The 288,358-nt window shown below is 42.5% G+C and overlaps 4 protein-coding genes across 10 annotated transcripts; 2 read left to right on the forward strand and 2 right to left on the reverse strand.

Annotated features, from left to right (window-relative positions):
- Positions 1-43,208: 43,208 nt before the first annotated feature.
- Positions 43,209-45,045, reverse strand: foxd1 (forkhead box D1). The gene has a single exon (XM_014128068.3). It carries the CDS (start codon positions 44,766-44,768, stop codon positions 43,749-43,751), a length of 1,020 nt encoding a protein of 339 aa, XP_013983543.1. The 5' UTR covers positions 44,769-45,045; the 3' UTR covers positions 43,209-43,748.
- A 10,021-nt stretch (positions 45,046-55,066) lies between these two features.
- btf3 (basic transcription factor 3) lies at positions 55,067-62,150 on the forward strand. Of its 4 annotated transcripts, none has more exons than XM_014127948.3 (6): positions 55,067-55,284; positions 56,424-56,492; positions 56,680-56,793; positions 57,020-57,221; positions 57,641-57,697; positions 61,828-62,150. In XM_014127948.3, exons 1-6 carry the CDS (start codon positions 55,180-55,182, stop codon positions 61,872-61,874), a joined length of 594 nt encoding a protein of 197 aa, XP_013983423.3. In that variant the 5' UTR covers positions 55,067-55,179; the 3' UTR covers positions 61,875-62,150.
- Positions 62,151-62,691: 541 nt separating this feature from the next.
- On the reverse strand, positions 62,692-67,908 carry ankra2 (ankyrin repeat family A member 2). Of its 2 annotated transcripts, XM_014128069.3 has the most exons (9): positions 67,814-67,908; positions 67,004-67,403; positions 66,297-66,455; positions 65,978-66,043; positions 65,708-65,805; positions 65,373-65,498; positions 65,131-65,197; positions 64,883-64,963; positions 62,692-63,427 (listed from the first exon to the last, which is right to left on the reverse strand). In XM_014128069.3, exons 2-9 carry the CDS (start codon positions 67,281-67,283, stop codon positions 63,372-63,374), a joined length of 933 nt encoding a protein of 310 aa, XP_013983544.2. In that variant the 5' UTR covers positions 67,284-67,403; positions 67,814-67,908; the 3' UTR covers positions 62,692-63,371. The 2 variants fall into 2 exon arrangements, with proteins under 2 accessions (XP_013983544.2, XP_082814213.1); XM_082958087.1 differs by having other exon boundaries at positions 67,004-67,831.
- Positions 67,909-78,932: 11,024 nt separating this feature from the next.
- arhgef28a (Rho guanine nucleotide exchange factor 28a) lies at positions 78,933-186,476 on the forward strand. Of its 3 annotated transcripts, none has more exons than XM_082958088.1 (36): positions 78,933-79,344; positions 87,987-88,030; positions 100,624-100,774; positions 101,174-101,584; positions 105,838-106,021; positions 106,233-106,422; positions 109,730-109,814; positions 112,297-112,343; positions 118,901-118,964; positions 132,657-132,766; positions 132,920-133,209; positions 136,379-136,550; positions 136,760-136,883; positions 141,693-141,735; positions 142,794-142,895; positions 144,079-144,202; positions 145,117-145,258; positions 145,816-145,871; positions 146,061-146,097; positions 146,413-146,542; positions 146,663-146,775; positions 146,883-147,023; positions 147,398-147,648; positions 147,995-148,120; positions 149,477-149,594; positions 149,921-150,175; positions 150,342-150,418; positions 150,712-150,890; positions 150,976-151,067; positions 151,333-151,518; positions 151,691-151,941; positions 154,972-155,019; positions 162,373-162,561; positions 162,790-163,092; positions 172,465-172,819; positions 184,242-186,476. In XM_082958088.1, exons 2-36 carry the CDS (start codon positions 87,998-88,000, stop codon positions 184,418-184,420), a joined length of 5,358 nt encoding a protein of 1,785 aa, XP_082814214.1. In that variant the 5' UTR covers positions 78,933-79,344; positions 87,987-87,997; the 3' UTR covers positions 184,421-186,476. The 3 variants fall into 3 exon arrangements, with proteins under 3 accessions (XP_082814214.1, XP_013983547.3, XP_045545814.2); XM_014128072.3 differs by having other exon boundaries at positions 78,934-79,344; positions 146,660-146,775; XM_045689858.2 differs by lacking the exon at positions 142,794-142,895 and having other exon boundaries at positions 78,935-79,344; positions 146,660-146,775.
- The last annotated feature ends 101,882 nt before the right edge of the window (positions 186,477-288,358 follow it).

Below are 288,358 nucleotides of genomic sequence, written 5' to 3' on the forward strand. Positions count from 1 at the left end.
TTTATGTGACATTATATGCTAGCTTGAAAAATGGGTGTCTGATTATTTCTGGCTGGGTACTCTGCTGACATAATCTAATGTTTTGCTTTCGTTGTAAAGCCTTTTTGAAATCGGACAGTGTGGTTAGATTAACGAGAGTCTTGTCTTTAAAATGGTGTAAAATAGTCATATGTTTGAGAAATGGAAGTAATAGCATTTCTAAGGTATTTGAATATCGCGCCACGGGATTCCACTGGCTGTTACGTAGGTGGGACGAAATCGTCCCACTGGCCCTAGAGAGGTTAAGCATATTTTTTAACAACGTGATATTCTGCTTGAAATAGCATGATATATGTTAATGAAATAATCAAAAGAAAGTGTTGATTATTTGTTACCCTAGTTTTTATAAGTATTTAGGCATATATCATGTAAATTAGGCCTCGTGAAATCATTGTCAAATGCGCAATAGGTACTGTTGCATATTGATCTAGATTATTTATAGTTTGATCATATAGAAATATCAAAACATTCTTTAAACTCCAAAGCAATTGCTGTCTAAGATGCAGGAACCACTGACTCGCTGCCTTTTTCTATAATCAAGACACCTGCTGGTAACTCTTAACTGGTTAGGACAGCTCATGAAGTGTCCTAGATATCTGTCGACTAGGTGTGACTCTTATAGCTTTATGCATAGCTTTATTTTTACCCATAAGAGAAGGAGTAAAATGTCTCTACGCCAAGCACTTATGAACAATTGTCTACTCTATTCTCTTTGTGGATACGGGCCCAGCTCTCAGACTCTCAAGGAAGAGGTCGCTGCTTGTGAGATGCATGCCATTCCTACGGTACTGCCCAGGGATACAGTGCTTTATGGCAGAGTGGCGAATAGTGGGCATGCGTCTGTCATGGAGAAATGCAAACACCAGCTGGTTAACAGAGCACCGGGCCATCTCTATGCGCTTGTTGATGTCCTCCTCCCACGGGAACATCCAACTCCTCCACTGTGTGATGTCTGAGTAGACCACAGAGTAGACCACCAGGGCTGTCCTCTTTGTGTGTCATAAGTCGTTTCCACCGAGGTGGATGAGTATGATATATTCACGGTCACACCTCGCCTTGGCGAGAGAGAATATTTTAGAACCCTTCCATTGAGAACATCTCATCCATATTACACGCTCCTGTAATCATCTAGCCAGCGTAATCTCATCGTAAATATTTGCCTTAGTCTTTATTTCCATGCCTGAGGGTTTACAAGGAGAGCATGTGTTAAACTGTATTGTAATGTTGTATAATAATTTTGCATAATCACCTCCGGTGTAAAAACCATGGAAATTAAAAACAAAAACGATGTTTTAAGTGAGAATAGGCATTGGTTGAAGCCAAAAAATAACGGAAATTCACGAGCACCACAATGGCTATTCCACCCATGCTCTACCAAGGTTTTCCAGCGCACAGCTTTGACCCATTACAGTAGCTACCTGTATATGTGGGCAGATTGTTTGAGAAGGTTTAAATCCTAAGCAAACAGTCTAATTCACACTCTTCAGAAGGATAATGGACATTGCTTTGTTATAAAAAAAATATGTATACCGCTATGTATGTCACAACGTCGACTGAAGGTGGCGCCTCTCCTCGTTCGGGCGGCGCTCGACGGTCGTCGTTGCCGGCCTACTAGCTGCCACCGATCCTCTGTTCGTTTTCTTTTGGTTAGGTCTAGTTTAGGTTTGCACCTGTATTGTGTTAGTTCATTAGTGGGGGGGTTATTTAGTCTTTTTGTTTAGGTTTGGGTTTGTGCGTGATTGTTTTCGTCAGATTTGTTAGGCAGGGGTTAGGTGTTTTTTTTCCTCTGCCTTTGTGTTTGTAAGGCTGCGAGTTCTGGGCTGCACCTCTACTCTGTTTTCGGGCTCGTTCCGTTATTTGTATTGTTGCCCTGCCTTACCAGTATTTTTGGCAGTTGTGGATTGTGCCTATTAAACGTGTGTTCACGGACATTAGTCTCCTGCGCCTGACTTCACCCCTCCTGCTTCCTTGAGTACCCTCTGACAATGTATATAATTTCGAGGTATGAATTTTTAGATATTGACCTATTGTACATGTGTAGTATTGTTGCATAGCCATCTTTATTGCAAAAATAAATACATGTAGAAACATAACTTTAAACTACATATTATTTTGACAGAGGTAATGAACTGTCCATTGATCAGCACAGCAATTGATAAAACAGGAGCATGTTTAAAACAAAAGTGGTTCTGAACTTAATTCAATATCACACAGGTAAGGTAACAGTTACAGAAATCAGGATCTATCCAATCTGCTGTGTCCAACACACCACCACCTGTTATGTTGGGCACCTACTTACCAAAAAAGGATATTATTATGATATATATTTTTTCAATTACATGTTTTGCTAAAATAAATGCAGACATGCACCACATTACTACAAGTCAAAACAGCTCAATCAAGCCTGATGGTATAAAAGCAAAGCTTGCATTCATTTAATTAAAAAAGAATGAAAAGGTAGCATATAATTTCCTACTGTGGTGTGTGAAGAATCCAATACTTTACCTTGTATGCAGTAAAAATCACATTATTGTGGAAGCACCTCTAAGAATATGAATTAGGATGTTTAAGAAGCAACCTGAAGTACAATACCAACATAGCTACTGTAGTAGGTCAAAGCTGTGTGCTGGAAAACCTTGGTAGAGCATGGGTGGAATAGGCATTGTGGTGCTCATGTGAATATATTTTATTTTTCAGACCAATGCCTATTCTCACTTAAACCATCGCTTTCTTTGTTTTTTTTATCAATTACATACACACCCATGTTACACACATGCACGCAAGAGAATGCATGCATCACACACACTCTCGCTTTATGTCTGTCTGTCTGTCTGTCATCTGTCATCTATCTTTCTCTCCCTCTCTCTGAGGGCAGGAGAGAGTTGGTGGAGCATGTCCTCCCATTCAGAAGAACAGATGAGGAGAGGAAGAGCTGAGCATGGGCCAGGCTAGCCAGAACAAACGTACTAAAGCCTTGTTGATACCTGGGGCTAACGTGAGACCTTTGTCCTAATCTTATCCACATTCAGATTGGTCCCTCCCTGTATACAAATTATTTGACAGATATTCCTTCGAAATAGTATTTATTTATTTTAAGACACATATTGATGCCATAAGACAATCACCTGCCGATGATTTTAGAGGGTGGGATAATGATGATTTCAATTGTTTCACTGTCCAGATCAGTCTACATTTGTAAGATATCCAGACACAATTGCGTGTCTGACTACCTCTTGAGGTGGTCAGGGAGATCTGGTCACAAGATCACAATGCGTCTTTTAATCGTCTACACCTGTCTAAAAAAAAAACTTATTTTTTTTATTTCACCTTTGTTTAACCAGGTAGGCTAGTTGAGAACAAGTTCTCATTTGCAACTGCGACCTGGCCAAGATAAAGCAAAGCAGTTCGACACATACAACAACACAGAGCTACACATGGAATAAACAAACATACAATCAATAATACAGTACAAAAATCTATATACAGCATGTGCAAATGAGGTAGGATAAGATAAGTAAGGCAATAAATAGGGCATGGAGGCGAAGTAATTACAATAAAGCAATTAAACACTGGAATGGTAGGATGTGCAGAAGATGAATGTGCAAGTAGAGATACTGGGGTGCAAAGGAGCAAGACAAATAAATAAATACACTATGGGGATGAGGTAGATTGGATGGGCTATTTACAGTTGAACTACGTTCAGGTGCAGTGATCTGTGAGCTGCTCTGACAGCTGGTGCTTAAAGCTAGTGAGGGAGGTAGGAATCTCCAGCTTCAGAGATTTTTGCAGTTTGTTCCAATCATTGGCAGCAGAGAACTGAAAGGAGAGGCGGCCAAAGGAAGAATTGGCTTTGGGGGTGACCAGTGAGATATACCTGCTGTGCTACAGGTGGGTGCTGCTATGGTGACCAGTTAGCTGAGATAAGGCGGGGCTTTACCTAGCAGAGGCTTGTAGATGACCTGGAGCCAGTGGGTTTGGCGATGAGTATGAAGCGAGGGCCAGCCAACGAGAGCATACAGGTCGCAGTGGTGGGTAGTATATGGGGCTTTGGTGACAAAACGGATGGCACTGTGATAGACTGCATCCAATTTGTTGAGTAGAGTGTTGGAGGCTATTTTGTAAATGACATCGCCGAAGTCAAGGATCAGTAGGTTAGTCAGTTTTACGAGGGTATGTTTGGCAGCATGAGTGAAGGAGGCTTTGTTGCGAAATAGGAAGCCGATTCTAGATTTAATTTTGGATTGGAGATGCTTAATGTGAGTCTGGAAGGAGAGTTTACAGTCTAACCAGACACCTAGGTATTTGTTGTTGTCCACATATTCTAAGTCAGAGCCATCCAGAGTAGTGATGCTGGACGGGCGGGCAGGTGCGGGCAGCGATCGGTTGAAGAGCATGCATTTAGTTTTACTTGCATTTAAGAGCAGTTGGAGGCCGCGGAAGGAGAGTTGTATGGCATTGAAGCTCGTCTGGAGGATAGTTAACACAGTGTCCAAAGAAGGGCTAGAGGTATACAGAATGGTGTCGTCTGCGTAGAGTTGGATCAAAGAATCACCAGCAGCGAAAGCGACATCATTGATGTATACAGAGAAGAGAGTCGGCCCGAGAATTGAACCCTGTGGCACCCCCATGGAGACTGCCAGAGGTCCGGACAACAGGCCCTCCGATTTGACATACTGAACTCTAAAGGAGAAGTAGTTGGTGAACCAGGTGAGGCAATCATTTGAGAAACCAAGGCTGTTGAGTCTGCCAATAAGAATGTTGTGATTGACAGAGTCGAAAGCCTTGGTCGATGAATATGGCTGCACAGTAATGTCTCTTATCGATGGCGGTTATGATATCGTTTAGGACCTTGAGCGTGGCTGAGGTGCATCCATGACCAGCTGGGAAACCAGATGGCATAGTGGAGAAGGTACGGTGAGATTCGAAATGGTTGGTAATCTGTTTGTTAACTTGGCTTTCAAAGACCTTAGAAAGGCAGGGTAGAACAGATATAGGTCTGTAGCAGTTTGGGTCTATAGTGTCTCCCCCTTTGAAGAGGGGGATGACCGCAGCAGCTTTCCAATCTATGGGAATCTCAGACGATAGGAAAGAGAGGTTGAACAGGCTAGTAATAGGGGTTGCAACAATTTCGGCAGATCATTTTGAAAAGAGAGGGTCCAGATTGTCTAGCCCGGCTGATTTGTAGGAGTCCAGATTTTGCAGCTCTTTCAGAACATCAGCTATCTGGATTTGGGTGAAGGAGAAGCGGTGGGGGTGTCACGTCCTGACCAGTATAAGGGGTTATTTGTTATTGTAGTTTGGTCAGGGCGTGGCAGGGGTGTGTTTGTTTTGTGTTGTCGAGGGTTTTTGGGTATTGTTCTATGTTTTGTATTTCTATGTTCTTTCTATGTTGTGTATTTCTTTGTGTTGGCCTGGTATGGCTCTCAATCAGGAACAGCTGTACATCGTTGTTGCTGATTGGGAGCCATACTTAGGTAGCCCTTTTTTCACCTGTCTTTTGTGGGAAGTTGTTTTTGCACTGCTGTGTATAGCCTGCAGAACTGTTTAGCTGTCGTTCGTTCGTTCGTTCGTTCGTTTTCTTGTTTTTTGTGTAGTGTTCAATAAAACTTATTATGAGCATTCACGTACCCGCTGCATTTTGGTCTACTCACTACGACGGCCGTGACAGGGGGAGGTTTGGGCGAGTTGCTGTGGGGAGCGCAGGGCTGTTGACCAGGGTAGGGGTAGCCAGGTGGAAAGCATGGCCAGCCGTAGAGAAATGCTTATTGAAATTCTCAATTATTGTGGATTTATCGGTGGTAACAGCGTTTCCTAGCCTCAGTGCAGTGGGCAGCTGGGAGGAGGTGCTCTTATTCTCCATGTACTTTACAGTGTCCCAGAACTTTTTTGAGTTTGTGCTACAGGATGTACATTTCTGCTTGAAAAAGCTAGCCTTAGCTTTCCTAACTGCCTGTGTATATTGGTTCCTAACTTCCCTGAAAAGTTGCATATCACTGGGGCTGTTCGATGCTAATGCAGAACGCCACAGGATTCAGACACTGGTAGGACATCCGGGTTGGCAGAGTGTGCTAAAGCAGTGAATAAAACAAACTAAGGGAGGAGGCTTCTAATGTTAACATGCATGAAACCAAGGCTTTTACGGTTACAGAAATCAACAAATGAGAGCACCTGGGGAGTAGGAGTGGAGCTAGGCACTGCAGGGCCTGGATTAACCTCTACATTACCAGGAACAGAGGAGGAGTTGGATGAGGGTACGGCTAAAGGCTAACAGGACTGGTCGTTTAGTGCATTCAGAGCAGAGAGTAAAAGGAGCAGGTTTCTGGGCGTGAGAGAATAGATTCAAGGCATAATGTACAGACAGAGGTATGGTAGGATGTGAGTACATTGGTGGTAAACCTAGGCATTGAGTAATGATGAGAGAGATATTGTCTCTAGAGACGTTTAAACCAGGTGATGTCACCGCATATGTGGGAGGTGGAACTAAATGGTAGGTTAAGGCATATTGAGCAGGGCTAGAGGCTCTACAGTGAAATAAGACAATAATCACTAACCAGGACAGTAATGGACAAGGCATATTGATATTAGGGAGAGGCATACATAGCCGGGTGATCAATAGGGGTCCAGTGAGTGGTTGGCCTGTCTAGCAGACCGGGGCTAGCAAGCTAGCAGAAGGGCCTTAGAGGGACGTCTCGATGGAGTAAAGTCTGTTTTGGCCTCCGTGTTGGTGACGTCGATAGACCAGTCATGATAGATTATTAGGGTTCCAAGTAGCAGAGGGGTCCAAGTCCAATTGGCAAAATAGGTATAGTGGCCCATGAAATTGGCCGATGGATCTATACAGCTCTAGACAGCTAGAAGCTAGCGGGCCGTGGCTTGTGGATGGGCATTCAGGGGTGGTCGTGATGTAGAGGCCAGTTGAGTACCCCCTCGAGCAGATTAAGTCGTAGTCCAGTCGTGAAGGATCGGCGGGGTTCCGTGCCCCGTACCGGCAGTAGAAGGGGTCCGGGTATTGTAGCCCAGGAGTGGCTGATGGGCCTCTTTAGCAAGCCGGGAGAAAGGGCCTAGCATGGGCTAGCTCCAGGCTAATTGGTGCTTGCTCCGGGACCGACGTTAGCCAGTACTCGGATTGCAGCTTGCTAGCTGCAAAGATTCAGGTGAAAATGTCCAGAGCTTGCGGTAGGAATCCAGGGATATGGAGAGAAAATAGGTTTGAGACGCGTTGTACAAACTGGCGAGAGCTTTCCGAGCTAAAGGTTAGCTGATGACCGCTAGCAGTAATTAGCTGACTGCTAGCTAGTAGCTAGTGAGCTGGCTAGCTTCTGTTGGGGGATTCTGGATTCGAGGTGAATATTACTTTAGAAAAAGAAACAGATCCGCACCACATTGGGTGAGGCGGGTTGCAGGAGAGTGTTTTGAAGTTGAGTTTTAGAAAAAAATATAAAAAAAGAAATGCGAAGAAAATGATATAAAAATATATATATATACGGGACACGACAAGACAAGCACAAAGGACGTCTGACTGCTACGCCATCTTGGATGAAGGGCATAATCCAAATGTGGACAAGATTAGGACAAAAAATAGAACCAGGTATAAATGGGGATTGAGAGACTTCCATCTACACTGAACAGTGTGTGAGAAATGGCATATTTATTCCCTATACACTGCACTACTTTAAACCATAGCCCTATGGAGTAGTGCACTATAAAGGGAATAGGGTGTCATTTGGGACACCGTCTGTGATGGAGTTGTGAGGGAGTGTAAAAAGAGCCCCACGACGGGGTTGATAGAGCTCTAGGATTATCTAAACCTCAGATCAGCCTCGTGTGTGTGTGTGTGTGTGTGTGTGTGTGTGTGTGTGTGTGTGTGTGTGTGTGTGTGTGTGTGTGTGTGTGTGTGTGTGTGTGTGTGTGTGTGTGTGTGTGTGTGTGTGTGTGTGTGTGTGTGTGGTGTGTGTGTGTGTGTGTGTGTGTGTGTGTGTGTGTGTGTGCGCGTGAGCGAGCGAGCTACTTGAAGAGCGAGCTACTTGAAGAAAAATGGGAGCCTTCAGCTGGCTGGATTTATACTTACAACATGACAGAGAGGAATGCACACAGAATTGAAATAATTGTATACAGTGTAGAGGTGTTAACATGTTACTATCCAGTCTCCCTTGGTTTGCTCTGTGATTGTGTACATTTTAATGGTCATAGTCACTCATCATACACAGTCAAATGTTGGAAAGAGGTTTTCTGTGATTTTATCAGCACACTGACTTGAGCACATGAGATTGGAAACTCCATTAATTGCATTACAGCCATTATTCAAGTTAATGATTATTACTTTGGAGAGTGTAATAATTCCCAACCTAGCTAACACATAACGTTCTGAGAACCATACACTCAAAAAAATGCTGGGTTGTTTGGTTGACCCAACTGCTGGGTTGAAGGCGATTGGACACTTAGTTGGGTTCTTTTCTTTAAAAAATGTTGGGTTATTGAGGCTGGGTGCTGGGTTATTGGGATATGACTGGAGGCGTAGATTAGTAGGGGCGTGTCTTTCCGAATATTTTTTTTATTTTTTTAACCACCCATGAGAGTAAATGTCATTCCTGTTCATCTGTTCTGTTGTATAGTTATCACATGTTAAGAGCAAACATTGGCATTGCTGTAGCTTCAGTTAGGATTACAGGTATGAATGAGTTTATTAGAAGTTTATGTTAATCCATTGTTGGGATACAGTAAAGTGGTATACTTTAATATGCGATTAAGTGGTATAGCATATTAATATATGTAATAAATAATTGTAATATTATAGAAGGCTGGGCAAAATGCAACAAAAAAATAGGATACTTTTCAGTATGTAAACTTAACATAGTGAACCAGAATGACATTTACTCTCACAGGTGGCCAATAAGATCTAGCTGAAAGACACACCCCTAATAAGCCGTGCCTCCTGAAAATAACCTAAGGATTAAGTTAAAAAAACACCCAACTGCTATGTCAACCTAGCATGAGAGCAAAAATACCCAACTGATGGTTAAGTTAACACATGATTGGCTAATCCCAACAACCAAACTTGTTGGGTTATTCACACAATTCCAAATGTGGTTGTTTTTAACCCAGCATTTTTTGTGTGTATGTTTTTTAGAGCTTGGTGAAAGTGCAGTTGTTCTATGGTTATTTTGCATACAACCTTCACACAACTTTCTGGGAAGGGTGCAGGATAGAGCCCCACAGTGGTGGTGTCATAATACCCCAAAAATGTGGTCAAACATGGAAATGGTTCCAATCGTTTTTTCCTATAGGGACTTTTAGAAGCACTTAAAATAAGGGCTTTGTTTCGTGTAGGCTTACCCACGCGTGATGTTCTGATAACCATGTAAATCTCTCTTGAACAAGGTGACTTTTATCGATATATTCGGCTCTATTTACTCTTAAGACTTGAAAATGATAATTAGCATCAAAGTAGACATCATGCAAGACTACAAATCCCTGCAAGCTTCTGCACGTCATCTCTAGCTGACACCTTTGCTAACCAGTATGAATCTTGCCAATTTATTCATTACTAAATTTAGCTAACATTAGATAGTTAATCCAGAGATTCTTATCTTTGCCTCGATTCTACAGTCTTGTCCAGATCATCATGGTATTGTAGTTCGTTATGATAGCCACATTAGCAGCTAATTTGCATTTATTTTCTGGGGGGTGAGTACAGGTGAATATATTGATAAACGTCACCTTGTTCTAGAGACATTTAAACGGTTATAAAACAGACACGCCAGAGTAAGCCAATACGAAACACAGCCCTTATTTGAAGTGTTTCTAAAATCCCCTATGGGAAAAATGAATGGTGGGAAAACGATTGGAGCCATTTCCTTGTTTGACCGCTAGGTTTTATGGGTATTATGACTCATATTGTGTTGCTCTATAGTTGCTTGGCTTTGGAACATTCTCAGCACATTTAAGAAACTTGACAAAAAATATATATTTTCTTGGTATTTCATTACTTTAACAGAACATTTCCTAAAAGTGCAAACATATTTCCATACTTTTTAGTAACGGTCTAGGAAAGTTCCTCAACTGACAGAGGGAATGTTCTCAAATACTTCAGAGAATGTAAGAAACAACGTTCTTCTGTGGGAATTTTAGTACTTCAGCATAACATTTCCTAAAGGTTTCCTGATGGTTCTATTAAAGTCATGTTCTCAAATTGTTACGAGAACGTTAAGAAGCAATATTCTTCTATGGGAATTTCAGTACTTTCACATAATATTACACACAAATTCCCACGTGGTTCTATTTAATGTCATATTTTTACGACATTATGGGAATGTTCTGAAAAATGTTGTGACTTAAGTGATGTTCTCAGAACGTTCAGATAATGTATGGTTCTATTTTATGTCAGTTCTTGGCAATATTCTGGAAATGCAAAAATAAAAAAATCGACAAATTAATTTAAATGTCCTCTAAATCCTGTTCTCCTAACATGAAGAAAATTGTCCATAAAAACCACAACAACAATGTTGTAACATTCAGTAAACGTTCAAAGAATGTTATTTCAAAACATATACATTCTGTTCTCAGCATCAACAAATCTCTCTCTATCCTTCATCTTGTTAAGTGTGTTCAGGTGTGTTGGCCGTGCCCCCACTAATTGGCCACACCTGATCTCAATGAGTGCTTGTTTCCTTTGAAATTAGGTCTAGTTCAATAGACTAAAATGAACAGCTTTGAATGGGTAAAAACTACATGGCATGCTAGCTCCACCCTTTTGATGCAGTGGACTAATTTCAAGGATAGAGAACAGAACATAGTTTTGAATCTCACCGATGCTGTGTCACAATAAAAAAAATTTTTTGCGTGATTAATGCCTACGGAAATGTATTTCTATGTGTCCTACTGTATCACTGCTTGGAGTTCCAAACAGTTAACCCAAAATAACACACCAATGTTATTTAAAAGTTTTATTGAAACACTCAGTGAAAGTTTTAAGGAAGTTATTCAAAAACTTCCAAATAACCTTTACATTTCATTCTTAGAGTGTTAAGAAAACTTTAAATAATAACCATAATAAAACTTTCACATTTAGAGAATGTTCTCAGAATGTTATTTAATTACCTTCAAATAACCTATAATTTCCGTTCTCAGAGCGTTAGTAAAAACCTGCCAGGAAAACTTTCAGGAACCATTATTATGACAGATGCTGGATTAAGTTATTGGGGGCGATGGTAAGAGAAAGATATTAACATGACTTGTGAAGTATCCGCCCCCCTAAACGGAAACTGTCTATGCATGTTTCAGGTAATGGATCAACGTCCCCTCCCCTTTAGTCATCACATCCCACAGTATGTTGACATACACTACAAAAAACATTTATGTTACGTGCGTTGTCCACAAGAGATTACACTTTTCCCAAACCTTGTTTGGAGATTTAACTCAGTATCTCTGTGTGTCTAATGCTGCATGCACTCTCTAAGTATGACCTCAGCTGTAAAAACAGTTGGTGCACCCACCCCTTTTCTCACCCACACATCCAGGCGTGGGTCCCTGGGGTGGGGGAGCAAGGAACACCTCTCCTGGATGTTTGTGGATGGGGATGTGGGAGTTTGGGTTGAAGCAAGTCAAATACCTCCAGGGTTTAGATGGTTTTATGTGTTAGGACACACTTCAACAGTTCTGTGTGTGTGTGTGTGTGTGGTGTGTGTGTGTGTGTGTGTGTGTGTGTGTGTGTGTGTGTGTGTGTGTGTGTTTATTTAAGACAGTGTGACGGAGAGAAAGTGTGTGTTATTCTTTAATACATATCAATCCTTCCTTTCATTTTTCATCATCCACCCCACTAGTTAGAAAAAAGCCTATTGGCAACACAATGTCAGGACTCATATGTGCCGTATAACACTATTTGGTAGAGCAAGAACTACAAAAGCAAATTACATGAAGTAGTCTGTTAAGGGGAGCACAGAAGTGTTGGAATGGTGTTTGTTTGTGTGTGTGCGTGCGTGCGTGCGTGTGTGCGTGCACGCTTATGTCCAGGGTAGTTAAACCTCTCTGACTTCCTCCTCCAGGTCCCGAGGCTGCTGGGAGGCCCCTCTCTGCCAACAGCTTTTCTCTGGCTCGCTCTCACTCCAGCTCCATAAAATGCCAGTGGATAGCCATGCGTCCCTACGGAACATCCCCAGGAAAAACACACAGCTATGAATGGCCTGCATTGAGCCCGGGGTTGAAGGGGTGCAGGGGCTGAGGAGGGGTGTACAGGGGGGAATATAGGGGTCAGCACCAGACCCCTCCTACATGGGGAAAGTTCACCCCACTGACCAGCCTGGTGGCCTCTCAGGAGCACCCTGGAAAAAGTCCAAGACAAGAAGGATAAATTCCCTGGTAACCCTCTTCTCTCGTCTCCTCCACTCCTCCCTCCCTCCCTCACTCACTCACTCACTCACTCACTCACTCTCTATCCTCTCTCCTGCCCTCCACTCTCCTCCCTCCCTCCTCCACCTCTTCAGTCCCTCCGTCTCTCCCTAAACCCTCCCTCCCTGTCCTCCACCCCTATAGACTGTGAATTTATAGGCCTATGAATCCCTGTCTTCAGCTTCTGTGAGACTGATTATTTGTTTAGACTGGTAAAGTCATTAAGCATTAACGATGGAGCATCAATCTGACAGGCTGTTACACTGTCAGGCCCAGCCCGGCCCAACCAACCTCTGGCCTGTGTCCCAAATAGCACACTATTCCATATTGCCATAGGCCCGCATGAAAAAGTATTATAGTATACTATGGTATAAATACTATAGTATTCACTGTAGTTTTTTTGCGGATGTTACTGTAGTATTCACTGTAGTGTTTTGTGGACTAAAGTCTTTATGTAGTATACTGTAGTATTTACAGTTAACTATATTATAAAAACTCTAGTAAAAAATCTGTAGTGTATATACTATAGTAATTCATGTAATTCAATATACCATGCTGTAGTATAATGTAGTATTTACTGTAGTGGTTTTGTAGACATTACTCTAGTATTTAATATAGTTATTTTGTTTCATTATCTTTGACATAAACATGGAGGCTTTCTCCATCAGGAAACCTACTGGAAAACACTAAAAGAGCAAATGTTCCATAACCTGTAGGTAGGAATGGGTTTTGAACAGAGAGTTCAGCACTTCTGCTCTATTCTATAACCTGCAGGGAACACAATATGGTCTATACTTGACATGTAGGTTTTGCACTTATGGGTAGCACAAATTGCGATATGGGGAGGGGAATGGACAAGGTGTATATACACATGAAATACTGTAGTTAAAAAAGTTTCTTTTTTTTGAGGACATTACTTCATTATTTACTACATGTTTTTTTTTCAGATAATACTGTAGTATTTAACAACATTCTATAGTAAGTACTACATTTTAGCCATTTAGTAGATGCTCTTATCCAGACTGACTTACAGTAGCAAGTGGATACATTTTCATCCTTTCTCCCCCGTGGGAATCGAACCCAAGGCATCGCAAGCGCCACGCTCCACCAACTGAGCCACATGGGACCCCATATGATCTATACATGATCAAGAGATACTGCGGAGTCTAGTATAGTATTCTACAGTATACTATAGTTTACTATATTAGTAAGCAGTGTATTATTCTATTGGGGGGGGGGCAGGACCGAGTTTGGGGAATCCCTGATCTATAGAACCCTTTGAAAATGTGTTGGCGATTTGGCGCATGCTACTCAGGCTAATAAGGCAAAATTAGTTAAGTGCATTAAAGGTTTTTATATCGACCCTGAGGAAACATGAAAGACCAACTTAAAAAATTTGGCCAGTGGTGTTGTTTCTTTATGTCTGTAAATTACCAAGTTTATTTCTCTATAATCATCATTAAGTTGTGTTTTTTCAATGAGCAGTCTCCTCCTCAACCCGTGAAACCAACTCCAAATGTAAAACTCAGCACACCAACCAATGGTCTCCAAATACGGGGAAAGAGAGAGGGGCGCTCCAGGTCTCTCTGGGCTCATGTAGCTAGGGGAGGGAAAAACTCTAAAGCTAACAAAGGGTTGGTGTTCAGGTTTATGTGTTTGCTCTGTGACATCCTAGCGCCATCCGACCAGCACTACATTTCACTTCTCTTCCCTCGTCGACTCACAGAAACTCTATCCGTACGCACCAGGGAGGGAGGGGAGAGGGGGGGGTTAGGAAGGAAACACGCTGATCTGTGTAACATATGTGGAGAGGAGAGGACGGCAGGACGCAGAGTGGTGCTGGACCCCCTGCTAGTCAGTTCCACCTGAGTGAGACATGACAGGAGAGGATGGAGCGATCAAGAGGAGAGGAAGAACGCCGTAGGAATCAATTACACAGTGTAAAAACAATGGGGCCTGCAAAGACAGACAGGTTGAGAAGTTACAGCAGGATCAGTGTCACTAGAATGTCCACTGCTACCCCTCTTACACCAACTCAACTCTGCCACAAGAGTTGGGGGATAGTTGCTCTGTTTCAGTACTAAGTAAAAAAAAAAAAAAAGCACTCTTATTTATATATATCTTTTTAATACTCAATTTTACACTGTCCTATGTCACAATTATATCAATTTTGCCTCCCACTAAATCACAGACGTCTCACATTCAAACAATGCATTTGGTTTACTGCTACACTAACAGGAAATTAGAACTAGTAACACTTGTCACAGTGATAAATCTCCACACAACTTTCCTCAAATCTTTATGACTGAAATCAAATTTGGCAGGTGGATGTTTTCAATAATACAGAGGGAGGCAGAAGTAATGGAGATGGGAGTTCATCTATTTGAAAGTTCATACTTTGTTACATTTTACAACACAAAACAAACACAAGTGCCACTACCACTACTGCAGCACAAATGATAAAAAAACGACCATACCAGTATTATTACTACATAAGCCACCCAAAATTGCCAATTAATATTTCAAATATATTGTATGTATCTGTGGAAAACTAAAGGATAAGACTGTTTTTTTTTTTTTATCTAACTGGCAACCCTGACAAGACACTTTTACTCACATAAGGTCTAATCAGAAGTACCTGGATTATTTCTGTCTTTCTTCCTTGCTCTTCTGAGTCCACTAGCTAAGTGCTGGCACACACATTTGACTTCTTTCCAGGGTAATTATTCTATAAGCCTTTTCCTCTGTGGTCAGGTTGTGCTTCCGACATCTGGCATGCCTGTTCTAATTGAACGTGTACTGTATTTATTGCCATTATATATTTTATTATGTATGCGTGTGTGCATCTGCGTGTATATGAGTGTGTACCCTACATGAGTACTGGAGCTTTTGCCTTTGTTTGTGTCAAATCCGGTCTGTTTGTATGTCTGTCGAAGTTGAAAGTGTATGTTTTGATGTACAGCGCATTTGGAAAGTATTCAGACCCCTTGACTTTTTCCACATTTTGTTACGTTACAGCCTTTTTCTAAAATGGATTAAATCGTTTTTGATTCTCATCAATCTACAAGCAATACCCATAATTACAAAGCAGAAAAAGGTTTTTAGCCATTTTTGCAAATGTATAAAAAAATATAAACTGAAATATCACATTTACATAAGTATTCAGACCTTTTACTCAGTACTTTGTTGAAGCACCTTCGGCAGCGATTACAGCCTTGAGACCTCTGTGGAGTTCTTACCATTCTTCTCTGCAGATCCTCTCAAGCTCTGTCAGGTTGGATGGGGAGAGATGCTGCACAGCTATTTTCAGGTCTCTCCAGAGATGTTCGATCGGGTTCATGTCTGGGCTCTGGCTGGGCGAGTCAAGGACATTCAGAGACTTGTCCCAAAGCCAGTCCTCCGTTGTTTTGGCTGTGTGCTTAGTGTCATTGTCATGTTGGAAGGTGAACCTTCGCCCCAGTCTTGAGCGCTCTGGAGCAGGTTTTCATCAAGGTTCTCTCTGTACTTTGCTCCATTCATCTTTGCCTCGATCCTGACTAGTCTCCCAGTCCCTGCTGAGGAAAAACTTCCCAACAGCATGATGCTGCCACCACCATGCTTCACCGTAGGAATGGTGCCAGGTTTCCTCCAGACGTGATGCTTGGCATTCAGAGCAAAGTGTTCAATCTTGGTTTCATCAGACCAGAGAATCTTGTTTCTCAAGATTCCTTTAGGTACCTTTTGGCAAACTCCAAGTGGGCTGTCATGTGCCTTTAACTGAGAAGTGGCTTCCGTCTGGCCACTCTACCACAAAGGCCTGAATGGTGGAGCGCTGCAGAGATGCTTGTCTTTCTGGAAGTTTCTCCCATCTCCACAGAGGAACTCTGGAGCTCTGTCAGAGTGACCATCGGGTTTTTGGTATACTCCCTGACCAAGGCCCTTCTCCCCCGATTGCTCAGTTTGGCCGGGCGGCTATCTCTAGGAAGAGTGTTGGTGGTTCCAAACTTCTTCCATTTAACCCTTGTTCATGTTTTTGTTATTCACACAATGTTCGAAGGTCTGATGGACCCACAACATTTTGGGGTTTTTAAATCAATACAGCCATAATAATTTATGTACAAATACTTAATACTTAGATGTTGACTCATATCAATTACAAGCTATATAGACATCATACATGGTTAATATTTGCCATTTACCTCTGCTAGATGAAGGAGAAGAGAGGGAAAGAGAGAGAGAGATGAAGTGGGTTAGGAGAGGGAGGGGGAGAGAGATGAAGGGAAAGAGGGAGAGAGAGAGATGGAGTGGGGAAGAGAGGGAGAGAGATGAAGTGGGGGAGAGAGGGAGGGGAGAGAGATGAGAGGGAAAGCGAGATCACATTTATCAGTAAAAGCACTATTTGTTTTTTGATAAAATGTGATTTTTGCAAACAAAAATCAATTATAATCAAGACATGGGCGGAATAAATCATGTTAATCTTGAACAAATATAAATTAAACAAGGTTTCCATCACTATTGATGTTTATTGCTTTGAACTGAACAAAGTAGAACGACAAATTTTACATACAGTATTTTATGGAAATGATAAATGAGCCCCATTGAACACAAATTAAGGCAGGTCTACACACCACATGAGGGACAGATTTTTACTGTGTATGTGTTGCAAATGTATTTCTTGCACTTGATGCATGTGTACTGTGTCTTCCTGTCCTTCTTGAGTCCGCAAACATCGCAGGGCTTCTTCTTGTTGTTACCGGCTGCAATCTAGAATGATGAAAACACTTAGTTCAGGAATTTTACTAACATCTCACTCACTCACATATATAGTTACAGCAGGCCAAGGTAGGAGAGTCAGACACACACACATGCAACAACATCACTCACACTTACTTCTGGTATTGGAGTTGTTGGTTCTGTGGGTCAGGTGGATGGGGCACCAGCATCCTCCTCCTGAATCCTCCTCACGATGGCTGCAGAAGCTGGGGTCCTTGGGATATGTTGCCTCCTCTGGATTTGAAGTCTTACCAATGCCTTGCCCAGCACCTCGAGAAAGAGTCGCCTCCTCTGGAGCTTCCCTCTGTTCCAATCTGGGTTCAACGCCATCCAGATGACAAACGTGTTGTATGCCAAGATGTCCAAGATGTTGAAGAATATCACAAGCGGCCAGCGTAGGGTTCCTCTTTTGCAGCTGTAGCCAGTCACCAGCTTGTCTAAATTGTCCACTCCTTCTTTTGTGTCATTGTAATCCATTATGATTTCTGGTTTTAGATGTTCCTGGCCACAGATTCTCCCATCCCTATGAAGCGTACTCATTTTTACCTTTCTTTGTCACGTAGGACCCTAGGGATGTGTCGGCCGTGAACACAAACTTAGAGGGAATTGATTGGCCGGTTCCGTATATTCAACAGCTGAGGTGGGAGCTCTGGCTTGTTTTTTTTGTACTGTTCCTACCATCGTCAGCTTCCTCTTGAGGAGCTCCTGTCCCAGCTTGTTCAAAGTAAAAAAAGTTATTGCATGTGATGTTGTGGTCACGGAGTCCCTGTGTCATGTCCAGGACAACCCACATCCCTTGGTTCTTCTCAGGGGCTCCTCCATCCTCCATCCATACATTTGCAAGTTCCACGCATATGATGAAGCAGCATCACAGGCAGCCCAGATCTTCATTCCATATTTTGTGGGTTTAGACGGTATGTACTGTACTGAAGGGGCAACGGCCCCCAAATGGCATAACCTGGTCATCAACAGTAACGTTGGGCCCAGGGTTGTAAAACAGGGGAAGGAGGTCCACCCACTTGTTCCACACTGACCTGATTGCAGCTAGCTTGTCTCTCTGCCGCCGAGCTGGTCTGGTGTCTCAGTTATCGAAGCAGATAATCCTGGAAATAATGTGGAAGTTTTCCAGAGACAACTTTTCCGTGCAACAATATCTGCCCGTTTCTGCATCCCACAGGGATTCTGTGGATTTCCCATTGGATCTGAAAACACCAGCAAGGATTAGAACCCCAAAGTATGCATATAAATGAGTTTGGTCCATCTCCTTCCATCTCTCTCCAAAAACACGCCTTCCCTCCAAATTATTGCAGTCCAGAATGATTATCTGGATGGTGTCTGTGATGGACAGTTCAAAAGAAGACTTCATGTCCTGCACATGAATAACCACCATCCGTGTCGGCCCTGGTTGCATCCTTATCACATTGGCAGCCATGCGGGGTGGCTCATTCCTTGGGTAACAATTTTTTGACATCCATATTTCTCCTCCTACAGGCTGCTGATGAGCTGGTTGCTGACGGGGCCTGGGGGTGGCTGCTGACGGGCTGGTCCTGGGTCTGGCTGAGGGTCAATCTCATTCTCTTCTTCCAACTCACTGTTAGACTCCAAACTGACAGAGACATGATCCTCATATACAGAAAATTCTTCATCTTCCGAAGTGGAAGACGCTCCTTCCATACTAGCTTCTCTCTCTGCAAACATTATTTCTAAGGCCCTCTCAGAAGAGGTTATTTTTGCCATACCGATTGATTGTGGTAAGGAGCCACACATGCAAAGCAATTTATTTGTTGTGTCCCTCCCCCAATTTGCATCTGGCTGGGGTAGAATGTGGCAAAATACTAAATTTCTTACAATGTATCACAATAATGTATTGTAATAACATTGTGCAAGTTCCCGCAAGACATTGTGTAGTTTCACACATTACAAAGGGTAAAGAGTGCGAGAAAAGCGGGAGACAGGCAGACAGGGAGACAGACAGGTTCTTGGTGCTATGTTGAAACATCAGGCCCAGGGAGAAGGAAGACAGAGTGAAGGCACACAGCAAACCTTTTTGTTTCATTTTTACTTGTTTTCACCTACACACACACTTTTCCACACTTTTATTACCCTCGGGTCCAGTGGATCCGAACACCACAGATGTAATATAAATGTATTGGGGGGGGGGGTGCACAGTGTTCACTCAATGAAAATGTGTTATTTTGCATGTTCTTCACAGAAAATAAGCCAAGGCCAATGAGTCTCAGGTTGAAAAAATAATGAATTGTATCATTTTTCTTTTAGTAAACATTGAAAACGGCTCCCACAGACCCAAACACCACACAAGGGTTAAGAATGATGGATGTAACTGTGTTCTTGGGGACCTTCAATGCTGCAGACATTTTTAGGTACCCTTCCCCAGATCTGTGCCTCGACACATTCCTGCCTAGGCGCTCTACGGACAATTCCTTCGTCCTCATGGCTTGTTTTTTTCTCTGACATGCACTGTCAACTGTGGGACCTTGTATACACAGGTGTGTGCCTTTCCAAATCATGTCCAATCAATTGAATTTACCACAGGTGGACTCCAATTAAGTTGTTGAAACATCTCAAGGATGATCAATGGAAACAGGATGCACCTGAGCTCAATTTCACTTTGTCATTGTGGGGTATTGTGTGTAGATTGATGAGAATATTTTTTTTCTTCATCCATTTTAAAATAAGGCTGTAACGTAACAAAATGTGGAAAAGGGGAAGGGGTCTGAATACTTTCCGAATGCACTGTAGTCATCTAAAGTATATCTGTTAAAAATATATACCTCAGCTCAGTTAATCAAATCCATTTTTATTGAAAAATAAACTCATAATTTAATTCCTGTAGAGATTTGTTGAAAGTTTCCAAATGTATTATTCTTCCTTGTTTAACTTGGCAGCATGAATTAGAGTACATGAATCTGTAGGAAAAGTCAGTTACAATCGTCCACCCCGAGACTTTGTTGAGTATGGAGAGGCTAACTGATTCCCTGGCTAAACCAACAAACACAAAGTTAAAACAAATGTAGGGAATGTTGTCTTAGGCTTCGGATACTGTGGACCACAATTAGGAGAAGCACAGCGTATGTTTAGCAAAACTTGTCAAATAAAGAAACCAAATATTATCCTAGTTTCTAGATGAATTTGAAAATGAGGGTTCCTCAAGGGTTCTTAGGGAAGGGTGGTTGTTCTATGAGGAACCATAGTGACGCAAATAACCCTTTGAGCTCTTCAATGGTTCTTTACAGTTCACAAAAGGGTTGTTTACTATTTGAGTGATAATTCAAATGTAGGGGAGGCAGCTAGTTAAAATACACTATATTTACAAAAGTATATGGAAAACCCCTTCAAATGAGTGGATTCGGCTATTTCAGCCACACCCGTTGCTAAAAGGTGTATAAAATTGAGCGCACGGCCATGCAATCTCCATAAACACACATTGACAGTAGAATGGCCTTACTGAAGAGCTCAGTGATTTTCAATGTGGCACCGTCATAGGATGCCACCTTTCCAACAAGTCAGTTCGTCAAAATTCTGCCCTGCTAGAGCTTCCCCGGTCAACTGTAAGTGCTGTTATTGTGAAGTGGAAACATCTAGGAGCAACAACGTCTCAGCTGCGAAGTGATAGGTCATACAAGCTTACAGAACGGGACCGCCGAGTGCTGAAGCGTGTCGCGTATAAAAATCGTCTGTCCTCGGTTGCGACACTCACTACCGAGTTCCAAACTACCTCTGGAAGCAACGTCAGCACAAGAACTGTTCGTTGGGAGCTTCATGAAATGGGTTTCCATGGCTGAGCAGCCGCACACAAGCCTAAGATCACTGTGCTCGATGCCAAGCCTCGGCTAGAGTGGTGTAAAGCTCGTCACCTTTGGACTCTGGAGCAGTGGAAACACATTCTCTGGAATGATTAATCAAGCTTCACCATCTGGCAGTCCGACGGATTAATCTGGGTTTGACTGATGCCTGGAGAATGCTACCTGCCCGAATGCATAGTGACAACTGTAAAGTTTGGTGGAGGAGGAATAATGTTCTGGGGCTGTTTTTCATGGTTCGGGCTAGGCCCTTTAGTTCCAGTGAAGGGAATTCTTAACGCTACAGCATACAAAGACATTCTAGGTGATTCTGTGCTTCCAACTTTGTGGCAACAGTTTGGGGAAGGCCCTTTCCTGTTTCAGCATGACAATGCCCCATGCACAAAGCGAGGTCCATACAGAAATGGTTTGTCAAGATCGGTGTGGAAGAATTTACTGGCCTGCACAGAGCCCTGACCTCAACCCGATTCGAACACCTTTGGGATCAATTGGAACGCCGACTGGGAGCCAGGCCAATATGCCCAACATCAGTGCCCGACCTCACAAATGCTCTTGTGGCTGAATGGAAGCATGTCCCCGCAGCAATGTTCCAACATCTAGTAGAAAGCCTTCCCAGAATAGTGGAAGCTGTTATAGCAGCAAAGGGGGGACCAACTACATATTAATGCCCATGATTTTGGAATGAGGTGTTCGACGTGCAGGTGTCCACATACTTTTGGTCATGTAGTGTATTTTCGGGCATGGTTTACGCACCGCTCTTTTTGTGCAACCGTGAAAGTGCCATTCCAGTTTAGCTATTGTATTTTGTTATGCCATTATACACTATATATATATTACTATGTCCAGCCTTGTGTCAATTGAGAACTGTTGACTAAGTCAGTGGTTCTCAATTGTTTCCTCAGGGACCCACAGCTGGTCTAGAGGTAGCTTACTGGATTCAACTTATCAGTTAACACAATAACAACACCTTTTAACAGTATAATATGGCTGACCAGAATGAAAAACCCTGTATGGTTCTTCAAAAGGATCTATCTACAAAGAACCTTTCAGATTCGAACCCCATCCCTCTTTGCACATTTTGTTACGTTACAGCCTTATCCTGAAATGGATTAAATTACTATTTTTCCTCATCAATCTACACACAATACCCAATAATGATGAAGTGAAAACAGATTTTTGACATTTTTGCACATTTATTTAAAATAAAAAACAGATACCTTTTTCACATTAGTATTCAGAACCCTTTGTTATGAGACTCGAAATTGAGCTCAGGAGCATCCTGTTTCCATTGATCATCCTTGAGATGTTTCTACAACTTGATTGGAGTCCTCCTGTGGTACATTCAATTGATTGGACATGATTTGGAAAGGCACACACCTGCCTATACAAGGTCCTACAGTTAACAGTGCATGTCAGAGAAAAAAACAAGCCTTTAGGTCGAAGGAGTTGTCCGTAGAGCTCAGAGACAGGATTGTGTCGAGGCACAGAAATGGGGAAGGGTACCAAAACATTTCTGCAGCTTTGAATGTCCCAAAGAACAGAGTGGCCTCCATCATTCTTAAATGGAAGAAGTTCGGAACCACCAAAATTCTTCCTAGAGCTGGCCGCCGGGCCAAACTGAGCAATCCGGAGAGAAGGGCCTTGGTCAGGGAGGTGACCAAAAACCCCATGGTCACTTTGACAGAGCTCCAAAGTTTCTCTGTGCAGATGGGAGCACCTTCCAGAAGGACAACCATCTCTGCAGCACTCCACCAATAAGGCCATTATGGTAGATTTGCCAGATGGAAGCCACTCCTCAGTAAAGGGCACATGACAGCCCACTTGGAGTTTGCTAAAAGGCACCTAAAGGACTCTCAGACCATGAGAAACAAGATTCTCTGGTCTGATGAAACCAAGATTGAACTCTTTGGTCTGAATGTCAAGCGTCACGTCTGGAGGAACCATTCACCATCTAAATCAAAATCAAATCAAATCAAATTTATTTATATAGCCCTTCGTACATCGGCTGATATCTCAAAGTGCTGTACAGAAACCCAGCCTAAAACCCCAAACAGCAAGCAATGCATGTGAAAGAAGCACGGTGGCTAGGAAAAACTCCCTAGGAAAAACTCCCTGGAAAGGCCAAAAACCTAGGAAGAAACCTAGAGAGGAACCAGAATATGAGAGGTGGCCAGTCCTCTTCTGGCTGTGCCGGGTGGATATTGTAACAGAACATGGTCAAGATGTTAAAATGTTCATAAATGACCAGCATGGTCAAATAATAATAATCATAGTAGTTGTCGAGGGTGCAACAAGCACGTCCGGTGAACAGGTCAGGGTTCCATAGCCGCAGGCAGAACAGTTGAAACTGGAGCAGCAGCATGGCCAGGTGGACTGGGGACAGCAAGGAGTCATCATGCCAGGTAGTCCTGAGGCATGGTCCTAGGGCTCAGGTCCTCCGAGAGAAAGAAAGAAAGAGATAAAGAGAGAATTAGAGAGAGCATATTTAAATTCACACAGGACACCGGATAAGACAAGAGAAATACTCCAGATGTAACAGACTGACCCTAGCCCCCAGACACATAAACTACTGCAGCATAAATACTGGAGGCTGAGACAGGAGGGATCAGAAGACACTGTGGCCCCATCCGATGATACCCCCGGACAGGGCCAAACAGGCAGGATATAACCCCACCCACTTTGCCAAAGCACAGCCCCCACACCACTAGAGGGATGTCTCCAACCACCAACTTACCGTCCTAAGACAAGGCCGAGTATAGCCCACAAAGATCTCCGCCACGGCACAACCCAAGGGGGGGGGGGGGGCGCCAACCCAGACAGGAAGACCACGTCAGTGACTCAACCCACTCAAGTGACGCACCCCTCCCATGGACGGCATGGAAGAACACCAGTAAGCCAGTGACTCAGCCCCTGTAATAGGGTTAGAGGCAGAGAATCCCAGTGGAGAGAGGGGAACCGGCAAGGCAGAGACAGCAAGGGCGGTTCGTTGCTCCAGCCTTTCCGTTCACCTTCACACTCCTGGGCCAGACTATAATTAATCATAGGACCTACTGAAGAGATAACCTTTAAGTCTTTACTGAAGACTTGAGACTGAGTCTGCGTCTCTCACATGGGTAGGCAGACCATTCCATAAAAATTGAGCTCCATAGGAAAAAGCCCTACCTCCAGCCGTTTGCTTAGAAATCTAGGGACAATTAGGAGGCCTGCGTCTTGTGACCGTAGCGTACGTGTAGGTATGTACGGCAGGACCAAATCGGAAAGATAGGTAGGAGCAAGCCCATGTAATGCTTTGTAGGTTAGCAGTAAAACCTTGAAATCAGCCCTTGCCTTAACAGGAAGCCAGTGTAGGGAGGCTAGCACTGGAGTAATATGATCAAATTTTTTGGTTCTAGTCAGGATTCTAGCAGCCGTATTTATCACTAACTGAAGTTTGTTTAGTGCTTTATCCGGGTAGCCGGAAAGTAGAGCATTGCAGTAGTCCAGCCTAGAAGTAACAAAAGCATGGATTAATTTTTCTGCATCCTTTTTGGACAGAAAGTTTCTGATTTTTGAAATGTTACGTAGATGGAAAAAAGCTGTCCTTGAAACAGTCTTGATATGTTCTTCAAAAGAGAGATCAGGGTCCAGAGTAACACCGAGGTCCTTCACAGTTTTATTTGAGACGACTGTACAACCATCAAGATTAATTGTCAGATTCAACAGAAGATCCAATTTTTTTTATATTTTTTTTAAATATTTTTTTATATAGCCCTTCGTACATCAGCTGATATTCTCAAAGTGCTGTACAGAAACTCAGCCTAAAACCCCAAACAGCAAGCAAAGCATGTGAAAGAAGCACGGTGGCTAGGAAAAACTCCCTAGGAAAAACTCCCTAGAAAGGCCAAAAACCTAGGAAGAAACCTAGAGAGGAACCAGGCTATGAGGGGTGGCCAGTCCTCTTCTGGCTGTGCAGGGTGGATATTATAACAGAACACGGTCAAAACGGCAGAACAGTTGAAACTGGAGCAGCAGCACGGCCAGGTGGACTGGGGACAGCAAGGAGTCATCATACCAGGTAGTCCTGAGGCATGGTCCTAGGGCTCAGGTCCTCCGAGAGAAAGACAGAAAGAGAGAAAGAGAGAATTAGAGAGAGCATATTTAAATTCACACAGGACACCGGATAAGACAAGAGAAATACTCCAGATGTAACAGACTGACCCTAGCCCCCCGACACATAAACTACTGCAGCATAAATACTGGAGGCTGAGACAGGAGGGATCAGAAGACACTGTGGCCCCATCCGATGATACCCCCGGACAGGGCCAAACAGGCAGGATATAACCCCACCCACTTTGCCAAAGCACAGCCCCCACACCACTAGAGGGATGTCTCCAACCACCAACTTACCGTCCTAAGACAAGGCCGAGTATAGCCCACAACGATCTCCGCCATGGCACAACCCAAGGGGGGGGCGCCAACCCAGACAGGAAGACCACGTCAGTGACTCAACGCACTCAAGTGACGCACCCCTCCCATGGACGGCATGGAAGAACACCAGTAGGCCAGTGACTCAGCCCCTGTAAAAGGGTTAGAGGCAGAGAATCCCAGTGGAAAGAGGGGAACCGGCAAGGCAGAGACAGCAAGGGCGGTTCGTTGCTCCAGCCTTTCCGTTCACCTTCACACTCCTGGGCCAGACTATACTTAATCATAGGACCTACTGAAGAGATAAGTCTTCAGTAAAGACTTAAAGGTTGAGACTGAGTCTGCGTCTCTCACATTGGTAGGCAGACCATTCCATAAAAATGGAGCTCTATAGGAGAAAGCCCTACCTCCAGCCGTTTGCTTAGAAATTCTAGGGACAATTAGGAGGCCTGCGTCTTGTGACCGTAGCGTACGTGTAGGTATGTACGGCAGGACCAAATCGGAAAGATAGGTAGGAGCAAGCCCATGTAATGCTTTGTAGGTTAGCAGTAAAACCTTGAAATCAGCCCTTGCCTTAACAGGAAGCCAGTGTAGGGAGGCTAGCACTGGAGTAATATGATCAAATATTTTTTTTTATTTTTTTATTTTTTTAAATTTTGTTTCTTGGGACCTAGAACAAGCATCTCTGTTTTGTCCGAGTTTAAAAGTAGAACGTTTGCAGGCATCCACTTCTTTATGTCTGAAACACAGGCTTCTAGCGAGGGCAATTTTGGGGCTTCACCATGTTTCATTGAAATGTACAGCTGTGTGTCGTCCGCATAGCAGTGAAATTGAACATTATGTTTTCGAATGACATCCCCAAGAGGTAAAATATTTAGTGAAAACAATAGTGATCCTAAAACGGAACCTTGAGGAACACCGAAATGTACAATTGATTTGTCAGAGGACAAACCATTCACAGAGACAAACTGATATCTTTCCGACAGATAAGATCTAAACCAGGCCAGAACTTGTCCATGTAGACCAATTTGGGTTTCCAATCTCTCCAAAAGAATGTGGTGGTTGATGGTATCAAAAGCAGCACTAAGATCTAGGAGCACGAGGATAGATGCAGAGCCTCGGTCTGACGTCATTAAAAGGTCATTTACCACCTTCACAAGTGCAGTCTCAGTGCTATGATGAGGTCTAAAACCAGACTGAAGCGTTTCGTATACATTGTTTGTCTTCAGGAAGGCAGTGAGTTGCTGCATCTCTACGGTGAAGCATGGTGGTGGCAGCATCATACTGTGGGGATGTTTTTCAGGATCGAGGGGAAAGATGAAAGGAGCAAAGTGGAGAGAAATCCTTGATTAAATAAACTGCTCCAGAGCGCTTAGGACCTCAGACTGGGGTGAAGGTTCACCTTCCAACACGATAATGACCCTAAGCACACAGCCAAAACAACGCAGGAGTGGCTTCGGGACAAGTCTCTGAATGTCCTTGAGTCGCCCAGCCAGAGCCCGGACTTGAACCCAATCGAACATCTCTGGAGAGACCTGAAAATAGCTGTGCAGCGACACTCCCAATCCAAACTGACAGAGAGGATCTGCAGAGAAGAATGGGAGAAACTCCCCATATACAGGTGTGCCAAGCTTGTAGCGTCATACCCAAGAAGACTCAAGGCTGTAATCGCTCCCAAAGGTGCTTCAACAAAGCACTAAGTAATTGTTCTGAATATGTATGTAAATGTGATATTTCCGTTTCTTACTTTCAATAAATTTGCAATTATAAAAAAAAATATATGTTTTTGCTTTGTCATTGTGGGGTATTGTGTGTAGACTGATTAGGGGGGGGGGAAACAATTTAATACACTTTAGAATAAGGCTGTAACGTAACAAAATGTGGAAAAGGTCAAGGGGTCTGGATACATTCCGAAAGCATTGTACCCCCAAATAGGGTTGGAACTGTAGCGGTTCCTTTTTTAATAGTTATTTATAGGACATTAGGAAAGGGTTCTTTAAAGTACCATACAGGTTCCATTTAGAACCTTATGAGCATGGTTCTTTGTTGAATGTTTAAAAAAAGGTTATATATATAGCATCCAAAAGTTTCCCGATATGGTTACAAGCCTCTTTCTGGTACAATTTAGAAGAATAAAAAATGTGGGTGTGTGCTCAACTCTCAGAAGTTTACTATTAAATCATTAGAAAACAAACAGAAAGAGACAAAACAGACAGACAGTACAGTATGTTTCCCTAAGGACTATGGGTAAACACCTGACCAAACATTGGACAGGAGGATGATGGGAGATGACCTCTGACCCTACAGCCTCTTTAAAGAAGTTTCTCTTTCATCTCTCTAATACAGACCAGGTCTGGACCAGGCTTCTCTCTCTTCAAACAACAGATCTCAAAGAGACTAATCAAATGGATCTGCAAAGGTTCAATTAAAGTCATACATTCAAAATCATTTGCACATCCAACCATGCAGTGTTGTTATGCCATTTTATTCCTAATAGGAAGAGATTTGAGTTAAACCACATTCTACTAATGTAAAAAAAAAAGAGGGGGGGAAAGGAGCTTACAATTCCGAGCATCAGCAACATAGAGTAAAAACAATACTCATAAGACAAGCACTTTGAGGATGAAGATAGGTAATCCACTTGTAATAGTATGGATAGTGGCTGAATTAACAATTAGGCTGGCTGTGCAGAAGAGGGGCAGAATGAAACCTGTAAGTGAATCACTAAAAGCTAGGAGCAGAAACACAATTATGAAAATCAGCCAGATTCATCAATGATTCAATGGGAATGAGTGGAATAGGGTTCTGATCATGATGGCAGCATTGGTGCAAACCTGAGATGGGACGGTTACCCCTTCACCACTCGCTATCTGCATCAGTCGAGTGTGAGTGCTCAGTGCAGCTTTTTGACTCCGTAACACAGAGCAGAACTCTCACACACACACACACACACACACACACACACACACACACACACACACACACACACACACACACGACAGCTCATAGTAATGTCTGGAACGGAGTAAATGGAATGGCGTCAAACACATGGAAACCATGTGTTTATGTATTTGATACCATTCCACCTATTCCACTCCAGCCATTACCACGAGCCCGTCCTCCCCAATTAAGGTGCCACCAACCTCCTGTGACACACACACACACTGGAACCCCAGCAGCACACTAGCTACAGCCCAGTGTGCCCTGCATGTGTTACATGTGCCTGATATATCCAGTTACCACCACCATGGGACCATGAAACAACTTCACATCTCCAACAGGGATCCGCTCAATATATGCTGCCCTGACCTCCCCGAAGCACAGGGACCTTTCTTACACTCCCCCCCACCCCCACAAACCGAAGCCAAACTCTCATGGGGGTTCCAGAAACAGTTGTGACGGGGCACAGGAAGTTCCTACCGCCGAGGAAGTATCAAATCAAACAGCATCTTTTTCCACTTTGGTGAGACTTCTCTGGTGAAAGGCTTTCTGCCTGGGCTTTGTGAAAATCTCTGTCGGAACGAGAGATGAGCTGTGTGTGTTTGTGTGTGTGTGTATGTCTGCCTGTGTTCTGCTCCCAAAGAAAAGGGGGCTTTCAGCTTGCCTCCTTCTATAGGAAACACTATGTTGTTTTAAGGTATTCTTTCTGACCTTTGAGAGAGTCAATGTTGATGTTGCACACTAGGTATATGATTTTTGGGGTATTAATGTATCCAACCTCAGGAGGGGAAGAGAGAGGGGTGGAAGAACGGGTAGACAGAGGGAGGGAGAGGCAGATGGGGAGAAGGAAAGAGAACTTCCTTGATTTGAGTCAATCTTCATATTACCACAGAAGTGCTGGCGACCGAATTTGAGCTTTTACAGAAGTTACAGCAACTTACTCAACATATGGTAAGCACATGATTGAATTAGTTAATGAATTAACTAATGAAAATTTTAAAGGACTAAACAATAAAAGTGCCATACATTTTTTTAAGCCCATGATTTGTGGAATGAAATACAGCAAAACTACACTAACTTGTCGTCAATGTTTGCTTGCTCTATTTCAGGGCTTATTGGATCTGTCAATCTAAGAGACATCAAAAGCATGCGCGCGCACACACACACACACACACACACACACACACACACGGCACGCAGCTTAAATAACTGGTGTTACAATCATTTAAGAAAATGGATCAATGTAATAAATAGCCTCTCTAAAATGAGATTATCACTTAGAATACCTATGCTTTCACAGTGCAAAGAACTGTCAGATTTTGGGGTAATCTTTATTGTAGATCAAGAAGTTATTTTACAGGGCTTTAAAGCACGTCACCCAGTTCACATAGCAGCTCTTAGCCCGTCATACATCATCAACCAGCGTAACATTGAAGCACACATAGTTCTGAGGGATTCCCACCTCAAAAACCCCATACATAACCTATGGTCTGAGATCAGTATCTTGCAGAATATCAAAGCCCCAAGCCCTTCTAATGTGTTACAGAAGGTCGTGGTGCTGCCTCTGATGTGGCTCACTTTTTGGCAGGGGGGTGGGCCCTGGGACAGGGGTCTTGTGTGTATCACAAAGCCTCTGGATCTAATTGTGGTGTCGATCTACCGCTATGAGAACACCACTTCTCTCAAATACTGATCCCCGGGTCGGGAGAGTTTTGGGCATGCCTCCAGGAGACTGGGAACAAGCTGGGAAGACACACACACACACACACACACACACACACACACACACACATACAGGCATAGAGGCGGGTGTGTATGCAGCAGAATCTACCCACTTAAACGCTTAGCTCTGGTGTCTCGCTAGTCCTTTTAGAGGCTCTGGGCATCTGCAGCAGACACTTTGTGGCTCATAGAGGCTGAGAGCGAGAGAAAGAGAGACAGCGAAAGAGAGAGACAGTGATAGATGAGAGATGGAAAGAGAGACAGCGAGAGAGAGAGAGAGAGAGAGAGAGAGACGGAGAAAGAGACAGAGAGAGACAGGAAGGCAGGGAACGAGGGAGAAAGAGAGATAGTGAGAAATTAGGGAGGGAAAAGAAAGAGAGTGGAGAGTGGGAGTCAGGGACAGAGTGAGACAGAGGGAGTGAAAGCTAACGCTTTATAATAACTCTACGTAATTAAGCATTTATAATGGATTAGTAAATAGTTTATTCATCATTTATTCATCATTTCTCCCGCATTTGTAAATGTTTCCAACCTAGTTATTCACACATGTATAAACAACTTTTAAAGTATTTAATAACGATTCATAAGATAATATAATAAGTTGTTTAATATAGGTCCTTATAAACAATTTACTATTCATTAGTTAAGTATTTCTGTGTGTCCTAATCTAAAGTGTGGGCTTTTTGATACTTTATGAATACTTTGTTTTGAGTGACTATTGCAATTTCTCAAAAATAATGGACATGCCATTGGTAGACATTCCAGCAGTTCCAGAACATATCAATGGTTAAACAATAAGCACACAACACAGAGGATGTTTAAGGAAATACAGTATATTTAACATTTTATTCAAAAACAGTCACACTATTGTAATAGTGTGATGTGTAACTTCCAACACTTTATTCTGAGTAAAATAACGTTTTAGTCCAAAAAATGCTAACATAAGCTTTTAAAGTGTGGATTGCAGTCACTCTTTAGAGCAGTTTAATCTCAATTATCCCAGAACTAAAATCTTGCATTATTTTGGTCAGCTGCATTATTAAGTTCTGGGTTCATACATGTTAGAAATTGGGAGTTCCAGTTTGTGAAATATCCAATATATTTCCTTTAACATCCCTGTCGGAACAACTGGCTCAGTTGGCTCAGTTGGTAGAGCATGGTGTTTGCAATGCCGGGGTTATGGGTTCGATTCCCACGGGGGACCAGTACGGAGAAGAAAAAAAAAATTATGTATGAAATGTATGCATTCACTACTGTAAGTTGCTCTGGATAAGAGCGTCTGCTAAATGACTAAAATGTAATGTAAACATCCTGCGTTGTGTGCTTCTTCTTTTACCAATGATATGTTCTAGGTTGCTTTGAGACCACAAGGAGCATCATGTTCTGCTGGGCTTATCTACCAATGGCATGTCCATCTTGCTGTGAGGAATTACACTGGTCACTCACAACATTTCTAAAGTATTTATAAAATATAAATAGCCCACCCTTTAGATGAGGCCATGCAAAAATACTTTACTAATTATTAGTGAATGGTTTATAAAGACCTATATTAAACATCTTATGAATTGAGAAATGATGAATAAATGATGAATGAACTATTTACTAAACCATTATAAATAAAGTGCTACCAAAGCTAGTTAGTGGGAAACATTAGAGAGAGGGGAGAGTGGGAGTGTGTCTTCATTGGTGGCTTCCGGTGTTAATGTTTTTGGGGGGGGCTTTTTGAGTGACAGGGGCGTCGCCATGGAGAGAGAGGGAAAAGACGACATAGAACAGAGACCGTAGGTAGAAACTTCAAACATTAACTTTCCCCACTGAGTGTACGCACACACAAACAAACAATCACACACACACACACACACACACACACACACACACACACACACACACACACACACACACACACACACACACACACACACACAAACACACACAATATTCCCAAACAACATAATTATGTGAGCCTATATCTTTTCCCATGAAGATGTGTTGATCCAGTAAATATATATTTAATGTATGGTACAGTACATGAACCTGATACCATATCATGAAATGAAATTATATTTGATCTTTGACATAAGTGTATTTATATGGATGCATATGTTATCTTAGCTTTATGTTTAAATGGGTTTGGTCAGATCTCTGGCAGTCCTCCATTAATATTGGACAGTGTTTGGGTACTGGATAGTAGAACTAGGGTCTGGGGTTGAAAGGAGCTGGGCTGTAACTGGGCCGTGTGCATTACCTGCAGGTGTCACTATGATGAACGGGCTGCTTGAGGTTGATGAAGTGTTTACAACCCAATGGCGTTGTTGCATGTAACTAACCAGGTCCCAGACTGGTAGCCAGCCGCTCCAGTCCACCAGCTACGGCGGCTACACCTTCTGCCAGAACCCCCCCTGAATGGGTGTGCACTGGGGAGAGCGCGGGATGCTAAATGATGTGTTGGATGCAAACCGCCAGGGAAAGCTGTTCGCTGCTAGCTGTGACAACAGAGTTAGACCCAAGACTTTCCGGAACTTTCCATGTGGCGAGGGCCCGAACCGCGTAAATGGCGGCAACACATTTTTGTTATATTTATTGTTGCAGCTTAAGTAGGAGATGCCTCGCTAACCTCTGTGCTTCGTTTCAAGTGGACAGAATAATAAATCTGTGAGTTGTAACAAATGGTTTGTTTCAGCCCGCCTGTTATTTTATCATCACATTCTGCACAAGCCTGATGGATAGGGCTATGGGCTCTGGGTTGTTTGTACGGGCACTGAGCATGCCAAGGCAAACAAGCACAGAGAGGGGGAAAAAGAAAAAGAAAAGGAGAGTAAAAGAAAGAAAGCGTGGTCGGTTGGTCGGTGAGAGGCAGAGACATAATTCTGCAGCGGAATCTCAGATTGAACAAGTTCATCTCGAGGTGAGACAGCCAAGATGTAGGAATAATAACCCCTACTCCCAAACTCAAACTCTTCATCAAAATAAATTATGGATGCGATGGAGGTGGTGGCGTGGATTACGTGGGGAGTCAGTGAAGGCCGTTCTACTGGGCACAGTTTGTGCAACGTCATTTCCTTGAAATTATGTGGAAACAATGTTGATTCAACCAATGTGTGCCCAGTAAGGTGTCTGTGTCCAAAATGGCACCCTATTCCCTAGACCAGGGCCTGTCTGGAGGAACCAGAAACAGAACCAGGCCCCGTGCCAGACTGCCACAACCTTTCATCCTATCATCAAACACTGCATCTCTCTCTCTCTTTCTCTCTCTCTCTCTCTCTCCTCTCTTTCTCTTTCTTTCTCTCTCTCTCTATCTCTCTCTCTCTCTCTTTCTTTCTCTCTATCTCTATCTCTCTCTCGCTTTCTCTTTCTTTCTCTCTCTCTATCTCTCTCCTCTCTTTCTCTCTCTCTATCTCTCTCCTCTCTTTCTTTCTCTCTATCTCTATCTCTCTCTCGCTTTCTCTTTCTTTCTCTCTCTCTATCTCTCTCCTCTCTTTCTCTCTCTCTCTCTATCTCTCTCCTCTCTTTCTCTCTCTCTCTCTCTCTCTCCTCTCTTTCTCTTTCTTTCTCTCTCTCTATCTCTCTCCTCTCTTTCTCTCTCTCTCTCTCTATCTCTCTCCTCTCTTTCTCTCTCTCTCTCTCTCTCTCTCTCAGCTTCCCCTATTCTCTCTCACCCTCTCTCTCAACGAGTTGTTGATATAACTTTACATATTTTTTTTCTCTCTCTCTCTCTCCCTCCCTCTATCTCTATCTCTCTCTCCATGATATCTCTCCATTATGTGAAATCTAGGGAGATTTGTTTTTAGGATTAAAATGTTCTTTAATCAACCGTTTTGGGTTATTATCAATAAAGGCCAACCCTGTGTATAGTGTATTAAGGTGTGTGATTAAGTTTATTAAGCCAGACATCGAATAGAGCTTATAATGTGTCACTCAAACCAGTCTGCCTCTACTTAACAAAGCACTCAGACTGAGACCCAATTGGCACCCTATTCCCTATGTAAGTGCACTACTTTTGACCCAGGCCCAAAGGGAATAGGGTGCCATTTGGGACGCACACCCGTGCATCAGATTGATATATCATATGATGTGGTTAGAAGTGGTTACACCTATCCACGCGTCTGCAATTTAGTTGAGCAGGAACTCAACCCATGACTCAGATCACACCAGAGAGGGTCCTGGGAGAAGAAAAGCAACAATATCACAATTCCTTGTTTTTTGTAGTCATTCCATTCTATTCATACTTCTCAAAATAAACACCTTACTCTTCACTGACCCCCCAAAAGGCCAGTGATGGTATCCTGGGTAGCCTCATGGAGACCGACACCATTCATATTTTCATAGTCCATCTGGACCTGTCTCCCAGATCAAAAGTAACGTTATCTCTAGGGTGAAAGGTCTCTTCAGTTGTAGTAGGATTCCTCATTCCTGCTCTCTATACACACAATGAAGAGAGAGAATACAGAGAAAGAGAGCAAGAAAGAGAGTCGGAACGTGAAAGAACAAAGAGCAAAAAAGAACACCAAAAAAAGATGGGTTCAACAAAAGGGAAATGGAAGAATCCATCCCAGAGCCTCAGCCTCCTCTTGTGTAGCTGGGCCCTTGCAGCTCTGGGTACTCTAATTAGACTAGTATTCAGGGGTGGCATTTTTTTCTAAACGTTTTAATGGGGCGGAAAGCGGAGCTCCTTTTAGAGAGAGGGGATAAGGGTAGGGAGTGTTCTACACGCTGAATAGCAGATGGGGGGGATTCTACGCCTCACTGGGAGGTATTCCCTCCTTTTTACTCCTTTCTTTTCTCTCTTTCACACTCCCTCTCTCTTTTTCAGCTTTTTATCCTTTCTCTCTTTGCCTCCCCCTTCTCTCCTCTCTTTTCCCTGTGTATTTTAGATTTCGCACACACACGCACGGAGTCATGTATGCACACACACACACACACACAGAATGCTTTTTCTTCACTCCAACGAAAAAACACAACGCAACAAATCATGTTAAACAGAGTACACATCTCTACATGTTTCTCTAATTAGACTCATTATAACAGGAAGTGCACTGAGAAGAGACAACATCCTTTCAGATGATGTTCCATTCCAATCAACACCGAGCAACAACTTATTTTGATTTTTTTTTTGCCTTACTCAGGGAGGTTTGGATTCTGGTCGTTGGAGTGACTCTAGATGATGGTTTTGAATTTGAGTTTTAGTGTAATAATAATCTTTGGACACCTGTATGAATGTGACAGAAGTGTACGTCTGTGAAAAACGTGTGTTTTATAGTTCAATATTTGTGGAGGAATGTTTCTTGACTGCTGCAGTAGGGACTGATGAGGTTTTATGCTTTTTAGTATTAGGGAGAGAGAGTTAGAAACCATGGAAATTAGAAGTATGGAAAGTAATAGAAACCATTGATTCAAACCATGTACATAAAATATGATTTTTTCCCCCCCGGCTCAAGTGTCAGACCAACCAAGAACTTTCTCTTAAAAGCTATAATTCACAAATGATTGATTAACTCTATGAGGAGGGTGGATGGAAGGAGAACGGCTTACACACTGACTTCAAATGTTCATTTTCCCTGTTGTTTATTTGGTAGAGATTTACATTTATTAATCTCAGTAAAGCACACATAACACACCCGTGAGCACTAAATATAAATGATGTAATAGTTATACACTGCAGAACACCACTAAAAGTTTACAACATATTTTACAATGCATCTAATAGTCAGATGGAACTGTGGGTGGAAAATACACTTTGACGTCACGCCTATTTATTGTTTAGGAATATGTTATGAATTCTTTATAGATTATGGATGTAGTTACTGTAGTATCAGTGTACATTATAGCAAATGTGGTTGTGAAAATGACATTCAAGGTTTGTGTCTCAATAAAGTAAGTTACCATACAAGTCAAGAATTTGGAGCGACGCATGTCATTTAAAATACAAACTTTTCAAAACAGGTTTAAACTATATTGTCTATCCATACACACAAGGATGAATTTGGAAATATAATTCTAAAAGTTAAACTGAAATATCATGAGCTAAGCACTTGCATTGACAATAAAAAAACATAACATTACTTTTATCACATCCAGTATAGTGGTATATTATCATACAATGTTGGAGTCAAAGTTATTGAGACAGTGTTATCTTTGTGGTTTAAGTGATGGCAGTGGAGGTGCAAAGATGATGCCAGAGTCTGAGACACCAGGAGACTAAAGATCTGAGGGTGAGCCCCTAGGCCCCAAATGTTCCATACACAGTGGATTCGGGAAAGTATTCAGACCCCTTCACTTTTTACACATTTTGTTACGTTACAGCCTTATTCTAAAATTGACTAAATTGTTGTTGTTTTTCTCATCAATCTACACACAATACCCCCCAAAACAGGTTAGAAGGAAATATCACCTTTACATAAATACTCAGACCCTTTACTCAGTACTTGGTTGAAGCCCCTTTGGCAGCGATTACAGCCTCAAGTCTTGGCACACCTGTATTTGGGGAGTTTCTCCCATTCTTCTCTGCAGTTCCTCTCAAGCTCTGTTAGGTTGGATGGGGAGTGTCGCTGCACATCTATTTTCAGGTCTCTCCAGAGATGTTCGATCGGGTTGAAGTCCGGGTTCTGGCTGGGCCACTCAAGGACATTCAGAGACTTGTCCCGAAGCCACTGCTGCATTGTCTTGGCTGTGTGCTTAGGGTCGTTGTCCTGTTGGAAGGTGAACCTTTGCCCCAGTCTGAGGTCCTGAGCGCTCTGGAGCAGCTTTTAATCAAGGATCTCTCTGTACTTTACTCTGTTCATCTTTCCCTCGATCCTGACTAGTCTCCCAGTCCCTGCCGCTGAAAGACATCCCCCGAGCATGATGCTGCCACCACCATGCTTCACTGTAGGGATGGTATTGGCCAGGTGATGAGTGGTGCCTGGTTTCCTCCAAATGTGACGCTTGGCATTCAGGCCAAAGAGTTAAATCTTGGTTTCATCAGACAAGAGAATCTTGTTTCTCATGGTCTGAGAGTCCTTTACGTGCCTTTTGGCAAGTTCCAAGCGGGCTGTCATGTGCCTTTTACTGAGGAGTGGTTTCCGTCAGGATACTATACCTGATTGGTGGAGTGCTGCAGAGATGGCTGTCCTTCTGGAAGGTTCTGCCATCTCCAAAGAGGAACTCTGGAGATCTGTCAGAGTGACCATCGGGTTCTTGGTCACCTCCGTGACCAAGGCCCTTCTCCCGAGATTGCTCAGTTTGGCGTGGCGGCCAGCTCTAGGAAGAGTCTTGTTGGTTCCAAACTTCTTCCATTTAAGAATGATGGAGGCCACTCTGTTCTTGGGGACCTTCAATGCTGCAGAAATGTTTTGGCACCCTTCCCCTGATCTGTGCCTCAACACAATCCTGTCTCGGAGCTCTACAAACAAGTTTTCGACCTAATGACTCGGTTTTTGCTCTGACATGCACTGTCAAATGTGGGACCTTATATAGACAGGTGGGTGCATTTCCAAATCATGTCCAATGAATTGAATTTACCACAGGTGGACTCCAATCAAGTTGTAGAAACATCTCAAGGATGATCAATGGAAACAGGATCCACCTGAGCTCAATTTCGAGTTTCATAGCAAAGGGTCTGACTACTTACGTAAATAAGGTTTTTCTGTTTTTTATTTTCAATACATTTGCAAAAATGTCTAAAAACCTGTTTTCACTTTGTCATTATGTGTAGATTGATGAGGGGGAAAAAATATGTAATACATTTTGGAGTAAGTCTGTAATGTAACCAAACGTGCAAAAAGTGAAGGTGTCTAAATACTTTCCAAATGTACTGTAGCTCAACCACCCATTCTGGAACGTGTAGGCTACCACTCTTCTAATTGGAAATATATAGCTTGATATCTCATGCAATAGTAAAATACTATGTGAATGCGTGTACCCCACTGAGCCCATGCAGCACACAACTTGTACACACAGAGTCAGTAAGGTGGATTTTATTTGAGATAGTTAGACTTTTGTCTAATGGTTGTTCATCAATCATTTGCCTTTGTAAACCTCTTTGTTGTATTTTCATCTGCACAGCATTAGTCCATAATGCAGAACTTTTGTTTTCAATGGACTGGCTAAATGTGAGGTTTAGGCTATGCCTACATGTTTCACAGCAACATTTATTTTAAATTAAGTATGACTAAAATAACCACTTTGAATAAATGCCTTTGTTCCTGAATTTAATTTAGGGTTAACGGAAACTAACTTTTCTCATTCTCTAGTCTAGTGTTTGTGATAATACACGTTGCACTATCAGCGACTTCGGGTTGCTTTGTGAGCTATGAGTGTTTTGGTTGTAGACCCGTTCCTTGTGACCCGTGTGACCCGCCAACGATATACTGTTAACTGCAGAGCTTCAGTCACGCTCAAGGAGGCTGATGCCCACATGATCCGTGACGTTTTATGAAAAACGCTTGTTTACCGCTCAGTCGCCTAACTTGGCCTATAACTATAAACGTTCCTTCTTCTTTTCTGTCTGACTTCAACTTATTTTATTGTAGCCTATAGGTTCATTTTCTGACATCTATCATCAAACACACTCTCATACATTTTGTTAAATATAAATTGTAGGCTAATTATTCAATAGCCTTTCGGTTAATGGACAGAAAGCATACTCGACATTTTACCATGTTTTGAGATTTCTACTCAATCGCTGCTGTAGCTTACTATTTTATTTATTTATTTTATTTGAAAATTAGAAAATTAAACTGGACAGATTAATAAATAAAAAAAATTCTGTTTAGGCCTAGTGATCAGTTATCAAGTTAGCCTACTTTTACTTTGGTCAACATTTTTCCAATAGACTATAGCCTACTCAATCGACGTTCATATAAATTGGGGTGAGAATATAATGATTCTAACGTCAAACATGTTCAAATTGAATAGGCCTATGGCTGGTTATAGGCTAAACTTTGAAGAAAGGGTAAATCACCTAAGAAAGCCAACAACGGTTTATATCGAAGCATGGCAATAAATAAATAAAGACTGATCAGTTATGCCGTGCAGGTGTAATAACAACACAGAACAACCAGGCTATAGACATAGAAGTCCTACCTAACCAAGCACCACGGCCATATCATCAGTAGAAAGCAAGTAACTAAGATCACGCAGATGTGCGGTAAATCTTGTGATCACTTACCCAAGTTATTAACATCGATTTAGCATAATTTATACATTTTAGGCTGGGTGTCTTTAAAAGCCAATCCGCAGTTGAAGCAATAACAAAGCGGATACCCTCCTCTGTTTCGAAAAACAAACGGAGGGAGTGCCTGAAGAAATGCAACCACTCTCAAATTCATAGACAGAGCTATACAGTCTTTGCTTACATTTACAATGTTAAGAAACATTCGAGTAAAACAAGATTATTTGTGATGTTCTGATGGGGTGTGACAATTACAACTAGGCTCATGAGGAATTTATAAGGTATATTCTTTAACAATCAATGGATATATCATTAATTTAAAAGTTTTAAAAAATGGAGGTAGCAACTGTAGATTTCCCCTCTAAAGCACTTTATGAAAACTGTAAAAGGAACTTAGCCTATAAAATGAAGTTGATTTATTGATTGAGTTTTAAGCATTTTCGGTTGTGACGTGTTTTATAAAGGTCAAAGGGAGTTAGTTCAGCGTGAATCCTATTATTTCGTGGTTGTATTTTATTAGGATCCCCATTAGCTGTTGCTCAAGCAGCAGGTACACTTCGTGGGGGCCAAAAATAAATAAATATATATATATATATGACATAAATGGATCAAGTACTCAATCCACTTGCAGGTGTATTTATTCACATCATACTTTTATGGATGAAAGAAAATGAAAAACTAGTCTAGTGGGGTTTCATGCACATGCATACAGACAGATCAACAAATTATTCATGAGATCGCGGGGCGTATAAGCCACTCAAGAAAATAACTCGTGTTCGTTATAGACTTGAATTTTATCTAATTTTCTATTTCTGGGTAGGCTGTAGACTGTACTTCACTCTACTTTTGGGGGCAGAGTGACTGATGGTCTATATTAGGTTTGGTGGAAAGAGGAAGTCCTATTGCATGACACACAACTTGGTAAAATAGATTGACACCCGAACACAGCTAGGCCTAATAAAGACCAATAGAATGGCAATTGCAAAACAAAATTTGGAGGAAATAATGTAACATATTCCAAAGGATTCAGCATAAATATATATGTATCCATTCCATTCATGTAGGCCTATTTATTTTTTGCATTTTTATGGCTTGTGTCCTATGTGGCTTTTTGGACGTAGTAGCCTACTTTTTACACTGGTGAGTTGATTTGCTGTACGTTTGTTCATGTGTAACTCTGTGTAGTTGTTTTTGTCCCACTGCTTTGCTTTATCTTGACCAGGTCGCAGTTGTAAATGAGAACTTGTTCTCAACTGGCCTACCTGGTTAAATAAAGGTGAAATAAAATTAAAAATTAAAAAATATGTCTAATGTCTGCAGTGTCATTGCGTGAAGACTTTTCTCCAGACGTTTCGTGTTTTTCAGGTATTTGTAATCAATTCTATTCTTGAACTAATTTTCGTTCACCATTTTAGTCTCACTTCATTACAATCCAACGATGTTCAACGCTAGGCTATGCTGGTTAGGCCGCACAGGCTCTCTCTAATTTTCAGAACCTGTAGGTCTACCAACCAAATGTTTTCAGTCATGCAAAGACAAACAAAAAGTGAGATATTTCCTGAAATCCAATAAAAGTGGAATATATATTTGTGTATTTAAGTCGCCCATATTTATAAAAGAAAACATAAACTACATTGCTAAAGGTATCCTAAAACTCATTATATTATGGGGAAAGTTCATGGTAACAATCGGCCTTATTTGATTGTGTGTGTGTGTGTGTGTGTGTGTGTGTGTGTGTGTGTGTGTGTGTGTGTGTGTGTGTGTGTGATGAAAACACTCAACATTTACAAGATAATATGGCTATTTCAAACAAGATCATTATTACGCACGTGGCCCATAGGGCGAAAAGATTTACATTGCAAAGTAATAAAATCATAGTTGTGGCACATATTAACACACCTGTATACATGTACTATATTAACAATTTCACGGCTATTTGGGCAATTTCTTTAATTTTCCCACTCTGAGTATGTATGGCATTGCATAGCCATATTTGCCTGTAATAAAAAATAAATTGACTCATTTTACAGCCAATGAAAAGCATATATTTCAGTCTGTCGGGCGGCTCCACTTGCGTATATTTATCGCCTGTGAAATGGCAGTCGTAAGAATTAGTTATGATCCCGGCCCTGCTTGACCCTTTTTTAAAAGAATTATTTGTATAATTTAGCACAATAAAATATGTGACCTCAGCCTCCAATAAGCAGGTCGCGACCCGGGGTTGTGTGAGTGTCGTGCCATGGCACAGTCAGGGACGCTCTCTCGCGCTCTGCATTAGCTGTCTGGCTTGCGTGTTACATCATCACGCATGCTGCTGTCCTCCGGTGGCCTAGTGAACTGTCTCTGAGCAGTGCGCTGCGCGGAGTGGATCTAGCTCTACTACACGTATTTCCTCTGCGTCAGGGGAAGCAAGTCGTGGCGCCATAACGCGCGGCCGGGCAACGGGGATGCGCATTTGTAGTCACGGATGGATCACACTCTCCAAACAGTGGTCCTTCCATCAGAGAGAGAGAGAGAGAGAGAGAGAGGAGACCTTTCTCTTCGCTTGTCACCCGCCCATCACGCCACACAATTGATGTTGTGAGGATATCGGCCTAAAAAATTGCTTCCCAGCCTTCCCTCACAAACACCTGCTTTTAATATTGACTGGCATATTTAGTAAGGAGATGCTGGTCTTTTGTTTTAGCATCATCCCATTTAAGATCATATAGCCAAAACCTAAACATCATGATCCTATTATTATCCATAGGCTCATAATTGTGAACAGTGGCTCATGGATCTTCTTCTACTATGACATAAGGGTTAGGCCTAATATTTAATGATGCATAATTGCATGATAAATACGTTGTGCTCATGTCTCCTAATTATCATTTAATGAACTTAGTCGCTTTTTTATAAAAAGCCTCGCCATGGCGCATGTCTGTATACTAAAGCTGTGGGCTATGGATGTGAAGGAGTAGGCTATAGCCTCTCTGGCCAATACATCTCGCTCTCTCATGGCAACTGTGACAAGTAGGCCTATGAGGAGATAATGAAACGGTCGAGGAGAGGTGTTTACTCAAGAGTCCGAGCCAGCTGCCTCTGATCACCCGTGATAATCATCGTCCTGCAAAATACAGTCTTTGTCACCCCAGTGACACCGCTCTGTCCACCACGAGTAATTACGAGGATAAATGTATGAGAGGTTAAATGGACTCGTAGGACAAAGGTTTATCATCTAGCCCCTGCATGGAGCATGGAATTACATTCACACACATAGGCCGCTCAGAAGAGGCTTACACTTTGGCTGCTTTTGTGCATAAAGATAAATGTTGAAAAACAAATATTGATTGTTGATGTTGATGTTAATCTTAGAATTGTACATGTTCTAAAAGTCACACACACGCACACACACAGTATAGAACATAGAAGTTTCTTATTTAGGCCTATAGGTGTGAAGTTGGTCCTGCACCCCAGGGCCTGTTGAAAGTAATGGTTCTAGTTTGGGCAATGTTACACTGAAAGTGAATGATTATTTAATGTAATTCGCACTCCTCTCTTTCAGTATTTGTGCTGAACCACTAGTAAAAGTTGGAAAAGAAGTAACGGAGGAATACACTGTTGTTGCTTTGTATATGGGAACCAAATAACAATGTCCATGGGTAATTGTAACAGCTATTCCTACATGTATTTATATTATTAGTAGTAGTATTATAAACGGCAGCAGTCGAGTAGTTGTAGTAGGCCTATTAATGTATTATTCTAAAGGTAGTAGCCTAGTAGTATTGATATTAGTATTATGTGTACTGTTGTTCAGCCCTATTTGTTACATGTTCCACTCAATACGTAATAGCCTACATTGTCTTTTACTTTTTGGGAATATGATTCTTAACAAAAATGAAAATTATAGGTATTTTATAAAACAGCAACACTTCATGCACGTGATCTACTGTGGGACTTCGTTTGGCTAATTTCTAGACTGAGATTATTACTTACTCAAAAAATTACTTTCCAGGCAAATGTCTTTTTTTTGTAAAACAATATTTATTCTCATTGAAAAACAAACCGTGTAAAAAAATCACACTCCGATTATACAATACTTGCCAAAGAATGTACAATGTTTTATTACTGAAATAAGCACACACTGCATATAAATGAATGACCTTCATCTTTGTGTCTTTTAAATACAAAGCACAAATCAAAACAGTAAAAAAAATGTTTTTTGCCAAACTAAAAAACATGTGTGTGTTTGACACAATATACATTGTTTGAGACGTGATCATGTATAACCTTTCATTAAGTCGATATCCTGAGACGCCCTAGACTTAAATGAATCACTTTATAAACAATGAAAGTTCGTGGCGAGAAAATTAGATTGACACTAAAATCGTATTAACATAAATATAGCCTAATATCTTTTTACAGAATGAATTGGCACGAATTGTGTTAATGTCCATCATTCAGCGGCGTGTTACCAAAAAACATACAAAAATAATCCTACCTTCAAAGAGGGGGCGTTTTTGTTTGTGTTTCTTGAAAACTTGGAAGTTAGTTTATAGAAATTAACAGCCACTAGTACCGTTCAGAATTATGTTGGGAAAGTTCTCGACCATGTGTAAAACAGTTCCTGGGTGCATACTCAGCGGCTGGTTGGGCGACTGTGGCGCGAGGGAAGACGATAACATTGGAACAACAGTAGAAGTCCGCGAAGCACAGTGAGAGTGCGCAGGGCTCAGCGAACTCCCAATGATACTCTCTATGGAGAAGGTAGAGCGCTGGACAGGCGAGCTGGACTTGGCTGCAGTGTGTATAGGTGAAACCAGGCTGGGACTGAGCTGGGGTAAGAACCTGCTCCTCGCTAAGTCACTGGAGGTGGGCAAGGACGGTGCCGAGATAATGGTCCCAGTGTGTGAATGCCTGGACTGTTGCTGCTGCTGAAACGCGAAAAGCGCAGAGTGTGTGTGGTAGGACTGCAGCTGGATACCGTAGCCGCAGCCGTAAGGTCCATAGCCGTACGCAGCAGCGGGGATAAAACTGTTATGCTCCCGCAGCAAGTCCTGCTGCTGCTGTCGTTTGAAGCGTTTCCGTCGTCTCAGAAAGCTACCGTTGTCGAACATATCGGCGGACTCCGGATCTAGGGTCCAGTAGTTCCCCTTCCCGGGGTTTCCTGGTTCCCTCGGTATCTTGACGAAACAGTCGTTTAGGGACAAGTTGTGTCGGATCGAGTTCTGCCACGCGGGGAACTTTTCCCGGTAGTACGGGAAACGGTTGCTGATGAAATCACAGATCTCGCTGAGGGTGAGCCGCTTCTTGGGGCTCTGGAGAATGGACATGGTGATTAAGGCGATGTAGGAGTATGGGGGCTTCACCAGGATGTTCTTACTGGCTGGTTTGTACGGATCCCGGGACGAGGAGATGTCTAGGCATGGCGGGGAGCCAGCCAGGAGATCATCGTGCATCTGCGCCACCTCGTCTACGTAGGAGCGCGTCTGGCTGTCCCCATCCTCCCCCTCGCCGACCACGTCGATGTCGGTCTCTTCCGAAAGGATGGAGGCATCCGACATCTCGGAGCTCAGAGTCATGGCTCACGGCTGGTTATGCAGAGCGCTGCACTGTGCTGTGCGCTCCCAGAAGCTACGGCGGATAGGAAGAGGAGATGCTGCCCGTGCTACTCTGCCCTCTTTCAAGACAACTCATATGAGGGGATGAGAGGAGCACGCCGGCGGTAAGAGATGTCCCCTTTTTCCAAGCACTTTCATATGTTTTAGGGATTTTTTCGTTGTTCAGTAGCGCACCATTCGGATGGTAGTTTGATGTGTGTTTAAAGACCCGAAAAAGGCCGAACCTGAATCCTAAAGAGGGCGGATCTTCCATCGCGCTTTATACCAGTGCTCTGATCACATGGCGAAGGAACGTCACCAAGGCAAATGAATAGAGGAAAAAAAGGAAAAAAATTGTATTTGAAAAAGAACGGTGGACGATTTAAAAAGTTTGGTTCTCTTTTGGTGGTCATCTTGGTATAGGCTACACATATGGTTAATCTAAAGCTTTCATTTATGCATGCAGCCTAAGGCTGCATGCAGAACAAAGCCAATGCAGGACTATCCCTTTTAGATAATAATTTATTGTGATAAAAAAACTCTAACAGGATAGTGGAATTTTATGCTTGAAAGAAGAAGGCCTATGTATAAAGTTATGGCATTTTAGAAATTCCGTTTCATCATCAAAAAGTAATGGTTCAGATTAATTAATGATTTATAGCCTACATCAAACTAAATGATCTGCGTTTTTCAAATAAATTATTACAGACGGAATTTCATGTCCCACTCTCCACGCATCATAGTTTGCGTGATCCGGTAGTTATCTAGATTATCCGCGAGCCATTTGTAATGGAAAAGAGTCAGCTGTTAACTTGCATCAGTCACGGGTCACTCAGAGCATGCGAGCAGCTCGAAAAAATAAGGGCCTCTATCTCCCATGCACAGACTTTATAGGAAGATGTTCAAGATAATATAGAAAGAAAATCGAATAAATCTGTTTTGATGAGTTGATATCATTTTTTGATGAGATCGTGATGTTTACGCATGGTACAAAATCCTTTATTTGGGTTATCTCGATCATGTTCTCTTCTGTAATATATTGTAATTGCCTGCATGGAGCAGTGTGAAACTTTCTTGGGTGTTACGGCTCCAGCAAAATAGTGTATAGAGCATATCTCTAAAAGCGTTACATTCTGAATGTAGGCTACACGTGCGTAATTGCTTTATGCACAGCGCCAGCTAATACATTTCGAAACTACACCAACATAGGCCTATCTGATGCTTTTTGATGAATTCATTTGAAATATATAGGCCTAGAGAATATTTCATTTATAATTATATTGTAAAACGGGACTTTTCACTAGAAGTATAGGCACGAGAATTAGGATATAAGTTATGATTTCTAAAAACGTTCCTGCTCACCAATCCATTTTAAATGATAGGCTATGGTTACATATTTCATTCTAAAGAACCCCCTTTAACAACTCGGAGACAGTTACGTTAATGAAGTTGGGCGACTGTGAAGAATCCCCATTTTTAGTTGAGTGAACTTGGTTCATTTTTTAATTTTTTGGGGGGTGAATTTACACAAATGTGACAATAACAATCTAAACTGGGACTCACTTTGTTATGGCACTAGGCTAGTCTAAGTCATGCATGTATTGCACCCACAACTAGACAAATGTAAGACATATCTCTTGACACAGGTGAAATACGATCATATCTAATATATCACCCCAATATGGGGTGCGTGAAAATAAATCAGTAAATAAAACGTATAAAATACGTTTTCAAAGCGCTGAAAACCTACTCAAAGTCATTATCTGTTGATAAAGAGCGTGCCTTTTTGCAACAATAAAGTACAAGTAAAAGTGCATTTCAATGCAAATAGGAAATGAATTAATGTTGTTATCATAATGTCCCTTTCTATGTCCCCCACTAAGTTATGTTGGTAAATTCAGAAACAACTATAACCTACCAAAGCACTACAACAACAATAGAGCCTGTAGGCCAATAACACCCGGATGATAAATAATGGGTTTAGGTTCTCTTTATGTCAGTAAGAAAATATCTGGTGCTTTTTTGATGACCATATAAAGCTACCCCATGGCTGATTCAGAGTTGTATGACGACTTATGTTTATTTTACTCTGGTCTATCTACTGCAGCGTTTCTGCTGGACTAGCACCATCTAGCGGATACAAAGTCCACACTCCTTCAACAGACGACTACTTTGACAACTTCAGCTTTCAAAAAATGTGACATTGACAACACTTTTATTTTCCCTTTCGTTATTTTCTATGTCATTTGCATAATATTTATATTCCACTAACAGTTTATGATTTACATGCAAGCCTTTGCATTCTCACAAATTAACCAGTTGTTGGCTGACAATTGGCTCAGGCCTAAACCTCGCCAAAAGGCCATAGAACTCTCTCGAATACACATCTCTCTCAGACTGGTATTAACACCATTTTTGATGACTATCGAAATAATGGCTTTTCGATTTAACTCTTCAAAATTAACACAGCAGTGATATAAAATAGTGTTTTAGTCATGCATACAAACATTTTTGAATTATTTGAAAATCACTAGTATTTATTTATTAGTTTGTTTGTGCTAAATATCAAATGTATACCCTAATAGCCATTGGCCTAAGAGGGATATTGTGCTGTCTTTATAGGACAATAGATAAGATTGACCACAATTAGGCATACTTATTGCCACATGCACTACATTATATGGACACAATGCAGTTTTAGGTTGTAAAATAGCAAGGTAAGCCTACGTGGATTGAATATTTAAAGTTTTATTCCTGTAAAAAAAACATTAGGCTCATAAAGAATCTCAGTTGATGCTGACCGTTTCTGGCAACTGAATTGTCACCATATGGAAACGAAGCCTTGTTGAACAGTGGAGAGTTAAAATAATTATAAATACTTTCGTTATAGTCCTATTCCTTTTTCAAATGCCTATTTTAGACTTGCAATAACCTAGTCTTGGAGAAGGCTACGGATGGACTTATAAATGATAAATTATCAGTCACTTTGAGACAAAATAAATCGAATAACGATTCAATCAAATAAATTCGATTGACTGGGTCTCTGGTAAGTGACACTTACAAATTAATAGGTGAAAGTTGATAAAAACGGTAATAATTTATTTTAATGAATCATTTTAATCTGCACTGAAACTCTCTGAAGATGTTTGAAATATGTTTTGCCCTATACGTGTACGGACTGATGTCACGATTGTCACCTACATTATTTGGTCTATATGGGGAAAGCATTTAGCCTGTTTGCATCATGCTTTCTATAATTACTAATTTGACATTCTTTCGTTAAGTTATAGGCAAGGTTTAGCATATAGCTAGCTAAAGAAGGGTGCTTTTTTTTAACTGACACTTAAAGCATGGCTCGCATGTGTGGTAAACCACTTCTAAAGTGTTTCTAAATTCCCCTCTGCGATCGGAGGGTGTTTCCGTGCCACGGGGTACCAAGAAAGCACTTACTGCTGAACGCAATCCCTGCTTCCCTGCCTCTAGCTCTGACAAATCCTATGAATGTCACCAAAACAGTCCGTCTCTCTCGGGGGACTTGGTAGCCTGTGTATCATATGTATCACATGCATAAAGGGCAAGACAATACCAGTGCACATATTGTGAGTGCGTGCGGTTGTACGTGTGCGTGATTAGGGCTAATGTGTAAGGTGTTGTGTGTATGTGTGTGTGTGTGCTCGCGCGCGTGTGTATGTGTCTCTCTCTCTCACTCTCTCTCACACACAGAGTATGTGTGTGTACAGTTTAGGTTACTTCAGGAAATATATTGTATATTTGTGAATAACCTGAGAAATAAATAGGCTACTTAACAAATACTTGTGAAAATACTTGAGATTGTTTCTGTTGGGAAAAAATAAACATTGCTAACTTTGATCTGGTAATGTAGTGGTGATTCAATATGACACACTATTTGCACAGTTGCAAAGTTCAAGATGTGTCCACAGAATTTACTTTCCTAACTTAGATAGTTGGTTGGTGTTCCCATCCCATGCATTTAGGCCTATGGCAGATTATCAAATGCAGAGTTCCAATATATTGATTTACCATACAAATTTGATTTACCATACTCTTCCAGTGAGACAATAAGAACCGTCTGCTCTCTCCTCTCACCTGTGGGAACACTTCCTGGTCTCCTGGTCAGCTAACCTGTGTACCTGTGTAGGCTACATGTGACCAGTGACCTATAACCCCATGTGAGAGTGTCACTACTGTACAAAACCAAGTACAAACATTCCTAGCCAGACAACATATACACAACAGATTCAATGAGCATGTAAGCAGACCAAAATGGCTTCTACAAGTAAGGTGAATAGATTGACAAGGTGTCACAAAGTTTATCACAGGAAGATCCATGATGCCTCATGTGCTAGCCCGCTGTGGAGGGTTATGTTAGGAAGTTCTATTCAAATCTGGACAAAGAGACACTTTGGCCAAAATGGGTGGGCTATCATTGTTTGCTTTTCTGTTGCATAGTGTTTAGTCTACATTAGGCTACATTTTTGTGCTCTCATTACCATGAGAGTTTTGTACTGGACTGGAGTTTTTGTTGCTGTTGTAATTCTTTGAATATTAGCATTCCACAAATAGGTATACCAGTTTGGCAGTCTGTGTAGTTTAGACTAGGCTAGGCTTACTGTTATTGCATTGTAACAGGCTTTAGGTATGGGATCCAAGTTTCATGCTGTATTGAAGTTATAATACCATTCTGTACAGGCTAGACTTGGTCTAGGCTATGGTAACACTTTCCACCTTGTTCTCACACACAGTGTCACGATCGTGTGGAGAGATAGACCAAGGCGCAGCGTGATTGAAGTTCCACATCTTTATTTTAGTGAAACTTAAAACAAACCAAGAGGCAAACAACGACCGTGCAGTACTGAGGTGCACATGCACTCTCTCAAAAAACAATATCCCACAAAGCAGGTGAGAACAGGGAACCCTTAAGTATGATCCCCAATTAGAGACAACGATAATCAACTGCCTCTAATTGGGAACCATACTCAATCCCAAAACATAGAAACAAAATGACTAGAACACCCCCCTAGTCACGCTCTGACCGAAACACCATGGAGAACCAAAGGCTCTCCATGGTCAGGGCGTGACATGGAATGAGAGGGCCTTCAATATTACATTGTGACTGATAACTCAGGATGTAATGCAGCTCATCGCCTTATAGCAATTACTTATAAAACATTTTATTTTTTATTTCACCTTTATTTAACCAGGTAGGCCAGTTGAGAACAAGTTCTCATTTACAACTGCAACCTGGCCAAGATAAAGCAAAGCAGTGCGACACAAACAAAAACACAGAGTTACACATGGAATAAACAAACATACAGCCAATAACACAATAGAAAAAATATATATACAGTGTGTGCAAATGAGGTAAGATTAGGGAGGTAAGGCAGTAAATAGGCCATAGTGGCAAAATAATTACAATTTAGCAGTAACACTGGAGTGATAGATGTGCAGAAGATGAATGTGCAAGTAGAGATACTGGGGTGCAAAGGAGCAAAAAAATAAATAACAATATGGGGATGAGGTAGTTGGATAAAACATAAAGATAAACAAGTGAAAGGTAGGTCTAGGCCTACTCAACAGAATAATTGGCTGCAGTTTTATTCTATAACCGATGAGTAACTACAGATTAAGATCACTTTATTGGCCAATTGCACACAAGGGCACAACGGCAACCCTCCAGTTGCCAGCTCACTTCCCATAGATTTGGGATACAAACTGGCAACCCTCCGGTTGCTGGCTCGCCTCTCTAACCCCTAGGCTACCTACCGGTTAGAAAGGCTTGCTATTCAATATAGTCATAAGAATAATATAATTTCACTGAAACAAGCGCTGTCTTGGTGAGGGCAGGGCACTCCATTGGTCTGTCAGTTAGAGGAAGTGTGCACAAGCTAAGCATGCGTCAGATAAAGAAACCAACACAAGGTGAGCACGTGAAAACATGTTACAAATGTCAAGGTGATCACATGGCAAGTGAGTGCCATTTTCCGGATGAAAAGTGCCATAAGTGTGGTAAACAAGGAAGGACACATAAAATGAGGATGTAGGGCTAAATCACCTGCAGTGAGTTCCAATCCAAAAGGGAGAGGAAAGCAAAAGCAAGAAAAAGGAGTAAAAAACATGGGGGACTTCACATCAGCGGGGAAGCTGAACAAAACAAAGAGGAAGAAGAGGAATCTCTTTACAATGTACAGCATGTCAGAGAAGATTCCGAAAGTGTCTCCTGTCACATTCAAATTGAATGAGTCAGATGGGGAGTTTGAAGTGGATACAGGGTGCAGTGTAACCATAATGAACTGGTCAGAGTACTCAAAGTTGTGGAACAGTTCAAAAGTTCCAGACATAAAGACTTGTTCTCTGCATCTCAAACCGTACACAGGTGAGAGAGTAGACATATTAGGTGCAGCTAATGTAACTGTGCAGCACAGAGACACAGTGACTCAGCTACCTATAGTAGTCATATCAGGCACGGGACCAAACCTGCTAGGTCGGGGCTGGATAAAAGAACTGAAGTTAGTTGGGGAGCAGTAAATCAGATTGTTGCAGGTCAACAGTGGACATTGGAAGATGTGTTGACAAAACATGAGACAAGGAGGACACACCAAGGTTTTACAAACCAAGACTTGTACAGACCATAAACCTCTACTGTCTCTTTTTAATGAAATAAAGGCAGTTCCACAGAAGGTGTCTACGAGAATCCAGAGGTGGGCAGTGACGTTGAGCGCGTACAAGTATGTAATCGTCTTCAAGGCAGGAAAGTACCATGGGAATGCAGATGCCCTGAGCCATCTTCTGCTGCCGTACACGCCCATTATAACAGCTCAAGAGGACAGAGTGCTGATGTTCGAGGACACGGACACCACACACGTGACTGCAGAGCAAGTGACAACCTGGACAGGTAAAGAGTCCTGTCTGGAGTTAGAGAATATGTGGTAAGGGGATGGCCACAACAAACAGAAGGGACTGAATTCACACCATACAGTGTCAGGTAAACAGAGTTGAGCGTACAGGATGGTTGCGTTTTGTGGGGAGCACGAGTGATTATTCTACAGCCAGCACGCTAGGCTATCCTACAGCAACTACATCAGACTCACCCTGGGGTCTCGCGTATGAAAGCGTTGGCTAGGAGTTACTTACGGTGGCCAAAACCAGATGACGAGATAGAGAATCTAGTCAAGACATGTAACACGTGTCAGGAACAAAGAAAAGCACCAGCAGCAGCCCCGCTCCACACCTGGGAGTTCCCAGAGAAATGCTGGAAATGATTGCACATACAGTTGAAGTCGGAAGTTTACATACACCTCAGCCAAATACTTTTAAACTCAGTTTTTCACAATTCCTGACATTTAATCCTAGTTAAAATTCCCTCTCTTAGGTCAGTTAGGATCACCACTTTATTTTTAGAATGTGAAATGTCAGAGTAATAGTAGAGAATGATTTATTTCAGCTTTAATTTCTTTCATCACATTCACAGTGGGTCAGAAGTTTACATACACTCAATTAGTATTCGGTAGTGTTGCCTTTAAATTGTTTAACTTGTTTAACTTGGGTCAAACGTTTTGGGTAGCCTTCCACAAGCTTCCCACAAAAAGTTGGGTGAATTTTGGCCCATTCCTCCTGACAGAGCTTGTGTAACTGAGTCAGGTTTGTGGGCCTCCTTCCTCACACACGCTTTTTCAGTTCTGCCCACAAATGTTCCATAGGATTGAGGTCAGGGCTTTGTGATGGCCACTCCAATACCTTGACTGTGTTGTCCTTAAGCCATTTTGCAACAACTTTGGAAGTATGCTTGGGTTCATTGTCCATATGGAAGACCCATTTGCAACCAAGCTTAACTTCCTGACTGATGTCTTGAGATGTTGCTTCAATATATCCACATAATTTTGCTTCCTCATGATGCCACCTATTTTGTGAAGTGCACCAGTCCCTCCTGCAGCAAAGCACCAACACAACATGATGCTGCCACCCCGGTGCTTTGTGGTTGGGATGGTGTTCTTCAGCTTGCAAGCCCCCTCCTTTTTCCTCGAAACATAACGACGGTCATTATGGCCAAACAGTTCTATTTTTGTTTCATCAGACCTGAGGATATTTCTCTAAAAAGTACGATCTTTGTCCCCATGTGCAGTTGCAAACCATTGTCTGCCTTTTGTTCTGGTGATTTTGGAGCAGTGGCTTCTTCCTTGCTGAGCGGCCTTTCAGGTTATGTCGATATAGGACTCGTTTTACTGTGGATATAGATACTTTTGTACCTGTTTCCTCCAGCATCTTCACAAGGTCCTTTGCTGTTGTTCTGGGATTGATTTGCACTTTTCGCATCAAAGTACGTTCATCTCTAGGAGACAGAACGCGTCTCCTTCCTGAGCGGTATGACGGCTGCGTGGTCCCATGGTGTTTTATACTTCCGTTTGTACACAATGAACATGGTACCTTCAGGCATTTGGAAATTACTCCCAAGGATGAACCAGACTTGTGGAGTTCTACCATTTTTTTTTCTGAGGTCTTGGCGGATTTCTTTTGATTTTCCCATGATGTCAAGCAAAGAGGCACTGAGTTTGAAGGTAGGCCTTGAAATACATCCACAGGTACACCTCCAATTGACTCAAATGATGTCAATTAGCCTATCAGAAGCTTCTAAAGCCATGACATCATTTTCGGGAATTTCCCAAGCTGTTTAAAGGCACAGTCAACTTAGTGTATGTAAACTTCTGACCCACTGGAATTGTGATACAGTGAATTATAAGTGACTTGTGTCATGCACAAAGTAGATGTCCTAACCGACTTGCCAAAACTATAGTTTGTTAACAAGAAATTTGTGGAGTGGTTGAAAACGAGTTTTAATGACTCCAACCTAAGTGTATGTAAACTTTCGGCTTCAACTGTAGATTATGCAGGACCATTCATGGGGAAAATGTTTCTGATATTGATTGATGCGCATTCTAAATGGGTGGATGTGTATCCTGTGAGTTCTGCTTCATCCACCACTATTATAGATTAGCTATGACAGAGCTTCAGTAACCAAAGGATACCGGAGATGGGGGTGAGTGACAACACAACCTGATTCGTGAGCACTGAAGCACAAGAATTCGTCAGAAACAATGGTATTGTGCATGTGACATCAGCTGCATATCAACCATCTTCAAATAGTCTGGCGGAACGCGCAGTACAGACATTCAAAGAAATTATGAAAAAAAGTGCAGAAGGGAGCATAGCAACAAAAGTGTCACCTGTTCTGTTCAGCTACAGAATAACACCTCAATCCACAACAATACTTTCTCCTGCTGAGTTGTTATTAGGTTGTAGACTACGCTCCACACTGGACCTAGTCCATTCAGACCTGAAAAGGAAAGTTGAACGCAAGCAAAACACACAGAAATAGAACCATGACAAACGTACCAAGGGCTGAAGTTTTGGAGAGGGGGACCCTATTCTTACCAGAAATGTCAGTCATGGGCCAAAATGTATTCCTGGATTCATAGACTCAGTGACTGGTCCTGTCTCCAACAAGGTAATAATGGGAGATGGTATAGTGGTTTGCGTACATGTTGATCAGATTCAGACATGAGGGAACAACAAGTGAGTTACTAGTTGTGATGACAGAGGACAGGCTGTTCTCTAGGTATCTACTTGCTTCTATGGTGCACATTCCACAGACAGAGACCGTAACAAAGGAAACAGTTCAAGAAGAGGAGAACCCAGTTTCAGAGTCAGATACTGAGCCCAGCTCAGAAACAGCTGGTGGCTCCTCCACTGTTGAGAATGGACACTACCCCTAGTGTTCGTCACAAAGCTTCCAAGCTGCTTAAAGGACTTTGAACTGTGAACAGGGTAAACTAAAATGCTTGTGAACATGTGAAATGTAATGTCTATTGTCATGCTTATTGTTTACACTGACTTGTTTAGTTCAGTAGAGTACAGAACAAGTTAAAAAGAATGCTGTTTCAGTTAAAGGAACGTTATTTCAGCATTAGTTCATTAATGCAATAAAATAGCATATACCTCAGTGGCTGATGGGCCAGTTCTTATGTTGTGTATCCTAAAACAAAGGTTTTTTTTGGGGGGGGAGATTTTATATTGAAATCGTAATAAGGGAGGAGGAATGTGGTATTGTGGTATTAACACGTCATTACACATACAATCCACCAGGTCGTGTAGCACTTACGATGAGTACATAGAATCATTGATAGCGTATTGGGGCGCATCAATACACACGTTGAGTGCAGCTGCGACTGTCTGCCTGTTACACCATGCTCCCGATTAATAATAAAGTAATCCGTTTATAAAGAGCTACTCCCTTATAAATAGTTCCATGGATTATTACAGATAGGGCCATTCCTCATTCCCATGAATGAACTGGCCCATCAGCCACTGAGGTATATGAATGGCATCAGGCACTTTTGCGGTTGCATTTCTGCCCGCACGTCACTTCCTCCAGCCTCTCTCGCTTCCATCTTGCTCCCCGCGTGTGCTCGCTGCTAGAGTGCAGGTCAGTGAGGAGCTCTAAAATACCTTATTTCCTGCACTGTTTCTGCTCTTCTCCAACTGCACACGGTAAACAATATCCTTGGTTATCAGACCGGTAAAAATCGTGGAGGTTGAGCGCAAGTGGACTTGGTAATAGAGTTTAGAGCTGGGAGGTGAGGTTTTAGTGACAGGCCCAATACCGCTGGCGCTAATCGAATTTAGCAACTTGGTAGCTAGTCAGAGGCAAAAAGCCCGATACATCGTTTATCTGGCTTTTACTTTTCAGTGGTCATCGTCGACATGACAAATGTGTGTAGATATTTAGCTAGCAGCGGTGTAGATGGCAGTTTTTTTTTCATTTTCTCGGCATGTTCCAGTTCGCTGACATCAACAGTTACAACGGTCTATTAGCATAGCTAGCTACATCAGTGCCCATTATTATCCAGCTAGGTAACAGTAGCTCTCATATCTAAACAGAAATAACTTACTAGCTAAGTACTGGTAAGTTGGTTGATAGTTTGTCTGCTAAACTTAGACAACATGTAGCTAACGTTGTTAGCTAGCTACAGTTCATTGATTTAAGCCGTGGCGTCTCTGCTATTTTTGGTTGCAGGTCTGCGTCTTAACGACGTTGGCAAGCAATTAAGCATCTAACTTTTTGATGTTCTATAACGTTTGCTAGCTGATATGTAGTCAACCAGCCAGCTGATACTGCTAAACAGGCAGTTTGGTTGCTAACGTGACATATCGTAGTGTTGCCTTTCAAACTTCTCAACCACAATATTGATTTACTGTTTCGGGGATTTTTGCTAATTTACTGTACATCAACAGTACACTCACGTGTGCCTTCAACTTGTATTTCATGCTAAAATTAATTTAGGCTACATGTAACGTTACTGGGGTAAGGAAGGGGAAAGGGGGATACCTAGTCAGTTGTACAGCTGAATGCCTTCACCTGAAATGTGTCTGACGCATTTAACCCAACCCTTCTGAATCTGAGAGGTGCTGTAGTCAGGTGTTTGTGGAAAATATTTTCAGTAAGAAAAATACAGGCTTAAGTGAGGCGGGGCTTACAAAGGTATTACAAATGTAACTTTAGTTAACCAGAAACAAATAATCCTAATTATATAATACCAGTAACCCAAATGCTGTCTCTTTCAGATGAAAGAAATAATAATGAACCAAGAAAAACTTGCCAAACTTCAGGCACAAGTCCGCATTGGCGGCAAGGTAAGAAAATAAGCCATTAACACAAATCAATTTCTTCCTATTATGCTCCAATCATGTTTTTCCCACCTAGTAACACAGCACTATTTAAAACAGTCAATATCTTTAGAAAAATAACATGTAATTGTAAAGCTCATCTTGCACCTGGTGTTAAAAGTGCATGCACTTGAATCTGTCTTCTGTTAAACAGGGCACTGCTCGCAGAAAGAAGAAGGTCGTGCACAGAACCGCAACAGCTGATGACAAGAAACTTCAGTTCTCCCTAAAGAAACTAGGCGTCAACAACATCTCTGGTATCGAAGAGGTAAAGTCTGGTCAAAGACTGACCCATTCGCTCTCTGTAACCATCTCTTTTTAAATGGATGCCAGAGTACTTGAATTGGTGTGAAATTGGAAAGCGTTGATCTCTTTGAGGGCAGAGGGTTATTTTCAAGGCACAACTTAGCTAGCTGCGGTCTGTGAGTTTTCAGAAATGGAGATGTCTAGTGCGACAGCAAGTAACATGGCATAACCATTCTCATTCCTCGCAGGTGAACATGTTTACGAACCAGGGGACAGTGATCCATTTCAACAACCCCAAAGTGCAGGCCTCCCTGGCAGCCAACACCTTCACAATCACTGGCCACGCCGAGACCAAGCAGCTGACAGAGATGCTGCCCAGCATCCTCAACCAGCTGGGAGCAGACAGCCTGACAAGCCTCCGGAGACTGGCTGAGGCTCTACCCAAACAGGGTACGTGTTCCTGGGGGAGGTAGCTGGATGGCGAGGGGGTACTGGCCGAGGCGCTGCCCAAACAGGGTACATGTGTCTGGGGGACATTTCAAAATGTTCTTCACCTCATCTGTTTGATTTGGCCACAGGTACTAGACTTCTCTAGTGTTAGTGTGTGAGGAGGTGGATTGGTAATCGAAACAGACAAATGCACAGTAATAATTTGAAAGTTTTTTCACTTGTAATTGGAATGTTTGGGATTTGAAGTAGGGCTGGAGGTTCTTGGATGGATTTTCAGCACTGTGCAGGCACTGACATTGTAATAGAAATGCCATTTGTTTTACTTATTCTTCATGATTGGATAAATCTTCCTGGAGACGTGAGGCATTTGTACATTGCTCTGCAAGAAGTTTGTAACATTTCTTATTTCTTCCTCACAGCTGGAGATGGAAAAGCACCAATTGCCCCCATAGAGGAAGAGGATGATGATGTTCCAGGTGAGTTATATGAAGTGCAGTCTCAACATGCTTAGGTTGTGATTGAAACTCAAACAATCTGAGATTTAGCTCAGACTTCTGTTTCCATCCATGTGGGCCGGCACCTGTTTCTCACTAGCCCGTGGCTCCGGCAAACCTGCTAAGTCAGGCCACTGGTACTTTTCCACTGGCATTTACATAAAAATGGCTAGCTGAACTTTAACACTGTCTCACAAAGCAACTGTCACCCCAAGTCTTTAGTCATACTCCTGATGGAAACACAATTACACTAGAGCTTTCATTAACAAAAAGCACTAGTGACACACTGGTGTGGGTTAAGTCTTAGAGGAAAAATCCCCCCCCCCCAAAACCACTCATTCCTTTAATTTACAGTGTTAAGTAACACTGAGAACAATATTTTTGTGAACAAATGTTTCATTTTGGCATTGTAATAAGGTTGGTAGCAACATGGGACATCGTTGTGGAAGTCTGTTGCAGCTCAGGTCGACTACAAAATCCACAATACAATGCTCTCTCTGGGCTGGCTAGCTAGCTAGCAAATGTAGCTACACACAATAATACCAAAGACAATATCAGCATGTGAAGGAGCTAGTTAGCTGTAAAATCGCCTAAACCAACTGCACTATCAATTTAAGAGTCTACAATCTCACCATGTTCAACCTGCAGATCGATGTGCCTCAGTGGAGTCGGACATTCGCAACAGCATATATACTTTTGAGGAGATGGGGAAACGTTGCCCATGCTACGTCAATGGACCGAGCGGTGCGTTCTGAGCGATTCTGGGACAAGCGCTCTTCAAGGAGTGAATGGGAGTCTATTGGGCGCTAGCTCAAAAACCCAACATTGGCACCAATTTCATCAAGAAGTACAACATTACAAATCTTGTCCAAGTTGTGAGAATTAACTTGCTATCTGTAATATTATGTAACTTTGGATTTGAGTCGTTGCGTACTCGAGGAAAATGGGCACGTTTCTCAGACATAAAGTCAGTTTGAGAAGGGATTACGTGACGATTAGCTTAGCAACTGCGGGACACAGCATGACAACGTGAACGCAATTGGTGGGGCGTTAACTCTGCAAAAAAGAAATGTCCTCTCACTGTCAACTGCGTTTATTTTCAGCAAACTTAAGTTGTGTAAATATTTGTATGAACATAAGATTTGAATCAACAGACATAAACTGAACAAGTTACACAGACGTGACTAACAGAAATTGAATAATTTGTCCCTAAACAAAGGGAGTCAAATTTAAAAGTAACAGTCAGTATCTGGTGTGGCCACCAGCTGCATTAATTACTGCAGTGCATCTTCTCCTCATGGACTACACCAGATTTGCCAGATATTACCCCACTCTTCCACCAAGGCACCTGTAAGTTCCCGGACATTTCTGGGGGGAATGGCCCTAGCCCTCACCCTCCCCGATCCAACAGGTCTCAGACATGCTAAATGGGATTGAGAGCCAGGCTCTTCGCTGGCCATGGCAGAACACTGACATTCCTGTCTTGCAGGAAATCACGCACAGAACGAGCAGTATGGCTGGTGGCATTGTCATGCTGGAGGGGTCATGTCAGGATGAGCCTGCAGGAAGGGTACCACATGAGGGAGGAGGATGTCTTCCCTGTAATGTACAGCATTGAGATTGCCTGCAATGACGACAAGCTCAGTCCGATGATGCTGTGACACACCGCCCCAGACCATGACGGACACTCCACCTCCAAATCGATCCCGCTCCAGAGTACAGGCCTCGGTGTAACGCTCATTTCTTCGACAATAAACGTGAATCCAACCATCACCCCTGGTGAGACAAAACCGCGACTAGTCAGTGAAGAGCACTTTTTGCCAGTCCTGTCTGGTCCAGCGACGGTGGGTTTGTGCCCATAGGTGACGTTGTTGCCGGTGAGGACCGGCCTTACAACAGGCCTACAAGCCCTCAGTCCAGCCTATTGCGGACAGTTTGAGCACTGATGGAGGGATTGTGCGTTCCTGGTGTAACTCGGGCAGTTGTTGCCATCCTGTACCTGTCCAGCAGGTGTGATGTTTGGATGTACCGATCCTGTGCAGGTGTTACACGTGGTCTGCCACTTCGCTGTCCGTCCTGTCTCCATGTAGTGCTGTCTTAGGCATCTCACAGTACGGACATTGCAATTTATTGCCCTGGCCACATCTGCAGTCCTCATGCCTCCTTGCAGCATCCCTAAGGCACGTTCACGCAAATGAGCAGGGACCCTGGGCATCTTTTGGTGTTTTTCAGAGTCAGTAGAAAGGCTCTTAAGTGTCCTAAGTGTTCATAACTGTGACCTTAATTGCCTACCGCCTGTAAGCTGTTAGTTTCTTAACGACCGTTCCACAGGTGCATGTTCATTAATTGTTGATGGTTCATTGAACAAGCATGGGAAAAAGTGTTTAAACCCTTTACAATGAAGATCTGTGAAGTTATTTGGATTTTTACGAATTATATTTGAAAGACAGGGTCCTGAAAAAGGGGATGTTTCTTTTTTTGTTGAGTTTACGCTCCTTCCTTCATTGGATTCCTATCGCCTTTCTGATATCTCTGGCAACTGCACCATGATATGCACCCTGGACTGAAGAGGCAGACAAATAGGAAAATTGTGCTAGACCCTCTGTTAAATTACACATCTTGAGGTAGGAATATTGCAAAAATACGATCAATTGCTCATTATAGAGAACATCCTCCCGAGTTATGACATTGGCCAGTATTGAAGTTTGACATGTATGACAGACCTTTTCGCAGTCTAAAAGTCGTGTTCCTATTACCTTCCAGTGTAGCGAGAGCAACTATCACAGTGCTAAGTCATACCGGCTGGATTTCTGCCTGCTTGAATGCCAATAACTCAAACATGAAATGACTCAGGGAATCGATAGAACACGTACAAAAACAATATAACATTCAAAATTGGTGAATCATTCCTTTAAGAGCTCTCCTGTGATTAAAGTCTGCGAACGGAGCGATCCCAAAAATTCAGCTGCGCAAAAGTACGTGGATCTAAGCAAACAAAGTAATGTCAGATCCGTTGCATACTGTGTGGAGCACTTTAGGTGGAAGTGAAGCAATGGAGGCATCCGTGTGAGAATCACACCAGCCTCTGGCAGTACATTTGACGCTGTCCCACTCCCACCCTCTTGGCATGGATGGACACATCTCTAGTTATTGGTCATTTTCCTCCCTGCTTATTTCTACTTGACCATAGGGATTATGTAGGTATCTTCAATAATGGGCCTTGTTCTTGGCCTCTTGTAAATTTGCTCACTGACGTGCTCCTATGTCTCAACATCACCCACATGTCTAGTTAGTATACATGTTATACTTTCTCTGAAGTCTGACTCCAGAATAAGTTACATCTGGGCTTTTACTTTCCCTCTGATTTAATAAAACCTTGCCAGGTTTGCTTACTTTTGGGAATTGAAGGGGGTCATGCTCAGGGGATCCAACAATGACTAATTGGTGATGGGTGGGAGTCGGGGTGGTGGGCTTAGTGTTTGTTGTTTAGGAGTTCTGAAAGCAGTTTGCTTTTCTTTGTTGGAGAAAATGGGTCCAAACACATGAGGTTGCCATTACAATTACCCACAGCTTTTCCCAGGGCTATCCTTTTCCCGTAACCCAAAGTTTTCTCAAACGATTACACTCCCGTTCAGCGTGAGGAATGGTTGAAGCCCGATGACAGTCTATGTCTATGCCATCATGTTATTACTGGAGTTTAGTTTCCCTTTGTGTCCACCCCCCCACTAAAATATATTATATTCAGACCGTCGGAATTGTTTCCATTTGAACCCTCAACCCCTCTGAGACAAATATGGACTTGACAGATTTCAGTCTTCATTGAAAAAATAGGACCCTCCTTGTGATCCTCAGTGCCTTTTTGATCCTCAGTGCCATGACTTTTACATCTGTTTTCTGAAGTTCTGTGTACCTTCCCCTTGCAGAGCGAGACTCGTTCTGAGTGTAAAGGGAGGGGGGATTGTACCTGGGATCATGTTTCAGATAAACACTGTCCTTTTTTCCTTAAGTGGTCTGAGATTAGTAGAAAGAGGCATGTATGTTTGGATTTAGGCCTGTTTCTTAACCTTACTGACACGTCACTTACCCACCGTTGGCTCTTGTGTTGTTTTTAGATCTGGTGGAGAATTTCGATGAGGCTTCCAAGGATGAGGCAAACTAAAGAAAAAAACAGACCTTCAGGAGTCTCAACAGGACTTGACTGGGTTGGATAGGGGCACTAGGCGTTCATTTTTATTTGTTTTATTTCTTGCCACCCGACTCTCAAATGCTATTTTGTGCACTGTGGTGTCCGTGTCCAGTTTGAGTCAGTGACGGGTTGTCTGAGGTTCGTGCTCTTCATATTCTCTTCAGCTGTTTCTTCCATGTTACTGAACCTGATTTCTTTGCAGTCTGGCTGAAACCATATCTGGAATAAACATTTGCTATTGTCAATTTATATTTAATCTCTGATTTTACTTTAAACATTTTAATTGCACCCCATGGTCAACTAAGGCATGGCACAGAGCAGTGCGCTGGACTGCCGACAACGTGACTTAAAGGTCATTTACGCTTGCGCCGACGTGCACAGCATTTACTTTGAATAAATGACTTGTACAGATAAATGGGACTTGATCTGTGCACTAAATTTGGTGAAGATGGTTTACAAGGTGTTTATTTACAATAACAAAGCAGCACCAGCAAAAATCTGAAGGAACATTCTACAACACTAATGTACCCTAGGATGGCATTTTAACCATATCTTCCAACGAAGTTGGTCAGATACACAAATATACATTAAACTACAACCTACCTACAGCAGGATCCTCTCCCCCCCCCCCCCCCCAGGATCACTGCTCTTTATTAAGCTTTAAGTATATTTTAAAAAGCTCTGAACAAGGCTTGAGGCTGATACCTAAAGCTTAATAAAGAACAGGGATACTACCAAGAGCAGTGTGGGTTTCTTCTTTCTGGACAAAATCTGAGACGCTTTTTGTGGCTATGGAAAAAGTCATTTTTTTATTTCAGCTCATGAAACATGGGACCAACAATTTGTTGATTTAAAAAATATATTTTTTGTTCAATATACTTCATTTCACCTTGTTAAAAGTAGCCCGCGAAATGACGTTGCCACGAGCAGCACTGCAGATATTGAGATGCAAGACTGTTCCGTCACAGACTATGTGCACGGGTTTGCTGAATGCCGTTAAGTGGGAGCTAGGGCACCAAAGCAGCATAGAAGTTGACACTGTTAGTAGTTGCGGCAGTTGACCCACTAGGCTGTTTACTTTCATGCTAATACCCTTTTCATGAGGGGCAGAATTCTCAAATGACGTGTGCAATTAACTCAACATCCCCCATTATTAATGCATGATTAGTGCAGACATTTGGGTTTATGCACTAGTTTCTTACATTGTCATTTTGCTCAGAAGTTATTTACATGGTTTGTTACAAAACTCAATAGAACGGCCACCCAAAATAGACACATTGGGTGCCTAAATACTCACACGCTTCCTAAACGTTTTACACATGAGCCTAACATGAGTCTCATAGACGTGCTTCACTATTGTCCTTGGACATATTTCTTTCTTCATTATGGCGTCTGCTGTATACTGTATTTCCATTTCCAGGCAGTCCTTCCTCATGTCCCCCAGGTTAGTGGCTTTTTCCTGGGCTCTGGTCACTCTCGCATCCCCATCAGCAGCTTCAGTAGATGGGCCTCCATCACCTGTTGAACTGATCAGAGAATAGAGGCGTTTCATGAAAGTTTGAGTATTGTACGAAATCAAAAAGGCAAATATCTGGTAGTTGGTTAAAGGTAAATAGGAAAGCTAGGTTGCTTAACCTGAACTGACAAGAAAAGGACATAAGAATGCTATCCTCAAACAGATCACAGCTCCAAAATGCAGACATTAACATTACATCTCTTATTACCAGAGTACAAATATCCAAGTCATGAAATCATAACAGCTACTGGGTTAGTTTGAGCATGGCTTGATTGGGATATGTTTTCATAACAGATGACATGTCTAGCCTTGGCATACACAGCACCATAAACTGTTAACTTCCTGGTTTGACTGATCCTAGTCAGGTCTAGTGGAACAGACCCAGAATCAGAAGGTGATGATTCTGAGCTGGCTACTTATGCATAATTGTATCAAAACACAAAGTCTGATTGCGGTAGGAGAGGGCGGGGGTTACTAGCTATGTTTCCACTAACTTGTCCAGCGATTTTAATTGTTAGAAAAATTGACATAGAAAATAGATGCGACAATTGCCTGATATGGTGCATTTCCATTGAACGGTCTTGTGCCACTAAAAACAGCTGGATGTAATGTCACACCTAAAAATAACACTCGCAAAAACCTAGTGTCTAATAAAAATAGTGGAGTGTTTCCATTATCCATTTCGGCAAATTGTGCATTAAATTGCCGACAGGAGGGCATACAGGCTCTGTCTCAGGTACACTGGGAAAGCCAGCATGAATAGAATGCTAGAACTGACATTCTAATTCTCATGTGCCAAAGTATTGCCATGGTGCACCTGTGTAATGATCATGCTGTTTAATCAGCTTCTTGATATGCCACTCCGGTCAGGTGGATGGACTAACTTGGCAAAATAAGAAACCTTTCCTAACAGGGATGTAAACAAATTTATGCACAACATTTGAGAGAAGCTTTTTGTGCGTATGAAACATTTCTGGGGTCTTATTTCAGCTCATGAAACCAACACTTTACATGTGTTTATTTTTGTTCAGTAGTTACATTTATTTAGCAAGCAGTATGCATTTAAGAATTAAGTGTTGAGTGTAGCTTTAGATACATGTCGGCCTTTAGAATATTTCTCCTATAGATGAAGTTTCCATTACATGTCGCAGTGTTGTTTTTTTGCAACATTGCTTTTGAAGAATAAACCTGGGTCAATGGAAACCTGCCTATTGTTACCAAATACCCTTGTTTTTTCCAAAAATATTCTAATATGTAGTTAAGTTGTCTGTCTGCACCATCTGTATCTTTATGAAAGTAGACCTGGCATAAGACGAGTAATGCACTGCTAGATTTCTGCTTTATGTAGCCTGTGTATGCATAGAGTACAATACCTCTTTAGTGAAAAGATTGTCATGCTATTTGAACCTGTTCTTCATGATGAAGTATATAGCCCAAAAGTGATATGAGATGCATATTTGTATACCATTCCTATGGCCCATTGCCACAGCCATATCCATAGCGTTGAAGCCAGAGTCGGACTCAATGGTGGGGTCGGCTCCACGTTCTGTGACAGGAAAGGTTTGAATTCATCAGATGACAGACCTGTCTACACTAAAATACAGCCTACATCTAAACATAATTTACCTAAACATTAAAAGTCAAGTTTCAGATAACCGCCACTGCTGTTAAGTACAGTATGTCTGCTGAGTGGAAGGTTCAGTCAGTCCTTACCTAGGAGGATTTCCACACAGGGTACATGGTTCCCATGGACAGCATAGAGCACGGGAGCCCCTCCGTTCTGAAACCAACCCACAAACACTGCATCACATTTGGGCAAAAACCTTGGGCAGCCTCCAGAAAGGTAAGCATTCCACCACATTTACATCACTGATTTGGGGGATGCATATCCATGTGTCTACATAAGCCATACACAAGAATAAAGTTTAAAATCCTGAATCGGCTAACTTTCCTACCCAGTCATATTCATTGACGTCCACCCCACAGTCGATCAGCATCTTCACGATGTCTGTGTATCCCTTACTGCATGCCAGAGACAGAGCACTCTCTCTGCCTTTAGCCAACAGGTTGGGGTTCGCTCCCTAAAGGAAGATAACATAGAGACCATAAGTGAGAAAATAGTCCGGTCTAAGCGGCCCATTTATTAGTCAAAACATGATTTCAACTGTATTTTGCTGTTTTATGTAGTATGTGCATTTTAACTGACTATTTTGCTGCATATTTCTGTACCATGTTCAAATGAATTTAGTAATTTGCTGAGTTATTGGTCTCAACATGTCATTGTGCTTACGTTCTGAAGCAGGAACTCTACGACTGCAATCTGTCCATGTGCTGCAGCCCACATCAGGGGGGTGAAGCCTTCCTCATCCTGCAGGTTAATCACGGTCTCTACAGCCATACAAACACCAAAGCAATCAGTAACATGTTCCACATCTTTCAAGTCAACCAGTGAGAGCCCTAATATAGACATTCTTGAGTGCATATTGTTCTTACCAACTGTTAATGTGACTCTGCATGGTTCTAAGGAGCCATATAACTCCACCTTGAGGACATACCTCACCTTGTTCAATCCTGCTGGCCAGGAAAACCATTTCACCCTGTGCTGCTAGCTGGTGAATGGACAGAGCTGGAAAGACATCATAGGTCAGAGGTCAATCATCAGCCATCATTCAATGTTCGATTCAGGTATGTTTTGTGTTGTAGTCATGTTTGAGGCTAAGTGATGTGACAAATCCAGGACGAAAGCCGTCATATAGCTGCCCACTGTTCCGACCTCTTATCTTTCAGAGGGGTTGGAATAAAGCAGAAGACAAGTTGTAAGTCTGTGTACATTGGACAAAGAAACCATCTTTTAGTTTAAGATGAGCTCAGGTACTTACAGTGGACCAGAAGAGGAGTGGAGGACACCTCGTTACCACGGTGCTTGTTGGTGAGTGTTGTCGACTGTTTGATGGGAGAGAAGTGTTTGGTGGTGGACGGGGTATAAACATGACGCACTTGTATCCCAGGTGAGGGTGACGTCTGAATATTACACTCGGCTGAAAAAGGGAAAAGAAACAGCATCAACCATTAGCTTAGTTCAATTGAGCAGCAAAACACCTGATTTATCTGGGATCAAATTAGCCTAAGATCATGGCTCTGTTCCACTACATTACACATAACTAAGTCATTGGACGAAGGCGTCTTCTAAGACCCCAAACGCTCGGCCTGAACATTAACGCGCATCCCTTGCGCTAAGGGTTTGTAAGCACATCAGTGGGGTATAGGGTTAGTGTTCCTACGTGGCCATTTCTCCATGTTACAGAGCGTGTTTTGAGGAAGAGCGAAGGACCACCTGTTCTAATTCGTTATCTAGCATGCCCCGAACATGAAAGTAACATGAACGTAAAGGGCTTTGTTTCTAGAACCGTTTCGTGATTGAGAGTCGATTCACGTTTAACTTGATATTTTGTGCTGCCAGTCTACCTCGGAAAATAACACAAGGACCTTGACTAAGGAGCACCTTAAGAGTACTGGGATAGGGTGAAATATGGAAATTGCATTGTAATACCAATGAGTGCGTTAACAGTTGGTAGTTAGTTGGTACCTTTAAATAAAACAGAAGCCACCTCCAAATCGGAGTTGACCTGGTCCTGGATGTTTTTGCTGTCCTCCTCGTTGAGTGACTTGACGAATCTTGAGCACACGTTCATATCGAAGCGGTTGGGCAGAATGAACTTGATCCCCATGGCCACGTTCTGTGCACCTGTGTTGTCCGCACTCCCAACCGGGTGTTCCGATTTGATGCCACTCATATCTGGTATCACACATATCCCCTCCATCTCTGAGACCGAACTGGTCCTACCTGGTACCAAACCTTTGTCCATGACTGAGTAGTTACAGAGTCAGAGGGGTCGACTCAGTGCTAGGTGGATGTGATGGCGACTGGTTAATAAAGGCTTTGTTTACCACATCGGGTGTGCCATAAGAGAAAAGTCAGTGAAAGCCTAGAATGAATTAAAACGTAACATCAGCATTGGGTAGGCCGAGGGCTAGTGCTAATATGCATAAACCCACAGGAGAGAGTGGTTGCAAGAAAACAGACGAGGATCATTCCTAATTAACAACATAGGATCAAATCAGTCCAGAGGCTTACCATCGTTAAATTCTAGGGCCTAGCTAGCTAGCTACTACCAAATGCTGTCCGACTTACCATTACTGGTAGTTAGCTAATACTTTGAAATACATAATAGACGAGACCAAACTCGTAGCTAGCTAACGTAACGTTGGCTAACTAAGTGTTAGCAAGCTAACAGACCTAGTATAATACATTGCATGCAACCTAACGTACTGATTAGAAGCACAACTAACACCGTTGTTAGTGATTTACATTTATGAATAATAAATAATTTCTTACTAAGTAGCTAACACATTTTGTGTAATGTCCACCGATGGTGCAAGGATTTGATAGCTGGCGTTTCACTTGTTTCTCGCGCATGAGCACTAATAAGGTAGTTTTTAAAAAATGTGCCAGACTGTAAAACCAGGTATGTGAACAATAAAACATTAGAAAACATGCTTTATTCTAGCGCGACACCTACAATTTATTGAAAACATACAGAAAAATATTTTATATTTTAGCAAATTTGACAATGAATGTCACTTAATAACCAAGCCTCTTTTTGTTGTTTTCCTTATTCTGGTTGTGGAGGCCTATCGCATACAAATCTTTGAGGCCTTGGGGACCTGTGTTTTACTTGTGTCAGCTCCAAAAACCTAACCTGGGTGAATTAAAGTTTTACCATGGCATTTTGCAATGTTTTTGTTAATCCATTTTAATACGAAAGCTTGGATAATAGATTAGGCTACACTGGTTACTCTGCTGTGAGATTACCTTCTGAAGCACAAAGATCACAGTTTTGGTCAAATGCTAAAAATTGGTTTATGCAATGTACATTTTTTTTGCCCACAGGTTGTTTAGAACAATTGCTCTGTTTTCCTTGAATATTTTCCTTGAATGAAATGTCTTATTGTAAACCAAAGACAAAGGAGCTGATCGTGGACTACGGAAAAATGGTGCCGAAGAGGCCCCCATTAACATCGACGGGGCTGTAGTGGAGCGGGTCCCCCACAGGAGATTGAAAAGATTTGGCATGCGTCTCCAGATCCTCAAAGTTCTACAGCTGCACCATCGAGAGCATCCTGACTGGTTGCATCACTGCCTTGTATGGCCACTGTTCGGCAGCCGACTGTAAGGCGCTACAGAGGGTAGTGCGTACGCCCCAGTACATCACTGGGGCCAAGCTTCCTGCCATCCATGACCTATATACTCGGTGGTGTCAGAGGAAGGGCCAAGTCACCCAAGTCATAATAAACTGTTCTCTCTGCTACCACACGACAAGCAGTACAGGAACGCCAAGTAGATCCAAAAGGCTCCTTAACAGCTTCTACCCCTGAAGCCATAAGACTGCTGAACAATTAATCAAATGCCCCCCCCCCTTGTTTTTACACTGCTGCTACTCGCTGTTTCTTATCTATGCATAGTCACCTTAGACCTACCTACTGGTACAAATTACCTTGACTAACCTGTACCCCCGCACATTGACTCGGTACCGGTACCCCCTGTATATAGGCTTGTTAGTGTTATTTTATTGTTACTTTTAACTTTAAAAAAAATACTTTATAACACGAAAGTAAATATTTTCTTAACCAACAACGCAGTTCAAGAAATAGAGTTAAGGGCTTGTAAATGAGCATTTCACGGTATTCAGCGCATGTGACAAATAAAATTTGATTGGATTTGAATCAAAGAAGATGGAAACAGGCATGTTAGAAGTGGGCTAGGTGTTTATCCAATCTTTGATTTTCTCTCATAAGCATGTTTTAAGTTACTCTTTTCATTCTCAACTTAAAGTAATAGAGCAGTAGAGTATGTACTTTTGTAGAAATGTATATAGTACCATTCAGATCAAATTAAAAACGTTTATTGACCCAGCTAGCTATCTTAAGTGTTTCCTTTGTGCTGCAAAGTCTCTACATGTCACCATTTGAAGCATGTTACTTCTGCTTGAATAATCTGGAATTACTCATTCGTTTGAGCAGTCAGAGGTTTTCCCCTTCACTGGTCGAAGTTGCAACATGCTAATCTGATTTAGGGGATATGCCAAATATTTCTCCCTAATCTGTCAAGTCCTGCCATAGAGGAGTGTAAGTCCTAAATTAAGCGCCATTCGCTTTTTGTTTTTGTCTGTGTTTTCACAGCTAAACCCCTGTCCAGATCAGGAAATTAGGGGCCACCTCTCCATCTTAACCGCTAGTATTTATGTGGCTAGGGCATTTTCAAATGCTGCTAACTTCGCTCATAAAACTTATTAATAACTTAATATTTTGGTTCGGGATCAATTGGCCAAGCAATAGATATTATTTGATTTCTGTCTGTGGAAATCTGATCTGGTACAGAGGATCAAAACCAAAATCAACCTGCTATCAACATTTGTCTCACCACAGCGTTCTTTCTTTTGGTTGTTTATACCTGAGTAATAGGGACTTTTTTGTATGGTCATGGTAAATAGTTTCGTTTTTGAATTGGTGACAATAGTTTGAACAGCGAGCCATTCTAGTCAGGTCTTTCGTGACATCACAACAATTTCTGGGAATTACGCCTTCCTGAAACTAACTGTATGCAATGCAAACCATAAGACATGTGAATGTCACATTCATTATAAGTTCCTCTTTACCAGAACATCCCCTGTAGGAAAGTAACCCATGACTGTGGCATTGGTAGATTTAATAGATCCGTTTCACCTTCTATTGCGTGTTGGTTGACTTTACTTTCTTACGTGGCCTTGGCTTTCAAAGTTTGTTTATTTTGAGGTGACTGTGAGGCTAATCAACACATGTCTACAAATCTGCTGCAAAGTGGGGATTTCCTAACTACGTGATTAGGCTTATGTTGCCTGGATGAAAACAGTTTTTCAGCCCCTGCCCTGTAGTATTTATGCAGTTCATTAGTCCCATAACCTCTGCTAGTGACATACACTTTGGCAGCATTTAGACAGGCAGCCTAATTCTCATATTTTTTTCACTAATTGATCTTTTGACCAATCAGATCAGCTCTGAAAAAGATATGATGTGATTGGTCAAAAGACCAATTAGTGGAACAAATATCAGAATGGGCTGCCTGTGTGAATGCAGCCTAAATAACCTCTAACATGTTTGCTGTGTGTGCATAATCTCTCTCTCTGCATGCTTACACACAAATAAAGCAAATATTATGTTTTCATAATGATGCATGCATCATTGTGTATCAAAGTGAATAACACTATTCAGCCAAGGCATATCGTGCATGTCTACAGTTGGGATTACCACCACTTGAGGGCGCATGAATGAAATACGTGCCCTTTAGGTCAGAAGTCAACTGGTTGCCATCAATATATTTCATACACGTATCATGCTGTCTGATCAAAGAGAAAAGCCTTATAGGTCTATGTCTGAACAAGAAAAGTTGAGTAGGGAAATGTTTTATTTTTGCTCTTCTATTAATACAAATGTACAGCACCCCAAGAGAGACAGGGATAGCTTTTACAGTCTATTAGTTGAGGTAATGAATCAACTTAAATAGCAGACCACCATCTCAAACCAAACACGTTTTGTGTGACTTTCCAGCCATGTGTTTTTGAGAGGTTAAGAAGAGCTTTAGGAACTGAATTTGCTCAAGTAAAACTAACCATAAGCTGTTGTTCTTGGAAGGCAAAGGTAATGCTCTTGCAGTGATACCGAGGAGAGAGGCTGGGGTAGGTGGGTCGTTCAGGGGCTACCCTAGCTGGGGTGGTAAAGGGGGCTTTTAGCTTACAAAGGGGTTGGAGAGGGGGCTGGAGTAGGGTGGGTAACAAGGGAGTGAACAGGAAGGAACAAGGGGTGACCATGGTATTCTTATCTTTTCTTATTTTTGTTGCATTGTCGAAGGCACCTGCAAGTAATCATTTTGTTGGACGATGTATCAAATTTAATTGATCACGTGCTGGGTACAACAGTGAAATGCTTACTTACAAGCCCTTAACCAACAGTGCAGTTTTAAGAAAATAGAGTTAGGAAAATATTTACTAAATAAACTAAAGTAAAAAAATTATTGATAATAAAAGTTACACAAAATAACAATAATGAGGCTATACAGGTACTGAGTCAATGTGCGGGTGTACAGGTTAGAAGTTTACTATGCGTATACCATACATACGACTAATAAAACTTGAAACTAGTCATAGACCATGCAATGGTGCATGGAATGATCTGGGATGCTGCTGGATGGTACACCTGCTTCTTCCAGTCCATAAAACCTTATGAGCAGGTTTCTCTGGGGCCTTGTTGCCAGCAGCGCCAACAGGACTGCTCACAGCGCCTGGGTCATTTGTGGCTCCCGTGCCTGGTCCTCTGCCTCCTGCTGTTTTGTGCTGGACGACTGTAGCCCATGACGTGATTTCACACAACACAACCAGCCACGGCAGAAAGAGAGGGGGTTTTGTCCCGGGACCCTCTTTTGTGCTGTTGTTTAGTTTGTTTGTTTTCAGAGTTTCTAATGAAGAAGGCCACGAGTTGTGGTCCGTCACTGCCACAGTAGGGACACCAGGGGGTCTGGAGAATAAAAAGCTTCCAGGTCAATAGCATGGAGCAAATCGCCTCGCTCTAATATCTATGTCAGTTATCACACGCAACTCCGGCCTCAGTCGCCTTGTTCCCCCAGCATGTGAAGGGCACTCGTGTGATAAGTCTGCGCTCTTGCTGTGACCATAACTCATACTCCTCACGGCATCTACAAGATAGCCTACTGAGTTGACTGTTAACTCAACCAGGGGCGGAAATCCCGGGGGGGACACGACCCCCCCATCCTGGGAAAAATATGATTTGTCCCCCCCCAATATATCACTGAAACATAACTATGTAATTTAAATAATATTAATAATACGCAATGAAAGCAATTGTGCTGATTATAGACACTTAATAGCGCGTTTTTAAGTTTCAAAAGATTGCAACCCCCCCACCCTTTGCCTCACAATGGTTTGATCCACTGCCAGTTCCTTAGCTTGCTAGGTAACAGAGAGGTCGTATCTACTGTCTGAAAGGCACTCAATGCACGTAACTGACGTGAGGTTAATCCAGTCAATCGCGCACACACACTAGCTGAATATGCAGAGCTAGCGCGCAAATATTAACTATTAAGCTAGCTAGTACCTATTCCATTTATGTGGCGTCGTCAAAGATGGAAATCAGCATGCAGATGATGTAAGTTAGTGCTTCAAAGTCCCTGTGATAAGGTTAGCGATAAACTGAAATCCAAACTGAACAGAACTACACTCTCTTCTACCATTGTCTTAAATATATTTAATGGTCTCATTGCAAAAGCTAAATTGTCGCAAGTGAACTTTTATTTATTTATTTTATTTCACCTTTATTTAACCCGGGTAGCAAAGATTATAGCAAACACCACTGAAACTGAATTGGTGCTCGCTAGCTTTGCAAATTCAGCTATTGTTGGAAGCCAGCCAATATGAAACAAACTATTAAAATTACAAAAGGTTGCAGCATATGTTGTGTAAATGGTGAACTCATACAGCTGTCAACTCTTGTCATTTTAATCCGTTTCACATTTGCTAGCTACCTTTTAGATCGAAGCACCAATAGAATGATTGAAGATGATAGAAGCCCATCTCCTACTGTAAATAACCTACACACTGTGTGTGTAGCCAGCCAGCCAGCCAGGTAGAAAAATGGCAGAAAAATAAAAGACGGACATCAGAGTATTTTTCAGTACACCAAAACGCATAGTAAGAACCCTAGTAGCCTAATATCTCAAAGACTAGTTGATAAAATGTTCATAAGAAAGAAATGAAATTCTAATGGAAATGTTTCACAATGATGTCATTAGGCAGAGCAGGCAACAGATGGCAGAGTTGGGGACAGATATGCAGGGTCAGACTGGCAGACAGGGAGTCTCAGGTAAGTTTGTTGAGTCTTTGTTTGGCAACATTATGAAAGGTTCTCATTTTTTTTAAACTTGTAAAATAGGAACATAATTGGAAAATGCCATGGAGACCCCCACTCTCAACTTAAACTGGTGACTGAACTAAGATTTGTTAAAGGCAATGGTATTGCTGTTGTGATTAGTTGTGTAGTTTTGGGTACCGGTAGTTAGGAGTACGGCAAACACCTTATTTCTTTGGTTCCTCAATATACATTTACCATATTACAATGTAGGCTATGTTTTACAGCACTACTTTTGGTGTCCCCCTCAGGAATTGCTCTTGAGAAAATTTCATGTAATTGTCCCCTCAAGTTGATATCAGATTTTCGCCAATGAACTCAACTAACACTCAGCTATTGAAAGAATGATGCTGAGCTGACCTCAACCCTCTAGCAGGCTGAACTATGTTAAATCTGATTATTGGTGCATACTCATTTATGTCTGGAAAATGCCTCAACCACAATTTATTCTGTCTTTGACATGTAATCTATGTGAGTAAATGTAATCAGAATGATAATATACCATCATACATTCTTGACTTTATAACAGAAATTGGATGTGGCAGCCAGTCCCAAAATGTTGCTGAAACAGACTGGCAACCAGGCTAATAGAGAACCATAGTGTTTTTTTAAACTGTGCTTGTATGACAAATATATGTTGATAACATAAAAAATAAATGTAAATGGATGTGTAAGAGGAAGTTAAACAGATCTAAGTTTCAGGTTTTAACCCAAGCTCTTTACTCAATTGGTGTTTGGTGTCTGGGACTAGATCTGCACCTAGGGGCCACCTACCCCAATCTTGTTATTTTTTCCCAGTATGTGATGAAATCTAATGAACACATGGTGGCAGTATAGACCAATCTGTCACACTGGCACTTGACTTGCAACGAATCAAGTTCATGATGAGTAACTGAACTGAAATTGTTGCTATTGAATGTGACATCAAACAATGAGTTGGTGAGTCTGATTGTACTTAAAGCATCAGAAAGTGTTTTTTTATTGTCTTTATAAAATAATATTTAAAAAGTGTATTTCTCATGTACTGAGTATAAGAGATGCATTTGAGAAAACAATGTGTCATGCAGTCATGTCATCTATTGTGTCCAGTTGCACATGTGGGATTAGTGATTTTGACTGCAGATGGCAGAACTGGTTCAGTCCAATAACCTTGATGAATGAAGTGTTGTCATCCGAGGGGCTGAGTCCTCTGGTCTACATTTCACACATTTCTCCATTCATTCAATAATTGCTGCAGGCAATTTGGGATACAAGCTGTACTCAATGGTACAACTGTAGTGGTCTCTGCCTGGTATTCAACTGTTTCCCCAGCACCTGCACGCATTATAGGCCTACTCATAGCTTTATATTTGTTTATGGTTGTGCTGCTGCTACTGCTGTTGTTGCTGCCAATGAGCTGTAGCCTTAACTGATTCTCCAGTCCATGTTTGCTCAATTTGAGTTAATGGGTTAAGCAGGAAGGGCGGTAACTCCATTTGGACTCCCTCTCATTTCCTCCTGTTGCTATGGGCACTAGTATGAGTAATGACCTTGTAGGCATGAGTACAGCAATAAGTTAGTGGAGAACAGCAAGATATGTTTTCTGTATGGGAGGTTGGGCTCACTTATGGTAGACCATATGGGAGGACAAGCAGTGCAATAGATTGTGCAAAACTCACTTCCAATGCAAATTAAGTCTTTTGGATGGCATACAAATATAACTCCCCATGGAAATAAATTGTTCCATACGAATTCATTCTTATGTTGTTAGGCTACCTTTCTACCATGTAATGGGCTACTGTAAAAATACATGTTGGAAACATTTTCAAAAGACTCCTGTCTCTTCAGGAGGCACTGATAAGGGAACATATTATTTTCTACAGTGCCTTCAGAAACTATTCATACTCTGACTTATTCCACATTTTGTTGTGTTACAGCCTGAATTCAAAATGGATTAAATCATTTTTTTTCTTCTTCTCTCACCCATCTACACACAATACCCCATAATGACAAAGTGAAAACATGTTTTGAGAAATGTTTGCACATGTATTGAAATTGAAATACAGATATATCATGTACATGAGTATTCACAACCCTTTGCTATGTGCTTCTACAAAGTATTGACTCAGGGGTGCTAATACTTATACTTAACCCTTGTGTAGTCATATCGTTCTGTATACTACCCTTGTCCTAAGGGTAAAAAATGACCCGCCTTCACTAAACCCATAAAATAAAGTAACTTAATTGAATTTTAAACCCCAAATCAGGTTTGCATGAAGAAACAACCTGTCATTCATCACAAACTTTGATTATCTGGGTTTTCCATTTTCACAATGCAGAAAGACTGCATTTAATCAGAAGACACCACTCGTTTTTATTACAACATACGTGTCATTGTTTTCTTTATTATTATTATTATTATTATTGTTGCTAAATGTACTGCATAGGTGTAAACATACATTTAAAAAAAAATTTTTAGCAAGAGATAGCACTTGTATAGCCTAAGAAAGTAGCAGAAATGTGCAGAAAGTAGTTTTGAATGCATTTTATTGAAAGGAAACAAGTCTTGAACTTTTTTGGCAAAATAGTGATATATTCTTATACTGTACAATGAGGAATTCAACTTCAAAATACTAGTCTTCTCCCATTTTTTTTAACCATTGCCCCCTCCCACAAGGTGTATAAACAACAATATATAAGAATAAGATAATAGATACAAAACAAAAACACGAAGAACAAATCAATCAACTCTAATTAGCACATGTAGGACAGTATGCAAGTGTGTGTGCATGGACTTTGCAGATGTATTTCTCACATGTGCAGCACATAGTATTTGTTTTACAGTCCTTCTTTGGGGGACAGAATTGGCATCTCCTCCTCTTGCCTGCCCCAGCTGCAGCCTCAGGTGGATCAGGACAAGATTCAGCCCCTGAACAGCTTTCACAAGCACTGCAGAGGCTGCTGTGCGGGGGAGGTGCTCCCTTCTTTGAATTTGTGGGGTTACAAGTGCCTTTCCCAGCTGCTCCAGGAACACCCTCGTCTTGTTCCGCTTATCAGGCATCCAGGTAGGGTTGATCTTATTCCATATCACGGAGGCATTGTATGAGGACATATCAATGATGTTATGGAAGATGACCAGGGGCCAGCGGGCAGTCATCCTCCTGCAGCTGTAAGTTACAATCACCTTGTCCAGGTTGTCCACGCTTACTCTGTTGTGATTGTAGTCTAAGATGATGGCTGTCTTCCTGTCCTCACGATCACTGATCTCAGCCGCTTTGTGCAGTGCGCTCAGGAGGACTATATTCTTGTTCCTCTTTGGGAGGTAAGAAACTAGAGTGGTGGTTGGGGTGAAGGCAAACATTGATGAGAAGGCCTCTCTCCCCCTTGTTGCGAGGAGTGCAGGGGGGAGCTCAGGCTTGTTCTTTCTAACTGTGCCAACCATGTTGATCTTCCTCTTCAGGAGCTGCTGGCTGAGCTCATAAGAGGTGAAGAAATTGTCACACGTGACATTGTGCCCCCTCACTCCATCTGTCACATCAAGCACAACCCGCATCCCCTGGTTCTTCTCCGGGCCTCCACTGGTCGGCTTCCCTGTGTAGACTTGCATCTTCCAAGCGTAGCTGGATTGTGCGTCACAGGCCACCCATATCTTGATGCCATACTTTGCTGGGCATATACTGCTGGAAAGGACAGCAACCTTTTGACAAAAGAGATTACTATCAGTAATTAGTATCAGTGTCACAGAAAACATTCACATAAATCAATGATATTACAGCAATACATAATAAAATGAACAGTGAAAATCCCTTACATTTTGAAATATCTGTAATGTACTTCTGAATGGAACCAGTTGCTCATCCACTGTTACTTCAGGCCCAGGGTTGTAGAGGTATGGCAGACTCTCCACCCACTTCTCCCAGACCTCTCTTATGGCCATCAGTTTGTCTCTTACACGTCTTGCAGGTCTTGCCTCATGGTTATCAAATCGTTACATTCTTGAGAAAGTGTGAAAGACTTTCAGTGGCATCGTGGCACGGAAAATCACCCTTCCACTCTCTGCATCCCAGAGACTACATGTAGCCTCTCCTCGGGACCTATACACACCCTCTAAGATTAGCAGCCCTATGTAGGCACGCAGGTCAATCTCATCCATCCTTTTCCAGTTGTCTTCATATTTACGGAAACCCTCCAAATTTGTCATCTCCAAGATGATTTTTTTCGATGGCTGGTGTGATGAACATGTAGAATGTTGAGGTGATGTCCTGGACATGGGCAACTGCATGTCTTGTGGGCCCTTGGGTCATCCTTATGACATGTTGTGCTGCCATCCTGCCCTGGTTGTCATATGGTGACAAGGACCATGTTATTTTTCTGTTCTTTGACAGAAATGTCTCTCTTTCAGCTTGGGGGATTTCTTCTTCATCTGAAGATGATGCATTGTTCTCTGTGTTGTATTCTTCCCCATCTTCTTCTTCAGATACCTCCTCCTCTTCTAAATCATTGTTCCCTTATTCCTGCTGGACATCTGAAAAATCAGGTCGATGACCTGTTGGGCACTGAAACGTGCACTCGTGGCTTCAGCAAAGCGAGAACTTGGGGGGGGGCTGTCATCTGCAGCACCTTTATAGCCTCTGACTGCATTCCCAGTTAGTAAACAATGCTTTCAATAAATGTTTATTTTGTCTGAAATTTTGTTTATTTGGTCTGAACTTGAGTCATGTGGAGGGGAGATGCTGCACATGCACTAGGAAGTTTTAGTTTTGTCTGAGTTCAATCAGAAGCACACAATCACAATTTCTCATTGTGTGTCTTTGTGGTTTTTGTGGTGTGTAAATGATTTTAGAACTGCCCGGTCAAAAATGACCATAGACTATCTTTGTACCCTGGTGGTGTACAGCTTTCATGGAAATATGAACAAAGACGATGTTTCACTTTATCTAATGTTGGGGTCACTCTCATCAAAATTCAAGTTGAAAAAATATAATTTAGAGGGTTTTCTCTGCTGTTAACATTGTGGCAGGTCATTTGTTTTACCCTTAAGACAACACACGGGTTAAATGCGATATTTATATATTTCATTTTCAACAAATTAGCAAAAAATGTCTAAAAACATGTTTTCACTTTGTCATTAAGGGTGTGTGATTTACAACAACAAAAAACGATTTAATATATTTTGAAATCAGGCTGTAACGCAACAAAATGTGGAATAAGTCAAGGGGCACGAATACTTTCTGAAGGCACTGTACGTACATAGCAAACCGAGTCCCACTCACCACGACCTCACCCCTGTGCATTAAAAGTGTAAATTAAGTGGCGTCATGTCTCCCATCTCATCCAGGTCTGTGGAAACGTGACGGTGTGACCCGTAGAGGGGAGACCTGCAGCTTCACTGATCAACCCTGTCAATACAGAAAACATTCGATTATTGTTCATTTCTTATCCGAGAATGTCACTGTAAAATAGCTAGCCACGTCCAAACCATCAGCAAACTCCCGAGAGCACCGCGTTAAGGAATTCAGAAGGAGCGTGACATTGGAGTTCGATGCGCCATGATTTTGTGTTATTAGCACATAAAAACATGGTGCTTATTTCTACATATAGTACATAATTAATGAGTGACTGGGTTGTCACTGATGGAGGAGGGGCTGGACCACCACGCACCGTGGAGGAGAGGGCCGACCGAACGAGCCTGGCAGCAGTGCTTAGTGAAACCCAGTTCTCCAAAAATAAAGTTTGCCTACACTCTTCGTACCGAACTGAAGACTTCACCGAATAGATTCGCAAACTGTCGTGTTATTGATCTTTTTTTACTATTGCCTATTGGGGGGATTAGTAAACGTTAAGAGGTAGATAGGACGTTGGAAAGTGATCGCTCAACTTTCTACACGGGAATCGCTTTCAACAGGTCTAGCGAACAGAGCGCGGACGACTCAGGTAATGTCAAATCCGACAACACAATGTAGCGCTTTGCATCTAGTCTAGCAAAAAATATAGACAAGACAATTTGTAATGTATAACCCCACTCAAAATTCAAGCGGTTGTATGCCAACGCTCTTCTAATAGTAAATTGGCATAGGCTAGTTGACTGCAGGCAGATGATGATGATGATGATGATGAGGATGTTACAATGCGTTATAAATACGTATAACACGGTGTACTGCTGAGGTTGGGCTCTTAGAGTATAGTTCCTCAAGGTTTCTTCCATACCTTTGCAATTATTTGCCACTGACACCCAGAGCTTTTCTTTCTAGACACTTGGGTCCAGCCAGGTTTTTGTTAAATACTTTGTGACAAATGCAATACAATGACAAAATGTGCTGCAGTGTTAGTTCCTAATGTATTGTTAGAGGGAGGTCATTTGTTCCATAAGGTCTTGGATAAGGATCTATGTTTTGGACTCTAGTGAGAGTGTTGATAATGCATTGTGTATAGAGCTGTTTCACTTTCTTGTACACTTAGGGGAAAAAGGTGCTATCTAGAACCTAAAAGGGTTATTTGTCTGTCCCCATAGGAGAACCATTTGAAGAACCCTTTTGGTCCCAGGTAGAACCCATTTGGTTCCAGGTGGAACCCTTTTGGGTTCAATGTAAAAAATCCTTTTCACAGAGGGTTCTACATGGAACCCAAAAGGGTTCTTTCTACCTGGAAGTGGAACCAAAAGTTTTTTTTCTTATAAGTGACAAATGATATCGTGTTGGTGGCCTGGACTGACCTGGCACGAGAAGGTTATTTTCCACATTATCTCTGGTTCACTGGAGAGAGTAGTAAGAACCATATTCTATTGAAACCTGCTCCTTAATAACATACAACAGATAACATTTCCACAACCATAAAATCAATCATATTTTCATCCCAGCTATCTTCTAAAATGTTGTGAAGTGACGATAATGGAGCACTTGTCAGGATGACATAGTTTTAATAGGTTATACTGTCTGCAACTTTAATAGCATCATAAATCAGGTTGAAAAAGACGTGTCTAGTCGTTTTCCTATCTTAGTTCACCTGTGTATCAGCCCTTACTGGTTTTGTTTCCTAGACTGAGGACTCACATTGTGCTTGTCTTGGCAGCTGTGTTACATTGTCATCATTCTAGCTTGCATCCCTTTCTCAGGGGCCATGAATCAACACATAAATGAGCATTTAGCTAGATGTTCCTGAGAATAATTTCTATCTCACAACCGCACCTGTTCCAAATGCACCAAAGACAATGAGCTGCTACATTTTGGAATTACCAAACGGTATGGTGAAATCAAGATTCACCAGTTCAGGTAATGTACAGTTGACGTGGGTGATGTCATGTGACAGAAACCAGAGTCATTCACACTTGACCTCTCAGGATATTGACATTTGAAAATATTTGGGTACATGACCAGATGTCAAAACTTGTGTTCCTTCTGGTTTTGACGTGTTTGTCCTCTATTGTGTAGAGAGTGACTGGTTAGTCATTGTTTTCATAAGCTAGTCTCCTCAGGCCCAGTGTCTGGCTAGGGGCCAAAATCAGGTTTCTTACACACAGACGCACTGAAGAGTAGAGCGGTCAGGGTTAGGAGGACGTCACAACACCTGGGGCTTTTTCAAGGTGAGTGGTGTATTCAGGGCTCTAAATTAATATTTTCCCAATGTAAAAAAAAAAGTTAAAAGCAGCCTAGACGCACCAGAATATATATACATATATTTTTTAAATTGATTGAGATCTAGCAAGAGATCAGTCATGAATTAATTTCTATGATCATTGATCTTTTGAAAAATATATTTCCTTCTTTCGGTGCCCCCAAATGTTTAGATATACTGGTAAAGTAACCAGGTTGTTAGCTAGCTAGCTAATGAGGTAACATAACTGAACAAGGTGTAAACAAATGCCTGTGAGTGGTTTTGGAGCAACCCACAACATGGTTTATGAACAAGGCCTAAAAACAACCTTTTTGGTCCACCAACCACTGTGGCAGGTAGATGAAAAAAATCTACCAGCCACTCATTACCTGCCACTTATAAATATTACCAACCAATGCATTTATTTGCCATAGTAACACCAACAACAAATACGGTTTCTCAGTTTTGTTTTTCGAGATTTCGGATTTCCCCCAGATTTTCTTCAGGTTTTCACAAAAATCACTTATTTTAATAGAACATCCAATTTTGTTGTTTTTCCAAGTCCACAACAATCCTTAAACCACATCAGGAGATGACCTTTGAGGTCTGGGAAGAAAATTAAAAACATATTTTGGAGGGTATAGTTGCCCTTTAATTTAATTTGCGTACCTCTAGACACAGTATTTTTGCATGGAGTTTTTTTCTGTACCGAATGCACAATAGCAGAGTTTGCAAAACAAAAGACCACCCGATTTATACAATTCCACATGACATTATATCATTCTCCCAGGGTATCCTGCTTTGCAGTTAATGGTGTGCAGTTACTGGGGTAACGGGGCTCTCCCGTGGTGTCTGAAAAGATGGGAATCTTCAATGTCTCCTGGCTAGCAGTTCTTTCCAACTCAAACTAACATTGGAAAACAACCTAGCATGTGAACAAAACAAATGTAAATATCCAAGAAACACAAAGACAAAGTCACACTGAGTATGTTTACATGAGCACTAATAATCTGATTTTATACTGATTATGGCAGTAGGCCGAGTGTGGCGTTTGTCATGTGGACACTTTACTCTGCTAATCTTAATTGGTGTCAATTCAAAATCAAAGAAAGCATACCCTGATTGCCCAGAAAAGCAGTTGTTTCAATCTTTTTAATTATTAAGACATGTTAACAGCTTAATCTGTGTTCTAGCAGTGTATTTTAGATGCTCATGTGCCAACAATGGTAGTGCAAGCCTCCCTCTTTTGTGTGAGTGAAGAAAGTGCGGGGAAAATGAATAGTTTTCACATACAGACTTTATATGTATGATCTCAGAATCAAATAGGCTTTGCAAACATTTATTTAGATTGGCGATTTTCTGCGTTTATTTAAATAGGGACTATGCAGAAATGTCCATCTTTGCCTGGTTGCTAAAATTAGAATAATTCGCCTAATTTCAGTTTGTGACCAAACAACCTTTTTTTAACTAGGCAAGTCAGTTAAGAACAAATTCTTATTTACGATGATGGCCAGGGGCAGGACGTCAGATTTTTACCTTGTCAGCTCAGGAATTCGATCCAGCAACCTTTTGGTTACTGGCCCAACACTCTAACCACTAAGCTACCTGCCGCCCTAGCAAGTATAGTATAAAGAATCATTGTACCATCTAAACCGCCGTGAAATATAATTTCCATAACCAAAAATATTGTATTTTCAGCTGTTTGAAGCTGGTGTACAAACTAAAGACTAAAAAATAAACTTAAGGGAAGCATAGAAATATTGCATATAGAACAGATCTACCGCTTCTTAGACTTGCTTTCAATGAGAATGACAGATATATAGCTCACATTTCTATGTGAATTTGGTCAGGTCACCTACAAGGTTACATATTGCAGGTTTAAGTCCCATCAGGTAGCCTGATTTCAGATGTGTCCATTAGTGATGCGCAGGTTGACTCATAACCCACAGTCACTGTGGTTGTATCCGCGGGGCGGGTAGGTTTAGAGTCATGAAATATTATTTTATCTGGCATTAGTACGTAATTCTAGGCTATAGGGCCTAACTGTACGCGCATCAAATAGCCTACACACCAATCACCAAATGCTTTTGGGAACGGGCAAAAAAAAGTTAACATTTATTCATGGAGGCAAAAAAGATAATGTCGGAGTTTAATTCAATAAGAGAAAAGCTGCGAAATGGAGAGTAAAGAGTAAGTAAAGTAAAGAGAAGGGAGGGCCAGAAAAGTAATGTTTTGAAAAGTTTTGGTGAACTGGTAAAAGAGGATTATAGCAGTGTGATGATTGTGAGGCACTATACCATTTCGACAGTCACAAGATGGATTTCAAATAGGCTTCAACTGTAGCCTACTGGTCAGATGGGTTAAATAGAATCTAAAATCTGGACACTGACTGTAGGTCTATAACCTCTCACATAGCCTTATAAACTCCTGCAGAATTAAGCATTTCTTGCATGTGAACAAACAGCTGACCCGCGCACCACAAGTGTCCATATAAACGGGATTATTAGGAAAAATCATTCTTCTTGCAAAGCATGCAAACGTTTTAAACAAACTATTATATTGATCTGACTATCCATTTAACCTTGAGGGGCTATCAAGATTAACCAGTGTGAGGGAACAAACCTTGATTAGGGAGTATTAGGCAGAAAGGAGGAAAAGTGTAGAGCAGCACCCTTGGCCAAGGGTGTGCTAGAGTGTCCACCCTTAGTGGTGCATCTCCTGCCAGGGCAAAGAACAGCGGGCAGTGTGCGTCTTTGTACTATGTGAAGAGATCTATGGTGTCTCGACCGTATCTATCCCAGATCTGGTTCAGCGCTTGGGGATCGAGCCTCCAATCCCCATGTCGAGCCTCGAATACCCTCCAATCCCCTAAAATACCTTGACTTTGTTGTCCTTAAGCCATTTGCCAAAACTTTGGAAGTATGCTTGGTGTCATTGTCCATTTGGAAGACCCATTTGCGACCAAGCTTTAACTTCCTGACTGATGTCTTGAGATGTTACTTCAGTATATCCACAATTTTCTTGCCTCATGATGCCATCTATTTTGTGAAGTGCACCAGTCCCTCCTGCAGCAGGAGGGACTGGTGCACTTTTTCCTCCAAACATAACGATGGTCATTATGGCCAAACAGTTCTATTTTTATTTCATCAGACCAGATGACATTTCTCCAAAAAGTACGGTCTTTGTCCCCATGTGCAGTTGCAAACCGTGGTCTGGCTTTTTTATGGCAGTTTTGGAGCAGTGTCTTCTTCCTTGCTGAGCGGCCTTTCAGGTTATGTCGATATAGGATTTGTTTTACTGTGGATATAGATACTTTTGTACCTGTTTCCTCCAGCATCTTCACAAGGTCCTTTGTTGTTGTTCTGGGATTGATTTGCACCAAAGTACATTCATCTCTAGGAGACAGAACCCGTCTCCTTCCTGAGCGGTATGACGGCTGCGTGGTCCCATGGTGTTTATACTTGCGTACTATTGTTTGTACAGATGAACGTGGTACCTTCAGCCATTTGGAAATTGCTCCCAAGGATGAACCAGACTTGTGGAGGTCTACAATTTGTTTCTGAGGTCTTGGCTGATTTCTTTTGATTTTCCCATAATGTCAAGCAAAGAGGCACTGAGTTTGAAGGTATGCCTTGAAATACATCCACAGGTACACCTCCAATTGACTCAAATTATGTCAATTAGCCTATCAGAAGCTTCTAAAGCCATGACATAATTTTCTGCAATTTTCCAAGCTGTTTAAAGGCACAGTCAACTTAGTTTATGTAAACTTCTGACCCACTGGAATTGTGATACAGTGAATTATAAGTGAAATAATCTGTCTTTGAACAATCGTTGGAAAAATGACTTGTGTCATGCACAAAGTAGATGTCCTAACCGACTTGCCAAAAGTATATTTTGTTAACAAGAAATTTGTAGTGTGGTTGAAAAACGAGTTTTAATGACTCCAACCTAAGTGTATGTAAACTTCCGACTTCAACTGTATATGCGACAACGCAGATTTCCTCCCAGAGATCATGGTTAGCCGTCCCGATGCATAGGAGGTTGCCCATCTCCTGTAACAGCTCCGACCTGGTAGGCCATCAGTAGGGATGTGTTATTAAATCAAATGTTATTGGTCACATACACATATTTATTGTGGATGTAGCAAAATGCTTGTGTTCCTAGCTCCAACAGTGCTGTAATATATAATAATTCACAACAATACACACACATCTAGAAATAAAAGAATGGAGTTATTAAGAAATATATCAGTATTATGACGAGCAATGTCGGAGTGGTATTGACTAAAATACAGTAGAATAGAAACCAGTGTATACATATGAAATTACTAAAGCAGTGTCGTCGGCAAACTCAGAGTCCATACTGAAAGTGCCACAGACTCGTAGACCTTCTGGAGGATTGAGACTGAGAAGCGCTCCATCTTTCCAGGAAGGGAAATGCTGGTTAGAGAGGACACAGCTGGGCTTATGGTGGTTGGCCAAGGATTGCTCTACAACCGGAGGCTTGCTGAAACCCAGCACTTCCATGCCCTGCATGTCCAAAGCTGCAAACTCCCTGTCAGGGCATTGCTGTACAGGGGCTTTTCCTAGTTACGTTTGGCTAACGCCAAACAGGCTGGGACCGTCGGGAGGAGTTGCTTCCCTGGGATTGTGCAAGAGGGGATTCTCTTCTCATCGAACCAGACCCTCTCGGCGTTGCCGCCCCCTTCAGGTGCATTCCACCCAATATTGAGTTTGGCTGCAGCCCGCTTGCAAACATCAATAAGCCAGTACTTCTTATTGGGTTTCAATGCTCCGCTTAGGGCACTGGAGGGCCTTGAGCCCTGGGCTTGGAGTTCCTCTTCCCGATTGTCTTAGTCAGGGAAGAGACGACTAATACGGTCATCGTCATCCCCTTCGATAACGAGCTCCCCCTCCCCCGATGTGTGTTTGTCAAACAGCGGGTGGAAGTTCGTGGAGGGAGCTCAGGAGGTCTGGGGTCGGGGTTGTGGAGTTTCCTCCTCGCCCGGAGGCTATGAGGAAGAGGAGCCTCGAGGAGGGGCTGCTTTACGCAGTCTCCGTTTGAGGCCGGTCCTCGGCAACTCCTTACAATGCATGCAGGACACCGGGTGAGCGAGAGCCGTCAGTGCATGTTCTTCCCCCAAGCAGGTGATACACGAAGTGTGTGTCCTTGCCAGCTATCATAGCCCCACATGGCTAGCCGGTGCCGGGGCAGGGGTGTGCAGGTGCTGTGCTCGGTTCTCCTTGAGTAGGGGTAGCAGGTTCCATAACTCTGAGGGACACACAATGGTTTTATCCTCGAGTTAAAGGGATACTTTGGGATTTTGGTAATGAGGCCTTTCATCTACTTCCCCAGAGTCAGATTTTTGTGTCTCTGTGTCCAGTATGAAGGAAGTTAGGGGTAGTTTCACGAGCCAATGCTAACTACCATTAGCACAATGACTGGAAGTCTATGGGTATCTACGAAGCGAATTCTACTCAAAGCAAATCTTTCCTTTCGGTCAGTACTCACGTTCGGTAGTGTTATGCCTTGCAGTTCTCCTGAGAACAGTGAAGCAGGAAGACAAGGATCAAGTCGTGCTGAGGAAAGCTTAGAGAGCGAGAATGACCAGAGTGCGGTGCGTGGGGACTTATAATGAGTAGGGTCTCTCCTCATTTGCCACTCGACCTGTCTGACTTCGAAAGATGTTGTGTGATTGGACCTTCCGTAGTGATAGGCTTGTCCAACGATATCCCATAGTGAGATACCGAAACAAATATTTGAAAGAGAATATATAGATTATTCTACATCAGACAGTGACACACATAAACAGCGACCCTACACACACAAACTGTTACCCTGCACCCATATTACGAAAGTTCCGTTTTCTATCCATAGTTCCAACGTTTTTTTCTGACCCCACAGCCGTGAGAGTGATAACACCATTATAGAATGATAATATCATGAGTGACAATACCAGACAATAACACCTGTTACAGGATCATGAAAATCACGCCCCAGCCCGTGGCATCAGACACCTTATCTATTGACAAGGATATCCTCTGACTACATTAGCAACCGTCAGTGAAAAGGACAGTGATATTCATTTCCTGTGACATCCATCCAGCACACCACTCAGAGTATCACCTGTCAAAATCTCTGGGTGTTCATGTAATTTGAGGGACTTTTATCATGGAACGACAGTGGAAAATGTAACTCATAAGACAAGGAAGATTTCTTGGTTGCTTTCCTCTTTGATAGTTGTTTCTCATCATTCCCGTGTCTAGACTGAGCTATACCACTATAGGGCTGACAGCATCTCTCTTTCACTTTGAAGTCATGCAGTATTCACACACACAAACAGCTGAGAGTGTATTCAGACTGGATCAGGTGTATGCAGGTGGCTAAAGTTACACTTTCAGCATAGTGTCCTCCATTCCTGCAACCTGCCACAAAATAGAGAGAGAAACACAGAAAATAATGTACCCTGCAAAGACAGACTACACACTAAAACCTTCCACTTTTAGCTGATTCTCTAATTCTGGGAAAGTTGAGGTAAAATACATGTCTTCTAGACACCGACAGACAGATTGGATCACTCTTTCCCATGGAGTAAAAAAGAGAAATAGGAAGGGACGGAGGAATGGAAGGAGAGATGGGATAATAATGAAAGGATAACGGTGTTTCATAGAAGACCTCATGTTCCGACATACCAGGATGAAGAGAAGATTAGGTTGTGTTCCGCATGGAGAGTAGAGCCTTGTGATGCTGTAGCTCTGACTGCCCAATTTAATAAACTGCTTCAGTACTGGAATTACTGTAGAGAGGCGTTTGGACAAAATCTGGGATATATTTTCATGGCATGCTGATCATTGTTTTGATGATTACAGTGTGTCGTTAATCAGATTTATTCAGGGTTGTTGTTACATATTGGTTATTACAGTTGTACTATGGTTGTAATAATATATATGACCGTGCCACTTTTCTTCTTATTGTTTCATCAGATGCTCAGAACATGGAGCTGAACAGAGGAGAAGTGCCTCTATATGTAAGCACTGCTATACTGTTGTTCATTCTCTGTGTGTGTGTGTGTGTGTGTGTCCTACATGAGTGTGACTACCTGTAATGTTTCTCCTCAGCTACCTCTCTCTCTATGCCCTTTCATTTTCCCTCTCTCCGTTTCCTCTCTCTCCGTTCCCTGTTTCTCCCTCCGGTTGGTGGTTGACTGACTGGCGTTGTGTTGAGGTTGGGCTGCAGGTGAAATCTAACCCTGGTGTGTTACACTCCCCTGGGATAGAAACCTTTTACATCCGGCCTGGTCTCCTACTGAGACCACTAAAAGCCCATTCTTTTATACGTGTGTGTGTGAGAGACAGCATGTGTGTGTTTGATAAATAGTGTGCTCAAGTGGTAAGGAAATAGGGCCCAGTAAAAGAGAGAATGACAACTATAAAAGATGAATGTATTGTTTATTGGTTCTGAGCAGGTAGGCCCAGACCTGACTGTCTATATGTTTATTCTAAAGGTCAGTACATGTGTTTTCTATTTGAGGTGAATTAGGAGTGGGTTTTCAGAAGGTCATTTTAAAGCTTCTCATTTATTTTCATTAAATGTGTAATGACTCGCTCTCTTACTCTCTCTCTTACTCTCTCTCTTCCCCTCACTCTAATACTGCCTTTTTTTCTCTCCCTCTTCTCCTGTGTGGTAGAATCCTGGGTGGGCCAGCCAGCCGGCTGGCCGGCCAGTCGCTGAAGTTTTGCCAGATTTCTGGACAGAGTGAGAGTAGAGTATCAGTTTGTTTTTTTACTAGTTTACCAGTGTTTCAGAGTTGACCTGAAGACGTTTTATTTCTGTTATTGAGAGCCTGGTCGCCTGTTTGATCTGTAAATCTGGCCGCAATAAGCAGTCACTGGGTCACATGGAACACGCAACATTCATGATTCATATCCTAGTTTTCTCTTGTTGTTTAGACCGTTATCTCTGATTACAGAACTTAAATTCTCTAGTGAGCCGTGACGTTTTTACAACAGTACTTTGAAGTACTCACAGATACTCACTTACTCTTACTAGAGTTGACTAGGTTTTACCATGTTTCAGTTTAACTCTCACTGGTATATGTCTGTATGGCCAGAAATGTACCATAAAGGTTGAACCTACACATCTGTCTTACAAGGTGAAGTGTAGTCTCCACCCTAAGGTCATAGCTCTGCCTCTGCAGCACGGCTCCTCTCACCTCTGAATGAGAGCCAGACTTAAATGCTCTGCTTTGTGGATGTAAGCTGTGCTATATTTCACTCATTTAAAGAGTTATTATAACTGGCCTGTAAAAGTTTTATGGTGTAGCGGACCTGCACAAAGACAACATAGAGCCTTGCCTCTCACCACACCAGAAAGTCCACAATCAGTACAATGAACAAACGGTAGTATTGATAGAAGTTCTCACTGTGTAACTACCTGTGTCTGGTCTGAAGAGGTGGTTTGTGGTTTGTGCTGTGTGTGGAACCTTCAGACTGCGATTTACTGAGTTTGAATGAGATGAAGTGTGTGTGTGTTTTGGGGTGTGTGTGTGTGTGTGGTATGTGTGAGGTGATCTGGCAGTGCTTTTGTTGGCTGGCTATGAGAGATTACCAGGTAGACGACTGGCAGACCGCTGGTGATTTGCGTTAGCGGAGGAGAATGTGAGGGATTCTATTTAAGTGATAATGCCAGAGAAGCCGTTGTTGGGTGGATATATTGCCACGGGTGTTGTGCGGCCCGAGACGAAGTCGAGCCAATATATCCTCCAAACACCAGCTTCAAGGGCGTTAGCACTTTTATGCAACATATTTTCATTAAAAACGTTATTTTGATGAATTTATTCCTGCCATTTCATCCTTCCACAAGATATAGTCCCGACACAAATCTAGGGTTGCTACCCAAGCCGGCTGGTTGTTCGTTATATCGGTTCGGTTGCCAGAGACGCGACTCAGTAATTAAGTCTTTTTGTTCTGTATCTATGGATGCAACCCAGTCGTTTGTCCTAAAAGTTCTATTGCCATACAGGCTGGCAACGTTCTTATCCCTTGCTTACTAGCTAGCCAACTACGGCAAACTTACAGTCATGTCAAACAGTGCAGCCAGAATAACAAAAAAGTATCTGCATTTGCATAAGCTGTTTTCTAGTGACATTTATTTGCATACATCCATAACAATGAGCTAAAGATGCACGATTTCACCTGGCTCTCTCGCCAGGACACTGTTGTTCAGAGGAGTTAGCCAACAACACAGCTAACGCAATAACTTCAAACTGAAGCTGGAAAGACTGCAAACTAGCTGCACTTCGTTTCGTTTTACCTGTTTTTTCTATTGATATTTCTTTGTATATATAAAAATTATGCTGATTTATGATTTCGACTGGCTGAGAAAAGCTGCCTGCCTGTCTGTGTCATCCCGACTCCTGAAACTTTCATACAATGCCACAGCTGGAGATCGAATTTGAATCTTGAAACAATATTGCAAATGTCAGAGAGACAGACAGCAAGGTCTCCGCTGTTGAAAACTACATGTTAGTCTAAAAGAAATATGAGATAATGTCTAGATGCTTTTTATAGTGGAGATCAAGTTTATACATTTCCTGGCTGGGCTGATGAGATAGTGGATATGCGCAGTCAGATGGAACAGAGTAAATACGTATTTTAATTTAATAGACTTAGCCGGTGGTAACTTGTGGAACAGACACTGGCTGGAATGCAGTTGTAACCAATCAGCATTCAGGATTAGACCCACCCATTGTATAGAAATAGTTAATTACAGGGGGGGAAAAAGTATTTGATCCCCTGCTGATTTTGTGCGTTTGCCCACTTACAAAGAAATGATCAGTCTATAATTTTAATGGTAGGTTTATATGAACAGTGAGAGACAGAATAACAACAAAAAAATCCAGAAAAAAACGCATGTCAAAAATGTTATAAAATGACTTGCATTTTAATGAGGGAAATAAATATTTGACCCCTCTGCAAAACATGACTTAGTTCTTGGTGGCAAAACCCTTGTTGGCAATCAGAGGTCAGACGTTTCTTGTAGTTGGCCACCAGGTTTGCACACATCTCAGGAGGGATTTTGTCCCACTCCTCTTTGCAGATGTTGTCGAAGTCATTAAGGTTTCGAGGCTGACGTTTGGCAACTCGAACCTTCAGCTCCCTCCACAGATTTTCTATGGGATTAAGGTCTGGAGACTGGCTAGGCCACTCCAGGACCTGAATGTGCTTCTTCTTGAGCCACTCCTTTGTTGCCTTGGCCGTGTGTTTTGGATCATTGTTACGCTGGAATACCCATCCACGACCCATTTTCAATGCCCTGGCTGTGGGAAGGAGGTTCTCACCCAAGATTTCACAGTACATGGCCCCGTCAAATGATGCGGTGAAGTTGTCCTGTCCTCCAAAGCATAATGTTTCCACCTCCATGTTTGACGGTGGAGATGGTGTTCTTCGGGTCATAGGCAGCATTCCTCCTCCTCCAAACACGGCGAGTTGAGTTGATGCCAAAGAGCTCCATTTTGGTCACATCTGACCACAACACTTTCACCAGTTGTCCTCTGAGTCATTCAGATGTTCATTGGCAAACTTCAGATGTGCATGTAAATGTATTCTTGAGCAGGGGGACCTTGCGGGTGCTGCAGGATTTCAGTTCTTCACGGCGTAGTGTGTTACCAATTGTTTTCTTGGTGACTATGGTCCCAGCTGCCTTGAGATCATTGACAAGATCCTTCCGTGTAGTTCTGGGCTGATTCCTCACCGTTCTCATGATCATTGCAACTCCACGAGGTGAGATCTTGCATGGAGCCCCAGGCCGAGGGATATTGACAGTTCTTTTGTGTTTCTTCCATTTGCGAATAATCGCACCAAATGTTGTCACCTTCTCACCAAGCTGCTTGGCGATGGTCTTGTAGCCCATTCCAGCCTTGTGTAGGTCTACAATCTTGTCCCTGACATCCTTGGAGAGCTCTTTGGTCTTGGCCATGGTGGAGAGTTTGGAATCTGATTGATTGATTGCTTCTGTGGACAGGTGTCTTTTATACAGGTAACAAGCTGTGGTTAGGAGCACTCCCTTTAAGAGTGTGCTCCTAATCTCAGCTCGTTACCTTTATAAAAGACACCTGGGAGCCAGAAATCTTTCTGATTGAGAGGGGGTCAAATACTTATTTCCTTCATTAAAATGCAAATAAATTTATAACATTTTTGACATGCGTTTTTCTTGATATTTTTGTTGTTATTCTGTCTCTCACTGTTCAAATAAACCTAACAGTAAAATTATAGACTGATCATTTCTTTGTCAGTGGGCAAACATACAAAATCATCAGGGGATCAAATACTTTTTTCCCCCACTGTATGATTATTTAGAACCACTTTTGTCAAGGGGAAATGAAAGGTATACATATTGGTGTGTGTTTGTGTGTGTATGTGTATCCCTGGTGCAACTATGCTTTGATAGAGGGGGTAAGAACTGCTGGTTGAGTCAGTATTAAAGTTTGGGTCTCTATCTACTGTACATACAGTTGTGGTTAATGATTACTGTAACCTCTTTGTTTTTAGCAGCGGTGGAAACGGTTGCAGAAGGGGGGGGGGGGGGCATGGCTTAACTCTGTCCGGAATTGGCGACAGGGAATTATTCAAAATTATCCACAGATCTGAGCGAAAATGTTGCGGTGTGAAAAAATACTCTGATTGTGTAGCTTTTTATTTAGGTGATTTCTAGTTCTCAAAGATCATATAAAAAAATATTTAAGTCAATTATCTTTTCTAAATACTTTGTCTGGGATTACCGTAAATTCCGGACTATAAGCCGCAACTTTTTTCTCACGCTTTGAACCTCGCGGCTTAAACAACGACGCGGCTAATAAATGGATTTTTCCCGCTTTCAATTTATTTTATTTTTTTTAAAACACATTCTGTGACGTGCTCAGTTTTTTGGCGGCATGAAGCTTTCATTAGACCAATGAAATTGCCGAACGGGTTAAGGTCAAACAACTTTTTTGTTTACTGTTTAGATTAAATCGAGCACTCTCAAACTTATTACGGTAGTCATTTTGTCACCCTCATCATGGCAAAGACATGGAGAAATGCATATGATGCAGCTTTCAAGTTGAAGGCGATTGATCTGGCTGTTGGAAAAGGAAATAGAGCTGCTGCACGGGAGCTTGGTCTTAATGAGTCGATGATAAGACGTTGGAAACAGCAGCGTGAGGAATTGACTCAGTGCAAAAAGACAACTAAAGCTTACTGCTAATTTTTTATTTTTTGTTACAAGCCGTGTTTCGTTAAAGCCTATTTATTTATGTTACAAGCCGTGTTTCGTTAAAGCCTATTTATTTTTGTTACAAGCCGTGTTTCGTTAAAGCCTGTGTAAAGTTCATTTGTTTCAATGTACCGGTAGGCACCTGCGGCTTATAGACATGTGTGGCTTATTTATGTACAAAATAATATATATTTTTAAATTCAGTGGGTGCGGCTTATATTCAGGAGCGCTTAATAGTCCGGAAATTACGGTAGTTATTTAACTGTACACTGAAAGCATTTTTCCATCCCAAAAATGGCTTTTAAACAAATAAATAAAAAAATATATATTTGGTGTGGCCGCCGCTAAATTAATACAGGGGAAACACTGAATCTTTTAGTGTATCAGATAATGAAGTTCATGTTTTTGCCATGCCTGGTTTACCAAACTGGGATTAACAGGAAAGTCTCACCATGTCTTTCCTCTATCACTGGATGATATGAAGCTCAAAGTAGAGCAATAGATGTCACGCCCTGATCTGTTTCACCTGTCCGTGATTGTCTCCACCCCCCTCCAGGTGTCGCCCATCTTCCCCATTATCCCCTTTGTATTTATACCTGTGTTCTCTGTTTAAAAATGTTTGTACAAACTGGCCATGACTGACCCAACACACTTGGACCAGCTCCGCAACGCCATCTCCTCCCAAGGAGCCACCATTGGTAGGCACAAGGAGTTGCTTCGCGGCCTGATGGAAGGGTTCCAGGCCATGGCCGAACGTCACGACCTAGTTTTGGACGCATTGCGGGAGCAATTCCGTGTGTTGCCTACTAGGCAGTCTACCACAACGGTAACCTCCCAGCCCCTCAGTAACCTGGCTGGTAGCAGCGCCGTCACCCAGGTTTCCCAGGAACCCCACTTACCTCCCCCGGAGCGCTACGATGGAGATTCCAGAACCTGCCGGGCCTTTCTCTCCCAGTGCTCCCTTGTTTTCGAGCTGTAGCCTATTTCGGTCCCCTCGAACCGCTCGAGGATAGCGTACATCATTATGCTGATGTCAAGGAATGTTAGAGCACTGGACGGGCGCTCTATAGGCTGGGTCACCCACCATACCACCCCCATCAACCTACGAGTGTCGGGAACCACAGTGAGACGATCCAATTCCTGCTAACTGAGTCTCAGCAGGTTCCTGTGGTATTGGGATTCTCTTGGCTCCAGCGACACAATCCCTCGATTGACTGGTCTACTGGTGCCATCATCGGCTGGAGCCCGTTCTGCCACACTCATTGCCTGAAATCAGCTCTGCCTTCCCCGGGATGTCTTCCTGGGTGCTTGGAAATTGCACCGGATCTCTCTGCCATTCCTGTGGAGTACCAGGACCTCCGGGAGGGGTTCAGTAAGGCCCGGGCCACTTCACTTCCGCAACACCAACAAGTAACCAAGGATGTTAAGCCGGATGCTCTGACACGCCGCTATAGCCCCGCGGCTACACCCCCGGAAGCCGAGACCTTTCCCCCCTGCTCCAAGATCATTAGCCCCTCTGCTGTTCATCCTCTGTTGCCCTGTACCCTCCGTATACTTCCTACTTTTCAGGTGTCTAGATGTAAACCCATGTCTCACAGCCCTTCGCTAGGTGGCGTCCCTAGAGGGTGGGTACTGTCACGCCCTGATCTGTTTTACCTTTCCTTGTGATTGTCTCCACCCCCCTCCAGGTATCGCCCATCTTCCCCATTATCCCCTGTGTATTTATACCCATGTTCTCTGTTTGTCTGTTGCCAGTTCGTCTTGTTTGTCAAGTCAACCAGCGTTTTTCTCAGCTCCTGCTTTTCCCCATTCTCTCTTTTTCTCGCCCTACTGGTTTTGACCCTTGCCTGGTTTTGACCCCCGCCTGTCTGACCACTCTGCCTGCCCCTGAGCCTGCCTGTCGTCCTGTATCTTGGCCCCACCCCTCTGAATTATCGACCCCTGCCTGCCTTGACCTGTCATTGCCAGCCCCTGTTGCTGTAATAAACATTGTTACTTCAACACAGTCTGCACTTGGGTCTTACCTGAAACGTTATAATAGAGGCCTTTTGGATGCAAGCAACTATGATAAAACACATTAAGTCTACTACATAATGTGTGTTGCTACATTGCACAGAAGACCCGCTAATACAATTCTAATCTTCTGCACCAATCATCCAGTGCAATAGCCTTGGGACAAGGTTTTTAAAGACTTACATTTAGACATGATGGTAACTTTCAATTTTGTGTATCGTTCTTCATACATGGTACCAGTAGGTTTGCACCAAAAAATTCAGGTTACTTTAACAAATAAGTCCCTATAATGCTTATGATGCCATGCGAGTTTGAGTGTCAGTCATTTTGACTTTTACATTAATGTGTCATTAGTGTGCTAGAATTGTTCAGAGGTATGTGGCTCAGGCAGTGTACTGTAACATTTCTCTGTTCCGATGTGCGCACACACACACAAAGCCACCCTGAAGGCCTCAGTGGGATTCACATTCTGGAATGTACATTAAGGTTCCCTTTGCCTTGTCATGTGCATAGGTATAAAACACTGTTTTATATCTATGGTCATATGTGTCTTCCTTATCGTTCTGGAATTATTTTTGTTTGTTTGTTTGGCTTGATTGATTGTCATTGAGTAATCTTGAAATGCTTTTGGGTGTAGGATACTCATATATATATTTTTTTAACCTTTTATTTAACTAGGCAAGTCAGTTAAGAACAGATTCTTATTTTCAATGACGGCCTAGGAACAGTGGGTTAACTGCCTTGTTCAGGGCAGAACGACAGATTTTTACCTTGTCAGCTCGGGGATTCTTCGATCTTTCGGTTACTAGTCCAACGCTCTAACCACTAGGCTACCTGCTGCCCCAGAGGTAGCCTGCTGTATAGGTGCTGAAAGTTGGTATGGCAGTTGAAATGGCAGAGTTCTATGTTGGAATGGCAGAGTTCTAAGCACTCTGGCCTCAGATCTTTGATGTATCAATGGCGCCGGAGAAGAAGGCTGATGTTTTACGTGTCCCCAACCGATTGGGCTTTTTGTTTGTTTATTTGCAACTTATTTTTTAACTTATTTTGTACATAATTTTGCCGATACCGTCTCTTATGACCGAAAATAGTTTCTGGACATCAGGACTGTGATTACTCACCACGGACTGTCAGAATCCTTTTTTCCTTTAACGAGTCTGACGAGCCCGACACAAATTTAATTACGACTTTCTCAGGAACAGGCCAGATCCCCATGATTTGCGTGAAGAAGAGGCGGAGAAAAGGGGCTAGAGGGTGGGCTGCCTTCTGAGCATTCGTAGACGATCGAATAAACCCCCACTTCCTTCCATTCTGCTAGCAAACGTGCAATCTTTGGAGAATAAAATCAATGACCTACGCGGAAGATTAAACTACCAACGGGACATTCAAAAATGTAATATCTTATGCTTCACAGAGTCGTGGCTGAATGACGACACTATCAAAATACAGCTGGCTGGTTATACGCTGTACCGGCAGGATAGAACAGTGGTGTCTGGTAAGACAAGGGGCGGCGGACGATGTATTTTTGTAAATAACAGCTGGTGCACGATATCTAAGGAAATCTTGAGCTATTGCTTGCCTGAGGTAGAGTATCTCATGATAAGCTGTAGACCACACTATCTACCTAGAGAGATTTCATCTGTATTTTCGTAGTTGTTTACATACAACCACAGACTGAGGCTGGCACTAAGACAGATGAGCTGTATTCCGCCATAAGCAAATAAGAAAATGCTCACCCAGAGGCGGTGCTCCTAGTAGCCGGGGACTTTAATGCAGGGAAACTTAAATCCGTTTTACCTAATTTCTATCAGCATGTTAAATGTGCAACCAGAGGGAAAAAAACTCTGGACCACCTTTACTCCACACACAGAGACGCATACAAAGCTCTCCCTCGCCCTCCATTTGGCAAATTTGACCATAATTATATCCTCCTGATTCCTGCTTACGAGCAAAAATGAAAGCAGGAAGCACCAGTGACTAGATAAATAAAAAAGTGGTCAGATAAAGCAGATGCTAAGCTACAGGACTGTTTTGCTACCACAGACTGGAATATGTTCCGGGATTCCTCCGATGGCATTGAGGAGTACACCACATCAGTCATTGGCTTCATTAATAAGTGCATCGATGACATCATCCCCACAGTGACTGTGAGTACATAACCCAACCAGAAGCCATGGATTACAGGCAACATCCGCACTGAGCTAAAGGCTAGAGCTGCCACTTTCAAGGAGCGGTACTTTAACCTGGAAGCTTATAAGAAATCCCACTATGCCCTCCGACGAACCATCAAACAGGCAAATCCTCAATACAGGACTAAGATTGAATCGTACTAAACCGACTCTGACGCTCGTCGCATGTGGCTGGTCTTGCAAACCATTACCGACTACAAAGAGAAGCACAGCCGAGAGCTGCCCAGTGACACGAGCCTACCAGACGAGCTAAATTACTTCTAAGCTCACTTCGAGGCAAATAACACTGAAACATGCATGAGAGCACCAGCTGTCCTGGAAGACTGTGTGATCACGCTCTCTGCAGCTGATGTGAATAAGACCTTTAAACAGGTCAACAATCACAAGGCCACAGGGCCAGACGGATTACCAGGACGTGTACTGCGAGCATGCGCTGACCAACTGTCAAGTGTCTTCACTGACATTATCAACCTCTCCCTGTCCGAGTCTGTAATACCAACATGTTTTAAGCAGACCACCATAGTGCCTGTGCCCAAGAACACTAAGGTAACCTGCCTAAATGACTACCAACCCGTAGCACTCACATCTGTAGCCATGAAGTGCTTTGAAAGGCTGACCATGGCTCACATTAACACCATTATCCCAGAAACCCTAGACCCACTTCAATTTGCATACCTCCCCAACAGATCCACAGATGCAATCTTTATTGCACTCCACACTGCCCTTTCCCACCTGGACAAAAGGAACACCTATGTGAGAATGCTATTCATTGACTACAGCTCAGCGTTCAACACCATAGTGCCCTCAAAGCTCATCAATAAGCTAAGGACCCTGGGACTAAACACCTCCCTCTGCAACTGGATCCTGGACTTCCTGACGGGCTGCCCCCAGGTGGTAAGGGTAGGTAACACACATCTGCCACACTGATCCTCAACACAGGGGCCCCTCAGGGGTGTGTGCTCAGTCCCCTCCTGTATTCCCGGTTCACTCATGACTGCACGGCCAGGCACGACACCAACATCATAAATAATTTTGCCGATGACACAACAGTGGTAGGCCTGATCACCGACAACAATGAGAGCCTATAGGGAGGAGGTCAGAGGGGTGCCAGGACAACAACCTATCCCTCAACGTGATCAAGACAAAGGAGATGATTGTGAACCAAAGGAAAAAGAGGACCGAGCACGCCCCCTTTCTCATCGAAGGGGCTGCACTGGAGCAGGTTGAGAGCTTCAAGTTCCTTGGTGTCCATATCACCAACAAACTAACATGGTCCAAGCACACCAAGACAGTCTTGAAGAGGGCACGACAAAACCTATTCCCTCTCAGGAGACTGAAAAGATTTGGCATGGGTCCTCAGATCATCAAAAGGTTCTACAGCTGCACTATTGAGAGCATCCTGACCAGTTGCATCACTGCCTGGTATGGTAACTGCTCGGCCTCCGACCGCAAGGCACTACAGAGGGTAATGCAAACTGCCCAGTACATAACTGGGGCCAAGTTTCCTGCCATCTGCCATCCAGGACCTCTATACCAGACGGTGTCAGAGGAAGGCCCTAAAAATTGTCAAAGACTCCTGCCACCCCAGTCATAGACTGTTCTCTCTGTTACTGCACGGCAAGCGGTACCGGAGCACCAAGTCTAAGTCCAAGAGGCTTCTAAACAGCTTCTACCCCCAAGCCATAAGACTCCTGAACATCTAATCAAATGGATACCCAGACTATTTGCCCCCCCCCCCCCCTTTTTACAACCCTGCTACTCTCTGTCGTTATCGTCTATGCATTGTCACTTTAAATAACTCTACCTACATGTACATATTATCTCAACTAACCGGTGCCCCCACTCATTGACTCTGTACCGGTGCCCCCTGTATATAGTCTCGCTATTGTTATTTTACTGCTGCTCTTTAATTGCTTGTTTCTTTTATTTCTTATTCTTGTCCTTTATTTTTTTAAACTGCATTGTTGGTTAGGGGCTCGTAAGTAAGCATTTCACTGTGAGATCTACACCTGTTGTATTCGGCGCATGTGACTAATAAAATTTGATTTGATTTCATCAAAGCTGACCCACGAAGTCACTTGTTTTTAATAAGGGCCATTCAGATCAGTCCTATTATGATTCTGTAAGAGGATTAGAACCTGTTTCTCTACTTCGGGTCTACTATGCACTTCAGTGAATAGCAGAACACAGCTCCACTAGTTGTTATTGTACATTATTGAAAGACCAGGGAAGTTAAACTAGGCGGTTGCGTGTGAGTGCGCTTGTTTGTGTGGGTGCACGCGTGCACTTGTATGTGTGGGTGAGTCCTGTCAGCATATCAGATGTGACTTCTTTTTTTCGAAATCATTCTTGTTTTGAGGCTAATAGGCTGTTTATTCAGGCCACTTGCTGTTGAACTTGTTGTTGCAGTAGCTCAGGGCAGGCTCCCCTGACGTCACCTGTGTGTGTGTGGATCACTCAGAAAGAAGATCATGCTACAGAGCCCTGATCTAATGACTCCTGATCCCCCAAGAGACCACAGATGGGTTAGCGTGACCTGGCTGTTGTTGTTTTCATCAACATCATGAGAGCGTTAAGTTAAAAGTCATGTTGGTTATAGGCTTTAGAAAAATAGGCTATAATCAGGATGTGGCAGGCATGGAGGTTGGAGCAGGGCAAAGGCCATTGGATCCACATTGGGGATCGACCTATTCGGATATAGCTGATTCCCACGGGCAGCGCTGGTTTCCGGCTCTGCTTGGCCCAATTTCGGATGTGGCGTACAGTGCGTTTTCGTCAATTCCTGTGTAATATTAGGTTGCTTCTTGTGTAAATATTTTCCGTCTGGATTTTAATGATTTGTAGTTCTTCAATCAAAGTCGCGAGAGTACGACTCCCCATAATTGTATTGTACCTTGTTTCTTTCCTTCAGAGAACAGTAGTTATAGTCCATAATGTAACGTTATGAATGGTGGCCTTGATGAACAGTCACTGGAATGTGTTGATGCGCTGTCTATCTTCTTCTCATTTTCTGTTCTTCTCTCTAGATAGAAAACCAATGAAACCATAATGTGACATCACACAGTAAAACCCTTTTTCCACCCACCCCCTTTCTCTCCCTTTGTCGTTCTCTCTCGTTCTCTCTCTCTCGTTCTCTCTCTCTCTTTCTGTCGATCTCTCTTCTCAGGGACAATTGGAAGTGTGTGCTGTTCTGCAGGTTCCAGATCTAGAACCAGAACAGACAGAGTTCTATGTGGTTTTAGAAGGTTCCAGACTAGCCCATGTTACTGTAGGGAAAAGAACAGAGGATGGAAAGTCTCTGTGCTTCACTGTTCCAGGTGAGTCCCACAATTCCTGGTGCCCATTGATCCCAGATCAGTCTGACAGTCACACACAGGGCTACTGACTGAGGTTAGAACAGAACCCTTAGTTTGATACAGGGTCATTGCCTCCAGTTATCATTAGTTCCCCTTTTATTCAAATTTTAGGTCATAAATAACATGGATTCTAATAAAGTCAGATGTATTCATAGGAGTAGTTTGCCTAACTTAATGAAGACCATGTTGGTCCAAACATTGTTGCTAGATCACAAGCTTCAATAGAAATCATGTTTGGGAGCAGAAAACTATTCTTGTCTTATTGTGTCCATATTAGGACAGCCTCGGTGTCAGCAGGACTCTCAGACCATATTGTCATATTCCATCATCAGTCGCCTGTTCGTCTCCTCTCCTCCACAGGTCATGACCTTCAGGAGACTGTCTCTGTCACAGCGTATTGCCACACAGAGGGCAGAGCCAAGCCCTGTGGAGGCGGGGCCTCGCTGGACTACGTCTGTGATTTGCCACAGGAAGTGGCCGAGTACCTGCTAGCCAATAGCGACTGTCTGAGTCCCCAGAGCCACCTGGAGGTCCTGAGGAGGGTTTCAGCAGCTCCAGGGGAGGGGAACATGAAGGGAGACAGGAGTGCTGGCTCAGGAGAGCACTATCTGGGGAAGAGAGACCAGGAGGATGGCTATGTGGGTGGGAGACCCAGACCTGATCCAGAGGTGGAGTGTCGTCTCAGGGAGATGGATGAGAGGATAACCCAGGCCATGGCCAACCTGGACTACCCTCTGGAGTGGAGCGGCAAGGCCAGCCAACCTAGAGAAGGTAACTAGCTATCCTAGTTATCCACTTAGCCAATAGGCCTATGTCATATAGATTACAGTCAGTAACAGGTAAGGAAGATATGCCCCAAGACAGTTATCCCTGTTCAGAAAGATAAATAATTATTGAAATGAAACAATGAAAACAATAGCTTCTGTATAGGCTACACAGACGTATTCAGATGAATGCCATCATTTTTCAGTCATAACATTTCAGATAGTGCCATGTAATGTGTTCACACACAGAACAACACTCACTTAACTCAACTTGTACTTACTGTGGCTGGTGCCATGGAACCATGGTAAGGGCAATAATGCAGACTACACATACTCTCTTTCAATGTGCTTATGTCATGTTCATTGTCACATGAGCGTTTTATATGGTGTTACATTGTCTCTACAAGTAAGGGAGGAAATACTATAGACAGACATCATCTCTGGTGCCAGCCTGTTTCTGCATGCAACACAACAACAATGCCACATGGATAACTTGCCAAACAGGTCAACAGAACCAGCAGTCTGGCAGAGACAGACTGGCACCACTATGGCCAGATTCAAACGAAAGCCTACATGCACACAAAACTCATTATCAAAACTCGTTATTTAACTTTATCAAGCTAGTGAAAGCACAAGGATCGTGATAACATTAGTTTGGACTGTGTGTGTCATACTGAGAAGGGAAGAGTGAAGGGGGATAGAGAAAAGCACTCCATTCTAGCCACAGACCAAGTTCACCCACAGCTTCTTACGTAAGAGGGGGGGGATTGTGTTTTGTAAATTGTGCTCTTCAATGCTTGCCCGTCTCATCGGAAAGGTCGCGTATTGTCTGTGTGCCTGAGTGTTGGTCTCCACTACGGGACAGGAATCTCAGTACGCTCCGTCTTTCTCGCTCTTTCTCCTTTTCACATTCTCTGTCTCTCTCTCTCTGTCTTTCTCTCTCTATAAATATAATTTGAAGCTTTTGCAAATGAGACAAACATCTGCGGCTCTATTTTTGCTTCCGCTAAGGAGGCGCAAATGTCAAACACATATTAGTTTGCAATTTTGTCACGTAAAAATGGGCATTTTCCAGCCCTTACGCCAGGTTCGGCAATTTACCTGACTAACATCAACTCGCTGGCGCTGAGGTAGGAGGGTTGGGAATATTTGAGGTGTCCTTAAAAACAAGCGCAGAAGTGACATTTTCATGCAGCGCTAATGGGAAATTTTAATGTTCACGCAGTTGATAATGTTGCAGCCTATCCAGCCATGACACACAGTGCCCACGGAACGAGAGATGTGCCTTTTGTGCCGGTGAATCTCGTATTAGAAACATAAAAAATAAATGATAGGTTTCCCCCCCCCATTTCGTTTAATTTAATTAAAAACAAGCATAACCTACCCTCCCCTTAATCAAGGCTTGCTTAGTAGCTTCTCATAAGTGCTTTTTTTAAATCCTGGCCATGCATTAGCCAAGCAGCCTATAAATAAAGAGGTTTTAAATGGTCTACTGAAAGGTTTTTGCCCTCATGCTTTTTAATGATTCACAATTCACATACCTGCGTACTTCATTCCACTTAAGCTACCCGTCCCCATTTTCAAAGAGCGCCTCTCGTCCGATTACCAAAGACACGCTCTTCCAAACTATTCAGTCCTCCTGTAATGCCATGTCAAAGGCAGATTGTTTTTTGAATGTGCCTCAACGGTACAATTGACGATAGAATTGACAGGAGCCTAGTATTTTTTATTTTTTTTTGTCCTGCCCAATGCATTTGCCAAATAGCAGCCTATCAATAAAGGGTTTGGCTCATTTGACTTCTTTGAAATACATTTTAACCACCAAATCTTTATTCAAAGATCAAGTTTGGGAGCATCAAAAGAGTGAGCTGACATTCTTTTTATCATTATTTTAGCCAGCTCCCGTTATAATTTTGGATGTGCGTAAAAGCCTCCAAAGTCGACCTTAATATTATATGCCCACGGCGACCAATTATGGTACCTATACCTGTCTTTAGACATACTGTAGCCTATTTAAAACAAGTTGTTTTGATTAGAATTTGATTAGAATTATTCACTCTTTTTTAAGCCTTATGAATAGTGAATTTAATCTTGCTTATTGACAATGTTCTGATAGTCCATGCCTCTGACATGGCAGATATAATGGAATGTACTGTAGGCCTCGCCCTTATCAGTGTGGATGTTAATTTTAACAATATATTTCCATATTGAAAGCCATGCAATTAGAACTACAATGTGGACTGCAAACATGTTAAACCTATTTAGCAAATATGGGATAGGCCAACATACATGTTGTTTCTGTAGGCTCTTTAACAAACTAGGCTATAAAGGATTAACATTCAAACTGGAGTTGATGACAACGCAATACATAAAAGACCCTAAATACTCAATTTTAAGCAACCACATATTTAGCCATGGAGCATGTTCTGACTGGCCAGTGAGGGGTCAAGCCTTGACACACCTACAACTTGTTTATTCATTAAAACCCAGCCTTTTCGCACCACCGCCAGCTACTGCGGCCATAATTCCGGTTGTGAAAATAGCTCAAATATTTATGGCACACCCCCGAACCTATAGCGCTAGTGCTAAGATTTAGCATTGCATTAGGTTTGTTAAAATAATGTCTCTAAGGACATTTTTTAATACATTTTCTTAGTTGACTGAACTTCGACGTGGAAGGTACAGTATTTTCCCCTCATTTACAGTTCTTGATCAAGTAATTGGGTCATGGTAATGTGGTACATCGTTAAGCATTTGTGGCACAGTATGAGTAACTGTGGGAACGAACACAGCGTGAGAAAGATATGGAGAGAACGTTCAAGTTTAGGACAGCGATTTAGAATGAAGAGATATAGACCTATCTCGATAGCAACTATAGCTTTCTTTCTTTGTCTTGCTGGAAAGTATAGAGGTTCAATGACCATTGACTGACCTATTTCCCCTCCTAAAAAATGTCATTCAGTGTGTGTAATCAAACACAACAAGGATGTGTGTGTGCCCTGCTCTGGGCTGCAGCCACCTGGTCCCTCCAACACACTGGCTTCATTAAAACATGCTGAGCAGGTTTAGAGGGTTACCGTATTTGTGTGTGTGTCTGGGCTCTTCTGATGATCTCTTGCTGGCTTCTGTCAATGTCATGATCAGGATGGGAATCCCTGTCACTCTCAATGTCTCATCTCTTCATTATGAGGAAGAGTTACTGAAGTTGCCTCTCAAATGACACCCCATTTCTGGTCATTAGTAGTGTACTAGATAGGGAACAGGGTGCCATTTGATATGCTGCCTGACTCAAACAGGGGTGAATTCTCCCAAGGACTTGTAGCTAACGTGGTACTTAATTTTTTCTCAATACCACAGCCCTAAGATACAAGCCAGTATAATTATATAATATAATAAACTAACACCAGTGTGACAAACCTGACCTGCTTTGTTGGTATGCATTCTCCATACAGTTTTATAGTCTAGATAGACTTCACACAGCATGACACACATCTGGATTGTGTGTTAGCTACAGTAGGCCTTCATACGGTACCATGTAGTTCTGTTCTTGTCTATTAATGTTCTGTATTATGTCATGTTTCATGTTTTGTGTGGACCCCAGGAAGAGTAGCTGCTGCTTTTACAATAGCTAACGGGGATCCTAATGAAATAGCAAATACCAAATGTATGTGTTCTAGCTACAGTGCATACCATCTATGTGCATACCATGTACTACTGTGTGTGTGCACAGTCAGAGTGTATTTCGGCATTCACACCTGACCTGGAGCCAGGATATGTGTGTTTAGGTCTAGAGAGTGGAGTATACACAATAAGTGTGGATGGTGAAGATATCGTGTGAAGGATAACAGGTTGAGTGATCTATAGTGGAGATGTAAGAGGCCACAATGTTCTTATACGGAGGGCTGGTCACCTCTGGCCTAAATACTGTCTGTATTCGTCTATTTTATGGAACACAGTGTTGTCTGTGTCTGCAATGTTATTAACATTGACTACCATGTTATTTTACCCCCTCTTACCTTCTCAATTCAATTGGCATGGGAAACATGTTTACATTGCCAAAGCAAATACTAAAACAATAAACGTGTAAAAAATCTTCTGAAATTAACAGTAAACATTACACTCACAAAAGTTTAAAAGGTATAAAGGCATTTCAAATGTTATATTTTTAGCTATGTACAGTTTTTAAACAATGGGCGCATAGTTGAAGTATGGATATCAGGGGAAAATAAATAAATAAACTCTCTGTCTCTCTCTCTGCAGAGCACCAGCCCAGGGACACTCTCCTCCACCTCTCCGTGCGTCTGGGTTTGCTCTGTCTCTCCCGCTTCCTGATTGGCCAGCCCAGGGGTCAGAGGGCACTGACCCTGCCAAATGAGGAGGGGGCCACACCCCTCCAGCTGGCTCAGAACGGAGGAGACCACACCCTCTTTATGGCGCTTGCCACGTGAGTCTCCGCCTCTGCATCACAAAAGATTACATCATCATCATGTTTTTTTATTTATTGACTTCATTTTACCAGGTAAGTAATTGAGAACACAGTCTCTTTTGCCATAACGACCCAAGAGCAATGATTCGTGTGAGTGATTAATGTCATAAAAAAATTGCCAACTCAATCAGATAACTAACACATACCTTCCTACTTCACTTCCATACAGCCCCCCTGTCCCACAGAGGTCTCCCCCTGTCGGGGTGTGCTCCGTGTGGGCAGATAGGACTTGTGTGCTAAGGGTATGTCCTCGGTCTGGCACCCTTAACCTTACCTTCCTGGGGGGCCCTGAGAGCAGTGTTCTGGACAACATCCTGGTTCTCAGAGAAAAACTGACGGACCACAATATCCTCAGACAGGTGAGATCAGGGCCCGTATCCACAAAGCGTCTCAGATCACGTATCCACAAAGCGTCTCAGAGTAGGAGTGCTGAGGATCAATTTTGCCTTTTGGATCATAATGAATACGTTTATATGGACAGATCCTAGCTCCTACCCTGCAATGCTTTGTGGATATGGGCCCAGAATTCAGACCAGTGTTCAGTTTAGCTCAAGGTGTTTCAGGTGAGTCCAGTGGATTAGGGAGGAAAACATTGTGAAGATTTTGAGGAAAAACTAAAGCTGACTTAAACAAACTCCAAAACAAACTATTGGTGTTTGATCTGTCTAATACATGTTTTAACTAATCCACACATGATTGGTCTAGTTTTTGGACTTGTTCAAACCGGTGGATCTTTAATTACAGTTTGTAATGGGGATGTTACACACACTGAGTCGTAAACATGTGATCACTTAACTGTTGAATGACATAGATGCCACATAGTGACATGAATACGTCTGTTAAAAGATTAAGTTACATAATGTTGTTGTAGCCACCAATTGCTGCTGCTTGATTATAAAATAACTGGGAACATTCATAGGCAAATTGTAACTGTACACAGTGGTCAATTTATTAGGTACACCAACACGTTCACCAAAATGGTTCACTCCTGTAGACAGTGAGTCACATGTAGGGCTGTTATGGTGACCGTATTACCGCCACACCTGAGGTTACGAGTCATGATGGCAGTCAAATTCCATGTGACCGTTTAGTCACGGTAATTAGGCTTCTCCAAGCTCTGATGCTGCTGATGCTCATTAGTAGCCTACCAAACTTGCTAACAGCCTGGTACTCTGCACTCTATTGTCCTTCTAATCACACTGACATCAATGCAAATGTGTCGAAAATCTAATCAAACACTTTATGAGAGCCCATGAGCTCATGTTACGCAACATTTCTATAGGCTATGTAATTGTGCGAGAAAACAGAGTGATGGCCTCTATTAAAATGTGGATCCCATCAGCTTTCTATAGGCTAGAGCTACTATATTTATTTCTCAACCTTCATAATATTAAGCACATTGCTTCTCTTTACAACAGGAGTATAGCCTACCTGGCTGGCATGAAAATGAACCACGACAAAAGCGTTCTCCATTCGTTATTTAAGTGCATAGATGACATGTATTATTCTTCCCTGCCTCTGTTTTGATACAGGTGCATGGTAATGGTCCATTCTAAATCAAAGCTAATTTCACACATATATTATTTAGTATATGTAAAGAGAAGATTAAATCAAGAATAGTGGTGACAATATTAGCCTATTACTTGTGAAGGATGCCCAGCTTTAGGCAAACAGCGCATGCTTTTTTTGCGACTTTTCAAATCATAGTCGCACACCTCATGTAGCCTAGTCCATAGGCCTATATGTTTTGATAAGGTTTGTATCACAGCTAAAGTGGTCAAATAACGTCTTAAAATGAAGCACATTAATCTGCTTTACAATGGGTTTAGAGCCTAACTGGCATACATGCACAGCGCGTGAGTTTGGGGAAGATAATTTTCACCATAAAAGTTCACCTTTTATAATAAAAGCATTACATGCATAATCACATTTGTGGTCACTTTTGAGAATGGTGCTCTCCTGCTAATGTAACATTCCCGCTTATAGCCTACTTCCGTGTGCGCATTGCTGTGCTTATAATGTGAAGAAATAACTCAACAGTTTATCAACATTTTAAGCTAAACGTTCTCATCTGTTGCGCCAGGCTCATTGCTTATAACAGTTTTTTTATTCTAGTAGTTGTATTAATTTGCGATCGATCGCATCTCACAACTGTCCCGGACCATGTTTGTAATATTTATTTCTCGTACAAAATGGAATAGGTCAACTTTGGTACTATGGAGGATAGTAGATTGACATAGGCTAATGCTTTTGCTGTTCGTTAGGCCTACTCATCTTGTTGGCTGACGAAAAGTAAATGTGGACAGTTCTTCCCATATCTTCAATATGCCCCTTGGAATTGGATGAGGACGTGCGCAGTTGTGTACCCAATGTGTCTGTCTTCACTTGTAGCCTGTGAGAAAGACCCGATCACGTGATGGAGAGTCATGTGAGTGAGAGGTCCTTCGGCACGCAGCAGGGAGAAAGGAATTATAATTATTATATTCTGCCCAAGGGCTCAATGGCCACCTGCCGCAAAAGTCATGGATTTTTTTAGGGGGCATTATGGCCACACAAAGCGGATGCAGCCGAGAAATTCGAGACATTATCAAGAGCTTGTCAAATTGTGAATGAGAGACTGATGAAGTGTGTACAGCCTGCGCAAAAAAACAAAGCAGAGGTCATGCCTTTTGTGCGACTTTTTTCAAATCATCATGCAGCCTTAGAATGTATTACAAATCAAAACACATTTCCCAACATTTGTATCTCAACTAAAGTTACATTAATAACTCTAAATTAAGCATATAGGAGTACCTGTTTCTTTGTTAACTGCTCAACACAGAATAGCCGCATGTGTGGACTCCTTTGAGCATGGTATGATTGTTGGTGCCAGGCGCGCCGGGTTTCAGTATCTCAGAAACTGCCAGTTTCCTGGGCTTTTCACGCACGACACAGTATCTAGGGTTTACCGAGAATGGTGCGACAAACAAAAAAATCCAGTCAGTGGCAGTCCTGTGGGCGAAAACAGCTCGTTGATGAGAGGTCGAAGGAGAATGGCAAGAATTGTGCAAGCCAACAGGTGGGCCACAAACAGGCAAATAATGGCGTAGTACAACCGTGGTGTGCAGAACGGCATCTTGGAACGCAGAACTCATCGGTCCTTGTCACGGATGGGCTATTGCAGCAGTCGACCACACCGGGTTCCATTCTTATCAGCTAAAAACAAGAAGTAGGCACGCGATCACCCAACAGTGGAGTCAGGATTTGGCGTTAGCAGTCCATGGCCCAATCCTGTCTGCTGTCAACAGTACAGGCTGGTGACGGTGGTTTAATGGTGTGGGGAATGTTTTCCAGACACACATTAGGTCCATTGTTACCAATTGAGCAATGTTTCCATGACCCAGATAATTCAGGCTGTTCTGGAGGGAAAGGAAGGTCTGACCCATTACTAGATTGGTGTACCTAATAAACTGGCCGATCAGTGTGTATAGCTGCTTCATCAAAAAATACTTAAGTGAAAATGTAATTAATTAATTGACTATGTTTTACTGTAATAAAACCTTATAATATAATGAATGCATTTACATTGAAATTCATAGGCTGTGTATAGTATAGTTTACCTACAGTATATATGATTGTTATTATTTTTAAGAGCATGTTGTCACAGAACTCCTGTTTTTGGCACAGATCTCAGCACTGAGAGGTGATGTTGATGTTCAGATGGAGGACAGTGACAGAGTGGATGTCCATACAACTGATACCAGTGACGGAGGTGAGGGTGAAACACCAAACTCAGGATTGTGGCTTTAACTTAGTGATGAGTCTTTCAAAACAAACTCTGTCCAGAGAGTCACGGTGCTTTCCCTGGGTCCCCAAACAGCACTATTTACCAGTGGACAGTCTCACTTACCACAAATAGAACAGGAAGACCAGGCCATGAACAGTGTTTGCACATGAGACACACAGAGAGAAGGGCAAAGCCCAGTCCACACGCACACACACACACACCACGCTGACCTGCGTGTATGTGGCTCCATGACGCCACACACACCACCCAGCCAGCACACACGTGTCATGTCTGAGTGTGTTTAAATTAACTAAACAGACGATGCACACTCACTACACAAATGTCAGCAAGTTGCGTGCTATACAGGATACACACTGCACAGGGATAAGCAGTGGGAAATGTACATTTTCTTTTACTAGCAACTCAGATTTTTTTTACCAGCCAGAATATTTTGTTTATCCATAATTGCACAAAAAACAGATGAGCATGCTTTCTAATATTTAAAAAAACAAGAAATATATTACTAGTAATATAGTATATTACTTGCTTCATTTCATTTCATTTTTGTGACCTGCGTCTTTTAACCAATGTACAGTATTTAGATCCAATAATAAAAACAGATAAACAGTTCTACAACAGAACATCAATAATCAACAAAGTGCCTGCCCTGCCACAAAATGCTGAGTGATATGGTTTATTTATTATTATAGTTCAGGGCTCAACGCTGACATTTTTTATAAGGAGTACATGATGTGCTCCTAAGTAGAAATGTAGAAGCACACAAATAAATCTAGTTGAACAATGACTAAAAGTTAATGAATAAAAGTCCAAGCTCAATCAAGCACAGGCATTAGGTGAGACATTTTCAGCTGGCCCTTTAAGGGATGGGCTGTTACAGTGGTAATTTGGGAACTTGCTTATCTGTGATGAAAACAATCTCACACTGCAATGTCTTCTTAGCAGCAGACAGTTGTAGCAAACACAAACTAACATTGAAAAACAACTTAGCATGTGAACAAAACGATGTAACTGGCCAAGAAACACGAGGACAAAGTCACACTTTATGAGTCTTTCTTGTCTGTTCGACCAACTTTTACATCTGGGCTTTGGATTTAAAAAAAAAACTTTTTCCAAATGCTCCGCCAACGTGTCTGGTGAAATATACATTCTCACCCGCCAATGACAAAATCTACCCGCATTTGGCGTGTGTTAATTTCCAACCATGGTCTGTATGAGAGAGATTAATAAAGCAGAGGAGGGAGGAAGGGAGAGGGAGAGAGTGGTGGTTGGCCTCACATTCAGTTGGTCTGAGACCCCTTCTAAGAACCAGTTGAGATGATGAAAAAGATGAAGACACTGTCTTACGATGCTAAGTGTGTGGAATGTATGTGTCTGGGGTTTGCGTGTGTGTTTCTGGGGAAAAAGGTCCTGTCTGGTGTGTGTCTAGATGCCTCCTTCAGTAAATACAGCTTCATGGAGCAAGTCTTGGATGACCTAATATGACTTGGCATAAAATAATAGCCATACACACACACACTAGACAGATGAGGTGTTGGACATGGTGTGAGTGTGTGTGTCAGAGCTTTGGCCTCTCCGTCTAGAAGCTGTCCATATTTACTGTCTCTCACTCTGTCTGTGTCACAGACAGAACGTCTGTGAAAGGCTGTAAGTAAAGCTACACAGCTGCTCGGATAAAGCAGATTTTTTTTAACTTCAACATCCTGATATCAATTCCAACTGTTTCTCTCGCTCTCTTCCTGTAATTAGTTTAATTTACCAAGCCTTTTGGGGAACACACACAAACGCATGCACACACACACACAAACGCATGCACACACACACACACACACCACACACACACACACACACACACACACACACACACACACACACACACACACACACACACACACACACACACACACACACACAGAAAGCCCTTTGTGAAAAAATCAGTGGTGTAGGTGAGAGGTTAGGTTGGGACTCATTCCCTCTCTTCTGGGTGGGCTGCGGTGGTGCCCCCCCCCACCCCCCCCCCCCCCACCCCACACACACACACACATCTCCTCAGACACACGCTGCCTCTCTCTCTCTCTCTCTCGTTTCTGGTAACCGTAGTGACGGCAGGCTTGATATCGATGCATACATAGAGAGACAGGACAGGAAGTCTTATCTCAGTATCGACCTCACCCCACAGCAGCCCCAGCTAGACTGGAAGGAAGCACTACAGATCTATAGACCTGTACATAACAACCACTCTCTACCATTTTTTCCCTGTTGCTTTAGCTCCGCTGCTATAGACTTCTTAGTTCCTGCAGAATATTGGCAGAACAGGACATAGCTAGAGGTTCTAGAAGTCAAGCAGTGATTCCAGCATATTTAGTGGAGAGGTCACCTGTCTCTTCTTGTGACCAATCACTGCTTAGGGTGTTAAAGGGTGTCGTTGTGTCTTTCTCCTCTTCTGCAGGTCTAGGCAGGGGGCTGCCAGTAGAAGACCTTACACTGGTGGTTAGAGTAAGTATACTGTCCTGCTTTTCTTTTCAAATGAAATGACTTGGTACATCAACGAGTTTGGTGTGCATGTGTGGATCTGTTTTTTGTTGTTGTGTGCATGTGCTTTTGTGAGGCTGATGAGAGTTCATGTGTGCACACATTGTTTGCTCTTTCTCTGGGAATGCTTCTTGCCTTATTGTGTGTGTTTCATTATGACCATTCTGAGCAGTGCTTCGCTAATGGACTGCCCACATACATTCACCTCATCCTCTGCTCATAGGTGCGTGCGTGCATGGCTATCTGCTAAAGCTTACTTCATTTTGTATTTTTTTTTATTATTTTCACTTCACTATTTGGCTTTGCAGCCTTCTTCAGTGTGTAGGTGCAATTTAATTCAAACCAGCAGGTGCTTCTAATCACGATTGCCATTCATCTGCCAATCAGGGATGTGGCTTTTTCTGGTCTACCTGTATACAAGTTAGTCACAAAGAAATACAGAATTATAAGTTATGCGAGCGGGCACGAAGGGCAATTCATGAATGAATTGACTTACACGTCTGCTCACTTGTGTGCCATAAACAAGCCCTTCAGGGTCTACAAATTCAGAATGCTCACGAGCAGCCGGTTGTTAGTCAGTGTGCCCGGGTGATTGGTTCACCTCCGTCGACCAGAAGGACACATAATTTTATGTGGCCATATATCCCCCTCACGGAAAATTCCTGAGGTTCCATTTCGAGGCTGTAGCCTCCGAGTTTCTGGTCGTCCCTTTTGGGCTTTCCCTCCTGCCTCGCACTTTTGTGGAGGGAGGATTTGGCACCTATGTGATGTCAGGGGCTCGGGATAATAGACTACCTGGACGATTGGCTGGTGGTAGCGGAGTCGAGGGAGCAGGTGGTGTGTTACACATATCCATCTGGTTTCCCATGTTCAGCTTCTGGGTTTCATAGTGAATCAAGAGAAGAGCTGTTTGACCCCGTCTCAGCACATTCCGTTTCTGAGTCTCGAGTTAGACTCAGGCAAGAATCGTGCATTCTTGTCCCTGGAGAGGAAGGCCGGTTTCCGTCTTTGCTTGGCCCAATTTTGGTTCAGTCACATTAGGGATGATGGCTTCTATGATAGCTGTGGTTCCCCCGGGATTGTTGCTGATGCGACCGTTCCAGCGGTGGGTGATAGAGACTCCACCTGAACCTGAACCACCTGAACCTGAACCACCTGAACCAATCACTCCGGGTGTCCCTCTCATGCCTACGAACACTGGCTTGTTGAAGGGACCCGCGGCTCTTGTCTTTGGGGACCCTCATCGGTTGAGTTATATTCTGCAAGGTGATCGACAGACGCATCCCCCCCTGAGGGTGGTGTGCACTGTGTGAGGGCAGCTCAATTTCAGGGTTGTGGACAGTGTCGCAGAGAGCACTGCACATCAATTACCTGTAGCTTTTGATGGTGTACATAGCACTAAGGTGTTTTCTTCCGTTGTTGGCAGGCCAGCATGTGCTTTTGAGGACCGACAGTGGTGGCATACATCAACAGACGCGGAGGGGTGCAGTCTCGCCTCCTCTTATCCTTGGCTCGCTCACTACTGCGGTGGAGCGGCGCGCACTTTCCCTCGCCACGGGCGCCTCAACACGGGTGCGGGTCTGCTATCCAGGAGGAGCCCTCGTTCTTGAGGGCCTCCCAGATATGGGAAATGTTCGGCAGGGCCGACGTAGATCTTTAAGCGTTGCGAGAAAACGTGCATTGTGGGCTGTTTTTCTGGATAAGGGACCTCAGTGCTCTGTTGGGAACGGATGATCTTGCACAACAGTGGCCTTGGACCCTCCTTTATGCTTTTTCCCCCTGTGGACCTGATTCAGCGGCCTTGGTTCGTGGAGATCATTCGCCTTGTAAGGGAGTGTGTACACTTATTAATATGACATTATTAACGGGGCACCACTTGCTATAAGTCAGCAAGAAACTTTAAAATAGCTACAATTATAACTACGGTTAACTTATAATTCTGAAGGCAATTAAGTTCCTAAAATGTCAATGCAATGCATTCTTGACAGTAGATGTCTTTACAGGATTTATTTAGAAATATCCAGGATAAAACAATGAATGTACAGGATGAATGAATAGTGGAGATTTTGATGGAAATAATGTACGAATCAGAATAAGAAAAAGGATAAGGGAGTTTGTCTAACATATTTATAATATTATTTCAAATATAAAATTAACAGAGACAGGTATTTCTAAAGGAGAAATACAGATTACATGATCACATCAAATCAGGGAAAAGAAGGTGAGGTTGAGCTGGAAAACTCTTATCTGTCTGGAACCAATGGTCTTTAGAGAACTGTCCATGCAAGCAGAGTCCAAAACAAAGGATTTCAGTAGTCCAGAGAATCCCAGAAGAGGGGCATCCTTGGATTGTTTTATGGTTCATATGACAGCAACCATGGCTGGTTGGCGTCGGAAAACACAAGGAGTGGTGTTCACACATTCAGTTTATAGTCCTGGACAGGAAGAGGTGAGGCCTCCCGTCAGGAGAGCTGTGATTGGTTCAGTTGAGGGAATAGTTTCTGGGGTTGGGTCAGCCCCATTCATCGCCTGCATTGTTCTGTGACTTATGGCAGGACATGAGTTAATCAGTTGTCCACATAAATGGAGGGCACTTTGTACACTCTCATAATGTCTTCCACCACCTGTGTGAAGACTGTGCGATCTCACAGATACCAAACAGTATACTTTTCCGTTGTCAGAAAAACATATCACACACGTTCTGAAATTAAATTTTACTACACACACATCAACACATAATCATTTTCAGTCCGTTCACGCTGTTTGCTTGAGGAAATAAGAGTTTTGCGTGCAGTGTATTGTTCTCCAATGGAGAAGTTCATTGGCTGTGTTGTAGTCATCCTCACTCTTCGTCAGAACCCTGCTTTTTCCATGTTTCCGGCAAGCCGTCAAAGCACCAATTTGGTTAAACTTGCTGCCCTTGAGCTGATAGGAGCTTTGATGTAGACTAGAGGTGAGAGATGAGAAAAGAAGGGAAGGAAGACTCCTCCTGGGAGCCTGCTGTGAGTGGTCCCCTTCTTTCTTTGTTCTCTGGCCAGTGAAGAGAGGTCCTTGTGTATTGTCATTGTGGTTGACGTTTGGCGTGGATGTGTTAACTCAACACTCCTCTACAGCCTTTTAGGCGGGGACCTGCGGCAATTCCCGTTGAGCAGGGACCTGTTGTCCCATTTGAAATCTGTGGGGGGTTTTTGGCCCCTGAAAGGTCCAATCTGATGGCAAGGGTTTTACCTTCGAACGGTATTGCTACTATACAGTCTGCAAGGGCACCCTCCACGAGAGGGTTGTATTGATATAAGTGGCAGGCAAAATAAAGGAATTGTTCCTTTTCAGAGCTCTCTGTTCTTACAGGAGCTTTCCGAGCAGGGCCGATCATTCTCCACCCTGAAGGTGTACAGTGCATTTGGAAAGTATTCAGACCCCTCTATTTTTTCCCCCCACATTTTGTTATGTTACAGCCTTATTCTAAAATTGATTTAAAAAAAATACCCCACAATGACAAAGCAAAAAAAGAAAATGTGAATTTTTTTCACATTTAGGCCAGACAAAATTGATTCACTGTTTAACGGATTTTCCCCCCAGAAAAGTGAGGCGAGTGAGCATAAAATAAAAATAAATACTATTAGGTGGATAAGGAATAACAGTACTTTACCACATTGTCCTAGGCTATATTGACATGAACAGTAGGCGAAGTATTCCATTTGACTGATTTTTAGATTATTATTAATACACAAATTAACATTAATGAACATTATTCACATAGAATGCAATATTCTATTATACATCCTATTATACATCCTATCATATTCAAAAATTATTGGGAAAAAAAGTCATGTATAAATGTATTATCAGTTCATTAATCTACTTAATTGTATTGCCTAACAAATTCAAGAATGATTGACAATAAATAATTGTAATCAAATGAAAATGTTGATGCAGCCTCCCGGGTGGCACAGTGGTCTAAGGCTCTGTCGCAGCCGGCCGCGACCGGGAGGTCCAGGGGGCGGCGCACAATTGGCCCAGTGTCGTCCGGGTTAGGGAGGGTTTGGCCGGCAGGGATATCCTTGTCTCATCGCGCACTAGCGACTCCTGTGGCGGGCCGGGCGCAGTGCATGCTGACCAGGTCGCCAGGTGTACGGTGTTCCCTCCAACACATTGGTGCAGCTGGCTTCCGGGTTGGATGCGCATTGTGTCAAGAAGCAGTGCGGCTTGGTTGGGTTGTGTTTCGGAGGACGCATGGCTCTCGACCTTCGCCTCTCCCGAGTCTGTACAGGAGTTGCAGCGATGAGACAAGACTCATACACAAGACTCATACATAAATCCAGCCATAGAGTATAACCTTTAATAATCCACAAAAATGTTTTGTTTCTAACATGCACAATCAGAAGCATCAATCTATATAGATCAAGCGTGACTAAATTCGAGCCCAGTAACACATAAGTATTCAGACCCTTACTCAGTACATTTGTTGAAGCACCTTTGGCAGCGATTGCAGCCTCGAGTCTTCTTGGGTATGACGCTACAAGCTTGGCACACCTATATTTGGGGAGTTTGTCACATTGTTCTCTGCAGATCCTCTCAAGCTCTGTCAGGTTGGCTGGGGAGCGTCGCTGCACAGCTATTTTCAGGTCTCTCCAGAGATGTTCGATCAGGTTCATAACCGGGCTTTGGCTAGGCCACTCAAGGACATTCAGAGACTTGTCCCGAAGCCACTTCTGCATTGTCTTGGCTGTGTGCTTAGGGTTGTTTTCCTGTTGGAAGGTGAACCATCGCTCCAGTCTGAGATCCTGAGTGCTCTGGAACAGGTTTTCATGAAGGATCTCTCTGTACTTTGCTCCATTCATCTTTCCCTCGGTTCTGATTAGTCTCCCAGTCCCTACCACAGAAAAACATCCCCACAGCATGAAGCTGCCACCACCATGCTTCACCGTAGGGATGGTGCCAGGATTCTTCCAGATATGACACTTAGCATCAGGCCAAAGAGTTCAATCTTGGTTTCATCAGACCAGAGAATCTTGTTTCTCTTGGTCTGAGAGTTCTTTAGGTGCCTTTTGTCAAACTCCAAGTGGGCTGTGCCTTTTGTCAAACTCCATGCCTTTTACTGAGGAGTGGCTTCCGTCAGGTTCTTGGTCACCTCTCTGACCAAGGCCCTTCTCCCCTGATTGCTCAGTTTGGCCGGGCGGGCCAGCTCTAGGAAACATTTCTAAAAACCTATTTTTGCTTTGTCATTAAAGGGTATTGTGTGTAGATTAATGAGGGGCAAAAATTATTTAATCCATTTTAGAATAAGGCTGTAACGTAACAAAATGTGGGAAAGGGGAAGGGGTCTAAATACTTTCCGAATGCGGCGTATATGGCCACTATTTCAGCGTGTTATGTGGAAATTGATGGGGCGATTCCAGGGGCTCTTCTCCTCGCGGTGCGGTTTTAACAGGTGTGCACCGTCTCAGGCCGGTTTTCTATTGCGCCCACTTGGGATTTGGCTTTGGATGTGCCGTGTGAGGCCCCCTTTGAACTGATGGCGTCTGTGGATCTGAAGATCCTCTCACACAAGAATGCCCTACTCGTGGCTTTGGCCTCGGCTAAAGGCGTTGGAGATCCACGTGTTATCCGTTCACCCCTCCTGTACGAAGTTCGCCTTTGGCAACTCTAAGGGGACGTTTCATCCTAATGTAACCTTTGCCCGCAAGGTCATGACTATGTCCTACAGGTCTCTAGCTTTTTAGCTTTTTCCCTTTTCACTTCCTTCGTTTGCTTCTGAGGAGCAGGGGAGGTTAAATGCCATGTCCAGTACGAGTGTTACGCATGTACATTGAGCGGTCCAGGGGTGTCCATTTGTGTGACCAACTTTTTGTCCGTTTTGCTAAATCTGCTTGTGGTCGAGTGCTTTCTAAGCAGTATCTATCCCACCCGATTGTGGAGGCTATTGCTCTGGCATATGACATCAAAGGGCAGGAATTACTGATTGTAACGAGTGAGAAAGTTACAGACGCACAAATCATACCCCCAAGACATGCTAACCTCTCACCATTACAATAACAGGGGGTTAGCATTTTTTGGGGGGTATGATGTTTGTGCGGCTAACTTCCTCACTCATTAGAATCACGCCTGACAAGGTCAATGAACACCGTGCCTCACTGGATCATTAGAATCATCATTATTCACGATTCATTCAGGACTATCCGTAATCATGGTAGCATCCACATTTATTTACAATAAAGGTGACTCCAAAATGACACACTACACTATTTACCATTAATTTCGATTGGGCACAAAATAATCTAAAACACAACCAAAACAAACAGCAAATGCATCCATCAAGTTTGTAGAGTCACAAGCTTGATGTAACCACATACTAAACTTTTGACTTTTTTAATACACATATAAGTGAATTTGCCAATACTTTTTTGGTCCCCTAAAATGGGGGGACTATGTACAAAAAGTGCTGTAATGTCTAAACTGTTCACCCAATATGTACCCTCAAATTAACCTCATAGATTTTGTATCATTTCAAATCCAAAAAGGGTTTTGAAGAGCAGCTCGTTCTCTCTCTGGATGATGATGAGGAACTTCCAACATTACAAACAGGTGAGATATATTTATCTGTTTATCTCTCTCTCTCTCAATTTAATTTCAATTTAAGGGACTTTATTGGTATGGGAAACATATGTTTACATTGCCAAAGCAAGTGAAATAGATAATAAACAAAAGTGAAATAAACAGTAAACATTGCACTCACATAAGTTCAAAAAGAATAAAGACATTTCAAATGTCATATTATGTCTATATACAGTGTTGTAACGATGTGCAAATAGTTAAAGTACTAAAGGGAAAATAAATAAACATAAATATGGGTTGTATTTACAATGATGTTCTTCACTAGTTGCCCTTTTCTTGTGGCAACAGGTCGCATCATGCTGCTGTGATGGCACACTGTGGTATTTCACCCAATAGATATGGGAGTTTATCAAATTTGATTTGTTTTTGAATTCTTTGTGGGTCTGTATAATCTGAGGGAAATATGTGTCTCTAATATGGTCATACATTTGGAAGGAGGTTAGGAAGTGCAGCTCAGTTTCCACCTCATTTTCTGGGTAGTGTGCACATTTTTGTGTTTATTTTATATTATTGAAGCCTTTTATTTTACTAGGCAATTCAGTTAAGAACAAATTCTTATTTACAATGACTGCCTACACCGGCCAGACCCGGACAACGCTGGGCCAATTGTGCGCCGCCCTGTGGGACTCCCAATCACGGCCGGTTGTGATACTGCCTGGACTCAAACCAGGGTGTCTGTAGTGACACCTCTAGCACTTAGATGCAGTGCCTTAGACCGCTGCGCCACTCGGGAGCCATGTCTTCTCTTGAGAGCCAGGTCTGCCTACGGCAGCCTTTCTCAATAGCAAAGCTATGCTCACTGAGTCTATACATAGTCAAAGCTTTCCTTCATTTTGGGTCAGTCACAGTGGTCAGGTATTCTGCCACTGTGTACACTCTGTTTAGGGCCAAATAGCATTCTAGTTTGCTCTGTTTTTTTGTTAATTACTTGACACATTGGAAATAATTCGATTTTTTTCTCATGATTTGGTTGGGTCTAATTGTGTTGCTGTCCTAGGGGTCTGTGGGGTGTGTTTGTGAACAGAGCCCCAGGACCAGCTTGCTTAAGGGACTCTTCTCCAGGTTCATCTCTCCATCAGGCTTTGTTATGAAAGTTTGGGAATCGCTTCCTTTTAGGTAGTTGTAGAATTTAACGTCTCTTTTCTGGATTTTGATAATTAGCGGGTATTGGCTTAATTCTGCTCGTTTTTTTGTGTGCTCTAGGGCAACGGTGTGTAGATGGTATTTGTAGTCCTGGCAACTGGACCTTTTTTGGAACACCATTATTTTTGTCTTACTGAGGTTTACTGTCAGGGCCCAGGTCTGACAGAATATGCGCAGAAGATCTAGGTGCTGCTGTAGGCCCTCCTTGGTTGGGGACAGAAGCACCAGATCATCAGTAGACATTTGACTTCAGATTCCTCACCCCAGGCCCTGTGGAAAGAAATGTGTGTGTTTTTTGCCCATTTTAACTGCACACTTGTTGTATGCATTTCCCCCAACACCACTTTCCGTCAATTGGTATAGCAGACCCTCATGCCAAATTGAGTCCAAAGCTTTTTTGTAATCAACAAAGCATGAGAAGACTTTGACTTTGTTTTGTTTGTTTGTCATACAGTAATTTGGTAAAAAGCCTATTTGACATTTGCTCAGTACATTGTTTTCACTGAGAAAATGTACGAGTCTGCTTTTAATGACAATGCAGAGGATTTTCCCAAGGTTGCTGGTGATGCATATGCCATGGTAGTTATTGGGATCAAATTTGTCTCCACTTTTGTGGATTGGGGTGATCAGTCTTTGGTTCCAAATATTGGAGAAGATTCCAGAGCTGAGGATGATGTTGAAGTATAGCCAATTGGAATTTGTGGTCTGTATATTTTATTATTTAATTTAGGATACCATCAACACCACAGGACTTTTTGGGCTGGAGGGTTTGTATTTTGTCCTGTAGTTCATTCAATGTAATTGGAGAATCTAATGGCTTCTGGTAGTCTTTAACAGTTGATTCTAAGATTTTCATTTTATCATGGATATGTTTTTGCTGTTTGATCTTTGTTATAGGGCCAAAAAGCTTGGAGAAGTGGTTTATCCTCTCTCGTAGTTAAGACAGTTGGTGTGTAAGTGAGAAGGTGAGAGAGCAGATTTTGATGCTCTCAGGAGTTCTCTGTTGTCAGTAAGGAATGCAATCTAAGTAAAAGCACCCGATGTGTAACTCTGGGATGCTGGCCTTCTAGGCAGAGTTCCTCTGTCCAGTTTCTGTGTTATTTTGCCCATCTTAATCTTTTATTTTTTTGACCAGTCTGCGATATGTCTTTTTCTTTGCAATTCTGCCTAGAAGGCCAGCATCCCGGAGTCGCCTCTTCACTGTTGACGTTGAGACTGGTGTTTTGCGGGTACTATTTAATGAAGCTGCCAGTTGAGGACTTGTGAAGTGTCTAGTTCTCAAACTAGATACTCTAATGTACTTGTCCTCTTGCTCAGTTGTGCACCGGGGTCTCCCACTCCTCTTTCTATTCTGGTTAGAGCCAGTTTGCGCTGTTCTGTGAAGGGAGTAGTACACATCGTTGTACGAAGTCACTTTTTTAGACAATTAATGCAAGGGCTCGTCTCCTCACTCTGCTGCTGGCTCCTGCACATTGTTTTCAACAACAATATGCTGGTTAACATTGCTATTATACCTATAGCAACATGGTTTATACTTTTTTACAATTTATTTAACCTTTATTTTACTAGGCAAGTCCGTTAAGAACAACTTCTTATTTACAATGACGGCCTACCTGGGAACAGTGGGTTAACTGCCTTGTTCAGGGGCAGAACAACATTTTTACCTTGTCAGCTCGGGGATTTGATCCAGCAACCTTTCGGTTACTGGCCCAACGCTCTAACCGCTCGGAAAGGGCGCCAATTCAACAGTGCGCTGATGTTTCAGAACAGCAGACAGCGACCGCTATCCAACGAGGGAGAAAGCTCATTTGTTATAAAATGATTGTTTTTGACCGACCAGTCGACTAAATTGGTTCAACCCTAATTCCTACACTATGGACTTCAAGGTAAATCTCAGCTTTGTTAAAATTTTTATCAAGAAAATCGATTCTATGTATCAAAGTGATTCAGGAGTAACATAAAACAAAATAATATACCCCACCAACATTAGACAACTATACAGAAAACCCTCAAATTGCTGAAATTAGTCAATTAAATCAATGATGAGAGAATAGTCAGAATAGCTGATAACTAAAATAGCAATGCAGATATGTATTATAGGTAATGAATGTTTAGGGGAACACTGCAGACTTTGACTTTGTGGCACAGCAGAAAAATGAGTGTACCTCAAATCCAGAGGATGTGAGTTCAAATCAAAGGTGGGGTCATATTTTAGCTGAACAGTGATACCATGGGGGAATTTGCACTTTTTGGAATTGCAAATGTGAAATGTCACATGTAAAGTGTTCCAAAAACACATGTTTTCACATGTGACGTCATGTGTAGTGTCCCAAAGCTGCATGTTTTCACATGATTTCATATGTGATGTTTTCCAAAAACAAAGGTTTTCACATGATTTCACATGTGAAATTTGAAATAATGTGGTTCAAAATGTGACAACATGAAACTACACTGTTAGCCATTGCTGTTCATTTTGTGTTAAGTCATTTATGGTAAATTTTTGCAGTAATAAATCAAATCAAATTTTATTTGTCAAATGCGCCGAATACAACAGGTGAAATGCTTACTTACAAGCCAACAAACAATGCAGTTCAAGAAATAGAGTTAAGAAAATATTTACAAAATAAACTAAAGTAAACATTTTTTTTAACAATATACAAGGGGTACCGGTACCAAGTCAATGTGCGGGGAAACAGTTTAGCAGTTGCCATACCAGACGGTGATGCAACCAGTCAGGAGGCTCTCGATGGTGCAGCTGTAGAACTTTTTGAGGATCTGGGGACACGTGCCAAATCTTTTCAGTCTCCTAAGGGGGAAAAGGTCTTGTCGTCCCCTCTTCACGACTGTCTTGGTGTGTTTGGAACATGATAGTTTGTTGGTGATGTGGACACCAAGGAACTTACCTCTCGACCTGCTCCACTTCAGCCCTGTCTATGTTAATGGGGGCCTGTTTGGCCCTCCTTTTCCATGATCAGCTCCTTTGTCTTGCTCACATTGAGGTAGAGGTTGTTGTCCTGGCACCACACTGCCAGGTCTCTGATCTCCTCCCTATAGGCTGCCTCATCGTTGTCACTGATCAGGCCTACCACTGTTGTGTCATCAGCAAACTTAATGATGGTGTTGGAGTCATGCTTGGCAATGTAGTCGTGGGTGAACAGGGAGTACAGAAGGGGACTGAGCACGCACCCCTGAGGGGCCCCAGTGTTAAGGATCAGCGTGGCATACGTGTTGTTTCCTACCCTTACCACTTGGGGGCGGCCTGTCAGGAAGTCCAGGATCCAGTTGCAGAGGGAGGTGTTTAGTCCCAGGGTCCTTAGTGCCCACAAAGCTCATCACTAAGCTATGTTCCCGTGTGGCTCAGTTGTGGCTCAGTTGGTAGAGCATGGTGTTTGCAATGCCAGGGTTGTTGTGGGTTCGATTCCCACGGGGGACCAGTACAAAAAAAGAAATTCACTCCTGTAAGTCGCTCTGGATAAGAGCGTCTGCAAAATGACTAAAATGTTTTAAAAAAATTTTGTTGAACGCTGAGCTGTAGTCAATGAACAGCATTCTCACATAGGTGTTCCTTTTGTCCAGGTGGGCACGGGGACTATGGTGGTCTGTTTTTAAAACCTACATGTTTCGGACTCGGTCAGGGAGAGGTTGAAAATGTCAGTGAAGACACTTGCCAGTTTGTCTGCGCATGCTTTGAGTACACGTCCTGGTAATCCGTCTGACCCCACGGTTTTGTGAATGTTGACCTGTTCAAAGGTCTTGCTCACATCGGCTATGGAGAGCGTGTTCACACAGTCATCCGGAACAGCTGGTGCTCTCATACATACTTCGGTGTTGCTTGCCTCGAAGCGAGCATAAATGGCATTTAGCTCTTCTGGGCAGCTCGCGGCTGGGTTTCCCTTAGTGGTATGTAATAGTGTTTAAGCCCTGCCACATCCGACGAGCATCGGCGCTGGTGTAGTAGGATTCAATCTTAGTCCTTTATTAGATGTTAGATTTACATTTACATTTAAGTCATTTAGCAGACGCTCTTATCCAGAGCGACTTACAAATTGGTGCATTCACCTTATAATATCCAGTGGAACAACCACTTTACAATAGTGCATCTAAATCTTACAGCAACCATGCCTCTTCAACCTCAGGTGGCTGAAGAAATTTGGCTAAGACCTTCACGAACTTCTGCAGATGCACCATTGAGGGCATCCTGACGGGCTGTATCACTGCCTGGTACAGCAAATGCACCATCCGCAACTGCCGGGCTCTCCAGAGGTTGGTGCGGTCTGCCCAATGCATCACCAGGGGCACACTGCCTGCCCTCCAGGACACCTACACACCTACAGCACCCAGTGTCAAAGGAAGGCCAATATGATCATCATGGACCTCATTCACCCGAGCCAAGGACCGTTCACTCGGCTACCGTCAGACAGACAGAGACAGTACAGGTGCCTCAAAGCCAAGACCGAGTAAACTAAAAAACAGCTCATATTACCAGGCCATCAGACTGTTGAACAGCCATCATTAGCCATCTACCAGGTGATGCACACTCACTACCACAAAACACACACAAGCTATCATACACACACACACCTCATACTCACGAACAAATGCACTCGCAGCCAACACTGCTGTTTCATGTTATAGAGACATTGAACCACTGGTCACTCCCGTTTCACACTGTGTATTTAAATATTGTAAAAAGGAAAGTGGGATACCTAGTCAGTTGTACAACTGAATGCCTTCAACTGAAATGTGTCTGACGCATTTAACCTAACACCTCTGAATCAGAGAGGTGCGGGGGGCTGCCATAATCGACATCCACGTCTTCGGCGCCCGGGGAACAGTATGTAGCTTATTCTAATATCTGTACTACTGTACATTGTATTTTAGAAACACTGTTTATACACACCAGATATTTATTTATATACAGTGCCTTCGGAAAGTATTTAGACCCCTTGACTTTTTCCACATTTTGTTACATTATAGCCGTATTCTAAAATTGATTAAATATTAAAACAATTCTCAGCAATCTACACACAATACCCCATAATGACGAAGCGAAAACAGGTTTTTATAAATGTTTGAACATTTATAAAAAACTGAAATATTACATTTACATAAGTATTCAGACCCTTTACTCAGTACTTTGATGAATCACCTTTGGCAGCGATTACAGCCTCCAGTCTTCTTATGTATGACGCTACAAGCTTGGCACACCTGTATTTGGGGAGTTCCTCCCATTCTTCTCTGCAGATCCTCTCAATCTCTGTCAGGTTGGATGGGGAGCGTCGCTAAACAGCTATTTTCAGGTCTCTCCAGAGATTTTGAAGACCGGGCTCTGGCTGAGCCACTCAAGTACATTCAGAGATTTGTCCCGAAGCCACTCCTGTGTTGTCTTGGCTGTGTGCTTAGGGTCGTTGTCCTGTTGGAAGGTGAACCTTCGCCCCAATCTGAGGTCCTGAGTGCTCTGGAGCAGGTTTTCATCAAGGATCTCTCTGTACTTTGCTCCGTTCATCTTTCTCTCGATCCTGACTAGTCTCCCAGTCCCTGCCAGCTGACAAACTTCCCCACAGCATGATGCTGCCACCACCATGCTTCACCGTAGGGATGGTGCCAGGTTTCGTCCTGACGTGACGCTTGGCATTCAGGCCAAAGAGTTCAATCTTGGTTTCATCAGACCAAAGAATCTTGTTTCTCATGTTCTGAGAGTCTTTTATGTGCCTTTGGGCAAACTCCAAATGGGCTGTCACGTGCCTTTTACTTAGGAGTGGCTTCCGTCTGACCACTCTACCATAAAGGCCTGATTGGTGGAGTGCTGCAGAGTCGGTTGTTCTTCTGGAAGGTTCTCTGATCTCCAAAGAGGAACACCTCCTTGAGCAAGGCCCTTCTCCCCCGATTGCTCAGTTTGGCTGGGCGGCCAGCTCTAGAAATAGTCTTGGTGATTCCAAACTTGTTCCATTTAAGAATGATGGAGGCCACTGTGTTCTTGGGGACCTTCAATGCTGCAGAAATGTTTCGGTACCCTTCCCCAGATCTTTGCCTTGACACAATCCTGTCTCGGAGCTCTACGGACATTACCTTCGATGTCATGTCTTGGTTTTTGAACTGACATGCACTGTCAACTGTGGGACCTTTATATAGACAGGTGTGTGCCTTTCCAAATCATGTCCAATCAATTGAATTTACCACAGGTGGACTCCAAAGACGTTGTAGAAACATCTCAAGTATGATTAATGGAAACAGGATGCACCTGAGCTCAATTTTGCGTCTCATAGCAAAGGGTCTGCATGTAAATAACATATTTCTGTTTTATATTTGTTATACATTTGCAAAAATGTCTAAACATTTTTCGCATTGTCCTAATTATTGAAAAAAAGTATAATTTAATACATTTTAGAATACGGCTGAAACGTAACAAAATGTGGAAAAAGGGAAAGGGTCTGAATACTTTCCGAATGCACCGTATAAGCTTAATGTTTAGGAACATAGAACAATAACTGGGATGACATTCACTCTTATGGGACACCAAAAAGAGCAAGCTGAAAGCCATGCCTAGAATAAGCCATGCCTGCAATCTGTTGATAGGCTGACCTTGTTATAGTATTCTGCCTTTCAGCGAGTGATGTGTATGTTGTCAACAGAAGAGTCAGTGAAGCCACGGTATGTTATTGGCAAGGTTGCTAGTGGCAGCACGTGTCCTGTAGGTTACTGGCAACATTCTTCCAGTAAGTTTTGTGACTTTTAGTTTCCAGTTAAGAAATGACAAATTCACAGCAACTTCTGGGAACAAGTTGCCATTCATTTACTGGGAATTGCACAATAACCTCTTCACAGTGAAGCTCATTACTGACACATTCTCTTACCGCGCTTGCCGAACAGACAGTGTCAAAGGAGGTGCGCTACTTGCATCGGCATAACCATCAAACACTTAAACTTCTACAGCACTTCCACTGACGTTTGGCATAAATACTATTATTTCATCATGGCACCAAATATGCTAATGAGGTCCACCAGTACAAGTGCAGTGATGATCACACCTTATATAAAAAATATTGGGTAGAAAAATGTCTCGTAATACTTACAAGGTACCGAACTGTACCATTTGAGTTCATATGTGTACCAGTGAAGTGTACAGTGCCTTCAGAAAGTATTCACACCCCTTGACTTTTTCCACATTTTGAATATCCGTTTGAGCATGGTGAAGTTATTAATTGCACTTTGGATGGTGTATCAATACACCCAATCACTACAAAGATACAGGTGTTCTTCCTAACGCAGTTGCCGGAGAGGAAGGAAACCACTCAAGGATTTCACCATGAAGCCAATTGTCACGGTTGTCGTTGGGTAGAGACGACCAAAACGCAGCAGGAATGTGGATGCTCATCTTGATTATTTATTAAATAAAATGAACACCAAAAGACAACAAAAAAACGAAGACCGACAGAAGACAGTTTAACAGGCTATACTCACAACAGCAGTGCTAAAGACAACTACCCACAAAATCCCCAGGTGAAAACAAGCATCTAATATATGACTCCCAATCAGGAACAATGACGTACAGCTGTTCCTGATCGGGAGCCACACAAACCACACAGAAATAGACAGACTAGAAAACCATAGAAAACCAACACTAGAACATATACTCAAACCCCAGACTACATAAACCAAACACCCCTTTAATAATACACACAACCCCAACCATACAAAACAAATACCCTTCTGCCACGTCCTGACCAAATTATAATACAATTACTCCCTCTGCTGGTCAGGACGTGACACCAATAGTGAATTTTTTAAACAGTTACAGTTGAATGGCTGTGGTAGGAGAAAATTAAGTATGGATCAACAACATTGTAGTTACTCCACAATACTAACCTAAATGACAGAGTGAAAAGAAGGAAGCCTATACAGAATTAAAAAATGCATCCTGTTTGCAACAAGGCACTAAAGTAAAACTGCAGAAAATATAGCTAAGAAATTAACTTTATGTCCTGAATACAAAGTGTTATGTTTGCTACAAATCCAACGCAACAATTTTCAAGCATGGTGGGGGCTGGATCAGGTTATGGGTATGCTTGTCATCGGCAAGGACTAGAGAGTTTGTTTAGGCTTTCCAACATACACTGGGGGACAAATTCACCTTTCAGCAGGACAATAACCTAAAACACAAGGCCAAACATACACTGGAGTTGCTTACTAAGATGACATTGAATGTTCCTGAGTTGCCTAGTTTCTGTTTTGACTTAACCTCTATGGGCTAGGTGGGACGCTTGCGTCCCACCTACTCAACAGCCAGTGTAATCCCGTGGCGCGATATTCAAATACCTCAAAAATGCAAAAACTTCCATTTTTCAAACATATGACTATTTTACACCATTTTAAAGACAAGACTCTCGTTAATCTAACCACACTGTCCGATTTCAAAAAGGCTTTACAACGAAAGCAAAACATTAGATTATGTCAGCAGAGTACCCAGCCAGAAATAATCAGACACCCATTTTTCAAGCTAGCATATAATGTCACATAAACCCAAACCACAGCTAAATGCAGCACTAACCTTTGATGATCTTCATCAGATGACAACCCTAGGACATTATGTTATACAATACATACATGTTTTGTTCAATCAAGTTCATATTTATATCAAAAACCAGCTTTTTACATTAGCATGTGACTAGCATGTGACTAGCATTCCCACCGAACACTGCTGGTGAATTTACTAAATTACTCACGATAAACATTCACAAAAAACATAATTATTTAAAGAATTATAGATACAGAACTCCTCTATGCACTCGATATGTCCGATTTTAAAATAGCTTTTCGGTGAAAGCACATTTTGCAATATTCTCAGTAGATAGCCCGGCATCACAGGGCTAGCTATTTAGACACCCAGCAAGTTTAGCACTCACCAAAGTCAGATTTACTATAAGAAAAATTGTATTACCTTTGCTGTTCTTCGTCAGAATGCACTCCCAGGACTTCTACTTCAATAACAAATGTTGGTTTGGTCCCTAATAATCCATAGTTATATCCAAATAGCGGCGTTTTGTTCGTGCGTTCAAGACACACTATCCGAAAGGGTAAATAAGGGTGACGAGCATGGCGCATTTCGTGACAAAAAAATTCTAAATATTCCATTACCGTACTTCAAAGCATGTCAACCGCTGTTTAAAATAGATTTTTATGCCATTTTTCTCGTAAAAAAGCGATAATATTCCGACCGGGAATCTGCGTTTAGGTAAAAAGAGGAAAGAAAATAAAGCACGGGGTCGACTCGTGCACGCGCCTAAGCCCAGTGTCCTTTGATCGGCCACTTGCCAAATGCGATAATGTGTTTCAGCCAGAGGCTGCCTCAATATCATTCAGCTTTTTCCCGGGCTCTGAGAGCCTATGGGAGCCGTAGGAAGTGTCACGTTACAGCAAAGATCCTCAGTCTTCAATTAAAAGAGCCAAGATGAACAACAACTTGTCAGACAGGCCACTTCCTGTTCAGAATCTTCTCAGGTTTTTGCCTGCCATATGAGTTCTGTTATACTCACAGACACCATTCAAACAGTTTTAGAAACTTGAGGGTGTTTTCTATCCAAAGCCAATAATTATATGCATATTCTAGTTACTGGGCAGGAGTAGTAACCAGATTAAATCGGGTACGTTTTTTATCCGGCCGTGTCAATACTGCCCCCTAGCCCTAACAGGTTAAATCTGATTTGAACAAACTTGACAGAGCTTGAAGAATTTTTTCAAGAATAAATTGCACATTTTGTACAGTCCAGGTAGGCAGAGTTCTTCGAGACTCACAGCTGTGGAATAAGTCAAGGGGTATGAATACTTTTGGAAGGCACTGTACCGTTGACCTTTTTGTACCCCAGGTAACAACGTGGTACCCTAACCATTTTGTACCCCAGGTAACAACGTGGTACCCTAACCATTTTGTACCACAGGTAACAACGTGGTACCCTAACCATTTTGTACCCCAGGTAACAACGTGGTACCCTAACCATTTTGTACCCCAGGTAACAACGTGGTACCCTAACCATTTTGTACCCCAGGTAACAACGTGGTACCCTAACCATTTTGTACCACAGGTAACAACGTGGTACCCTAACCATTTTGTACCACAGGTAACAACGTGGTACCCTAACCATTTTGTACCACAGGTAACAACGTGGTACCCTAACCATTTTGTACCACAGGTAACAACGTGGTACCCTAACCATTTTGTACCACAGGTAACAACGTGGTACCCTAACCATTTTGTACCACAGGTAACAACGTGGTACCCTAATCATTGTTTTTTATATAGAATGAATAAGTAACCAAGAGATTGCAAGTTCAAATTCTCAAAGAATGAACTCTACGTCAAGTGTCCTTGGGCACTGCTAGTTTTACCTTGATGTTATGTTGGTTGTGATTATTTTACAATTATTTACTTTATTCTGGGCAGCTTTTAGAGCAAAGTGCAGAAATGTATTCTTGCCAATAAGTCTATGGCCATATCTCTTTCACGCTCGCAGATCTGGTGGTGTCATTGCACTCTTGTAGGACATTTCAGGTTGCTAGCGACCAAGAGATTATTAGTTCAAATCTTGTTTATGGCTGAGTCCCAAGTGTGGTCACAGTATGAAATTATACAAGATTCCTTACACTAATTCAAATTAGAATACAGCAGCATACTGTCATTTTATGGAAATAACACCTTCAAGTTGTTATATTTACTTTATTTTTACTGCAACTTTAGGCAAAGTACAGAAATGTATTCTTGCCAATCTCCATTATATACACTGACCTGGTGGCGCAGCAGGAACTTCAGGTAGCTAGCAACCAAGAGGTTGTGAGGCTGAATCCCAAGTAATCAGCATACAGCAGCATACTGTCCTTTAACATTAACACCTGAATTTAGCTGTACAAATACAAATAAATATTTAACATGAGATTGTGTTTTCATTTGCTCACATGTTGTCATGTGTAGTTTCATGTTAAATCGCCATGTTGTCATTTCTTTTTTTTTTACATTAATTTCACGAGATCATGTACTCAACGTTTTTAATTTATCACATGTAGCTTCACATGATGTCACTTGTTATCACATTAACTTAACATTAAATTACATGTGATCGCATGAGATCGCACAAGATCACGTGTTCACATGTGACATTCACATATTTTTTTCTGTAAGAGCAACCAAGCAGCTCATATATGGGGAATAGGAATGTGTGCTAAGAGTGCTAAGAACCTTGGCGTGATCCTGGACAACACCCTGTCGTTCTCCACTAACATCAAGGCGGTGACCCGATCCTGTAGGTTCATGCTCTACAACATTCGCAGAGTACGACCCTGCCTCACACAGGAAGCGGCGCAGGTCCTAATCCAGGCACTTGTCATCTCCCGTCTGGATTACTGCAACTCGCTGTTGGCTGGGCTCCCTGCCTGTGCCATTAAACCCCTACAACTCATCCAGAACGCCGCAGCCCGTCTGGTGTTCAACCTTCCCAAGTTCTCTCACGTCACCCCGCTCCTCCGCTCTCTCCACTGGCTTCCAATTGAAGCTCGCATCCGCTACAAGACCATGGTGATTGCCTACGGAGCTGTGAAGGGAACGGCACCTCCATACCTTCAGGCTCTGATCAGGCCCTACACCCAAACAAGGGCACTGCGTTCATCCACCACTGGCCTGCTGGCCCCCCTACCTCTGAGGAAGCACAGTTCCCGCTCAGCCCAGTCAAAACTGTTCGCTGCTCTGGCACCCCAATGGTGGAACAAGCTCCCTCACGACGCCAGGACAGCGGAGTCAATCACCACCTTCCGGAGACACCTGAAACCCCACCTCTTTAAGGAATACCTAGGATAGGATAAAGTAATCCTTCTAACCCCCCCCCCCCCCCTTTAAAAGATTTAGATGCACTATTGTAAAGTGGTTGTTCCACTGGATATCATAAGGTGAATGCACCATTTTGTAAGTCGCTCTGGATAAGAGCGTCTGCTAAATGACTTAAATGTAATGTAATGTAATGGAAGGAATCTTTTCCAACATGTATTCTAGAACTACCAAGTCAACAGAAATTGATGTTTTTTTAGCATTCCATTGTCAGAAAGGCCCATTATGCTATTCTCCTCTCAACTGGTATTGGCTAATGGAATGTTGTTTTGATGATTGTGATTGATTGGAACAGACATTCATCTTTGCTAAACCATCATCAGCCTGTTGGTTTGTTTGTGTTTTGATAAACATCAATTAGAATATTTTTACCATTATGGTGTGTTCTTACATAGCACTTGTTATTTTGTCGGGGTCTTAGCCCTCTGTTTGACTGATGGCTCTCACCCCACACTCTTGGCTGTAGTTAGTCTCATTTTTCTTTTTTTTCTTTTTATTAAACTTTTGTTTAACCAGGAAAAGCCCATTGAGACACAGAGTCTCTTTTGCAATGGAGACCTGGCCAAGAAAGCAGCAGCAGTCAATATGTAATTTAGCAACATTTATCATTATCATTCAGAGCGTGTCTCTTGTTGTGTTGTTTTCTCCAGTGAAGTCCCAGACGGCCCACCCCAGAGGAACCCAGAGACAGTTCTCCCACTCTGCTGTGGCAGACAAATCAGCCTCCATGATCAATGGCAGGAGTCAGCTCTCCACAGAGGTACACCACCTTACCATAACTCATGCGATTGATGATGTGGTATTTGAGCAAATACTTTATTGATCTATTTATCTGTTGTTTTCTCTCTCTCTCTCTCTCTCTCTCTCTCTCTCTCTCTCTCTCTCTCTCTCTCTCTCTCTCTCTCTCTCTCAGGTGGATGACCTCAAGGCCAAGGTTAGTGTTGTCGGGGTAACGAGGGACAGCTCTGTGACTGACAGCAGGGTGTGGGACACAGTGGACTCAGAGGTCCTCCAACAGGCCACCGTCACCCCTCCACCCCTACCTTCCTTCGGACTAGAGGAGCAACCGTCCCCCTTCGTCTCTTATTCTTCTTCTCCCTTGTCCTCCTCTGCTGACCGAGCCCTCACCCGACTGAACAGCCTTTCCCACTCATACCTAACCAATCAGAGAGGGAGCCCACCTCTGGAGTCACCTAACCTCAGGTATCAAGCTCATTCATGCAACCCCCTGCTACTCAAGCCATTGGGTTTCTTTTTAGATCAAGAGAAGTTCTCTTTCAATTATTTGTTTCGATATCTCACATGTGGGATATGGCCAACTCCTGTTTCGCAAACATGCTCTCCGAAGCCAGGTAGTCTCAACGTATAAACCCTCAGAGGCCCCGAAACTATGATGGGGCAGCAATTTTAAAGAGGAAAGGGTCTAAACCATCTGACCCAGATGGATTATTGGGGTCAAGTTTAAGGAGCTTCTTTAGCACTTCAGACTCAGTGACCGCCTGCAGGGAGAAACTTTGTAGCGGGGCAGGGGAAAAGAGGGAGGAGCATTGGGGCTAGTCACATTAGAAGGGGTGGGAGATGAGGAAATCTTGGCCGGGCAAGGAGACATGGCTAAGTCAAATAGGAATCCTGATGAAGTGGTGATGGAAGGTCTCAGCCATGTGCTCCTTGTCAGTAACAACCACATCATCATCATTAAGGGGCATGGGCAGCTGTGAGGAGGAGGGTTTATTCTCCAGGGGCCAGATTCACAAAACACTTCTTACACAAAAATTGAAGAAGCTTCTTAAAAAAAAAAAGAAGTTCGTAAGTGCAATTCCTCTACAATATCTTAAGATTGAATGATTTTCTTATGAACTCTTCAAATATCTTCTTGAGATGTTTGTTGTTAGGCAACCAATTTAGTTAGCTATCGAGCTAGCAATTGCATCATGTTAGCATATTTTGTACTGAGATTACTGTTCTAAAACATGTTCTTGGGTTTAAAATAATCAATACTGAAACTTTCAGATTAAGTTTGAGTGAATAAAACATGTTCAATTGCTTTCATGAGCTTTTTCTCTCACTGCACTGAGTTTAAGACAAGGGTTTAGCTATCTTGGAATTAAGAAAATTTCCAATAACTTTATTTTCAATAATCTAATTTCTTAACTTTTTGCTTAAGGAAAAACATAAGAAATAGCGCAAGAAAATTTCCAATAACCTTTTTGAGGAATAGCAACTTTGCTTAACTTTCTTCTTAAGTCTACAGTTAAGGAAAAAATGGCAACTAAGAAATGCATTCTTAAGAAGGTTTTGTGAATCTGGGCCCAGGTCTTTAACCGTTTTCCAGAACTTCTTGGGGTTAGACCCACAGAGAGAGAACTGCTCCTTAAAATAACTAACTTTGGCCTTCCGGATAGCCTGAGTGCACTTATTTCTCATTTGCCTGAACGAGAGCCAGTAAGCCTGAGTATGTGTGTGCCGAGCCTTTCGCCAAATGAAATTCTTGAGGTGGAGTAAATTTGCCAGATCACGGTCGTACCAAGGGCTGAACCTGTTTTTCATTATAATTTTCTTTATGGGGGCGTGTTTGTTAACAATACCACAGAAAATATAAAAAAAGAAGGCCCAAGCGTCTTCATTAGAGGGGATTAAGCTGATTCTATACCAATTTACAGAGGCCAGGATCATGAAGGAAGGCTTGCTCATAAAAAATGTTTTGCAAGCGTCTATGACAAATCAGGATAGGTCGTTTCACTGAGCAGCCATTACGAACAGTGGTCACTAAGGTCATTACAGAAAACACCAGACTGATACCTATCAGGATTATTTGTGAGGATAACATCAAGGAGAGTAGCCTTTTCTGGGTGTTTGGAGTCATACCTTGTGGGATTGGTAATAATCAGAGAAATATTTAGGGTGTCCCATTGCTTTAGGACTTGGTCAGGTGGTTTAAGCATGTCCCAGTTTAGGTCACCTAGCAGGACAAATTCAGACTTAGTGTAAGGGGAAAGGAGAGAGCTTAGGGCATTTAGGGTACAGGCCGGTGCTGATGGTGGACGATAACACCCAGCAACAGTCAATAAAGAGCTATTTAAAAGTTTATTGCTTAAAACCAGCAAATCAAATTATTTGGGGACAGACTTGGTGGAGACAACCGAGCACTGAAGGTGTTCCTTGGTAATGATTGCCACTCCACCACCTTTGGAAGATCTCTCTTGCCGAAAAGGTTATAACCAGAAAGCTTAACATCAGTGTTGAAAACACTCTTTCTTAACCACACATCTGGATTGGAGCAGTGAACCCACACTTTCAATTGATCCATTTTAGTTAATAAGCTTCTAGTATTAACGTGCAGAAAACCCAGGCTTTTACGAAAGCAGAAATCAGTGAAGCAGATATCAGAGCATAAGTCAGAATTGGGGCTTGCAATAATAGATGGGCCAGGGAGTACATGCACATTTGCAGATATCATCAGCAGCAATACAATCAGGGCACAGCAGAGGACAGTGAGAGCTCTGCAGTGTTGATTTATGACATTTGAATGTGCATTAGATGGCAACAAGATCATACTGGATAGGAGGCCAAGAGTCCGTGTAACCAATAGAGAGTCAGAGTCCCGAGTGTGGGAACAAACATATTCTGTCCCACGGTCGGATAAACAAGCAAGTTCATAGTCAACAAAAAGCACACAGGAGTCATGAGGCAAATAGCATAAAGCACCAGAAAAAATATAACTTGGGGCTAGCCATTGTAAGTTCATAGTCACTCGCCCCAACTGTGCGTGTGTGTTGGAGGCGAGCGAAAACTCGGGAGAGAGGGGGGAGTGTGGCGGGGGTACCTGTACCAAACAGGGGGAAACAGCTTAAAAAGTTAAATAAAGGTAGTTCAAGAGCATTGAGATATCATATCTGCATTGTTGACTGAAAGAAACCAAAAGTTCTGTATCACAGTTCTGTCTTACTGTACTGCGATAATAAACTGAAGATTACATATATTGCTAGTTCTTACCTGAACAAATATATTCAGTATTTTCTCATAGTGTGAGGCTTTCTCTGTGTGGATACTGTATGTGCAATCCCATACTGTATGTGCTGAAGCCAATTAATTGACTTTTACCTTGCGCCAACTGTTGGTGGCAGCACTTAGAGTATGGATATGAGGAGGCTGTAGTAATAATATAATATATGCCATTTAGCAGACACTTTTATCCAAAGCGACTTACAGTCATGCGTGTACAGATTTTACGTATGGGTGGTCCTGGGAATCGAACCCACTATCCTGGCATTGCAAGCGCCATGCTCTACCAATTAAGTTACAGAGGACCACCAGTGCGTTCAGATGAGCCTTTATGTTGACGTTCCCTCCTCTCTCTCTCTCTCCCTGACAGCCCCATTCCGGTAGCTCTAGTGATTGACAGTGAGGAGGAGGGGGTTCTGGAGAAGTCTCCCTTCTCTCCTCTTACCTTTGACCCTCGTAGCAGTGGGGACGACACCTCCCCAGACCTCACCTGTACACGCACACACTCTGCCTCCTCAGCCGGTGACCCCACCCCCAAAAAGGTACCAGGCAGAAGCTTTCTTGTCCACCCTCACACACAGAGACTCACATAAAGAAATGCCATAGTTTCTCTCCTCCTCCTTTAACAATCTGACTGACTATTCCACTCCAAAGGAGGTTGTAAGGACCAATATATTAGGGCCTACTATAAATCTAAAATGTATCACCATTGTGTTGACCTAAGTGTTTGTGTTGTGTTGTATTTTTCCAGGATATGGGCGACCAGAAGATCAGACACCGCTCCTACTCCTACTCCTCCCCCAAGATCAGCCTGCTGCCCTCCCGCTTCTCCCATGACACCTCAGCCCAGCCTGCGACATCTGACCTCAGCCCAGGTTAGTGTCAGTGGGACCTTTTACAGTTATTAACCCCCCCATTGAGAAACCCTTCCTGAGAACTTTCCCACTAGGCACACAATGGTTGAATCAACATTGTTTCCACGTCATTTAAAAAAAAAAATACATTAAACCAACCAGGAATAGATGTTGAATTGACGTCTGTGCCCAGTGGTATTACTTCGATTGGAATAAAGGTGACAGGGTTTTTTGAGAACATGATGATATTGATAGTCCCATCACTTCCAATGCCTTGTTCGTCTTTGTATGTTTGGTCCTGTCCTTCTATGTGTAGTAACGGTCTTCAAAATGGATAAAAGGTCAAAAATACAGTTCTGATAAATGTTACAGCTGCATAAGGGAGTAAGACACTCAACTCTTTTTTTATAAAAAATATTGATTGAATTATAGCACATAAAAAATAGTATAATGAGAGAGACAAAATCTATGGAATCCAGACATTTTGGTGTGACTTCAGGTATTCCATTGAATGTAAAATATGCAGTGCCTTCAGGAAAATATTCAGGCCCCTTGACTTTTTCCACATTGTGTTACGTTACAGCCTTATTCTAAAATGTATTGCATTGTTTTTTCCCTCATCAATATAAATACAATACCCCATAATGACAAAGCAAAACAGTGTTTAGAAATAATAGCTAATTTATAAAAATTTAAAAACTGAAGTATCACATTTACATAAGTATTCAGAGCCTTTACTCAGTACTTTGTCGAAGCACCTTTTGCATTGATTACCTCATCAAGTCTTCTTGGGTATGATGCTACAAGCTTGGCACACCTGTATTTGGGGAGTTTCTCCCATTCTTCTCTGCAGATCCTCTCAAGCTCTGTCAGGTTGGATGGGGAGCATTGCTGCACAGCTATTTTCAGGTCTCTCCAGAAATGTTCGACCGGGTTCAAGTCCAGTCTCTGGCTGGGCCACTCAAGGACATTCAGAGACTTGTCCTGAAGCCAATCTAGCGTTGTCTTGGCTGTGTGCTTTAGGGTCGTTTTCTTGTTGGAAGGTGAACCGTCGCTCCAGTCAAGGATCTCTCTGTACTTTGCTCCGTTCATCTTTTCCTCAATCCTGACTAGTCTCCCAGTCCCTGCCGCTGAAAAACATCCCCACAGCATGATATTTCCACCACCATGCTTCACCGTAGGGATTGTGCCAGGTTTTCTCCAGATGTGATGCTTGGCATTCAGGCCAAAGAGTTCAATCTTGGTTACATCAGACCAGAGAATCTTGTTTCTCTTGGTCTGAGAGTCTTTAGGTGCCTTTTGGCAAACTCCAAGCGGGTTGTCATGTGCCTTTTTAACATAAAGGCCTGATTGGTAGAGTGCTGCAGAGATGGTTGTCCTTCTGGAAGATTCTTCCATCTCCAAAGAAGAACTCTAGAGCTCTTTCAGACTGACATTCGGATTCTTGGTCACCTCCCTGACCAAGGCCCTTCTCCCTTGATTGCTCAGTTTGGCCGTGCGGGTAGCTGTAGGAAGAGTCTGGGTGGTTCCAAACTTCTTACATTTAAGAATAATGGAGGTCACTGTGTTCTTGGGGACCTTCAAAGCTGCAGAAATGTTTTGGTACCCTTCCCCAGATCTGTGCCTCGACACAATCCTGATTTAGATATGTGGATTTGTCTGTCTGCTTTCTTTTCTGAGTGGCGACTTTGTTTACATTATCATCTAATCCAACATCTACATTTTCTATCCCACGAAGGGAAACACTTACTGTAAGTAGACCATTTTCTCTTCTCTCTGTTCATGTAGTTGCCGTGTCAGTGCGTTTAATCCCCATCGATATATCAACTTTGATAAACACGTGGGCCAAAACCTTTTAGTCCAATGTCGATGATTCCCGATGATACTCCTGTCCTTTTGAGACATCGTTTCACACTTTTCCCCGATTAGGAAAGTCCAAGAGAAAAGGGGATTTGCACAGGTAACTGCATGAATATTGTCAGTTTCTATTTTGAAAACAGTCTGTGAAGTGACAGTTCGTTGACAATTGGTTATCCACTTCTCAAACACAGCCAATTGAAAGCTGAACAGAGCTGTATTCTCAGGTGAGCGTGGCTTGAGCCTTGCTACTATATGACTAGGGCCCGTATCCACAAAGTGTCTGAGAGTAGGAGTGCTGATCTAGGATTTGTCCCTATAATCTTATTCATTGTGATCTAAAAGGCAAAACTGATCATCCTAGATCAGCACTCCTACTACGCTTTTTGGACACAGGCCCTGGATTGATCTTATCTGAGGTAGTCTCTCTCTTCACTTATTTGGTTTGTCATGGGAGTTTGGCTGGTACAGGAAGCAGTAGGCCTACTGTCTGTTATTGGATTAGCATGCTCCCTGTGTCGTCACTAACTAACTGTAGCCACTTCAGTAGATAGTCAATACTGTTTATAGCTAACATGTAACTAACGAGGGACCTCTGACCTTCTCATCCAATGGGTTTTGAGAAGGAGGCGAGAAGAGAGGTCGCAAGGAATTAAGGAAATGTAATTGAGATTCTCCCCCTACATGGCTCTGGTCACATCTTTGCCTCCCTCTGTTCCTTTGAGTGGCCTAGTGAGTGCTATGTCCACTCTACCCTGTAGATGGCGTGTTCCACAGTGTGAGCCACGGGCGGTGTCGCCTTCAGGCCCTCTCTCTGTCTAAATCTATGTCTCTACTCCACCCTGCTAGTAAGTACAGCTTACCTTAGATCCTCTATCCTCCACCACGCGCTCTGTGCTAACACTAGGCATGGCAGACATGTGGCTACTGTGTGTGCGTCCGACGTGCAGGTGCATATGTATGTACAGTACCAGTCAATAATTTGGACACACCTACTCATTCAAGGGTTTTTCTTTATTTTTACTATTTTCTACATTGTAGAATAATAGTGAAGACATCAAAGCTATAAAATAACACATGGAATCATGTAGTAACCCAAAAAAGTGTTAAACAAATAAAAAATATATTTTATATTTGAGATTCTTCAAAGTAGCCACCCTTTGCCTTGACAGCTTTGCCCGCTCTTGGAATTCTGTCAACCAACTTCATGAGGTAGTCACCTGGAATGCATTTGAATGAACAGGTTCATTTGTGGAATTTATTTCCTTCTTAATGCGTTTGAGCCAATCAGTTGTGTTGTGACAAGGTAGGGGTGGTATACAGAAGATAGCTCTATTTGGTAAAAGATCAAGTCCATATTAGGACAAGAACAGCTCAAATAAGCAAAGAGAAACGGCGTCCATAATTACTTTAAGACATGAAGGTCAGTCAATCTGGCCATTTTTTCCAGAACTTTCCTTTCCTGTGCAATCGCAATAACCATGAAGCGCTATGGTGAGAATGGCTCTCATGAGGACCGCCCCAGGAAAGGAAGACCAAGAGTTACCTCTGCTGCAGAGGATAAGTTCATTAGAGTTAACTGCATGTCAGATTGCTGCCCAAATACATGCTTCGCACAGTTCAAGTTCAAATCAAAATCAAATCAAATGTATTTATATAGCCCTTCGTACATCAGCTGATATCTCAAAGTGCTGTACAGAAACCCAGCCTAAAACCCCAAACAGCAAGCAATGCATGTGAAAGAAGCACGGTGGCTAGGAAAAACTCCCTAGGAAAAACTCCCTAGAAAGGCCAAAAACCTAGGAAGAAACCTAGAGAGGAACCAGGCTATGAGGGGTGGCCAGTCCTCTTCTGGCTGTGCTGGGTGGATATTATAACAGAACATGGTCAAGATGTTAAAATGTTCATAAATGACCAGCATGGTCAAATAATAATAATCATAGTAGTTGTCGAGGGTGCAACAAGCACGTCCGGTGAACAGGTCAGGGTTCCATAGCCGCAGGCAGAACAGTTGAAACTGGAGCAGCAGCATGGCCAGGTGGACTGGGGACAGCAAGAAGTCATCATGCCAGGTAGTCCTGAGGCATGGTCCTAGGGCTCAGGTCCTCCGAGAGAAAGAGAGAAAGAGAGAATTAGAGAGAGCATATTTAAATTCACACAGGACACCGGATAAGACAAGAGAAATACTCCAGATGTAACAGACTGACCCTAGCCCCCCGACACATAAACTACTGCAGCATAAATACTGGAGGCTGAGACAGGAGGGGTCAGGAGAAACAGACAAGTTCAAGTAACAGACAACATCAACTGTTCAGAGGAGACGGTTGAATTGAATTTCTGCAAAGAAACCACTACTAAAGGACACCAAGAAGAGACTTGCTTGGGCCAAGAAACATGAGCAATTAGACCGGTGGAAATCTGGTCTTTGGTCTGATGTGTCCAAATTTGAGATTTTTGGTTCCAACCGCCGTGTCTTTGTGAGACGCAGAGTTGGTGAACGGATGATCTCCGCATGTGTGGTTCCCACCGTGAAGCATGGAGGTGTGATGGTGTGGGGGTGCTTTGCTGGTGACACTTGTCTGTGATTTATTTAGCATTCTGCAACGATACGCCATCCCATCTGGTTTGCGCTTAGTGGGACTATCATTTGTTTTTCAACAGGACAATAATCCAAAACACACCTCCAGGCTGTGTAAGGGCTATTTGACCAATATAGGAAAAATAAAGAAAAACCCTTGAATGAATAGGTGTGTCCAAACTTTTGACTGTTACTGTAGGTGTGCTTGTATGTCAGTGTTTATGTAGGGTGAGGGCATAGGTAAGTGCATTGGCTGGCTAGGCTATCCTGCCAAATCACAGTGTAAGCTCAACATTGCTGGGGGTGGGGGGGTGGGGTTGGGGGGGTCATCCCTAATGTTGCTCATGCAGTTTCATTTCACACAGAGGGTTCATGTTCTGTCTTGTCCTCCACAGAACGGAGAGAGTTCAGCCTATCAAAGCAACCTCAAGAAAAAAGGTATCTATCCACTGATGTAGAGTGTTTGTCTAAAGTGAATCTGACATTTTTACAGTTCCATACAGTTCTCCCCTAATTCCCAGGCTCTCCAGCCTTAACCAAGACTACTTGGTTGGTTGCTGGGCGACCGAGGGCTGTCTCTCTGTCGTAGAGTTCCTGTTTGTCTTCATATCAAGAAAAGGGGTGGCAGGTAGCCTAGCACTTAGAGAGGCTAGCCAGCAACCGGAGGGGTTGCCAATTCAAAATCCGGGTCTGACTTGTAAAGTCTGGCGGGAAGTGAGCTGGCAACCGCATGGTTGCTGATATCAAATCCTACATGCCGTTGTGCCCTTGAGCAAGGCACTTAAACCCCCACAATAACAGCTCTTTGTTTAACTCCAGGCTTTGATTGTATAACTTTGTTAGTGTGCCACAGCTTGTAGGGCTGTTTTAACCCTGTGTCACAGGTAGTGGCGTACAGATATGACACTTTTTTTTATCAGTACCCAAACTGTTTTTGTAGACTGAACTGCAAGCCCATTGTGCTCAGACAGTGTTTATTTAGCAATGCAAATGTTGTCCAATGCAAATTTCAAATACAATTACTGTGCTCAGATGAAGTTAGGCTAATACACTGTAACTTTGTGACACAGTGAGTGTAGTAGGATTTACTGTATAGTATCCTTTGAGTAAATGGCTCCAGCAAAAGTGGGACGGACAAAGAAAAGGTATCCTCTTTGTTTCCTGCTTCACTATGTCCTTCATTGTGATGAGATGCTGCCGGGAACCATGCCAACTGCCTTTGTCCTCCCTCCGTTCAGGAGTTAAAATGTCCTGAACGCACACGGTCACAGCACTATAGCGCCCTCTAGAGTATGTTTCCTGTACCTGTGCGCATGTTAGTGTGTGTGTGTGTTCATGTACTGTATGTATCAGAGCTGTGTGTGTGTGTGTGTGTGTGTGTGTGTGTGTGTGTGTGTGTGTGTGTGTTCATGTACTGTATGTATCAGAGCTGTGTGTGTGTTCATGTTCATGTATCAGAGCTGTGTGTGTGTGTGTGTGTGTGTGTGTCCCCCTAGGGAGTTAAAGTTCCGTAAGCGTGCCCAGTCTGCAGACGACGAGGGCAGCGTTGAGCTGGCAGAGTCCCTCCAACACCTCACCCTCTCAGAGTTCCTCAAAGAGTATGTGGGCATCGCCCCCTTCTGGGCTGACAGCCCTGGCCCTTTCTCTCCACTGGGCAGATAGCCCATAGCTTTTAACCCTACAGTAACTCCCCTGATCTGGAAGCCAGCCATCTAATCCCTAGCTTCAGCCTCTAACCCCTTTTAAGCCAACCCTTTTAACCCTAGAACTCCCCTGTGTGCATCGTGACATTTAACGTCTACGTTTGTGCCCACAATGCTCTCTGCCTAGCATGGCATCAAAAATAACCTTTCGAGATCGCACTTGTATGCTGTTGATGTCAATGAATGAACCATGTTTGATTACCATACGTGTGCTGCATGTTTCTGTAACTACTACTGTGTCACCCTTAACCCATAGTGCTCTACCACTGACCTCTGGCAAATGAGCTGCCACCAACTTTAAGTAGACGACACCTTAATGATGGAATTTTGAACAGACTTTTTGTTTGTCTTAATTCTGTAATAAACATCTATGGTTGGCTTTGTGTGGTGCATGTGCTCCAACTGTACACTTGATCCAGCCTGGTATGACCGTCACAGGCTGATTGAACTACTAACCAAGTACCATGTTTACTATAAGGCTTGTGCTTTCATAAGTTGTATGCGGAGTTTATACGTTTTTGTTTCCACGTGGCCTCATTAGCTAGGTTTCCATCCAATTGGTGGCAGATTTTCATTTGAATGTTCTAAATTTCAACTCTACTGAACGTTTTGACACGAAACACGTTGAGTTATGTAGCATATGTGCCCACTCTGGTCTTCGCACGTGCGCTCAAGCCAACAACTCGCAGATACATGAAGAGATTCCTGTTATAGGCAAAAGAGCGAGATACTTTTTAATTGTCAAAGGGAAGAAAATGATCGATCATCATGTCACCAGAATAAGACCCTCGATATTTATTGAAAGCAACATCAAGCTCATTACCGTACATTTTCACCACCCTGTGAAGTTCATAACTTATTTCATCTGTAGTAAAAAGGTTGGATGGAAACCTGGTTATAGATGAAATACTAAGTCAGAAAATTACTACTCGCAGAAACGACTGAGTAATAATTAATTTGAGATGACCAGGCAGAAATAAAGAGAGATCAGCAAATAAGACTGGTATGGATACCGTTTATAAAAACCAACAACATATGGAAAGTCACATATGATGCTGACCCCGTTGCGTCTGAACAGAATTGAAGAAGAGGAGTGGGACAAGTACAACATCCCTTCCAAGGTGGCGTCAGAGAAATACAAAGTGATTCGTACCTTCAGCTTCCTCAAGAGCCGGATGTCGAGCACACGCAACAAGAACAAGGTAAACACTATTTTAACACTAATCGTGAGACTAGGTCAGCACTAATCTTGCCGCCAGACTTTACGTTTAGAGCATATGCCATGTTCAGAGACGTACTCAACTAGACTAAATAATCACAGACAGAATGTAACACTGATTGACTCACATGTAATCTACACCTCAGTCTCGATCTAACGATCTACAGCTATAAGGACTGCAGGACATACCCATAAAGGGCTGTAAGAACAATATAATTGACTGTCTATTATCACAAAAAAATAAGTTGCTATTATATATTCTATCTATTATCACTTAATTATCGGATACAAGAGGCTATTATCAAGCGATTTTGGGTCGTTGAAAAGCACTATATAAATACCATGTGTTATTATAATAATGATGATAATAATATTTATTATCATCATCCCAACCCTTCTCCTTATACGATAGCATTCACATCAGGATCTGTGCTTCACGTGATAACAAGAAGCAGGAAATGTTTTGGGAAATAACTGTAACCCAAAACACCACTCAAACCCTTGTGTAGCTTCTTTCCTTTTAATCATAAACCCTTTGTTGGTGGATCCGCATTTACAACCCCCCCCCCCCCAATGTGTTAATGCACAACTCCGTCTCCTTCACAGTGGACTTTAAAATGGGCTAAAATAAGGCGGGGATCCTTCTCACTCAAACTGCTTCAGTTGGATTCAGTGCACATGTGTGGCTATTTGTGGCTACTTCATAGTACAAGTAACCTGACTGATATTGCTTTAAGTCGAGTCTTGCCTATGGTGTTACAGTGTTACAATTACATGATATGCTTTGATGGATTGTGGCTGAAGAGTTTTGATGTAGTTACAGTATATGGGTGTGCAATAACCAGCCTATCCATACCTCTGATGTTCACCCCTGTGAATCTACCCTGGTTTTCCAAGGGGAAGGAGAAGGAAAGGGAGAAGGAGGAGAAGGACAGGCAGCAGAATGGACATCGCTTCTCCACGGGGTCCTGTGCTGGACCCACTGTCTGTCTGGTCTGTGACAAACCTGCTACTGGCAAGGAACTTCTGCACTGCTCCAGTAAGTAACACAGTTAACTCAATCAATCCGTCAAATAAACAACAATTTGTCGCTCAATGTTACAAACATACAAGCGTATCTCAGTGATCTGTACACCTCTGAACAATGTAAATGAATTGAAAAATATCACATTTATGGATAATACAGTATATCAATACATACTGTAACTCAAGGAAAATATACTGTATAGGCTTTTTTTTTGCATTCGACAATGATAATATAATTGACAATGATGGGGCGGCAGGTAGCCCAGGGGTTAGAGCGTTGGGCCAGTAACCGAAAGGTTGCTGGATCGAATCCCCGAGCTGACAAGGTAAAAATCTGTCGTTCTGCCCCTGAACAAGGCAGTTAACCCACGGTTCCTAGGCCGTCGTTAAAAATAAGAATTTGTTCTTATAAAATTTAAAATGTAAGAATTTGTACATAAAATTAAAAATAAATATCTTTAATTCGCAAAAATTTGGCTGGACAATTGTAGAACTTAATTAATATACGATCCTATTCTATTTCCAGTCTTTCATTTCTTCTCTTTATGAACCTATCCCTCTCTCCCTAAGGTTGTACACTCATGGTCCATAAGGGTTGTAATGACTTTGCTCCCACTTGTCTAAAGGTGAGTTTCAGCCTGGATACTTCTGCCTCAACCCACAATCAAACACATAAACATAGACATGGCTAAACTAGTCCAGTGACACATCTACTACTCATCTCTCACTGTTGAACAATGTGATCTAGTTGTAATGTTTGGTTGTCTGGTATTCTACTATGCTTCCTTTTGTTAATCTTTGTTTTAAAACTATAGAAACTTGTGAAGAACCGAACGGCATCCCTCCCGCAGAGTGAGTGTTACATTGTAGAGTTCAAGGGTCACTGACTAAGGACCTTATGACTGATGAATGTGTTTGTTTTTTATGACTGTTTTTCTTTCTTTCTGCCTGCATTTTGTATTTATATTTGATGTGTGTATTTTCTGTAATTCAGGGCTCATCTCTTAAAGAGACCTTGGTCTCAGTATGACTCCCTGATAAAATAAAGGTTAAATAAAACATTTCATTAAATGTCACAGCTCTTTGTTGTCATCATGTGAAGCACACAGGAAGGAATGCTGAAACAATAACATTCCTCCCCTCCCTTCCCTCCTTCATACTTCACAGTGCGAGACAGTCCCTCTTCATGTCTGATAGCCACCTCAGCCTCTCTACCTATGATGAGCCAGAGGGACAGGAGGGAAACAGCCTCCCTCCCCAACCCCCTCTCCAGGAGCGTCCCCTCTGCCACTGACAGGTCAGCTAAGCATCCGCTCCCTCACACAGTCACTCACTCTCAGTATATTACGGTAAGCTTGTGATGAAGATTTTTTGCAATAATGCTTATGTCATTGACATATTGTCACTCTCCCAGCAGGCTTAGCGAGAGTCCGGAAGTGGAGTCTGACAGGAGATGGGGTCCTGGCCGATCAGAGGAGCTCCTACAGACCACGGAGTCATCGTCCTCCACTGACTCCTCCCTCGGAGAAGGTACTGCAGGGACGGGAACCCAGAAGGGACACTTGGAAAAGTGATCATAACGGTTAAAAGGGAAAAGTCACCATCATGTTCTTTTTGTCCCCCCTCTCGTCCTGTAGAATGTGTGGACACCGGTCTCCACAGCGACCTGGCTGCTGATGCTCTGGACTACGAGGCTGAGTCTTGGAGTCTGACGGTGGAACACAAGTTTTGTAAGAAGCAGGACAAACGGGTGGTCAAGAGACAGGACGTCATCTATGGTGAGCTAACAATGTACTCAGAACAGTTGAACCACCATATGTAACCTAACCCTGCTGTTTTGTAGTACAGTTTTGAGTTATGAATGAGTTATGACTTATGAAATGTTATGGGCCATAGCACAGGAATGTTTACGGTTTGTTATTATGGCATGTCCAAGGGGTATATTTGTCTACAGGGACCTTTGTCATCTTTGAAATGTGGGTAATTGGACTTGGAGGGGATCAGTTTGAGCAAGACGAGACGCGGAATCGCAAAAATGTACACGTAATGCGTGGTTGTTTGGGATGCAAGATGATTTGTAGATCTGCGCAGTCTGACTGCAATGTAGTAGATCTCAAACACGCACTGTTTTTGTGTGTGTCCGTCCTCTTAGAGTTGATGCAGACAGAGATGCACCACCTCCAAACTCTGTGCATCATGGCTGAGGTCTTCCGGCGAGGGATGAGGGAGGAGGTCCAGCTGGACGCCGGCGCCGTGGGGCGTGTCTTCCCCTGTTTGGACGAACTCCTCCTCCTCCACCACGACCTCTTCAACTCCATGAGGGAACGCCGCCACAGCTCCGCCCAGCCATACGGGAACAGGAACTACGTCATAGAACGCATCGGCGACGTTCTGCTGCAACAGGTGCACTGTTAAAATGAAGTGCTTGTAACAACAAGGAGACAAAAACTTAACTTTTCTGGAGTGGGGTCGGGACGGAACAGTATTGTACTTTCTGTCATACGGTCAGGAATCTGTGGAGACAGAATTAACTTACAACCCCTAAAATTACATGGAAGTGCTGATTCTCCCACAAAACATGGATAAACACATATGTTTTTTTGTGTGTGTCTGAAACATTGCCAACATCCACTCACTCTCTCCTGTAATTCAACCTCAATAGACATGACTGTGGTATTAATGTTCTGTGACTGATTTCAGTACGTTGGCTCAATATGAGTGCCTGTGTAATTTCTAATTTCTGGTGCAGTTTTCTGAAGAGAACGCAGAGAGGATGAAACAGGTGTATGGAGACTTTTGCAGCCATCACACTGAGGCAGTCACCTTCTTCAAAGAGCTACAGCAACACAACAAACGATTTCAGACCTTCATCAAGGTACGGGCTTGTCTGTTTATGACAACTCTATCAGCCTCAAGAGTTACACTACATGGCCAAAAGTATGTGGACACGCCTTCAAATGACTGGATTCGGCTATTTCAGTCACACCATTGCTGACAAGTGTATACAATTGAGCACGCAGCCATGCAATCTCCATAGACAAACATTGACTTTAGAATGGCCCGTACTGAAGAGCTAGGTGACTTTCAACGTGGCACCGTCATAGGATGCCACCTTTCCAACAAGTCAGTTCGTCATATTTCTCCCCTGCTAAAGCTTCCCCGGTCAACTGTAAGTGCTGTTATTGTGAAGAGGAAACGTGTAGGAGCAACAACGGCTCAGCCATGAAGTGGTAGGCCACACAAGCTCACAGAACGGGACTGGCGAGTGCTGAAGCGCATAGCACGTAAAAATCGTCTGTCGTCGGATGTAACACTCACTACCGAGTTCCAAACTGCCTCTGTAAGCAACGTCAACACAAGAACTGTTTGTCGAGAGCTTCATGAAATGGGTTTCCATGGCCTAGCAGCCTAAGATCGCAAAGTGTTGGCTGGAGTGGTGCAAAGCTCGCCGCCATAGGACTCAAGCAGTGGAAACACATTCTCTGGAGTGATGAATCACACTTCACCATCTGACAGTCCGACGGACAAATCTGAGTTTGGCGGATGCCAAGAGAACACTACCTGCCCCAATACATAGTGGCAACTGTAAAGTTTGGTGGAGGAGGAATCATTTTCTGGGGCTGTTTTTCATGGTTCGGGCTAGGCCTCTTGGTTCCAGTGAAGGGAAATCTTAACTCTACAGCATACAATAACATTCTAGACTATTCTGTGCTTCCAACTTTGTGGTAACAGTTTGGGGAAGGCCCTTTCCTGTTTCAGCATGAAAATCCCCCCGTGCACAAAGCGAGGTCCATACAGAAATGGTTTGTTGAGATCGGTGTGGAAGAACTTGACTGGCCGGCACAGAGCCTTGACCTCAACCCCACTGAACTCCTTTGGGATGAATTGGAACGCCGACTGCGAGCCAGGCCTAATCGCCTAACATCAGTGCCCGACCTTGCTAATGCTCTTTTGGCTGAATGGAAGCATGTCCCCGCAGCAATGTTCCAACATCTAGAGGAAAGCCTTCCCAGAAGAGTGCAGGCTGTTATAGCAACAAAGGGGGGACCAACTCCATATTAATGCAGATGATTTTGGAATTAGATGTTTTCTGAGCAAGTGTCCACATACTTTTGGCCATGTGGTGTATCTTGAGATGATATTTGGAGAAATGATCTGTCCTAACAAGTTAAATTATCTTAAATATTCCACTTGTGACTAATTATTCAATGTTGATTGTCTGTTTCTATAGCAACAAAGTAATAACTATTTGGTGCGGAGGAGAGAGATCCCAGAATGCATCTTGTTGGTGACCCAGAGGATCACTAAGTACCCTGTTCTGTTGGAGAGGATTCTACAGTACACCCAGGGTCGGTCCGTCTGCCTTTCTCTGCTCTGCTGCCCACTGCTGTTAGGATCAGATAAATCAAATCGTGATAACACGACCAGACTTCTTTTTTGTTGCAGGTGGTTGTACCATACAGCTCAGCTATCAGTGATAATATACAGCAGTTACAGTAACAGATTACATGAAACGTTTGTTGTGTTGTATTTGAAATGTTACTTCCATACTGATATGGGGCTGGTAACCGGAAGTATAGTTTTGATCCTACTACTTCAATGTGCCTGAATATTTTCTCTCTCTCTCTCTCTCTCTCTCTCTCTCCTCCCTCGATCCCCCCTCTCCCTCTTTCAGAGGACAGTGAGGAGCACAGGGACCTCTCCAGAGCTCTGGTTTTGATCAAGGAGGTGATCGCGGCTGTAGACCTGAGGGTCAGTGAGTTTGAGCAGGGTCAGAGGTTACAGGACGTCCTAAACCGGATGGACAACCGTAGTGCTGCCAAGCTGAAGAACGGACACACCTTTAGGAAGCAGGATGTTCTGGTGCCAGGCCGGACCCTCAAACACCAGGGCCTGTTACTGTGGAAGACCGCCACCGGACGACTCAAAGGTCTGAGGCACTGATCTATCTATCAATCAATTAATCAACCAATCAGTCAATCAATCAACCGATCAAGCAATACACGAATCAGTCAATCAATCAGTTTCACACTAATGATAATATTGATTAGGGATAACATTGTTCACAATTGTTTTGCTGTCTCTTATCTCTGCAGATGTCCTGGCTCTCCTTCTCACAGACACACTGATCTTCCTACAGGAGAAAGACCAGAAGTTCATATTCGCTGCTGTGGTATGTCTGTGAAATGGTGACATTTGCTATGGAATAAGACAAAATAAACTCTACCGTTCAATTCAGTTCCTTTGGACTCGGTCTGGTAGCTTTGGGCTACTGCTCTCCATTTTATTATATCGGAGGGGTTGGGGAAAAAAGCATCCTGGATGAACTAATAAAGTATATCTGATCATATATGGGGGATTAAGACTCAAAAAGACATGTCAACGTTTACATCAGTTAGTGTTGGCCCCCTGTTTTCATTCAATTTACTAATGCTCTGTCATCCTCCCATACTGTCTGCTCCTCAGGACCAGAAGCCCCCAGTGATCTCTCTGCAGAAGCTGATTGTCAGGGAGGTAGCCAATGAGGAGAGAGGGATGTTTCTGATCAGTGCATCGGCCGCGGGTCCAGAGATGTACGAGGTCCACACCTCCTCGAAAGACGAACGCAACACCTGGATGAGACACATCCGAGAGGCTGTGGAGAGGTCAGTAAGGGGTGTGGGAAGGGTGTAAGTGTGTGGTTAGTGTGTGTGTGAGTGAGTGTGTGTATGCTTATCGCTGTCTGTCCAGCTGTCCAGAGGATGAGGAGGAGAACACTAACGAATCAGAGGAGGAGAGAAGAGCATCTGAAGCCAGAGCCCAGAAGATACAAAGACTACAGGGTAATATGCTACTGTATATTCATAGCATACAAATAGCTTATCTGCAATGATCCTTTCACTTTGATTAGCCCACATTTTCTATAGTATTGTCAAGTAGTGTGTGTTTGTGGATTGTGGGTGCATGAAGAAACTGCACATTACTTTGTGTATCATTTCTATGTTTATTGTGTAATACTGACTGTAAAGTGCTATTTGTGTATCACTGACTGCTTGATTCTGTGTGTCCATTGTACATGAATAGCTTTATGTTGCATTTATCTATCAGAGAGCCTGTCCAGTCAGGACCATCAGATATGTTCTAGTCTGGAGGAGAAGCTACAGATCTATGCTGAACTGTCTGCCCTGAGGGGCGGCACCCAGGAACCACACCCTGAGCCACGCCTACTGGTCCAGCCACACCCAGAGGAGGTGCCCCGGGCTGCAGTACTGCTTACTGCCGCGCTCCGAGAGGGTCAGACGAGACTCCGCACTTTTAGCCTCACTGACTATTGTTAGCATCATGTACATGTTGTCTATTTCCTGTTGTAGAGTGTCCAATGTCTTTGTCTGTCTGTGGGTCTTTTTGTCTACAGTAAATTCTCTTTCTCCCTCTCTAATCACCCATCTCCTCTCTCCTTCTCCAGCTGAGAACATGAGGACCACTCTGTCCTCCAGGACCTGCTCTCCCTCCAGCCTCTGCAGCCCTCACAGGGACCCCCTGTCCCACCCTGTGTCCCCAGCCAACCCTCCTACCCTCATGGACACCCCCACAGACGTCGAAGCCTCACATGGGGACCCTGATACCAGGGACGGGGAGTGGTCAGCCTCCCAGGCCCTCGTACTGCAGTCACTGACTCAACCCCACACTGGGGACACTCATAATATCAACCTTAAGGTAGGTATTTTATACAAGGTTTTGTTTTCTACCATAGATATTGAACATTTTAGCCATAACACCAAGTGGCTCAAATACAAATGGGATTTGTAGTTGTAGCCATAAGCTTATTGTAGTCTTTAGCTGCTGAGGTGTACGTCAGTCTGTGTTCATATTGGCCTTGGCTTCTCACCTTCCTCCACCTTCTTATGGTGGTGCAACATTGCTGGCCCAACAGTTGTTTAAATAATTGAACACCATCTATTAGAATTTCATTTCAGCCTTAATGTGCTAAATTATTAATATCTTAATAATACAGGGAAAGTCAATTTAGCTCTCAAATGTACCGTCTCATTAAAAATAGATGGATAGTAATATCCCAATTTCCTCGGCCACATTTGTGCTACCGTTAGCATCTTGTCCTGGCTGTGAGGTGAATGACTATGATAAAATAGAGTAATATTGACTGAATGTAATGTAGTGGATAGAGCAGGGGTACTCAACTTTTACCCGACGAGGTCCGGAGCCTGCTGGTTTTCTGTTCTACCTGATAATTACTTGCGCACACCTGGTGTCCCAGGTCCAAATCAGTCCCTGATTAAAAGGGGAACAATGGGGGGGAAATAATTGTGGAATTGGCTTCAAGGTCCAGAGTTGAGTTTGCGAGGTATAGAACCTTCAAATTCAAATCTGGACCTTGAGGCCAGTTCCACTTATTTTTTGTTATTCTTCCCCTCTAATCAGGGACTGATTTAGACCTGCTGGGACACCAGGTGTGCACAATTAATTAACAGGTAAAACAGAAAACCAGTAGTCCTCCAGACCGCATAGGGTAAGATTTGAATAACCCTGGTATAGAGCAATGCGATGTACAGCACGTGTCAATCTCATTCCACGGAGGGCTGAGGGTCTGCGGGTTTTTGCTCCACCCTTGTACTTGATTGATGAATTAAGGTCACTGATTAGCAAGGAACGCCCCTCACCTGGTTGTCTAGGTCTTAACTGAAAGGAAAAACAAAAACCAGCAGACACTAGGCTCTCCATGAAATGAGTTTGACACCCCTGGTGTACAGATTCTGTGCACAGACACTACCAGACCACAAAGTGGCGCTATATACTTACATGACCACATAGACTTCTCAGACAAATGGACTCTCTTTAGAAAATGTGCCATGTGATAAGAGGAGAAGATACTGTACTCTCACCACTACATTCTAGTCTAGTCTAGTCCGGGAGTAAGACCGTATTGGCTGGCTTCAACTGATATGGGTATACACTAGTAGTAGGAGACAAAAACTCCCTTGCCATCTACTGTAGAAGTGAACTGTTCATCTTCAGATACCAACACACTGAAATAGAACCAGGACATGTATTCCTTATCAGTTTTTCATAGAAGGAATATCATTTGTGAAGTGATAAAGTCATCTACAGTGGCTTGCGAAAGTACTCACCCCACTTGCCATTTTTCCTATTTTGTTGCCTTACAACCTGGAATTAAAATTGATTTTGGAGGGGGTTTGTATCATTTGATTTACATAACATGCCTACCACTTTGAAGATGCAAAATATTTTTTATTGTGAAACTAACAAGTGTGCATAACTATTCCCCCACCCAAAGTCAATACTTTGTAGAGCCACCTTTCGCAGCAATTACAGCTTTCTAGTCTCTTGGGGTATGTCTCTATAAGCTTGGCACATCTAGCCACTGGGATTTTTGCCCATTCTCCAAGGCAAAACTGCTCAAGCTCCTTCAAGTTGGATGGGATCCGCTGGTGTACAGCAATCTTTAAGTCATACCACAGATTCTCAATTGGAATGAGGTCTAGGCTTTGACTAGACCATTCCAAGACATTTAAATGTTTCCCATTAAACCATTCAAGTGTTGCTTTAGCAGTATGCTTAGGGTCATGGTCATGCTGGAAGGTGAACCTCTGTCCCAGTCTCAAATCTCTGGAAGACTGAAACAGGTTTCCCTCAAGAATTTCCCTGTATTTAGTGCCATCCATCATTCCTTCAATTCTGACCAGTTTCCCAGTCCCTGTTGATGAAAAACATTCCCACAGCACCAGGGATGGTGTTCTCAGGATGATGAGAGGTGTTGGGTTTGTGCCAGACATAGAGTTTTCCTTGATGCCAAAAAGCTAAATTTTTGTCTCATCTGACCAGAGTACTTTCTTCCATATGTTTGGGGAGTCTCCCACATGGCTTTTGGCGAACACCAAACATGTTTGCTTATTTTTTTCTTTAAGCAATGGCTTTTTTCTGGCCACTCTTCCAGCTCCGTGGAGTGTACGCCTTAAAGTGGTCCTATGGACAGATACTCCAATCTCCGCTGTGGAGCTTTGCAGCTTCTTCAGGGTTATCTTTGGTCTCTTTCTTGCCTCTCTGATTAATGCCCTCCATGCCTGGTCTGTGAGTTTTGGTGGTTGGCCCTCTCTTGGCAAGTTTGTTGTGGTGGCATATTCTTTCAATTTTTTAATAATGAATTTAATGGTGCTCTGTGGGATGTTCAAAGTTTCAGATATTTTTTTTATAACCCAACCCTGATCTGTACTTCTCCACAACTTTGTCCCTAACCTGTTTGGAGAGCTCCTTAGTCTTCATGGTGCCGCTTGCTTGGTGGTGCCCCTTGCTTAGTGGTGTTGCAGACTCTGGGGCCTTTCAGAACAGGTGTATACATACTGAGATCATGTGACACTTAGATTGCTCACAAGTGGACTTTAACTAATTATGTGACTTCTGAAGGTAAAAAGGTTGCACCAGATCTTATTTAGGGGCTTCATAGCAAAGGGGGTGAATACATATGCACGCACCACTTTTTTTCTTTTTCATATAATTTTTTGAATCAAGTATTTTTTTTTTCACTTCACCAATTTTGACTATTTTGTATATGTCCATTACATGTAATCCAAATAAAAATCTATTTAAATTACTGGTTGTAATGCAACAAAATAGGAAAAATGCAAAGGGGGATGAATACTTTTGCAAGGCACTGTACCAACATGGGAGACTGACTGTTAGTCGTGTGTTTGATGTCTTCTTCAATAACAGGTGGCTCAGAGTGTCCAGAGCTTGACCCAGTTACTCTACAGTCTGCAGGTGAGCTCATCCCACACAAACTCTCTCACACACACACACGCATGCACGCACACACACACACTTTGCATCTATGCATCTATCTCAGTCACTCATTTCCAATTCCCACAAAGACCAATTGTGTTCTCAAATAAAATATAATCTACCGTAATTTCCGGACTATTAAGCGCACCTGAATATAAGCCGCACCCACTGAATTAAAAAATAAATAATATTTTGAACATAAATAAGCCGCACATGTCTATAAGCCGCAGGTGCCTACCGGTACATTGAAACAAATGAACTTTACACAGGCTTTAACGAAACACGGCTTGTAACAAAAATAAATAGGCTTTAACGAAAAATGGCTTGTAACAAAAAAGAAAAAATTTGCAGTAAGCTTTAGTTGTCTTTTTGCACTGAGTCAATTCCTCACGCTGCTGTTTCCAACGTCTTATCATCGACTCATTAAGACCAAGCTCCCGTGCAGCAGCTCTATTTTCTTTTCCAACAGCCAGATCAATCGCCTTCAACTTGAAAGCTGCATCATATGCATTTCTCTGTGTCTTTGACATGATGAGGGTGACAAAATGACTACCGTAATCAGAATGATGGGAAGTTTGAGAGCGCTCGATTTAATCTAAACAGTAAACAAAAAAGTTGTTCGACCTTAACCCGTTCGGCAATTTCATTGGTCTAATGAAAGCTTCATGCCGCCAAAAAACTGAGCACGTCACAGAATGTGTTTTTTTGGGGAAAAAAAATTCAAGCGGGAAAAATCCATATATTAGCCGCTTCATTGTTTAAGCCGCGAGGTTCAAAGCGTGGGAAAAAAGTTGCGGCTTATAGTCCGGAATTTACGGTAACTGTATTTGTCACATGTACCGAACTGGTGTAGACTTTACCGTGAAATGCTTGGTTACAAGCCCTTCCCAACTATGCAGAGTTCAAAAATTAAATAGTAACACTAGAGGAATAAAATACAGTACAGGGAGCACCAGTACCAGATCAATGTGCAGAGGTATGAGGTATTTCAGGTAGATATCTACATGAAGGCAGGGTAAAGTGACTTGGCTTCAGCATAGATAATAATAAAGAACAGAGCAGCAACAAAAGTGTGCGTGTTTGTTTGTGTAAGTAGTGTATGTGTGTGGGTTGCAACCCCCCCCCCACCCCTTTTGGACTTTACAAGGTGTCGAAAGCGTTCCACAGGGATGCTGGCCATGTTGACTCCAAAGCTTCCCACAGTTGTGTCAAGTTGGCTGGATGGCCTTTGGACGGTGGACCATTATTAATACACACGGGAAACTGTTGAGCGTGAAAAATCCAGCAGCGTTGCAGTTCTTGACATAAGCCGGTGAGCCTGGCACCTACTACCATACCCCGTTAAAGGCACTTAAATATTGTGTCTTGTCTATTCACCCTCTGGATGGCACACATACACAATCCAAGTCTCAATTGTCTCAAGGCTTAAAAATCCTTCTTTAACCTGTCTCCTTCCCTTCATCTACACTGATTAAAGTGGATTTAACAAGTGATACCAATAATGTATCATAGCCTTCACCTGGTCAGTCTATGTCATGGAAAGAGCAGGTGTTCTTAATGTTTCTATACTCAGTGTAGAGCAAAATACAGTATTCTATAGGTCGTTTTCAATAAAACGTCACAATGCGTTCGATTTGGAAGCTGGGGGACAAGGAGCCTCCTGGCTCCTCTAAAACCGTTGACAATTACGTGCCGTTTTCAAGGGATTGTTAAGGAAATGCTATAACTATATGGTTTTAATATCATCAACTGTTCTCAAAAACCACAAGAAAACCTTAGTAACATTCAGAGAACATTTTAAGAATGTTATTTTAAAAAAGAAACATCCCTTTTTCAGGACCCTGTCTTTCAAAGATAATTCATAAAAACAAAATAACTTCACAGATCTTCATTCTAAATGGTTTAATGGTTTACTGTTTCCCATGCTTGTTCAATTAACCATGAATAATAATGAACATGCACCTGTGGAAAGGTTGTTAAGACACTAACAGCTTACGGACGGTAGGCAATTAAGGTCACAGTTATGAACACTTAGGACACTAAAGAGGCCTTTCTACCGACTCTGAAAAACACCAAAAGAAGCTGCACAGGGTCCCTGCTCTTCTACATGAAAGTGCCTTAGGCATGCTGCAAGAGGCATGAGGACTGCAGATGTGGCCAGGGCAATACATTGCAATGTCCGTACTGTGAGACGCCTAAGACAGCGCTACAGGGAGACAGGACGTAACAACACCTGCACATGATCGGTACATCCGAACATCACACCTGCGGGACAGGTACAGGATGGCAACAATAACTGCCTGAGTTACACCAGGAATGCACAATACCTCCATCAGTGCTCAGACTGTCCACAATAGGCTGAGAGAGGCTGGACTGAGGGCTTGTAAATTTAGGCCTGTTGTAAGGCAGGTCCTCACTCAGACATCACCGGCAACAACGTCGCCTATGGACAGAAACCCACCATCGCTGGTCCAGACAGGACTGGCAAAAGGTGCTCTTCTCTGACGAGTCGCTGCTTTGTCTCACCAGGGGTGATGGTCGGATTCGCTTTTATTGTCAAAGGAATGAGCGTTACACCGAGGCCTGTACTCTGGAGCGGGATTGATTTGGAGGTGGAAGGTCCGTCGTGGTCTGGGGCGGTGTATCACAGCATCATCGGACTGAGCTTGCAGGCAATCTCAACGCTATGCGTTACAGGGAAGACATCCTCCTCCTTTATGTGGTACCCTTCCTGCAGGCTCATCCTGATATGACCCTCCAGCATGACAATTCCACCAGCCATACTGCTCATTCTGTTCGTGATTTCCTGCAAGACCGGAATGTCAATGTTCTGCCATGGCCAGCGAAGAGCCCGGATCTCAATCCCATTGAGCACGTCTGGGACCTGTTGGATCGGAGGGTGAGGGCTAGGGCCGTTTCCCCCAGAAATGTCCGGGAACTTGCAGGTGCCTTGGTGGAGGAGTGGGGTAACATCTCACAGTAAGAACTGGAAAATCTGGTGCAGACCATGAGGAGGAGATGCACTGATTTTGACCCCCCCCTTTGTTCAGGGACACATCATTCCATTTCTGTTAGTCACATGTCTGTGGAACTTGTTCAGTTTATGTCTCAGTTGTTGAATCTTATGTTCATACAAATTGTTACACATGTTAAGTTTGCTGGAAATAAACACAGTTGACAGTGAGAGGACGTTTGTTTTTTTGCTGAGTTTAGTCTAGTGAGTGTGCGTAGTGCAAGATAGAGTCAGTGCAGATAGTTTGGGTACCTTTGATTGACTATTTAGCAGTCTGGCTATTTAGCAGTCTTATGGTTTGGGAGTAGTAGCTGTCTTGGAGCCTGTTGGTCCGAGAGCCGATGCTACGGTACCGGTTGCCGGACAGGAGCAGAGTGAACAGTCTATGGCTTAGGTGGATGGAGTCTTAACGGGCCTTCCTCTGACACCGCCTGATATATAGGTCCTGGATGGCACGGAGCTCAGCCCAAGTGATGTACTGAGCTGTCCACACCACCCTCTGTAGCACTTTGCAGTCAAGGGCGGTGCATTTGCCATACCATGCGGTGATGTACCAAGTCAACATGCCCTTGACGGTGCAGCTGTTGAACTTTTGAGGATCCGAGAGCCCATGCCAAATCTGCCTTGCCCTCTTCACAACTGTGCAGGTATGAGTGGACCATGTTAGGTCCTTAGTGATGTGGACGCCAAGAAACTTAAAGCTCTCTACCCGATCCACAACAGCCTCGTTGATGTGGATGGGGGCGTGCTCAGGGTGAGGTTGTTGTCCTGGTACCACAAGTCTCTGACCTCCTCCCTTTAGGCTGACTCATTGCCGTCGTCAGCAAAGTTGATAATGGTGTTGGAGTCATGCTTGGCCACGCAGTCGTGGGTGAACAGAGGGAGTACAGGAGTGGACTAAGCACGCACCCCTGAGGGGCCCCAGTGTTGAGGTTCAGCATGGCAGATGTGTTGTTGCCTACCCGTTACACCTGGGGGCGGCCCGTCAGGAAGTCCAGGATCCAGTTGCAGAGGGAGGTGTTTAGTCCCAGTCCCAGGATCCTTAGCTTAGTGATAAGCTTTGTGGGCACTATGGTGTTGAACGCTGAGCTGTAGTCAATGAATAGCATTCTCACATCGGTGTTCCTTTTGTCCAGATGGGAAAGGGCAGTGTGGAGTGCAATTGAGATTGCGTCATCTGTCGATATCTTGGGGCGGTATGCGAATTGGAGTGGGTCTAGAGTTTCTGGCATGATGGTGTTGATGTGAGCCATGACCAGCCTTTCAAAGCACTTCATGGCTACCGACGTGAGTGCTATGGGGTGGTAATCATTTAGGCAGGTTACCTTCGCTTTCTTGGGCACAGGGAAAATGGTGGTTTGTTTGATACATGTTGGTATTACAGACTCGGCCAGGATGAGGTTGAATATGTCAGTCAAGACACTTGCCAGGAGCATATACCCACGTGGGTGATTGAAAGATGAATTAAGGTCCACACTCCAATCCAGTTGGTGGTGGTAATGCACCTTAAAGTTGGTTGCCAACCGCCATATAATTTCCAAAGAAGAAGAAGAAGCCTGAAGGAGGAGAGATTACTAGAAACGAACTCGGTTTACCCTTTTATCTGTGGATTAATTGTCAGAGTAGAGGACCTTGTGCATTTCAGGTAAAATAACAACCCAATGTTTATATCCCAGGACAAATTAGCTATCAACAGCAAGCTAACTAGCTAAATTGCCATAAATGTTTAATGCTTTTCGACCAATCCCCAAATTAATATAGTTGGTTCAGAGTTCGTTTTGATATTTCAACCTGCGCGTCCTGATCGCGTCTTGTGTGCAGGGACAAAATCAACATGTGCGGACGCACGCGCGTGAGCGGTCTGGTCAGCATTTTATATTCCTTCAAGTGAGCATAAAAGGCATTTAGCTCGTTTGGGAGTTCTGGATCGCTGGGCAAATCATGGCTGGGTTTCCTTTTGTAATCCGTTATCGTCCGCAAGCCATGCGACAAGCGTCGGCGCCGGTGTAATAGGATTCCACCTTCCTCCTATATTGTCCTATTTTAGTTCCACACTCAGGTTGAAGGCTTTGTGTGTGTGTGTGTGTGTGTGTGTGTGTGTGTGTGTGTGTGTGTGCGTGTGCGTGTGTGTGCGTGTGCGTGCGTGTGTGTGTGTGTGCGTGTGTGTGTGTGTGCTACTAGGTGCTACTGCGTGTGCGTGTGTGAGCGCGTGAGTCTGGCTGCACAACAGCTTCTATCAACAGAGATAGAACAATCAGCTGGATTGTCTGAATCTTGAACCGCCAGACAGTAAATAAGTGGCTGGAGAGAGGACCCCAATTATCCTATTCTAAGTGGAAGTAAGAACAGAGGATAGGCTTTTATCTTGAACTGCACAGGGAGCATGTGATATATAGATGGAGTCTATTCTGTTTGGTCTGTTACAGTATGTGTTTGTGTTAGTAGGTTAATGTGAAGTGGGTGTGTGTGTGTGTGTTAATCTAACAACATGTAGCTAAGCCTTTCAAGTACATTGAGGGGAAAAAATTATTTGATCCCCTGCTGATTTTGTACATTTGCCCACTGACAAAGAAATTATCAGTCTATAATTGTAATGGTAGGTTTATTTGAACAGTGAGAAACAGAATAACAACAAAAAATCCAGAAAAACGCATGTCAAAAATGTTATACATTTATTTGCATTTTAATGAGAGAAATAAGTATTTGACCCCCTCTCAATCAGAAAGATTTCTGGCTCCCAGGTGTCTTTTATACAGGCAACGAGCTGAGATTAGGAGCATACTCTTAAAGGGAGTGCTCCTAATCTCAGCTTGTTACTGTATAAAAGACACCTGTCCACAGAAGCAATCAATCAATCAGATTCCAAACTCTCCACCATGGCCAAGACCAAAGAGCTCTCCAAGGATGTCAGGGACAAGATTGTAGCACTACACAAGGCTGGAATGGGCTACAAGACCATCGCCAAGCAGCTTGGTGAGAAGGTGACAACAGTTGGTGCGATTATTCGCAAATGGAAGAAACACAAAAGAACTGTCAATCTCCCTCGGCCTGGGGCTCCATGCAAGATGTCACCTCGTGGAGTTGCAATGATCATGAGAACGGTGAGGAATCAGCCCAGAACTACACTGGAAGATCTTGTCAATGATCTCAAGGCAGCTGGGACCATAGTCACAAGAAAACAATTGGTAACACACTACGCCGTGAAGGACTGAAATCCTGCAGCGCCCGCAAGGTCCCCCTGCTCAAGAAAGCACATATACATGCCCGTCTGAAGTTTGCCAATGAACATCTGAATGATTCAGAGGACAACTGGGGGAAAGTGTTGTGGTCAGATGAGACCAAAATGGAGCTCTTTGGCATCAACTCAACTCGCCGTGTGTGGAGGAGGAGGAATGCTGCCTATGACCCCAAGAACACCATCACCACTGTCAAACATGGAGGTGGAAACATAATGCTTTGGGGGTGTTGTTCTGTTAAGGGGACAGGACAACTTCACCGCATCAAAGGGACGATGGACGGGGCCATGTACCGTCAAATCTTGGGTGAGAACCTCCTTCCCTCAGCCAGGGCATTGAAAATGGGTCGTGGATGGGTATTCCAGCATGACAATGACCCAAAACACACGGCCAAGGCAACAAAGGAGTGGCTCAAGAAGAAGCACATTAAGGTCCTGGAGTGGCCTAGCCAGTCTCCAGACCTTAATCCCATAGAAAATCTGTGGAGGGAGCTGAAGGTTCGAGTTGCCAAACGTCAGCCTCGAAACCTTAATGACTTGAAGAAGATCTGCAAAGAGGAGTGGGACAAAATCCCTCCTGAGATGTGTGCAAACCTGGTAGCCAACTACAAGAAATGTCTGACCTCTGTGATTGCCAACAAGGGTTTTGCCACCAAGTACTAAGTCATGTTTTGCAGAGGGGTCAAATACTTTTTATAAAATTTTATAACATTTTTGACATGCATTTTTCTGGATTTTTTTGTTGTTATTCTGTCTCTCACTGTTCAAATAAACCTACCATTAAAATTATAGACTGATCATTTCTTTGTCAGTGGGCAAACGTACAAAATCAGCAGGGGATCAAATACTTTTTTCCCTCACTGTAAGTACACTCATGATCAATGTTAAACACAGTGTTGACTAACCCGTTTGGTATTCAAATCACCTGCTGCTATTGCCCCCATTCACCTTGGCTTGGAGCAACTCGTGGTCAGCCACAGTTGGACCAGTTTGGACTCGTTCAGTCAGCCAGCCAGCCAGCTAGTCAGCCAGCCAGCTAGTCAGTTAGTCACGTTATCGTCACATTTTCGTCTCCCCTCTACAGGCAGCGGTAACCATCCAAGATAGTTTCTACGAGGTACAGAAGCTTCTCCTCCGTGAGAGTGACCGCTCCGGCCCCTGCCCGCTGCGACCACACCCCCCATGTCTCCAGGAGCAGGAGAAGCATCGTAACCAGGAGAAGCGCCGTGAGGAGGTGGCGGCGGCGGTGCGGTTACAGGGTCAGCTGCGCCAGGTAGGGATGGCTAGCTTCGATTAGCTTTTTGATTTGCGTTTTTGTCCTTGAAATGGATAAGTAAGCAAGCATCCATCTAGTATGCGCTCATACCACTTATTATATTTTTCTTGGAAAACTCAGATTGAGTTGTGAAAAATAACTATATTTGGAATATTGATCCATTAATTGACCCTAGCAACTATCAACCAGTTGATTCTGAAAAACGAATATATTCCTGCTCTCCAGGAGAGGCAGCGGTGGGAGAGGGAGTGCCAGGTGCGCCACAGCCAACAGGGGGAGCTGGAGAGCAGGCTAGAGGAGAGGGAGAGACAGTGTCACCTGGAGGCCGAGAGGCTGAAGCAGGAGTGGGAAGAGCTCGAAGAGCAGCTGGGGGAGTACCAGCAGAGCCTGGAACGGCTGAGGGAGGGCCAGAGAAGCGTGGGGAAGGAGAGGGAGAGGCTGGAGACCAGCCAGAAGCTGCTGCAGAGCTGGAGACACAGCCGACAGAGGAGCCTGCCTGTCATGGTCATACCACTGGATGGTCATCAGGTGTGTGTGAGGGGGTTAGTGTGTGTGTGTGTGTGTGTGTGTGTGTGTGTGTGTGTGTGTGTGTGTGTGTGTGTGTGTGTGTGTGTGTGTGTGTGTGTGTGTGTGTGTGTGTGTGTGATGATGATGATGATGATGATGACTTCAGGTATCTCACAGAAGGCCCCCTAGCCTGTAGCTACTAACCACTGCATGAGAGTGTGAATGAGAGATCCTGAGCATGTGATTTCCATGTGTTTGATACCGTTCCATTTATTCCATTCCAGCCATTACAATGAGCCCATCCTCCTATAGCTCCTCTCAACAGCCTCCTCTGGTGTACGTATACTGTAAGTGTGTGTGTATATGTGTGTGTGAACCAAGGGCATGTTTCACCCTGGGTAAGTAGTGCATTAATGAGAAGTGCCTTTCTCCCAGGACAAAGTATTGCCAGCAGCCAGAGCTACGGTGGCCCACTCAGTCAAACAGACAATTCAATCCAGCCGTTGATATACGACCTGTGGTAATGAGAGGAATTTTAGCGGCATCCGTCTCGGGGCTCAGCAGGCCCGTTCGCTAATAAACATCTTAATGATTGATGATAATTAAACCACTGTGAATAAAAGCTCCAATTACAAAATATTTAAAAGCAGAGGCACTCAAACCCTGCAAACCAATCAATCCTATCCAGGAAAACTTTAATTATTCATATCGACGCTTTGTTTGAAAAGCAAGTTGAGCGTGCCTGCAGTGAAATATGCCCACGAGCTGAGAGGAGAGACATAGAGAATGAGGGAGAGAGGAGAGGCGGGGAGAGACGGCGAAAGGAGAGAGAAAGAGAGAGAGGAGAATAAGGAGAAGTTTTCCTATACCCTGTCCTCTGCCTGCCTATCTACAGGACCTTGTATTCTAAAACCAATGACCTCATGAATGCAGAGTATTTACCCTCTAGGCCTCAGTGGGGTTTGAGCTTGTGTTGTGATGTTCAGCAGGTGCTATGATTCAATGAGTAGAGAGTGGAATGGAGGGGGTCTCATATGCGTGTCACTCTCCTCTTTCTCTCTCATTTACGTACTTCTCTTCTGTATGCTATATACAGGCTTGGTAAGATGTTCTCCTGCCCTATTCATTTGATCTGTTTCAAAGCTCAGGCGTAATTAGCAGTCCACCACTAACATGCGTGACAGAAGTAGGGAGTCACTGCAGGCTTATCTATATGGAAGCAGTGCACTCTCGGGCAACGTCCCAAACAGAACCCTATTCCCTATGGTCGCTGGTCAAAAGTAGGGCACTATGAAGGGAATAGGGTGCAATTTGGGATCAGTCTTAGTGTTTCCCTGCTAATCTGTGTGGAGGCAGGGCTCACATTTAGCCCCAGGCAGTGGGTGAGATGGTCAGAGACAGATCCAGTGACTCATACCGACCCTCCCTCCTTAGATCCTCTCTGATGAGATGGCCTCTCTGGGAAGGATGGTGTTTACACCACCTTGCCAAGAAGAGGGAACCCAGCTCCACTGCAGCAGTGATCTGGATATTATTTACTGTAAACATAATAAGAATTCGTATACTTAACATAAATCACACTGAAAATATGAATTAAATCTCTCAAATATGATTTTGGATGATAATTCTGTTTTTGGATAAACTGTGGATTAATCATTATTGTAAAATAGCCACTGTGGCTACTGTACTATCCCAGATGTGTAGCAGTGGTTATGCTGTTGACTCTCGCAAACTATTTTCTTAGTGTAAAATCAAATCAAACTTTATTTGCCACATGTGCCGAATACAAGTGTAGACTTTACCGTGAAATGCTTACTTACAAGCCCTTAACCAACAGTGCAGTTCAAGAAGAAGAAAATATTTACCAAGTAGGCTAAAATAAAAAGTAATAATAAAAGTAATACAATAAGAATAACAATAACGAGACTATATACAGGGGGCACCGGTACCGAGTCAGTGTGCAGGGGGTACAGGCTAGTTGAGGTAATCTGTACATGTAGGTAGGGGTGAAGGGACTATGCATAGGTAACAAACAAACAGTGAGTAGCAGCAGTGTACAAGAGGGGGTGTCAATGTAAATTGTCCGGTGGCGATTTCATTGAATTGTTCAGCAGTCTAATGGCTTGGTGGTAGAAGCTGTTTTGGTCCTAGACTTGGCGCTCCGGTACCGCTTGCCATGCGGTAGGAGAGAAAACACTCTATAACTTGGGTGACCGGAGTCTCTGACAATTTTATGGGCTTTCCTTTTTATTTATTTTTTATTTCAACTTTATTTAACCAGGTAGGCCAGTTGAGAACAAGTTCTCATTTTCAACTGCGACCTGGCCAAGATAAAGCAAAGCAGTGCGACAAAAACAACAACACAGAGTTACACATAAACAAACGTACAGTCAATAACACAATAGAAAATTCTATGTGCAGTGTGTGCAAATGTAGAAGATTAGGGAGGTAAGGCAATAAATATACCATAGAGGCGAAATAATAAACATTTAACATTAACACTGGAGTAATAGATGTGCAGATGATGATGTGCAAGTAGAGATACTGGGGTGCAAAAGAGCAAGAAGATAAATAACAATATGGGGATGAGGTAGTTGGGTGGGCTATTTACAGATTGGCTGTGTACAGATATAGTGATCCATAAGCTGCTCTGACAGCTGATGCTTAATGTTAGAGAGGGAGATATAAGTCTCCAGCTTCAGTGATTTTTGCAATTCGTTCCAGTCATTGGCAGCAGAGAACTGGAAGGAAAGGTGGCCAAAGGAAGTGTTGGCTTTGGGGATGACTAGTGAAATATACCTGCTGGAGCGCGTGCTACGTGTGGGTGTTGCTATGGTGACCAGTGAGCTGAGATAAGGTGGGGCTTTACCTAGCAATGACTTATAGATGACCTGGAGCCAGTGGGTTTGGTGACGAATATGTAGCGAGGGCCAGCCAACGAGAGCATACAGGTCGCAGCGGTGGGTAGTACATGGGGCTTTGGTGACAAAACGGATGGCACTGTGATGGACTACATCCAGTTTGCTGAGTAGAGTGTTGGAGGCTATTTTGTAAATGACATCGCCGAAGTCAAGGATCAGTAGGTTAGTCAGTTTTACGAGGGTATGTTTGGCAGCATGAGTGAAGGAGGCTTTGTTGCGAAATAGGAAGCCGATTCTAGATTTCATTTTGGATTGGAGATGCTTAATGTGAGTCTGGAAGGAGAGTTTACAGTCTAACCAGACACCTAGGTATTTGTAGTTGTCTACATATTCTAAGTCAGAGCCGTCCAGAGTAATGATGCTAGACGGGCAGGCGGGTGCAGGCAGCAATTGGTTGAAGAGCATGCATTTAGTTTTACTAGCATTTAAGAGCAGTTGGAGGCCACGGAAGGAGTGTTGTATGGCATTGAAGCTCGTTTGGAGGTTTGTTACCACAGTGTCCAAAGAAGGGCCAGATGTATACAGAATGGTGTCGTCTGCATGGAGGTGGATCAGAGAATTACCAGCAGCAAGAGCGACATCATTGATGTATACAGAGAAAAGAGTCGGCCCGAGAATTGAACCCTGTGGCTCCCCCATAGAGACTGCCAGAGGTCCGGACAACAGGCCCTCCGATTTGACACACTGAACTCTATCTGAGAAGTAGTTGGTGAACCAGGCGAGGCAGTCATTTGAGAAACCAAGGCTATTGAGTCTGCCGATGAGAATGCAGTGATTGACAGAGTCGAAAGCCTTGGCCAGGTCGATGAAGACGGTTGCACAGTACTGTCTTTTATCGATGGCAGTTATGATATCGTTTAGGACTTTGAGCGTGGCTAAGGTGCACCCATGAACAGCTGGGAAACCAGATTGCATAGTGGAGAAGGTACGGTGGGATTCGAAATGGTCGGTGATCTGTTAGTTAACTTGGCTTTCGAAGGTTTTAGAAAGGCAGGGCAGGATGGATATAGGTCTATAACAGTTTGGGTCTAGAGTGTCTCCCCCTTTGAAGAGGGGGATGACCGCGGCAGCTTTCCAATCTTTAGGTATCTCAGACGATACAAAAGAGAGTTTGAACAGGCTAGTAATAGGGGTTGCAACAATTTCGGCGGCTATTTTAGAAAGAGAGAGTCCAGATTGTCTAGCCCGGCTGATTTGTAGGGATCCAGATTTTGCAGCTCTTTCCGAACATCAGCTGTCTGGATTTGGGTGAAGGAGATGCGGGGGAGGAGGGCTTGGGCAAGATGCTGCAGGGGGTGCAGAGCTGTTGGCCGGGGTAGGGGTAGTCAGGTGGAAAGCATGGACAGCCGTAGAAAATTGCTTATTGAAATTATCGATTATTGTAGATTTATCAGTGGTGACAGTGTTTCCTAGCCTCAGTGCAGTGGGCAGCTGGGAGGAGGTGCTCTTATTCTCCATGGACTTTACAGTGTCTGTAAACTTTTTGGAATTAGTGCTACAGGATACAAATTTCTGTTTTAAAAAGCTAGCCTTTGATTTCCTAATTGACAGTGTATATTGGTTCCTGACTTCCCTGGAAAGTTCGCTATCGCGGGGGCTTTTCGATGCTGATGCAGAACGCCACAGGATGTTTTTGTGCTGGTCAAGGGCAGTCAAGTCTGGGGTTAACCAAGGGCTATATCTGTTCGTAGTTCTACATTTTTTGAATGGGGCATGCTTATTTAAGATGGTGAGGAAAGCGCTTTTAAAGAACAACCAGGCATCTTCTACTGACGGGATGAGGTCAATATCCTTCCAGGATACCTGGGCCAGGTCGATTAGAAAGGCCTGCTCGCTGAATTGTTTTAGGAGCGTTTGACAGTGATGAGGGGTGGTCGTTTGACCGCGGGCCCATTACGGACGTAGGCAATGAGGCAGTGATTGCTGAGATCCTGGTTGAAGACGGCAGAGGTGTATTCAGAGGGCAAATTGGTCAGGCTGATATCTAAGAGGGTGCCCATGGGTACGGATTTAGGGTTGTACCTGGTAGGTTCCTTGATCATTTGTGTGAGATTGAGGGCATCCAGCTTAGATTGTAGGACGGCCGGGGTGATAAGCATATCCTAGTTTAGGTCACCTAACGGTACGAACTTTGAAGATAGATGGGGGGCAATCAATTCACATATGGTGTCCAGGGCACAACTGGGGGCTGAGGGGGGTCTACAACAAGCGGCAACGGTGAGAGACTTGTTTCTGGAAAGGTGGATTTTAAAAGTAGAAGCTCGAATTGTTTGGGCACAGACCTGGATTGTATGACCGAACTCTGCAGGCTAGCTCTGCTGTAGATTGCAACTCCGCCCCCTTTTGGCAGTTCTATCTTGTCGGAAAATGTTGTAGTTAGGGATGGAAATTTCAGTGGCCAGGATTCAGACACGACTAGGACATCAAGGTTGGCGGAGTGTGCTAAAGCAGTGAATAAAACAAACTTAGGGAGGAGGCTTCTGATGTTAACATGCATGAAACTTAGGCTTTTACGGTTACAGAAGTCAACAAATGTTAGCGCCTGGGGAATAGGAGTGGAACTGGGGACTACAGGGCCTGGGTTAACCTCTACATCACCAGAGGAACAGAGGAGGAGTAGGATAAGGGTACGGCTAAAGGCTATAAGAACTGGTCGTCTAGTGCGTTCAGAACAGAGAGTGAAAGGAGCAGATTTCTGGGCGTGGAAGAATAGATTCATAGCTTTATGTACAGACAAGGGTATGGTAGGATGTGAGTACCATGGAGCTAAACCTAGGCATTGAGTGACGATGAGAGAGGTTTTGTCTCTTGAGGCACCAGTTAAGCCAGGTGAGGTCACCGCATGTGTGGGGGGTGGGACAAAAAGGCTATCTAAGGCATATTGGGCAGGGCTGGGGGCTCTACAGTGAATTAAGACAATAATCACGTAATCAAAACAGTAATAGACAAGGCATGTTGACATTAGGGAGAGGCATGTGTAGCCAAGTGATCATAGGGTCCAATGAGTAGCAATAGGTGAGTCAGGAAGCCGATTCAGTAGTCGCTACTACTTCCTCCTTGGACGATTACATCGGCAGACCAGTCGTGATGGATTGGCAGGGCTCCGTGTCGGCAGTAAAGGGTCCAGGCCAATTGGCAAAAGAGGTATTGTAGCCCACAAATTAGCTGGTGGACCTCTTCGGCAAGCCGGGAGATGGCCTTGAGCTAGCATCGAGCTAGGCCCAACTTGTGCTTGCTTTGGGACAGAGACGTTAGCCAGGAGTAGACACTTGGACTGCAGCTACCTAGCTGCAATGATCCGGTGTAAAGGTTCAGAGCTTGCGGTAGGAATCCGGAGATGTGGTAGAGAAAAAGCAGTATGACATGCTCTGGGTTGATATCATGCTGTGCAGACTGGCAGGTATTGACCGAGCTGAGGCTGGCTGTTGTCCGAGTTAACGGTGAAGACGGCTAGCAGTGGCTAACTGAATACTAGCTAGTAGCTAGTTAGCTGGATCGCTGCTAATGGGAGTACCGGTTCTAAAGTATATAAATAGCAGTATATAAAGTATATAAATTGCAGGAGAGTATATTCAGTCTGTAGATGGAAAGTGAGATTAAAATATATACGAACGAAAACGAGGAAAACGAAAAAAAACGATATTAACACAGGACAGGATAAGACAAAACACATGTCCGACTCCTACGCTATCTTGGAATTTTACAGCCTATGACACTGTAAATAGTAAATAGGTCCTGGATGGCAGGAAGCTTGGCCCCAGTGATGTACTGGGCCTTTCGCACTACCCTCTGTAGCGCCTTACGGTCAGATGCCGAGCAGTTGCCATACCAGGCAGTGATGCAACTGGTCAGGATGCTCTCAATGGTGCAGCTGTTGAACCTTTTGAGGATATGGGGACCCATGCCAAATCTTTTCAGTCTCCTGAGTGGGGAAAGGTTTTGTCGTGCCCTCTTCACGACTGTCTTGGTATGTTTGGACCATGATAGTTCATTGGTGATGTGGACACCAAGGAACTTGAAACTCTCAACCCGATGTTAATGTCGATGTTAATGGGGGCCTGTTCGGCCTGCCTTTTCCTGTAGTCCACGATCAGCTCCTTTGTCTTGCTCACGTTGTGGGAGAGGTTGTTGTCCTGGCACCACACTGCCAGTTCTCTGACCTCCTCCCTATAGGCCGTCTCATCGTTGTCGGTGATCAGGCCTACCACCGTTGTCGTCAGCAAACTTAATGATGGTGTTGGAGTCGTGTTTGGCCACGCAGTCAGGGGTGAACAGGGAATACAGGAGGGCACTAAGTACACACCCCTGAGGGGCCCCAGTGTTAAGGATCAGCGTGGCAGACATGTTGTTTCCTACCCTTACCACCTGGGGGCGGCCCGTCAGGAAGTCCAGGATCTAGTTGCAGAGGGAGGTGTTTAGTCCCAGAGTCCTTAGCTTAGTGATGAGCTTTGTGGTCACTATGGTGTTGAATGCTGAGCTGTAGTCGATGAACAGCATTCTCACATAGGTGTTCCTTTTGTCCAGGTGAGAAAGGGCGGTGTGGAGTGTGATTGAGATTGTGTCATCTGTGGACCTTTTGTGGCGGTATGCGAATTGGAGTAGGTCTAGAGTTTCTGGCATGATGGTGTTGATGTGAGCCATGACCAGGCTTTCAAGCACTTCATGGCTACTGACGTGAGTGCCACAGGGCTGTAATCATTTAGGCAAGTTACCTTCGCTTCCTTGGCCACAGGGAGGGACTGTGGTGGTCTGCTTGAAACATGTAGGTATTACAGACTCGGTCAGGGAGAAGTTGAAAATGTCAGTGAAGACACTTGACAGTTGGTGCGCGCATGCTTTGAGTACACGTCCTGGTAATCCATCTGGCCCCGCGGCTTTGCGAATATTGACCTGTTTAAAGGTTTTGTTCACATCGGCTACCGAGAGCGTTATTACACAGTCGTCCAGAACAGCTGGCTCTCTCATGGGTGCTTCAGTGTTGCTTGCCTCGAAGCGAGCATAAAAGGCACTTAGCTCGTCTGGTAGGCTCGCGTCACTGGACAGCTCGCGTCTGGGTTTCCCTTTGTAGTCCGTAATAGTTTTCAAGCCCTGCCACATCCGACGAGCATCAGAGCCAGTGTAGTAGGATTCAATCTTAATCCTGTATTGATGCTTTACTTGTTTGATGGTTTGATGGTCTGAGGACATAGCGGGATTTCTTATAAGCGTCTGGATTAGGCTCCCGCTCCTTGAAAGTTGCATCTCTAGCTTTTAGCTCAATGCAGATGTTGCCTGTAATCCATGGCTTCTGGTTGGGATATGTACGTACAGTCACTGTGGGGACGACGTCATCGATGCACTTATTGATGAAGCCGATGACTGTGGTGGTGTATTCCTCAATGCCATTGGATTAATCCCGGAACATATTCCAGTCTGTGCTAGCAAAACAGTCCTGTAGTGTAGCATCCGCGTCATCTGACCACTTCCATATTGAGCGAGTCACTGGTACTTTCTGCTTTAGTTTTTGCTTGTAAGCAGGAATCAGGAGGACAGAATTGTGGTCAGATTTGCCAAATGGAGGGCGGGGGAGAGCTTTTAGGATTTTTTTCCCCCCTGGTTGCACATGTGACATGCTGGTAAAAATGTGGTAAAACTGATTTTAATTTGCCTGCATTAAAGTCCCCGGCCACTAGGAGCGCCGCTTCTGGGCGAGCATTTTCATCTTTCCTTATGGCCTTATAGAGTTGGTTGAGAGTGGTCTTAGTGCCAGCTTCGATTTGTGGTGGTAAATAGATGGCTAAGAATAATACAGATGACAACTCTCTTGGTAGATTGTGTGGTCGACAGCTTATCATAAGGTACTCTACCTCAGGCGAGCAATACCTCGAGACTTCTTTAATATTAGACATCGCGTACCAGCTGTTATTGACAAAAAGACACTCACCCCCACCCCTCGTCTTATCAGAGGTAGCGTCTCTGTTCTGCCGGTGCATGGAAAATCCCGCCAGCTCTATATTGTCCTTTTCTTCATTCAGCTACATTTCGGTGAAACATAAGATGTTACAGTTTTTAATGTCCCGTTGGTAGGATAATCTTAATAGTAGGTCATCAATTTTATTTTCTAACGATTGCACGTTAGCAAGAATGGCAGGCATTGGGAGTTTACTCGCTCGCCTACGGATTCTCAGAAGGATCCTCGATCTTTTCCGGCGTCTTTTCTTCACACAAAAGGTGTGGATCTGGGCCTGTTCCAGTGAAAGCAGCATATCCTTCTCGTCGGACTCGTTAAAGGAAAACGTTTCTTCCAGTTCGCGGTGAGTAATCGCTTTTCTGATGTCCGGAAGTTATTTTCGGTCATAAGAGACGGTAGCAGCAACATTATGTACACAATAACATAATGTTGCATAATGGTTTCCCTGTATATTTATGTTCATGCTGTCATCATGGTCAGAGTTGTGTTAACATGGCATTCTTCTCCTTTATTCTCCCATAGGACTCACTTCCTGGTCAGTCCGGTGTCCATCTTGACAATGCCGGCTCAGTGTTTGTCAACGAGGCAGCGTTCACCACATCGAAGGTGCTTAACAACCGCCACGTGCACCACCACATGCAGCAGCACCAGAGAGGTGGGTCCCTGGGATACGGAGATGACCCTCGAGCCCACAACAGCCTGAACACCATACTGGCCCGCTCCAGCCAGAGACACACGCTCCAACCCCTCTCCCTCTCCAAGGCTCCCCCGCTCCACCCTGACACAAACACACCCCAGTGCTGGGCGGGGGGTGCCGGTGTCACTGGGTACCTCTACACAACCTCAGGTAGACAGGGGACAGAGCACACACCCAACGGTAAGACCCAGCTCAGTAAAGTTGTGTGAATCCATGTCTGTTAAAGAGATTTGTTTATTCTCTAATCCTAAATACAGGATGAATTCAGGCTTTCTCTGCTGAATTTGACTGATAACACACAGGATGATATGATGGGATCTGTCATTGACTGCTAAATACCATATAACTACATGTGGCATCAGCAATATAACAGAATATTTTTCTCCTGTATCTTTCTCTCTCTCTATCTCTCTCTCTCTCTCTCTCTCTCGCTCTGTCTGTCTGTCTGTGATAACACATGATATCATGAGTCCTACCTGCTACCTGTGAGAGAGTAAACACAACCTTTGTACACACACACACACACACACACACACACACACACACACACACACACACACACACACACATACACATGTGAAAGCAAATATAATTCAGCACACTACAGCATGCAGCTGTGGTGGTTGATGTATGACACACACATACGCACCCCACACACACACCCCACACACACACAGGCTGTCTCAGTTTCCGTAGAGATGTGAGGCCTTGTTTGTTCTTCTTTCCCAGTTAATCAGTGTCTTCTGGCAAAGAAACCCCCCTCAACCCTGACCCCCCCCCCCCCCCCACTCCGCCCACTACCACCTCCACCAGCACCGGCCCCTTTCTCGCTTAGGAGAGAGAAAAAAAATCTATGTTTTCTCTATCTATCGCGCGTCGGGGGCCGGGGCGGACAACAGCTAGTGGATCACAGCTCAGAGCCCCATGGCTGATGGGTTGGAACATTGATCTGAAAAATCTTTACAAAACTCATTACAGCACGATTTGTCATCGCAGGAGGAGGAGGAGGAGGGGAGGAAGGGATGAGAGATGCACACACATATTCATCTGTATTTAACTGCTGACGTGTCAGCCGACATCTGTCTGCGTCTATGTGCCTCACAGGTTTCAACTGTTATACCTCACTGGTGTAACATGTACATTACACCAGTGAGGTGAAAGTATTACTAGCTATAATGAGGGCCACGTGTTGAATATACACTAGAAGGGATGCTCCTGTTTTAATGGCCTGTTTAATGGTTTTCGCTATAGTAAATATCAGTAAAACAGGCTGCTGCATTGTTTACTAAAGATTGCGACCAGAGCACAATCTCTCTCCATCGATCGCCTTATTATCCCCTACTGTTATTGACCACACATGAGCCACCGTAGAATCACAGTCTCTTGTCAATAAGACAGAGGTGTGGATACTTCTAACCCCATCTACCACAGGGCCTGATCATACCTGACATCTTACCCACAATGCATCCCTCTGCGACCCCAGACAGTCCCCATAACGCACTGCTCCTGTCCAGTTAGAGATGTACAGTATGTTATCTGACAGGTCAGCAGGATTGACGGATGTTCAAATAAAATGTTATTTTTCACATGCGCCGAATACAACAGGTGTAGATTTTACTATGAAATGCTTACTTACGAGCCCTTTCCCAACAATGCATAGTTAAAAAGTAAGAAAAGTGTAATACAATAACAAGACTATATACAAAGAGTACTGGTACTGAGTCAATGTGCAGGGGCACGAGATAATTGAGGTAATATGTACTGTACATGTGGGTAGGGTTAAAAGTGACTAGGTAATCAGGATAGATAATAAACAGAGTAGCAGCAGTGTACAGTATGTGAAGGGTGTGAAAGTGTGTCTATTCTATTTGTGAGTGTGGCGTCAAAATGCGTGTGTGTGTGTGTGTGTGTGTGTGTGTGTGTGTGTGTGTGTGTGTATGGAATCCAGTAAATGTGCATAGAGCCGGTGCAAGAAAGTTGGTGCAAATAAAAACGGGGTCAATGCAAATAGTCAGGGTAGCCATTTGATTAACTGTTCAGCTGTCTTATGACTTGGAGGTAGAAGCTGTTCAGGAGCCTTTGCTCTCCGGTACCGCTTGCCGTGTGGTAGCAGAGAGAACATACTATGACTTGGGTGGCTGGAGTCTTTGACAATTTTTAGGGCCTTCCTCTGACACCGCCTGGTATAGAGGTCCTGGATGGCAGGGAGCTCAGCCCCAGTGATGTACTTGGCCGGGCCATACTCACTACCTTCCGTAGCACCTTATGGTCGGATGCCAAGCAGTTGCCATACCAAGGGGTGATACAGCCAGTCAATATGCTCTCAATGATGCAGCTGTAGAATGTTTTGAAGATCTGAGGGCCCATGCCAAATCTTCTCAGCATCCTGAGGGGAGGAGGCATTGTCGTGCTCTCTTCACGACTGGTTTGGTGTGTTTGGACCATGATAGGTCCTTAGTGATTTGGACACTGAGGAACTTGAAGCTCTTGACCTGCTCCACTACAGCCCCATCCATGTGACTAACCGGTGCCCCCGCACATTGACTCTGTACCGGTACCCCCTGTATATAGCCTCGCTTGTTATTTTACTGCTGCTGTTTAATAAATGTTTTCCCTTTTAATTTCTGTTTTTTACTTAACAGTTATTTTCTATTTTTTTTAAACTTCTTAAAGCATTGCTGGTTAAGGGCTTATAATTAAAACTTTTTCGGGATCAGTGTCCCTTCCACGGGACAGTTGAGTTAGCGTAGGCTAATGCGATTAGCATGAGGTTGTAAGTAACAAGAATATTTCCCAGGACATAGACAAATCTGATATTGGCAGAAAGCTTAAATTCTTGTTAATCTACCTGCACTGTCCAATTTACAGTAGCTATTACAGTGAAGGAATACCATGCTATTGTTTGAGGAGAGTGCACAATTTTGAACATAAAAAGTTATTAATAAACAAATTAGCCATATTTGGGCAGTCTTGACACAAAATGTTTAACAGAAATGCAATGGTTCATTTGATCAGTCTAAAACTTTGCACACACACACATACACACACATACACACACACACACACACACACACACACACACACTGCTGCCATCTAGTGGCCCCAATGTCTATTGCACCTAGGCTGGAATAATACATTATGGCCTTTCTCTTACATTTCAAAGATGATGGTACAAATAAAATACAAAATAACGTTTTTTTTTTTTTCTTTGTATTATCTTTTACCAGATCAATTGTGTTATATTCTCCTACATTCCTTTCACATTTCCACAAACTTCAAAGTGTTTCCTTTCAAATGGTACCAAGAATGTGCATATTCTTGCTTCAGGGCCTGAGCTACAGACAGTTAGATTTGAGTATGTCATCTCAGGCGAAAATTTAAAAAAAATGGGCGGATCCTTAAGAGGTTTTTTAAGGTCTACTCCTGTTGTATTCGACGCATGTGACAAATAACATTTGATTTGGATTGGGGGTGTGCTCGGTCCTCCATTTCCTGTAGTCCACGATCAGCTCCTTTGTCTTGCTGACATTGAGGGAGAGATTGTTGTCCTGGCACCACACTTATCATTGTCGATGATCAGGCCTACCACCGTCGTGTCATCTGCAAACTTACCAATGACCTGCCGCTGGCATTAAACAAAGCATATGTGTCCATGTATGCTGATGATTAAACCATATACGCATCGGCAACCACAGCTAATGAATTCACTGAAACCCTTAACAAAGAGTTGCAGTCTGTTTTGGAATGGTTGGCCAGAAATAAACTGGTCCTGAACATCTCTAAATCTAAGAGCATTGTATTTGGTGCAAATCATTCCCTTAGCTCTAGACTTCAGCTGAATCTGGTAATGAATGGTGTGGCTGTTGAACAAATTGAGGAGACTAAATTACTTGGCGTTACCTTAGATTGTAAACTGTCATAGTCAAAACGTATAGATTCAATGGTAGTAAAGATGGGGAGAGGTCTGTCCATAATAAAGAGATGCTCTGCTTTTTTGACACCTCACTCCAAAAAGCAAGGCCTGCAGGCTCTAGTTTTGTCTAATCTGGATTATTGTCCAGTTGTGTGGTCGAGTGCTGCAAGGAAAGACCTAGTTAAGCTGCAGCTGGCCCAGAACAGAGCATCACGTCTTGCTCTTTATTGTAATCAGAGGGCTGATATAAATACAATGCATGCCAGTCTCTCTTGGCTAAGAGTTGAGGGGAGACTGACTGCATTACTTATTTTTATAAAAACATTAAAGTGTTGAAAATCCCAAATGGTTTGCTTAGGGAATTTACACACAGCTCTAACACACACACTTACCCCACCAGACATGCCACCAGGGGTCTTTTCACAGTCCCCAAATCCAGAACAAATTTAAGAAAGTGTACAGTATTGTGTAGAGCCATTATTGCAATGAACTCCGTTCCGTCTCATATTGCGCAAGTGAACAGCAAACCTGGTTTCAGAAAAAAGATAAAGCAACACCTCATGGCAAAACACATCTCCCCTATTTGATCAAGACCGTTTGTGTGTATGTATTGATATGTAGGCACATTTTTTCAATTGATGTAGTTCTGTCCTTGAGGTGTTCTTGTCTATTAATGTTCTGTATTGTCATGTTTCATGTTTTGTGTGGACCCCAGGAAGAGTAGCTGCTCCTTGTGCAACAGCTAATGGGGATCCTAATAAAATACCAAATACCAAATGATGGTGTTGGAGTCATGCCAGCCACGCAGTCGTGGGTGAACAGGGAGTACAGGAGGGGCCCCTCTGTTGAGGGTCAGCGTGGCGGATGTGTTGTTGCCTTCCCTCACCACCTGGGGTCAGCCTTTCAGGTTGTCCAGGATCCAGTTGCGGAGGGAGGTGTTCAATCCCAGGATTCTTAGCTTAGTGATGAGCTTGGAGGGCACTATGGTGTTGAAGGTGTTACTTTTGTCCAGATGGGAAAGGGCAGGTTGGAGTGCGTCATCTGTGAATCTGTTGGGGCGGTATGCGAATTGGACTGGATCCAAGGTGTCTGGAATGATGGTGTTGATGTGAGCCATGACCAGCCTGTCAAAGCATTTCATGGCTACAGATGTGAGTTGACAGGGCGATTGTCGTTTAGACAGGCTACTTTGACATTCCCTTGGCACAGGGACTATGATGGTCAGCTTGAAACATGTTGGTATTACAGACTGGGTCAGGGAGAGTTTGAAAATGTCACTGAAGACACTTGCCAGCAGGTCAGCGCATGCTCTGAGAACGCGTCCTGGTAATCCGTCTGGCCCTGCGGACTTGTGAATATTAACCTATTTAATGTTATTACTTACATTGGCTATGGAGAGTGTGATCCCACAGTCATCCAGAGCAGCTGGTGCTCTCATGCATGGTTCAGTGTTGCTAGCCTTGAAGCGTGCAAAGAAGGCATTTAGCTCGTCTGGTAGGCTCGCGCCACTGGGCAGCTTGCGGCTGGGTTTCCCTTTGTAATCCCTGATTGTTTGCAAGCCCTGCCACATCTGACGAGCGTCAGAGCTGGTATAGTAGGATTCGATCTTAGTCCTGTATTGATGCTTTGCCTGTTTGATGGGTGTAGCAGGATTTATTATAAGCGTTCGGATTAGTGTCCCGCTGCTTGAATGGTGTCTGCATCCCAAATGACACCCTATTCCCTATTTAGCACACTACTTTTGACCATCCTTAGGGGTCTGTTCAAAAGTAGGACACTTTATAGGATATAGGGTTCCTTTTGGGACGCATATGTTGTCTTCCCTCTCAAGGAGTTCATTCTCCTCCACACTCTTCCATTCTTCCACTATAAACACTACATGACCAAAAGTATGTGGACACCTGCTTGTCGAACATCTCATTCCAAAATCATCGGCATTGATATGGAGTTGGTCCCCCCTTTGCTGCTATAACAGCCTCAACTCTTCTGGGAAGGCTTTCCGCTAAATGTTGACTTGGAACATTGCTGCGGGGACTTAATACCATTCAGCTACAAGGGCATTAGTGAGGTCGAGCACTGATGTTAGGTGAGATCGGGCCTTGCTTGCCCTCGACGGTCCAATTCATCCCAAAGGTGTTTGATGGGTTTGAGGTCAGGGTCTGTGCAGGCCAGTCAAGTTCTTCCACACCGATCTCGACAAAACATTTCTGTATGGACCTTGCTTTGTGCATCGGGACATTGTCATGCTGAAACAGGACCAGTCACCAAACTGTTACCACAAAGTTGGAAGCACAGAGTCATCTAGAATGTCTAGAATAGTATGCTGTAGTGTTAAGATTTCCCTTCACTGGAACTAAGAGGCCTAGCCCGAACCATGAAAAACAGCCCCAGACCATTATTCCTCCTCCACCAAACTTTACAGTTGGCACAATGCATTGGCAACAATTTCATTATGCTTTTTTGCCGACGTTTACTGACACTAGCCATATTCAACGGGTGTTGTACACTTTAGCTTAAGACATGTAGCTAGCTAGGTAAAAAATGAACCTAGCTAGGTAAATAACGTGTAAGGTCACACACGTCACGTAACGTTAGCGAGTTAAACAACAATGAACATTGTGCCAAATCATGTCATTACTACCCTGCATGAATCTCCTGGGAGCTAACCAACCAGGTTCAATGTTAGCTAGCTAACATTAGGCTCTAACTAGCAAAGCAAACGGCTCTAGGACACAAATGATAACGTCATACACGTAACGTTAGCTAGGGAGCTAGCTAGCTAACAGTACACTTTAGCTTGAAATGAAACCACTTTCTGTCAAAATTAGACATGTGTTATATCTGCGTTCAATAGGATTACAAACACAGACTGACCAGCTCTTCTATATGGCAGACCAATCCAAACTCCTCTCTCGGCATGTGTAACCGATGTGAAATGGCTAGTTAGTTAGCGGTGGTGCGCGCTAATAGCGTTTCAATCGGTGACGTCACTCGCTCTGAGACTTGAAGTAGGCTTGCCCCTTGCGTTGCAAGGGCCGCGGCTTTTGTGGCGCGATGGGTAACGATGCTTCGTGGGGTGTCAGTTGTTGATGTGTGCAAGGGTCCCTGGTTCGAGCCCAGGTTGGGGCGAAGAGAGGGACGGAACCTACACTGTTACACATGTTTAGTCCACTCATTATCTCAGCCAATCATGGCTAGTGGGAAGGTTGGTGTCTGTTTCTGTGGCTTAACCAACAAGGCTCACAATTTAACTATTTTATTTGTATTTACAGATGGCATACAAGTTTGTTATTAAGGCACATGAAAGTTCACGTTCCAGAAGGCATTTCTGCCTAAAAACGCATTTTGACAAAAAAACAACAACATTCAAATAAATGTCTCTCCTGTGAAGTCGTAACTTGCGACATACGCCTTGTTTCCTGAAATGGGTCACATATAAAACATACATTATACTTACAGTGAAGCCGCTCGACCATCTACATCACATTAGTCATCTAACAGAATCCCATCCACATACTTTTGTATGTACAGTGTGTCTCACCTTCTTACCTTCTATTGATCTCATAGACGGTATAAGATCTAACCACAATTCATTACTATTTCATGCATTGTATTTGGTGGTATACTGTATTAGTGCACTCTGAGTCTGTATACGATCCCACATCACAGAACTCTCACATCCCACAACTAGAATAGCTTCCAGGAAACCAATATCTCACCTTGAATATTTTTTATATAATGTTTATTTATCTAGTATTTGATCCAAAAAAAGGTCTTATTTCAGATGGAAATCCTCCATATCTTGCTCAGAGCTATCAGAAGTTTGATTCTATTTCTCATCCTCACCTCCAGGTGTGGACTGTTCTGCTCCCTCACACAGGGCCTTTGGGATTGTTCCCTCTCTCAGGATTTCCATAATGTCATCCTACACAGTGATAATGGAAAAACTGGAAAGACTGAATTTCCTGAAACAACTTATGATCCAATGATTCCAATCAGATATTCTCATCTCGCCTAGCTGTTGAATAATTATGGCCTTTTGAAAATAAGTAATGTACCAGAATACTAGTTTGCGTCTGAAAAGAAAGATGTTATAAAAGCTATGAAGATCAGTGCTCACTATGACGGTGTAGTGAGTTACTGTACTGGACCCATAGAAATAGAATCTCATTGTAGTTCTGTGAGTGTACCTTAGTGTGAAGATCATCCTGAGGCCTTTTAATGAATTGACAAGCCTCCTGACATTACACGTGGTGTTAAATTCATTCAAAATATCCCATTGCATTTTATGTCACTGATTTGAACAGTAAATCCCTTCTATTGCATTTCCAAAATGTCCTCCATTTCTTGTAGCCTTCCGATCAGTCTGACCCACGTCCCTGTGAGGAGTGTAGTGACAAGTGAGAAAGTCTGTGTCCTATGGCTTTACAGTACAGCCCCGTCTATCAGAACCCAGTGAAAAGCCTAAGATCATGGCTTACAGTGGCATGCACTCACGCACGCACATACACACACACACACACACACCAGTGGTATTTAGACAGTCTGACACATTCTGGGGCGGCAGGTAGCCTAGTGGTTAGAGCGCTGGGCCAGTAACTGAAAGGTTTGCTGGATCGAATCCCCTAGCTGACAAGGTAAAAATCTGTCGTTCTGCATCTGAACAAGGCACTGTTCCTCGGTAGGCTGTCATTGTAAATAAGAATTTGTTCTTAACTGACTTGCCTAGTGAAATAAAGGTTCAATTAAAATTAAACAATTCCTATGGGAACACAATAAGGCGATTTATAGACCACACCATCTTTTACCACAGCCACAACAGCACACCTACTGCTAGACAGTATCCACCCCTCTGGATGTAACTCACCCCACCTAATGATCTAATGGTCGAACACTCCCTTCACTCACTCCAAGGCCATGGCTATGCACCTGTCCTACGCATGCACACACACACACACACACACACACACAAGCGCACACTTGCGTGTGCACGTACATGCACACATGTGCACAAATGCATGCATGCCACAGGTTGTTGGTGGCACCTTAATTGGGGAGGACGGGCTCGTGGTAATGGCTGGAGCGGAATAGGTGGAATGGTGTCAAATACATTGAACACCCGGTTTCCATTTCTTTGATGTCATTCCATTTGCTCCGTTCCAGACATTATTATGAGCCGTCCTCCCCTCAGAGGCCTCCTGTGATGCACGCATCAACACAAACACAGAGACACACACACACTCTCCCTCCTTCCTCATTCTGAGGGCCCCATCTGGGCTTGCAGGTGTCATTTTTGTTCCTAATGATAATGATGACAGTGCCAAAATGACAACAGTCAGTGAAACTCTCTTTTTTTTATCAATGGCTGAACTGAGGCTGTGTTATTCATTGAATCTCTTGTGCTGGGAGGAAACAGGACACTACTGCATGCAGCTGCAGTGGTTGATGTATCACACACACACACACACACACACACACACACACACACACACACACACACACACACACACACACAGCTGCAGGGGTTTATGTATGACACACCCACACACACATCCACACACAGCTGCGGTCGTTGATGTATGACACACACACCCCCCTACACACAGCTGCGGTGGTTGATGTATGTAGTTAGAGAGGAGATGGATGAGGCTCAACAATTTTAGGATGAACTCATTATAGTGGGCAGTCAGCCGGGTCCATCCTGATGGGCTATTTATCTAGCTAGCTGTTCTATTATTTTATATTTTCTTTCCTGTTCGGTTTCTCTTCATCCCTCTTTCTCCTTTGTCGTTCCCTCCTTCCCTTCTCTCCTCTGGCTCTGTGTGTTTCGCTTAAAATTATTATTGTTCATGTCTGGCTGTTGTATGTGAGAGAGATAGTTAAAGGTCCAATGCAGCCATTTCTATCTCAATATCAAATACATTCTGGATAACAATGAAATAGATTTGATTGTTTTCAATTAAAATGGTACAAAATAAACGAAAAAAGCTTAAGCAACAATTTTGGTAGGACTACTGCTATGCGATTAACCAAAATGTAAATTCTTTTTTTTGTTTTTTAAATAACTAATTGACCGACGTTGGTTCAATTATTTCAATTCCATTTCGTTCCGGTTTTTTTTCTGAGAGCTCAATGCGCACCTTGCACTGCAGTTTCTCTAGAGATAAATCATATCATGCCCAAACTGTGCGATGTAGTAGGGATTTTCCAACAGATGTTCTACATAGTTTAGGGCAGAAAACGTTATAAGGAACTAAAATGACCATAATCCATCGCGTGGCTACTTGTCCGGTCTGTGTTTCGTTCACCTCATGTCCACCAGATGCATGAAACTCTTTGGGTTCCGGCGGAAGTCAATCATTGTCAATGGAGAAGTCCGCAATGCTACGTTGGGGGTGACGCGCTAGGCTAGCCAGCCGTAACCGGGAGACCCATGAGGCGGCGCACAATTGGCCCAGCGTCATCCTGTTTCGAGGAGGGTTTCGCCTGCCGGGATGTCCTTGTCCCATCGCGCTCTAGCGATTCTTTGTGGCGGGCCTGGTGCCCTACAAGCTGACTTCAGTCGCCAATTGTACGGTGTTTCCTCCGACACATTGGTGTGGCTGGCTTCCGGGTTAAGCGAGCAGTGTGTCATGAATCAATGTTCTACACTGCTTCTTGACACACTGCTCGCTTAACCCGGAAGCCAGCCACACCAATGTGTCGGAGGAAACACCGTACAACTGGCGACCGAAGTCTGCTTCTTGACACACAGGGTCGTGTTTCGGAGGACGCATGGCTCTCGACCTTCGCCTCTCCCGAGTCCGTACGGCAGTTGCAGCTATGGGATAAGACTGTTAACTACCAATTGGATATCACGAAATTGGAGAGAAAAAGGGGGAAAAGTACAAAAAACTACAACAAAGTATGTTGAATGGTTATAAGTGATAAGCAGTTACAGCATTCAACCCACATAATACATAGTGCATTTAATGATTAAAAAAAATATTCTAACCGAAACCAAATTCAAAAAGCACTAATCGCTCAGCACTAGCTAGGACTGTCTGGGAGTGGTCTGAGTGGGGAGGGGAAAACTGAAAACTAGCTGTTATTGGCAGAGAGGTTTGGAACTCTCTTTTTTTTATCGGACTATTAACTAATTTACCACCTGGTGATGTCACCAGCCAGGCCAAAACTCCATCCCACCAATTTCAGGTGGTCTTTTCATACCGCTCGTACACTAAAAGGGCATTATCATAATTTTCACAATTTCACAGTATTATTCCAATCTCACGGTGTGGAAATATATATAAAAAAATCACGTACTGGGCCTTTAATGCTGGTGGTTGGTTAAGTTTGAATATCTATGATTAATATCTATGATTAATTGCTTAAAGGGATACTTCATCCAAATTACATAATGGTTTCCGATTGACAAGGTATGAATCCATGCTTTGGTTTAGTTTCCCTGGCACTGTTTCTACTTGCTAACATTTTAGCATTTGTGGCACAAATCCCATTCAAGTCATGGGACCGATATTAGCATTTTTCGCAGTATGTTCAAATCATCTATAAGTACGTTTTCTTTTTGCTTCACAATTCATTGTAGATACTTTTGTGTCATTTTGTAATATGTGTCATTTTGTATTATGAGTGAACTATCTCTTTAATATTAATGAATATAATCATAATGTATTTATACCCATACAGATATAAACACACACAGCTATGTGAGGGAGACGTGGTCCTCGACGGCAACTGTGGCTGGACAGTTTCAGGGTGTACCTCACCATGGCGACCACCAACTGGTCCTCTCCTCCTTAGTCCCCCTGGAGACGGAGAGTGGGGATGGGGAGGAGGGGGGAGAGGAGAACATTGTGTACCTCTGAGGCTGGACAGACAGACCCTAAGCCCTCTGGTTCAAATCCAGGGCTCAAAAGACTTTATATGAATTTAGTAAGGCTCGGAATCACAGACTGGATTGACTTTGATGGCTCAGACTGGATAGTAAATAGCTAGGCCAGGTTTAAAGAAGAACCAGATCTGGCACATGTAAAGTAATCTCCCGTCCCCATCATGCTTTGCCTCTCTGCCCTCCATGTTCTGAGCCAGGTGCCCTCCATATGTGTCTCCAAGTGTTGTCTGTGAGAGAGACTTTTATACTGCTATATGTATATATTTGTCAATGAATGTACAGTGTGTGTTTATCCGTCTCTGTTTAGAGTTCAGCTCCAGGTTTGCCACCGGGCCTTTGTGCCTGAGGCCCTCCGTTGACATAATCAATTTCTCTGTTTCCCCTGCCCAACCCTACTGCAGTGCCTTCCCCCTTTTTCCTCACCCCTGTATCAGTCTCCATCTCTTTGTTTCCCTGGCCCACACTGCCCTAAGTCTGCTTCAGTCTACCTCTCTCTGTCCCTCCCTTGTCCTTTAGCCCCCATCTCTCCAGCGCTATTTATTAGGCTCTCCCCAAATGAAATGGCGTCTACTCTGTTACCACAGGGAGAAAAAGAGAGAGCAGAGGGTCAGATATCACTAAAAAGGCTGAATCTCTCCAGTCGGTCAGTGGTTGATTGTCTAGTGACGGAATAAACTGCTGCTCGCACATTCATCAGACAAGCTCTATTTACAAGGCGAGCAGGATGCGGTAAACACATTAGATGTGAAGGATGAGGTGAAATGCCATGATCAGAAGGGATTTGGTGTGTTTCTCAGCCTGTCTGACTCTGGCTACGCCTTTGTTTTCATCTGAAGGACTTGTGATTTTTAAGGAATAATGTTGTGACCGTAGCAATCCATCAATGATACAGTAGAGTACACTGCACTACTACCACCTATGTGAAGTACAGATTTTATTAGGGTCAACTGCATATCGTGGTCAAAAACCATAGGGCAGAAACATTCCTATACTGTATGTTCAATGAACTTTTAAGTATTACATCTGTGACAAAGTGCACTCTATATGTAAACAATACTTTGGATGTAAATGATACCAAATATGGCAAAATTTGATTTGTTCTTTATGATTATTATGATTATTTTTTTTATATTGTTTTCAAGGCACATATTTCATAGCACGTTGTTTCTTGTAGTCTGTGTTCAGTCATTTACAATTTTGTCTGACATATAGTTACTATATTAGCAAAGTCTACGTGTCAGTAGTAGTTGGGTAGTCAGCCTGGTATCAGTAAAAAGCATCATATTGTGATGCTTTTTAGCAAAAGCATCACAATATGATGCATGGCAATGATATTGTAATGGGTTAGTAAGCTATGGTTGAAGGATGACTGATGAAATTAATCTTGTACGCACTTAAGAGGTGACCTTGCTTTTTACTAAGAGCTGTACCATTGCACTTGAATATTCATGTTCTACTTTAGTGCCAATATGTTTTGTTTTTTTAATGACCATTGAGATGTCCTGAAAGTCAGGCTTTAGCTGTCCTACAGCCACCATTAAAAACACAAATAAAAACAAAACGTTAGACCTAAAGGACATTGTAGGGTGTGTCCTGAATGGTTAACTATTCCCTATATAGTGTTCTAAGTTTCACCATGGCCCATGGGGCTCTGGTCAAAGTGTGAAAAATATAGAGAATACTGTGCCATTTGGAAGTCAGCCATAGTATGTAGTTATACACAAGGGTATTGTAATAGGTAGCTTAATCTATGTACATATAAAACAGCACAATGGTTATGTTCAGATTTTGTTGTCAATACTATGTGATACAGTCGATTACTTTTATGTCTATATTTCACTGCCTTCATTTGTTTATAGTCGATGAGCTTTATCGTTGTTTTATAGTACTCCTTGTTGGGTTATGTTATGTTGTAAGTTGGATTTGTCTGTAGTGCATCATAACACGGACATATGGTTATGTACATTTCATCTTGTTTACATCATTACTCTGTAGTAGATATCTTGGAATATAAATGCAAATCATTTCTATGTGTTTGTGTTGTTATTATACAGATTCTTCTGAATCAGAATGTAACAGGAGGGTAAAGCCATAGAAATAGGTAGAGAATTCATTCAAATTCTATGGGTAAAACCACCAAACTGACAACCCTTTCAATTCATACACTGTAACACTAGCTCAGTCATGTTGACTTGACTGAGAGAGTTCTGTATACCAGTCAATGGTTTGTGCCTGTTATTGGAATATGTTATATGGGGATAGATGGTGTTCATCTGGCCCAGTCATCCGCCCTATACAGACATGTACAAACACAGACACCTTGATGAAACGACACACAGGTGGCAGGTGGCAAGCCAGCAGGTGCATGAAAGTCATTGCTTCACTTTCTGGCTCTAAGGTTAGTATGACATGCCTGCCTGTCTCCCTAAACATGAATAAGATATACAACAGCCAGCTACCCCCCCCCCCCCCCCCCACCACCTTCTCGCTCTACCCCTCCCTCTCCCTTATTTTCCCCTCCTATAATCTCTCCTGGGAGTGAAGTTGGAGGGTAGTAGAAGAGGACTTATCTTTTTTGCTGACCTTGATGGGTTTGTTTAGTCCCAGTGTTTGATCTCCTTCTATTCTCCAGGTAGCCTCTTTCGTGTTTCCACTGTTTCCATTAGCCTTATTTCCCAATAGCCAGCTCTGCAGCTCAAACTGAGATTAGTCTTTGCAATATCAGCGCTTTCAGCCTCTGGTGGCATACCTAGTCTAATTGGATTTGCGTGGGTGCGTGCGGCATAGGATTGTTGTACTGTATCAGTATGTTGAAGCTGGAGCAGAAAGCGAGAGTAGCATGAAAATGAAAATGTTCCTTTATTTTAGTTTAACTCTCCAGAACCTTCACAAAGGGACTCGCTTCCAGATGTTACCATGGCAACCTGGCAGGGGCTGCCTAAGGGAGTGAAGCGGAAGGAGAGGCTGGAGAACTGTGTAAGAGTGTGTGTGTGCACAAATGTGTGTGTGTGTTCACAAATGTGTGTGTGTGTGTGTGTGCGTGCGTGTGTTCACTAGAGCAGCATGCAGGTCTGAATAAAGATGAGCTCTCAATGGGGGACTGACACAAACACAGACAATGGAAATATTAAAGGGAAAACATTGTTAGGCTGGTAACTGCTGAGACCAAAGTTGCTAGTGGCAATACAGTATCAATCAATCAAATGTATTTATTAAGTCCTTCTGACATCAGCTGATGTCACAAAGTGCTGTACAGAAACCCAGCCGAAAACCCCAAACAGCAAGCAATGCAGGTGTAGAAGCACGGTGGCTAGGAAAAACTCCCTAGAAAGGCCAGAACCTAGGAAGAAACCTAGAGAGGAACCAGGCTATGAGGGGTGGCCAGTCCTCTTCTGGCTGTGCCAGGTGGAGATTATAACAGAACATTGCCAAGATGTTCAAATGTTCATAAATGACCAGCAGGGTCAAATAATAATAATCACAGTGGTTGTCGAGGGTGCAACAGGTCAGCACCTCAGGAGTAAATGTCAGTTGGCTTTACATAGCCGATCATTCAGAGAATCTCTACCGCTCCTGCTGTCTCTAGAGAGTTGAAAACAGCAGGTCTGGGACAGGTAGCACATCCGGTGAACAGGTCAGGGTTCCATAGCCGAAGCAGAACAGTTGAAACTGGAGCAGCAGCACGGCCAGGTGGACTGGGGACAGCAAGGAGTCATCAGGCCAGGTAGTCCTGAGGCATGGTCCTAGGGCTCAGGTCTCTCTCTCTCTCTCTCTCTCTCTCTCTCTCTCTCTCTCTCTCTCTCTCTCTCTCTCTGCATCTGAAAGAGAGAGAGAGAGAGTGTATTTAAATTCACACAGGACACTGGTTAAGATCGGAGAAATACTCCAGATATAACAGATAATAGCCCCCCGACACATAAACTACTGCAGCATAAATACTGGAGGCTGAGACAGGAGGGGTCGGGAGACACTGTGGGCCCATCCGACGATACCCCGGACAGGGCCAAACAGGCAGGATATAGGGAAACCTTCAACCACCAACTTACCATCCTGAGACAAGGCCGAGTATAGCCCACAAAGATCTCCACCACGGCCCAACCCAAGGGGGGGCGCCAACCCGGACAGGAAGATCACGTCAGTGACTCAACCCACTCAAGTGACGCACCCCTGAGTATCTGAGTCTGACAGTTAGGTTTCTGATGGATTAGCTACTTTAGCATTACAGCGTCATGTTAATATGAACAAAAATATAAACACAACACAATGTAAAGTGTTGGTCCCATGTTTCATGAGCTAAAATAAAAGATCCCAGAAAATGTGCATATGCACAAAAAGCGTATTTCTCTTAGATTTTGTGCAAAAATGTGTTTACATCCCTGTTAGTGAGTATTTCTCCTTTGCCAAGATAGTCCATCTGCCTGACAGGTGTGGCATATCAAGGAACTGGTTAAACACCATGATCATTACACAGGTGCACCTTAATCTGAGGTCAGTCAAAGGCTACTCTAAAATGTGCAGTTTTGTAACACAACATAATGCAATTGACATGCTGACTGCAGCAATGTCCACCAGAGCTATTGACAGATAATTTAATGTTTTCTCTACCATAAGTTGCCTCCAAAGTCATTTTAGAGAATTTGGCAGTACGTCCAACCAGACCACATGTATGGCTTCGTGTGGGCGAGCGGTTTGCTGATGTCAACGTTGTGCATAGAGTGCCCCATGGTGGCGGTGGGGTTATGGTATGGGCAGACATAAGCTACGAACACAATTGCATTTTATCGATGGCAATTTGAATGCACAGAGATACCGTGACGAGATCCTGAGGCCCATTGTCGTGCCATTCATCTGCCGCCATCCCCCCATGTTTCAGCATGATAATGCACGGCCCCATGTCGCAAGGATCTGTAGACAATTCCTGGAAGCTGAAAATGTCCCAGTTCTTCCATGGCCTTCATACTCATCAGACATGTCACCCATTGAGCATGTTTGGGATTCTCTGGATTGCCGTGTACAACAGCGTGTTCCAGTTCCCGCCAATGTCCAGCACCTTTGAACAGCCATTGAAGAGGAGTGGGACAACATTCCACAGGCCACAGTCAACAACCTGATCAACTCTATGTGAAGAAGCTGTGTTGCGCTTAGGGCTGTTACAGTTACCATATTACCACCACACCAGCGGTCATGACTGCGTTTAGTCATAGTAACTAGGCTTCTCCAAGCTCTAATGTTACTGATGGTCATTAGTAGCCTACTAAACGTGGTAACTGCCTGGTACTCAGCACTATTGTCCCTCTAATCACTCTGACATCAATGCAAATGTAATTGAAAATCAAATCAAACACTGCATGAGAGACCATGAGCTCATGTTGCACAACATTTCTATAGGCTATGCAATTGCGTGAGAAAACAGAGTGATGGCCTCTATTAAAAAGAGGATCCCATCAGCTTTCTATAGGCTAGGCCTACTATATTTAGATCTCAACTTTCTTAATATTAAGCATATTGCTTTTCTTTACAACAGGAGTTTAGCCTACCTGGCTGGCATGATCCTCCATTCGTTATTTAAGTGCATAGATTACATGTATTGTTTTCCCCTGCCCCTGTTTCGAGATGGTCCTTTCTAAATCAAAACAAATTTCACACACAGTGGATATAAAAAGTCTACACACCCCTGTTAAAATGGCAGGTTTTTGTGATGTAAAAGAATGAGACAAAGAAATCATGTCAGAACTTTTTCCACCTTTAATTTGACCTATAACGTGAACAATTCAATTGAAAAACAAACTGAAATCTTTGAGGGGGAAAAATAAAAAACTCACAATAACCTGGTTGCATAAGTGTGCACACCCTTAAACTAACACTTTGTTGAAGCACCTTTTGATTTTATTACAGCACTCAGTCTTTTTGTGTAGGAGTCTATTAGCATGGCACATCTTGATGTGGCAATATTTGCCCACTCTTCTTTGCAAAAGCGCTCCAAATCTGTCAGATTGCGAGGACATCTCCTGTGCACAGCCCTCTTCTGATCACCCCAGAGATGTTCAATTGGATTCAGGTCTGGGCTCTGGCTGGGCCATTCCAAAACGTTAATCTTCTTCTGGTGAAGCCATGCTTTCGTGGATTTGGATGTGTGCTTTGGGTCGTTGTCGTGCTGAAAGGTGAACTTCCTCTTCATCTTCAGCTTTCTAACGGATGCCTGAAGGTTTTGTGCCAAAATTGCCTGGTATTTGGAACTGTTCATAATTCCCTCCACCCTGACTAAGGCCCCGGTTCCAGCTGAAGAAAAACAGCCCCAAAGCATGATGCTGCCACCACCATGCTTCACTGTGGGTATGGTGTTCTTTGGGTGATGTGCAGTGTTGTTTTTGCGCCAAACATACCTTTTGGAATTATGGCCAAAAAGTTCAACCTTAGCTTCATCAGACCATAACACATTTTCCCACGGGCTTGGATGTTTTTCATTGTAAGAAAAGGCTTCCGTCTTGCCACCCTACCCCATAGCCCATTCATATGAAGAATACGGGAGATTGTTGTCACGTAGCACACAGCCGGTACTTGCCAGAAATTCAGTTCCTTTAATGTTGCTGTAGGCCTCTTGGAAGCCTCCCTGACCAGTTTTCTTCTCGTCTTTTCATACATTTTGGAGGGACGTCCAGTTCTTGGTAATGTCTCTACTTGATGATGACTGTCTTCACTGTGTTCCATGGTATATGTAATGCTTTGGAAATTATTTTGTACCCTTCTCCTGACTGATATCTTTCAACAATGAGATCCCTCTGATGCTTTGGAAGCTCTCTGCGGACCATGGCTTTTGCTCTGAGATGCAACTAAGAAAATGTCAGGAAAATCCTACTAGAACAGCTGAACTTTATTTGTGATTAATCAGAGTCACTTTAAATGATGGCAGGTGTGTAATGACTTCTATTTAACATGAGTTTGAATGTGATTGGTTAATTCTGAACACAGCCACATCCCCAGTTATAAGAGGGTGTGCACACTTATGCAACCAGGTTATTGTAAGGTTTTTATTTTTCATTTTTCCCCCTCGAAGATTTCAGTTTGTTTTTCAATTGAATTGTTCACATTATAGGTCACAGTAACAGTAGAAAAAGTTCTGGCATGATTTATCTTTGTCTCATTCTTTTACATCACAAAAACCTGGCATTTTAACAGGGGTGTGTAGACTTTTTATATCCATTGTATATTATTTAGTATACATGCATTCGGAAAGTATTCAAACCCCTTCCCTTTGTCAATATGAGGTATTGTGTGTAGATTGTTAAGAATTTTTTATTTAATCCATTTTAGAATAAGGCTGTAACGTAAAACATTTGGAAAAGTCAAGGGGTCTAAATACTTTCCGAATGCACTGTATGTAAAGACAAGATTAAATCAAGAATAGTCTGATGTGTGACAATATTAGCTTATCTCTTGAATGATGCCCAGCTTGTTTGCAGTAAGGGAAGAAACAGTGCATGCCTTTTTTTTACAACTTTTTCAAATCATAGTCGCACTCCTCATGTAGCCTAGCCCATAGGCCTAATTGTTTTGATAAAGTTTGAATCAACTAAAGTGGCCAAATAACTTCTTAAAATTAAGCACATTAATCCGCTTTATAACCGATGTAGAGCCTAACTGGCATACATGGGCGGTGTGTGAGTTTCAAGTTTGGGGAAGATGCACCTTTATAATAAAGCCTTACGTGCATAATCTCATTTGCGGTCACTTTTGAGAATGTTGTTTTCCTGCTAATTGATTGCATTTTGGAACATTTGTGTGCACATTGCTGCTCTCATAATGTGAAGAAAGAGCCAAATAGTTGATAAACATTTTAAGCTAAACGTTCTGATCTGTTGCATTGGTTATAAAAGTTTTTTTGTTGTTGCTAGTGGTTGTATTAATGTTTTTTCTACCGCATCCCACAACTGTCCCAGATGGTTTGGAATATTTATTTCTCGCACAGGACAAGTTGACCAATAGAAAAGGTCAACTTTTGTACTATGGGGTAGAGTTGTAGCCTACTTGTAGCCTACGTCGTAACTCAGATGTGAAAAGGGCCCGTTCATGTGACGGAATTGGTTAATAAGAATTTAGACATCTGAGAAAACCATGTGAATGAGAGGTGCATCGGAGCATGCAGCCGGGAGAAGGGAATTACAATTATTATATTCAGCCCAACGGGCACTGGCCGCTAAGGCATGGATTTTTGTTGGGGGCATTACGGTCACACAAAGAGGAATCCGCCAGGAAATTTGAGGCATTATCAATTGCTTGTCAAACTGCGCAAGAAACAAAGCAGAGCTTATGCATTTCATGCTACTTTTTTCAAATCATCATTAAAGTTGCATCATTCAGCCTTACAATGTATTAAAAATCAAAACATATAGCCCAACGTTTGTTGAACAACTAAAGTTGCATAAATAACTGTAAATGAAGCATAATAGGGGGACCTGTTTCTTTGTTAACTGCTCAACACAGAATAGCCGCATGTGGGCACTCCCTCAGAAAGGATATTTTCTCCAATTTCTATTTTATTCAGCTTTGTTAAATTGTATTCTTCATGTTATAAAATAATGCCACTGAATTATATTCAAATCTTGTCTGCTAAATGAACTAGTGTAGCCCACATCCACATCCATATGGCATAGCCAGATCAGGACCCTAACATAAGGACAACTCAGAGTATGATCTTCTGAAATATATATTTCTTTCACATTTTTTTCATATCATATCATATTTTTTTCATATCATGTTTCTGTTTCTGTCTAAAATGAATAATGGATTTATTGTGATGGTGTAGGCTATATTACATGGATGTACTAGACTTTTTAAAATGTAGATGTTCCAAAGGTCTGAATCAGTGGCTTGTAGGATATGCATTGTAGCCATGAGATGCTAAATGTGTTTATGTTAATTAGTGGTCATTTACCGTGAGATTGGCAGTTATTTGCTTGGCAATCACCAGCTGACAAAATTTCATGACCGCCACAGCCTTAGTAGCGCTTCATGAGGCAAATGGTGGTCACACCAAATACTGACCGGTTTTCTGTTTCACGCCGCTACCTTTAAAAATATATATATCTATGACCAACAGATGCATATCTTTATTGCTAGTCATGTGAAATCCATAGATTAGGGCCTAATGAATTTATTTCAATTGACTGATTTCCTTATATCAACTGTAATCGTAAAATCTTTTACATTTGCTTATTTATACACTATATATACAAAAGTATGTGGACACCCCTTCAAATGAGTGGATTCGGCTATTTCAGCAACCCCCGTTGCTGACAGGTGTATAAAATCGAGCACATAGCTATGCTATCGCTGTAGACAAACATTGGCAGCAGAATGGCCTTACTGAAGAGCTCAATGACTTTCAACGTTGCACCATCACCATCATCTTTCTTCTTCTGTATTGCAGGAGGGAGAGAGAAGCCAAGCAGCTGCTCAAGCATGGAGCGGGGTAAGGGCTGTGTGTTGTGTGTCTATGAGTGACAAGGGGAGCAGGGAGGGGGAGAGAGAGAGTAATCAAGTCAACTCGCGCTGGTCGACTAACGTACAGTAGCGGTGCGTGTGTAAAACAGTGGGGAAGCCAAGAAAAGAAAAAAAGCCATATTAACAACCTTTGTATTTGCGCTATAACCTGTTAGTTCATACTGTTTGCTGGGGCTCCCGAGTGGCGCAGCGGCCTAAGGCACAGCATCTCAGTTCTTGAGGCATCACTACAGACACTCTGGTTCGAATCCAGGCTGTAACACAACTGGCTGTGATTTGGAGTCCCATAGGGCGGTGCACAATTGGCCCAGCGTCGTCCGGGTTTGGCCAGTGTAGGCTGTCATTGTAAATAAGAATTTGTTCTTAACTGACTTGCCTAGTTAAATAAAAGTATGCCTTGCCACCGTGATATATTTTGGGCTCCCGAGTGGGGCAGCGGTCTAAGGCACTGCATCTCAGTGCAAGAGGAGTCGCGTCACTACAGTACCTGGTTCGAATCCAGGCTATATCACATCCGGCTGTGATTGGGAGTCCCATAGGGCGGCACACAATTGGCCCAGCGTCGTCCGGGTTTGGCTTGGATAGGCCATCATAAATAAGAATTTGTTCTTAACTGACTTGCCTAGTTAAATAAAGGTTGTTTCATCACAAAACTGGAGACCAACATCTGTCCGGTGAAGTCCACAAAGCATATTGAATGTAACAAACAGTTACATGACCTACAGCATGGTCAAGCAAGTTAATGTTTCCAACATTTTCGGACTACTAAACAACTAATGATTTAGAACCATGGAGAGTTACTGCAAGTTGCAAAGAAAACACTCCACTATTCCATCACCATTTCAACTTCAACATTTCAACATCATCAAATCACCTATGCTTAGTCTAATACAGTGACAACTAAAAGATACCAAAAACCATTTAGTCCAATCAAAGTAAGCTAATATGATGTGGCTGTCCATGGTACTGATTTGTGTGTGTGTGCGCGCAAGTAGAAAAACATGTTGACTCACTAACCCTGCTTGTAGAGAAACGCCAATGCCATTCTCCTCTCTTTCATGTTGACGAAATGGTCTATGACTATGTCATACAGTACACGATTTTAGTTTTTGTTGTCCTAGGCTACCTGGCTAAAATGCTTGCTTGCTAGCCTAACTTCCTTTTATGGGCAATGATGCGCCAGGACAGCTAATTAACATTAGCCTACTACAACTAGCTACATATTGAACTTTCATCCTGCCAGGGACACAATGTATGAATTTATTGTTGGATCTGAATCGCTGTTACAATCATTGGCCAGTACGGAGAATGAATACAAATTAATTAAAAGTCTAAATTCCTATCGCTATCCATGGCTAATTTAGGAAAGGGACGATTTTACCTAGCTAGCCACCGGAGGACAATGACACAACGAGATGCAACATTTAAAGTTTTTCTGTAAATTACGTTTTGCTTTTGATGTGATTGTTGTGAAGCCAAATCCAACCTGGCTTCCCTTGACGTTTTTTTGTTGTTGTTTTGCTCCAGGACCATTCACAGCGTACTCAGTTTAGCTCAACGCTGATTGGCTATAATTGTTTTATGAAAGGAGACCAAATGCTCTCTGGCTCCCGATGCATTTAATGCTACCGGCGGCAACAATATCATACTCTTTTTGTCCAGACAGCATCAGATAGATGGGCTACACATACTGAGACAGAGGGGCGCTGTTTCGCATGCTCGGATGCTTCCTCTAGTGAGATACATTCAGCCTCTTACGAATTGAAAGAAAATGATGAAACACAGAGGCGAAAGATGCAATATGTTATGTATTTTTCTTATTTTCTTGGTACATTTTTGGGGAAGCCTGACTTCCCTTGGCATCGGTGAATACACAACACTGCTAACTTATTGCTAGATATTTATCATCTCATCTAATTACAACATAGTACCTGTCTTGACAGCATCAACCCGAGAGAAGCTAGTTAAGCTATCTAGCTAGTGTTAGCTAGGCTAATTGAGACTACATAACTTTAACTGTGTGCTTTCTCCCCTTCCTACAGTAAATAACAACAACTCCATTCAGATTATTAAGTAGCGGCTTACCTGTTGGCTCTTGGTGTTGTAACCTGTCCTTTTTTTTATTTAACTTTTAGCTTTGTAATTTTAATTCCATCTTCCATTGATTAGCCTAGATATCTCCTAATAACTTGCCACACGCAGTCTCTAGCTCCTATGACTGTAGCCTAGTGCGTTTTGATGTCTTGTGATTGGATGACAACAAGAAGTTACACGCGCCACTCTCGTGAAAAGCAAGAGCAGCAGCAGCACCAATGATCAAATGTTCTTTCTCTCTCTGCAGGAAGTGTGATGTAGACCATCTGTGTTGTGGAATTGTATACATTTTTCTTATCGTTTCAATAGAAAAACTATAAAATTGGCCGTTAAGAAAAATTATCCATTTGTCACCTCCCTACTTCTGAGTCCTCTGCCCCAGAGGAACGTGGAGTGTGTGTGTGGGTGTGCATGCGTGTGTGCTCTGTGTGTGCGTGTGTGCGTTCACAACCGCCGAGTGTTGAGAATGCAGAGTGCTTATGCCCTCCCCATGGGGAACTGTAATGATTTCTGTGGGCGTTCGGAATAAAGCTGTCCAGACCAAATATAAATAACAACCATTAAAACAGATCCGGCTGAGGAGGGATTTTATTAGAGATACCAACAATATACAGCATTTATGCAACTTATTGGATTCCTCTCTGGCTGATATATGGTGACACACTAGCCTCGGTATAACTACAGTCTAGTGTGTTTGGCATCAAAACAAGCTTTATGGGAGGAAAAGCAACTTTAGGTGAAACATTTTTTTCTCATTTATTTTTTATTTCCTTTTAAGACTTCCACAAACTAGTTTTCCCCGGGCAGTAGGGCTGTGGTGGCATGCCCGGGTTACATGAGGAATGGTCATAGCAGTGGAGTATGAAGGTTGGAAATTTGAGAACGTTAGTTGCCATTGCTTAGATCTATGGATATCACATGACTGAGCAGGGCTGCAGCCATGAGTGGGCATTGGAGGGCATAGGCCCACCCACTTGGCAGCCAAGCCCACCCACTGGGGAGCCAGGCCCAGCCAATCAGAATGAGTTTTTCCCCATAAAATTACTTTATTACAGACAGAAATACTCCTCTGTACATGTTGCATTGTGTTGTGTGACAAAACTGCACATTTTAAAGTGGCCTTTTATTGTCCCCAGCACAAGGTGCACTTGTGTAATGATCATGCTGTTTAATCAGCTTTTTGATATGCCACACCTGTCAGGTGGATGTAAACAAATTTGTGCACATAATTTGAGAGAAATATGCTTTTTATGTGTGTGTAATATTTCTGGAATTTTTATTTCAGCTCATGAAACATGGGACCAACACTTTACATGTTGCATAAATATTTTTGTTCAGTGTATATGTTTACCTCCAGACAAGCAGTCAGTATTTGTTGTTGTTGAATTCTATTTTAATCGCAAATCAAGTAATAATATGACAAATAAGCGAGGGATGTTATGTTAAAGGCCCAGTGAAGTCAAAACATTCTGTGTTTTATATATATTTCCACACTATGAGGTTTTAATAATAATGTGAAATTGTGAAAATTATGATAATGCACTTTTAGTATAAAAGCTGTTTGAAATTACTACTCTGACAGTCCTACCAAAATTCTAGCTTAAGAAGCTATTTTGTTTTCTTCTTCACAATTGTAATTGAAAACAATCACAGTAAGGTACTTAATTGATACCCAAAAATGATTTGATAGAGATCAAAACATCTGCATTGGACCTTTAACCCTCTCATCTTGACCTCTGACCTATAGGCTTTAAAGTGGCTCATATGTGCCCCCTTTAACACACATATTGTCCCCAACTGTATCAAGGTGGAGTGTATGCAGCAATCTTTATCCATAAACATTGTAATACAGACACATTTGGTGGCTTTAATGCCATAAAGGAAAAAATTCTCAAAGCTATGGCATGTAATGCAAAATTCTGTTGCGGAACAGATCCCAGAGTGATCCCCCTTTTCACGCACACAAACACACACATACAGACAGACAAACATACACAAACACACACCTTTGTTTCCGACGCCCCTCTTTCATGTCAGATGACCTGTCCAACTCTCAACGTTGTGTGATGGACCTGTGTTGGACGTCATCACAACATGAAGGTTTACATGGCAGAACCAGGGGATTCGTTTAGAAGCTGTCACACAGGATTAGTTTGAAAGGGGGAAACAAGATTCGCCAAAGCTTCATCCATCGAGCGTCATGTGAAGGGGTTAGAGGGGGTGTCCCCGTGTTGTGTTAGATGTTGTGTGCTGAGCTGCACGTGTGACAGCCTAAGACTTGATCACACACAAAAGCATGTTCCCACTCGCTGCTCTCTGACAGAAAGATCCATCTTCAAAAGACCATAATGGAGATTTTTTTGTTGTTGTTGATCTTTTTGAATAGTAGAAGAGGATTGTTAATTCCTCTTATTGGTTAAGATGACAGGATGTCTGAAAAGGCTTTGAGCGCATGGATAATCCACAGAGGTGCGGAACACCAGAGGATATACCCTGAGTTCGCTTTGGTTTGACGTGAGTCACCGCAAATGACTGACATATACTGTACCTGTGAACATATGTGTAACCTGACGATTATATCTGGTACTATCCCCAAGGTTTGGAAGGCGGTCCGTGTACTTCCCCTTCACCAAGGTGGCGACCCTTGTGACCTAAATAATTATCGGCCTATTTTTAAACTTTCTTGCCTATTAGAATCCTTTATTTATTCTCAGCTAAGATCTTTCTTATCTTTGAAATGTATTCTAAATGTTGGGTTTTAGACCAGGTCATAGCACTGTCTCTGCTGTGTCCCTAGTTATAAATGATGTGCTTAATTGTAAGGATAAAAGGCCACATTGTGCTGCTCTCTTCATAGACCTGTCAAATGCTTTCAATACTGTTGACCACTCATTGCGAATTCAGAGGCTTTACTCAATTGGCCTAGACCAGGCTGCATGTAACTGGTTTAAAAATTACTTGACCGATGGAATTCAATGTGTATCTACTGATGGTGTTGAATCAGGTTTCCTGGATATTACGAAAGGTGGCCCGCAGGGGTCGATTCTCTGTCCTTTTCTTGACTTTACTGCTTACATGTCTGGAAAGAATTGTAACCTGGACTTGAATGCCAATGATACTGTTGTGTGTGCTATTTCCCCCATGGTTGATCAGGCTCTATCTGAACTACAGTCTGCCTTCATTGTATTACAGAAGAACTGTATTAAACTGAAATGAGTATTGAATGCAGGTAAAAGCTATGTATATGTTCTCTAGAGCACATAAAAATAAATGATGATTTAGGCATATGTACTTTGGATGCTGTCCATATTGATTGTGTCCCTGCTTATAAAAATATCTGAATAGATGAAAAGCTGAGAATACAAATGGGCTTCTATAAAAAATTGGTCCTGCCTCTCGCTAAATAGTAGAAAGTACATTATTCAGTCTACGTTCTGATTGGCCCTACACTGAACGCAGCTGCCACTTCATTAAAGCCGCTAGATGCAGTTTGTCATAGCGCGCTGCGCTTTATTACGGGCAACAATTTTAGTACTCATCACCTCATTCTCTACCAGCACGTTAGTTGGCCCTCTTTGATGTCAAGTAAGTTACATTTTTTTGCACCTTATTTGTGGAATCAGCTCCTGGAATTAAATGTGTTGTTTTGGTGCCTCTAGGCCAATTCAGAAAGCTGATTGAAGACCTTTTTTACGGATGAATGTGTTTGTTTTTTATGACTGTGTTTTTCTTTCTGCTTGCATTTTGTATTTATGTATTTTCTGTAATGTATATAATTCAGGGCTCATCTGTAAAATAGACCTTGGTCTCAGTATGTCTCCCTGATAAAATAAAGGTTCAATTAATTAATTAATTAAAAAAACACCCCCAGCCTCTTTATCCTCCATCCTCACTTTTTCATCTTCTCCTTTTTCTCCTGCTCTCTGACGTTTTTCCTATCCTTCTCAATCGTCTCAGTAATGGTGGGTCGGGCTGTGTGTTTACCACTTTAAAAATATCATGATAATTATATGGTTTTGTGATCCTACTGCTGTGATCGTGCTGGCTAGTTTTCAGACATCCCCACAGGCAATAGATGGCGATAGTTTGGGATTTTGGGGAGTCCGATTAACTCGTGGATACCATTTTTATGTCTCTTCGTTCAGTATGAAGGAAGTTAGAGGTAGTTTCGCAAGCCAATGCTAACTGGAGTTAGCACAATTACTGGAAGCCTACTCCCATATACACTGAGTATCCCAAACATTAGGAACACCTTCCTAATACCAAACGATACAACTTTGCCCTCAGAACGGCCTGAATTGGTCAGGGCATGGACTCTACAAGGTGTCGAAAGCATTCCACAGGGATGCTGACCCATGTTGACTCCAATGCTTTCCACAGTTGTGAAAGTTGGCTGGATGGGTGGTGGACCATTCTTGATACACACGGGAAACTGTTGAGCGTGAAAACCCAGCAGCGTTGCAGTTCTTGACACAAACCGGACGCGCCTGGCACTTACTACCATACCGCATTTAAATATTTTGTCTTGCCCATTCACCCTCTGAATGGCACACGCACAATCAATGTTTCAATTGTCTCAACGCTTAGAAATCCTTCTTTAACCTGTCTCCTCTCATTAATCTACACTGATTTAAAGTGGATTTATCAAGTGACATCAATAGGGGATCATAGCTTTCGCCTGGATTCACCTGGTCAGTATGTCATGGGAAGAGCAGGTGTCCTTAATGTTTTGTATACTATACTTAGTCATTGAGCTAATGGCAGTTAGCAATTGCGCTAACGCTAGTTAGCAACTTCCTTCGAACTGCACACAACGACAAAAATGGTATCCACAAGTTAATCTGACTGGGGAAGAAGTTGAAGGGCTTCATTGCCAAAGTCACAAACTATCCCTTTAAGCATTGTTAAAACTTAAAACCTGTGTTCTTAAGCCCTCGGCATCACCAGACATGTCTGTCAGTGTAACAAGAAGCTTGCATGCAGTCAGATAGACCGGTAGACCGATAGACAAGCTAGGACACTCAGCCATAGAGCATCTGTTTGACAGATGGAGAATAAGGAGTGAATAAGGGGGACAGGGGAGAATAAGAGTCCTACATGACCAGGTGACAGAGTGACAGCTGTGGCCAGTGAATGGACTGAACCGTCTTCTCTGATGACGTGGTGTTTCTGTAGTTTGTCCTCTTGGAGCACACTCCCTATCCCCCAGCTGTCATTGGCCCTATCATCATCCCGCTCTGTGCCAATGGTCTCACAGAAGAAGTTTTATTTGTCATGTGCCGAATACAACAGGTGTAGACCTTACCGTCAAATGCTTACTTACGAGCCCCTTAACCAATAATGCAGAGTTTAAAAAAGTAAGTAAGAAAAATGTGCTAAAAAATCACAATAACACAATAAAATGACAATACCGGGGTTATATACAAGGGGTACTGGTACCGAGTCAATATGCAGGGGTACGGGTTAGTCAAGGTAATTGATGTATTATGTACATGTAGGTAGAGGTAAAGTGACTATGCATAGATAATAAACAGAGTAGCAGCAGCATATGTGAAGAGTGTGAGGGTATTTGTGTGTGTGTGTGTGTGTGTGAGGCATCAATATGCATGTGTTTTGTGTGTTGGAGTGTCAGTGTAGCAAGTGTTAGTGTTTGGTTAGAGTCCAGTGAGTGTACATCGATAAATTATTAGACTGTGATTTAAATACTTGCATGGCTCACTACTTCCTCCAGCTAAGTCAAGACCAGACTCAGGTACTTATTGTTGGAGCCATGAGCAATAAAGATAAAATACCAGTTAAAAAACCTAGGTTTTGTTTTAGATTCTGAACTCAATTTCTAATCACACATTTACTCCTGAGGTGCTGACCTGTTGCACCCTTTACAACCACTGTGATTATTATTATCTGACCCTGCTGGTCATCTATGAACGTTTGAACATATTGGCCATGTTCTGTCATAATCTCCACCCGGCACAGCCAGAAGAGGACTGGCCGCCCCTCATAGCCTGGTTTCTTCCTAGGTTCAGGCCTTTCTAGGGAGTTTTTCCTAGCCACCGTGCTTCTACATCTGCATTGCTTGCTGTTTGGGGTTTTAGGCTGGGTTTCTGTACAGCACTTTGTGACATCGGCTGATGTAAAAAGGGCTTTATAAATACATATGGTTGATTGATTGACATTAGGAATGGAACCAAAATAGCTTTTTACCTCCTGAGGAACATTGCCAAGGTGCGCCTGTTTCTCTCTCAGGCTGGTACAGAGAGACTCATCCATGCTTTTATTACAAGCAGGCTTGACTACTGTAATGCTCTCTTGTCTGGTCTACCCAAGAAAGCCATTGGTCAACTGCAAAACATACAGAATGCTGCAGCTTGGATACTGACCAAGACCAGACGGAGAGCACACATTACGCTGGTTTTAAGGTCTCTGCACTGGCTAACTGTGAGTTTTAGAATTACTTTTAAGATTCTTCTATTGGTTTTTAAATCAATCCACAATCGTGAACCCCAATACGTCAGACATGCTTTTAAGTTATGTACCCAGTAGGAACCCTCAGGTCCTCTTGCACTGGCCTTTTAACTATCCCAAAGCCTAGTACCAAGAGGCATGGAGAGGCAGCTTTTAGTTATTATACCCCCAGCCCCTGGAATAGCCTGCCAGAGAACCTGAGGGGGCTGAAACAGTGGATGTACTGTATTTAAAAGAGATCTTAAAATATACCTTTTTCTATTTGCTTTTCCTTGGGGTGCTTTTTAGTCATAAATGTTTTTTGGTTATTCTTGTATTTTTTATCCTCTTATGTTTGTTGTGTAGTAAATATTTCAGTATTTATTTTAATTGTTTTTATAAAAAAAAAATGTGTGAAGGACATTGCATTGCATTCCATTGTCTGAAATGTGTTGTATAAATAAAGCTTGATTTGTTTTGATCTGTGCAAGAGAGTCAGTCCAAATAAAAAAAATCAGGGAGTTAATGCAAATAGTCTATTTGCATAGACGAATAATAATTTATTAATAACTAATAATAATAATTTAATACACTGTTCAGCAGTCTTATGGCTTGGGGGTAGAAGCTGTTAAGGAGCCTTTTGGTCCCAGACTTGGCGCTCCGGTACCACTTCCGTGCGTTAGCAGAGAGAACACTCTATGGCTTGGGTGGCTCGAGTCTTTGACAATTCTTAGGGCCTTCATCTGACCACCTGGTATAGAGGTCTTGGGTGGCAGGAAGCTCGGCCCCCAGTGATGGTCCCATGCCAAATCTTTGTGTGTGTGTGTTCATGTGAGAAAGAGCGAGAAAGAGTGAGACAGACCAGGAGAGAGTGTACATTGCAACATAGTATTTCTGCCCGTGGCTAGCGGCAGTAGGTGAGGTGTGTGTCTGATTCTGAGTGTGTGTGGAGGTGTAAATTGACTTTGAGCATCGGCTGCGTCAAGGTCAGCTTGTTTATTAAAAGAGCTCAGAAAATGGGGGTGGCAGGAGCATAGAGGGAGAAAGAGTGTGTGTGTGTGCAATTGCATGTGTATGCGTGCTTTCGTCCATACATGTGTGCCTGTGAGTTTCAGCACATACAGTTGAAGTCGGAAGTTTACATACACTTAGGTTGGAGTCATTAAAACTCGTTTTTCAACCACTCCACAAATTTCTTGTTAACAAACTAAAGTTTTGGCAAGTTGGTTAGGACATCTACTTTGTGAATGACACAAGTCATTTTTCCAACAATTGTTTACAGACATATTATTTCACATATAATTCACTGTATCACAATTCCAGTTGGTCAGAAGTTTATATACACTGAGTTGACTGTGCCTTTAAACAGCTTGGAATATTCCAGAAAATGATGTCATGGCTTTAGAAGCTTCTGATAGGCTAATTGACATCATTTGAATCAATTGGAGGTGTACCTGTGGATGTATTTCAAGGCCTACCTTCAAACTCAGTGCCTCTTTGCTTGACATCCTGGGAAAATAAAAAAATAAAAATCCACAAGTCTGGTTCATCATTGGGAGCAATTTCCAAACACCTGAAGGTACCACGTTCATCTGTACAAACAATAGTACGCAAGTATAAACACCATGGGACCACGTAGCTGTCATACTGCTCAGGAAGGAGATGCGTTCTGTCTCCTAGAGATGAATGTACTTTGGTGCGAAAAGTGCAAATCAATCCCAGAACAATAGCAAAGGACCTTGTGAAGATGCTGAAGGAAAAGTACAATATTATCTATATCCACAGTAAAACGAGTCCAATATCAACATAACCTGAAAGGCCGCTCAGCAAGGAAGAAGCCACTGCTCCAAAACCGCCATAAAAAAGCCAGACTACTGTTTGCAACTGCATATGGGGATAAAGATCGGACTTTTTGTAGAAATGTCCTCTGGTCTGATGAAACAAAAATATAATTGTTTGGCCATAATGACCATTGTTATGTTTGGAGGAAAAAGGGGGAGGCTTGCAAGCCGAAGAACACCATCCCAACTGTGAAGCATGGGAGTGGCAGCATCATGTTGTGGGGGGCTTTGCTGCAGGAGGGACTGGTGCACTTCACAAAATAGATGGCATCATGAGGAAGAAAAATGATGTGGATATATTGAAGCAACATCTCAAGACTTCAGTCAGAAAGTTAAAGCTTGGTCGCAAATGGGTCTTCCAAATGGACATTGACCCCAAGCATACTTCCAAAGTTGTGGCAAAATGGCTTAAGGACAACAAAGTCAAGGTATTGGAGTTGCCATTACAAAGCCCTGACCTCAATCCCATAGAGAATTTGTGGGCAGAACTGAAAAGGTGTGTGCGAGCAAGGAGGCCTACAAACCTGACTCAGTTACACCAGCTCTGTCAGGAGGAATGAGCCATAATTCACCCAACTAATTGTGGGAAGCTTGTGGAAGGCTACCCAAAATGTTTGACCCAAGTTAAACAATTTAAAGGCAATGCTACCAAATACTAATTGGGTGTATGTAAACTTCTGACCCACTGGGAATGTGATGAAAGAAATAAAAGCTGAAATAAATCATTCTCTCCACTATTATTCTGACATTTCACATTCTTAAAATAAAGTGGTGATCCTAACTGACCTAAGACAGGGAATTTTTACTAGGATTACATTTCAGGAATTGTGAAAAACTGAGTTTAAATGTATTTGGCTAAGGTGTGTGTAAACTTCCCACTTCAACTGTATATGTTTCCCTCTGAAACATTGGGGATTGGTGTGTGCGAGCTCAGATGAGAGGGGATCCAGGGTGTTCTATTGATGCAGGCAGAACAGAAAGACTATCTGTCAGCACAGTGTGTGAGGGTTGTGTGTGTGTGTGTGTCAGAACTAGGTTAAAAAACGAATTGAAATGTTTCAAATCCATTGTGCGTTTGCTTTAGCTTGCCTGAAGTGCCAGGTGGGCGGGGTTCGTAATTGTGGGACTGTTCCATTGGTTCAATTTAGACAGGGAAGGTCAGTCAAGCCCACATAGAGTATTTGTAATTATTTCAAAATAGTATTTGAACCCAGGTCTGTTGTGTGACATGCCTGCCTGTAGCTGTGATGAGTGAGTGAGTGTGTTTCTGAGAGAAGGGAGTTGGGTGGGGGGACACTTTAGGGGTGCTCTTCACTGTGATCCTGCACTGTGACAGAGGGGTAATCCTTCTCAATAGACACACTCATTAGACCGACTCACCCACCTGCCTCTCTAAAGAGCCCTCATTTTGAAGCTTTGTCTCTGGTACATTACAGTGGGCTGGGGTGTGTGTGGGGTGAGGTGGGTCAAAATGTGTGTGTGTGTGTGTGTGTGTGTGTGTGTGTGTGTGTGTGTGTGTGTGTGTGTGTGTGTGTGTGTGTGTGTGTGTGTGTGTGTGTGTGTGTGTGTGTGTGTGTGTGTGTGTGTGTGTGTGTGTATCTGTCCAGTACGCATGAACAGTTTTGTGTGTGATTGAGTACATGTATACACATGTGTGACCTTACCCATTCAAGTGTGGGTTTCACAAGTTTCAGTGCTCTCCCCCTTGGTTTCTTCCCTATTAGCAGGGTTGGGTCTCTACCAACAGCATCCCAGGTGGTATCCGTCAACTGCTTGCGTGTCATGTAATAGTGCTAGCCCTCATAGCTTAGAGCTCACTCATTAAGGCTGGTGAAAACAAGGTCATTCCACACCTCCGTCCGCCTCAACACACACACACCTCCATCCACCTCAGAACACAGAGGAAGTGGCAATAACAGCTTTCAGGGGTCATCTACCATTAGTCACGGCATAGCACAGCAGCCCTGCAGCACAACAGTTCTGTATTACTTGCAACTATAACACCGCTCTGTCATCACTGGGGAAGGTTAGGGTTTTTGTTAGGTTTAGGATTGGAGTTAGGGTTAGGTTTATGTCTACGTCGAATTGGAGTTAGGTTTAGGTTTAGCGTTGGAGGGTACGGGTTATTTTAACGTCTGTTAACTATCCATATGGGACTCTCCAAATAAAGTGTTAGATTTATTAGTATTTCATATCAAGAAAAACACTTGAAAACACATCCATATATAATCCAACGAATAGCGGGAAATCAGACAAAGCTCACTCTTGTTTCTGACAGCATAATAAACAGTACCATATGGGAAGTCCATAATACTCCTAAATTATTTCCAGGAAAAACGGGCAATAGTTTATCCCCTAATAATCTCGCATCAATAAACAGCTGTTAGCTTTGACCTGCTCTGCTCAGGGAATCAGGGAGAAGGATACCCCTTGTTTGTTGTCTTTCCAACATCCAGTTCCCATCCTGAGGAAAGGAATCATATGAATGTGAACGACAAACGTTATCTCATTCATTAACACTGTTCATCTAAGGTTGAGTGGCTCTCTCATTGGTTCTGAGATGCAGTAGAGTAAAGGTGGGAATGTTTGAGCATGTTCAAAGTTGTGGTCAAACAATCAGAATGTAGACACACTTGGTTATTTCGAGTGCTGTTTGACTAGCTACTCTATTCTAGTCATAAACATGTCACAGAGTTAATAAGAAATTATTTGACAAGGTTATGGTAAACACAGTCACATTGTCAAAGACGCAGAGTGACAACACACCTCAACATCGACAGACAAACCTACTGAGGGAGTGGGCACTCAACTTCGATCTGTCAGCAATGTAGACATGGATAACGTAACATATTCACACTACTACATGTAGCATGTAACCCCTACACTGGTTGTAAAAACATTGGCCCTGCTGGCAATGTTACAATATCCACAGTAGCATGGGTCATTCCACAAATGGAGTACATTTTGTGTAATGTAACTTGGTAAAAACAAAATATATATTCATTTCACATAATTTTAATATTCTGGCACATGTTCAACTTCATAAAAAACATGTTTTCACATCTCAAGCGGTTAAATTAATAAAAAAGTTCCATTAAAGTAACAAGGTTGACCGTAACAGGGTTGAGGTTCTATTTCAAATACTTGTTTCGATGTCTCACATTGGGATTTGCACAGCGGATCACTGGGCTCGAAGAATCAAATCATATCACTCCTGCATCCTGGTCCTACCCACCTATAAGCAGAAGCTAAAGCAGGAAGTGCCCGTGACTAGAATATTCAACGCTGATCTAACCAATAGGAATTTATGCTTCAGGACTGTTTTGCTTCTGTGGACTGGGAAATGTTCCGGGTCGCCTCCAAGAATAACATCGACGAGTACAATGACTCTGTCACTGGATTAATCATGAAGTGCATAGAGGATGTTGTTCCAACGGCGACGATTTAAACATCCCCACCCGGGGGCGACGCCAAAAACTGAAAGCACAAACCACCATATTTAACCAAGGTGACCGGGAATATGGACGAGTACAAACAGTCCAGCTACGACCTCCGTAAGGCAATCAGAGGCAAAAAGACTGTATAGGGATGAAGGGGAATTGAGTGGCCTGGTCTGTGAGTTTTGGTGGGCGGCCCTCTCTTGGCAAGGTTTGTTGTGGTGCCATATTCTTTTTAAAATTGATGAGGGATTTAATGGTGCTCCGTGGGATGTTCAAAGTTTCAGATATTTTTTTATAACCCAACCCTGATCTGTACTTATTCAAAGTGGTGAGCATGTTGTGTAAATGAAATGATACAAACCCCCAAAAAATTCATTTTAATTCCAGGTTGTAAGGCAATAAAATAGAAAAAATGCCAAGGGGGGTGAATACTTTCGCAAGCCACTGTATGTGACTTCTGAAGGTATTTGATTGCACCAGATCTTATTTAGGAGTTTCATAGCAAAGGGGGTGAATACATATGCACGCACCACTTTTCATTTTTTTATTTTTTAGAATTTTTTGAAACAAGTTATTTTTTTCATTTCACTTCACCAATTTGGACTATTTTGTGTTTGTCCATTATGTGAAATCCAAATAAAAATCTATTTATATTACAGGTTGTAATGTAACAAAATAGGAAAAAGGGGGTGAATACTTTTGCAAGGCACTGTAAAGTAAGTGAACTAAATGACTATCGCCCCATAGCACTCACCTCTGTCATCATGAAGTGCTTTGAGAGGCTAGTCAAGGACTATATCACTTCCACCTTACCTGACACCCCAGACCCCCAACAATTTGCATAACGCCCCAACAGATCCACGGACAATGCAATTGCACTACACACTACCCTATCCCACCTGGACAAGAGGAATACCTATATGAGAATGCTGTTCATCAACTACAGCTCAGCTTTCCACACCATAGTTCCCCACAATCTTGTCACTAAGCTCAGGGCCCTTGGTCTGAACTCATCCCTTTGCAACTGGGTGGTCCTGGACTCCCTGTAGGCCGACCCCAGGTGGGGAGGTAAAAACCCTTCCATCACGCTGATCCTCAACATGGGTGCCCCCCAGGGCTGTGTGCTTAGCCCCCTCCTGTACTCCGTGTTCACCAAGGTGGTGCAGACCTGTTGCACCCTATATAACCACTGATTATTATTTGAACATCTTGATGGACGATCTGGCCTTAATGGCCATGTAACCTTATAATCTCCACGTGGCAGAGCCAGAAGAGGACTGGCCACCCCTCAGAGCCTAGGTTCCTGCCTATCTAGCCATCGTGCTTCTACATCTGCATTGCTTGCTTGTTGGGGTTTTAGGCTGGATTTCTGTATAAGGACTTTGTGACATCTGCTGGGCTTTATAAATTAATTTGATTGAACATTTCATTGACTGCGTGGTCACGCACGACTCCAACTCAATCCTCGAGTTTGTTGACGACACGACAGCGGTGGGACTGATCACCAACAACGATGAGACAGCCTACAAGGGGGAGGTTTGAGCCCTGGCGGAGTGGTGCCAGGACAATAACCTTGTCCTCAACGTCAACAAAACTGAGCTGATCGTGGAGTACAGGAGACAGATCAGAAAGTACGCCCCCATCCACATCTACAGGGCCACAATGGGGAGGGTGAAAAGCTTCAAGTTCCTCTGTGTGCACATCACTGAAGACCTGAAATGGTCCCATCACATCGACACCGTGGTGAAGAAGGCACAACGAGGCGGCTGCAGAAATTTGGCATGGCATGGCTCTCACAAACTTCTACAGATGCACCATTGAAAGCATTTGGTCGGGCTGCATCACCGCCTGGAATGGCAACTGTCGTCAACCGCATGGGTCTTCAGAGGGTGGTGCGATCAGCCCAACGCACCATTGGGGGCACACTGCCTACCCTCCAGGATATATACAGCACTCGGTGTTGGAGGAAGGCCAAGAAGATCATTAAGAACCTCAGCCACCCGGGCCACGGACTGTTCACTCTGCTACCATCCGGCAGACAGTACAAGTGCATCAAAGCCAAGGTTATTATAGTTTTGTGTTTCTATATTTGTTTTAATTTCTTATCATTTTGGGATTTTTATTTTGAATTCAGTTTATTTTCAGATAGATAGCAGGACTGATTTCCTAGTTTTTATTTAGTTTTATATTATTTAGTTTTAGTTTTAGTGTTATGGGCAGAAAGCATGCATGGGTGGCTAGGAGCCATTTGGGTTGTATATTTTTGGTTTCATTTTTATGTCACTTTCAACTTGGGGGCAGTAATATATAAGGTGATGGGTCAGATCATAGATTAGGTTATCCCTTCTCATGACTCATTCCACAGCCCATTTGATTAGCTGAGGTGATTTGGTCAACTGTGAAACAATTGATCCTTGATTGCCATACGGTTTTGGAAACCTTGAACACTCAACTTGATTATCATCCAAAAATAACTTTACATATACAAAAGATACACTTACTGTTAGCTGTTTTACCACACATTTTCACTGAACAGCTGCAAGCCAACAATTCTTTTGTTCCCTCCCGAGTTACCATTAGCTCAGGAAGTGCACCACAAAACACCTCCGTGGGAATCTGTGTTAAAACGGCGCACAATAAGTGTATCTTTTGTATTTGTAAAATCATTTTGGGGTGATATGAAAGTTGAATTTCTGAGGTTTCCAAAATCATATTGCATGTGGTGACTATTAATGGTTATAAAATAGCATTGGGACAGCTGTGGTCAATTGTTCAAATGAGAACCCTATGGCTGTATGACCTTAGGTTCTCAAAAGCTCAGGTGAGGTTAGGTTTAAATGATGAAGTCAGTTTCAATGCGACTTGGATTTAAAAGGAAAAGCGCAGCGACTGGTGCAAAACATATGGTGGAAGGAAACTCTCTTAACCATGTTTACATCAATCCATTGCTTTTTAACTTTAGTAGTACATGTAACAAGAACCTCAGCCACCTGAGCCATGACCTGTTCACCCTGCTACCATCTAGAAGGCTGGGTCAGTACAGGTGCGTCAAAGCTGGGATCAAGAGACTGAAAAACAGCTTCTATCTCAAGGCCATCAGACTGTTAAATAGTCACCACTAACCGGCCTCCAAGGCCGGGTCAGTACAGGTGCATCAAAGCTGGGATCAAGAGACTGAAAAACAGCTTCTATCTCAAGGCCATCAGACTTTTAAATAGTCACCACTAACCGGCCTCCACCCAGTACCCTGCCCTGTACTTTAGTCACTGTCATTAGCCGGCTACCACCCGGTACTCAACCCTGTACCTTAGAGACTGCTCCCCTATGTACATAGTCATGGAATGTTTACATACTGTTTTACCCATATGTGTATACTGTATTTTAGTCAAGGCCTATCCTATTTAACTATTGTTGTATATATTATTATATCCTACATATTCTACAGATATACTGCCCATTCTATCCATATACTGTCCATAATATCTAGACATCCTATCATATACATTGCCTTCAGAAAGTATTCATACCCCTTGTCTTATTCCAAATTTTGTTGTGTTGCAGCCTGAATTCAAAATTGATTAAACATATATTTTCTAACCCATCTACACACAATACTCTATAATGACAAAGTAAAAACATGTTTTTAGAAATTTTAGCAAATTTATTCAAAATGAAATACAGAAATATCGAATTTACATAAGTATTCACTCCCCTGAGTCAATACATGTCAGATTTACCTTTGGCAGTGATTACAGCTGTGAGGCTTTCTGGGTAATTCTCTAAGAGCTTTGCACAACTGGATTGTGCAAAATGTGCCCATTATTATTTTCAAAATTCTTCAAGCTCTGTCAAGTTGGTTGTTTATCATTGCTACACATCCATTTTCATGTCTTGCCATAGATTTTCAAGCCAATTTAAATCAAAACTGTAACTAGGCCACTCAGGAACATTCAATGTCGTCTTGGTAACAACTCCAGTGTTTATTTGGCCTTGTGTTTTAGGTTATTGTCCTGCTGAAAGGTGAATTTATCTCCCAGTGTCTGTTGGAAGCAGACTGAACCAGGTTTTGTTCTAGGATTTTGCCTGTGCTTAGCGCTATTCCGTTTCTTTTTATTCTAAACAAATTCCCTAGTCCTTGCCGATGACAATCATACCCATAACATGATGCAGCCACCACTATGCTTGAAAATATGAAGAGTGGCACTCCGTGATTTGTTTTTTTTTGGATTTGCCACAAACATAACACTTTGTAAGAAAAAACAAAAGGTTTTCCGACACATGTATGAACACAGAAGTTTCACATGGATTTTTCACATGTATGGGTGAAATACTGTTATTATCCTCACATGTGGAATTGCAAATTCTGTAATGACATTCTATAAAAAGGTTACTTAGCCTACCTGAGTGTAATAATTCTAGTGCATTTGGACATGTGTGAAGCTTCAGATGGAACAAATCATGTGAAGAAATTGACATTTTTTATCTTTATTTAACTAGGCAAGTCAGTTAAGAACAAATTCTTATTTTCAATGACTAGGAACAGTGGGTTAAGTGCCTGTTCAGGGGTAGAATGACAGATTTGTACCTTGTCAGCTCAGGGATTTGAACTTGCAACCTTTTGGTTACTAGTCCAACGCTCTAACCACTAGGCTACCCTGCCACCCCGAGTCAGACACATGTTTATTTTTCACATGTGATATTCTAAGTTTCACATGTGCTTTTGGAGCTGGCGGAATTAGAACCCAATGCAGGTGTTGAATAAATATAAGACAATACATAACAAATGTATCGTTCTCGTGTAATTTATATCTAAAGCCTACATTGATGTTTTTCTTTCATTCTTTTCAGGCTATCTGGCCAGTAGCCAGGCCAGAAAAAAAAGCCATATTACAACCTATTTGTTGTGATAATTGCGATGTTTGCTCTATAACCTGTTAGTTCATATGCCTTGCCACCATGATACAGTATATTGGCCTAAGGGCCAAGACAATAAGAAGACAAAGTGGGAGAATAAACCACACCTTTGTTTGATCATAAAACTGGAGAGCTGTCCGGTGAAGTCCACAAAGTATATTGCATGTAACAAACAGTTACATGACCTACAGCATGGTCAAGAAAGTTTATGTTTCAGACATTTTTGGACTATTAAACAACTAATGATATAGAACCAAGGAGAGTTACTGCAAGTTGCGAAGAAAACAGGAGCTGCCTCCACTATTCCAGCACAATTTCAACTTCAACATTTCAACATCAAATCACCTATGCTTAGTGTAATACACTGACACCTAAGATGCCAAGCTAAATTTACTAAATATGATGTGGCTGTCCATGGTACTGATTTGTGTATGTGTCTGTGTGAGCGCATGCGTGCCTGCAAGTAGAACAAACATGTTGACTCACCCTACTTGTAGAGAAAGCCAATGCCATCCTCTCTTTCATGACTCTGTCATACAGTACGCGCTATTAAGTTTCAGTTGTCCTAGGATACCTGGATAAAATGCTTGCTCGAAGGCTAGCCTAACTTCCTTTCATGGGCAATGATGTGCCAGGCCAGCTAGTTAACATTAGCCTACTACATCTAGCTACATATTGAACTTCCATCCTCTCAGGCCAGGGCCACAAGGTATGAATTTATGGTTAGATCATTATAATCATTGGCCAGTATGGAGAATTAAGTTAAACCGCAAGTCCAAATTCCTATCTCCATCCATGGCCAATTTAGGAAAGGGCCAATTTTAGCTAGCTAGCTAGTCACCAGAGGACGATACAATGAGATTCAACAATTCCATTTTTTCTGTAAATGACGTGTGCTTTTGATGTGATTGGAGTGAAGCCAAATCGAAACTGGCTGCCTTTGACACACCACAGACAGCATCAGATAGATAGCCTGAACATACTGAGACAGAGGGATACTGTTTTGCTCGCTTGGATGCTCTCTCCGGTGAGATACATTCAGCCTCTTGCGAATTGAAGGAAATTGATGAAACACAGGCACTGTATCTGGAATTACTGAGTAAACCTATAAGCTTTAGGGCCTAACTGTATGCACACCAAATAGCCTACATGCCAATCGCCAAATGTTTTGGGGAATTTGCAGAACAGTTCATGTTGATCCACTGAGGCAAAAAGGACAATGTCGGAGTTGAATTCATTAAGAAAAAAGCTGCAAAATAGACAGTTGAAAAGAAAGAGAAAGGACGGCCATAAAAGTAATGTTTGGGAAAGATTTGTTGAAGTGGTAAGAGAGGATGATAGCAGTGCTGGCTATGCTACAGTATGTGTGATAATTGTGAGGCGCCATACAAATTTGACAGTGACAAGAGGAGACTTCAAAAAGGCCTATGGCACGCCAAGGGAGCTGTAACCTAATTCTTCAGATGGGTTAAATAGAAAGTGAAATCTGGACACTGACTGTAGGTCTACAACTCTCACATAACCTTAATATTAACTCCTGCAGAATTATACCTTTCTTGACGTAAAATGATACACTAAATGTATATTTTGACTTAGGAACAGCATCTTGAGAGAATGTCAATGCACAGTTAGGGACATCTGTAGAGATGCTATCTTTATCAGCATAATAAAAGCTGAAAGTATTTGAACCACATAAAAATATGCATCCAAGCCGAACTGAAATACTATTGTAATTATGTTGGGTCATTTTCACATATTTCTGTTCCCTGACAACCGGTCAAACTGTATGGAGGACCAAACCTGACATTAATTCGATTTTTTAAATTATAAATGCACACATAAATGGATAAATAAATGAATAATTCAAGGAATCCACACATTATTAAATAAATGAGCAAGAAAATACAAAAATACTGACTAAAATGTATGAATTTTCTCTACATATCTGTCTTTAGTTGTCTATGTATTATCAAATTATTCAAATGTTATTCATTTATATATTTATTTATTTCTGTATTTCTTCCTCCAATATCAAATCAAATGTTATTTGTCACATGCACTGAATACAACAGGTGTAGACCTTACAGTGAAATGCTTACTCACAAGCCCTTAACATCTTCTACCCTCAAATCATAAGACTCTTGAACAGCTAATCAAAGGGCTACCCAGACAAGCTCTTTTACACTGCTGCTACTCTCTGTTTATTACCTATGCATAGTTACTTTAACTCTTCCTACATGTACATATTACCTCAATTACCTCGAATAACCGGTTCCCCGGCACATTGACTCTGTACCGGTACTATATAGCTTCACTATTGTTATTTTACTGCTGCTGTTTAATTATTTGTTACTTTAATTTTCTATTTTTTACTTATCTATTTTAAACTTAACACTTATTATAATTTTTTTATTTATTAAAACTTCTTAAAGCATTGTTGATTAAGAAGCCTTTTGGACCTAGACTTGGCGCTCCGGTACCGCTTGCCGTGCGGTAGCTTTACACACTCATGGCATTCTCTCAACCAGCTTCATGAAGTAGTCTCCTGTTTCCGGTCACAACTTGCAGACTTGTTTACGCTGCTGTGCGTTTTGTTGCCGATCTTACTTTGCTACCTGACGGTTTTTTACTTTTTCATTACCGTATATTTTTACTTTTTCCCTCACTCAACTTTTTTCATTCATATTTTTACTTTTTCCCTCACTCAACTTTTTCACCCCGGAGGTTTTATCTGGACATGGTTCGTCAGGACTTCAAACAGCCGAAGCTAAGTAACATTAACATGATGCCTTCTAATTGCAGTCGTTGTACTTATAATATACAGGAGAACGATCGCCTTACGGCAAGGATAGCTGTGCTGCAAGCCCAGCTTCAGACGCAATCGTTAGGCAAGGGTAATTTCAGTGTAGGAAAGGATGAAACAGCGTCTGTGCCACCAGTAAGTACAGATAGTAACGTTAGTATAAACCCCCTCGCACGGTCCCCGCAGCCGGACAACTTTCTCATGGCTTCTGGAGGGAAACGCTGTAGGAATGCTCAACCGGTGTCGGTTATTCAGCCGACAGAAACTTTCAACCGGTTCTCCCCATTAAGCGAGTCGGAGTCGGAGGCCGAGACTTCTCTGGTCTCTACTCCTCCCGTTGTGGGGTCTGAGACGCCGACGGCTCCCACCATTAGCTCTGACAAATTGAAAACCCTAGTCATTGGCGACTCCATTACCCGCAGTATTAGACTTAAAACTAATCATCCAGCGATCATACACTGTTTACCAGGGGGCAGGGCTACCGACGTTAAGGCTAATCTAAAGACGGTGCTGGCTAAAGCTAAAACTGGCGAGTGTAGAGAGTATAGAGATATTGTTATCCACGTCGGCACCAACGATGTTAGGATGAAACAGTCAGAGGTCACCAAGCGCAACATAGCTTCAGCGTGTAAATCAGCTAGAAAGATGTGTCGGCATCGATTAATTGTCTCTGGCCCCCTCCCAGTTAGGGGGAGTGATGAGCTCTACAGCAGAGTCTCACAACTCAATCGCTGGTTGAAAACTGATTTCTGCCCCTCCCAAAAGATAGAATTTGTAGATAATTGGCCCTCTTTCTGGGACTCACCCACAAACAGGACCAAGCCTGGCCTGTTGAGGAGTGACGGACTCCATCCTAGCTGGAGGGGTGCTCTCATCTTAACTACGAACATAGACAGGGCTCTAACTCCTCTAGCTCCACAATGAAATAGGGTGCAGGCCAGGCAGCAGGCTGTTAGCCAGCCTGCCAGCTTAGTGGAGTCTGCCACTAGCACAGTCAGCGTAGTCAGCTTAGCTTTCCCCATTGAGACCGTGTCTGTGCCTCGATCTAGGTTGGGCAAAATAAAAAATGGCGGTGTTCGCTTTAGCAATCTCACTAGTATAAAGACCTCCTCCATTCCTGCCATTATTGAAAGAGATTGTGATACCTCACATCTCAAAATTGGGTTACTTAATGTTAGATCCCTCACTTCCAAGGCAATTATAGTCAATGAACTAATCACTGATAATAATCTTGACGTGATTGGCCTGACTGAAACATGGCTTAAGCCTGATGAATTTACTGTGTTAAATGAGGCCTCACCCCCTGGTTACACTAGTGACCATACCCCCGTGCATCCGGCAAAGGCGGAGGTGTTGCTAACATTTACGATAGCAAATTTCAATTTACAAAAAAAAAAACAATGACGTTTTCGTCTTTTGAGCTTCTAGTCATGAAATCTATGCAGCCTACTCACTCACTTTTTATAGCTACTGTTTACAGGCCTCCTGGGCCATATGCAGTGTTCCTCACTGAGTTCCCTGAATTCCTATCGGATCTTGTAGTCATAGCAGATAATATTCTAATTTTTGGTGACTTTAACATTCACATGGAAAAGTCCACAGACCCACTCCAAAAGGCTTTCGGAGCCATCATCGACTCAGTGGGTTTTGTCCAACATGTCTCTGGACCTACTCACTGCCACAGTCACACTCTGGACCTAGTTTTGTCCCATGGAATAAATGTTGTGGATCTTAATGTTTTTCCTCATAATCCTGGACTATCGGACCACCATTTTATTACGTTTGCAATTGCAACAAATAATCTGCTCAGACCCCAACCAAGGAGCATTAAAAGTCGTGCTATAAATTCTCAGACAACCCAAAGATTCCTTGATGCCCTTCCAGACTGCCTCTGCCTACCCAAGGACGTCAGAGGACAAAAATCAGTTAACCACCTAACCGAGGAACTCAATTTAACCTTGCGCAATACCCTAGATGCAGTTGCACCCCTAAAAACTAAAAACATCTGTCATAAGAAACTAGCTCCCTGGTATACAGAAAATACACGAGCTCTGAAGCAAGCTTCCAGAAAATTGGAACGGAAATGGCGCCACACCAAACTGGAAGTCTTCCGACTAGCTTGGAAAGACAGTACCGTGCAGTATCGAAGAGCCCTCACTGCTGCTCGATCATCCTATTTTTCCAACTTAATTGAGGAAAATAAGAACAATCCGAAATTTCTTTTTGATACTGTCGCAAAGCTAACTAAAAAGCAGCCTTCGCAAATGGAGGATGGCTTTCACTTCAGCAGTAATACATTTATGAACTTCTTTGAGGAAAAGATCATGATCATTAGAAAGCAAATTACAGACTCCTCTTTAAATCTGGGTATTCCTCCAAAGCTCCATTGTCCTGAGTCTACACAACTCTGCCAGGACCTAGGATCAAGGGAGATACTAAAGTGTTTTAGTACTATATCTCTTGACACAATGATGAAAATAATCATGGCCTCCAAACCCTCAAGCTGCATACTGGACCCTATTCCAACTAAACTACTGAAAGAGCTGCTTCCTGTGCTTGGCCCTCCTATGTTGAACATAATAAACGGCTCTCTATCCACCGGATGTGTACCAAGCTCACTAAAAGTGGCAGTAATAAAGCCTCTCTTGAAAAAGCCGAATCTTGATCCAGAAATTATTTAAAAAACTATCGGCCTATATCGAATCTTCCATTCCTCTCAAAAATTTTAGAAAAAGCTGTTGCACAGCAACTCACTGCCTTCCTGAAGACAAACAATGTATACGAAACGCTTCAGTCTGGTTTTAGACCCCATCATAGCACTGAGACTGCACTTGTGAAGATGGTAAATGACCTTTTAATGACGTCAGACCGAGGCTCTGCATCTGTCCTCGTGCTCCTAGATCTTAGTGCCGCTTTTGATACCATCGATCACCACATTCTTTTGGAGAGATTGGAAACCCAAATTGGTCTACATGGACAAGTTCTGGCCTGGTTTAGATCTTATCTGTCGGAAAGATATCAGTTTGTCTCTGTGAATGGTTTGTCCTCTGACAAATCAATTGTAAATTTCGGTGTTCCTCAAGGTTCCGTTTTAGGACCACTATTGTTTTCACTATATATTTTACCTCTTGGGGATGTCATTCGAAAACATAATGTTAAATTTCACTGCTATGCGGACGACACACAGCTGTACATTTCAATGAAACATGGTGAAGCCCCAAAATTGCCCTCGCTAGAAGCCTGTGTTTCAGACATAAAGAAGTGGATGGCTGCAAACTTTCTACTTTTAAACTCGGACAAAACAGAGATGCTTGTTCTAGGTCCCAAGAAACAAAGAGATCTTCTGTTGAATCTGACAATTAATCTGGATGGTTGTACAGTCGTCTCAAATAAAACTGTGAAGGACCTCGGCGTTACTCTGGACCCTGATCTCTCTTTTGAAGAATATATCAAGACTGTTTCAAGGACAGCTTTTTTCCATCTACGTAACATTGCAAAAATCTGAAACTTTCTGTCCAAAAATGACGCAGAAAAATTAATTTTGTTACTTCTAGGCTGGACTACTGCAATGCTCTACTTTCCGGCTACCCGGATAAAGCACCAAATAAACTTCAGTTAGTGCTAAATACGGCTGCTAGAATAATGACTAGAACCAAAAAATTTGATCATATTACTCCAGTGCTAGCCTCCCTACACTGGCTTCCTGTTAAGGCAAGGGCTGATTTCAAGGTTTTACTGCTAACCTACAAAGCATTACATGGGCTTGCTCCTACCTATCTTTCCGATGTGGTCCTGCCGTACATACCTACACGTACGCTACGGTCGCAAGACGCAGGCCTCCTAATTGTCCCTAGAATTTCTAAGCAAACGGCTGGAGGTAGGGCTTTCTCCTATAGAGCTCCATTTTTATGGAATGGTCTGCCTACCAATGTGAGAGACGCAGACTCAGTCTCAACCTTTAAGTCTTTACTGAAGACTTATCTCTTCAGTAGGTCCTATGATTAAGTATAGTCTGGCCCAGGAGTGTGAAGGTGAACGGAAAGGCTGGAGCAACGAACCGCCCTTGCTGTCTCTGCCTTGCCGGTTCCCCTCTTTCCACTGGGATTCTCTGCCTCTAACCCTTTTACAGGGGCTGAGTCACTGGCTTACTGGTGTTCTTCCATGCCGTCCATGGGAGGGGTGCGTCACTTGAGTGGGTTGAGTCACTGACGTGGTCTTCCTGTCTGGGTTGGCGCCCCCCCCTTGGGTTGTGCCATGGCGGAGATCGTTGTGGGCTATACTCAGCCTTGTCTTAGGACGGTAAGTTGGTGGTTGGAGACATCCCTCTAGTGGTGTGGGGGCTGTGCTTTGGCAAAGTGGGTGGGGTTATATCCTGCCTGTTTGGCCCTGTCCGGGGGTATCATCGGATGGGGCCACAGTGTCTTCTGATCCCTCCTGTCTCAGCCTCCAGTATTTATGCTGCAGTAGTTTATGTGTCGGGGGGCTAGGGTCAGTCTGTTACATCTGGAGTATTTCTCTTGTCTTATCCGGTGTCCTGTGTGAATTTAAATATGCTCTCTCTAATTCTCTCTTTCTGTCTTTCTCTCGGAGGACCTGAGCCCTAGGACCATGCCTCAGGACTACCTGGTATGATGACTCCTTGCTGTCCCCAGTCCACCTGGCCGTGCTGCTGCTCCAGTTTCAACTGTTCTGCCTGCGGCTATGGAACCCTGACCTGTTCACCGGACGTGCTTGTTGCACCCTCGACAACTACTATGATTATTATTATTTGACCATGTTGGTCATTTATGAACATTTTAACATTAACATCTTGACCATGTTCTGTTATAATATCCACCCTGCACAGCCAGAAGAGGACTGGCCACCCCTCATAGCCTGGTTCCTCTCTAGGTTTCTTCCTAGGTTTTTGGCCTTTCTAGGGAGTTTTTCCTAGGGAGTTTTTCCTAGCCACCGTGCTTCTTTCACATGCTTTGCTTGCTGTTTGGGGTTTTAGGCTGGGTTTCTGTACAGCACTTTGAGATATCAGCTGATGTACGAAGGGCTATATAAAAATAAATTTGATTGATTGATTGATTGATTGAAAAGTCCATGACTAGGGTGGCTGGAGTCTTTGACAATTTTTAAGGCTTTCCTTTGACACCGCCTGGTAAAGAGGTCCTGGATGGCAGGAAGCTTGTCCCCAGGAAGCTTGATGTACTGGGCCATACGCACTACCCTCTGTAGTGCCTTGCGGTCGGAGGCCGAGCAGTTGCCATGTTAGGCAGTGATGCAACCAGTTAGGATGCTCTCTATGGTGCAGCTGAATAACTTTTTGAGGATCTGAGGACCCATGCCAAATCTTTTTAGTCACTTGAGGGGGAAGAGGCTTTGTCATGCCCTCTTCGTGACTGTCTTAGTGTGTTTGGAACATAATAATTTGTTGGTGATGTGGATGCCAAGGAACTTGAAGCTCTCAACCTGCTCCACTGCAGCCTCGCCGATGAGAATGGGGGTGTGCTCGGTCCTCCTTTTCCTATAGTCCACAATCATCTCCTTTGTCTTGATAACGTTAAGGGAGAGGTTGTTGTCCTGGCACCACATGGCCAGGTCTTTGACCTCCTCCCTATATGTTGTCTCATCTTTGTTGGTGATCAGGCCTACCGCAGTTGTGTCATCGGCAAGCTTGATGATGGTGTTGGAGTCGTGCCTGGCCATGCAGTCATGAGTGAACAGGGAGTACAGGAGGGGACTGAGTACGCACCCCTGAGGGGCCCCCGTGTTGAGGATCAGCGTGGCGGATGTGTTGTTACTTACCCTTACCACCTGGGGGCGGCTCGACAGGACGTCCAGGATCCAGTTGCAGAGGGAGGTGTTTAGTCCCAGGGTCCTTAACTTAGTGATGAGCTTTGAGGTCACAATGGTGTTGAACGCTGAGCTGTAGTCAATGAATAACATTCTCACATAGGTGTTCGTTTTGTCCAGGTGGGAAAGGGCAGTGTTGAGTGCAATAGAGATTGCATCAGCTACGGATCTGTTGTGGCAGTATGGAAATTGGAGTGGGTCTAGGGTTTCTGGGATAATGGTGTTGATGTGAGCCATGACCAGCCTTTCAAAGCACAACATGGCTACAGACGTGAGTGCTATGGATTGATAGTCATTTAGGCAGATTACCTTAGTGTTCTTGGGCACAGGGACTATGGTGGTCTGCTTGAAACATGTTGGTATTACAGACTCAGTCAGGGACATTTTGAAAATGTCAGTGAAAACACTTGCCAATTGGTCAGCGCATGCTCTGAATACACATCCTGCTAATCCGTCTGGTCCTGCGGCCTTGTGAATGTTGACCTGTTTAAAGGTCTTACTCACATCGGCTACGGAGAGCGTGGTCACACAGTCTACACAGAACAGCTGATGCTCTCATGCATGCTTCAGTGTTACTTGCCTCGAAGCGAGCATAGAAGAAATTTAGCTCGTCTGGTGGGCTCATGGCTGTGCTTCCCTTTGTAGTCTGTGGTAGTTTGCAAGCCCTGCCACATCCGACAAGCGTCGGAGCTGGTGTAGTACGATTCAATGTTAGTCCTGTATTGACGCTTTGCCTGTTTGATGGTTCGTCGGAGGGCATAGTGGGATTTCTTATCAGCTTCTGGGTTAGAGTCGGCTCCTTGAAAGAGGCAGCTCTAGTCTTTAGCTCAGTGTGGATGTTGCCTGTAATCTATGGCTTCTGGTTGGGGTACGTACGGTCACTGTGGGGACGACATCATCGATGCACTTATTGATGAAGCCTGTGACTGATGTAATATACTCCTCAATGCCATCGGAAGAATCCCGGAACATATTCCAGTCTGTGCTAGCGAAACAGTCCTGTTGCTTAGCGTCTGATGTATCTGATCACTTTCTTATTGGCCAAGTCACTGGTGCTTCCTGCTTTAGTTTTTGCTTGTGAGCAGGAATCAGGAGGATATAATTATGTTCAGATTTGCCAAATGGAGGGTGAGGGAGAGGTTTTACGCGTCTCTGTGTGTGGAGTAAAGGTGGTCTAGAATTTTTTCCCCCTCTGGTTACACATTTAACATGCTGGTAGAAATGAGTTAAAACGGATTTGAGTTTCCCTGCATTTAAAGTCCCCGGCCACTAGGAGTGCCGCCTCTGGATGAGCGTTTTCCTGTTTGCTTATGGCCGTATACAGCTCATTGAGTGTGGTCTTAGTGCCAGCATCAGTTTGTGGTGGTATATAGACAGCTACGAAAAATACAGATGAAAACTCTCTTGGTAAATAGTGTGGTCTACAGCTTATCATGAGATACTCTACCTCAGGCAAGCAAAACCTTGAGACTTCCTTAGATTTCGTGCACCAGCTGGATTACCCGTTTCAGGAAACTAGGCGTATGTCGCGGGTACTACTTCACAGGAGAGCAGTGTGAATGTAAACTTTTTGGAGGGGAGTCATGCCTTCTCGAACATGTGAACTTCCATGAGTCTTAATAACAAACTTATGCCATCTGTAAATACAAATAACATTGCTAAATCACGAAACTAGTTGATTTAACCATATAAAAAGAAACCAACCTTCCTGCTAGCCATGATTGGCTGAGATAATGAATGGGCTGTACATGCCGAGAGATGAGATTGGATTGGTCTTCCATATAGCATGCATTTGTCTATTTGAGCTTGTCAGTATGTCTAGGTAATCCTGTCTAACGCTGCTTTTAATTTTTTTAAATTGTGTATTAAAACTGCATTAGTGTTGCTCTCCACTTTCTGGAGGATCAAGTTTTGAAATCAGTGGAATTCGAGTATGATAGCTAAGGTGATGGAGAAAACACCTGTCTCCGGATTACATCTTCAAACTAAGGGCAAACATGGCATCCGACAGGAGACATGTCCATCCATGAATAATGTATACAGTAATATAGTCTATCTACATTTTCAGATATTACACGTTTCTAATTTTGACAGAAAGAGCCATTTACTTGGCTAGCTATAGCCTAATGTTAGCTAGCTATCATTGACCCTGGTTGGTTAGCTACCTGCAGATTCATGCAGGGTAGTAACATCATGAGATGTGATTATGGTTAATTGTTTACCTAGCTAGCTAGCTAATGTTAGCTGGCTGGCTCACTAGCTAACGTTACGTGTATGACCTTATTATTTGTATCTCTGAGCCATTTGCTTAGCTAGCTATAGCCTAATGTTAGCTAGCTAATATTGAACCAGGTTGATTAGCTACCTGGAGATTCATGCAGGGTAGTAAAGTCATGAGTTGGGATTGTGGTTCATTGTTTACCTTCCTAGCTAGCTACATGTCTTAACAAAAGACTCCACTATGCAAGTAACCATTTCGGGTGCGTTTGTAAATTCAGTCTGGCCATCTACTCCGATTTCAGAGCACTCTCATCTGAGTGTGCCAGAGCGCAGAATAACTGATGAATTTACGAACACCCAACACCCGTTGAATATAGCCGGTGTCAGTAAACGTCGGCAAAAAGCGTAATTAAATTATTGCCAGCAGCACAGTTACAGTCACCAATGCTCTGGATAACATGAAAACAGCCTAGCCAGCTCTGCTAGGGTGAGTAAAATAGTCAGAGTGGGGTGTTCTCTCATTATGTGTCTGGAAGTAGCTAGCAAGCTAGCCAATGTTAGTCAGTTATTTTGGGTGCTTGCCTGCCGTTGTGAGGTCAGAACGTTCGGATCAACCCTACTCATCGGCCAGAGGGTCTGGTGTGCGCTCTGAATGCTCCGAGAGCGACACGTTTTGAATTTACGAACTGACAATCTGACAGCACAGTTGCAGTCACCAATGCTTTGGAAGCTGTTCTGTTCATTTGTGTCTGGATGTAGCTAGCAAGTTAGCTTAGGTGCTTGACTTCTGTTAGTACAGAACGCTCAGGTCAACCCTTAAAGAGATGGGGGAGCTAAAGTTTAAAAGGGTGTGAATGATACTGAATGGGTGTAGACAAAGGGCTCTCCAGTATTACTACCAAAAGATTTAAAGGCCATTTTCTCAAAAAAAGTTTGTCAACTTTCAAAGCGAAATTACTTACCCATTGTTCCTCAACTGTAGTGTATGATATACCATTTTGGAGCTCTGAGTCTCTACTTTAATCCAATGTAAAAAACACCATTTCAAATTTTGCTACATAAGATCAATTTGAGCCAGTTGGTCACATTTAGAGTACTCTATAGGTAGAGACCATTGAACAGAACAAGGCTATGTCAATAACTCATTTTGGACAACCTTATAGCCCCAAGCTCTCGAAATAGCCTGCCAAAATGTTGGAAATAAGAAAGAAAAGAAATCCTGCACCCCTGTTGTCACGTCCTGACCAGTAGAAGGGGTTATTTGTTATTGTAGTTTGGTCAGGACGTGGCAGGGGGTATTTGTTTTATGTGGTTCGGGCTGGTTGTGTTTATAGGGGGGTGTTTGATTTATGTATTCTGTTTTTTTTGGCACTGTTCAATGTTAGTGTATTTCTATGTTCTGTCTAGTCTAGTCTATTTCTATGTTTAGTTTATTGGGGTTGGACCTTCAATTGGAAGCAGCTGGTTATCATTGCTTCTGATTGAAGGTCCTATAAGTAGGAGTTTGTTTTCATGGGTTTTTTGTGGGAGTATGTGCTGTGTATAGCTTTGTGCCTTACTGGCCTGTTATTTGTCGTTGTGTTTTTTTTGGTGTACGTTTTGGTTTACCTTCTTTGTCCGTTAAATAAAAGAAGATGAGTGCACATATTCCTGCTGCGTTTTGGTCCACTCTACCCTATGACAACCGTGACACCTGTCAAAAAATAATAATATGGCATCTCTGTCTGTAGCCTACAGCACATTTATTTGTGGGTTAGGGTCATGTGCAGGCTTCAGATTTTCACATATAGTCGGGCGGTTGCGTTATTAGCAATTGTGGACAGGTGCAGGTGAGCTAGCAGCTGAGCCATGTACCACTAGAACCTGAGAAGCCAATGTCTTGACCATTAGACCAAGGCAGCCAACACTGGGTTTCTCTTCAAATGTATATTTATTATACATTTCTCTCAATCTCAGAATATTGACAATTCAATTCAAAATAGGTCTGTCAAAAGTTTAAACATTTTATTGAGATAATCGCAAGATTTGCTATGAATAATCACGATTAATCGCAAATTCAGAATTTGACCAAACTGAGCTGTACTTTAAGATTTCTTTTACTTAACAAGACGTTTTGATTTTGACCTAAGGAATGTTCAGCAACAATCTAGTAAATTGATAAAGCACACTTTCTTTCACATCAATGCCATCACATTGTTGTTTTTATCTGTATAGATTAGGTATTTCAAATGTTTTCAGACAATGCGATTAATCACACAAAAAAATGGGTGCACTAAAATGACATAAGTCTAGTCGAGTTAATCAGAGTTAACTCTAACACCCCATATTCAAAATCATCTCTTCGTATAAAATTATCTGCTTACATTCATTGCAAAAGCAAACGCATTCACACATTTTTTAAATACATTAAACCTCTTTTTAGGCCAGTGTATTAAATGTAACAAATACCAATGGACAGCTAAAAATAACTGAAGCTAAAAATTGCCAACTAGGACAAAATAGAAGGCTAGCTATAACCTATCACTAAGCTAGCTAGCGTTTAGCAATCACCATCCGACCATTAGATACAAATTTGATAAAAAATAACCTAACATTCATATCATTAGAGTGGTTCATGTGTAGACATCTACAGTTGAAGTCTGAAGTTTACATACACCTTAGCCAAATACATTTAAACTCAGTTTTTCACAATTCCTGACATTTAATCCTAGTAAAAATTCACTGTCTTAGGTCAGTTAGGATCACCACTTCATTTTAAGAATATGAAATGTCAGAATAATAGTAAAGAGTGATTTATTTCAGCTTTAATTTCTTTCATCACATTCACAGTTGGTCAGAAGTTTACATACACTCAATTAGTATTTGGTAGCGTTGCCTTTAAATTGTTTAACTTGGGTCAAACGTGTCGGGTAGCCTTCCACAAGCTTCCCACAATAAGTTGGGTGAATTTTGGCCCATTCCTCCTGACAGAGCTGGTATAACTGAGTCAGGTTTGTAGGCCTCCTTACTCGCACACACTTTTTCAGTTCTACCCACAAATTTTCTATAGGATTGAGGTCAGGGCTTTGTGATGGCCACTCCAATACCTTGACTTTGTTGTCCTTAAGCCATTTGCCACAACTTTGGAAGTATGCTTGCGGTCATTGTTCATTTGGAAGACCCATTTGCGACCAAGCTTTAACTTCCTGACTGATGTCTTGAGATGTTGCTTCAATATATCCACATAATTTCCCTTCCTCATGATGCCATCTATTTTGTGAAGTGCACCAGTCCTTCCTGCCGCAAAGCACCCCCAGAACATGATGCTGCCACCCCCCGTGCTTCACGGTTGGGATGGTGTTCTTAGGCTTGCACGCCTCCCCCTTTTTCCTCCAAACATAACAATGGCCATTATGGCCAAACAGTTCTATTTTGAGAGGACATTTCTCCAAAAAGTACGATCTTTGTCCCCATGTGCAGTTGGAGCTGAAAGGCCTCTTCTTTGCTGAGTGGCCTTTCAGGTTATGACGATATATGACTCATTTTACAGTGGATATAGATACTTTTGTACCTGTTTCCTCCAGCATCTTCACAAGGTCCTTTGCTGTTGTTCTTGGATTGATTTGCACTTTATGCACCAAAGTACGTTCATCTCTAGGAGACAGAATGCGTCTCCTTCCTGAGTGGTATGACGGCTGCGTGGTCCCATGGTGTTTATACTTGCTTACTATTGTTTGTACAGATGAACGTGGTACCTTCAGGCGTTTTGAAATTGCTCCCAAGGATGAACCAGACTTGTGGTCTACAATGTTTTTTCCTCAGGTCTTGGCTGATTTCTTTTGATTTTCCCATGATGTCAAGCAAAGAGGCACTGAGTTTGAAGGTAGGCCTTGAAATACATCCACAGATACCTCCAATTGACTCAAATGATGTCAATTAGCCTAACAGAAGCTTCTAAAGCCATGACATAATTTTCTGGAATTTTCCAAGCTGTTTAAATGCACAGTCTGTAAACTTCTGACCCACTGGAATTGTGATACAGTGATTTATAAGTGAAATAATCTGTCTGTAAACAATTGTTGGAAAAATGACTTGTGTCATGCACAAAGTAGATGTCCTAACCGACTTGCCAAAACGATAGTTTGTTAACAAGAAATATGTGGAGTGGTTGAAAAACGAGTTTTAATGTCTCCAACCTAAGTGTATGTAAACTTCCGACTTCAACTGTAAATACAGTCAATATGAACCCTCGTTTGTAAAAATAAAACCATTCAATAGCCAAAACATTTATAACAGAAAGAGAAATCATATGAACTACCATCTTGTTCTCATTGACTCGCATACAAAAGTGAGCTAGCTAGCTAGCTACTTAGCGTGGATACACATGTAAATAAGAAAATCTAACACATTTTTCACTTGGTCAAAACAATTAAATTATACATCAAAATGACCAGAAAAGTCAACACGGTTCAGTTAATCATGTTACTTCTAGATTTAGAAAATGTAACCATGCGTACATACCGGAAAACAGGATTAAAAAATGAAACACAGAGAGCTAGCTTCTCTGTTCCTTTCACTGGGCTTCTTCCAACGGTCATGGACCAATGTACATGCATCTGCTAAATGACTAAATGTAGATATCAATGCCCTGGAAGATTACAATAATAATGGAATGGATGGCTCTGAATTATACTTTTGTAAAAATGATTTAAGAAATAATAATTTTTAACACACTTTAATTATTATACTCAGGTAAACTAAGCAACCTTTTAACAGAATGGCATTAAAGAATTTGAAATTCCACATGTGGAAACATTGCTAGTGCAACATGTTAACACCACCTTTTCATGTGTGGGGAGAATAACACTATTTCATCCGTGAACGTGCAATTTCACATGTGAAAGTGAGATTTTCACGTGGAGTTTTCTTACATGTGAAACTACAAATGGGATTTTCATATTTGTTGTATTTACTTTGTAAATACATATTGTATTTACTTTGCCACCATGGCCTTTTTGCCTTTACCTCCCTTATCTCACCTCATTTGCTCACATTGTATATAGACTTATTTTTCTACTGTATTATTGACTGTATGTTTGTTTTACTCCATGTGTAACTCTGTGTTGTTGTATGTTGTCGAACTGCTTTGCTTTATCTTGGCCAGGTCGCAATTGTAAATGAGAACTTGTTCTCAACTTGCCTACCTGGTTAAATAAAGGTGAAAAAAAATATATATATGTGATCGTTTTTCACATGTGAAATTACAATTAACATGCGAGGTGAGAATGTTATTTTCCTTCCTCACTTGTTAACACCAGCTTTTTACAAGTGACCTCTAAATTTAATACGTGAAAATATGGTTTCACGTGAAATTTGCAGCTCAACATGTGAAAACAGCCAAGGGTGCTCTCATACAGTACATATTCCACTGCCTTAGTGTTGCTGACTCAGTGTTACTCATTTACCCAATGCAAACTATGATGTACTCAAAGCCAATGCAAAGTAGAATCTGACATTACCAAAACATTCACCTTGTCAGTCCCTCTGACACCACTTCATAAAATCTACCTCAGAGGTGTTGTGATGACTCAGATGCCTCAATAACCCCTGCTGCTTTAGTATTACTCATTTACCAATGCAATGTCCCAAGCCAATGCAAAGTGCCTCGTTATACAATGCCTCGTTACACAATCCACCTCAGAGCTGTTGTGATGACTCAGAAGGCTGAGTAACCCCTTCATTTCCTGGCTGTGACTGTTACTGTGTGGGGAGGCTGCTTTAAGCTGGTCTGTGGGGATAGACTAGAGACACGGCAAGGCTGTGAGAGAGAGAGAGAGGGAGAGAGAGAGAGAGAGAGAGCGAGAGAGAGAGAGAGAGAGGACAACCAGTGAAGAACAAACACAACTGTAAATACAACCCATATTTATGTGTATTTATTTCCCCCTTTGTACTTTAACTATTTGCACATTGTTACAACACTGTATATTTGAAATGTCTCTATTCCTTTGGAACTTTTGTGAGTGTAATGTTTACTGTTAATTTTTTGTTTATTATCTATTTCACTTGCTTTGGCAATGTAAACATGTTTCCCATGCCAATAAAGCCCTTTGAATTGAATTGAGAGAGAGAGAGAGAGCATGCAGAATTCTGTGCACCAAATAATGCATGCAGAGCTGAATTAGGCCGATAGCCGCTAATTATCAAAATCCAGAACGGCAACCACCTAAAAGGAAGAAATTCCCAAACCTTCCATAACAAAGCCATCGCCTACAGAGAGATGAACCTGGAGAAGAGTCACCTAAGCAAGCTGGTCCTGGAGCTCTGTTCACAAACCTAACAGACCCCACAGACCCCTAGGACAGCAACACAATTAGACCCAACCAAATCATGAGAAAACAAAAAGATATTTACTTGACACATTGGAAAGAATTAACACAAAAAACCCCAGATCAAACTAGAATGCTATTTGGCCCTAAATAGAGAGTACACATTGGCAGAATACATGACCACTGTGACTGACCCAAAATGAAGGAAAGCTTTGACTATGTACAGACTCAGTGAGCATAGCCTTGCTATTGAGAGAGGCCGCCGTAGGCAGACCTGGCTTTCAAGAGAAGACAAGCTATGTGCACACTGCCCACAAAATAAGGTGGAAACTGAACTGCACTTCCTAACCTCCTGCCAAATGTATGACCATATTAGAGACACAGATATATATATATTTTTACCCCTTCTTTCTCCCCAATTTCATGGTATCCAATTGGTGGTAGTTACAGTCTTGTCTCATCGCTGCAACCCCCGTACGGACTCGTGAGAGGCGACGGTCGAGAGCCATGCGTCCTCCGAAACACAACCCAACCTAGACGCACTGCTTCTTGACACAACGCACATCCAACCTGGAAGCCAGCCGCACAAATGTGTCGGAGGAAACAAGGTACACCAGGCGAACTGGTCAGCGTGCACTGCGCCCGGCCCGACACAGGAGTCGCTAGTGTGCGATGAGACAAGGATATCCCTGCCGGCCAAACCTTCCCTAACCCGGACGACACTGGGCCAATTGTGCGTCGCCCCATGGACCTCCCGGTCGCGGCCGGCTGCGACAGAGCCTGGGCTCAAACCCAGAATCTCTGGTGGCACAGCTAGCACTGCGATGCAGTGCCTTAAACCACTGTGCCACCCGGGAGGCCCAGAGACACATATTTAGCCTCAGATTACACAGACCCACAAAGAATTTGAAAACAAATCCAATTTTGATAAACTCTTATATCTATTGGGTGAAATACCACAGTGTGCCATCACAGCAGCAAGATTTGTGACCTGTTGCCACAAGGGCAAACAGTGTCGTGTATTTGGGGCACCATTAAACTGAAGACATGTTTATCAATTAACTCCCTGTAATTATTATCACGCGATTAAACTGATTAATCGTTTAATTGTAATTAACTAGGAGATCGGGGCACCAAGGAAAATATTCAGATTACAAAGTTATAATTTTCCTAATATAACTTTCCTATATTATAACATTATATATTATATTATATTATATTATAGTATAGGCCGATTATCTTCTGGTTTAAATGGTGTATTTTACCTCGCGTCCAGTCTCATTCCAAACGTCGTAAATTGTTGTATCTGCACGAATCCAGCCTTTACTAAAGTTATCCATACATCAATTGTCTTAAAATCATTTATTTACTAAACTAAGTAATTCACAGAAAGCATACAAACAGTAATTATCGTCACAAAGAATTGGTAGAGTAATGTGCCCTAGTGGGCTAAACAGGCATGGCTGGTGTCATGTTAAACAAAGGGTCATAAAGGGCAGCCGAGGAGGCACACAGAGTTCATTAATATTAACAATTGATTTTCTAATCCTTTGCACATGAACGCTCACTCATTCGGGAACAATTGCAATCAATATATATTTACGCTCAGTGTGTCGTCGGGATCCTTGTTGGAGAGTCGTTCTGTTGGAGAGTTCTCTCTCTCTCTCTCTCTCTCTCTCTCTCTCTCTCTCTCTCTCTCTCTCTCTCTCTCTCTCTCTCTCTCTCTCTCTGTGTTAGAATGGATCTTTCAAAGCGACATTCATTAATGTCGTTATAGAATGGATGTTTCGTTGGTCTTCGTGTTCAATTCTATAATTTACTTAGCTGCAGACTAATAATTAATATCAAAGACTTGTTCTTATTCTGTCGGTCTCGATAGCCTAAAAGTTTAACCACGTGGTATAGGTAACTTTCTGTAGAGGAATTGGGTGGTCAAACCTTGGCTCTCTCTTCTGAGGTAAGCTGGTCTGAAGAAAGTAAATCAGGGTGGGGTTTTATACGTGAACATAGAACAGGCTTGTCACATGACGCCTGGTCCTGTCTGTGTCCCTGGGGGCGTGCCGATGATTGATTTAATCTTTGAACAGAAATACATTCTATCACATTAACATCAGTACATAGCATCTCAATGTATTACAAATAGCTTTATCCTTATTAATACATTTTATACAACCATTTAGATGCAAGTCCCATAGCTGAGGCTATTATATAAACAGTAATATGGTAATATGGCTATATTGTCTCTTCTGAGTATCACAAAATTGTACCAAGCGGACCAGTTCGTAGCTGGATTCTTCACCAATCTTTTATACCTTCTCCAGAACATAAATGTCGTTCGGTTTCCCAATTCTGTGAGTTGGAAGAATTTCCTGTGTCTCTCTATGAAACCCCTCTGTGTCTCAACTGGGCCATGTGGTAGGAGATTCTCCTCTAGAATTTTACCACCCCTTCACACAGGGCCTGAGTGGGGGGAGGTAGGTTGGGGGATGGTGCAAGGGGGAGGGGGTCAACTGTCCTCCCTGTACTCAAAGAGGGCAGCGTCATGACAACAGTGAAGAACAAACACCATTGTAAATACAACCCATATTTATGCTTATCTATTTTCCATTTTGTACTATTTGCACATATTTACAACACTGTATATAGCCATAATATGACATTTCAAATGTCTCTATTCGTTTGGAACTTTTGTGAGTTTAATGTTTACAGTACGTTTTTTATTGTTTATTTCACTTTTGTTTATTATCTATTTCACTTGCTTTGGCAATGTAAAATATGTTTCCCATGCCAATAAAGCCCATTGAATTGAGAGCGAGAGAGAGCAGGAGCAAGAGCGGGAGCGAGAGAGAGAGCGAGAGAGAGCGGGAGAGAGAGCGGGAGCGAGAGAGAGCGGGAGAGAGAGCGGGAGCGAGAGAAAGAGAGCGAGCGGGAGCGCGAGAGAGCGAGAGAGAGAGATCGATCAAACCCCACAAAGCACACAGACACTCCACAGCTGGTCTGGGGCGGCTAAGCACAGCCCAACACAAAGACACACAGACAGACCATGGTGGGATACAACTGTACCAGGAAGTAAGGGGAAGAGGAGGTTGTGTTGGGGGAGCTAAATCAAAACATCACCAGAGGAGTGGGAATGAGGTGGAAGGGAGAGAGGGGGTGGGGGTTAGCACAGGCTTGGAAAGACTTGGCAAGATTATTCCTGGTGTCCACATGATCCGGTGTAACTCGTTGACTTTGTGTTCACTTCCCACTTATCTGTGTGTCTTCATTGTGGATGTTTGTGTTTGTATGTGTGAAGGGGGGTGTGTGTCTACTTATGCGTGTTTGTGAGTATGTATATAGAGAGAGAGGCGTACGAGACGTCACTCGCTTTGGGATGAAGCTCTGGAATGTGGAACCCTGTTGTGATATTTCATTTAGCATATGTTTAGTTTGGTATGGTACATAAGACATGCTAAAATCGCCACTGGTCAGGAAATATGCATCTTACACCGTGAGCTACATGCCTAGACACATTTTGGCATGTGATGCAGTTAATTTCAATATCAGAACGTGCCAGTGGAATTCTGGTAAGGATGCTTTATTGAAAAAGTGTTGGATCATGTCCAACTATGTGGATGATTTTAATTGGCTATGACAGAATTTGTTAACGAATATAATTATCTGCTCAGTTGGCCATCTTCAGCATCGTGGCTAATTGGCCACGTTGGCCTATGAGAAGAGCTAGAAGCTAGCCATTTTAGATCAATGGTTTAAACCATGGTCTAAGCAAAAGATCACAAATATGGCTGCAGGGTTTTGAAAAACCCCACACTGGCCCCGAGAGAATAACAGACATTCTCTGGTCTCCAATGTGACTTTGTTTAATGGGCTCTACAGTATCTATTTACACTTCTCACTGATGTCTTTCAGGTTTTGTTTGAGAGCCAACATAATACAGGAAAATACAGTACCTGCCTATTCAGTGTAAACCGCATAGGCAAGAATCAAACCCACAACTATAGTGTTGTAAGCACTATACTTCAATCAACTAAGCTACAATAACCACATATTTGTTATGACTAAAATCCTATTAGAATTACAATGAGAGGCAAACACACCTGCAGAGACAGGGTCTATGGTGGATTAAGTGGTGGTGATCTAGTGTGTTGACTGTGTGTTTGTGTGCGTGTGTGTGTGTGTGTGTGTGTTTGTACATGTGTGCGTCTACCTAGTATGATGGATTAGCAGATGATCTCAGAGGCTTGCGCTGCATTCCTTCTCCAGCCCCTTGTTTTAAACATAAACACGAACTCTACAGTATCATGACACTGTTACCTCATCAAATCAGCACAAAACATGCACACTTCAGGCCTCAGCACAGCAGAAAGAAAAAACATACAGGCACTGGCAGACAAACCAAGTGACAGATGGACAGCAAGTATCAGGCAGGAAAATATGGCAGTTGAATATGAGAGGAGGGGTTGAGGAGGGGGGGGGGGGGGGTGAGAAGTGTGAGGAGGAGGGTGATGGGCATGAGAAAGAGGGTGAGGAAGAGGAAGGCGAGGATAGAGGCGAGGGGCGTGAGGAGGGGGTGAGGGAGAATGATGCTCCATTCATGACTGGTGTCAGAGTGAACCTTGAACAAGTTGCTTTGTTGCTAACAACGCCTCACTTCTATTCTCTCCAGATGTGTGGTCTACTGTATCAGCACCGAGACAGTGGCAATATTTTCCCCTTCACCCACAGCATTTTTACAGTTACGAGAACTCACACATACTCGTTCCTCCCTTCCTGTTTATATACCCTTATGGAAAATCACATGATTTCAGGTGACATTTCCACACGTTTTGCACATGTGAAACCATATGCTTTTGGAACAGTTTACATTGATGATATTTCACGTGATCACATTGCCTTTCATAAAATGTATTATTGTACACAGTGTTTTTAACTTACATATTTTGACATACATGACTACATTGTGCATGTTTATCTATATAGTAATTATTATTCAACAACATCTGGTATTTGAACTCACAACTTTTTCGTACTCAGCATTCCAATCATCCTGCTATGTCTGTGTCAGTAACTAATTTCACCTGTATTCCTACACTTTGAACTTCAAAGTAAATCTCAGCTTTGTTAAAAATAGACAACAAAAAAAACAATTATATTTCCTGAGGTTGTCAATTCATATCCCAAGTAGCGTCATATTTTAGCTGAACATCGATAACACATGAAATTGTATATTTGAAAATGTAATCACATGTGAAGTGTTCCAAAAACACATTTTCACATGTGTAATGTCATATATTTACTGTCAATCACAATACACTTGGGTACTTTTTGGTCCATCCTGCAAATGAACTTGGCATGACTCACTTGCAATTGAATTTAAACTTGTAGGATACTTTAGGTGCGCTTATGGCACAAACTGAGTTGCTTTGAAAATAGTGGAAATAACTTTAAATATATTTCTACAGCTGAACTGTATTTCATTAGTAAATACAGTTGATGTCGTTAAAACTCGTTTTTCAACCACTCCACAAATTTCTTGTTAACAAACTATAGTTTTGGCAAGTTGGTCAGGACATCTACTTTGTGCATGACACAAGTAATTTTTCCTACAATTGTTTACAGACAGATTATTTCAGTTATAATTCACTGTATCACAATTCCAGTGGGTCAGAAGTTTACATACACTAAGTTGACTGTGCCTTTAAACAGCTTGGAAAATTCCAGAAAATGATGTCATGACTTCAGAGATTCAGAGATTCTGTCAAGATTCTGATAGGCTAATTGACATATTTGAGTCAATTGGAGGTATACCTGTGGATGTATTTCAAGGCCTACTTTCAAACTCAGAACCTCTTCGCTTGACATCAGGAGAAAATCAAAAGAAATCAGCCAAGACCTCAGAAAAAAAATTGTAGACCTCCACAAGTCTGGTTCATCCTTGGGAGCAATTTCCAAACGCCTGAAGGTACCACGTTCATCTGTACAAACAATAGCACGAAAGTATAAACACCATGGGAGCACGCAGCTGTCATACCGCTCAGGAAGGAGACGCGTTCTGTCGCCTAGAGATGAACGTACTTTGGTGCGAAAAGTGCAAATCAATCCCAGAACAACAGCAAAGGACCTTGTGAAGATGCTGGAGGAAACAGGTACAAAAGTATCTATATCCAGTCAAACGAGTCCTATATCGACATAACCTGAAAGGCCGCTCAGCAAGGAAGAAGCCACTTCTCCAAAACCGCCATAAAAAAGCCAGACTATGGTTTGCAACTGCACATGGGGACAAAGATTGTACTTGTTGGAGAAATGTCCTCTGGTCAGATGAAACAAAAATAGAACTGTTTGGCCATAATGACCATCGTTATGTTTGGACGATAAAGGGGGAGGCTTGCAAGCCTAAGAACACCATCCCAACCGTGAAGCACAGGGGTGGCAGCATCATGTTGTGGGGGTGCTTTGCTGCAGGAGGGACTGGTGCACTTTACAAAATAGATGGCACCATGCGGGAAGAAAATTATGTGGATATATTGAAGCAACATCTCAAGACATCAGTCAGGAAGTTAAAGCTTGGTCGCAAATGGGTCTTCCAAATGGACAATGACCCCAAGCATACTTCCAAAGTTGTGGCAAAATGGCTTAAGGACAACAAAGGCAAGGTATTGGAGTGGCCATCACAAAGCCCTGACCTCAATCCTATTGAAAATGTGTGGGCAGAACTGAAAAAGTGTGTGCGAGCAAGGAGGCCTACAAACCTGACTCAGTTACACCAGCTCTGTCAGGAGGAATGGGCCAAAATTCACTAAACTTACTGTGGGAAGGTTGTGGAAGGCTACCCAAAATGTTTGACCCAAGTTAAACAATTTAAAGGCAATGCTACCAAATACTAATTGAGTGCATGTAAACTTCTGACCCACTGGGAATGTGATGAAAGAAATAAAAGCTGAAATGAATAATTCTTTATACTATTATTCTGAAATTTCACATTCTTAAAATAAAGTGGTGATCCTAACTGACCTAAGACAGGGCATTTTTACTCAGATTAAATGTCAGGAATGGTGAAAAACTGAGTTTAAATGTATTTGGCTAAGGTGTATGTAAACTTCCGACTTCAACTGTATACCACAACCTGTATTCAGGAAGTACAGCTTTTTTAAGACTATAATTTACCCCTCATATTGAAGAATATGCATGTCTCCACACACTGAGGACTAGGCTGTTGATGGATTCAAGAAGAGGTCGTTTTTATTGATCCCCGATTCTCAGTTTGTCAGTGTCAAAATATTAAAAAAGGGTATGCTAAAGTCTCTGGTCATATAAAATGACAGTAGAATTGACACTGACAAACTGAGAATCTGAGATCGTTAAAAGCGACCTTGTCATGAATCCATCAAGAGCTTAGGACTAGGTGTGTGGAGACACACATACAGTGCATTTGGAAAGTATTCGGACACCTTGACTTTTTCCACATTACAACCTAATTCTAAAATGGATTAAATAGTTTTTCCCCCTCATCAATCTACACACTACCCCAGAATGACAAACAAAAACTGGTTTTTAGACATTTTTGTAAATGTATAAAAAGAAAACCGGAAATATTGTACATAAGTATTCAGACCCTTCACTCAGTACTTTGTTGAAGCACCTTTGGCAGCAATTAAAGGCTTGAGTCTTCTTGGGTATGATGCAACAAGCTTGGCACACCTGTATTTGGGGAGTTTCTCCCATTCTTCTCTGCAGATCCCATCAAGCTCTGTCAGGTTGGATGGGGAGCGTCGCTGCACAGCTATTGTCAGGTCTCTCGAGAGATGTTCGATCGGGTTCAAGTCCGGGCTCTGGCTAGGCCACTCATGGACATTCAGAAACTTGTTCCCGAAGCCACTCCTGCATTGTCTTGGCTGTGTGCTTAGGATCGTTTTCCTGTTGGAAGGTGAACCTTCGCCCCAGTCTGAGGTCCTGAGCACTCTGGAGCAGGTTTTCATCAAGGATCTCGATGTGCTTCCTCGACCCTGACTAGTCTCCCAGTCCCTGCCGCTAAAAAACATCCCCACGCATGATGCTGCTACCACCATGCTTCACCGTGGGGATGGTGCCAGGTTTCCTCTAGACGTGATGCTTGGCATTCAGGCCAAAGAGTTCAATCATAGTTTCATCAGACCAGAGAATCTTGTTTCTCATGGTCTGAGACTCCATTAGGTGCCTTTTGGCAAACTCCAAGCGGGCTGTCATGTTCCTTTTACTGCAGAGTGGCTTCTGTTTGGCCACTCTACCATAAAGGCCTGATTGGTGGAGTGCTGCAGAGATGGTTCTCCCAGAGGAACTCTGGAGCTCTGTCAGAGTGACCATTGGGGTCTTGGTCACCTCCATGACCAAGGTCCTTCTCCTCCATTTGCTTAATTTGGCTGGGCGGCCAGCTCTAGGAAGAGTCTTGGTGGTTCCAAACTTCTTCCACTTAAGAATGAGGGAGGCCACTGTGTTCTTGGGGACCTTCAATGCTGCAGATTTTTTTTGTACCCTTCCCCAGATCTGTGCCTCGACACAATTCTGTTTCGTCATCCTACGGACAATTCCCTCGACCTCATGGCTTGGTTTCTGCGCTGACATGCACTGTCAACAGTGGGACCTTTTAATAGACAGGTGTGTGCCTTTCCAAATCATATCCAATCAATTTAATTTTCCACAGGTGGACTCCAATCAAGTTGTAGAAAAAGGTCAAGGATGATCAATGGAAACAGGATGCACCTGAACTCAATTTCAAGTCTTATAGCAAAGGGTCTGAATACTAAGGTTTTTCTGTTTTTTATTTTTAATACATTTTCAAAAAAGTAAAAAACAAAGCTGTTTTCGCTTCGTCATTATAATGTGTGTCGATTGATGAGGAAAAATCAATTTTAGAATAAGATTGGAACGTAACAAAATGTGGAAAATGTCAAGAGGTCTGAATACTTTCTGAATACACTGTATTCTTCAATATGAGGAGGAAATTATAGTGAGAAATTATACTGAGAAAGCTTTCCAGTTTCACTGACTCACCCAATGATGGGCAGCTCACACAACCATTGATGCCCGATGCGCTCATGCCAAAAGTCTCTTTTTTGTTTTACTTTGTAAAACAATGCTGTTCGCGCAATAGCCCTATTTGGAAGTTGATAGAATATTTTGGTAGCCTCTACAGACAGATTATAGTCTTCTGTTTTCAACAGGAGCCATTTGCTTTCCAACCTGTGTTTTCCCACAATTCTATTTTAAATATTTCCAAATGCCTTTTTTGGCTGCATGCTGTTCACGGACTGATTTACAGCACATTCCGGACTGTAGGTTATGCAGCTAGGCAATAAAAAAAGCTATTGCTTCTCTGTGGCAAAATTCTAAGCCTACTGCTGTCTAGTATTCTGAAATATTTCATTTCTTTCTCACATGGTACTGGTCGGTACTTTTTAGGGTACATCTAGTATAATGGTCATTTATTTTACCCAATATATTACATAAAAAGCTGTGGGAGGTGGTTATTTACCAGTTGTGCAGTTGTCAATACTAGTTGGATGCATATTCATAGATTGCGTTTTAGAAATAATGTTTTGTTACATTTAATTGCCGAAAATGCTGTTATCGAAGTAATTTCCTTAGTTGGTGATGTCAGCATGTGGGAGAGTTAACAAGTTACAAGTGGGTTATAGTGAACTTCAAAGTAATTTTCTGTAGCTAATCCATCACACTCACCTGATGGTCTGGTAGTGAATTGAGTATTGCAATTACATAGTGACTAGCTATGAATATAATATAGTGCCTTACATTACATACACTTTAATAATCCTTTAACAAGGCTGCAGAACTGACACTGTCAAATTGTAACGTTATATGAACAGATCACATTAACTGGGATGACAATCTGCTCATGACAGAACAAAAGGAGCTAGCGGATAGCCACGCCTAGAATAAGCCACACCTCCAATCTTCTGATTGGATACCGCTGTAAAAGTATGCTGCCAATCAGCAAGTGATGTGCATGTTGTCAACAGATGAGTCCGTGAAGGCAGAGTAGGTTACTGGCAAGATTGCTAGTGGCAGCAAGCAATGTTCCTTAAAAAAAAATTGGGCACAGATCATGAAACTAGAATTTTGTGCAACTTCTGGCGAGAGTTTAACTTCTCTAGGGTAGGGCGCAGTATTTTCACGGCCGGATGAAAAATGTACCCAAATTAAATGGCCTACTACTCGGGCCCAGGAACTAGAATATGCATATTCTAGAATATGCATATTATTAGTAGATTTGGATAGAAAACACTCTGAAGTTTCTAAAACGGTTTGAATGGTGTCTGTGAGTATAACAGAACTCATATGGCAGGCAAAAACCTGAGAAAAATCTAACCAGGAAGTGGGAAGTCTAGTGCTTGTAGTTCTTTCAAGTCATTGCTTATTGAACACACAGTGACTTAGGGTTCATTTTGCACTTCCCAAGGCTTCCACTAGATGTCAACAGTCTTTAGAAAGTTGTTTGAGGCGTCTATGATGAACAGAGAGTGAACAGAGGAAGTTGGAAGTTGTTGACTCAGGAAAGCACTGGCGTTCATTGGCGCGCATTCACGTGAGAGTTAGCTGTGTTCCAAAACATTTTTCAAGATACTGGAATCGTCCGGTTGGAATATTATTGAAGTTCTAAGTTAAAAAGGCCCTAAAGATTGATGCTATACAACGTTTGACATGTTTGAACGAACGTAAATATAACTTTTTTTTACTTTTCGTCGTGACATTTTGGCCGCACTTCCTACACTTGGAGTAGCTTACTGAACGTGGAAACAACAAGGAGTTATTTGGACATAAACTATGGACTTTATCGAACAAAACAACATTTATTGTGGACCTGGGATTCCTGGAAGTGCCTTCTGATGAAGATCATCAAAGGTAAGTGAATATTTCTAATGCTATTTATGATTTTAGATGACTCCAAAATGGCGGGTATCTGTATTGCCTAGTGTATTTTTCTGAGCGCAGTACTCAGATTATTGCAAAGTGTGCTTTCCCCGTGAAGCTTTTTTGAAATCTGTCACAGCGGTTGCATAAAGGAGAAGTTCATCTATAATTCTTTGAATAACAGTTTAATATTTTATCAACGTTTATGATGAGTATTTTTGTAAATTGTTGTGCTGATTCACTGGCAGTATTGGAGGCAAAATATTTTCTGAACATCACACACCAATGTAAAAGCCTGTTTTTGGATATAAATATCAACTTGATTGAACAAAAAATGCATGTATTGTGTAACATGATGCCCTAGGAGTGTCATCTGATGAAGATCGTCAAAGGTTAGTGCATACTTTTAGCTGAATTTCTAGTATTTGTGACGCCTGTCCTTGCTAGGAAAATGGCTGTGTGGTTTTTCTTGTGTTGAAACTGTCCTAACATAATCTAACTTTATGCTTTCGCCGTAAAGCCTTTTTGAAATCGGACAACGTGGTTACATTAAGGAGACGTGTATCTTTAAAATGGTGTAAAATAGTCGTATGTTTGAGAACTTTGAATTATGACATTTTGTGGTTTTGAATTTGGTGCTCTGATTTTTCACTGGCTGTTGAATAGTGTGAACCGTGGGTGGGACCTGCCTAAGAAAGGTTAAAGTGAACACTAAGGCCTTACAGCTTTTGATTTCTATGATATAGCTTAAGTCTATATGTGGTGTTCAATGCAGGACTACATTGCATTAGACTTTAAAAAAAAACATTATGAAGGGCTTGATATGAATTAATATTGTTTTATTTGGTCTGTAACACCATGGGCCAAATAGGTGACTGTGCATTGCATTGTATTGTGTTGTATGATGCAAGAAACCACTTTACAAAATAAAATGTATTATTATTACCATACAGAGAATTAGACAATGTAGGCTACCCCTCTGCCTATTGTCTTATATGCATATTCAAGCTTGTCTCAAAATACAACACTGACCCTTTAATTAAGACATAAGCTTTTACCTGACTGGCTTTTCAAAGACAGCTTGAAATGTAGCCTACATGGTTTGTGCTCTTGTAGGAAGCAGTAACTCCCTATTGCTGATCTATACTTAACTATAACTGGTCTAATAACTTGCTAACTAGCAAAGAATATCAACAAATATGCACATGCGCGGTTCTGCGCTCTGATCTGAAAAAGCGCGCTCACTTGCGGGTGATGGAAAGACTGATCCAGGGCTATAGAATTCTACTCTGTTTCTCGCGCTGACTGTGCCTACAACAAAACCACAGACTCAATCTTGCAAAGTTACATTTGTTTTGGTTTGTTGCATTCAAAAGGGACTGATATCATGTTGATTCGATTACAGAAAAACTTGTATCTCTATAGTGGAAACTAATGGGGCAAACTCAGTAAAGCTCAATCTCTTGCGTCTATGCGCTGTTCTGCGCAGCAATCCTGGAAGAGGTGCACGGCACACGCACGCAGTTTAGAGGGAACATTGGCAAAATAATTTGACAATAATTTATAGAAATAACACTTTCAAGTTGCTGTATGTATTTACTTCATTTTTACTGCAAGTGCAGAAAAATGTATTCTTGCCAATCGCCAGTATGTCCACAGAACTGGTGGTGTTGCAAGGACTTCAGGTAGCTAGCAACTAAGAGGTTGTGATTTCAAATCCCAGGTCCCAAATTATCAGCATACTGTCCTTCAACATTAAGAACTGAATTTAGCTGTAAAAATACAGTAACTAGTAGATTTACCGTATTTTCACTGAGACTAGACAGAAACCTCCTGGGAACCATGACACAATGTTCTACGAATGTCCTAAAAATGGGACATCCCTGTAATAAACCGGGAACTAGACAAAACCTGCAAGGGACCATGACTATTTAAACTGAATGAATGTCAATTATGCCTTTCAATGTAAAATATTCTAAATGACATTAAGACACCTGGGTTTTCACGTGCTCAAATGTTGTCACATGTAGGGCTGTGGCAGTCATGACATTTTATCAGCTGGAGATTGTCAAGCAAATAACTGCCGGTCTCTCGGCAATTGACCGTGAATTAACATAAACACATTTTGCATCTCCTGGCTTCCATGCATAGCCTACAAGCCACTGATGCAAACCACAATAAATAGCCTACACCATCACAATAAATCCATTATTTATTTTAGATAGGTCTAAAGAAACATGACATGAAGAAAATGTAGTCTATTTCCAGAGAACAGAATAGCATACTCTGAGTTGTCCTTATGTTAGGCCCTCATATGTCTATGCCATATGGCTGTGGGCTACACTAGTTCATTTAGCAGACAAGACTTGCTTAGAATTACATGACATTATTTTATGATATGAAGAATACAATTAAAAATAGTTGGAGAAAATATCCTTTCTATTTTATTCAAAAGATTTCTGAGGGAGTGCACACATGCGGCTATTCTGTGTTGAGCGTTTAACAAAGAAACAGGTCCCCCTACAGTACCAGTAAAAGGTTTGGGCACACCTACTCATTCCAGGGTTTTTCTTTATTTTTGACTATTTTCTACATTGTAGAATAACAGTTAAGACTTCAAAACACGAGTAATTAGACATTACACTGGTGGAAATCTGTCCTTTGGTCTGATGAGTCCAAATTTGAGAGTTTTGATTTCAACCGCCGTGTCTTTGTGAGACGCAGAGTAGGTGAACGGATGATCTCCGCATGTTTGGTTCACACCGTGAAGCATGGAGGAGGAGGTGTGATGGTGTGGGGGTGCTTTTCTGGTGACACTGTGATTCATTTAGAATTCAAGGCACGCCTAACAAGCATGGCTACCACAGCGTTCTGCAGCAATACGTTATTCCATCTGGTTTGTGCTTAGTGGGACTATCATTTGTTTTTCAACAGGACAATAACCCAACACACCTCCAGACTGTGTGAGGGCTATTTGACCAAGAAGGAGAGTGATGAAGTGCTGCATCAGATGACTTGGCCTTCACAATCACCCAACCTCAACCCAATTGAGATGGTTTGGGATGAGTTGGACTGCTGAGTGAAGGAAAAGCAGCCAACAAGTGCTCAGCATATGTGGGAACTCCTTCAAGACTGTTGGAAAAACATTCCAACTGAAGCTGGTTGACAGTGTGCAAATCTGTCATCAAGGCAAATGGTGGCTGCTTTGAAGAATCTTAAATATGTTTTGATTTGTTTAAACACGTTTTTGGTTACACATTATTCCATATGTGTTATTTCATAGTTTTGATGTCTTCACTATTATTCTACAATAGTAAATAGTAAAAATGAACAAAAACCCTGGAATGAGTAGGTGTGTCTAAACTTTTTACTGGTACTGTATATGCTTAATTTAGTTATTTATGCAATTTAAGTTGTGATACAAACGTTGGGCTATATGTTTAGATTTTTTATGCATTCTAAGGCTGCATAATGCAACTCTAATGGTGGTTTGAAAAAAGTTGCCCGAAAGGCATGAGCTCTGCTTTGTTTTTTTGTGCATGATGCATACATGTCATCACTCTCTCATTCACAATTTGACAAGACCTTGAGTTTGCCTGTAATTTCCCAGCGGCATCCCCTTTGTGTGGCCGTAATGCCCCATAAAAGAATCCTTGCCTTTTACGGCAGTGGCCGTTGTGTCCTTGGGCTGAATATAATAATTACAATTCCCTTCTCCCGGCTGCGTGCTCTGAAACACCTCTCAGTCACATGGCTCTCTCAGATATCTCAATTCTTATTAGCCAATGTCCATCACGTGATCGGGTCCTTCTCACAGGCAATAAGTGAAGACAGACACATCGGGGTGCTCTTCCTTATCGAATTCTGAGGCGCATATTGAAGATGTTGGAAGAACTGTCCACATTTACTTTTCGTGAGCCAACAAGATGAGTAGGCCTAACGAACTGCAAAAGCACTAGCCTATGCAAATCTACTAATCACCCATAATACAACATTTTACTTTTCTATTGGTCAACTTGTCCTTCTGTACGAGAAATAAATATTACAAGCACAGTCTGGGACAGTTTCATGCGATAGATCCCAAATGAACACAACCACTAGCATCAAAAAACATTTTAAATGTGGCTGATGCAACAGATCAGAACATTTAGCTTAAAATGTTGATGAACACATTATAAGCGTAGCAATGCACACACGGCAGTAGGCTATAAGTGCAAATGTTCCAAAACGCAATCAATTTGGGGGAAAACAACATTCTCAAAAGTGAGTGCAAAAGTAATTATGCATGCAATGCTTTATTATAAACGTGCATTTTAATGGTGAAAATGATCTTCCCGAAGCTTGAAACTCACGCACCGCCTACAGTATGTATGCCAGTTAGGCTCTACACCAGTTGTAAAGTGGATCAATGTGCTTAATTTTAAGAAGTTATTTGACCACTTTAGTTGTGATACAAACAGTGGTGGAAAAAGTACCCAATTGTCATACTTTAATAAAAGTAAAGATACCTTAATAGAAAATGACTCAAGTAAAAGTGAAAGTCACCCAGTAAAATCTGACTTGAGTAAAAGTCTGAAAGTATTTGGTTTTAAAAATACTTAAGTATCAAAAGTAAATGTAATTGATAAAATATACTTTTAATATCAAAAGTTAAAGTATAAATATTTAAAAATCATTATATTAAGCAAACCAGACGGTACCATTTTTATTAATGGATAGCCAGGGGCACGCTCCAACACTCAGACATCATTTACAAACTAATCATGTGTTTAGTGAGTCCGCCAGATCAGACACAATAGGTATGACCAGGGATGTTCTCTTGATAAGTGTGTGAATTAGACCATTTTTCTGTCCTGCTAAGCATTCTTTTGGGTGTCAGGGAAAATATATTGGGTAAAAAGTACATAATTTTCTTTAGGAATGTAGAGAAGTAAAAGTAAAAGTTGTCAAAAATATAAATAGTAAAGTATAGATACTCCAAAAAAATGACTTAATTAGTACTTTTACATCTTTTTACTAAAGTACTTTACATCACTGGATACAAACCTTATCAAAACATATAGGTCTATGGGCTAGGCTACATGAGGTGTGCAACTATGATTCTAAAAAGGTTTCCAAAAAAGGCGTGTGCTGTTTCTTGCCTTACTGCACACATGCTGGGCATCATTCACAAGAGATAATATATCATTCATAGGAGATAGGCTAATATTGTCACCCATGAGACTATTCTTGATTTAATCTTGTCTTTACATATACTAAATAATATATGTCAGAATTTTTTTTTGATTTAGAATGGACCATTATCATACACCTGTCTCGAAACAGGGAGAGGGGAAAAAATACATGTCATCTATGCACTTAAATAGAGAGTGGAGGACGCTTTTCCCGTGGTTCATTTTCATGCCAGCCAGGTAGGTTATACTCCTGTTGTAAAGAGAAACAATGTGCTTAATATTAGGAAAGGTGAGAAATAAATATAGTAGGCCTAGCCTACTGATGGGATCCTCCTTTTTAATAGAGGCGATCAAAACTCTGTTTTCTCACTCAATTGCATAGCCTATATAAATATTGCACAACATGAGCAGATGTGGTCTTGTGAAGTTTTTGACTAATGACCATCAGCAGCATCAGAGCTTGGAGAAGCCTAATTACTGTGACTAACTGGTCATATGGAATTTGACTGTGGTCATGACTCGTGACCGACAGTGTGGCAGCAATATGTTCACCGTAACAGCCCTAATCACTTGTTGAAATTTTGCATCCCCATGTTGTCACATTTATTTAATATGTGGTCACTTGTTATCACATTAACTAAACATTAAATCATGTAATCACACGATGTCTATGTAGGGTTCTTCAAAGAACCCCCTTGATATGGTTCTACCTAGAACTCTCTATGAAGGGTTCTGCCTAGAATTGTCTATGACGGGTTCTACCGAGAACCCTTTTATCTTTTAGACGATTCTTCCTAGAACCCTCTATGAAGGGTCCCACCAGCCTTATTAGCCTTTAAAATGTTAGTATTTATGACAATACATTACATATATCATCCTTTCTTTGAGGGCCTAGTAATACAGTGGTGTTAAGAATCTCCTAGTTTACAGGCCACATCCAGCCTGCAAGTCACATTATGCTGGCTTGCAAAGTGATGTGTAATTCCTATTGGAATCCAGCCAGAGTTTGGCTACCCAATTGTTTATCATCCGCAACCTGCATTCAAAATGACTGCCAGGGTAGGGAAGATAAGATCATTGAGATAGTCTCAGAACTCAAACAGGAACAACCATCTCAAACAAACAATTCAGAAAATATCCCTGCAATAGAGCATGCTGGGAAATATTATATGGTTCTATGTATAACCCTTCTTGCCTTCCACAGAACCTTTTCTTGCCTTCTAAAGAATAATCAAAGCACCCTTTCTTCCAAAAAACCCTGGTTCTTAGGATGTTTAACGTTCGCCGTAAGGAGTAGACCAAGGTACAGCGTGGTGAGCGCTCATGATAATGTATTATATATATATATATATATATATATATATATATATATATATATATATATATAAACTCAGAACACTATACAAAACAATAAACAAAGAACAAACGAACGTCACTTTCTGCAGGCTTACTGAGTTGTACAAAAAACAAGATCCCACAACCCAGGTGGGGGAAAAAAAACTACTTAAGTATGATCTCCAATTAGAGACAACGAGGACCAGCTGCCTCTATTTGGAGATCATCCCAAACAAACCCAACATAGAAATACAAAACTAGAACCCAAACATAGAAATAGAAAACATAGAAAAACCTAAACTAGAAAAACCCCCTGTCACGCCCTGACCTACTCTACCATAGAAAATAACAGCTTACCATGGTCAGGACGTGACAGTACCCCCCCCCCCCCCCCCCCCCCCAAAGGTGCAGACTCCGAATGCAACTAAAAACCAAAAAACCAAAAGGCAGGGTAACATGTGTCTATGGCGGCTCTGGTGCAGTACTCAGAACCTTATCATCCAGCGAATCCTCCAGTAGAGGCGGCTCTGGTTCGGGGCATAACCCCCGCTCCGCCCGCTGATCCCTCTGCTTCTGTGCCACCGGACCGTGGATCATCGCCGGAGGCTTTGTACTGCAGACCGCCGCTGGAGGTTCTTGGCTGCGGGCCGCCGCTGGAGGTACTTGGCTGCGGGCCGCCGCTGGAGGTTCCCGGCTGCGGGCCACAGCTGGAGGTTCCGGGCTGCGGGCCACAGCTGGAGGTTCTGGGCTGCGGGCCGTCTCAGGAGGCTCCGGGCTGCGGGCCGTCTCAGGAGGCTCCGGGCTGTGGGCCGTCTCAGGAGGCTCCGGGCTGCGGGCCGTCTCAGGAGGCTCCATGCCGTGGATCATCACTGCAGGCTCCGCACCTTGGATCACCACTGGAGGCTCCGGGCCATGGATCATCACTGGAGGCTCCGTGCCATGGATCATCTCTACAGGCTCCGGGCCATGGATCATCCCTACAGGCTTCTTGCCATGGATTATCCCTACAGGTTCCGGGCCATGGATTATCCCTACAGGCTCCGGGCCATGGATCATCACTGGAGGCTTCGTACGTGGAGCCGGAACAGGTCTCACCGAACTAAGGAACGTCACTGGAGGCTCCGAACTAGGGAACGTCGCTGGAGGCCGGGTGCGCAGAGCAGGCACAGGGTATACTGGGCCGTGGAGGCGCACTGGAGGTCTGGAGCTTATGGCTGGCACAACCCGTCCTGGCTGGATGCTTACTTTAGTCCGGCAAGGGCGGGTCTCTGGCACAGGACGAACTGGGCTGTGCAGACACACTGGCGACACAGTGCGTAGAACTGGCGCAGGATATACTGGGCCGTGAAGGCACAATGGAGGTCTGGAGCTTATGGCTGGCACAACCCGTCCTGGCTGGATGCTTGCTTAAGCCCAGCAAGTGCGGGGCGCGGGCACAGGATGAACTGGGCTGTGCAGGCGCACTGGCGACACAGTGCGTAGTGCCGGCGCAGGATATCCTGGACTGAGAAGGCGAACTGGAGACCAGGAGAGCTGAGCCAGCACCACCCTTCCTGGCTAAATGCTCAACCTAGCACGGCGAATGCGGGGCGCGGGCACAGATCGCACCGGACTGTGAATGCGCACTGGCGACACAGTGCGCATCACCGCATAACACGGTGCTTGCTTCTTCACTCGCTCCCCATGATAAGCATGGGGAGTTGGCTCAGGTTTCCACCCTGACTCTGCCAAACTCCCCGTGTGCCCCCCCCCAAAAAAATGTTTTGGGGGTGCCTCTCGTGCTTCCGTCGTTGCCGTGCTTTTTCCTCGTAACGTTGCCGTTCTGCTCTCGCTGCCTCCACCTGTTCCCATGGGAGGCGATCCCATCCAGCCTGGATCTCCTCCCACGTCCAGGATCCCTTTCCATTCACAATGTCCTCCCAGGTCCACTCCTGATCACGCTGCTTGGTCCTTTGGTGGTGGGATCTTCTGTGACGTTCATCGTAAGGAGTAGACCAAGGTACAGCGTGGTGAGTGCTCATGATAATTTATTATATATAAACTCAGAACACTATACAAAACAATAAACAAAGAACAAACGAACGTCACGTTCTGCAGGCTTACTGAGCTGTACAAAAAACAAGATCCCACAACCCAGGTGGTAAAAAAAAAAAACTACTTAAGTATGATCTCCAATTAGAGACAACGAGGACCAGCTGCCTCTAATTGGAGATCATCCCAAACAAACCCAACATAGAAATACAAAACTAGAACCCAATCATAGAAATAGAAAACATAGAAAAACCTAGGTAGAACCCTTTACCTTACAAAGAAGGGTCCCCTCTTCCAAAAAAAAAAATTCTGATCAAAACGGTTCTTGGTAGAAACCTATCCCTCCGCAAAGAGCCCTTTTGGAACCCTTTTTTTAAAAGAGTGTACTACTTTCCGCTGGACTGGCCAGATCAACATTACAACATTTACAGAAAATCCACTCAAAAACTATTGTTATATATATTTTTTCATTATTCCACTGTTGATACAGTCCCAAAAGTTTTTGCATGTCAGCAGTCAAGTTACAAAGATATTGGACTTACAAAAAGCAAGGTGTCATCATCTACATCATCATTGGTATTTTTGTTCAACAGTAGACTAATGAAAAAAATTACAAAAATATTGTTTTTGTGTGGATTTTCCCTTTAAGCAGACCTGAAGAGCGCAAATATTGGTAAACTCCCATATCTGTTAGGCGAAATACTGCAGTGTGCAAACACAGAAGAAAGATGTGTGGCCCATTGCCATGAGAAAAGAGCAAACAGTGGAGCATGAACAACATTGTAAATACAACCTATATTTATCTGTTTATTCATTTTCCCTTTCATACTTCAACTAATTCCACATAGCCAATAATATAACATTTGAAATGTCTATATTCTTTAAAAACTTTTGTGAGTGTAATTTTTACTGATTGTTTATTTCCCTTTGGTTTGTTGTATATTCCATTTGAGTTAGCAACGTAAACCTCTGTTTCCCATGTATATAAAGCCCTTTGAATTGAATTGATAGACGGAGAGGTCGAGAGAGAAAAAAGAGAAAAGCATAGAAGAAGGACCTTTTCGATTGTCTCTCCTCCATCCTCTGGGTAACTACACCCTACATCTGTTCCTCGCATGACATATTTTCCACCCGGGACAATATTTTGAAAAGTGTGTGGGGAGGTTACTAAGCCAACACCGAGTTGATGTGCAGGGGTACGAGGTAATTGAGGTAGATATGTAGGTAACTAGGCAACAGGATAGATAAACAGTAGCAGCAGCGTATGTGATGAGTCAAAATAGTTTAGCAAAAAGGATCAATGCAGATCGTTAAATAGTTAACCAATAGCTTCCCGGACTTACTATTTAGCAATCTTTTGGCTTGGGGGTGGAAGCAGTTAAGAGTCCTGTTGGTTCCAGACTTTGTACATCGGTACCGCACATGCAGTAGCAGAGAGAACCGTCTATGAAACTTCTACATATGGTGTGCGTTCCATAATAATTCAAATAGGCTACAACTTGTAATACGCTAGCCTGCATTTTTTATTTGATCTATTTGGTGTTATTTTCACAAGTATATGGTGATTTTTTTTTTTTAACTCTCGGTACAAAACACTGTTTTCACATTAGGCAATACACTTGCACTACACATTAAAATCGACTGAACATCACATGTCCATCATTTCTATCCCACCAAAGATGCAATCATTGAAGACATCTTTCACAATGTACTTAAATGAAAGAAACATTGTATAGCAGGCACTAGTTTGTATCAAATCTGTCTTGAGCCTTTGGCCATAGATTCCCATCGAAATCGCAGTAAATATCTTAATTGTTCACGCACCTGGGGAAAAACCTTTTGGCATGGCCAACCCAAGCCTGTCATAGGTCTGGATTGAAATCATTGCATGCCTCATCCATGGCCTGAAGGAGGGTGGCAATCATACATCTTCTTCCTTTATTGTAATCGTGTACTATATTTTACAGCATTGCATTGTACTTACGTATTGTAATGGTCCTGTAAGTGACTCAGTTCAACACTAGAGTTGTGGGTTTGATTCCCACTGGGTTCACATACAAAAATGTGTGGACTGTTGTCACTTTGGATAAAAGTGTCTTCTACATAAACGGCATATCACAATACTGTATTGGCCAATGCAATAAAAAAAAATCACAGCAACTTCGTTTTGGACAAATGTTTACTGTATAGGGAAGCATTTCTTTCTTGTTTTTGACTTTCTGGATTATTTGCATAATGGTATTGTACTGATGTTGTCTTATTGCACTGTAGGAGCTTGAAACACAAGCATTTCACAGCAAGTGTTCTAACATCTGCTAATCTGTGTACACAACCAATAAACTTTGATTTGTTACATTGATTTGTCATTATCAGATTTTTTTAAAACTTACTATGAAGTAAAATCATAATATTAATCATCATAGTAGTACATTCGAGTAAATATCATACTAACTGTAACAATGTGCGTTGAGAGTCAGGAAGCAAGTTCAGGGAGTGAGTGTTTTAATAAATAAACACAACATAATACAAAAATAAGAAACACGAACAACGCGCAGAACTGACACAGGAACAAAAACAATGACGACTGGGGAAGGAACCAAAGAGAGTGACATATATAGGGAAGGTAATCAGGGAAGTGATGGAGTCCAGGTGAGTCTGATGACGCGCAGGTGCGCGTAACGATGGTGACAGGTGTGTGCCATAACGAGCAGCCTGGCGACCTAGAGCCGGAGAGGAAGTACATGTGACACTAGCACTGAAGTGAAAGTTATAACTATATGTGGGTATAACTGACGGTGGTTTTGATAGTGGCTAATATTCAACACGATACAACATTGTTTTGTGTTATTTTTTTAAAGTCTGGTCATAAAATTGTGGGGTGGCAGGTAGCCTAGTGGTTAGAGCGTTGGACTAGTAACCGAAAGGTTGCAAGATCGAATCCCCGAGCTGACAAGGTAAACATCTGTCGTTCTGCCCCTGAACAAGGCAGTTAACCCACTGTTCCTAGACCGTCATTGAAAATAAGAATTTGTTCTTAACTGACTTGCCTGGTAAAATAATTAAACCCTTATAGAAATCAACTCAATAGGTTGGGCGCTACACTGTCATTTGCACAAAGCCTATAGCTTGGGTCTCCAAATTTCATCCCTGTAAGTTAAATGGCCAGCATTTCATCAACTTCACTGTGGAAAAGGTGATATTTTGAAATGCTTCAGTTTGCTGCCATATGACTGGTTTCACATTTGTCTCCAGTGATCATAAGGTCAAATAGATCTAAAACAGTTGCCATTTACAATCCCCTTATCCAAACAGCTTACTCATTTACTTAGCTCTTGTCAATAGCTCTTATCAATTCACAAATTACAGTGCATGGAGAATGGTGTTATTGCTATAGGAAAAAAGAAAGGAGTAAAGGGCGTGATCGGGCATAAAGTTAGTGGAATTATGAGGGAAATAAGTCAAGGCCAGAATACGGCGTATCGGTAGACACAACTCCGCCACACCTTCATTTATTCGATCTCGACCCCAAACGAATAGCAGGCGAATATGCTATTCTCATGCTTAAATTCAAGGTCAGAATACACGGAGAGAGAAAAGTGCATAAAAAAAGAGATAAAGTTCCATTTATGCACGCTTAACTCGGGTCGGAATTCTCCCCTAACTGAAACTTTTCTATGTACCTGGCCATTGCAAGTCCACAATATACTTTTTACACCGAGTTGCTTCTTTCTATGTGAAGTCCTGTCCAATCAGAAAGCGTTCTTTCTATGTGATCCAGTCGCTGAGCAGTTTCTCTCTTTACACTCCAATCATGAAGCAAGAAAAAAAAAGAAGCTGATTAGAACAAGAGCAATTACTATTGCGCAACAACAACACACAAAATCAGGCCAAACGATACTTCATAGGGTTGTAGTAATGAATACAATGAAAACGTTATGGAGTACAGGGTTTCATATGTGTAATGGGTGGGGGTGTTGAGGAGGCTATTTTGTTTTGTGGTTGAGGCATATTAATCATTATTAAGCAAGGTTCAAATGCTTTCCCAATACGCTGAGGTGATTTAACCTCATCTGGGGACAGTAAGTATATAACTGGACTGGGGCTTGTTGCTGCTGGCTGACTGCTGCTTTACATAATGAATCACTTACTCAATGTGACTGTGTGTGCATGTGTGTACGCGTGTGAGCGTATGCGTTGCTGGACGGCCTAGAGACTTCAGGGTTACCAGGAGGTGGAAGTGTTAGGATCAGCATTCAGTTGTTTACAGCCCTGCTCAAGGACTCACACACAAGTGCATACGCAGCAAAATCTCCAGTGTACAGGTCCACACTTTTGAGTGTTAAATTAACACTGTACTTAGTGTTGGAGCTGTTAAACTAGTCAGTGTTAAGGAATGAATGAGGTATTACCTCACATAACTTTTTTAACACTTGGAAGTCTATGTAGTTTACATCAATGGTGGTGCGCAATAACACATGATAGTACTTCTTACCATTACAAGACATTCAGATCACTTGACAAGGTTATTCCATGTTGGGTTATGGACATTACATTAATATTTACAAGTCTTTATTACCACATGCTTTTATGTCAGCATTTATAGTATAGAATACAGTATATACATATGAGATGAGCAATGCAGGATATTTAAACATTACTAAGTGACTAAGATACCGTAGAATAGTATAGAATACAGTATGTACATATGAGATGAGTAATGCTAGATATGTAAACATTATTAAAGTGACTAGTGTTCCATTACTTAAAGTGGCCAGTGATTTCTAGTCTATGCCTATAGGCAGCAGCCTCTAATGTGCTAGTGATGGCTGTGTAACAGTCTGATGGCCTTGAGATAGAACAGTTTATTTGATAACATTCGCCCCTTTAGGAACTCACTCGGTGAAGTCCACAGGACTTAAAATGAATGAATTCAACAACCGTGTCTTTGTCACAAAAAAATCTAGTCATGGGCGGTAACTCTATAATTCACTCAAATAAAATCCCGGAAAATTGCATTTGAGGTGTGGCTTAGTGGGGGCGTGGCTATTTTGAGGGGGGGGGGGGTCACCTGTGAGTGAGACTGTTGTACCAGTTTAAGTGGTATATGGTTGTGTTAATTAAGTATGAGCATGTCTTTATAAATGCTTACATAAGAGTATGTGGAAATAATACTTGTAAATGTTAATTAATGTCCTTAACCTATCACTGAATAACCTTGTCAAGCGATATGAATGTCTTGGTGTAATGGTTAGAAGTACTATATGATGTGTTATTGCATAACACAATTGACGTAAACTTCATACTGTACACTTCCTAGTGTTAAAAACGTTTTATGAGGGAACACTATATGAATTCTCTAACACTGACTAGTTTAACATCTTCAGCACTAAGCACAGTGTTAATTTAACTCTCAAAAGTGTGGACCCATATAGACACTGGCTAAGTGTTAAATTGAACACTGTCAGTGTTGATTTAACAGTGGAGAATTTGCTGTATGCAGAAATGTAATTACATCAGTTTGAAAGGAGCCATCAATCTTTCTCCCTTACAAACAGCCAGCAGTAGGGGTTAGGTTGTGTGTAGGTTGCAATTTCTGATGGAACGCATCCAAACATATTTCAAAGAAACCTTTTTATATTGTAAATAAGTGGACAAACCCAATTTACCAGTGACACTCTGACTGTGGGGATAGGAGAGTAGGATTTCCAATTAGAGAGATACTGTTCTGTTCAAGCACCATTACAACAACAAACACGGCCCACTCCCAGACCCATCTCAGGTACCAGGCGATAAAGGTCCTGCCATGAGACCCCCACGGACCCGTCGTAACAGAACATTCCAATTAACAAGAGAATGTTTGGTAGTTTAACATCCAGATGAATGAGTTATTTTTTCATGACTTGTTTTTGATTCATTAAAGCTGTTTGTTATGTCCCCTAGTTTACTGAAGTAGAATGTCCTGATTAATATGGGTAGTTCCTGTGAATTGGTGGAGCTGCGCAGGTGTGAATTACTGTCCTTGGTGTGTGTGAATGTTGGAAATGTGAGAAATGAGACAACCAAGAGACAGGGTTTATTCTCTTCATTTCCATTTCATTGAAACCAGATTAAATAAACCGAACACCCAATTGTTTTGATGTTGATAAAAAAAAAAAAGGCCCGTGTTGGCGCATGCAGGGTAATTACGGGCAGAGCAGAGCAGTGTGAGCTGTGAGGTCTATGTGCCACAAACCAAAAGATCAGCCTGATATTTCCCTATTACCCCGGACTCTACACCACGCCAACCCTGTCACTCGCCCCTTGGCCCACAATCCATCATGCCAAATGGGATCGGCCTCCCCTCCCGCCTGGTGGGAGAAGCTATAGGCTCCCAAGTGGCGCAGCGGTCTAAGGCACTGCATCTCAGTGCAAGAGTCATCACTACAGTCCCTGGTTAGAATCCAGGCTGTATCACATCTAACTGTGATTGGTAGTCCCATAGGGTGGTGCACAATTGGCCCAGCTTTGGCCGGGGTAGGCCGTCATTGTAAATAAGAATTTGTTCTTAACTGACTTGCCTAGTTAAATAAAGATTCAATAAATAAAATATAGGGGGAAGAAATGGAATGGGATCAAACATATGGAAACCACATGTTTGATTCCATTCCAATGAGCCCATCTTCTTATAGCTCTTCCCACCAGCCCCCATTGCCCCCCCCCCCCCCCTCCCAAAGACGCGCCACCACTGAACCTATCACCGGCTGACTCCTGAAATGAATTGCGTTTCTCGATAAACAAGGCTTCCTATTAAGAGGTTGATAACTGGCTATAAGCCCATAGCAATAGGGGTGATAGGGGAGGCGCGTTGATAAATGGGTGTTGCGTGTCCCCACGCCTCTCCATGCCCTTGCAGGTTGGGAGGGAAATGTAATACACACACACACAGAGACACAGAGAGACACAGAGAGACACAGAGAGACACACAGAGACAGAGAGAGACACACAGAGACACAGAGAGACACAGAGAGACACAGAGAGACAGAGAGAGACAGAGAGAGACACACAGAGACAGAGAGAGACAGAGAGAGACAGAGAGAGACACACAGAGACACAGAGAGACACAGAGAGACAGAGAGAGACAGAGAGAGAGAGAGGAAAATACATCATATTAATCAAAAGTTGATGATGCAAACGACAAAGCCTTGAGTGTAACCAGCACAGTCCCCTTGGTTATTTAATTAAACACTTTACTTATTTCAGCTCTGCTAAGCTAAACATTATTAAACAAAATAAAACTGATCTGTAAAGGCTTGAAAACCAATGGGATAGGGTTAAACAATTTGCTTGGAAACACCAGTCAGATGCAGTAGCGGTGCTTGGGTAAAATCAATGGAGAAAAAAAGCCATATTACCACACATTTGTTGTGATAATTGTGTTGTTTACTCTATAACCTGTTAGTTCATATGCCTTGTGACCGTGATATATACCTAAGGCTGAGACACAGTGGCAGAATAAATTCAACCACACCTTTGTTTCATCACAAAACCGGAGAGCAACATCTGTCCGGTGAAGTTCACAAAGCATATTGCATGTAGCAAGCAGTTACATGACCTGCAGCATGGTCAAGAAAGTTTATGTTTCCAAAATGTTCAGACTACTAAACAACTATTGATTTAGAACCACAGAGAGTTTCTGCAAGTTGCGAAGAAAACAGGAGCTGCCTCCACTATTCCAGCACCCTTTCAACATCATCAAATCACCTATACAAATCTAATACCATTTTGAAATATATGTTTTATTTATTTAACCAGGTAGGCCAGTTGAGAACAAGTTCTCATTTACAACTGCGACCTGGCCAAGATAAAGCAAAGCAGTGCGACACAAACAACAACATAGAGTTACACATGGAATAAACAAACCTACAGTCAATAACACAATAGAAAAAGTCTATATAAAGTGTGTGCAAATGGCGTGAGGAGGTAAGGCAATAAATAGGCCATAGTAGCGAAGTAATTACAATTTAGCAAATTAACACTGGAGTGAAAGATGTGCAGATGATGATGTGCAAGTAGAAATACTGGTGTGCAAAAGAGCAAAAAAGTAAATAAAAACAATATGGGGATGAAGTAGGTAGATTGGATGGGCTATTTACAGATGGGCTGTGTACAGCTGCAGCGATCGGTAAGCTGCTCAGATAGCTGACAACTAAAAGATATTAAAAAAAGTTAGTCCAATCAAAGTAAGCTAAATATGATGTGGCTGTCCATGTGCGTTTGTGAAAGTAGAAGAAACATGTTGACTCACCCTACTTGAAGAGAAACGCCAATGCCATCCTCCTCTCTTTCATGTTGACAAAATGGTCTATGACTGTCATATAGTACACACTTACATTTTTTGTTGTCCTAGACTACCTGAATAAAATGCTTACTCGCTATCCTAACTTCCTTTCATGGGCAATGTTAGCTTGTTAATATTAGCCTTCTACATCTAGCTACATATTGAACTTCCAGGGGAACAATGTATTTTATGGTCGGATCAGAATCGCCTTTATAATCATTGGTCTGTACAGAGAATTAAGTAAAACCACAAGTCCAAATCCCTATCTCCATCCATGGTTAATTTAGGAAAGGGACTATTTTAGATAGCTAGCTAGCCACCAGAGGACAAAAACACAACAAGATGCAACAATTCAGGTTGTTTCTATCGATGACGTATTTCTCTGTGACAGGAGTGAAGCCAAATCCAAACTAGCTTCCCTTGACACTTTTTTTGGTGCACCAGGACCATTCACAGCTGAGCTCATTCAGTTTAGCTCAACGCTGATTGGCTATTATTTTATACTTTTTTTTATCAAGGGAGGCCAAATGCTCGCTGGCTTCCCTTGCATTCAATGCTACTGGCGGCAACAATGTCATACTCTTTATGACCAGACCGCATCAGATACATGGCCTGCACATACAGAGACAGAGGGGTGCTATTTCGCTCACTCTGATGCTTTCTCTGGTGAGATACATTCAGCCTCTTGCAAATTGAAAGAACATCATGAAATCACGGAGACGAAAGAGTCACAAATGACTAAGTCATAAATCACGGAAGTCGTCGCACTAGAGTAAAATTGGCCAATGCAGTGTCTCCACACTCGCAGTTTTTGATGTTAAAGGTATTTCTTTACAGTACTGTACCAACCTTACTTGTCAAACCAACCAGGACAGACAAGGAGACCGAGCTTATTTCACAGAAACAGCCAACTCTCTGCGGGTTATACAGGGAAGAGGAGGAAGCATACCTAACTACCGCTGTGAAACCACAGAGTATGAAGAATCCAGGACAGAAGAAATATAAAAATAACCAAGCAACCTCCAAGGTCAGCGTTCTAACACTCTTTACTCTGGACAATATCTGTGAAAGGTCACCATCATATTAGCCTATCAGATCTTTAAAGCTGCTCTTTTTTCAAAAGGATCATTCCTCAGCTTTCAGCCCAGCCTCAGAGGCTTTGCTGGATGAATGACACTCCGTCATAATTCTCTCTTCTCCTTATCACAACCAGCTTAACCCTATGACCTTGTTCGGAAAGTATTTACCCCCCCTGACTTTTTACACAGTTTTTGGTGTTACAGCCTGAATTTTATATTGATTACATTTAGATGTTGTGTCATTGGCCTACATACAATATCCCATAATGTCAAAGTGGTATTATGTTTTTAGAAATGTTTACAAATTGATTAAAAATGAAAATCTGAAATGTCTAGAGTCAATAAAGTATTCAACCCCTTTGTTATGGCAAGCCTAAATAAGTACATGAGTAAACATTTGCTTTACAAGTCACATAATAAGTTGCATGGACTCACTCTGTGTGCATAATAGTGTTTCACATGATTTTTGGATGATCTTGGTACCCCACACATACAATTATCTGTAAGGTCCCTCAGGCGAGTAATGAATTTCAAACACAGATTCAACCACAAAGACCAGGGATGTTTTCCAATGCCTCGCAAAGAAGGGCACCTATTGGTAGATGGGTCAAAGACGAGATGAGTAAATTTGGTGTCTGAAGGCCATTCATTTCACATAAAAAATAAATATGTATAAATATAATATTAAATCACTCAACTCTTACCCTTCTTTTGACCCAGACATATGTGTTACAAAGTATTAAATTAAGGGAGTTATTGAGCTCTAAATTGTCAAAATGTCCTTCAGTGTAACTGTCCGAGTTAAAATTCTAATTACAAAAATATAAATGAACACACATGGCATAATCGTGTTAGTGTTTACAGCAATATATAGAATAATGGGCAACATTTTTTTGCTACTTTGAAAACCTTATACATCTTTGACCCAAAGATACAGGTGTTCTTCCTAACTCAGTTGTCGGAGAAGAAGAAAACCGCTCAGGGATCTCAACATGAGGCCAATGGTGACTTTAAAACAGTTACAGAGTTTAATGGCTGTGATAGGAGAAATCTGAGGATGGATCAACAACATTGTAGTTACTCCACAATACTAACCTAATTGACAAAGTGAAAAGAAGGAAGCCTGTACAGATTAAAAATATTCCAAAACATGCATCCTGTTTGCAACAAGACACTAACATGCAGACCAAATGGGCTCTGTGCGTGCATCCGCATGTTGATTTTGTCTATCCCCACCAGACACGTTCATGACACGCAGGTTAAAATACCAAAACCAACTGTTAGCCAATTATATTAATTTGGGGACAGGTCGAAACACACATGAAACATTCAAGGACATTTAGCTAGTTAGCTTCCTGTTGCTAGCTAATTTGTCCTGGGAGATAAACATTGGGTTGATATTTTACCTGAAATGCATACAGAATGGTCCTTTTTTTTGCTGGATCTTTGTAGAATTCTGACCCATTTTGAGTCACACAAAATTGTGTGTTCTCTACTCAGACAATTAATCCACAGATAAAAGGGGAGACATAGTTCGTTTTTAGTTTGTTTTCTTTGATTAACCTCTTAAGAGGTTAACCTCTTAACCTCACCCATGTGGGTTAGTATGCTCCTAAGGTTAATGTCTCCTTGTTCAGTCTTCTTTTTATATGGCGGTTGGCAACCAACTTTAAGGTGCATTACAGCCACCAACTGGACATGAGTGTGGACCTCGTTCATCTTTCAATCACCCATGTGGGTTAGTATGTTCCTAAAAACTAATGAGTAGATGGGACAGGCATTATATTTTAGGACCTGGCTACACACACGCCCATTGACGCATGTGAGCAGTTTGGATTAAATTATTGATTGAATAATATGTATGTGTACATTTATTTTGCAACGCTCGCGCACGCAACGCCACCATTTTGTCAGCATGTAAAGTAATTACTGCAAAACATGTGGCAAAGCAATTAACCTTTTGCCATGAATAAAAAGTGTATTTTGGAGAAAATCCAAAACAACACATTACAGAGTACCACTCTCCATATTTTCAAGCATAGTGGTGGCTGCATCATGTTATGGGTATGCTTGTAATTGTTAAGGACTAGGGAGTTTTTTAGGATAAAAAATAAATGGAAGGGAGCTAAGCACAGGCAAAATCCTAGAGGAAATCCTAGAGGAAAACTGGCTTTCCATCAGACACTGGGAGATGAATTCACCTTTCAGCAGGACAATAACCTAAAACACAAGGCAAAATCTACACTGGAGTTGCTTACCAAGAAGAAAGTGAATGTTCCTGAGTTACAATTGTGACTTAAATCTGCTTGAAAATCTATGGCAAGACCTGAAAATGGTTATTTTGAAATATATAATTGGCAAATGTTGCACAATCCAGAAACCCAGAAAGACCCAGAAAGACTCACAGCTGTAATCGCTACCAAAGGTGCTTCTACAAAGTATTGACTCAGGGCTGTGAATACTTACATTACCAGTCGAAGGTTTGGACACACCTACTCATTCAAGGGTTTCTCTTTATTTGTACTATTTTCTACACTGTAGAATAATAGTGAAGACATCAAAACTATGAAATAACACATATGGAATCATGTAGTAAACAAAAATGTGTTAAACAAATCAAAATATATTTTATATTTGTCATGCCCTGATCTGTTTCTCCTGTCTTTGTGCTTGTCTCCACCCCCCTCCAGGTGTCGCCATCTTCCCCATTATCCCCTGTGTATTTATACCTGTGTTCTCTGTTTGTCTGTTGCCAGTTCATTTTGTTTTGTCAAGCCTACCAGCATTTTTCCCTCTGCTCCTGTCTCTCTATTTGTTCCTGTTTCCTAGTTTTCCCGGTGTTGACCTTTCTGACCCTAAGCCTGCCTGCCGTTCTGTACCTTTGCCCCACTACTCTGGATTAACGACCTCTGCCTGACCTGACCCTGAGCCCGCCTGTTGTTCTGGTGCCTTACACCCTCTCTGGATTATTGACCCTTGCCTGCCTTGACCTGTCATCTGCCTGTCCCTGTTGTAATAAACATTGTTACTTCGACAGTCTGCATTTGGGTCTTACCTTAAATGTGATAATATTTGAGATTTTTCAAAGTAGCCACCCTTTACCTTGATGACAGCTTTGCACACTCTTGGCATTCTCTCAACCAGCTTCACCTGGAATGCTTTCCCAACATTCTATGTATGTATATAGGTGTATGTATATTATATATACCTCACATGCATCCCGTACTAAGACTATGTAATCTGTATATAAACAAAGCCTATCAAAATGAATATTATCGGATTCCACAAAGATAATGATTAACAAACAAGTATTATGAGTTTAGCTGACTGATCTCAAGAAATGGTCATGAGAATTGAATATCAATGCAAGTAGCCTATTGTAGGGTGAATGAGTTCCATAATACAAGAGGTGAAATCATAAGTTACAAGGCATTACTAGCATGAACCAAGTATTATTCTAGGCATAACATTGTTCTTCTTGCGAGAAAAAGCATGAACAAAACAGGTCTACTCAGGCCATGGGCCTAGTAGCCTAGTCACTTTACCCTGCCTTCATGTACATACATACTTCAATAAAGTATCTGCTGCACATTTATCTGGTACTGGTACTCCCTGTATATAGCTTCATTCTTCTGTATTTTATTTTATTCCTTTTGTGTTAGTTACTATTTTTTATAATTATATATTTTTTTTACTCTGCATTGTTGGGGAAGGTTCGTAAGCAAGCATTTCACTGAAAAGTCTACACCAGTTGTATTCGGCGCATGTGATTAATAATATTTGATTTGATTGGAAGAGGAGCATTTTCACACTACATTTTCCTTAGCGTGAAAGCAGGGCAAAAGCGAGAACAATGTTTTTTTCATTACATTTAAACCCATCTAAAGGTGTGACTTTAAAAAAGAAACAGACCACCACTGACCAATCAAACCATACTAAGTTACATTAACTTAGCCCAACCTTCCCACGGAATGTAAGCACGACAGCACCTCTGCTTCTCGGAGGTGTGACAAGATTGGGGGATTGGTGAGCTAATGCAGCATTGCTGACAAACACAAAAGAATACTTGCCTACAGTGTTGATAAGAGTCAGGTCGGGGGCTGGGCCGCCATTACACAGGCACCTTATAATGGCGTCTGCATGCTTCCCAGCCGAAACAGTTTGGAAGAGTTTGTGCATATATTACAATGACATTTTGTGACGTTTTAGTTCATTTTGGACTTCGGAGGTATACAAAAAAAAAATCTGCATGCAAGCCGAAGTCTATGCCCCTTCGTCGGTGATTGGTGAATAGTAGGGATTGTTCAATAAAGTCTTTGTTGTCATTCAATGAAACGACTCATTTTCATGCACACTTTTTCATCAAGAAATACTGCACCAAACATCTTAGTTAGATAAAAACTGCGTAACTAAGATCTCCTCGGCAAAAACATCAAAATTAATGACAGATGTATTGAGTTATCGTAGGTTAATATGAACTATTTTGAAGAAGTGTATAGTGGCTACGTCATCTCAAAATAGAAAAACACTACTATTGCCGTTTTTTTCTTGTTTTTCAAGCTCAGGTCATTAAAGGGTATGCGACAGCATGCTGCCTTAAGGCAGTCTCCAACCCTCTCCTCTGTGATGTGATGATGTCATATCATATCACCTATAGAGATAGATATTTCCATGACGTTACGATGTCCTCATTTTTTTGAAAGACACGGAAATCCTGGATGAAATCATAGGTCAACTAGGCATCTTCTATCTGCTTGTTGTGCCCTTTCCTTCACAAGGGTGACAAACTCATTTGTTACAGATTAATGTTGTCTTGCTGTTAATTCACCATGAAACCAAACCCATATTGCACTGAATCATTTTCCTACAGTATATACCCTTATTTACTGGAAATCTGATAGTGAGGCCATGGATTTAAATTCAGTTGGTCTTACTGTAAAGAAGTGACATTATAAAATATGGTTCAGATTATACATTTTGTTATGAACGTATTTGGGCTGGCTGTAAACCAAACGAAGCAGACCACAGCAGACATAACACTTAATATCAAAGCCATGCACGTTATGTAATTTAACACCAAACATCTAAGAAGGGCTATTTTATTTTTTACGAGTCCTAATGCTGTAAATGTTTTAGAGAGCATCAGAGAATTTATCTTGTTATTACAGTAGAACCTTAATTCAAAGTGTTCATTTTGAAGCTCATTCCCTGTTGGAATTACATAGGCTTTTTATGAGCTGCCCTCTCTGACACCGCTGATAAATAAAAAAAGATCCACAGGCCTATTGCATCTGACCCAACTAACCAACGGAGCACACGATGGAGGGGATTTCATGTACCTACTCAGACCCTAGGTCAGTGGACAGAATGATGTTGTCAGAGGACTAATACACTAACACAACACTAATACAACAGAGGAATTAAAGAGATAAATCTCTGATCCGAACCTGTCCATGAGAATTAAAGATGCTCCCAGCCTCACCCCACACCCATTAAATACTGGTCTTTAAAATAACAGTCTATGTGATAAAAAGGGACCTTCGGTCACCGATAATATCCTTCACTGGGTGTTGAGTACTATGCCTTCTGATGAGTAAACTTCCTGTTGAACGCTGAACGAGGGAGAGCTCGGTTTGTTGTTTTGGAAAGTTTGTTGTTTTGAAAGTGTATTCAAAAGTTCTTAGTAGCTAGCTAACTTTTGAGTTTTGATCCCGTGACGCAGTTGGCATCAGTTGCTGGGACTGCTACTCTCTGTCCAGTGATCCTGCCGACCAAGGCTGGGTCTGAGGAGCTACTTGGCGTGTTTGCCCAAATACTGGTAGAGTCAACTAATAAACGAATGGACGACCTGACCAGAGAGGTCCATGACCTGAAGAAGAGTTTGCAGTTCACCCAGGGTCAGTGCGATGAGTTGAAACAGGAGAACGGCAAGATGACAGCAATCTGCAAGTCATTGTGAAAGGACATCAGTACTGTGTGTAAATCCACACAGCAATGACGGAGAAATCAGATTATCTCCAGGGACAACCAAGGCAGATATCTCCAGGGACAACCAAATAAACTAAAGTAAAAAATAAAAGGGCAACAATAAAATGACAATAATGAGGCTATAAACAGGGGGTCCGGTTACCGAGTCAATGTGGGGTATGGGTTAGTCGAGGTAATTGAGCTAATATGTACCGTACCAGTAAAAAGTTTGGACACACCTACTCATTCAGGGTTTTTTTAATATATTTTTTTTACTATTTTCTACATTGTAGAATAATAGTGAAGACATCAAAACTATGAAATAGCAAATATGGAATCATGTATAACCAAAAGAGTGTTAAACAAATCAAAATATTTTTTAATTAGAGATTCTTCAAAGTAGCCACCCTTTGCCTTGATGACAGCTTTGCACACTCAGAGATGGCCATGTCTCTGACGGGCAGCCCTGTAGGCTGTCTTATTGTTGTCGGTGATCAGGCCTACCACCGTTGTTCCGTCGGAAAACTTAATGATGGTGTTGGAGTCGTGCTTGGCCACGCATTCATGAGTGAAGAGGGAGTACAGGAGGGGACTAAGCACGCACCCCTGAGTTGCCCCTGAGTTGAAGATCAGCGTGGCAGATGTGTTGTTGCCTACCCTTACCACCTGGGGGCTGCCCGTCAGGAAGTCCAGGATCCAGTTGCAGAGGGAGGTGTTTAGTCCCAGGGTCCTTTGGTTACTGATGAGCTTTGAGGGCACTATGGTGTTGAATGCTGAGCTGTAGTCAATAAACAGCATTCTCACATAGGTGTTCATTTTGTCCAGTTGGGAAAGGGCAGTGTGGAGTGTAATAGAGATTGTGTCATCTGTGGATCTGTTGGGACGGTATGCAAATTGGAGTGGGTCTAGGGTTTCTGGGATGATGGTGTTGATGTGAGCCATGACCAGCCTTTCAAAGCACTTCATGGCCACAGTCGTGAGTGCTATGGGTTGGTAGTCATTTAGGCAGGTTACCTTGGTGTTCCTAGGGCACTGGAACTATGGTGGTCTGCTTGAAACATGTTGGTATTACAGAATCGTCCAGGGACAGGTTGAAAATGTCAGTGAGGACACATGCAAGTTTCGGAGTACACGTCATGGTAATCCGACATGCCCTGCGGCCTTGTGAATGTTGACCTGTTTAAAGGTCTTACTCACATCGGCTATGGTGAGCGTGATCACACAGTCACCTGGAACAGCTGGTGCTCTCATGCATGCTTCAGTGTTGCTTGCCTCGAAGAGCGCATAGAAATCACTTACCTTGTCTGGTAGGCTTGTGTCACAGGGCAGGTCACAGCTGGGCTTCCCGCTGTAGTCCGTAATAGTTTGCAAGCCCTGCCACATCCAACGAGCGTCGGCGCGCGCCCACAGAACTGGAAAACCCACCACCGGCCCAGGTGACAGACCCAGGCGAATTGTGGTCAAGTTCCTGAGGTTAAAGGACAAGGTAGCTGTTCTGGAAAGAGCCAAGAACTTGAGAGAAATGTATATCTTCCTCCACAAGGACTATCCTGAAGCTCTGTGCCACAAGAGGAATAAACTTTTCCCAGTCATGAAAGCTGTCAGAGCGTGTGGGGATATTGCTTACATCCGCTATGACACGCTCATTGTCCACCCTCCCTCCCAGGAGTATGGAAGGGATGAGAGAGCCAAGCCTATGGGTTCGTAGCTTCAACCCCGCAGCACACACACACTGATTAATGGTCTGCTGAATGTATATTTTTTTCTCTTGCTTTCTTTGCTCTTTTCAATATTATGTCTATCTCTGATTAGCTACCCAGGAAAGGGCTGAAAATTGCTCATATTAATATATGTAGCCTTAGAAATAAGGTTCATGAAATCAAAAACTTGCTAACATCAGATAACATTCATAGATTAGCCATTTCTGAGACTCACTTAGATAATTCATTTGATGATACAGCAGTAGCAATACAAGTATAAAACATCTATGGAAGAGACAGAAATGCTTATGAGGAGGTGTTGCTGTATATAAATCAGTGCCGTATCCCTGTAATGCTTTGAGAAGATCTTATGTCAAGTTTTATTGAAGTGTTGTGGTTGCAGGTTCACTTGGCACATCTAAAGCCTTTACTTTTGGGGTGTTGCTGTGGGACACCAAGTGCTAATGGTCAGTATCTAAATAATATGTGTGAAATGCCTGATTGTGTATGTGATGTAAACAGAGAGGTCTGCTTTCTTGGGGACCTGAATATTGACTGGTTTTCATCAAGTAGTCCACTCAAGCGGAAGCTTCTCACTTTAACCAGTGCTTAATCTTGTTCAGGTTATTAATCAACCTAAAAGGGTGTTAACAAACAGTACAGGTAAAATATCATCCACATGTATAATTTTTTTTATTCATATTGTACAACTTTGTTCTAAAGCTTCATCCATACCCTAAGGATGCAGTGATCACAATACAGTGCAATTGGAAAGTATTCAGACCCCTTGACTTTTTTCACATTTTGTTACAGAACAACCTTATTCTACATCAAATTAAATCTTTTTTTCCCTACATCAATCCACACACAACACCCCATAATGACAAAGCAAAAAACATTTGCATAAGTATTCAGACCCTTTACTCAGTACTTTGTTGAAGCACCTTTGGCAGCGATTACAGCCTTGAGTCCTCTTGGGTATGACGCTACAAGCGTGGCACACTTGTATTTGGGGAGTTTCTCCCATTCTTCTCTGCAGATCCTCTCAAGCTCTATCAGGTTGGATGGGGAGCGTTGCTGCACAGCTATTTTCAGGTCTCTCCAGAGATGTTCAATCGGGTTCAAGTCCGGGCTCTGGCTGGGTCACTCAAGGACATTCAGAGACTTGTCCCGAAGCCAGTCCTGCGGTGCCTTGGCTGTGTGCTAAGGGTCGTTGTCCTGTCTGAGGTCCTGAATGCTCTGGAGCAGGTTTTCATCAAGGATCTCTCTGTACTTTGCTCCCTTCATCTTTCCCTCGATCCTGACTAGTCTCCCAGTCTCTGCTATAAGACCATGGTGCTTGCCTACGGAGCTGTGAGGGGAACGGCACCTCCGTACCTTCAGGCTCTGATCCGTCCCTACACCCAAAGAAGGGCACTGCGTTAATCCACCTCTGGCCTGCTGGCCCCCCTACCTCTGCGGAAGCACAGTTCCCGCTCAGCCCAATCAAAACTGTTTGCTGCTCTGGCACCCCAATGGTGGAACAAGCTCCCTCACGACGCCAGGACAGCGGAGTCAATCACCACCTTCCGGAGACACCTGAAACCCCACCTCTTTAAGGAGGTAGATAGGATTAAGTCATCCTTCTAACCCCCCACCCCCCACCCTCCCCCCCAAAAAAGATATAGATGTACTATTGTAAAGTGGGTGTTCCACTGGATATCATAAGGTGAATGCACCAATTTGTAAGTCGCTCTGGATAAGAGCGTCTGCTAAATGACGTAAATGTAAAATGTAAATGTCCCTGCCGCTGAAAAACAGCCCCACAGCATGATTCTGCCACCACCATGCTTCACTGTAGGGATGGTGCCAGGTTTCCTCCAGACGTGACGCTTGACATTCAGGCCAATGAGTTCAATCTTGGTTTCATCAGACCAGATCATCTTGTTAGGTGCCTTTTGGCAAACTCCAAGTGGGCTGTCATGTGCCTTTTACTGAGGAGTGGCTTCCGTCTGGCGAGTCTACCATAAAGGCCTGATTGGTGGAGTGCTGCAGAGTTGTTGGTCCTTCTGGAAGGTTCTCTCATATCTACAGATGAACTCTGGAGCGCTTTCAGATTGACCATCGGGTTCTTGGTCACCTCCCTGACCAAGGCCCTTCTCCCCCGATTGCTCATTTTGGCCGGGTAGCCAGCTCTAGGAAGAGTCTTGGTGGTTCTTAATTTCTTCCATTTAAGAATGATGGAGCCCACTGTGTTCTTGGGTGCCCTACGGACAATTACTTCAACTTCATGGCTTTTGTTTGCTCTGACATGCACTGTCAACTGTTGGACCTTATATAGACAGGTGTGTGCTTTTCCAAATCATGTCCAATCAATTGTATTTACCACAGGTGGTCTCCAATGAAGTTGAAGAAACATCTCATGGATGGTCAATTGAAACAGGATGCACCGGAGATCAATTTCGAGTCTCATGGCAAAGTATCTGAATACTTCTTTAAATAAGGTACTTCTGTTGACATTTTTTTTTATACTTTTGGAGAAAAAAAATGAAAACCTGTTTTCGCTTTGTCGTTATGTGGTATTGTGTGTGGATTGATGAACAAAAAAGTTGAATCAATTTTAGAATAAGGCTGTAACGTAACAAAATGTGGAAAAAAGGTAAGGGGTCTGAATACTTTCCGAATGCACTGTATAGTGGGCCTAAAATAGTGTATAAATATCTTCCAAAGGTTTTGCTGTGACATGTGGATGATGTTAAAACATTTTTTTGATCTGATGTGATTAATAAGGAGCATCCAGACACTGCACTTGATGAATTTATGACATTGCTTATTCCAATTATTGACAAACTTGCACCCGTTAAGAAACTGACTGTTAGAACTGTTAAGGCTCCATGGATTGATGAGGAATTGAAAAACTGTATGATTGAAAGAGATGGGGCAAAAAGAGTGGCTAATAAGTCTGGCTGCACATCTGGAGTTGCAGTCTGTTTTGGAATGGGTGGCCAGTAATAAACTGGTCCTAAACATCTCTAAAACTAAGATCATTGTATTTGGTACAAATCATTCCCTAAGTTCTAGACCTCAGCTGAATCTGGTAATGAATGGTGAGGCTGTTGAACAAGTTGAGAAGACTAAATTACTTGGCGTTACCTTAGATTGTAAACTGTCATTGTCAAAACATATAGATTCAATGGTTGTAAAGATGGGGAGAGGTCTGTCCGTAATAAAGAGATGCTCTGCTTTTTTGACACCACACTCCAAGAAGCAAGTCCTGCAGGCTCTAGTTTTGTCTTATCTTGATTATTGTCCAGTCGTGTGGTCGAGTGCTGCAAGGAAAGACCTAGTTAAGCTGCAGCTGGACCAGAACAAAGCGGCACGTCTTTCTCTTCATTGTAATCAGAGGGCTGATATAAATAATATGCATGCCAGTCACTCTTGGCTAAGAGTTGAGGGGAGACTGAATGCATCACTTCTTATTTTTATAAGAAACATTAATGTGTTGAAAATCGCGAATTGTTTGCATAGTGAACTTACACACAGCTCTAACACACACACTTACCCCACCAGACATGTCACCAGGCGTCTTTTCACGGTCCCCAAATCCAGAACAAATTCAAGAATGCATACAGTATTAGATAGATCCATTATTGCATGGAATTCCATTCCATCTCATATTGCTCAAATAAACAGCAAACCTGGTTTCAAAAAACAGATAAAGCAACACCTCATGGCACAACGTCTCTCCCCTATTTGACCTAGATAGTTTGTGTGTATGTATTGATATGTACAGTAGGCTACGTGTGCCTTTAAAAAGATATAAATACTGATGTAGTTCTGTCCTTGTGAGCTGTCATTGTGAGCTGTTCTTGTCTATTAATGTTCTGTGTTATGTTTCATGTTTTGTGTGGACCCCAGGAAGAGTTGCTGCTGCTTTTGCAAAAGCTAATGGGGATCCTAATAAAACACCAAATACCTTGATAGAGACCTTCTGTAGATGCAGCAATGCTGCAGATCAAGTGTAAAACCTCCAGGAGACACATACAAATGGTCATGCAATCGGCTCGGTTTCCATTCACCGGCTGTTCGGGCTCTTTCCTACTGCCATACTGTGTCCTTACCCAGCCAATCCTTCTGCATGTGGGAAAACCGTGAATCACTATGCCCTGACCAGGCAAAACATTGGTTAGCATACAATATGTAGCAACAACCAATCCTACGAGCAACTTCTCTACAGATATGCACGCGCGTACGTATGCAAGCACGCACAAACAAAATGTCTTGTGTTGTGTTCTGTCATAGTGCCGATACAGAAGCATAGGTGGTTATTGCTGTTTGATGTGGGCGGCAGGTAGCCTAGTGGTTTGAGCGTTGGGCCAGTAACTGAACGGTTGCTGGTTGGAATTCTCGAGCCGACAAGGCTCTGTCGATGTGCCCTTGAGAAAGGCACTTCACTTTAATTGCTCCTGTAAATTGCTCTGGATAAGAGCGATATCTAACTAATTTCACTTTTGGGATTGTACTTTTAGTTTTTTTTCAGATCAACAGCAGTCCGTGGCATTTGTTCATTTGTGAACCAGACCGACTGGGAGCAATGATGTTGAACTGTTTTTCCGGCACAGCACTTAATGAGTTTACGCAGCTTTACTGTAGCTACGGGCAGTAACAAAGACAAACGCACGCAGAACACTCACAAACACAACTCTCTATCTTCATTTCCACACAAAACACAATCACATAACGCATATCATTCTTCCGTCAAGAATCGCTTGACAACTGAAAGGCCGTGACTACCTTTTGGCATGAGATACTGCAGTAATTGTAGCCTGTAAACTTAAGGAGGAAGACGAGGAGGAGGAGGAGGAAGTAGCTATGAATTGTAATAATTCTTGAGGAAAGTGAGTTTTGCATGTCCTTTTTCCAGGACTAGGAGATTATTAAAGGACACATATTTTCCATAACATAATTGAACTCTTGTCATTCAAAGGAAATCTTATTCTACATACCGCGGCATTGTGAAACCTGTGTTATGTTTTCGCATGGTGGAATGAGAGTGCTGTAGTTGTATATTGGAGTGAGTTTTGTAATGCGTTCTCTAGTGAAGGATTATGGATGATAGAGTTCACACAGGAATTTATCCTTGGGTGACATGAACATTCCTCTCAGCATTCCTAAAACAGTACAGTACATCATGGAGAATACATGTACAGTGTCTCCTTACCTGTTGGTACACAACATGACAGTGCAAGTCATGCTACGCCACCCAGAACATAAACCGAAGGGAGGAAAATAAAAAGAGAACATGGAAAATCAATGGACAAAGAGAGTCTTGTATCAGTACGATCTCACAAGCTGTCAAAGCAGTTTTGATCAATGATCTGTAACATTGTGAAACACTGCGTTTGGCAGATATACTGTTATTGGGCACATACACTGAGTGTACAAAACAACCTGTTCTTTCCATGACAGACTGACCAGGTGAATCCAGGTGAAAGCTATGATCTCTTATTGATGTCATCTGTTAAATACACTTCAATCGGTGTAGATGAAGGGGAGGAGACAGGTTAAAGAAGGATGTTTAAGCCGTGAGACAATTGAGACATGGATTGTGCATATGTGTCATTCAGAAAGCGAATTGGCAAGACAAAAGATTTAAGTGCCTTTGAACAGGGTATGGTGAGTGTGTCAAGAACTGCAACGCTGCTGGGTCATGTTCAACAGTTTCCTGTGTGTATCAAAAATGGTCCACCATCCAAAGGACAGCCAGCCAACTTGACGCAACTGTGGAAAGCATTTGAGTCAACATGGGCCAGCATCCCTGTGGAACGCTTTCAACACCTTGTAGTGTATGCCCTGACGAATTGAGGCTGTTCTGAGGGCAAAAGGGGGTGCAACTCAATATTAGGAAGGTGTTCCTAATGTGTTGTACATTCAGTGTATCTCTTTTAGCTAACAGAGGACAGCTATTGAGTTACAGTGAAGGCATTACCACATTCCTCAATATTTAACCAGAGGGGTAAATACTGTACCTTGAGGTTACAGCAATGTTCTGCATGCTAACCATTCACGTTGCTGACTTTCCTTTCAGACCCTGCAGTACCCTACACTCTTAGAAAAAAAGTGCTATCTAGAACCTAAAAGGGTTCTTCGGTTGTCCCCATAGGAGAACCCTTTGAAGATCCCTTTTTTTGTCCCAGGTAGAACCCTTTCCACAGAGCCTTCTACCTTGAACCCAATAGGGTTCAGCTCTGGGGACAGCTGAAGAACCGTTTTGGAACCCTTTTCTAAGAGTGTAGCATGGGAAGCAGTACAGAGGTAACCAGCTGAAATACACTAACGCACACACACCACAAACACTGCGACATGAAAGCAAATTGAATTCAATCAGATCTACTTTAACTGACATCCGCATAGTTGATGTTTTGACAGTGTCGTCAGAGGTGGAACGTTAGAGCTGTCAAATCCACAAGCAGCTCCTGGCATTTAAACCTAAAGTAGACATTGCCATTGGCTGCACGGAGTTGCATTGAGAGAAATCCCATGCAGCCTTGTTTTCAAGTTTGAACACTGGAATGCTAGATGTAATCTACACCTCAATTAGACTGATCGCAATACTGATGATTTGAAATTTGAGCGTAATTATTTCAATATAGCCTACACTTTCTCGTTCTGATCTTGTGACAATGATCGCAAGAGCAGCTGCTCACCGATTGGACCCCTCCAAAGCAGTTCCGCCAAAACGTCCGCTATGCGGGTGTCTGCTATCGGCAGTTAACGCTTAATCTGATTGAATCTAGGCCCAAATTCAAACAATCTCATAGTGTGTAATTTCTCTCTCCTGAGAGTCCTAGCTACATGCCTGCAGGTTCGTTTTTGATCTATCATTCCGGAGTCTTGAATATTGTTATGTGTTGTTGGGACTTTGTGAAGAACCGGTTGAGGGTTGTTGTTGCTTCTAACATTGTGTTCTCTTCTCCAGAAGAAAGAGGAGGCCTGTCTGATCACAGGCAGATCAGAGGGGTTCTGGTGTGCTGGTGTTTTTAGTAGGCCACAGGAGCTCTGAAAACCTGGCCTGGCTGGCTCTGGTCTGGTCTGGATGGTTTATTACAAGACCTGGTCTATGGAGTTTATTGGTCTTTGTGTTGTGATGTTTGTGTTGTGTTGTGATACTAATGCTGTTTCTGTGTGTCTGGCTTATGTGTTTTCATTTCCTGTTCACACTGGGAAGCAGTCCCCACTTCACTGGAAGAGACTGGATAGACTAAGAGAGAACAGTACTTCACACACCTAGACTCCCTCCCTGATGTTCAGCGAGTGAGCCTGAACCAGCTGAAACAAACAGGAATAATCAGCTCCTTGTTGGTATGCAATGGGATGTTTGGCTGCCTGCCTGCCTGCCTGCATTTGTCCATGTGTGTGTCTGCGTGTGTCCCTGTCTGAGTGTGTGTGTGTGTGTGCAGGTTTCTAACTGAATAAGTAGGGCCTTTCAACCATCCAGGAGAGCAGAGCAGAGGCTCTATTCCCCTGATCTCTAACCTCTTTCACCCTGTCCGTCTATCTGTTATTCAGTGGCTGTTAGACTACAGGGCTGGGGAGGACAGCCTAACACCCGCCAGGAGAATGCTAATGACAGTTAATAGCTAGAAGCTATTGGACCTTTCTATTGTTTATTGTTTCAGGCTATGCAAAGGCAAAAAGGGTACTAGCCTCTTTTGATTTAAATAAATGATCAAATTTATGATCAAAGTATGATAATGAAGAATAGAGAAGTATGCAGAAATATGCAGACACACACACGCACACATCACACACACACACACACATGCACGCAACCACAGACAATTACGGTTAGCCAAGGACTGGGTTGGCTGCCACCTGATTGTGTGCCTCTATTTCTCGATCTTCCGGTTTGATATACAGCAGTTGAAATGGGTGCAAACGCCACGTTGCGGAGCAGGGCAATAAAGTTATTGCACTATTTCATCCCAACCCCAGCCTCAGCAAATGAAATAGATTTATCCTTACATCAGTGACTTATAGATCTCTAGTGTTAGTCATCACAACAACCTGAGGCTAAGGTATCTCCATCTCACAGCTCATACATTTATGTTCTGTTACTATTATGGACTTTGTCCCAAATGCCACACTATTTCAAATACTTTTGACCAGAGCCCTATGGGCTGGTGAATTAACTGTCATAAATATGATGAAAGGGTTTAAAAAGTATTACTGTAATGACTTACTTATTATTAAGTTATTTAACTTGACAACTCCACTGTGTTCCCCTCCCAAAGCGCAAAGAACATTGGCGTGACTCTGGACAACACCCTGTCATTCTCTGCAAACATCAAGGAAGTGACGTGCTCCCGCTCATGCTCTATAACATCCGTAGAGTACGACCTTCCCTCACATAGGAAGCGGTGCAAGCCCTGCTCCAGGCGTAAGGGATATAAGCACAGGACCCCTGGCCATCTCAACTTACTGTTGAGAGTTAGAATACTAGTTCAAAATTTGGTTGTGCATCAGCAGTTTTTCTCGTTTTGTCAGTCACTGACAGTCAATTAGTCATGTCGGCTAACAATTGTTAGATTAGTATGTTAGTCTAGCCAGTTATCTAAACTTGTAGCAATCATGGCCGAATACCAACCATGCACACAGGACACGTGCCCAGGGACCCAGACCTCAAGGGGGCCCCTATTGATTTTGTTTGTCACTCTTACTCAAATATTATTAACATGGCATAAGTCATTGCAAAAAAAGAATTATTGCAGGAAATTCACTTTAAAACTGCAAAAATGTCTCTCCGCCCCATGGTAAAATGTGTAGAACTGTGGGAAATTAACTTTAAAACATACATTTTTCTATCCGCAGTCAAGAGGGTAGCCAGTAAAAAAAAAAATGCCGCTTTGTGGGCAACCAAATCTGGTTTAGGACACCCAAAAGGCTAAAATCGACCCAGCAGGTACTAATACAGGCACCCGTGCAACTTATCCAGAACGCAGCAGCACGCCGGGTGTTCAACCTTTCCAAGTTGTCATATGTTACCCCACTCTTCTGCACACTTCACTGGCTTAAATCAAATCAAATGTATTTATATAGCCCTTCTTACATCAGCTGATATCTCAAAGTGCTGTACAGAAACCCAGCCTAAAACCCCAAACAGCAAGCAATGCAGGTGTAGAAGCACGGTGGCTAGGAAAAACTCCCTAGAAAGGCCAAAACCTAGGAAGAAACCTAGAGAGGAACCAGGCTATGAGGGGTGGCCAGTCCTCTTCTGGCTGTGCCGGGTGGAGATTATAACAGAACATGGCCAAGATGTTCAAATGTTCATAAATGACCAGCATGGTCAAATAATGATAATCACAGTAGTTGTCGAGGGTGTAACAAGTCAGCACCTCAGTCTAAGCTTGCATCCTCTTCAAGACCCTGGTGCTTGCCTACGGAGAAGCAAGGGGAACTGCCCCTCCCTACCTCTAGGCTATGGTCAGACCCTACACCCCAACCTGAGCACTCCTTTCTGCTACCTCTGGTCTCTTGGCCCTCCCACCCCTATGGGAGGGACACTCTTGCTCAGCCCAGACAAAACTCTTCTCTGTCCTGGCACCCTAATGGTTGAAGAAGCTTCCCCCTAATGTCAGAACAGCGGAGTCCCTGTCCATTTTCAGAAAATGTCTGAAATCCTATTTCTATAAAGAGGATCTTAAATAAATCCCTGGGCGCCCCCCACCATAGGGTTGGATTTTATTTCATTTAATCTTAGCGCTGTGTAAAAAAAAATGACAGCGAGTGACTGTGTGACTAGCACCGGTCTCTCTCGCCCTGCTTGAGCGACCACCACAGAACACCAACAGTGTTCATCGTCAGCAGTGTTTATCAGTGTTGCTGATGCAGCAACATAATTACAGCCATTTCTAACTGAAAAGATCTGTTACTGAAATCCCTAATTTGTTTAAGAAAAACATTCTCTATTCCCGCAACCTTTCTTTCTTTCTTCATGTAACACTTGTATGCATTGCATGCACATGACCAATAGGGCCTGACCTGTAGCATACCATAATCACATCAATAAATTGGTTATAACAAACTCCGAACACGTAACACGTGACAGCAAAATGAATGCAGAGGACGTGATAGGAGATAACTGGTAGGTGATAACCATTGATTACTACCGATTGTTATGAGCCTCAGTGCTCGTGCACGACCATGGCTGTTCGCATTTCCATACGCGCCTAATTGACATGGTCAAAATCATTCCTTTAAGTCCTGTGGGGTCCTGTGGGGAATATACAACCATGTGCCATACCATGAAGCTTATTTTTTTTCAGAGACTTAAATAGAGGTTCTTGTATCAGAGATTCAGTACAACCAAAAGGTTTTACTTGGCTCGCTCAGTTGTGGCTTGACCAGTAAAAACAAAAACATAGCTCCAAAGACAGGACCATTATGACAATTGAAGTCGCTTTAGCAAATGCAAATATAATGCAAATGAGTAGGCAACACACCAATAAGCCATCCTCAACAGCTCCCTCTTGTAGGCCAACATTGCTGTTCTGCCGAATCAATGAGTCTTGCGTTCCACACGGCCACCTTCCAACCACATTCAGCGGTGTCTTTTGTGCATCACATCACCTGCACATAAAGAGTGGAAGCCTTTTCTGTTCACACTGTTGAAAACGTTTTGGGATGGTGATTTTCTGGCGATGTGGGTGCCGTCTATTGCTCCGTTCATATTTGGGAACCCATTGATGGCATCATGGCAAAGAAACTTCTCTTGACTTCAACCTGTTGTGTTTTGGTGTATGGAAGTTGTATGTGTCACTGTTTGTTTTGCGGCTTGTGTCACATCTTCAAACAGAGCAAGATCAGCCATCTCTCATTCAATTTCCCATTATCTCCGTCTATTAAAGTATTTCAACAATGGTTTCACTTTCACACGTACTTCTCATTTAACAAATGAATGTATTTTATGTGGATTATTATTGTAACAAATGCACTGATGTGGTCGAATTATATAGCATGTCAAGATATGTTGCACGAATTCAGAATGGAAATACAATGACATCTAAAAATGATTTAATTATTACTCTCACATTTCACACATTTTCAACATACACTGAGTGTACAAAACATTAAAAACAACTTCCTAATATTGAGATGCACCCCCTTTTGCCTCGTTCAAAGGCATTTACTGTAAATAAGGTCACTTGTTTAATCCACTTCAATCAGTGGAGGAGACGGGTTAAAGAAGGATTTTTAAGCCTTGAGACAGTTGAGACATGGATTGTATACTGTATGTGTGCCATTCAGAGCATGAATGGGCATTACAGGTATTCCTAATGTTTTGTAGACTCAGTTCGTATTGAGTATATATATTTTTTTAAATGTTTCTAAGTGGAATTTTCAACTCAATTTCAACATATTCATAGTTCTGATGATTATGTTGAAATTAGAATGATTTAACAACCTGTTAGTCAGGTTAAGTCAATGTATTTAAGTTGAAGTTTTACCCTAAAGAGATCAAAATGAGATGAACAGTACTGCTTGATGCATTTTTTAAATCCAATGTATTTTTCACGTTCATTCCACGTCACAATACGTTGACAAATTACATTGAAACAACATTCATTTAACCAGTATGTGCCCTGTGGGTAAGGGTTACTGAAACGCTGTTTCAGTAAACCACATGGGAACACCGACCACAATGTGCCATAACAAAACAACAGGTTTAAAACAACGAAGTTGTAAAACAACTACAACAAAGTTTAAGACCTTGTTCCTAAGACTGTCCTCTCTTGGTTTCACCATCATAAACCTCAGATTGACTTGCCCTGATATCTAGACAGCCGTCTAAAATTGAAGAGGAGGGTTAAAGAAAAACAAAAAACAAACACTGTAAACATTTGTCTCTGTCAGCAGGGCTATGACTCTTTGTCTTGATCAAGATCTGACACAATCCTTCTTCAAACCATAAAAAATACCCATCAAAACATTGTCAGAAATTGTGTATCATCTTCACCATGAGCGAAAAACAAAACTAAAGTATTTTTTTCTCTCTTACATTTGTCAAATTCTACTGACATCTTGGAAACAAGAGCCCTCTACCTGAGCTTGTCCTTGTCCTGATAAAGACAAGAAGACAGGAGTGGAGGAGAAAAGATGAGGGGAGGGGGAAGAGAGACAGAGAGAGAGACAGAGACAAAGAGGGCTCCTCCATAACCATGTTTGTCTGACATCCCTAACCTCTAGTTCCCTTATAATAATGGGACAGGTCTGTTTTTGGAGGGCTGCATACAGTAAGCCTGTCACCCCCCTCCCTGGCGGCTCCTCAGAAGGCAGCTCTGCTATTCAATTTCTCCTGTAATATGAAGACGGGGGGAAAAAAATGCAATTTCCCAAGCCTTTTCATATGTCATCTCTGTCATGTATGAAGGTGAAGACACAGCCCGTCTTGTTATAATGACTCCCACAAAACTAATTTTCCCGGTACAGTACAGCAGACAGGGGAGTGTAGCCTATAGTAATATCATATTACCTGAAGCACACTCACGGCCGGCTCTATCCTTTTTGGGGCCCTAACACAGGTTTGGTTGGGGCCCACTAAAATGTTTTGCCGGAAGGTGGGGGGCCCCCAAACCAAATCTGTGTTCTCTCCACCCTCTTGACGGTGGAGAGAACATTTTAAGTTTTAAAGTTCATTTCTGGGCCTCCCAAGTGGTGCAGCAGTCTAAGGCACTGCTTCGCAGCGCTAGAAGCATTTCTACAGACCTGGGTTCATTCCCGGGCTGTGCCACAACTGGCCGTGGACGGGAGTCCCATAGGACGGCGCACAATTGGCCCAGTGTTGTCCGGGTTAGGGGAGGGTTTGGCCGATGGGCCTTTACTTGGCTCATTGCACTCTAGTGACTCCTTGTGGCGGGCTGGGTGCCGGCATGCTGAACCCGGTCACCAGCTGAATGGTGTTTCCTCCGACACATTGGTGCGGCTGACTTCCAGGTTAAGTTGGCGGGTGTTAAGGAGCGTGGTTAGGGAGTCACGTGATGCAGCGAAGCTAGTAAGAAGCGTGACCGAGAGCTCCCAATAATCTTTAACAAACTTAAAACTTGATCCATACTTATTACTACATTGTAGCCAAGAGTGGTGATATGCCTATGAGAATAAGGCAAGGGAAGCACCAAAACACAACAGAGAAAGAACCTCTGACCTTGGCCTCCTCGGAAACCCAAGATGGCACCATGACACCTCAGGAAGAAGCTAGGCTAGCTCACATTCTCAAAGTGATCAAAGAAGGCAATGACTCCCTCACAACACAATTTAACTTGAAAATGGCTGAGTTCAGCTCCTCCTTCTCAGCACAGTTGACTGAAATAAAAAACTCCATCTCAGGTTTGACAACGACTATCAACACGCTAGGATCACGAATGGAAGAAGCTGAAGAGTGCATCCGCACTGCTGAGGACAAGCTAGAGGGAATGGGGACAGAATTACAGAAACTGCGCAGCAACATTAGAATTATCGGCCTCCGCGAGTGTTGTGAGGGGTCAGACCCCATTGATTTCTCTGCTGCTATTATCCCCTCCCTACTGAGCAAAGAACATTTTGCTGAACCCTTTGTTATCAAACGGGCACACAGGTCACTCGCCCCTCACCCACCCCCTGATCAGAACCCATGACCCTTCCTCGTTCGGTTCCTGAGGTGCCAGGACAGAGAGAAAGTTCTCAGAACAGCGGCCAATCATTTCAAGGAGCAGGGAGTTATCCTACACTTCGGGGAAGCGATTAAATTCTTTCCAGACATGAGTCCCGGGATGGTCAAATGCAGGAAGGAATTCGACCAGGTCAAAAAACAACTTACTTCCAAGAACATTCCCTTTGTGCTGCTTCAACCTGCAACGATGAGAATCATCCATAGTAGACAGAGAAGATTCTTCAAAATGACCAAAGAAGTCGCAACCTTTCTCCACGGACTGCAGGCGACCGGCTCAGGACATGGTTGATTGGATAACGGACCGGCTTAATTTCACTGCTAGCTGTGCTGTGTCCCACTAGCATGCCTTATTACTTGCATAACCGGTAGGACTGCTTTGCTGGATGAACCTGTAGTTTACTGACAGACCAATGAGGTAAGATCCCAAAACCCATGGAAACAAACATTTAAATTGTTATTTTTGGACAGGCATGGTCCTCAGAGGCGTCAATATTACTATTTGTTAGACCTTTTATATGGCTAAGCCATGACGTTTTACATTTTTATTTTTACTCCCGGACATGGTAACATTAGGTGTGTTGGCTTGCGCCATATAAGGATTGGTGAAAAATTATACATTTGTTGATTTACTGGGCTCGAGCTCCAGGTTCACGTTTGCCTTCATGTTAAAAATTGAATTTAGGAATTGCGAGGCTGGGAACGTTGCTCCACTACAGGTGGGATTTGTGCTGGGCGCGTTCAAGAACAGCACTGGGGGGAGGAGTGGAACTGTTTGTTTTTATTACAAAAAAGTACAAAAAAAAAAAAAACATTTGCATGAAATGAAATGTATGCACTCACTACTGTAAGTCGCTCTGGATAAGAGCATCTGCTAAATGACTAAAATGTAAATGTAATTACTTTATATTACAGTACTGTTTTGTGAGAGACCTTCACTTTATAATTTGTGTTTGACTACAGGCTCACCAAAAATAGGCAATAGAATATCCCACACCCTTATTGGACATACTCCTGACATTTGCATTCATGTATTGAGTGAACAATATGGCGAAGATAGTAAATCATACATCATTAAACGTTAATGCACTGAACGGTCCTGTTAAAAAAAAAACAAGTCCTTATGTACTTGAAAAAGCTAAAGACCGATGTTGCATTTATGCAAGAAACACATCTAACATGGGCAGATCATACAAAGTAAAAGAGGGAATGGGTAGGACAAGTCTTTGCCTCTTCATATAACACAAAGACACAGGGAGTAGCTGTGTTGATTAATAAGAATTTAACCATCTGTGTTATGAAAACAATTTTTGATCCACTGGGACGTTATGTAGTTGTCCATGACAGAATGTATTCTAAATCTTGGACCTTGCTTATTGTATATGCACCTAATTATGATGATTATATTTTTATTCAAAATGTATTCCTCAAGGTAGCGGAATTTCAGGGAACAGTCTTAGTTGGGCGTGACCTTAATTTTTGTCTGGATACAATTCTGGATAGATCCTCAACTAAAGCAACCTCATTGTCTAAGTCAGCCAAATGCACTCTATCATTTATAAAAGACTTACATTTGAAAGACATGTGGAGACAGCTCCATCCCCAAGATAGGGATTACTCATTCTACTTCTGCCCGCATAACTCTCATACCCGGATTGATTATTTTCTCCTATCAGCACAGGTAACCCATAGAGTTGTGGAAGTTTTTATCCAGAACTATCTGCGATCATTCTCCCCTCACACGTTCTGTTTGGATGCCAAATGGAGTTCAAGGGACTTATAGATGGCGCCTAAACCCAACTCTTTTGAAATAGGCAGAATTTTGTAAATTTACGTTTTTCTGTGAAACAAACTGTCTGTCCTCTCCCAATAGTTTTGTACTCTGGGATACATTAAAACCTGTTGGGGCTAGGGGGCAGTATTTGCACGGCCGGATAAAAAAAACGTACCCGATTTAAACTGGTTACTACTCTTGCCCAGAAACTAGAATATGCATATAATTAGTAGATTTGGATAGAAAACACTCTAAAGTTTCTAAAACTGTTTGAATGGTGTCTGTGTATAACAGAACTCATATGGCAGGCCAAAACCTGAGAAGATTCCATACAGGAAGTGCCCTGTCTGACAATTTGTTGTCCTTCTGTTGCATCTCTATCGAAAATACAGCATCTCTGCTGTAACGTGACATTTTCTAAGGCTTCCATTGGCTCTCAGAAGGCGCCAGAAAGTGTAATGGGGTGTCTGCTGTCTCTGGGCGAAGAACAGCAGGAGAATTTGTGAGTGGTCAGCCTGGGAACAGTGACACTGGAGATGCGCGTTCATGAGAATTCTACATTTCTTTCTTTCAGCCTTTGAATGAATGCAATGTCGCCCGGTTGGAATATTATTGCTATTTTACGAGAAAAATAGCATAAAAATTGATTTTAACAGCGTTTGACGTGCTTCGAAGTACGGTAATGGAATATTTTGAACATTTTTGTCACGAAATGCACTCGCGCATCACCTTTCGGATAGTGACCTGAACGCACGAACAAAACAGAGCTATTTGAATATAACTATGGATTATTTGGAACCAAAACAACATTTGTTGTTGAAGTAGAAGTCCTGGGAGTGCATTTTGACGAAGAACAAAAAGGTAATCCAATTTTTCTAATAGTAATTCAGAGTTTAGATTGTCCCAAACTTGGTGGGTGTCAAATTAGCTAGCCGTGATGGCCGGGCTATGTACTTAGAATATTGCAAAATGTGCTTTCGCCGGAAAAGCTATTTTAAAATTTGACACTGCGATTGCATAAAGGAGTTCTGTATCTATAATTTTTAAAATAATTGTTATGTATTTTGTGAACGTTTATCTTGAGTAATTTAGTACATTCACTGGAAGTTTTCGGTGGGTATGCTAGTTCTGAACATCACATGCTAATGTAAAAAGCTGGTTTTTGATATAAATATGAACTTGATTGAACAAAACATGCATGTATTGTATAACATAATGTCCTAGGAGTGTCATCTGATGAAGATCATCAAAGGTTAGTGCTGCATTTAGCTGTGGTTTTGTTTTTTGTGACATATATGGCTGCTTTGAAAATGGCTGTGTGATCATTTTTGGCAGAGTACTCTCTTAAAGACAAGACTCTCGTTAATCTAACCACATTGTCCGATTTCAAAAAGGCTTTACAGCGAAAGCAAAACATTAGATTATGTCAGGAGAGTACCCTGCCAAAAATAATCACACAGCCATTTTCAAAGCAAGCATATATGTGCATATATGATTGTCTTATTTAGTCATTAGTATTATTACTATTCTAATTTAACTCTTATTATTTGTATTTTGTAATTTGTCATTGTTTTAATGTATTTTTATTTTGGGGTGGGGAGTGTTGTTTACCTTTTGTTGTAATACTTACTCTTGCTGTGTTGCATTGTTCTGTTGTTGAATAATTGATAAATAAGATATAGGCGGGTCATGTTTCGGAGGACCCTCTTCCGAGCCCGTTGGTGAGTTGCATCGATGAGACAAGATCGAAAATTGGGGAGAAAAAGCGGGTAAAAAAAAAATATACAGTTGAAGTTGGAAGTTTACATACACTTAGGTTGGAGTCACTACACAAATTTCTTGTTAAACCTGTTGAGGACCCCTTCGAGACAGGATCCCGTTAACGGGATTGATTTTGACAACAGCCAGAGGAAAATCAGATCGCCAAATTAAAAACAGCTAAAATCTGATAAATACATTTTCTCAAACAATCAACTATTTTACACCATTTTAAAGATAAGACTCTCGTTAATCCAACCACATTGTCCGATTTCAAAAAGGCTTTACGGCGAAAGCATAAAATTAGATTATGTTAGGACATAAACTTCACAAGAAAAACCACACAGCCATTTTCCAAGCAACTAGATGCATCACAAAAAACACAAGTACAGTTCAAATATTCACTAACCTTTGATGATCTTCATCAGATGGCACTCATAGGACTTCATGTTACACAATACATGTATGTTTTGCTCGATAAAGTTCATATTTATATCCAAAAATCCCATTTTACATTGGCGCGTAATGTTCAGAAATGTTTTCCCTCCAAACCTACCGCTGAATGAGCAATGAGCACACATATTACAGAAATACTCATCATAAACTTTGATCAATATACAAGCGTTATGCACAGAATTATAGATAGACTTCTCCTAAATGCTACCGCTTTGTCAGATTTCAAGAAAGGTTCACGGCGAAAGCACAATTTGCAATAATCTGAGTACAGCCCAGAAGACACCAACAACTAGCAAACAGAAACCCGCCATCTTGGAGTCAATAAAACTAAGAAATTACATTATAAATATTCACTTACCTTTGATTAGCTTCATCAGACAGCACTCCCAGGAACCACAGCTCCACAATAAATGTTTGATAAAGTTCATATTTATGTCCAAATACATCAATTTTGTTCGTGCGTTAAGTTCACTATCCAAACCCACAACGCGCGTGCTTACTTAGTCCAGATGAAAAGTCAAAAAAGTTATACTACAGTTTGTAGAAACATGTCAAACGATGTATAGAATCAATCTTTAGGTTGTTTTTAACATATATCTTCAATAAAATTCCAACCGGACCTATCCGTTCTCTTTAGGAGTGAATATGAACTCAGCTCGCTCCCAAGTCCTTGCGCGTGACTGTACCCATGCCTTATAATGGGAGACCTACTTCCTTGGGCTGTTATTCCCATCAAATTCACCATAGAATCCTCAAACAAGGTTCTAAAGACTGTTGACATCTACTGGAAGCTTTAGGAAGTGCAAAATGAACCCTAAGTCACTGTAAACTGTAAAGGCAATCACTTGAAAAAATTTCCCACTTCCTGGTTGGATTTTTCTCAGGTTTTTGCCTGCCATATGAGTTCTGTTATACTCACAGACATCATTCAAACAGTTTTAGAAACGTCAGTGTTTTCTATCCAAATCTATCCAAATATATAAAAATCAATATCCATATCCTACCTCCTGGGCCCGAGTTGCAGGCAGTTTAATTTGGGTACGTTTTTCATCCGGCCGTGAAAATACTGCCCCCTATCCCGAAGAACAAACTATAGTTTTGGCAAGTCGGTTAGGACATCTATTTTTGCATGACACAAGTCATTTTTCCAACAATTGTTTACAGACAGATTATTTCACTTATAATTCACTGTATCACAATTCCAGTGGGTCAGAAGGTTACATACACAAAGTTGACTGTACCTTTAAAACAGCTTGGAAAATTCCAGAAAATGATGTCATGGCTTTAGAAGCTTCTGATAGGCTAATTGACATCATTTGAGTCAATTGGAGGTGTACCTGTGGATATATTTCAAGGCCTACGTTCGAACTCAGTGCCTCTTTGCTTGACATCAGGAGAAAATCAAAAGAAATCAGCCAAGACCTCAGAAATTTTTTTGTAAACCTCCACAAGTTTGGTTCATCCTTGGGAGCAATTTCCAAACGCCTGAAGGTACCACGTTCATCTGTACAAACAATAGTACGCAAGTATAAACACCATGGGACCACGCAGCCGTCATACCGCTCAGGAAGGAGACGCATTCTGTCTCCTAGAGATGAACGTACTTTGGTGCAAAAAAGTGCAAATCAATCCCAGAACAACAGCAAAGGACCAAAGGACCATGCTGGAGGAAACAGATACAAAAGTATCAATATCCACAGTCAAACGAGTCCTATATCGACATAACCTGAAAGGCCACTCAGCAAGGAAGAAGCCACTTCTCCAAAACCGCCATAAAAAGCCAGACTACGGTTTTCAACTTCACATGGAGAAAAAGATCGTACTTTTGGGAGAAATGTCCTCTGGTCTGATCAAACTGTTTGGCCATAAAGACCATCGTTATTTTTGGAGGAAAAAGGGAGAGGCTTGCAAGCCGAAGAACACCAATCCAACCGTGAAGCACCGGGGTGGCAGCATCATGTTGTAGGGGTGCTTTGCTGCAGGAGGGACTGGTGTACTTCACAAAATAAATGGCATCATGAGGTAGGAAAATTATGTGGATATATTGAAGCAACATCTCAAGACATCAGTCAGGAAGTTAAATCTTGGTCGCAAATGGGTCTTCCAAATGGACAATGACCCCAAGCATACTTCCAAAGTTGTGGCAAAATGGCTTAACAGCAAAGTCAAGATATTGGAGTGGCCATCACAAAGCCCTGACCTCAATCCTACAGAAAATTTGTGGGCAGAACTGAAAAAGCGTGTGTGAGCAAGGAGGCCTACAAACCTGACTCAGTTACATCAGCTCTGTCAGGAGGAATGGGCCAAAATTCACCCAACGTATTGTGGGAAGCTTGTGGAAGGCTACCCGAAACATTTCACCCAAGTTAAACAATTTAAAGGCAATGCTACCAAATACTAATTGAGTGTATGTAAACTTCTGACCCACTGGGAATGTGATGAAAGACATAAAAGCTGAAATAAATCATTCTCTCTATGATTATTCTGACATTTCACATTCTTAAAATAAATTGGTGATCCTAACTGACCTAAGACAGGGCATTTTTACTAGGATTAAATGTCAGTAATTGTGGAAACCTGAGTTTAAATATATTTGGCTAAGCTGTATGTAAACTTCTGACTTCAACTGTATAATAATATTAAAAACAGATACATTTCCTGCATTCTACCCATTTTGTAATGGGGTGGAGAGATATTTTAGAAGTTTTAAAGCTCATTTCCTACAATTATGCACATTCTGTTATGACATGCCATGCTTATGATCTGAGTGAGAATGACTAACAAAAATCAATGTGGGCCCACTGGAGGTCAGGGCCCCTGGGCACGCCTTGCGTATTCGGCCATGATTACTACAAGTTTAGATAGCTGACTAGACTACTAATCTAAAAATTGCTAGCTGACATTGCTAATTGAGTGACTGATATAAGAGACAAACTGCTGATGCACAACCAAATTTTGAAATTGCACCTGGTGTATTCTACTATTCTTACTCACAAAAGTAAGTTGAGACAACGACTGCGCACTAAGCAACCGCTTATGTCGCTTATGCCCGAAACCGGCCCTGAGCACACTAGAATATCATAAGTGCTGTACATTATCTGCTATTACCCGTTATTCCCCTAGCTTCAATAACAAAAGCTCTTCAATCAAATCAAATGTATTTATAAAGCCCGTTTTACATCAGCAGATGTCACAAATTGCTTATACAGAAACCGAGCCGAAAACCCCAAACAGCAATCAATGCAGATGTAGAAGCATGGTTGCTAGGAAAAACTCCCTACAAAGGCAGGAACCGAGGACGAAACCTAGAGAGGAACCAAACTTTGAGGGGTGGCCAGTCCTCTTCTGGCTGTGCCGGGTGGAGATTATAGAGAGTTCACATATATAAGACTAGGGCTGTGGCAGTCACGAAATTTCATCAGCCTGTGATTGTCAAGCAAATAACTGTTGGTCTCACGGTAATTGACCATTAACATAAACACATTTAGCATATCCTGGCTCCCACACATAGCCTGCAAGCCATTTTAAAAAGTCTATTAAATCCATGTAATATAGCCTACACCTTCACAATAAATCCATTATTTATTTTAGACAGGTCTAGAGAAACATATGAAGAAAATGTGGTCAATTTCAGAAGAAAATAATAGCATACTCTGAGTTGTCATTATGTTAAGTCATGATGTGGCTATGCCAAATAGCTATGGGCTACACTAGTTAATTTAGCAGACAAGATTTGCTTATAATTCCGTGCCATTGTTTTATATTATTTTATAGTATGAAGAATACAATTGTCTCAGATATGAAGGTAAGACCCAGATGCAGACCACGTTGAATAAACAATAGTTTAATAAACCAACAGGGGCAGGCAATAGACAGGTCAAGGCAGGGAGGGGTCAGTAACCAGAGGTGGGACAACAGTACCGGGCGGCAGGCAGGCTCAGGGTAAGGCAGAGGTCGGTATCCAGAGGGGGGCAAAGGTACAGGTCGGCAGGCAGGCTCAGGGTCAGGCAGAGTGGTCAGGCAGGCGGTCTCGGAGTTAGGACAGGCAAGGGTCAAAACCAGGAGGGCGAGAAAAGAGACTGGAAAAAGCAGGAGCTGAGACACAAAACGCTGGTTGGCTTGAACAAACAAGACGAACTGGCAACAGACAAACAGAGAACGCAGGTATAAATACACAGGGGATAATGGGGAAGATGGACGTCACCTGGAGGGGGGTGGAGACAATCACAAAGACAGGTGAAACAGATCAGGGTGTGACAAATTGAACAAAGCTGAATAAAATATAACAATTTGAGGGAGTCCGCACATGAGGCTATTCTGTGTTGAGCAGTT

Source organism: Salmo salar, chromosome 11 (genome assembly GCF_965601325.2).
Source record: "Salmo salar chromosome 11, fSalSal1, whole genome shotgun sequence".
In the NCBI taxonomy this organism is placed as follows: Eukaryota; Metazoa; Chordata; class Actinopteri; order Salmoniformes; family Salmonidae; genus Salmo; species Salmo salar.

Coding starts and splice junctions, on each gene's coding strand:
- btf3 (XM_014127948.3), top strand. CDS start 55,180: ATGGCATCAGGCACTTTTGCGGTTGCATTTCTGCCCGCACGTCACTTC. Junction 56,794..57,019: donor ACATCTCTGGTATCGAAGAG/GTAAAGTCTGGT, acceptor CATTCCTCGCAG/GTGAACATGTTTACGAACCA. Junction 57,222..57,640: donor TGAGGCTCTACCCAAACAGG/GTACGTGTTCCT, acceptor TCTTCCTCACAG/CTGGAGATGGAAAAGCACCA.
- arhgef28a (XM_014128072.3), top strand. CDS start 87,998: ATGGAGCTGAACAGAGGAGAAGTGCCTCTATAT. Junction 146,776..146,882: donor TGACTCCTCCCTCGGAGAAG/GTACTGCAGGGA, acceptor CTCGTCCTGTAG/AATGTGTGGACACCGGTCTC. Junction 162,562..162,789: donor TACAGGGTCAGCTGCGCCAG/GTAGGGATGGCT, acceptor CCTGCTCTCCAG/GAGAGGCAGCGGTGGGAGAG.
- ankra2 (XM_014128069.3), bottom strand. CDS start 67,283: ATGGACAAAGGTTTGGTACCAGGTAGGACCAGTTCGGTCTCAGAGATG. Junction 66,456..67,003: donor GGCTTCTGTTTTATTTAAAG/GTACCAACTAAC, acceptor TCCCTTTTTCAG/CCGAGTGTAATATTCAGACG. Junction 66,044..66,296: donor CACTCCTCTTCTGGTCCACT/GTAAGTACCTGA, acceptor ATGTCTTTCCAG/CTCTGTCCATTCACCAGCTA.
- foxd1 (XM_014128068.3), bottom strand. CDS start 44,768: ATGACTCTGAGCTCCGAGATGTCGGATGCCTCCATCCTTTCGGAAGAG.